This window comes from Lutra lutra, chromosome 1 (assembly GCF_902655055.1).
Source record: "Lutra lutra chromosome 1, mLutLut1.2, whole genome shotgun sequence".
In the NCBI taxonomy this organism is placed as follows: Eukaryota; Metazoa; Chordata; class Mammalia; order Carnivora; family Mustelidae; genus Lutra; species Lutra lutra.
Window position 1 is genome coordinate 43,274,689 of NC_062278.1, and position 288,358 is coordinate 43,563,046.

Below are 288,358 nucleotides of genomic sequence, written 5' to 3' on the forward strand. Positions count from 1 at the left end.
CATATTTGCAAATAGAAAAAGAATGAATGAGATTGCAAATATGATAATTTGCATAATATCAGTCATTATTATATTTAGGTAATTTATATAGTTTTATAATTATGTTTATTTCATTTATACAATCACAGATAATTATATAAAATTATATTACAATATTAATGATACTGTGTATAATTAAATGAAAATGCTATATATTAAAGTATTTGGCCAAATGTATGTGTTATTTGTACAAATCAATTTTGATGTTACCGTCCTAATACCACTTCCTTCCTAAGCTTACAAAAGAAGTCTTTGTTTTATTTCATAAATGATTAAGAAACATTGCATTTTAGAAGTAAAACTAAACTGTCATGGAATACTTTTGTTAATTGCTCTTCTATTTTAGAGATCCATGCTAAAATGGTAATTGGATTTGAACACAAAATCGATAAATAAAATGTAAGTTATTATGACTCAGAGGTTTTCAATTTTAAATCTCTTACTGTTCACCATTTCAGTAAGTGAAAATACATATAGAACTCTGTAAGTGAGAATTCGCCACTGTCATTTAGTCAGCATTAATATGCTTGTCATTGTCTACATAGTGCTGGTCTTGGTATCAGCAAGTTTCTAATATCTCAAACTAAGATATCTTTGAAAGAATGAGGAATGCCATTTATCAGGCAAATCCCTTCATTGATTTCATTGCAAGATTTAGGAGGCACAGGGTCAGAGGAAAAATTGTTAACCTAGTTTATGATTTTAAATGTTTTAGATTAAGCCTAATAACGTATCATGGAGCTAAGAATAAGACAATTCCCCCAAATTTGGGGAATTAAACAGGACATATCAAACATATTTGATACAGCTGCTTCAGGCTACCCTTCAGCCATATGAATACTTACCACTCTCCTCTGCTTCAAGGAGGACATATTTTGAGAAGTATGTCTGTGGTCCCTTCCTCTTGTTCATTGAACTGTAAACTGCATCTCTTACCCTGCACCATGCAACTAACACTTTGCTTCTTTGTTTAAATTCAACAGGTAATGTGACCTTATTAGGAACCTGTCACTTTAACACACACTCAAAGAGATACTCAAGGGTAAGACACAATATTTGAGGAAAGAAAGAACAGTAACTTTTATAGCTTACAAACTCAATAAACGTAAAGGACAGACACATGAAATAATGTGTTTTAGTAAACCACCCAATAGTTCCACAAGTGATGCAGTAATTACTAATCACATAGAAGAAAGAGAGACCTGAACACTGGGAGAGGTGTGGGCAGTACTCTAAGGCAAGAGAATTACTTTTGTTCTTAGAAGAATGGATAGAGAAGAAGGGACCAAGCTTCTCCATGTGGAGGAACAACTTGAGTAAAATTGTATCACTGGCAGCAATCAAGGTCTGAGAAACATGATAAAGGAAGAAATTGCTGGTCATGAAATACTGGACAAGGGTGAAGACAGAAAGAAAAGATTATTTCTAAGGTCCAAATCTGGGAAACCAAGAGAACAAAGTCAAGGTACGTCTGAAGGGAATTTTCACAAGAGAAAAACTTGAATTGGGTTTGAATATGTTGAGTAACAGTCATTTCTGGGACAACCAGAAGAAAATTAAAAGTGGAACTAAAGTCTGGCCAACATGGGAAGTAGTGACAAGAGATCACTGCTACCATTTCTACTACTGGAAAAAGCATAATAACTGAAATGTTTAATTATTTTGATCACATCATCTCTTCTTTCAATATGAAACACAGAGCAGTGAATATTTTGAATGAAGATTTTGGTGAGATCCCTAAAACTCCTGAATTCAACTCAGGAAGATTTAGTCAAGCCTCCATCTATGACTTTTCTTATAGGCTCCCTTTCCTACACGCATTGAAAGTTTTCCTAATTCTTCTAAGAGTCTTCTAATTAACTAACTTGAACTTTATTCCAAGAATATGAGAAAACTATGTGTCTGGTAAAGGGGCCTAGAATATCAAGGGGAAGAATAAGTAGTGTGATCACACTTCCATCCTTGCACTCCCTAGAAAGATGGCATTGTGCAAGCTTCCCACCAAGAGAGAAGCAAAATGGTGAAAAGTATTGCCTACATTTGGCAACCTGTTGTCTTCTAGAAATCGAGAATAACTCAGCTAACAAGCAGGTAACAACTAATATGATCTGGGCTTAGCTAAGACTTTTGGTCAAAGAAACACAATACTGTAACCCGAAGGTAATAAAAGACATTCAAATTGGGGCACCTGGGTGGCTCACTTGGTTAAGCATCTGACTCTTGATTTCAGCTCAGGTCATGATCTCAAGGTTGCAAGATGGAGCCCCTCATTGGGCTCCAGGCAGCCGGCTTAAGATTCTCTCTCTCGTTCTCTTTCTCCCCCTTTGCCCCTCCCCTCACCCTTCTCTCTCTCTAATTAAAAAAAAAAAAAAAAAAAAAAAGACAGTCAAATCATTTAAAAAAGTCTTTTTAAAAATGGTGACAAGATGGAAATAGACTTTAAAAACCACAAATTTTCTGAAATATTCATTCTCGCCATCTTTACAACTCTTAACATTCTCTACATGGACAATAGCAGCTCCTAAAAATCTTCCTTTCTGATCCCATAAGGGGCTTTTTCTTTCTTTCTAACACTTTTCTCTTTTCTCTTCCCAAAGTAAATATTCCATCTCCCCTTCATCCATCTTTTTTTTTTTTTTTTTTAAATTCATTGGCTCAAAACAGCATCCAAGTAAAATAGGAATTGAAAGAATTTTCCTTGGAGGTCAGAAGAAAGTAGAAAAATCTGGGAAAAAGTGGGCAGGGGTACGAACACACACTTTGACCTTTGTTGTTCCCATCACATGTAGATGCTTTTACTTTCAAAATAATTTACTATTAGTATGTTTTATTTTGTTCTCAAACTCCAGGCTTTTCAGGGACACCTGGGTGGCTCAGTCGGTTAAGTGTCTGTCTGCCCTCAGCTCAGGTCATGATCCCAAGGTCCTGGGATTGAGTCCCTCATTGGGCTCATTGCTCAGCAGGGAGTCTGATTCTCCCTCTCCCTCTACTGCCACTCTCCCTACTGCCACTCCCCCTACTTGTATGCTCTCGCTCTCTCTCTCTCTCTCTCTCAATAAGTCAATCTTTAAATTAAAATTAAATAAATTAAATAAATTAAATAAAAATCTTTAAAGAAAATCTAGTCTCTTTGGAAGATAATTCAAATTCTCAGATTTCTGGGTCATTCTCTTTTTAGGGTCTCTTGGGTTTTTGGAATCAGTGAGAAACTGAATAGAAATCTCCATTGTTAAGTCAAACCACAAAGACCTCAAGAGTCCTAACTTTGGAGATGCAAATGACCTTCAGTGCTTTCCTGGCCCATAAGATGAAATGCTGGGATAGGGTACAGTGTTCTGTTCTCACTGGTCTGTGGCTTTCCACATTGCCACTCACCAGAAGACAAGAATGGAATTTCTGTCTGCTCCAAGAACTAGTGCAACATTTCCATGTTGCCTGTTTTTCTCACACAGACTGTGTTTTTGTCCTATTTTGCTTTTAATGAGTAAGACATTTAATAACATGATTAATCAAATTTTATTTAATTTTTGAAGAATTAGAGTACTACCAAGAAAGAAAAAAGCTATAAAAATGTAGAATGCACTCCTTTTCTAAAATGTCCAGAGAATTTTAGGTCATGGGTAGTGAACATCTAGTTAATAAAGATTGTGATATCAATTACTAGTTTCAATAACATAAAGTATAAGGCACAACAATAACAATGTATTAAACATAATTTAAAGAATCCTTTGGCACATAGTGGGAGCTCCATAAATATCTGTAAATGAAATCATTCTCCCTCAGGAGACTAAATTATTGATGGTAATTGCAGATAATATTCTCTTTACTAGGAAACTAAAATATTACCTTTTTCAGAAAAAAAATTAGCAAATTTGTTCTTAAGGGGTCCAATTTTAAGTAGCTTATTTTAATCATGTTCTCTATAATAATCATTCTTAAAAATAATAATTATTGTAGACGTACCAGAGAGTACTACACTCTTAATCTCCATTTACAGAACAAGAAACCACAGTATAATGAGTCCAGAGGAATAAGGACTCTAACTCTGAGTACTTCATACTCAGCCCTCAACCTGTCTAGCACTACTTCAATTATGTGATGTGTAACTACCCATTATTCCTATCGACTGTTTATTCAGCTGAGTAAAGAGACATCAACCTAAGTAGCACCGAGTAGTTTCAGAGTTTACCTAAGTCCTAGAGAACTTTAAAGACGCCAATGAATTACAATTACACAGCAGATAACAATTACATGAAATAAATGCAAATCAGCCAGAATGAATGAATTCTTACTGAAAGTGCATTATGTACCATTTAAAAGTGGGATGAAAGAAATTTTGAAATAAAGTTCCTTAATTTTAGATAGCTATTCTGTGAATGCATATGTTTAATAGCATTATAAAGTATCACTTCTAAAACACCATTATATTTGCAGACAGCATATTCTTAGGTCACAAAGTTATGATTCATATATATCAAGTCACTTAGCACTACTGGCAAGTGTTGCCAGGCTGAAATATAAAACAGAGAGGATAATAAAACTTTAACAAGCAGCAATAAAACTAATGAAATATAATCTCAAATATACTACTCTAATTCATCCAGAGAGGAAACACAATCACCCAATCCTGGGGATGAGGAAATGAAGCCAGCTCCATAAAAACACATATTCATCACAGTAACACGGATCGTTTTAGAATTAGAACCAAAGAGAATTCAAGCTGGTTACAGTAGTGTAATTATCAGGGCCAAATCGTGGAGGATGACAGGATGAAGCAGCAGTTCACAAAAGCTTATTTTGGCTCCATAGTTAAAGCTACGGAAATGAAAATATTGATCTTATTTTTAACAGAGATAATCTTCTGTGCTGAGGACAGAGAAACTTCATGACAGATCGGGCAGCATTTAAGAAGACTTCCAAGATCGATATGCAAGTGGGTCGGGAGTTTATCTACACACAGTGCGCATGCGCTTATGATAACCTTTCAATCTAGCCCAAAATAACTTTAGGTTGATGTTCATTACTGGGTCCCTTGAGGTTATAATTTAACAATTATGAGTCTCCCACTCCCCATTCCCACTTATGTCTTGTCATTCTCCTCTGTTTTTGAGAACCCCGATTTCCAAATCTAAGGAGAAGCGAGGAGAGGGCAGGAAAGGCGAGGAAGAGTGAGAGAGTAGAGTGAGGAGGGAAGGGGGCAGAGGAGAGGTGCCGTGTGTGCTATTATGAGCCCTTTGCGGGAGCTTTGGTGTTCTGCACACGGAAGTGATTTAAGGCAGCAAGCTAAAGAGCTCACAGACGTCTCCAAAGATGAAATCAGAAGGGACAAGGTTTTTTTCTTGGTTTGTTTTCAAGAGACAACCTGCATGATTGTGCATATAGTGTAGTTTGATACATCCAAGTAAACTAGCAAAGGGAAGCAGGTCAGCAGCTGCCCATTCTCAGAAGCACCCACAAGACAACAAAGAGTTCTATGCTTAGTCCTCCACTGCAAGAAGATTTAGGGAAAAATTAGAGGAATTCATATCAGTGATTGATTTTTTTTTTTTTAATCCAACGATGCTGAGGAAATACATAATGTCAAGTGGGGTCAAAGAATGAATAAGGCAGAATATGGAACTCTGTTCAGGTGTGTTTAAGAGAAGTAAAAATAATGGAGAAGAACAAGATGTGTACAGGGATTACATAGGAGTTTGGAATTTCTATTAACAAGGGGCAACCTGGTGGGAGTACTTTCTTAATAGAATGAACTCACAGAGAGTCAGATTATCCACTTCAGACTTACTTGACTAAGGCATTTTTTAAAAACTAATAAGAGTTTTGTTGAAAAACAACAATGGAAAGAAGATGTCACATGAAAACGTATGAAAAATACGAATGACTTTTTCTTCTTTCAACCCTGCACTTAAATGAATGGAAAACAGAAGATGAGGTTAAATGCAAGTATTAATAATCAAATTCATCTTACCTTCTGTTGTCTCACTGTTCTTTACAAAACACGTTATACTTCTACCCACTGGTTTTATTTCAGTTTGTCTGATAGGAGTACTAATGTCGGCCTTGAAATTGGAAAAGGTAAGTTTCATTATTTCCCACCTGTCCTGAAATTTTAATATCTAGGTACATGACTTTCCATCTTAAAAGTGGCAATTATTTAGGGGCACCTGGGTGGTCAGTCAGTTGAACATCCAGCTGTTGGTTTCGGCTCAGGTCATGATCTCAGGGTTGTGAGATGGAGCCTTGCATCAAGCTCTGGACTAAGTGAGGAGTTTGCTTGTGATTCTCTCTCTCTTCCCCTGCCACCCATGCTCACTCTATTTCTCTCTCTCGCTCAAGAATAAATACATAAATTTTTAAAAATAATAATACAAAAGAAAAAAACACCTTATAGAAATGAAATAACAAGGTTTGTAAGAGTTATAGGTTATTAATAGAGTTAATGCTATTATTTTCCTTCTTAATATAAATGCCTGATAATTCTTTCCAACCAGAAACAAAACCAAAACAATGTCTTTAACATCTACCTGCTTTCAAGGTTTACTACTGATTCTATCAGCCTGTGGTGGGGGAAGGGGAAACCTCAATATAAAGAGCATAAGTTAACAATATTTTCAATATGAAGGACGTTCCGTAGAAACGGAGAATAGAATCAGGCCATATTTATGCTTTAAGTGGATAATTTCAGTCGTTACATTATACCGTTTGGAAAGGAGCCTTTTTAGGGCTTGATTTCATTATAACATATTCGTGTAGCACCCTCATGTGGTAAATCAAGCACATACCAGCTTATTTGAAACTGCAAAAAGACCCCGAGAGAAAAAGTGCTATTTTGCGGGTTCATTCTAAGCACCTTCTTTTTATCCAAAAGAGCTTAGAAAGAGTTAGCTGTGGTAACCTCATACCACAGACCCAAGCCAAAGCACTTGTTTACTGGCAGGTGTGGATAGGCTGTGTTTGAAGTCAGAACCACACCAACGTAACTGATAAAAACCCAGGGAGCAAACAACATTTCCCATTTCAAAACTGTTTAACATTCCGGGTCTCATACAAAAGGTCCATCAACTATTCAAAGTTGGGTCCTTTATACATTTTGAAAATCACAAGTTATAGTTAAAATAAAGTTTTATAACCATGGTGCCTCTCTTATCTAACTGGGAAAAAAACAAAAGCAAAAAACCCTGGGTACACGAATGGACAAGTTTAAGTGTCCTTTTGGGGTGTTTGAAAGCAAATTAAATTAGAAATGTTGAACATACAGCCTGACATCACACTTTTCTCACTTAGTGCATATATTTTTGCATCCATTTTCAAAAGCACAAAATCAAACATCAGTTGTAACTCTCTTCTACTTAATTTTTAATACCATTTATAATACTAAGGAATGGGTATAATAATGAGATTATTTCAACAGATTTATTTATATTTTACAAGTTAAAATTTTTCTTCCGAGATCAGAGCATGGAAATTAAAAACACAAGTTAGTCAGACAGTTATTCTGGATTTAAATACAGAAGTTTTTCTTACAAAGCATTTAATTTTTTTCAGAAATAAAACATAATTAAAATTTAAATATAGCAAAAACTATAGGGAAGTGCAATTCTGTTAATGATTTCTCTCATTTTAGAAAGTACTAAATGAGCTGATGAAATTTTTGCCTTTAATTAATAGTGTAAAGAAAGAAATGTAATTATTTAAACTCTATTATCTGTATATATAGTTTTAAGAAATGACAAGTACTTTCAAATGTATTGCCTCAGATTATTAATTTAAATATGCCAGACAACACCTAATGCATTTACCTCTTCTCCTTTCTCCACTGAACACCAACAACAAATTGCTTTTTAGATTTAAAGATACCAAATTATCAACAAATATAAAATCAGAATACGAGAGAGGAAAAAAAAAAGACCTGGTAAGTAAATATCCTAATGCAGAAGGAAAAGAATGTATTGAGTAGAGGTGGAGATTATCTAACCCAAAGATTAGATAAGCACTATTATTTTGGTTATATGAGTGTCTATTATGGAAAACAAAACAATCCAGTAAATAGACATAATAAAACAAGTTGAACACTTAATAGAATCTTGACACTCTTAAAGGACTTAATAATTAAGGGAGGCGGGACCGCAACTAAGACAGTCCACTATTTAATTGCCTTCCAATGCCAGAAAATTTTAATTTAGTCACGGTGACTTTGGTCCAACAGGAGAGTCAGGGGCAGCTGCCAGTGGCAGGGCTACAAATCTGAAGTCTCCTGAATCTTCAGCTTCATGAAGAAGATGAAAGGCATCTAGAAGATCTGACTATGAAGTAATATCAAGGAAGGAGCCCTGGTCACCTTCATAGGTACACGTCTGTTGTCTTAAGGAGAAGAATGGGGACAATCTTGGTCAACGTTCTTTTGACTGCAAGGTACAGAAACTCATTTAACATAGTTTTTACACAGAACGGGCATTTGTTACACAAATATAAGTGTATAGTGCTACTCGAAGAACAATGCGAAGACAATGGCAGGATTGGTTATGGAAGTTGAGACTAAGTTTAGAAAGTATATCTTTGGGGGCACCTGGGTGGCTCAGTGGGTTAAAGCCTCTGCCTTCGGCTCAGGTCATGATCCCAGGGTCCTGGGATCAAGCCCCGCATCGGGCTCTCTGCTCAATGGGGAGCCTGCTTCCTCCTCTCTCTCTCTACCTGCCTTTCTACCTACTTGTGATCTGTCAAATAAATAAATAAAAATCTTAAAAAAAAAAAAAAGAAAGTATATCTTTGGATACCGTACTCTTCTGTCTGCTGATTCTTTAATAAAATCTGTATTAGTTTCTGATGGCCATGATAACAAATTGCCACAAATTTGATGGCTTGAAACAACAGAGGTTTATTGTCTCATAGTCCTGGAGGCCACTCCAGCCATCTTCTTTCAAGGAGGGCCTGGAGGTAGTGAAGCATCTTAGCCCAGCGTAAGCAGAGAGAAGGAAGTGCTTGAGAGTTTATAATCACCACTGCCGCCCAAGCTGGCTGGAAGCCGACAACTGATTAGTCAGGGAGTATGGAAGCCCAGAAACTTTGCCTTGAGTCAGGACAACCAGTGCATTGTAACTTACATTCCAAAATTCCCCTGCTGAATAAGGCTGTCACCACCCTTGCTTGAAATAGCACCCTTGCTGCTTACCTTCCTTCTCTTGCTTCCCTCACTCCCTTACCAGTTTATTTGGGAGCACTTACTTAATAAATGACTTGCATGTGAATTCCTTGTTTAATGTCTTCTTATATTGAAGAAGTGACCTAACACTAAAGGTATTTCACAGAGACCTTGTTTAATGTCCCCTTAGACTGGGAAACCCAACCTAAGACAAAAGCGATCTCATAGAAATGAATGGCAATATGAGCATCCAAGCCTCATTACAGAACCAGAACCAAATCATCAAGTTCTCTCTCTGGGCCTCCCAAGCCTCATGAACTATTCTCTTTCCGTGTCTATTATATTTTTGTCTCTGCATACATCCGTCTCTGCTTTCCTGGACATGACCATAATTTTCAATCTAGCTTCTCGGTCTCTATTTATAATTTTCTTCCACTGAATATGGTAACTTTCCACAATCTGTTAATGACATTCAGAATAGTTTTATCTAAAAGAAGCTTATTTCAATGAACTTTAATAGAAGAAAATGATCACCCTATAGTTCTAGACATTACCATACTCTTCATAGTGATAAACCAGATCAATTACTCCTCAGTCTCATTCAAGTGTGGAATAAAGGTGGATCTCATTGACCCAGATTATATTGAGGTAATAATACTGGATAGGGTCAGTAGAGATATACTATATATCTTTATATAGTATATCTCTATATACTATATATCTAAATATAGGATACAAAGGACTGTCAAGCTTCATCCCTTTAAGACAGTTCTTCTCTTTTAAGAAAAGAGGTGGATGGCAAAAAGAATAACATGACCAAGAGTAAACTTAACCAAGGAGGTGAAATACCTGTACTCTGAAAATTATAAAATGTTGACGAAAGAAATTAAAGAAGGCACAAACAAATGGAAAGATATTCCATGCTCCTGGCTTACCAGAATTAATATTGTTTATATGTCCATATTACCCAAAGCAATCTACAGGTTCGGTGCAATCCCCATCCAATTACCAACAGCATTTTTCACAGAACTAGAATAAATAATACTAAAATTTTCATGGAACCACAAAAGACCCCAAATAGCTAAAGCAATCCTGAGAAAGAAAAGCAAAGCAGAAGTTATTACAATTCCGGTTTTCAGGATACACTACAAAACTGTAGTGATCAAAACAACATGGTACTGGCATAAAAATAGACACATAGATCAATGGAAAAGAATAGAGAACACTGAATTAAACCCATGCTTATATGGCCAGTTAATCTACGACAAAGAAAGAAAGAATATACAATCAGGAAAATACAGTCTCTTCAATAAATGGTACTGGGAAAACTGGGCAGCTACATGTGAGAGAATGAAACTGGACCACTTCTAATACTGGACACAAGTATAAACTCAAAATGGATTAAAGATCTAAATTTGAGGCCTAAAACCATAAAAATCCTAGAAAAGAAAACAGACAACAATTGCTCTGATGATGACTATAGCAACTTTTTTTTTTTAATATTTCTCCTAAAGCAAGGAAAATAAGGCAAACATAAACCAAACATAAACTATTGGGACACATCAAAATAAAAAGCATCTGCACAGGGAAAAAAAATAAAAGGCGACCTACTGAATGGGAGAAGATATTTGCAAATTAACTCCATGAAGGTATTTATATCCAAAATAAATAAAGAACATACACAACTAAACACCAAAAATAAAACAATGTGATCAAAAAATGGACAGAAGAACTAAATACACTTTTTGCAAAGCAGACATACAAAGGCCAACAGACACATGAAAACATGCTCAACATCACTCATCATCAGGGAAATGCAAATTAAACCTAATGAGATATCACCTCACATCTGTCAGAATGGCTAAAATCAAAGACCACAGGAAACAAGTATTGGTGAGGATGTGGAGAAATAGGAACCTTGTGTACTGTTGGTGGGAAGGCAAAGGGGTGCAGCCATGGTGGGAGACAGTAAGGAAGTTCCTCAAAAAATTAAAAATAAAACTACCTACCCTATGACCCAGCAATCGCACTGTTGGGTATTTATCCAAAGAATACAAGGACACTAAATTGAAGGGACACGTACACTCCTATGTTTATTGCAGCATTATTTACAATAGCCAAATTACGGAAGCATTTAAGTGTTCACGACTAATGAATGGATAAAGAAGAAGTGGTATGCATATCCCGCCATATAACCATGGCTTGCTCCCCAACGATCTTGCCATTTGCAACAACATGAATGGGGCTAGACAGTGTAATGCTAAGTGAAATAAGCAAGTCAGAGAAAGACAAATACCATGATTTCACTGATATGTGGAATTTAGGGGGGTCGGGGGAGACAACTGTTCCTTGATTTCCTTACACATTCACATTACACATGAACAAAGAGGAAAAGAGAGACAGAGAGACAGAGAGAGAGACAAACCAAGAAGCAAACTCTTAACCTAAAGAACAAAAAGATGGTTACCGGGGGGGTAGCGGGGGGAAATGGATGAAATAGGTGAAGGAAATTAAGAATACACTTACCTTGATGAGCACTGAAAAATACATGGAATTGTTGAACCACTATATTGTACACCTGAAATGACTATAACTGTATATTAGCTATACTAGTGTTTGTGTGTGTGTGTGTATATATAAAATAGTCAAATATATATTTATTATTTGGCCAAATATATATGTATTATTTTTATAATATATTATAATATATTATATTATATACAATAATATAAATATATAATATATAATAATAATATATAATATATAATAGTATATATAATATATAAATATAAATAAAATATATAATATATAAATAAATATATTTATTATATACTTTTATGATTTTTATATATGTTATAATACATTTTATATACATAATATGATATATATTATATGAATAGTAAATATATATTTGGCCAAAAAGACAAACAAGAATGATTTATTCTTTCTAGAGTAAAAATAGATAAATAAAGTCTTTACAGAAAGAGCATTAAACGTGGACTTGAAGAGTAAATAAAAGTTCACCAGGAGGCAAGTGAGGGAATGATATTTTATGCAGAGAAAATAGCATAACCAAATCTGTGGAAGCTTAAAATGAAGCTCTGAGAGCAGAAACTTAATTGGGGCTTTTTCTTTCTATCCTCAATATTTATTGTAAGGCTGGGCATAAAGTAGCTGTTCAGTAAATGAATTCTTCAGAAAATAAGTGCATCCAGAGCTAGCTGAATTGCAGAATGCATAGAAGAAAGTTGATATAGAGCATGAAAATGGAAACACAGGCAAGAAGAAATGCAAGAACCCAAGTGAGAGAAAAAGTGAGCATTGGGGCAGAGGAACAGCAGTGATGAGTAAGAAGAGTTAAAAATCCCAAAATATTCTAGTGGTAGAATTGACAAGACATGGTAACAAAACAAATATATATGAGGGAAGCGAGGGGGTAAAAGCATGAGGTCACAGAAGAAAGAATCTGGAAGAAAGTCCCCTAGTGGATGATGATCCTTTTATTTAAGATAAAGAACACAGCAGGAAAAACACAGACTTGTAGGAATTAATAAAAAGTGCAATTTCATCCTCTGTTAATTTCGAAATGCCAGGTGTCTGTTGGGGATATTCTGGAGATACAGAACAGAAGCTCAACAGAAGTCAGGTCAGAGATACACCTTTGGAAGTCATCTCCAAAGAGTTTGACCTCTTTAAATGAAATACGCACAAAAAGGGTACATATACTCAGCAAGGCAACAAGTTTACAGCAAATTGTGAGAGATTAAAGGGTGTTCTAGGGAAAGTGATTTTTTTTTAAGATTTCATTTATTTATTTGACAGATTGAGATCACAAGTAGGCAGAGAGGCAGGCAGAGAGAGATAGGAGGAAGCAGGCTCCCCGCTGACCAGAGAGCCCAATGTGGGGCTTGATCCCAGGACCCTGGGATCATGACCCAAGCCAGAAGGCAGAGGCTTTAATCCACTGAGCCATCCAGGCGCCCCCAGGGCAAGTGATTTTAAGCACTGGCAATGGGAAAACAAACTTTCACTAAACTCACAGTACATAATTCTTGCAGAAAATATTCCATTTCCAGGAAAAGGTTAAGAAGATTGTTCTCAGAATATGTAGATGCAGACAATCTGCACAGAGACAAGAGGCTGAGGCAAAGGCAAAAGTAGTGAATGATGAGTTAACTGAGAAAATTTAGGAACAAGAATGGCTAATATCAATTTGTAGTTACTTTTTTAGTAATCACCATCAGGTACATCAAACCTTCATTGAATGCCGCACCTACAAATTCATTGTGTCGGCAACATTTGAGAAACTTTGGACAAAGAAGTGGATCTTCTACACCTGGGGTAATACAGTCCTGACAGGGCTAGATGGTACTAGAAAGATAATGAAATTGTATACAAAATGAACTACACTAGATGCAGCAGGAACTCAAAGTTGAATGTGACAACGGAAAGCTTCCACACTTCTCTCTGCTGCACATGCACACCAGGTCCCCAGTTCCCAGAGAGACAGAGAGAGACCAAGAGGACATGGTACGTTTAAGCAAAAATAATAATCATAATTCCCAAGGACAGACTACCTCATCTGATATTTTAGTTAAAATTTTACAAATTAAACAATGATAAATATAATATCAATTACAATATAAAGTCTACCTGAATTATGATAAAACTCAGAACTTCAAAGTGGTTTTGTGCTTAGGGTGAGCGACTTCAGGTTATGCTTCCAGACCTTCAAAAGACAAAGCTCATTCTCATTTGTTGTCGGGGCTGTTTTATCAGTTTGCGAAATAACCAAAAGAGGGAAAACAAGAGTTGTAATGTGAGATTGTGAAATCAACCACGGAAGTGTATAAAGTGAAGACAAAGCCAATATGAAGTTTGAAAAATTCATATTTAAAGGATGACTTTCCTAGAGTTGCCAAAAAGAAAAAAATTTTTTCAGAGAGGTTGGAAAAGAATCGTGAAAGAGACATGACACAAAACCCAAAGTCTACGTGTGTTTCAAATCAAACAGGGGGCCCTGGTCAGAGGGATCAAGTTTGGTTAAAAGGTCTTCCAGAATTACAGATTAAGATCTTCAGTTTCATAAATGGGAGGTGACTTTTACAAAAGCAGTCTGACTGCACTAGCTGATGTGGGCCATAGGTTAAGTTGTAAATAGATGACTTTTTATTTATTTTTTTTTAAGATTTTATTTATTTGATAGAGATCACAAACCCGCAGAGAGGCAGGCAGAGAGAGTAGGGGAAGCAGGCTCCCTGCTGAGCAGAGAGCCCAATGCAGGGCTCCATCCCAGAACCCTAAGACCATGACCTGAGCCGAAGGCAGAGGCTTAATCCATTGAGCCACCCAGGCCCCCCAATAGATGACTTTTTAAAATAAGCAAGAGAATATAGATTCTTCTATTGAGAAGTTTAGAAAAACCAGGAGCAGTGAAGGGAGAAGAATGGGCTAAAAGCCTTTTACACAATGGAGAAATCGTGAATAAGCTTGTAGTCCAGAGGAGACAGTTGGAAAGAAGAAAGGACTGATTAAGAATGCAAGGAATGGGGGCGCCTGGGTGGCTCAGTGGGTTGAGCCGCTGCCTTCGGCTCAGGTCATGATCTCAGGGTCCTGGGATCGAGTCCCGCATCCGGCTCTTTGCTCAGCAGGGGGCCTGCTTCCCTCTCTCTCTCTCTCTCTCTCTCTCTCTCTGCCTGCCTCTCCATCTACTTGTGATCTCTCTCTGTCAAATAAATAAATAAAATCTTTAAAAAAAAAAAAAAGAATGCAAGGAATGCAGGTTATTTGTGGTAACAGGGTACCAACGAACTGGAGGCCATGGGACAGGATAAACACCACATTACCTCTGCACGGAGAAAGAAGGGGTCCCAGGAGGGTGGAAAATTTGGTAATTGTGAAGCCTCTACCTTCTCAAAGAATTTACATACTGCTTATCCTGTGAGGGCTGAAGGCACAGGGTTGAACTCAGTCACACGGAGATGATAAAATTTTGTTAAATTTACAGTCAATGAGAGAGAAACAAAAGAATTAGCATGTATGTTGTAAATGTGCTAACTGCCACCGAATGACTTTAAAATGGCTAATTTATGTTCTGTGAATTTAACTCCAATTAGAAAAGAAAAAGTGGTGAGCAAAAGTGAGAGCCTGAAAACCATGCAGTCAAGGTTAGCACAAAACAATAGGAAAGAAAAGAAATAGGATGCTTGAAGCCCAGGACATGTTCTGCCGAAGACGTTACAGTTCTGTTTTGACTTTACTGACCTGAAGCAAAATTAAGACTGAAATATGAGTCTATCTTCAAAGGCAGACAGAGAGAAAAATCCGTATTGTAGGCAAAAATATATGTATGAAAGGAAAAAAAATGTAGTCAGATACTAGGCTTTTAAATCAGGAGGGGGGAAAAAACAGGTCTGTTAAATGTAAATAATGGGAGATTTTTTTTCCTTCGTGACTGAGTAGAGCTCATTTGAATTATTTCCAAGGATATCAAAGTCATGATGAAACACTCCTTTTGTAAGAGTATTTGAAAAATAATGACATGTCCAGGTTGATAGGAAAGTTGAGGATATCCTTTGAGACTGTTCTGGCAAGATTTGTGGATGTGGGCTGTCCTACAGAAATATGAGTCATCTGTTTTGCCTGGGACATGAAATTCCAAGAATGAGGAGGAAAATAGGACACATCTTTGCATGTCAATATCTTCCTTACACCATAATCTCTCTTTAGAGTACAATGCCTTTTGCCCTAAATCATCTGGTTGTGGGCTTAGGTAGAAATGGCTCGTTCTTCCTTCTTTATATAAAGACAGAACAGAAACACAGAAGCCTTCAATGCTTCCCTTTATATCCTACAAATGTTCCGCCATAAACATTCAGCTCCAAAAAACTTCATTATCGACAGTGCTTTCTCTTTTAGATGAGATAATAGGTGAAGTATAACATCTTTCATCTCCATGTGCTAAAGAAATGCTGACTAAAACGCCCATGCCTTGTTCTTTCTCACCTTATTGCTTGTTCTCCTTTTGACTTTCACTAGTGACTCGTGATTTTCACGAGCCTCGGTTTCTCAGGTATCCGTGAAGTCATTGGCGTTTTAGGAAGCAGAGAGGTAGTACGGAGGCATCTGTGGATTCAAAAAGAACAGTGGGGAATTTTCCCTGTAAATGTGTAAATGTTTGCGTACTTGTTGCAAGTTGGAGAGGAAGTAAAGCAAATATGCATCAACAAAAGAATTTATTTAATGAACATGTATCACTACTCAGCAAATGCCAGGCACTGGGGTATAGATAATGCCTCTTCTTTCATACAAATTACAGTGTGAAGAAGGACACATCATAAATAATGAGAGTATATGGAAGTAGGTAAATGTGATTAAGTGCTGCAAGGAAGAATGGATGCATGCGTTTGAGACAGTCTGAAGGAAAGTAGGGAGGGCTTTATTAGTGGAATGAAGCAGCAAAAGGATGAAGACGAAAGGATTAAAAGGGACCCGTGAAGAGCAACAGAGTCACTGGCCTGCTGAGGTAGAGATAATGGCTTGGGACAGTAGGAAGGGGATAAGATTATGAAGGACCTTGGAAACTTAGAAGAAAATTTAAATATAAAACAAAGCAATTAATGGCCAGGGAAGGAGTCTGTCTTTTAAAGTGAGCTTAATCAGACTCATCTCTTCTGCCTATAGTGAGGATTTACTCTTAGTCCTTGGACTGGAGAATTTTACCAATAAATATAAGTATGTATGGCATGTAAGTATGGCATACCAGTATGACATGCCAGAACAGACTGGTGAAAAGTAAATCATGCAAAATTTTTCTTTAATATAACTGGCCAAAGCTTGTTTAAAAAAGATAAAAAATAAATAAAAGGAGTTTTAATAATTAAAAAGCAGAACCGAGCATTAAATAGTAACTCCCTATATAACTGACTACATCATGGAAAACAATTTGTATTTGAACAAATCTCTCTGACCAACAAATGAGGGTCAATTTGAAGATGAAATTCTAGAGGCTTTGTTTTTGTGCTTTCTAAACCACATAATTAGCTATCTGAAAATTATATAGAAAAACCATAATATATCAGTGCTTTAAGTAATTCCTAGGGGAAGCAACAAGGACATTTTAATACTTTCAGAGGAAGTGCATCTAAATAAATTATGTGGTTTAATTATAGTTTAGATTTCTTACCTTCTTCCTCCCATAATTTACAAGAGAGTCAGAATCTATTTATTTTATTAAATGAATATTAACATGAGCGCTTAGTGGATTAGCATTTCTGCTCTTGCACCATTATGAATGTGAATGAATGATCTAGTGGTTGTAATTAAACTGTGGTGGTGAAACCATATAGTATAAATGCATCTTTCAAGGTTTTCAAATTTTGCTTTTTCCTAAATCTGGCACTGTTGGAGAAAAGGACACAGTTAAGTCACTTTCGATCAAGTAAAAGATATACATTCTCTTCTCCAATGCAAAAATGGAACCAGGAAAACAAAGCAGCCTGTTACCATTTTCAAGAAAGGCCTGAGAAAAAATTGGAATGTATCAATGAATGAAGTTGGATCTTTAGGAATCACTTCTTTCAAGCCTACTCTGTGGACTGTCACGTGGCAAGTTTCTGGTCCTGCAAAGTAGTGGATAAGACTTTCAACTTCTAATGAAGGACATTATTTTAAGGAATCTTGGGAATCTAGCCAAACTTCCTCTATAACAATAATAAAAATAATAATAAAAAACTCATGTATCACTTACTATGGACAATTTAATCTTCACATCAATCCCATAAGCCAGCCACTATTATCTCACTTTACAGATAGGGAAAGAGGCACAGAGACAGTAAGCAACTGAGCACAAACAGCTACTTAGTTATGGAACTGGTATTTAAACTAGGGGCGCCTGGGTGGCTCAGTGGGTTAAGCCGCTGCCTTCGGCTCAGGTCATGATCCCAGGTCCTGGGTTCGAGCCCCGCATCGGGCTCTCTGCTCTCTCGGGGAGCCTGCTTCCTCCTCTCTCTCTGCCTGCCTCTCTGCCTACTTGTGATTTCTCTCTGTCAAATAAATAAAAAAAAAAAAATAAAATCTTTAAACTAAATAGTCTGGGGGCACCTGGGCGGTACAGTTGGTTGAGCAGCCGACTCGTGGTTTTGACTTGGGATCCAGCCTCTCGTAGGGCTCCAAGCTCAATGCAGAATCTGCTTCAGATTTTCTCACCCTCTCCTTCTGCCTCTCCTCCTCATGCTCTCTCGCTCTCTCTAAAATAAATCAAATAAATCTTTTAAAAAATAAAATAAAATAAATAGTCTGGCTCCAGAATTCATATCCATAATAATAACAACATAATATTCCTCTCACTTTCTCTGTTCTCTTAAATTTTAATGTCAATCCAAAGTGAATTTTAGACATAAAGTGTAACGGGATGAATGGTGCCCCTCCCCAAAGATATACCTACGTCTTTATTCTTTAAACTGTAGGTGTTCCTTTTCTTGGAAAAAGAGACTTTTTTTTTTAAAGATTTTATTTATTAATTTGAGAGAGACACAGTGAGAGAGAGCATGAGCAAGGAGAAGGTCAAAGGGAGAAGCAGACTCCCCATGGAGCTGGGAGCCCGATGTGGGACTCGATCCTAAGACTCCGGGATCATGACCTGAGCTGAAGGCAGTCGTCCAACCAACTGAGCCACCCAGGCGTCCCGGAAAAAGAGACTTCTTGAGTGTAATTAAGTTATAGATCTTGTGATGAGATCACCCCAGATTATCTGGGTGGGCCTGAAATTTAATGACAAGGACCACTGCAAGAGATGGATGGATGCCCAGAGAAGAGAGACACTGACGGGAGCCATTGTTAAGACCAAGATAGAAATGGGGTGACATGGTCACCAGCCAAAAAAAAAACAAAGAAAGCCAACAGGCACCAGAAGTTGGAAAAGATAAGAAACGGATTCTCTTCTAGAGCCCCCAGAGGAAGCACGACTCTGCCAGATCTTGACTCTTGCCTCCAGAACTGTGAGACATAAATTTCTGTGATTTTAAGCCACCAAATCTGTGTTCCTTTGTTACAGCAGCTTCAGGAAACTGATACAGTAAATAAAGTGTTGCTTTGGGATGACTACACTGGAAACACATTTTGAGAAACTATTACTTAGTAGTATGCTGGAGCCCGCCCAGACAGACTTGCAAGAGTTGATTTATGAATATTCGAGAATTTCCCAAACTCATCATTAAAGTGCTAAAAATCAAGTGGCCCTTCACCCCCTCTGAGTCACTTTGCCTCCTCCACTTTAAGCAGTGCGGGAGCTAAGGGGTTCTTTCTTGCCCTGGGTCTTGTCTTTTCAGTCCTCACTCACTGAGACTAGCAGCGCTCTGGATTCTGGCAATAGGAAAGATTTCCTTTGTTCAGGAGAAGCATCTTACCCCCTTTAGCAAGTTTTGATTATTACTTTTAGTGAGTATGGGGAGCGGAAGATGTTTGCATAAAGCAGGATAGGAATATGAAGTGTTGCTAACTAGGAGGACAGGGGCTTTTATAATAGACCTGTTAGAAAAGCTGGGTAAGTGTTGGCACATTCAATGCCTCCCCACAGCTTCTCTCCACTGGTCTCAGACACCCAAATACTTCTAAGATCACACTGAGGGGAGGCACTGTGATCTTTGTATTTTACAGGATAGAACAATAAAATCAGAAAGTGGGATAATTTACAAAAGAACCAATCATTTAAATAAGTTTTACCAAGCCTCTCCAAAGCAATATAAAGTCAAGAGAAAATCTGATACTGCAGTCCAACAAGGGTACTTTTAAGTAACAGGCAGTTACTTAAGAATAAGTAACTTTAAGGGTAGTTTTAGCCGTAACAGGTAGATCATGAAACCCACAGAAGAGCTGGTCTCAGCAGATTCCCCTGCCAAAGCGGTACTTCCTACACAATGGAGGGAGATAATCTAGAAAAGTTCTCAGCTAGAGTGTGATGCCAAAAATTGCTTTGTTTTAAAAGCATACACACTTTCAGACTTTTATTTCTGTATGAAAAGTATATTTAAAGTTAGGGGTTTTTTATACAACTATTATTTTTATAAAGTGTTTATATTACATGTTAGAGTAAGTTACTTTTCTTATGGTAGAAAAGGGATTTTTTTTTTTTTTGGTAGGTGTTTTTAATTAAATCAGAAACATGAGAAACATAGCAATATAAAACACAAGTTAAAAATGGGTTGTTGAGGGGTGCCTGGGTGGCTCCGTTGTTAGGCGTCTGCCTTTGACTCAGGTCATGATCCCAGGGTCCTGGAATTGGGCCCCACATCGGGCTCCCTGCTCAGCGGGAAGCCTGCTTTTCCCTCTCTCACTCCCCCTGCTTGTGTTCCCGCTCTCACTCTCTCTCTCTGTCAAATAAATAAATAAATAAAATCTTTTTAAAAATGGGTTATAGAAATATAACTTTTACTCTATAACTTAGGAAGCCTCCTTAGAAACAATAGAAAGCTTTATTTCATAGTGGGCATGTACAGGTGGTGGCCAGTACCCCTTCTTTGCTGTTGCTTGCACGCCCCCCTCCCCCATCCACCTTGCTTCATGGGCGAGGCATGTTCCCGTGATGTACCTTAAAATCACCTGCAGAGTTTTTAAACTCTATGCCCAGACTGCACACCAAACTGATTAAATTAGAATCCTGGGCTAGAGGTTAGAGCCCTGAGGGTGAAAGGAAGAGAAAGGGAGGTTAAGTGGTCAGTATTTTTAAGGGTCTACAGGTGATTTCACTGTACAGCCAGGTTTGAAAGCCACTGGTTGGAGGTAAGTCCACCGTTGTTGCCTTCCCACCATTTTTGGTGGTTCAGAATAAATACTTGACCCAGGCTGAGCGAGTCAAATATTTCCCTTGGAATTCTGGAACTGAGGATGAAAGATAAAAATTATTATTACTCTGCTATTTCTGAGCTGTATGTGACACGAACATGTAAATTCAGAAAAGGTTGGTAGCCATATTCCATGATGTCCCAACTGAACAGTTGAAGAAACCAGTGTGTATTATTATGACAAACCATAGCTGTTCAGAGAGAAACAGCCACGAGAAACAATGTGAGGAAACTAACTGCCTTAGTTCACTACAGGAATCCAATCCCTAAGAATAGTTTTTATTCCTTAAATTCCATTAGTTAACCAATTACCTTTCCAAAAATTCTCTTTTTGCTTCTAACTAAATTCCTTCTACTTGCAACCAATAGAATCCTAACTCATTTATGGCAGAAATTGAGGAGCATTTTATGTTAAGTAGAGAGATTGTGATTGATTGATTGATTTTTAGAGCTTTCTAAGAGAGCTGACTGTGCCAGATATGAAAGCATGCAGCTTAGACCACTTTTAAGAGACCCTGCTGCATGGAACACAGCTGACTGAGAGCTGAAATTGGTATCTCCCTAGAGGCATCTGGGATTCCTCCCAGCCAGTGACTCAGCCCCATCACGGTATTTCTGCCAGACCACTCTTGCCTGATGCAGAAATCTGCTGAAAGACAACATGTCCAAGCATTCCTCATTGACCTAGCGGAAACTTTCTCAGAACTGCACTGAGATATGAGATTCTTCCTATCAACCTACTTCTTTCTCTCCTTATACAGGAGTCAGACATGCATGGCTACTGAGGCTTCTCCCTACCCATTCCTGCTCTCTCCCACTTTTCCCTTCACAGGTAATTCTCCCAATAAATCTCTTGCCAGTGGTATTAGTTTGCTAAGACTCCCATAATAAAATACCATGTCCCAGGTGACTTAAACAACAGAAATTTGTTTTCAAATTATTTTGGGGGCTGGAAGTCCGAAGACCAATGGTATCAGCCGGTCTGTTTGCTCCTAGTGCCTCTCTCTTCTTTGGCTTGCTTTGTCCTCATATGGATTTTCCTCTGTGTGCATACATCCCAGGTATGTCTTTCTCTTATAAGAACAGCACTTGTATGGGCTTAGGGTCCCACTCTTACGAGCTCACTTAACCTTAATTACCTCCTCAAATGCCCATCTCCAAGTACAGTCACATTAGGGTTTAGGGCTTTAACATATGAATTTTGTGGACATGCAATTCAGTTCACAGCCTCTATTACCTTCTTGGTATCTGCTTCTCGAAGCTTCCAAACTAAGGCACTGAGCAGAGTAAAGGGACCTTGTGAAACAAATAGTGAGCCCTGCATCCATGAAGGTATTCAGACAGAACTTGAAAGATCACTTCTCAGTGATATCATTTGGTCCTACTGATTAGGTTTCTATCTGAATTCCAGACCCACATTACTTTTTTTTTTAATTAAACATGAACAATAAAAAAGGTAACCTGAAATCTGGGAATACCAGGGTAAAAGCTGATTTAAATTCAGCCATGATATGCAAAAAGTCATAGAAGATACTTTTGCTTTCTGCATTTAACCTCTATAGCTCTTTCTTTTTCATGACCATGTTTGGACATAGGTGGAAGGATCTTCACTCAGTAGCCCAAGCACCTAGAACAAAGTTTGGCATATTGTATGTGTTCCACAAATACTTGTTGAATGAATGAATGTATTGTGGCCTTCTAAACATGTCCATAGTTACTGCATCTAGTAGGTGCTCAGATTCTGTATGTTAAAAAGAATTGTGTTGGGGCACTTGGGTGGCTCAGTGGGTTAAGTCTCTGCCTTAGGCTCAGGTCATGATCTCAGGGTCCTGCGATCCAGCCGCGCATTGGCTCTCTGCTCAGCAGGGAGCCTGTTCCCCCACCCCTCACTGCCTGCCTCTCTGCCTACTTGTGATCGCGGTCTGTCAAATAAATAAAATCTTTAGAAAAAAAAAAAAAAAGCATTGTGTCGGAGAATTATAATGATAATGATGTGAACAAGAGATCAGAAGCTAGTGATTTTACTGATTATTTTCTCCCTTCATTGCTTACCCTGGAAAGTTCAGCCCAGAAAACAGAGTTAACTGAGAAATCTGGGAAGTTTCCCCACAATGATGTACAGTTGCATGGCCTTTGAAAGCTCCCCAGGTCTCTGGGGTGGACAATCTGATCACCAGGAAAACTTGATGGCATCATGGCAATAGCTTTCAAGTAATCAGGGCCTGTAAGGCTTAGTCTTCCTTATTAGAAAGGAAGGAAGGAATAGAGATGGAATAAAGGAAAGGCAGGAGAGAGGAAGACATTCTTGCTTTCTTGGAGGGAGATTCATGACCTGATGCCATGCTCCATGCACAGATCTCTTGTGAAGCTAGACTGATCTTATGAGTGAAATAACAGTTACTGCCTACCAGCTACAGATGCCTGGTCTTTTCAGGCATTTCTAGAGTATTTTAAACAACAGAAGGCAAAGTATGTATACCAGGGAGAATGAGGGTCAGCTCAAAGTGGCCTGGCATGAGAAAAATTTCTTTGAATGCTACTGTTTCTTTCAAGAGAAAGGTCAGCAGCAAGTTTCATGCTTTGGAAGTTTCTGGGAAAATGTGGTGCCTGAAAGAAAAAAAAAAAAAAAACAGTACTTAAAATTTCCAGACTAATTATTCTCCATATTTTGGGGGCTATAACAAAGACAGAGGAATGTCAGAAACATAGAGGAGTTCATATGACCATAGGTTTAAAAAGTTCTTACTGTTCTAACGTCAACCTCACACCATGTTGAAAAGAGCTCTCTCTCCTCTGCATTTCCCCGGATGTAATCTCCCTTGGTGACAACTCCCTTAGGTGAAAACTGGCTAAGCCCCCAATTTCAAAGAGGTCAGAAATAAGGCAAGAAAATGTCAGTGATTGTGGTTGCAAGCCCTTCCACCCATTCCTGGCAGAATGTTACAAGACCATCCTCATGAATCCCTATAGAGGGTTCCTTGATGATTGACTTTGGGGACACTTCGGGATGGATACTTCCTAGCAGCTATCTGGCCAAGCTACCTGGTGCCCCTCCCGAGCAGCTACCTCCACCTCCAGGGCATAGAACATCATCTCCACACCAAGTCTTATGGATGCCATCCTCACCTTGGATAAAGTAGCTGAGTCTCCTCTCCTTCTACTTGACTCACTCTGTATTTCTGTATCCCCTTCTTTTTCCCTTTTAATTATTACTATGTTCTTCTTGTTTCTGCTTTCTCTTCCCAGACATATTCTTCTGTTATTTTGATGTCTGCCTATTTTCTGTTTTTCTTCTGGCACTCTTTCCCTCTTTCTTTCCATTTACATTTGTTCCCTTTCTCTGTCTATGCTTGGTTCATCTTTCTCTTTTTTTTCTCTTTCTATGCTCATCTGGTCTTTTCTGTTTCTCCCTTTCATCTTTCCCAACTTTACTTTTTTCACTTTTTCCTTTTATTTTCTTATAAATTTTTATCTCTACTTCATTATCTCAGTCTTTTTAATTTCTATTTAATTTCTTTAATTCTCAGATGTCACTACTAATGTCACCAACTCCTACCTGTCTAAAAAAAGTAGGTATTCCATTTCATTTTGTATTTTTTTCTCTATCTCTAGCTTTTTTCTCTATCTCTAGCTTATCCTCTTCACCCAGTATCTTTCTGTATCCTTTGCTTCTTTTTCCTTTTCCTCTTTATTATCTATTGTATGAAATCTTTCACTGAATCTGCTTTCATATCTTTCTCATCTCCTCTCATTTGGTTTTCTCATTCTTGTCCTTTTCTCTCCTCCTGATTTCATTCATGAACACTGACTCATACCTGTTTCTCTCCCTTTCTCCTATCTCTACTTTCCCCTCATTTTTTGCATTACATTCGCCCTACCGTATGTGTACGTGTGAACTCACATGCATATGGGAGACAAAAGGAGACAGAAGGGAGTGCATGAGGCTGGGAAGAACCCAGAGGGTGGCTCTGTGGTTTGCTACCTGGTTTTCAATGGGAATCTTCTGATTCAGTTGTCTGTAATGGGGCCAATGAATCTAATAAGCATCTCAGGTTGAGATCCACTGGTTTAATGATGAAAGCCCTTGAAAGCTAGGATTAATTATCTGTACTTCATGCAATAATCAATAGGGGAAATAAAGGACATTTTGAGAATTGTTGTGAAATACGATCTCTGTGTGAGAGATTATCTGAAAATACTGTGGGAAAGAGGACTTGGAAGCAGAGAAATGGAACTTCATATATATTTCATTGGGCCTAATTCAAATAGCACTTCACTAAACTTCCATGTGTAACCCATTTCTTCCTCCCTATAACCCTCTTTATACAGTTTATTTCTCTGTTGCAGCTATTACCAAACTCAGGCTCATATTTGAGTTATTTGTCCCATTTCTGTGCTATCTCCTAGCTAGACTGAATCTCTTGATGGCAGGACTACAGCATCTTCTCCATTGTTTTCCTAGGACAATATGTAGCCCAGAGTTCTAATTACAAAAGTTTTCAGAGCCATTGTCAACATTTCCTTAATTTAATTAAATAATACTACATTTGTCTTCAAAACCATTAAATTGATGATATTATCATCATCTGAGAATCAAAGACACAGCAAGTTATATGTAGAGCTGAGTATAGAATTTGTTCACTCCAAAAATTAGTATTTACCGAGTGATGGGTTAACTAGTAAGAATAGAGGAGCAGCATAGAGTTTCGAATTTGGGCATGGACTCTTGTTTCAGACATCCCTGCCTGGTAACCTGCTAGCTACATGTACAAAGAGGCTACAACTGTATCTATCTTCTAGAACAGCCTGCTGTTAGTCCTGTGTGGCTGCCTTGTACATGCTGAGCTGGCTCAATGAGACACTTATCTCTGAAAGCTCCAGCTTCAACTCCAGAGTTCAATATGATTCTATTTAATTAAATTTTTTATATTTATTATACTTATTACTTACATAAAATGTTACTATTTTATAATTATTTATTATTTGGGAACTCCAGATAATAACATTAGATTCTTTGTTATTTAAATATCGGTCTAGTCACCCTTCTCTTAAGATCAACTTGAAGAGGATCAGATATATCAGATGGTTTTTCCATCTGGAGACTAGTTACAAAATGAGATTTTAGACTCCCCCATTTAAACCTTTAGCAGAAAAGAGGGTTTCTCTTGTTCCACAGCAGAAGATCAGATTTTCAAATGTAAATTCTCTGGGAAAGCCTGAAGCCAGGTACAGCAAGTAGCCCATGTGTAAGATCATTGCCAGATGACTCTCGTTGTAAGAAATACCTCCCCTCTCACCTTGCTAAGTCATACGTACATGCATATCGAACAGAGATGAAATTTATAAATGGGTCTCTGGACCCTCTTTGAAGATCACGGCATGTTGAAAGTTTTCCATTTCTGATGGAAATTGTGGAATTGATCCCTATAGTTGTCTTTGTATCTGGGCATAATTAAACAAGAATCACAGAACTCCTCCCCGAAGAAAATTCATTTTTCCCTCATTTCCTTTCTTTTTTTTTTTTTTCCTTTTCATAGGCTTTCAGTTTTTCTACTTTTTTGCTATTTTACATCAGTGTAATTGTCAATAGTTGCTTGCTGAAATTCATCACCACAGTACATGGTGGTAAATTGGGAGAAAGATTACATCGAGTAAGATGAACTAGCACAATTCTGGGCAGGTGTCAAACACTCAATACATTATCACCTTTGCTTTTCTTCCCTTTCTGAGCTCCAATCTATAACTCAACCATAGCTTCTGATCATGTATTTGACCTTTATATCTTTCAACTAAAGAGCCACTGTGCTGCAGGAAGACTTCCATGGATGCTGTATGATTTTATGTTCCGTTCAAAGAGCTTACAAAATATAGATATTATTCACATAAATGTTTGCATTACACTCCAGTTTATTGTTTTACATGACATAAAATATCTATAGTAGAAAAAAAGTTTATTTTCTAAAACTACTAATGAAACACCTGAGCCATACCTAACGTGACTGGTAGGTCTGGCAGTGATAAAACTGCCACTTGGAAGGCATTACCAACAAGTACGTGGCACCCTTAACCTCCTTACTCCAAAGAAACAATATTAACTATGTCCCTCTGTGGTTATCCTTTCGTTATACCTGTTCTAGCTTTCAGAGTTCTTTTTGTCCTTCAACAATCACATCTGGCAATTTGGTCTAGTACTTAAAGTTGGACTCAAGGAATACTATGCAATTCCATGTTATTCATTCTATCATTTGTTCTTTCCATCTTGGATTCTGCCTTTTCTAATCTCGAGCTTGAGTAACCCACAGCCAAACTTAAGGACCGTCCCCATCCCATGTTTCTACACCCATTCCAGCACAATCTAGTATCTCATCCTCATAAAATCCAATTACTAACCAGCAAGATTCATTTGTTTCCATGAAAATATGTCCCACTTGTTTTGTAATTCAAGAAAGCTACTGGTTCAAATGCAAAGCTAAGTGAAAATCCCCCTGAAGAACTGTTTTGGGGGTAAAGCTTTAAAGCTTTCCACTCAATTCTTTCTTAATAGGCCACTGTCTCTCCTTCTGCCCTCATTAGGGAAAAACAAAAATAAATAAAAAGAGTATCTGCTATGATCAATAGTATTTAGTCACATGCACTTTTGAGTTTACTTGCTTGCCTTCCAAAAAACACAGATATTTATTTCAGCACTAGCTCATGGTGATAAAATTAAATTTTACTTTGACAAACATAAAAATGAGGAAATGTCATTTGTGCAAAAAATTCAAATTAGAAATGTTTATGTAATTCATTATTTAATTTCTAGGCAGCAATAGAGGTAAGAATTCTTAAATGTGATTTGTACCATCAGAGGATCTTGTTCTTCTGGAAAAAGGACCTTTTTTAAAATTCCAGGAAAGTCAAAGTACCATAAAATAATCAAGGTCTGAACATTACAGGTAAAGCCCTTCAGCTATTATTGAAACATAAGTATAATTACACACAGGAAAAATATATTATCAGCACAGGAAAGAAGCCTTAAGAATTCTTCGTGTTGTTTGAAACTGTTGGACATGAGTGAGCTCTAATATCATTATGCTTAGAAACGGCTTCATCCAGATCCAACTGGACACCATTAATGTTCACTTCCATACAGCCATTATAAAAGGCATTCACTGGTGTGGCATTGAATGGAATATCTGTAAAAACAGAATATTAAAGTATTAGCCCAAGACTTCTGGCATCTTGTTTGCTTATAATTAGAGAAACTATACAGACTTCCCATATCCAACCAAATTCTAATCATAAAGGAAAAATCATTAATGTGATTACTCAATAAATTTATATTAAGTGACTCCTATGTATATAAGGTATTGTGCTTGGCACTGGATTCAGCATATCATGAATTCCTCTGATTTCATAAACACAATTAGTCTCATTCAAACCTAAGATAGATAAACACAATTCAAAAAGAATTAAAAAGAGCATATTCTTACCTGTTATGTTCTATTTTATTATCTTCTTTTTAAATTTGAGCAACAATTTAAGCATTGTTAAATCATTTTTTTCAACTCCAAACTATAGCTACATGGAAATCTTTTTAAAATGCCATGATAAATTCATCTCTTTTATTACTGCTGGAATAAAAGAGATTTCTCTATTTTCCCAAAAACAGCTTCTTGCTGAGCCTACAATGGCAGGTCATGATAGAGAATTCATTTTATATACTGTTTGGTGTTCAAAAAAATAATTTTAACAATGTTTCAGTGACTAGTTTAGAGCCTTTGGGCCTTTTGACACTTTCACTCTCCCCATTAGACTTAATACTTGGGTAACACCCTTGAATTCCTAAGAACTATGGTTCATCTTAATAACATCCATCTCTCCACTTGCTTCTTTTTTTGGCACTCCACCCCCATGAATTTAGTTCCCAACAGAGATTTTTCAGCCTTTATTCTTCTTTCTTAGTACCTTATGCAAAAAACATACATTTCAAATTTTCCACCTTTAAGTTGCCATTGCAGTGAATAAAGTCTATACTTTTCTAGGGGCTCACAGCATTCTTTATGAAACCCTTTCAAGTCTGGCTGAGCATCAGGATTATGCCGCTATTATAAAAATCCTCAGAATCATCAATTTCCCCTGATTTTTAATTCATAACATGCGACTGAATATGCTTATTTTGCATATCAACTGGTAATTTACCTATCCCATTGTTTACACTCCTAATATCTCAATTGTTGGTTCTCTTCAGTTTTCCTCACTCTTTCTCTAAACCCATCTTGCCTGAAGTCATCTTCAGTGCTGTTGCCAAAGTCCTGGAACCATTAATATTTGATAGCTTTACTTCTTTTCAACTCTTTTATTGTTTGTCTGATTTACTAAAATGGCATTCAACTAATTTGCAAATAAGGTAGTAGGTGGATTTCAATATAGAATTCATTCCTTTGAACTATAATTATGCTTCTAATAACTAACCACAGTAACTTAAGAAACTTAATTAACCACGCTAACTTATCTATTTATCTATCTATCCATAACTTTTAGAGTATCCTTACTTCTGTTCCACAAAAACCCAGATAAAATTTTCATATATGAAATATGAAGCCCCTGAGCAATTAAAAGTAAGAAAATAAAGATTCCTGGGGCACCTGGGTGGCTCAGTGGGTTAAAGCCTCTGCCTTCGGCTCTGGTCATGATCCCAGGGTCCTGGGATTGATCCCCACATAGGGCTGTCCTTCAGCAGGAAGTCTGCTTCCCTCTCTCTCTCTGCCTGCCTCTCTGCCTACTTGTGATCTCTGTCTGTCAAATAAATAAATAAATATTTAAAAATAAATAAATAAAGGTTCCTAGAAGTCCAGACATCAAACTCAGAATTTTCCTTACAAGAATAACCTGCAAATGGTATTTGAAAATATTTCTCAAAAATTTTCTGCCTCAATTACTTTTTGCCACTTAAAGTAAAATGTTGACACCAATTTCATATTTTCCACTATTAATTGGAGATGCATGTGCTTTTCCTCCGGTTCTCCCTATCTTATGGTAAATGGAATCTCCACCCATGCAATTGCTCATGCTGGATATCTAAGAAAGAGATCCTCTTACCTGCCTTTCAGTCCTTAAATCCTATTAATGTTGTTTCTCACATATAACTCCCATCTAACCACCGTGCCACACCTTCACTGCCATCATCCTAGTCCAGCAGCTTCCTCATGTGTGACATGGGGATAATAATAGCACCTGCCTCACAGGTCTGTTTTGGATATTAAATAAGTCAATCCCTCTGAAGCGCTCTGAACAATGCCAGACTGTTTATTACACACTGATTGATGGTAGCGGAGTTGTTGCCTCTGTTACTGTTACTGCTCCTCCATCTGGGGTACTTCAGCAGCCCACAGCTCATCTCATCCACTTTTGTCTCCTGCCTGTCCATCTCCACCCATCACATAGGGTGGGTTTTTAAAATGACAATATTGATACACCCTTTCTCTGTCTAAATTTTTTTATTAAAGATTTTATCTATTTATTTGAAAGAGAGAGAGGGAAAAATAGAGAGAGAATGCAAAGGGAGAAGCAGACTTTCTGCTGAGCAGAGAGCCCAAGGACCTGGGATCATGACCTGAGCCAAAAGCAGATGCTTAACTGACTGAGCCACCCAGGCACCCCAACTTTTTTAAAGACTTCCATGGCTCTTGTAACAAGAGTCAGGACCCCAAACCAGGTCTACAACCCACCACCCCCCATGCACCCAGTTCTCAGCCTCACTACCATCTCCCTTGCTCAAAGTGTTTGAGCGTCTTCTATATATTCCTCAAGTGTATCCACCCCCCATTTTGCCCACACATAGGCCATTTTTTTACTTGCATATTAATTCCAATTCCCACCCAACCACTTGGTTAAATTTAATCCTTCAATTTACCATATTTGTATCTTAGCCTTTTCTTCAGAAAGCTCATTCCTGGCCTGCATGACCAGGCCAAGTCCCCATTTTGAGGCTCCAAAAGCAATTCATACTTTTCTTTCAGACAAGTTATCATCACAATTTAATTATTCTGATATTTTCCTACTTGGTTATTTGTCGTCTGCCTCTGAACTAGATTGTAAAAGGCTTAGTAGCAGAGATCATATCTATTTGCTTATTACTATACCCCTACTACCTGGGATGTAGGTTCTTAATAAATAAAAGGTAAATGATGAATGAATTAAAGAATAAAGATTGAACTCACAAGACTTTTGTGAAGATGAACTGAAATAATAAACACTTTCTGACTAGGATAGCCAGATGCAACAAAAGTTGTTAAGTTTTAGTTCACCATTAAGAAATAAATAAACAGAGACACCTGGGTGGCTCAGTGGGTTATAGCCTCTGCCTTCGGCTCAGGTCATGATCTCGGAGTCCTAGGATTAAGCCCCGCATTGGGCTCTCTGCTCAGCAGAAAATCTGCTTCCCTCTCTCTCTCTCTGCCTGCCTCTCTACCTACTTGTGATCTCTCTCTCTGTCAAATAAATAAACAAAATCTTAAATAAATAAATATAAGCAAAACATGCCAATAAAACATCAATATAAATCCTTAGGAAAAGATAAATGGATACTGGAATCTTGTCTTCCTTTTACTAAAATTACATATTTAAAATAGGATCAATTTGATTAAAAAGATACTTTTTAAAGCTTTTTAAAGAAATTTTTGAAAAAAAAAGAAAAAGAAAGAGAAAAAAGTATAAAGCTACCTGGAAGACCACCCAGGTAAGTGGTCACTGTCCCTTTCATTGCTTCATCCAAAATGGCCAATTGTCTTTGAAGGTTTTCAGAGGAGACAGTGTCTTTTTTAAGCGGAGTGAACAGCTCCAGATTGCTTCTGTTGACTCTCAATTCCAGATGGAATGGTTGATTGGAACACAGACTTACGGCCTCCATCCGGTACATCACCGTATTTTCAACGGATACCAGGATATCCTGAAAAACAGAGCAAAGATTCAATATAAGCAAGTATTTATGGTATTGCCACTTAAGAGGGACTTCTGAGTCACATCATAATTTTTAAAAATACATTAGTTTTACAAAATTCAGGTCCAGCTAAGATACAAATGGACAGTGGTTTCTGAAATTTCAGTATACCAAGTTGTTTTACCAAAGATGGGAACCTAAAATACAGTCTTAAGCACTATTTTTCTGTTTGTGAGCCTTCCTAACTTACATGTGAAACTTACATGTGAAAAATGAAGGAGTTGAATCACTCTTTGTTGGGGAAAGGGCTTGGAAAATTTCAAATGCTTGAGTAAGCACATGCCAGCAAGACTGAAAGGTTTCTGTGTGCCACAGAAGCAATCCTATAAGACTTGGGACAAAATGAGGGGAAAAGTCCTGAGAGAGGAAAGCCAGGGATCACCAGCAGTAAGTTACAGAGTATTTACCAGAAGATATTTAAAAGAGAAAATGTATTTGTTTTGCTGAACTTTTCAAACCGCTGAGACACAAAATCACTCAACTTGTTGACAGTGATCTATGCATATAACTTACATGTGGATAGAGGAAATGTAAAAAGAATAAAATCAAGGGGCACCTGGGTAGCTCCTGGATCAGACCTTGGAAATAAGCCAGCAAAAAGTACTAATAATGGACATTTTTGAGGCAGTTAAGCGTCTGCCTTCGGATCAGGTCATGTTCTAAGGGTCCTAGGGTAGAGCCCCATGTCTGGCTCCCTGTTCAGGGTTGCGGCGGCAGGCAGGGGGGGAGCCTACTTCCCCCCTCACTGCCCCTCCCCATCCCTGCTTGTTTTTGTTCTCTCTCTCAAATAAATAAATAAAATCTTAAAACGAAACAAAACAAAAATAAAACTAGGAACATGGGTGTTATGAGATGGTAGAAAGATAGTCTGAAGTATTTACTTAGGAATCCAAGCCTATACATTGCAAATACCAGTTATTTGAGGAAATCTGTCACTGTTACCTATCCATATTCTTGAACTCACTAATAATCTTAAAATGGCTCCAGAATGATCAACAGTATGTGGAATTATGTTATGAAATATTGTACACAGATCTTGAGAAGGCAATCTGACATGAGAAAAAAAAAAAAAGGAGCCACGGACTCAAACACAGAAAAGGTAAAATAAATAACAAAGACATGGCATGCATTAATCTCCTCTACTGGAGGGATATAGTGCTGAAGACAGGATTTCCATTTTGTTTAAAAAAAAAAAAGCAAAAAAAAAGCTGGAATCTAAATGTAGCGAGTTCCTGTGGTAAATTGGAGCTGAAAACTGGGCAAGATCTCCTTAGGTGGCTTATGCTTAACCACTAGACACTCCCTGCAATCATCATTAAGCTGAAAACAACACACCTTTTTATTGCTCCAGACATCATTCAATTACATCCTTCTGTCTAAAAGCTACAGAGAAAATCCAAGCCAACCTTGGCACAAACACAAGCTTCTGGCCATAACTTGTTGGAATCCAGTGTGGATGACACATGGTCAGAACTATTAGTCTCAAGTAGAAGGCTGAATAATACAGATCTTCTGATAATGCTCATGTTTCTTTTTATCCTAGAGTCTTTTCCTGTTCTTCCTCCTATTTTCAAATTACAGTTGCCAGCAAGAAGCCAGGTGGACTGGTTTTAGTTTTCTCCAGTCCTTCCTAATTTACTCATGGGAGAAAAGATTAAGACTGCCAGAGAACACAAAACATTATAATTAGATACAGAATAGCTGAGACTGAATTTTAATCAGCTCACTTTTATTTTGGTAGTACAGACCATGACTCCCATAATATTTCAAGGATTTAAATAAAGGTGGATCTCTATGCACCCTGGGAAGGGTTCAGGTAGCCTCTGTGTGAGTCTGCCTGATCTTGGCTGTTGGATGCACAGTAACAGGCTTTTCAATTTTTCTCCCCTCTCTGCTTCCTGGATCAGACCTTGGAAATAAGCCAGCAAAAAGTAATAATAATGGACATTTTCTGAGTCCTTATCAATGGGCTAGACACGGTGCTAACTTTACATGCTATCTCATTTAATCATCATTTACAGATTAAAAAAAAAAAAAACGAGAATCAGAAAAGTTTAGGGAAGTTACCTGAAGCTTTTCAGAGGCAGAGTCTACCAAGGACAAGGCGAAGGGCACGGTGCTGCCAGAAACCAAGGCGAACATAACACCAGTACCCGTGGAGGGGCGAATGCTCAAGGACACATTTACTTGCCAGTCCTCAACATTGGACAGATAACCTGTTAAAACAATCACACAGAAGCAGGATCAGTATACTCCTAAAGTATGCCAGGAGGAATTATTACAACCTTACTGATACTCAAAGCCATTTTTGTGGAAAACTGAAGATTTTCATTCTCCTTCCTCAGTGTCCTATAAAACCTGGGCAAAAATCTAAAAACAAGAACCATTTTTTTAAATGCAGGCAAGGAACACATAAATGGAGCCCTAGCCTTCTGGTCTTCCTAGAATAAAATTCTAGATGTGGTGTTTCAGAATATTATGAATTTCTCCTGTGTTCTTTTACAGGTATTCTTTCTGCCTCCATCTCCACCACCAGTCCAATCTCAGATGGTCAGATTTTAGAATACACACTTAGAAGGAAATTCAACAAATTTATTGTAATGTTTCTGAGGGAACATTTGGGTATGGCTGCCATCACCACCCTACCATTCCTCATCCATAAAGGGGTCAATTCAAAGCAGTGGGAAAGAAAAATATGATTTATACAAATAGGAGAGTTAGATAGTTTGATAGTAGAGATGTACTCTGAAATCAACGGTTAACTCTAAAATTCTAACAGGAACTCTTCTGCGATTCTGTTGTCATAATAGTTAATTTTTTTTTATCATTACAAGGTTAATTATGTATCCCGCTAGAGTGCAAGCCCTACTTGGCTCTAGGACCACTTTGTTTTCCACAGTAGTCACTCAACAAATAGTTGAATTGATGTGTTTCCAAAATAGTTTAATTCCTTAAAAGATTAGGGCACCTGGGTAGCTCAGTCGATTAAGCATCGGACTTTGGCTCAGCTCATGATCTCAGGATCCTGGAATCCAGCCCTGCATCAGGCTCCCCATTTGGCGGGGAGTCTGCTTGTCACTCTCTCCCTCTTCTCTGCCCCTCCTCCACTCATGCTTTTCTGTACCTCTCAAATAAATAAATAAAATCTTTAAAGAAATACTAATTCACACTTTGAGTGAAGCCTTCCTTATTTAATATGAAGTAATATGAAATAATAGCTCAAATACCACTTGTAGGCTTTGAAAAAGTGAATGTGAATGGAGAAAATAATCTCCCCTTGACAAGATGATCTTCTATTTAGCCACATCTAATGCTATTACAGTGTTCATTTATAATCCTTTTTAAAAGATTTTATTTATTTATTTCTCAGAGAGAGAGAGAGAGTGGCAGGTAGATGGAGAAGTAGGTTCCCTGCTGAGCAAGGAGCACGATGTGGGACTCAGATCCCAGGACCGTGGGATCATGACCTAAGCCAAAGACAGACACTGAACTGACTGAGCCACCCAGGCATCCCCATTCATAATACTTTAATTCCCACCCAGGAGAGGGGAAAAAAATGATACATATACATATATAAAATTTTATTTTATATACATATAAATATATATAATAAAATGTAATTTTATTATATATACATATAAATATATATGTGTATATATATACACATACATATATATAAATAAAATAATCATTTTGAAATAAGTAAATTTACTATATTAACAAACTCAAACTAAAATATGCAAGTGTACAGAAATTATAATGTAACATTAAATATTAATTCAAAAGTAGGTCACTTTCAAGTTATCTATGAAATAACTGATTACTTAAGATTTTTTTCAGATACAATAGAACTCTTATTTTCATTTTCGTTTCAGAGTTTTTCTTTTGAACAAGTTATTGTGGGTCTAGTTTTTTCTTATATTCAGTCATCAATCTCAATTGAAATATTTTTTTTTTAAATCCTTCTCATACAGAACAGAACTAAAGTTAAAAACATTCCATTACTTTATGTTAGGGACACAAAAAGTACTAGTGGAAGATTCTTCTTTAAAACTGTAGTAATACTTTTTTAGACTGCAAATAAACACATTTAAAATATAATTTTTCCTTAAAGCAGAGGTATCAGTACACTAAATTTATAATACAAAGTATTAGTAGCTCAAATCATGAACTCCTAAACAGAAAAGACAAAGAACCTAGTAAGAGAATCAAGATATAAAAATAGCTAATAAACATATGGAGAGATATTTAAATTCAGTAGAAATTGGGACAATAATATTTAAAATTAGAAGATTTAATTTTTCAACTCTCAGATTGGAAACAAATCTCAAGCATACACTTTCTTACTCTGTTGATAGGAGTATAAATTGGTAAGACATCTTTGGAAGAGAATATACCAGTAGGAACTATACATTTGCATAACCTTTGATGGACAAAATCTAAGATTCTCTACTATAGAATTAATCACCTAAAGGTACAAAGATGTATATCCATTCCTTCTTTGTCTTCTCTATGCAACAAAAGCTTACAGCAATGGGGAAAAGGCAACAAACACTGCCACCATTAGAACACATGCAAAGACCCATTACATCTACAGGTTAGGGAAAGGAAACTGGGAAAACAACAACAACAACAACAACAACAACAACAACAAACCAACCAAAAGCCATTTACCATGGAGAAGGATCTGGAGTCCTGATCATTAGATATCTCCCCGACAGATGGTTGGGAGAGGGACAATGGGACAATGAAAAGTTCACACCCCTGGAACCCAGGGATACAACACTTGCCCAAAACTGAATCTGTATCAGAACATGAGAGAATGTTCCCCAGACCTTGCCACCATGCTAGCAAATGTCAAATAACAAGAGCATTCCTTTAAGGTAAAGCAAGACCATGCAGAAACACTTTCTTGAGGCGTATCATAAACAGAACACCTAAAGCTATTGATAGATGAACTATTAGGAAAAACCCTCTGGCAAACCAGTCACTGCCCTAAGCACAAGGTAATAAAAAAGGAATTTGAAGGGTACTCATGGAAACCAGAAAGCTTAAGCAGCTCAACTCTTAACTAGACTGATTCAACCAGTTTATAAAAGGCCTATCAAAAGCAGAAATATGCTTATCTCCAGACTTATGTATTATTTATCTGTCTCTACTGTTCTACACAAGATGCTTATCTTTTAAACCAAAAATCATTCAATACTGAAGGAAACAAGGAAAAATAACACATGGTCAAGAGACAAAGCAATCAACATGACATTGATATTGGACCTATCAGATAGAGAATTTAAAATAATTATGATTAATAAGTTGAAGGCTCAAGTAGAAAACGTGGACAACATCTAATCACAGGAAAGTTCAAGGAAGGGTTGGACATTTTAAGAAACAATCAACTAAACAATCATTACATTCTGGTAATGAAAATGAATCCTTTTGAAGCAGTAAGCAGTAAACTCAACACAGCTGAGAAATTGGTGAACTTTAAAACAGGTTAATTGAATTTACTTGCAATTAATCAAGTTAGGTACCAATAACCTTTTTTTTTTTAAGTAATCTTTAAGTAATAACATAAGCATATTCTACTTCCTTCCCTCCCAACATACTGCAAAAATTGAATAAAAACCATACAACATGAATAAGCCTAACGCTATGCCTGGCACATAGTTAAGTATTCAATAATGTTTACCGAAGGAAATACAACTGTTTGTCAATTAATAAATTTAGTCATTAATGAGAAAAGAGAGAAGTAAAATGAGAAATTACTTACTGTATTCTATGCTAAACTGAGCAACTCCAGAACCAGGATAGTAGGAACCCTTCTCCACAGTGACAAGACAATGCTTATTTTGTTTTTCTTGAATGATTTCCTTTATTCCCGAAGCTCCCTGACCCATCAAATTCCAGCTTCGTATACATCCATCTAGACGAGGGTTAATCTAACAAATTAAAATATAGGTCGAGTGTATCTTAAACTTTAAAAAGTCAGACTCATACATGACTTAATTGATTACAGATGCAGTTTTCATTTAGAGGGAAAACCTTTCTTTGATGACATTTTAAAATACTTTATAGATTTTGAATATTATCTAATTTTTTAAGGTGTCCTTCAGATGGGCAGTCTTTTTCAGTTACAGTGAGTTTTTGCCATCACAGACCTCCACTGCGATCCTAATGATTTCTAGCCCCTCAAGCCCTACCTGCCTCTCCTCTATCATCCAGAAATAACTTTTCTGCTCTCAAGTTCCATATATGCTTCTAGCTGTGGGTGTGGGCTGTAAGCTGCTTACTTTAATTGCATTTATATATAGGTTTGTTTTGCCATCAGACACTGAACCTCTTCAGGAACAAGTCTCCTCAAAGCAACCAGCCAGACTCAAGACCCATAGTAGTCATTTTATAAATAGTTTTTGAATAATTTATTTTACTTTTAAAATGTCTTGATTTATCAATTTCAAAGGAACAGATGCAGTCACTCTGACATGAGTTAACTAATTCAGGTTTTATATCATACTGCAGGAATCTTTCAAAAGTTAAGGTAAGTGTGAATTGCCATGAGTAAAAGATGGATATTAAATGGTAAATATTTAAGTTAAATCAGCAAGTATAATTGACAGGCCCATGACTTCAAATGAAATTTTTAAGACTCTTCAAGGACAGTGATTAGTCTCCTTCGTGAAACCTATTCCACAGTTATTAGACAAACATCATATTCAGAAAATCATCTATTATATATAACTTCAATTTGTGATAGGATGAAGTTAAACTCCCAGCAAAGATTTTTTTTAAAAAGTTCCAGCATCATATGCTATTTTATCTCCCAAATTTAAGTCCTAAAATAGACGTAAGAAACTTCTTTGACTGGCTTCTACAAAATGTTGTATTTTTGGACTCAAATACATGTATTTACATTTGTAGTAGCTAAATATGCACAGTTATCATGTTAACACTGAACTGATGCTTGAGAACTGAAAGAAAAATCTACTTCCCCATGAGTAATGCTGGGGATTTAAATGGACTCAAAAACACTACATTTATTTTCTTATTTCCTTAATATAATTTCAAGGATCACTATGTTATTTTTCCTTGTTCAATTTAAGTTGTCACAATTGTTATGTTCAACAAAATCACTTCTTTTGACTCTCAGAAAAACACATCTTCAAATCTATTACAGACAAGAGTAATTCATCCATGATGAATGATAGAAACTTGGATCATTACCGGTCTAACGAGGGTATTCTCCGCTTTCCGAGGTAATCCTGCAAAATATACTTTAGTTTCTAGAAATCCACTTGTAAGCTTAAAAAGGCTTTCGGGTTTATTTATATTCATTACAGCTTCTTTAGCTATTTTTACACTAATACTGTGTTCTAGTTCTTCCACAGAGACCTACAATTAAAAAGACAAAAATTATCAAACCACCAAACATCACTGCATGTCATTTGAAACGCTAAGATTGAAAAATCCTGTTATTATTCTGGTAAATAATTTTTCAAAGTAATCATTTTAGTTTAATTATTAATTTGTTGTAATCCATTTGATATAAGGTGGTAAATATGTGTTTAAAGTGGTAATTCTTGATGGAAAATTAAATGAACCCCATATTTTAAAGTAAAAAAAACCCACACAATATTGTTCTTTTAATTTTAAACATCCAATTATAATATACATAATTCAAATCCAGTGTCATAAAATTAAGTTTCTTTTAATCGAGTCACTTTACAAAATCTTAGAAAACTTTTAAGTTTTCTTATTTTACAATTGTCTGAAAGTATACATATGGAATCAGTAATGGAAATAAATTCTTAATATAAAATATGAGAAATCAGTACCTCCAGTATTCTGTTCATTACACACAAATTATACTTTATTTCAAAATTCAAAAGTAATTGAGATCATAAAGAAGTATAATGCATAAAATTAAATTGGGTTTTTCCAATTTTGAAAGTAGTTCTGTTTTATTTTTTGTTTTTAAGTAGGCTTCATGCCCAGGATGGAGCCCAACGTGGGGCTTGAACTCATGACCCTGAGGTCAAACCCTGACCTGAGATCAAGAGTCAGACGTTTAACCGGCTGAGCCACCCAGGTGCCCTGAAAGGAGTCTGGTTTTTTAAAAAAGGTTGAAAGTGATGGTAAACAACAATAATAATAATAATTCAAAAATCTCCCCAAAAGGCCATTCGAAGAACCACTGCTGACATTTCCTCATGCAAAACTGTAGCACTCAAAACACAAATTCTTCTTTTACTAATCAATGATGGAAGCAAAAGAGCAGGCCTATGAAAGCACCACTACAGGAAGAGGAAAACTGTGCTCTGAAGTAAAATGACTGGTCATGTTTACAGTTAGTCAGTACACTGTCCTTAATACAGCCAACTGGCATCATTTTACTTGAATGACTATTCCGTCCTTGAAAGATGTTCAGTCAGCCTCTAGAACCTCAGTCTCACTTGCATCTCCACATTCTTATCACTCCCTCTCAGCTTCCTTTGCTGGCTCTTCCTCTTCTCTCAATGTCTATTCTACACCTGAGCTCAGCACTCTACACCTTTTCCCTCTAGTCATGCAAATATGTTTCAATGGGGGTGTACTGGACCACTCTAGGGTATTTGGAAAACTTAGGGATAGGGATGGTACTTTTAGTTGTCCCAATGAGTATGACGTATGGGAATGCTGCAAGATGCTGGACACCCCGTAATATGTAGGAAAGTCATGCAAAATAAGTAATAAAATATTCGATATCCTGCAAACCCTCTGAACATCCCTACAGGATATTCTTTATGCTGAATATTCAGAAGTTTTTATCTATCTTAAATTGAAGGCTGGGGGCGCCTGGGTGGCTAGTGGGTTAAGCCTCTGCCTTTGGCTCAGGTCATGATCTCAGGGTCCTGGGATCGAGTCCCACATTGGGCCCCGCATCGGGCTCTCTGCTCGGCAGGGAGCCTGCTTCCTCCTCTCTCTCTCTCTCTCTGCCTGCCTCTCTGCCTACTTGTGATCTCTGTCTGTCAAATAAATAAATCTTTAAAAAAAATTTTAAAAATAAAAAAAATAAATTGAAGGCTGGACCTTAAAAGTATATCCAGCATATGACCACTTATCATCACCTACCAACACTATAGTCAGTGATGCCATCTTCTCCCCACTGAGTTACTGCAATGGTCTCATGACCCCATAAGCTGTCCCATTCTTACTCTCTACTATCTAGTTTCCACAAAACCATCATGTCGTGATACAAACTGCCTTTTAAGATACGTGCAAATTAAATCATGTCACTTCTCACAATCATCCAAGGTCTTTCTACTTAGCAAAAACTCCCAAGTTCTCACTATAGTCCCCATGACCCTATCTGGTCTTGTTCCAGAGCACATTTCTAACCTCATTCTCTGCCCCTCTCTCTCTCCCTTACTCACCTGCATCTACACTGACCTTTGTGTTGTTCCTCAAATACAACAATCACATCCTCTTGCCTCATGCTCTGTATTTGCTGTTCACATGGCACAGAATCATCTTCCCCAGAGATTTCTCATGATTTATGCCCTGGTCTCCAGTCAGATGTAATCTCATCAGGGATGGCTTTCCTGATCCCACATACACACTCACCATCACTCTCTGTTGCCTGGTTGTTTTTGTTTCTTCCTCCTAGCACTAACCACTATCTGACGTATCAGCTTGTTCATGCAGTTTGTGGTTTACCCCTCACCCCTAGTACGCAAGCTCCGTAAGACCAGTGATTTTGATTTACTCACTGTTGTAGCCTCGCCACCCAAAGGAATAGCACATAAACTGCTCAATAAATATTCTCAATATGCTCAATAAATATTCTACGGAATGAATAAAACTGTGATCCAAGTTACAGATTTCCCACCCATATTAGAATCATACCCAAATATGAGATATAATAATGACTTATAATAGAGCAATATTTATTTCTGTGGTTTATAATTACCATTTTAAGTACTTAATAAGTACACACATTCTATTTATCTGAATTACAGAACAATTCTACATTTTAATTGCTTATTTTTAAAGTATTTTATTTGAAATTTTAAAATTATTTAAAATTAGTGAAAAACTGCTATGAAGTGAATAGTCCAGTTTATAGATTAATTTAACTTAACTTTGTCATTTAAAATATTTACTTAAAATACATAGCTATTTGAGATAATTTGTATAGCTGCATAAATTTGTCTGAAATGGTATAGTCTATTAATAAGCCATCAAAATTATAAAATGGTAAAAACAGTCGCAGTAATTTTTTACATGAAAGATATGAAGAAAAAAATCCCATTTATACGGTGGGGGTGAACATTCATAAATTGTTAAAATATCAAATTGAGAATTTTTTTAAAGAGCCAGCATCAAATTTACCATATTAAAGTTTTTCTGTGACTTTTTTATTGTTCTTAAATTTTTCCTGTCAAGTTGCATTCAGTTTATAAAGAGAAATGTTAATCAAAATATGGGCACATCATTAAATAACAGTTTCTTTTAATAAGGATCATAACCACAACAAAATGTGGAGAACTGAGTAGCTGCCTTCTATCCAGCCCAGATCCTGCCTTTCAAATACCCTTCATAGATAATTCATTAGTAAACACTATCTGCAACTCAAGATGTTCACCTCACAGATAAACATTTACCTTCTTTATATATATTCTGTATTACCTAGAATGTATCCAAGTTCTCTGTCAAACAGATAATATTTTCAATTTGTATCAATTAATCAGAAAAAATTGTGTTGGCTCTATTTTGCTGAAAAGTGATTTTAGTGATTTTTAGATAGGAGATTTGGGGACATCAGGCAATAAAACGTCTTCTTCAGTACACGGGAGGCACAGCTGTACGCATCAAGATGTATGCACACAGATGGAGTAAACGAAAGCTGTAGTGGCAAAGCTATATACAGTAGAGAGAACCTTGAGAGAAGCCAGAGAATGTTAGTGATTACTCTGACAATTGCATCTGATCTTGTGCAGACTATATTCTGGTGAAAGTCCAGAATCTATGGCTGTCGCAGGACGAACAGCCCCAATTTTGCTAAAACACATCTGTGCCCAACTGTACTTTATTACTACCTGTAGGGTAACAATTTCACATCTCATTGCATTAGCGCATAAGGCAACACAAGCTATTAAACTGTGAGGTACTAAGGAAGTCCACAAGCAAGGGAAAATCTCTAGCCAGAGTTCTACAACCTTGAACGCAGGAACTTAGTATTTGAAAAGGGCTCACTAAAAGCTCTTTGAATAAATGAGTGCATGAGTGAGTAAATAAAAAAATGAAATAATTTAGTGATGACCTCACATGTCTTCTCAACATGCACCTCCTGGCAGATCCCACAGGCATAGAAAGTATCTCTTTTGGGTACCACATTTTTTTTTTTTAAGATTTTATTTATTTATTTGACAGACAAAGATCACAAGTAGGCAGAGAGGCAGGCAGAGAGAGAGGAGGAAGCAGGCTCCCCACAGAGCAGAGCGCCTGATGTGGGGCTCAATCCCAGGACCCTGAGATCATGACCTGAGCTGAAGGCAGAGGCTTTAACCACTGAGCCACCCAGGTGCCTCGGGGTACCACATTCTAAGGGGAAGCTGATCTCTCAATTATCAGCTGCTGAAAGTAGCAATGACTCCTATGCAGAAAAGAATTCTCCCCATTAGAGACTAGGAGTAATGCCCTCATGAAAAATTCCCTTTTAGTCTCACTTTTAGGGATTATGTAAAAATGCTCATTTTAAGCACTCTACTTGGTACTACTATACTAGCTAGTGTATATTGTTTGTACAAATTGATTATGTATCTATATTCTAATATTTAAAATTGAGTTAATTACTATATGTATTACTCTTTCTACATGTATTTCTATGTTACTATGTGTATTTCTCTTTCATTTAAAAATATGGGTGGCTATTCAGTATGGCTGTCCTTGATCAGCGGTGTCTGCATAAGCCGTTATGCCTGCTAAAAACCCCTAACCTATAGGAGAGACACCAACAACAGCCACTAAAAAAGATAAAAAGTCAAAGATAAAGTAGTCCAAGCAAATAACTGAAAATAATTTCATACCGTTTTTAATACTATTTCAAATATTATGTAAGGTTATCATTTCTCAGAGGCTGTTTCAAGGACATACAGTGCATGGGATATGCTTCATACGACATCAAATAAATTCGGCTCCATTCAGATTTGGTATCAGTATAAAAATAAGTTATTAATGATGTTAAACAAACTGTGTCAAAGTAGAGACGTTCTTTGTGAAATCTGCAAAACCTACCGCATTCCAATGACCATTATTAATAACTTTGCCTCCAGATGTGATTTTGGTTGTAAATTCATTCTTAAACTGAATTTCAATCTTTCCATCACGAAGTGCAATCAGGAACCAAGCTGAGTGGTCAAGAGATTCTGCGTACAGGATAACACCTTCTGAATCATAGGTCCGCAAATCAAAATTGGCTGAAAATCTAAATAATGGAAAAGAGAAAGCCTTAATAGAGAAATATGGAAAGCTCAATATACTATTCCTTCTCTTATACTAGAAAACAGCAGTATGTTGAGAGAGCCAACTCTTTCTTTCCTGGAATTAAAAAAAGAGTAGGGCAGAATTAGGCTGTTCATGTGTTATCTCTGGCTCCATGTGTGTTTAATATCAAGTTATTATATTTTCTTGCTTATTCTTACAGTCTTTTTCCCCCATGAACAGATGCTTTGGTAATTTTTCATATTTTTTTGCATTGCATTTGGATTGCATTTCATATTTTCTTTTGTTTTGAAGGCCCTTTTTTAAATGTTGGAATTCATACATGTACAAATACTAGATATATTATATCTCTCCTGGAGCTTCTTATACACTATATAATCTGACATTATAACATTAAGATTCCTTTTTTTTTTTTCTGTGTCCATAAGTGACTAGTAAAAGATGTTACAATTTCATGATGGGTTTATGCATCAAAAGGCCCGTTTTCCCTGTGACTTCATATATGTCAGGAAGGAATCACTCACAGAGATATACAAGACAGTACCTAGATGACTGCAAACATAATTAAGCCTTAATATGTGGTAAGAAAGGTAAAGTAAAAACTTTAAGATATATCTGTGAGCCTGATTTCAAAAGCTCTCCAAAACTCTTAACTGTTTAAGTCACTGTACTAGAGCATATGGGAGGACAGCTTAAAAGATGTAGTCTAGCCATGTGCTTGGGGGTATCTGAGCTCTGGCAATGACTGTTACAATTAAGACCCTAGATATATACGCAACTATTACAGGGGAAGAAAGATGTTAGAAATGCTGGATTAAAAAATAACATGTACTGATTAGTGTCTTAATGACACCATAATGAGAATCAGCATTAACATTTCCAAGAAACCAGCAAATCAAAATGACTGAAAATGTGACCTTAGCAAGGAGCCTGCTTCCCCCTCTATCTCTGCCTCCCTCTCTGCCTACTTGTGACCTCTCTCTCTCTCGTTGTGTCAAATAAATTTTTTAAAATCTTAAAAAAATAAAAATAAAAATAAACAAAATGACTGAAAAAAGATAAATAAGGAATAGAAAAAATATTTGTATAACTATTAGTCACTTGAGTTAAGCTAAAATAAAGGTAATTTACATTAAAAAGTTAGGACTTCAGATAATAGCCAAGTAAGGTAAGAAAGAATCCTTACCTCCCACTAATAGTAGTAGGGGCACCATATACAACTTCTAACTTCAAATGGAACAAAGAAAGGCTCATAAAATGAATTTTTTAATCTCTAGAATTCCAAAGAAATATTTAAAAGAGGTCATGTGGAGTAAAGTATGTTGGACAGATAACAAGGTAGTAGTAATTGACTAAACTAAGATTATTTTTTTATTTTATATTCTTTGCTTAGGAAAAGGACCTCTATTCTCTCTCATAACTACCACATTTTGCTGATGCTAAACATGTATTATTCTGTCAAAACCCAAATCTGTATATGCTCAGGATCTTCCAGAAGTTGATCCTATTATGGAGGTAATCTCCCTCTCTGCAAAATCATGCTAACCCAGTAATACACAGAGTTGTGTTACGTATCTTTCTGTCTGGAATATATCAGCAAACATTGGGGAACAATTCATTCTTTTTTCTGAAATTTTGTAGAATGAAAAGGATGAGTGAATTTGTTAACTTTAGGATAGGATAAAGATTTGATCATTGAAAACAGAGCTGAAGGAATTTGCAAAAAGTGGGGGGAAAAAGCAACAAAGCACTGACAATTCTTTGTGTTGCTTACTTACCAGGTGGCAGTTTATAAAAAATTCATCAAGCTGTACACTTAAGGTACGTGTGTATTTCTGTATATGTACATATACTTCAATAAAAAGCTTAAACTAAGTAAATAAGGAACAAATAAATCTTGAAAATAAAATCATTATTTGGCCTATTTGATCCAATGTTAGAGCTCAAACTATTGTGAGTTGTCAGAACTGAATCTCCCTGAACATGCCTAACTATGCAAAAATTAACCTTTTTCTTTCTCAACCTCATTATTCTTTTTGCAAAGGAAATGTTGTTTCCAGTCTCTGTCACTAGACAATATTATTTGCTCTGAGATGTTAAAAGGGAAAATCGGGTCCTGGTGGTTAAGAGTACTGAAGGAGCACAACTGTATCAGTGACTTTTAGAATATAGTTCAAAGTTCCTTAATGATGCGATGTCTATGAATTTAGTTGAATTATTTTATGAATAATCATTCATATATCTAATGAATTAAATTGTATGTAGGTATGCTTATCTAATTAAAATATTTTAAAATATGGATTCTATAAATCAGTCACAAATACACTTCCTTTCCACTTTTCCAACAAAATTCCAATTTCTTTTTTCTAGCTCCAACCATGTATGACTCTGAGAAAATTTGGTAATTAAAATAGAATCATGACCCTAAAGTACAAGCAACTATTCTTTTCCTACAAGCAACCTAACTGTAGGAATAACAGAAAAGATACTCAGTCAATTAAAATCATGTGATATGTTTCTTTAAAGTACCACCTAAGTTATCTTATGAATTGTCTTTAATAATTATGAATATAACTATATTCTAAAAGCAATACTTTGAGTACTTTCTCATTATTTAGTTTTTATAACACATATGAAGAAGAATGGAAATTTCTCAAATATATTAAATCTACTTTCCCAACTTCTTAGTACATATGTATTCACTAGAAAAGGAAGAAGGATGTATTAAGGTAAAATGATCACTGGGGAAGGTCAGCCTAGAATGACCCAAATGATTTCTAGCATGACAATAAACATGTGTGAAGGGGTAAATCAACTTTAGGGCTCCTCAAATCATCTGATTGATAATATCCCTAAATTATCTAATTGGAAATGCAATTACATACATTTCAAACCTTTTTTGGTCACTAAACTTCTGTCCTTACCTGCTTACCTCTAGAGATTATCACTGACATTGGTACCTCACCTGGTGATTTCCGGCAAACGAAATTTTAAATATAAAGCCACGCCTACAAATTGCTCTGCCAAGTAAAGTAATTCATAATTTTTGTCAAGGTTCAAAGGAAGGCACACTGGAACAGCCTGAAAAAAAGGAAACAAAACAAAGAAACAAAATGCATAGGTTATTGCTTGCTGTTTGTGTCAGGTTAGGCATTCCTTTCTCTGCTTCCTAATGGTCTTGTCAAATGTATCCTCTCTGATACGTTAATTAAATTAAGAACACCCTTGGTAATAAAGCAACATCTTTTACTTCCTTATATAGTCCATCAGTATAACTTCTCAGGACACATGTTTTTAAAAAGTCTTGCGCAATATATGTGGCTTGTATTTTTGTCCTTACTATTTCCTTTGCAAATCTCAGCCCAAAACACAACCTTTTTCTTCTAGTAACAATACATATCTCCTAATTAACTGCAGCTCTGATACCTTCTAAGAATTACATCAGAAAAAAATTTTGGAGTCAGAAATCATGGGAAAATTAATATACCAATAAGTAGCACCTCATACATTCATTCATTCGTTTATTAAGAAAAATTTTCTGGGGCACCTGGGTGGCTCAGTGGGTTAAAGCCTCTGCCTTTGACTCCGGTCATGATCCCAGGGTCCTGGGATCAAGCCCCACATCGGACTCTCTGCTCAGCAGGGAGCCTGCTTCCCTTCCTCTCTCTGCCTGCCTCTCTGCCTGCTTGTGATCTCTGTCAAATAAATAAATAAAATATTTAAAAAAAAAAAAAAGACAGGGCCTGCTTGCTTTTAAAAAAAGAAAAATTTTCTGAGCAAAAATGTATCATCTAGATAACGAAGGTGAGGTAGGGAAGCTCGAGGGACTCTATTTTAGAAAGACTCCATTTCTGCTGTTTTCTTGCTCAGCCCTATTTACTCATGTTCTATATTTCACCTCACATCTGCGTAAAAGCCAAAGAAGCTATGCTCCCACTCCAGGGAGTAGAGGGGAGCAAGAAAGTTAATAATTCTCTGAGTTCTGTCCTAGGCCCCAAACATCTGATAACATCTAAGAAGACCTGGATCCCAAACATGTTACAGGACCTTAGCTTTGAACAAACCTCAGCTGACACTGGCATCAACACCCCCTACCTTCGATGATTTATAAAATAATACCTATTACTCACCCATCGCTTGCCTTTGATCAGACCCTACGCTGGATTCCTGAAGGAACACACACCCTGGACCCCTTTCCAATATAAATCCCTAGCCTTAAATAATGAAGAGACCCATTCTCTTTTCCTTTCCAAGTCCCCCAGACACTCTGTCTGCTATACTCTGTTATTCACACTATTCAGTAAACTCCACTTTCACTTTCCCTGGCACGAATTTGATTTCTATCCTGTGGGAAGCCAAGGAACCTCTTGGCTGTTCCTGTGGGAATTCCCCCACCCCACCTTCCCAGGTTCTCAGACGCAGCCTGCCTGGATCAAAGGAAATGCTGGAAAACCTACATGGGATAAATATAAATTAAGATACCATGTTAGTATCCAGGGAATTGACAAAAAATTTGACTCAGGGTCATTAAATTTAATATCAAGTATTTTTTTTTCTAAGAATAAAAGCAAACATTAAAACAGAAAGCTTTTTAGGGATAAGTTCTTGGGCACATATAGGGATACTCAAGGGGCGATCTGTGTACCTGACACTGTATTAAATCAAGGTCCAGAAACAACATCTCATTTCCTCTTAGAATTTCAATAAATCTATTCCAGGGTAGATGGTGATGTGTTACTACTACAAATACTAAAATAATAAAAGATTAAATTACAAAATAGACATCCACAGAGCATGGCATGCAATTAAGTACAGTCGAAGTTACTGCATATGCCAAGTATCTCACCTTCCCTTCCCTTACCAAGTAGGTGGCATTTATTGAATGTTACATGTTTGGACATACACAGTATAGTGCTAGTAACGGATACAGGGGTATGCGAACACACATGATTAAATCACCATTTAAGGTGGGTTTTTTGTTGTGTTTTGTTTTGTTTTACTCTGCCTCATAATCCTGTAACATTTTACCTTCACTTGTGAAAAGGAGTGCAAGAGTGGGACTAAGAATCACTAACATATGATCCTTATACACAGAAAAAGAGCTTCAGATGTTGACCTATTTATTTCAATGAAGGAAAAACTACCCCCAACATTCAATTCTTGGGTCAATTAAATCCAAGTAACTAAAAGCAAGTTTGAGAGATACAGATGAACAAAATTGATCTCTCTAAATTTTGATGTACTTAAACCCCACTAAATTCTAATTTGACAGTTATTTCCACACGAGATTTTATGAGCACTCTTGCAAGTACTGACAAGCCAAAGAACAATCAAACTTGTCAGAGTGGGATAAAGAAAAGTACACTGAGGAAAATGTTTCTGCTAAGGTTTCTCTGTAAGACTTTTTTTCTCAGAAAGAGAAGTATAAACCTCAGCTTTTCTTAATTTTTTAAATAAATATACTCATTGTATTTTGTAAACGTACAGCCTATACAGATGAGCACTTTGTGAACTATGACCCTGCATAGTTTTTTTAAACCTAGTCACTAATTATACCCAATATTTATAGCTTACATGACCAAAATTAGTAATTGGACTGTGACTCATTGCCTGCTAGACTATAGCAATTATTATAGAACATCTGTATTTTTCCTGGGGTGCCTGGTTAAGCATCTGACTCTTGATTTTGACTCAGGTCATGATCTCAGGGTCATCAGATGGGAGTCCCTCGTGGGACTCCATGCTCACTGGGGAGTCTGCTTGAAATTCTCTTTCCCTCTCTCTCTGTCTCTCTCTCTCTCAAAATAAATAAATAAATCTTTTTTTAAAAATACATCGTTTCGGGGCGCCTGGGTGGCTCAGTGGGTTAAGCCGCTGCCTTCGGCTCAGGTCATGATCTCGGAGTCCTGGGATCGAGTCCCGCATCGGGCTCTCTGCTCAGCGGGGAGCCTGCTTCCTCCTGTCTCTCTGCCTGCCTCTCTGCCTGCTTGTGATCTCTCTCTGTCAAATAAATAAATAAAATCTTTAAAAAAAAATACATCGTTTCTTTAAAAAGAACATCTGTATTTTCCTGACTTATCTCAGCTATGTGGAAATATGTACCCCAGTTTCTCATTTTAGAAGAGATGGTAAGTTTAGCATTGCAAAATGTTACCTCACAGCTCTTGTGATCTTGGGCAAGTTTGAATCCTTTTTTCCCATCACAATAACAAGAGTAACCTCCAGGGTAGTTGACACAAAGTTGAGCACATATGTTCTCAGAGCATTCGTCCACATCTGGGGTAAAAGGGAACATAGATCTTAATATCTTCCAAACGTTCAATCCAATAGGAGTATTCCAATATTAGCATAAGATAATCAATGATAATAGAGGTGCCAGTAGTTCAGTCAGTTGACCATCTGACTCTATTTCAGCTCAGATAATGATCTCTTTGAGATCAAGCCCCACACCAGGCACCACACTCAGCGCTGAGTCTGGTTAGATTTTTCTCCCTCTCCCTGTGCCCCTCCCCCTTCTTGCACTCACTCACTCCCTCTCCCAAATAAATTAAATAGATAGATAGATAAAAGATAATCAGGATACTAGATTCTTAGTAAGAGAAATCTCTCTGCCATGAAATCACATTTCAACACTTGGCATGGAAATTTAAATGAGTGACAAGTGTAATTTCTATCATTTACACAAGTGAAATAACAAATTTAATGTATAACTTTCAGTAATAAATAATTAATAAAAATATAACAACTATGCTAATTTTCCAGTTTTTGAATTTGAAGGAAAAAAGACTGAGAGTCTCAAGGTAACTGTCATTTCTAACTAAATGAATTCCATTGAGACTGCCTCCCAAGTATTTGCTTTGAAGAAAAGAAAGGGAGGGGTAAGGAAGGGAGAGGAGAGGAGTGGAGAAGAGAAGGGGATTGGGAAGAGAGGGGAAGGGGGAAAAAAATCCCTTTTAACTGAAGGTTAATATAATCAGGTATTACATAATATCAAGAACATTTGACATTCCATAATGCAGTGATTAACAGTGACAACAAATTTGAGGATGTATCTTTATTTCTTATCACTTAAAAAAGAAAAACAAACCTCACTGCGCTATTACCTCCCATATTGTGAAATCTATACAGCCCTGTCCTTGCCCATATTTTGAGAAAATCATCTTTGAAAAATTGTAATAACATGTTTCAGTAAATCTACTTCAGAGCTACATGAGATCCTTGATATTTCCAAAGCATGCATCCTCCAGTCTTGGTAAATTTACAAGTACATAAATGCATATATTACTAGCATACAAATTCCCCCATAAAATGCCTCAAAATACAACTGAAAATTGGTGATTCCTTAGCATCAAAATTAAATTGCAGATAATTGAAGTAATATGAATATGTGTCATATATACATCTTTTTCAAAAAACCTGTGTTTTATTGAATAAAACTACAATATACTTTATAAAGTTGGCTAATACCAAATCTGAATATTACCATAGTAATTTCTATCTGGAGTTGTGTGAGAACAGAAATGCTGTATGGAGGGGATATTTTTTGGTGAGTGCATAGAATGTAAAACATCAAAATATCAACAGGAGCAGATATATTAAAAAAAAACTATTCTAAAATTACTATTGATTTAGGCAAATTCATAAAGATAGAAAATAGATTAAAGGTTATCTCCCAAAAAGTAGATAGAGACAGAAAAAAGTTTAGAGTTTGGGAGAGGGAGGAGGGGAAATTTATTGCTTAATGGTTACAGAGTTCTGTTTGGGATGATGCAAAACTTCTGGAAACAGAGAGCAGTGGCTCCATAACCATGTGAAAGTAATTAGAGCCACTGAACGGTACCCTTAAGAATAGTTAAAAGGGTACATTTTATACATATAAATATATGTATATAATAGAAATATTAGAAAAATCACTATTGATTTGGTTAGTTTTAGTCATGATATTAAATTTATCTTGAAGTTTTTAAGATTTAAAGGATATGAAATAATTTCCATATATCTATGATTTTTTTTTTAAAGCCCCCCAATACTTCCATGTTACATGCACACCTGGCAGCACTCCTTTGGCCAAATGAATCCAAAGGGCTCTCCCAAATCCACAGGTGCTGACAGTACTCATCAATACTTTTTAAATTTCTAGAGCTCAGTTATCATTTCCTTATGATGAGATTTTTTTATATGTATTTAATTATAACAGAACTATGTCGTTTCCTATTTAAGAATAAATGACATACAGAAACATGCACAGAAGATTATCAAAATGCTTGGTATAAAACTGAAGGTTTCTAACCATCCATGTAACATCCATGTGATTTTTAAACTTGTCTTTCTTTTATATGTGTATGTTTTTCCTTCCAGATTGAAATTCTTTTTATCTTTTAACATTATTTTAACGATGTGAAGATACGTTTATTTTGCTTTTATCACACATGGGAGGTCTCCAATTCATACATAGCTTAGAGGACAAACAGAGTGCATAAGACTAAACCTAAAGACTATGCGTCTTAGATACTTTTACTCTGGAAGGAAGCCAATGATTCCCCAATCCGCCACGCTGTATATGGAGCTTGCCTTCTTAGGAAATCTGATTGTGGACATCAAACAGAACCAATGCTTCTAATCTCAAACCAAGGCTCAAACCCACCCTCTCCACCATCAACAATGATAGACACCACCACAACTCTACCTTCGCAAGCCTTTAGTACGGGATTGTATCTGTAGCCTTCAGCACATTCACATTCAAAGTCTCCTGGGATGTTCTTACACACAGCTGTGCCACAAATGTATGGCATTACAGAACATTCATCCACATCTATAAATGAAACCAACAGATTAAAAAAATATTTCTCCCATACCATAGGATAATAGCAAAGAATGCTTGATTTGTGTTTCCTGCATCTGGTTTAATATATATAATGAGACAATAGAGTGGCCTGGGAATAACAAAATTTTAAGTCTATCATCACGTTTTAGTTTACTAAACATGATTTCTTCATGCAAACATATAGGGAATTTGATGGTTGCTATGTTCTTCAGAGTTATGTAAAAGGAAAGGACTTTAGTTATTTTCTTATCTATTAAGCTACATTACACAAATAAATGGGAGAAAAGATTCACCATATTCTTAATATATATCCCTAAATACATGTTTTTGAAATATGTTCTTGGAAGTGGATTCACTCTGTTTTATCACAAATATAAAAAATAAAAATGAGGTGACTCATCAGCCATGTTTTCCTTTGGAAACGGACAGTAGCTAAATCTGCATACTATTATTATTGACTGAAGTATTCAAGAGTGATTCAAATTTAAAAAATAGAGGAAGGTCTCTAAGTATGTATAGAATTCCAGTACAAATTTTAGTGTTAAATTAATATTCAGAAATTTCAGATGCATTTATTGATTTTATTATATTATATTAACATGTATATTATATTACATGGTAGAGTAGGAAACAAAATACTAATTGCAACTAGTCACTAGATGAAAGCATCTGTGAGAAAAAACAAATTGCAGAAATAGTTCACTGGAGATGTAATTATTAGTGAACTGTTCTCATCTGTACTCTCTGGAGACAGACAAGTTCAGAATGTAAAATATATTTTCTACTCTATAAAATTGAGAGTTTAATTTTTCCATAGACTAATAACCAAAATTTCAGACATTACTCTATTTAAAAAAGCATGAACAGAAATAACTGAATCAATTCCTGTATAAGGGAATCCTATATCATGACTGTATCAATGTCAATATCCTGGGTGTGATATTGTAGGACAGTTTTATAAAATGTTACTTCTGGGGGAAACTGAGAAGAGCACATGGGTCTCTTTCTATAATTTCTTACAATGGCATGTGAATCTCCAATTACATTAAATAAAATATTCATTTAAAAAAGAGCTATAAAAGCCATATTTTAAAAAAGAAAGTGAAAACATATGACTAAAATTATTTTGTTTGAGGCATACTGCAGAGAACTATCTAAATCATATAAGTTCAGGTTATAGCACATTGATTTTATTACCCTACACTGACATCTAATGTCTGACAAAAAGTTTTATTCTTGCATTTGTAGACAATTACTGGCAACTTGATCTCAAGCAATATCCACATCTTGGCAAAGAACATATTGTAATAGTTGTATACATATTTTTCTATCACCTAGTTCATGGATAAAGTCTGTGTAAATGAAGTATACAAGAACATATGTCATGGTCATCAGGGACATTCTTATGTATAAAAGGACTTTTTGTAATAATTTATATACATGTGTATATAAATGGATAAGAATTAAATAGCTTTTAATTAAAAATATAAGTCACAACTTCTTTAGAAGAACAGACCATTCAAGTATTTAAATGCAGAAGTATGAATGGGTATTATTTGCTTATAGAATGCATATGGTATCCTGCATTATGATGGTTTTCTATAATATGTTTTAACAGTAGTGGTATTCTCAATTTCTAACCTCAAACTTCACACCTTCAAATAGGCAGACAGGAAAGATGTATGGTCACAAATTGGTAATGGTTTAGGAGAAATTGTTAGTTAATGCAGTTCACTTTAGAGTCATTTAACTGCACTTTAAACAATATTATAGTAAATTATACTATACTAAACACTACAGTACAGTGAGGGATAGAACATCCCTTCAATATGAATTCAATATGGGGATTTCCCAAAGTAGATATGACTAGAGTTGAACAGGAACACTTTGTGATTTAACTTACTTTATTCTTCTACCTCATAGCAAAAAGGAGAGGGACAAGGAGGGAGGGAAGGAGAGAGGGAGGGAAAGAGGGAAGAAGAGAGGGAGGGAGTGAGGGAGGAGAAAATTATTTCCAATTTCTAAAGGCAAAACCTAACTCCAGGCTGGAAAATTCATTTTTAGCCATCTACACATAGCACAAATATTTGAAGTTTTAATTGTGGCAGTTAAAAGAATCAAATAGAAAGGACAATAGGCAGAGGGAAAAAAGTCAAAATTGGAGGGAAACATAAGGACAATGAAAAACAAAGGAAATACACTAGTAAAATGACTTATTGAAAAAGCTAAACTGACAGGGATTATTCAAATCTGAAGAAAAAAAAAGTTATGACCGATGATGGGATCTTACATGTATAAAGAGAAAGAAAATAGTTCATCTTTCCCAAAACCACAACAGGAAATAAGGTGTAAGAAGAAAGGTTTGTATTAGATATTCGACAGGCATATCTAACAAAGAAATATGAAATACAGTGGAAGAGGTTATTAAGGATTATGATAGATTACTCTGTATAGCTGTGTTTATCTTATGGTAAAAAGGAAATAATATTAGAATGTCTGGAAAAAATAAAAACAATGATTTTGCAAAGACTCTAGTAAGCAAGGACCTGCACTGAAACTTCACTTTATCACCTTTTAATGAAATTCTTTATTCAAACGTACACAGACACAGACACACACACACACAGTAACAAAAGAGTAAAATACTCAACAAATAATAAAATACAACAAGAAAACAATGAAAAACTCTATAAATGACAAAATAATCCACAAACATTAAACTAAAAGGTGGTCCCCTAGTATCACAAGGCTTCAAGGTGGGTAATAATGTGTATTTGTTATAAGCACTTACAACCAGAGAGTTCCAAGAATTTCCTGGGGAAATTCCACTCACTGAACTTTGCTCTCACACAGTAAATGCCTTCTTGCTCTTACCTTTGCAGTCCTTCTTATTTAAGAGCATAAAAAACCCACTTTTACAGGAACAGTGGTAACTTCCAGGTGTATTATCACATATCTGGTTGCAACCTCCATTTACATTTGAGGGATCTTTGCATTCATTTATATCTAAGGAGGGAAAAATAAATTATTTTTAAAGCAATAAGGCCTCTGGAGAACGTTCTAGGAGGCCAATCCAGATGAGTGAGGTGGGTTTAGTAGACATACCATATTCACACTTGTCTCCTTGCCAACCTGGTTTACAGATGCAAGTGAATGTAGCTTGACCATCTGTGCAGCTTTTGTACCCATCCTCATTGCATGGCAGGGGACTACATTGGTCTGGAATGGCTGAAGGAGATTGACAGCTATTTAATTTTTGCCACGTGCCATGGTAAAAAAAAAGAACTACGTACCCTTTAATAGAAATCCTGTGCATGAAGCCTGTAATCAATGAAAAAAATCATAACTCCTTCCTTCAAACAATACTTCTTCATAGCAAAGTGAGTCCAATATTTTTTTCCCTCTATGATCATCAGCCTTGTTTCCCAAACTCCACATATGAGTGAAATCACATAGTACTTGTCTTTCTCTGACTGACCTACCTTGCTCAGCATAACACTCTCTAGCTCCATCTACATTGTCACAAATGGCAAGATTTCATTCTTTTCTAAAAAGAGAAACAGACCAAGAGGACAGCTTTTTTTTTTTTTTTTTGCTTGAAGACTTTATTTCTCAGAGAGAGAAAGAGAGCGCATGCACAAGCAGGGAGAGCAGCGGGCAAGCTCCCCGCTGAGCAAGAGGCCGAATTGCGGGACTTGATCCCAGGACCCTAGGATCATGACTGGTGCCAAAAGCAGACACTGAACCAACTGAGTCATTCAGGCGTCCCACCAGGCCAACTCTTAACCATGCAGGATGGGCTGAAGGTTGGCAGAGGGGAGGCGGGGGGAGCGGAGAATGAATGGGTCATGGGGATTAGGGGGTGCACTTGCTGTGATGAGCACTGGGTGTTGTATGTAGGTGTTAAATCACTAGACTGTGCACCTGAAACTCATTGTTTTGTATGTTGGTTAATTGGAATTTAAATAAAAATTGTTTTTAAAAGTGAGTCCATTAGATAAATCTTTATAATTGTTTTGTAAAAGGGAACTACTTTTATATTTGCAAATATATACAAATATACAACATATACAGTATAAATTTACAAATGTAATTTGTTATTTTTTCATATAAATTATCATATTTGATCCTTAAAACAATTCAATGTGGTAGGCAGAACAAATAAAACTACTCGGTATCAACAGAAAAAAGAATTTGGGACTTCCAATTTGGGTTAAGATGAAGTAACATGAACTAGATTCATCTTCCTGCCTTAAATAAATACAACTCTGCTCAAAAGACATAAAACAACAGTTTCCAGACACTGGACAATAGGTAGCAGAGAACTGGTGATTCCTAGGGGAAGGCCATTTTCTTCATAAAATGTTACAGAACTTTACCACCATCTTAAATGATATGCCCAGTTGTATATTTGTGGTCTCTCTTCCCTCACTAGACACTGCAATGGTCCCTGGGTTCCTGCACATCCCCACACCTGTTTCTCAAGCCTTCCTAGTTAACTCTGCAAATTCCTTCCAACACATTCCTGTTTGCTTAAATTAGCCTGAGGAATTTTCTGTTACATGTAAAAAAAAAAAGTTTTAAAACTAAACAAGACCTAATTGCCAAATTTTTCAATAAATGTTCTAAAAAAATCAAGTTTTTGAAAAGTGGCAATAAATCAGGTATTAGTTAAAATTCTAGAAGACAAGCTAATCAGCAAATTATCAAATTATTTTTATATCCGGGACACCTGGGTGGCTCAGGCCATGATCCCAGGGTTTGAGGGATTGAGTCCCTCATAGGGTTCCCTGCTCAGTGAGGAGCCTGCTTCTCCCTCTGCCTGCTGCTCCCCCTGCTTGTACTCCCTCTCTCTCTCTCTCTCTAACAAATAAATAAATAAAATCTTTTAAAAACATTACTTTCATATCCTCTGGTAAATTAAAAAATAAAGTATGGATTAAATATACATGTTCAGGCAAACTATTTTACTTGTATAATTACAACCGACTTCAAGTTAGAGAAAATTCAGATACATGAGTATTTAGATAATGCCAATGTCACATGTAAAATATTCACTAGACACACATCCAAATTTACATGTTACAATTTCACCTTTTTGTCTTTGACTCTCACCCGGGAAATTAGACATAAATAATCTACCAGAGTTATCACTAGGCGCTATATGAACTTCAAAGGGAGAAGGCTAATGTGATATTTTAATGTTTCACATTTATAGGATTGGTGCCAAAACTTAGAAGAATAAGCATGGCTCCACTTTATACATGACTACACAACAACATCGAAAATAAAGCTGTCAGGAATAAAATTCTGAAGTTGATGGCCTAAAGCTTAGTAAACAAGGAACACTGTTCAAATTAAACATCAGATGGAATATTTATTTGGAGTAAAAGAGCAGCATTTACATTTGGGGAAAAAAAACAAACAAACATTCTTTCAAACGATTTTGAGAATATCTCCTTGCCGGGCACACAACTCTTCTAGGGCTCATTTGTTTATTTTAAACATTAGTTATATTTACATGGTATATTTTATTTACTTGCAGGGTTTTGCTTTGATTTATTTATTTGTTCATTTTTTAAATAGATGGTAGAGATGTTTACCAGTGACACAGCTCCGCAGATCAGGGTGAGCCTCAGTGGACTGACGTGCAGCAGTGAACAACCCGGCTCGGAAAGAGCCAAGACAACCTGTAAGCACAAGCAAATGTCTTTTTAGAGTGGATACACTTACTTCCTCTGAAATCATGGTGAAGGTAGAAATTATCCAAAGTGATAGAATATTTATCTTCCTGGGGATTGACAGGACTTGGCATTGGCATTCAAAATGTCATCCCTGAATGTTTCTGTCCACATTTTTAAAAATTTAAATATTCTACAAGCAAGATTACAGTAAATGCAGAATCATGATAAAATGGTTTATGGAAGCTTCTTTTTGGAGAAGAATCTTAAAGCAAGAGATGAAAAAGATCTTAGATTAACAGAAAAATTTATTGGCAAATCTATGCTCTTCCCTCTGCAGCAGAGACCTAGAGTTACCCTTGTATCTGTAGGCCAGAGTCTAATTTAAAAGTGTCTAGGGGCGCCTGAGTGGCTCAGTGGGTTAAGCCTCTGCCTTTGGTTCAGGTCATGATCTCAGGGTCCTGGAATCGAGCCCCACATCGGGCTCTCTGCTCACCAGCAGACCTGTTTCCCCTCCCTCTCTGCCTGCTTGTGATCTCTTGCTCTTTCAAATAAATAAATTTTAAAAATCTTTAAAAGTGTCTATAATTAAGTCAACAGATTAAGTTAGTGTTTCTAGCTGCTGCAGGCAACTTCTAATTCTCTCAGTGTTGTATAGAGACTAAGATAATAATATTTGTATAATGCCTCAATATTACAAAGTAGGTTTACTTCATTTAACTTCTCACTATAACTCTGTGAAATTAGATCTAGCAATCTGGCAGCAAAAACAGCTGAAGTAACATATAAATACTTACATACTTTAAGTAGGAGACATTTAGCGTCAACAACATTTCTTTATAGTCTCTGAAGACAACATTATTTTTATCTGTATCTCTATCTATCATTTCATTGTACAGCTAATCACAACTTACTAAAGAAATGGTATTTTGATTACCTTTTGCTGAGTAACAACCCCCAAAATTAGAACCTCAAGTAATCCCTCCATTTTGTTCACAATCTGTGGGTCAAATATTAGAAAGGGTTTAGTTGGGCTGTTTGTCTCTGTTACACATAGAGTCAGCCAGGGCTGCTGAGATTGGAAGATCCACCTCTCAGACAGCTTTTCTTTTCTTTTTTTTTTTTTTTTTTTTTTTTAAGGTTTTACTTATTTATTTATTTAGAGAGACAGCATGAGAGAGAGCATGAGAGGGGCGTAGGTCAGAGGGAGAAGCGGACTCCCCATGGAGCTCAATCCTGAGACTCTGAGCCAAAGGCAGTTGCCTAACCAACTGAGCCATCCAGGCGCCGCCAGATGGCTTTTCACTCACATGGATGACATCTCTCTCTTCCCATGTAGTCATAAGTCAGGACTTCTCGATGTGGTTGAGTTTCTTTTAGCATGCTGGTCCTAAGTGGCACTTCTTTCATGGCAGCTGGCTTCCAGGAGGAAGAAAGCAGAGACTGCCAGACCAATGAAGAGGCATTTTGTCACCTCCAGAGTCTACTGATCAAGACTATCCCAGGGTACATCCAAATTCAGGGAGCAAGGAGGCACTATGTTTATGATCACTCCATGCTGCTGTATATAAGTTATTGCTTCTAATTTTTTGCTTGCTAAACTTTACTCCATTGCAACCAACCACCATTTTCATAATCCCCTCTACCCATGAAAGATACTTAGAATGCCCCCAACGTCCCACCTCTACAAGTTGCACTGCAATGGATATCTTCATGCGTGTCTCATTAGTACATGCATAAGAAATAGATACCCAGGGGTTTCAAGAATTGTGGGATCATTAGATAGGCACATACTTAGTGGCTCTCCAGAGGTGTGTTTCCACCACACAGCTTAAGAATTTCTGTACTTGGCTTTCTAACTTATGCCATAATAGTCAAGTAAGAGATATTTCATATTGTTTTTCTGATTTCTAGTGAGATGGAGCATACCTTATGTCATTTATTATTAAAGACTTCTATTTATTTGACAGACAGAGATTACAAGCAGGCAGAGAGGCAGGCAGAGAGAGAGAGGAGGAAGCAGGCTCCCTGCAGAGCAGAAAGCCTGATGTGGAGCTCGATCCCAGGACCCTGAGATCATGACCTGAGCCGAAGGAAGAGGCTTTAACCCACTGAGCCACCCAGGTGCCCCTCCTTATGTCATTTAAAAAATTTTTGTTTCCAGGGCATTTATCTACGGTAGTATTGGTCCTAGACAAAAGTATCAAAATTTGTAAATTATATGGTTGTTCTGTATAACTTTTATCAAGCTCGGAGAATTCTTCTATAATCATAGTTTGCAAAAAGGTTTTATAATTAAATGCTGAATTTTATCAACTGCTTTTTCTGTATGAACTGAGATAATAATATACTCTTTATGTGGATAATTAAATTGATAGATTTTCTGATGTTAAACCATTCCTGTATTTCTGTAATAAACCCTACTTCTTTATGATATATTATTTTAATATACTTTAGATTAGATTGGATATAATTTTATTTAGAATTAATTTATAATTGAAAAGGAATTTTATTTTTATTTTCTTGTATCGTTCTTACCTGATTTTGGAATCAAGATTACTTCAAACTTTCTGAATAAGCTCACAGCATAGAACCTTATTCTCTCTTCTTGGACAATTTTATAAGAGAAAATAACATTTTATTCTTAATTTAGAAGAAGTCATTTGTATAACATCTGGGTTTGAATTTGAGGGGCACCATGGAAGAGGGCTTTGATTGAGATTTTGCTGATTTAGTAATTACTTGTAACCAAGTTATCAACTTCTTCCTATAAAATTATAGTGTTATATATTTTTCTGGGAATGTATCCCTTTTATCAAGTTTCCAAATATATTTTGGTACAGCTATTTTTATTATTTTGTGATTATACTTTATTTTATGATTATCTTTATTTTACCATTATAAATTCAATCTATGTTGGGCTTATGGTATTTCTTTTTTTTATCCTACACTTTGTGTTTTGGCAATTTATTTTTCTCTTTTTCTTTTTTCTTAATTATTCTTACTAGAGGTCAGTCTAACTTACTAACCTTTTCAAAGAATGACATTTTGCTTTTGTGAACATTTTGTTTTCCTTTTAACTTATTTCTATCCCTATTTTTGTTATTTCCTTATTTTTTGCTGCTAAGAGTTTGCAATATTGTACTTTTTAAAACCTTTTCTTGATTTGTATGATTAGGTAATTTCTTAAATACTCCAAATGGTCCTCTTACTGCTACCTCAGCAGTCAGCACCCAACTTCCCACACACACATATTAGGTCAAGCCAGCCTTCAGTTTATTCATGGATTTTTCACATTTCTTGCGGTTTTTTATTTTATTTTGTTATCATTAGTGCCTAGAATGCCAATGTTTCTCTTGAGATGATTTTAAGAGAAGGAAAGAGTCAGCAGTCTGGAATAATGAATTGACTTGGCAAGAACCAGAAACTAAAAGTTATTTCTAATGTTTATATTTAGGCTCAGAACTGAACATTTTCCAAAGAAGTTTCTCTTCCATTAATATAAAAATCCACTCTATCAGGTGATATTTAAAAGGTTTTCATAAATGGTAGGGTTATTCATTCTATTTTCTAAGGAAAGAACAGAACTTAAAAACAACATTTGTGTGATGAAATTGACAGTATTTTTTTTTACCAAATTCCATGTTTCCAATGCAGTACATACAGTGTATGGATAAACTGAAGCACTTTCTAACCCCTGAAACTCCAAATCTAATACTGCCCACTATGTGAGTATTAGTGATCTAAGTTCTTGGGTGGTCTTATCTCACTGTAAGGAGATTCCTGAATAAGTTATGGTAACTAGTAAAATTATGTTAGGTTTGCCAAGGACAGGATCATAAAGTTTTTTCCCCCCAATTAGGGCCATTGGCCTATAGAATATACACATCAAACGACATAAAAGTTTAAGTTAGGTAGAGTTTTTGGTTTTTTGTTTTCAACAGTGGAATTCATTGCATATGCCTATACGTAAGTAAAGACCAAAATATAAATTGTGAGTCAAAAAGTAAAAATGATATAAAGTAAAGTTTTGTTTTAAATTAAGGGTTGGTAAAATAATAATACTTTACATTTGAAGAGAAATGTAAAGTGGAAAAAAAAAAAACTATCTACATAAATATACTTATCTGGTGTTACCAACAGGTCCGAAGTTAGAAAATATAATTATAGCGCACATTTAAATAAGAACCTGGAAAGCAAAATAACTTGTTTAACCTGACACAGTAGAAATTTTTAGATCTGGGAGTAGAGCCCACATCTTACAGGTTTTGTTTTTGGTTTTTGGCTTTTGGTTTTCTTTTTTTGTTTTTTTGTATTTGGTTATTCTACCATGCTGCCAAAGAAGACAAACAAAAAGAAAAGAAAGTTGAGTAGAGCCAGAAAAGAGGAAATTAAGAAGGAGAAAAGAAGAAAAAAGGAAAGTATTTTATCTAAGGAACTTTCCCAAAATACATAATGTTGTATTAAAAAACTATTTATCTTTATCCAAATGTACTATGTGATCAAAGGTATATATATCTTGAGTGCTGATGTCCACAAAAACACAGCTTCATTACATGGACCTAAGAAACAAGGATTAATACTGTATTTTTTAATGCAAGCTTTTAATTTTTAATAGCCAAATATCTTTTCTATAAAATATTTAAATCCCTACTTAAAATTGAGAAGCTAAAACAGTCTTGACATATTATCTTTTCTCCACTTTAATTATGATGATTTATGTCATAAGCTCTGAAGAGTGTAGAGATTTTTTTTCTTTCATTAAAAGATAATCCATAAGTGCCAGTTATAAAGTAAACAAGTCGTGGGGTATAATGTATAGGATGGTGACTATAGTTAATAATACTGTATTGTATATTTGAAAGTTGCTAAGAAAGTAGATCTTACAAGTTTTCATCACAGGAAAAAGAAATTATAACTATGTTGTGGTGACAGATGTTAACTGGACTTACTGGATGGTCATTTTGCAACATATACATATATTAAATATTATGTTGTATACATGAAACTAATACAATGTTATATGTTAATTATATACCAATATTAAGAAGATAACCCATGACAACCATATGCTTCTAAAGAATGTCCTGATACCTAAATATAATTTATCATCAGCCCATGGACGTTTATGACAAAGTCAAGAGAATGAAAAAGACTAAAAGTCAAAATGCCAGACAGTAATTAAAGAACGATTTCAAATTTGCTTACATGTCCTTAAATAAAAGGACAGCAAGACTGCTTATAAAATGAACTCTTATGCCCAAGGCTAATTAAATTATATTGGATGGAATAGATGAGTGAAAGATTGGACTTGATCAAATCTAAATTCCCTTCTATTTCTATGATTATATGATTGAGATTCTTTGAACTTACCTAAATATTTTGGATAAAAATAATCCTAGAAAGAAAGAAAAAACAAAATGTATTTTAGCAAGCCTAAATTTCACTAAATAGTTAAAACTTAATTTTATAATGTGTTTTATATTAAATATGCCAATATATTACATATAATTATCATTTCCACATTACAATATTCTTGCTATACTAAAATATGCCAGGAGTAGATAACTAATAACTAAGCCAACATGACACTTAGCTTAAATCAATATTGAGCAATAAAATCATGTCACAAAAGCTTCCAATCTGAAAACAGGTTCTACTAAAGATGTTACATGCAATATATGCTATTTGTAAATTCTTTAATTTTTCCATAATGATCAGATACCTGAGGGTTTTGGAGGGGAGAGGGGGTGGGGGGATGGGTGAGCCTGATGATGGGTATTATGGAGGGCACATACTGCATGGAGCACTGGGTGTGGTGCATAAACAATGAATTTTGGAACACTGAAAAGAAATAAAATAAAATAAAATGGAAAAAAAAATCAGATACCCATTTGACACATTTCATGTCATGCTGATTACACATGCCACATTTAATGTTGAATAGACGTGACATAATTTGAAGTGAATTAAACTGAACATTCATCTTTTAGCATTTTACTTACATGTAATACCTTATTATAAATTGGTTATGTACCAAAAGTTTGCCTGTAAATCGGTAATTTTGACTAAGGAATGTACTTTTCCAAAGGGAGAAAAATGTTAAAAATGATTTCTGAAGGTAAGGTTCTTAGGCTGGTTCCCCAAAGCCTTCTTAGGCCATAATATATCTAATGTGTAACATTAATAGCACAAGAATACCTCACAAGAAACCAGTGTTTCTAAATAAAAACATACTCAAGTAAGGAATATACTTCATCCAGTACAGAGCCAAAGTCACTCTTGCCTTCTCTCGCATATAAACCTAAACAACAGCTGTCCACTCATTTATAAGGGTGGGATCTCCCACCAAGTAATTCGAACACTGGTGTTTTCTTCTACAGAACAAAAGCCAGGAAGACAAGCAACAATGAATGGGTTCAAAAGGAGACGATATGAATGTGAAAGGAAGATATTAGGTACAGCAGGGAGTGTGGACTAGGATATTAGGGATGTGGACAGGGAGAGAATGGGGCAGGATAGAAAATGAGAAGCAGGGGCACCTGGGTGGCTCAGTTGGTTGGGCGTCTGCCTTCAGCTTGGGTCATGGTCTCTGGGTCCTGGGATCGAGTCCCATGTCAGGCACCCACTCAGCAGGGAGTCTGCTTCTCCCTCTCCATCTACCTCTCCCTCAGACCCCCTCCTCCGTTCATGCTCTCTCTCACTCTCTCTCAAATAAATACATAAAATCTTTAAAAAAAAAATGAGAAGCAGTCACAAATGTTTCTTTTTCCCTTGCCTTTCATTTCTCCCATTTTTTCTTTACTCCCTCTGTCATCTTTCTCTTTTTATATGAGATCAATGTCAAAAAGTGAAGGGAAGGAAGCAAATAAATGAGTTTCCCTTCTCCACTACTTCCCTGCCTCTCCACTATGGTCTTCTACCTCACTCTTCATTTGCCATTCAGTGACTAAGCTACCAGAACATACCTACAATGTTAGAAATATATACTCAGGTATTTATGGGCCATGTAAGAATATGATATCTTAGGGATGTAGGCTTGCCTTAAATGATCCAGCGAAACAAAACTAAAATTAGACTGGGTGGAGTTGAGAATAGGCAAAACAAGAATGGTGATTGCTGATAACTGCTTAAGTCTGGGGAGGTATATGGGGGTTTATCATACTGTTCTGACTACTGTGGTATATATTTAAATTTCTATAATAAATAATATTATATTATACTGTATTATAAATGTGTATATAGGGGCGCCTGGGTGGCTCAGTGGGTTAAGCCGCTGCCTTCGGCTCAGGTCATGATCTCAGGGTCCTGGGATCGAGCCCCGCATCGGGCTCTCTGCTCAGCAGGGAGCCTGCTTCCTCCTCTCTCTCTGCCTGCCTCTCTGCCTGCTTGTGATCTCTCTCTGTCAAATAAATAAATAAAAATCTTTTAAATAAATAAATAAATAAATAAATGTGTATATATATATTATATACATATAACATATATATGTATCCTACACAATAAGAGTACTAATCTGCTATATATTGTGAAATAATAAAATATTTTGTCTTGTCAATTGCTTATCCACAAAAAGCCACAAAACTCGCTCAATCCTGCAGAGTATCAATTCTTTGGTACCTTGGAAAAAATATTCTTTGAACCTAAGTAGAGTGAAAAGGATTAAAGAGGATCTCTGGAAAACACAAGTTGTTACTGTCTTGAGCAAGTTCTCTAACTATAGACAAATGTTCCTGCTCATTATCTTTCATCTAGTCTCATGGTCCCAGAAGCCATGGCTGAGCTAAAGGAGCTACTTTGTATTTGCTTTCTTCCTCATTTCCTTTGGGTTACATAGTTCATATCAGGAAAAAATATCTGAGGTAACGCTGAAGGTTATCAGATTTGAATTCTCAAGGTCAACTTTATCCTAATTTTTAGAGGCACTATTTATAATCCTGTTTTCCACAGGGCATATTAGAAAACATCCTTCCCTAGGAAAATTAGGAGACTAAAGACAAGGTCTGGGGTCCCATGTTTCTGTATGATATTTAGTGGTCTTTATGATTAAATTCTTCTAGACTAACTTGGAAAAATTTATACATTAAATTTATAAATTCTAACCCCAGGAATTAGTGATCATATTAAGTGGGTTCAGGAAACTTCCCAAGGCTTTATGGGAAAAAAATCTACTTCAAGAATATGGTACTATAATGAATTCTTTCATAAGCAATCACTGAGTACCTATGATATACCAAGCTCTGGATTAGGTAGCATTGTCTTCTAAAGCCTGGTTAAAAATGCCAACAGAGAGATCTAATGAGGTATAGTGATAATACAGTCACACACACACACACCTTATACTTGAGATACCTTCTTCTCCATATACCTAATACTACCAAATTCCAATTGGGAAAAAAAATTACTTGCAAACCATGAGATCAAGACAACTTGCTGATAATGAAGTATACCCAAATTATAGTTCGGCTAGTGCATAATGCTTTGGCAGTAGTATCTTCCTAACAAGCCCACTTTTCTCTGAAGTTACTTTCTTCTGAAATGCTTCAGTGGTTACATGTAGAAGGCAATATACACAATCATTAATTTTAAAAAGGAACACAAGGGAACACAGACTCAAGCTGGAAATGTTCAGTCTTTCATTGTATGTCTAGGTATGCTAACTTACTAGATTTCATTCATTCTTACCGTTTCAGGGTCATTTTCAAAGATCTCCCTGGCTTCTTCCTTATTGCATAATTCTTCAATGCATTCTCTTTCAAGATTACCCTTTTTGGTTTCTTCAAACATAGAATTTGCACGGCGTTTCCTAACCAGAACTTGTGAAGCGTCCTGCTTTGACAAAACTGAAGGAAAAAAATGTTTTTATAAGTAAGCTTTTCATTTCTCCATCTATAATATGGTATTTTATTAAATAAGTGAGAATTAAAATCATTGTCTAATTGTGAACTGCATAACATTTAGAATTAGTATAGGAAAATTGAGAAGAGAAATATGCAGATACATAAGCACTTTGATTAACTCAAAGAGCAGGTTTGGTGAGCAAGTTATAGCACTTGTATAATGATCTTCACAAATCATACAAGTTCACGCATGAGGCCAAACAAACCAGACAATATTTAATGTTTACCTTATTATGACTACACTGGGAAAAAGCAGCATGCTGAAACAACTGTATCAAAAGTTATAGCCACACATCTTTAAAGTTAGAGTAATAAGCTTTCTTAATTTTACTGGAAAACCACATGACCTCTGTAAAGATAGAGCAATGTGGGAGTACAGCCTAATCAGCTATTTAAAAGATACTTGATGACCTAAAACATTTGATTTATTCACAAAAGGGAAAATAAAGATCTTTGGGAAAAGGAAGATCATGTGCAAAGCACAAAATACAGAAGGCAAAGAGAAAAAACTTGGTAATATCAACTGCATAACAAATTTCAAACAGCTAAGTAGCAACAATAAAAATTACAAAGTTCAACATCAAGTGATAGGCTGGAAGAAAACATTTCATGATACAGACTGGAAAAAGATTACATTCAAAATGTATAAACAGGGGCGCCCGGGTGGCTCAGTGGGTTAAAGCCTCTGCCTTTGGCTCAGGTCATGATCTCAGGGTCCTGGGATTGAGCCCCGCATTGGGCTCTCTGCTCAGCGGGGAGCCTGCTTCCCTCTCTCTCTCTCTCTGCCTGCCTCTCTGCCTACTTGTGATCTCTCTCTCTCTGTCAAACAAATAAAATCTTTAAAAAAAAATGTATAAACAGGGCGCCTGGGTGGCTCAGTGGGTTAAGCCTCTGCCTTCGGCTCAAGTCATGATCTCAGGGTCCTGGAATCGAGTCCCACATCGGGCTCTCTGCTTGGTGGGCAGCCTGCTTCCTCCTCTCTCTCTCTCTGCCTCTCTGCCTACTTCTGATCTCATTCTGTCAAATAAATAAATAAAATCTTTAAAAAATGTATAAACAACTTTTGCAAATTAAAATAATAATAATAATAAACCAATGAATAATAATAATGTGTGCAAGATTAAATACAAAATAATATAAAGAAAATATAAAGAAAACACTATAATCAAAATCATACAAACATCACTGAAGACGAAAATAAAAATGACCAATAAACATGTGAAAAGACGTTCACTACAAATTTTTTAACTAGATTTTGGCCCATTAAAAGTGCACAAACTTAAAGGACTGATAACATCAAGTAATGGCGAGAGTAAGGGGAAACAAGTATTCTTGTATATCAGTGGTGGGAATATATTCTGCTAAGCATTATTTTTTTTTTAAAAGATTTTATTTATTCATTTGACAGAGAGAGATCACAAGTAGGCAGAGAGGCAGGCAGAGAGAGAGGAAGAAGCAGGCTTCTGAGCAGAGAGCCCAATGCGGGGCTCGATCCCAGGACCCTGAGATCATGACCTGAGCCGAAGGCAGCGGCTTAACCCGCTGAGCCTCCCAGGTGCCCCTGCTAAGCATTATTTTAAGGTCATCTGGTAGTAGCTGAAAATTTAAGGCACACGTACTCTTCAATTCAACAATTCTGCTTCTGAGGATGTCGTGCAGATATGTACCTATGCTGGAAAAGGTGTATATAGAATGTTTGTTGAAAAACTGCAATATCAAAAAATTAAAAACAATCTAAATAACTCTCAAAAAGGTAATGGAAAAATAAACTATAGTACATCTGTGCTGTGGGATTATATGCACCTATCAAAGAAAAGGAACATATTTCTCTATCGAAGATCTTCAAAATATATTATTAAATTAAAAATGAAAATTGTAGAATGTCATACTATCACATAACCCTATGTATATCAGGCATACTTGTAGATATGTATATATCATGTGGACAGATACACAGAAAATAGTTTGGAAAGACACTCAAACTACTGATTGCAATTATGTTTGAAGAAAAGAATGGACAGTATGAAGCTTTGGCTTTATTGTTTTAGCATATAAACAACATTATTTCTTTTAACAACATAATTTTTAATGAAACTTTTTAAAAGCAAAAATAAAACCTAGGGGCGCCTGGGTGGCTCAGTGGGTTAAGCCTCTGCCTTTGGGTCAGGTCATGATCCCAGGGTCCTGGGATCGAGCTCCGCATCGGGCTCTCTGCTCAGCAGGGAGTCTGCTTCCTCCTTTCTCTCTGCCTGCCTCTCTGCCTACTTGTGATCTCTATCAAATAAATAAATAAAATCTTTAAAAAAAAAAACCTAAAAAAATTTTTAAATCCTGATTTAAACCACAATAGTGCTTTCACTAAGATAATCAAGTAATATAAACAGATAAATCTGTTTTTCTCTTTTTTATCTTATTACCTGGAAAAAAGATGACAATAGAAGGAAGAAAAAGAAAAGCAAAAGGACTAATTAATCAAGTCACCATAATTATTAGCTGAGTAACTGAACATCTTTCAAGAGTGTAGTAAGTAAAGTTACTTTATTTCTCCTACTTGCCAAAACAGAAGTTTAAATGTGATGACTAACTAAATAAATAGTGTTCGGGTTATATTTTTAACCCTATGTCTTACCATCTTTATCTCTGTTCATTACTAAGATCAAGATTAAATCAAGGCTGTGTGTGTCCAACAGATGTTGTTCTGTGAGCACATTACCTGCCAGACGTATTATTGACTGATAAATGGTAGCCCTATCCACAGTGGAAGAATCTGACACGGTCAGTTATCTCATTTATCTGAAGTAGTTTTAAGGATGCTACTTTATAATAAATATAGCAAAAATTGAACCCTTCTGAAGCTCAAAGCAAATATGTATCTTTCTGGGGAAAACAATAACATCTTTCTCTGAAAGATAAATACAGTGATGCAATAACAAAAAAAAATCAATGTCAAATGCACTTAGAAAACTAACCATTAACATCACTCTTTTGCATTTCTTTCTTATGGAATATTAAGTTTTGGAATTTAGATATTAATATTGACATTTAAGTATATCTCTTCCCCTACAAGTGACCACTGCAGGACACAGACCATGTTTGATAACACGAACAATATTCACACTGCAAGAGGAAGTTCTCAAGTATCCAGAGAGAACTAAGGCAAACATTTAGAGGAAGGCTCACATAAATTCATAGGAGAAGAAAACAAAATGGCTGCCATCATTTTATAAAAGATGAAATGCACATAAAGAGCCTGCAGGATAGTTGCCCTGAATTATGAAGAATAGCAAAATTAGGACTTAGATCCCAATGTACAGATCCCAAGGTACAGATTACTATTTGCTGTTTCTCAAAAAACAGGCTTCATTTTCTCCACTGATTAGAGGAATCTTAAAAAGGAAAACTCTTACACCTCTACCCTAAAAGATAACGAAGTTAACAATAAAAACCTAACTTTGTCTAAATTTGAATGCTTATGTTTTATTTCATCTAGGTTCAAGCCAATAATGTTTTAGATTGGCAAGGTACTTAATAATTTTCAATGTGTATATTATTTCATTTGATCATCACATAAATAATGCCATAAGTCAGAGGACAGATTTATCATCCCCACTTTCCTTGAGTTACTTGAAGAAAATGAAGCTGAAAGAGCTTATATGATTTGGCCCAAGCCCATAGAGCTAGGATGTGCTGCTAATGGACAAGAATTTAAATATACCCATCCTCCTAATCCAGTGTTCTTTCTTCTCTATACCTGCCACTCAAATGCCAACAATGTATTTGATTAAAAAAAAAAAAAAAAAAGCTATGTGGTTGTGGCATGGACAAGTTTGATATCTTAACTAAGACATTTACCGTCCTATAGGAAATAAACCCACCCATTTAATAAGTGTGCTTTCAAAGGAATCTACTATTCCTTGTCAAAAAAAAATACAAATATGACATAACAGATCCAAATTAAGAATTACAGAACTGTAGAATGACAAAACTATGTGGGTTAGAAGTGCTTTTACCGGCTGCCTCAGTCTATCTACCCAAAAGCATCCACCCTGCTGCACTGCAGGAATGTCCCCAAAGTTCCATTATTTATCGTAAGAGTCATGGTATATAAGCAAGTAATGTCCTTTTTACATTATCTCCATTAATACTAATCACAAATGTTCTAAGTAGACAGTAATTTTACCATGTTATGCATGAACAAATGACAACTCCAGGAGGTTGAGTCAACCTTACCAAGTTCACACAGTTGGGAACAGAAGCCTGCCTCCAAAACCCATTTTCCTTTTACTACACTGTCACTTCTTTCCTACACTGTCTCTAATCACTTGTTTTACTTCTTTGGATTAAGAGGTTTTTCAAGAAAGTTTGTTAAAGCCCGAGTATGTTGCTTGAAAAGTGTTACCTTCAGGTTCATAGTTTAGGTATAACGTTTAGTTATGAGTTTTTCAAGTTAGAAGAATTACTTAACTATTTACACTGTTAACTTATCTAAGTTCTCCCTCTTCAAAATAGTGACCATAGCAGGTTGAACAATTATGTCAGTAACATAACCACTGTTGAAACACGAACTAAAACTCCTTTTTGAAGTTGTCTTAACAGCTTTCATACGTTCCCTTCAATATTTTCTGTGGGGACAAATCTTTGGTTTTTTGAGCATAAGATTTGTCTTATCTTCAAAAAAGTCACTTATTGTCACTGGTACTTCATAAAAGCAGACATAATAAAGATAGTGGGGTTAACACTGTCTCTGGTCAGAGGAAAATTTCCCAGTGTGTTCAATTCAGTTCCATCTGGTCCTTTCCCAAGACCCTCTTCTCCCACTGAAGTGTTAAAACTTGCTACTCTGTCCAGGGCGGTGGTTAGGACCAAGGATCTGCAGTTTGCCCATTACTGATTAGAGGAGAATGAGGTTGCCAACGAAGGAGATCTAAGCTTTGGGATAGTCCATCCTCTGAATCTTTGCCATTCTGCTCTTTTGTCCTTTGCCAAAATGGTTCTTACATTCCTCCTTCCAAAGCTCTTCTCTTTTATAGTTTGCCTTCTGTCTTTTTCCCAGGCCCTACTTGTCTGGCATCCCAAGAATGAAAAACGACTCCTAAAAAAATGTGTCTGAGAAGAAAATCTCCCACTAGCATTTGGGTTGGCAGGGTGTTTGAATCTTTCGTTTCTGCTTCAGTGTGGGACAAAGCAGGGGGAATTGTTTTCAATGTACAAATAGAACTAGATAATAGTTTGAGATGTAATTGTGCTTCACGTGTGTCAACTGTTGAACTGGAATGTTTCCTTCAGTTCAAGTCTGAAGAAAAATAGAACTGCATGTAATACAGAAACACCATTAACTAGTAATGATGGGAAAATATATGTCCAGAAATTACCAACTATATTTAAAATAATCACATAGTAATCAAACGTAAAATCTTTCATTTTATTCATAAAGATTTCTACCACAGAAGACTTCTAATTGAGGAGGAATATTTAAAAATGTGAGGATTGCGGGTGCCTGGGTGGCTCAGCCGGTTGAGCCTCTGCCTTCAGCTCAGGTCATGATCCCAGAGTCCTGGGATCGAGTCCCACATCGGGCTCTCTGCTCAGCAGGGAGCCTGCTTCCCCTCCCCTCTCTCTCTGCCTACTTGTGATCTCTCTGTCTGTCAAATAAATAAATAAAATATTTTTTTTAAAAATGTGAGGATTGCAAGGACTATGAAAACAAAAAGACAGATTTTTAATTAAGCGTTTGTTGGCCTATATAATTATTATCAATTTTTGGAGAAGTTTATGTCAGTCTTCAGAAAGAAATGCCAATGTCTGGATGCATGTTACACGTAAATCTTTTTTAAGTTAATTTTTTAAAGAGAACTATTATACTTGCTTTTCTCTAAAGTTCTTACTTTTGTTTATATTGAAGACTAGGCTGCTGAGCAACTGATTCTTATATTACTATGTTAAAGGTTGGGAAAGTATTAGAAAAAGTATTCTCTAGGTGTGAACTATGTATGAAAGTATGCATCCATTCTTCAAGAGGACTAAGCAGTTAAATAGACTGATGAGAAATTCTTTAAAAGAGTCCAAAGTCACGAGGATAGATCTGGGTAAGAATTTAAATCTGGGGGGAAAAAAGAGGAAAGAATCTGAGTTATATGTTGTATATATAAAGGTAGTGAGTCCTAAAACGTTTGGATTAAAAGAGACGAAGGCTGTTACTTATTTAGTAGTAGAAAAGCCATTGGTGCTATTAAAAAAAATGTGACTATCCACCCCCATTCTGGCTGAGCAGGGAAACAATGCCTGAACTGTTTAGCCACAACAGGAGTGACATGGACCTCTCCTTACTGGGAGATTTAATTATAACTTTAATTTACAGTCCCTAGTCTAGAAAAAAAGAATAAATCAAACACTCTGCCTTCGTTTCCCCAAAGTTAAAATCTTGACTGTATCCATAGACAGAGAAAATGGCGCACATCCATTATCCTTTCCAAAACAACAAATACTTCTACCCACAAGACAGAACAGGCAGTTTATTACTCCCTCTCCCCACCCAAAAAAAAAAAAAATAATAAAAAAAAATAAACAAAAACAAAACAAAAAAACCCAAAACACAACATTAATCATTTCTTTCATTTGCTCTGTCTGCTCTCAGTGAGTGATAAATTACAGTACTTCGTTTGAAGGGACTCAGAGCTGATTTTGGCAAGGTATGGAGAGGGATGTTATAGTGTCCTTCCTTCTCAAGATAACTACACTGCATACTGACTACCTTCCTGAGGCTCTAGCAAGGAGGCCTCCTTTCCGATGAGCAGATCTTTCAAACAGTCAGCTTTCCTTGTCTTTTTCATCTCCGACACACTAGGACACCAGAACAGCATCTGCTTTTGACGTCATGTACCAAGAGGTTACAGCGCAGGAAAAGTTGTGTTTTTGTTCTATTTGACCTATTTGTTAGCATAGCATCAATTAATATTATTAGTTCACTGGCCTGTGTCTGTGTTTATGTTTGGAAAAGCAACAGGCAAACTGTTCCTGGACATTTTGAAAGGCGACAGTGAAAGAGCTGGCCTAATTCTGCACGATCTTACTTCCTTCAATATCTCCCAGATATAAAGCAAGGCTTAGAAACACTGTAGATGCAGCCCCGTTGACTCTTCCGATATATTTTTTTAAGTGCTGATGCGGAAATGAGATTATTTGGAATATTGGTATAGTACTGAATAGGCATTTATAATTCAATTTCTAAATTTCTGCCAGAACCTCAGAATTCCTTGTTGACTTCCTGGCCATAAGACACAGTCTAAATAACAACAGAATAAAATAATTTATTAAGGAGAGGGGAGAAAATGATTGGGATAAGGATTTGGGGAAGAAGGATAAAAAACAAGCAATAAGGAAAAGTACATTTAACATACAGAAACTCAGGCCCACCTTAAAAAAAAATGGCTACAAAGTTAAAAAAATAAATAAAAAACAAAACAAAACAAAAAACCCACTTCTTCCCTTCCACAGTTACAACAATAACAACAAAAAGAACTTGTGTTCTACTTGACAAGGCATATGGACTGAATGTTTGGCATTATGATATGAATGTTTGTGTCCACCTCCCCTAATTTATATGTTCAAGTGGAAATCCCCAGTGTGGCTATACTTGGAAAAAAGGCTTCTAAGGAATAATTAAGGTTAAATGAGGTTATGAGGGTGGGGCCCTAATCCTACAGGATTAATATTTTTATGAGAGGAGACATTAGTGAGCTCTCTCCCTGCAAGCATACAGGCCCTGAGGAAAGGCCATGTGAGAACATAGTAAGAAAGCAAGGTCTACAAGCCAGGAAGGGAGCCCTCCCTAGAAACTGAACTGGTCAGAACTTTCATCTTGGATTCTCCAGCCTCTAGAACTATGAGAAGATAAATTTCTCTTGTTTAAGCCATATAGTCTGTGGTATTTTGTCAGAGCAGTCCAAGCAGACCAATGTACAAGGCAAGGAGGTTAGTGACTATTTTTAGCTGCTCTTTAAAGTTAATGGATAAACTGAAAAACAGAATGGACTACTTCTCTCCCGCCGCAAAAAGGCCACCCCCATTTTTATTCCTATTACATTAAGACAAATTATAAAGAAGTTAATGTTCAATGTTGGCAAAGATGAGAACAAGTAGGCACTCTTTTTTTTCCCCATCTTGCCACTCCTTTTTTTTTTTTTAATTAACATATAATGTATTATGTGCTTCAGGGGTACAGGTCTGTGAATCATCAGTCTTAACACAATTCACAGCACTCACCATAGGACATACCCTCCCCAATGTCCATAACCCAGCCACCCTATCCCTATCCTCCCACCCCCCAGCAACCCTCAGTTTGTTTCCTGAGATTAAGAGTCTCTTATGGTTTTTCTCCCTCCCCGGTCCCATCTTGTTTCATTTTTTTCCCTCCCTTCCTCCCATGAACCTCCGCCCTGCCTCTCAAATTCCTCATATCAGAGATATCATATAATTGTCTTTCTCTGATTGACTTACTTCACTTGGCATAATACCCTCTAGTTCCATCCACGTCGTTGAAAATGGCAGGATTTCATTTCTTTTGATGGCTGCACAGTATTCCATTGTGTGTATGTATGTATGTGTGTGTATATATATATATGTGTGTGTGTGTGTGTATACACACACACACCACCTCTTCTTTATCCATTCATCTGTTGATGGACATCTCGTTTCTTTCCATAGTTTGGCTATTGGGGACATTGCTGCTATAAACATTCAGGTGCACGTGTCCCCTTTGGATCACTACATTTGTATCTTTAGGGTAAATACCTAGTAATGCGATTGCTCTGTCAAAGGGTAGCTCTGTTTTCAACTTTTTGAGGAACCTCCATGCTGTTTTCCAGAGTGGCTGCAGCAGCTTGCATTCCCACAACAGTGTAGAAGGGTTCCCCTTTCTCTGCATCCTCACCAACATCTGTCATTTCCCAACTTGTTAATTTTAGCCATTCTCACTGGTATGAGGTGGTATCTCACTGTGGTTTTGATTTGTAGTTCCCTAATGGCAAGTAATATCGAGCACTTTTTCATGTGTCTGTTGGCCATTTGGATGTCTGTTCATGTCTTCTGCCCATTTCTTGATTGGGTTATTTATTCTTTGGGTGTTGAGTTTAATAAGTTCTTTATAGATTTTTGGATACTAGCCCTTTATCTGATATGTCATTTGCAAATATCTTCTCCCATTCTGTCGGTTGTCTTTTGGTTTTGTTGACAGTTTCCCTTGCTGTGCAAAAGCTTTTGATCTTGATGAAGTCCCAATAGTTCATTTTTGCTGTTGCTTCCCTTGCCATTGGTGATGTTTCTAGAAGAATTTGCTGTGGCTGAGGTTGAAGAGGTTGCTGCCTGTGTTCTCCTCAAGGATTTTGATGGATTCCTGTCTCACAGTGAGGTCTTTCAACTATTTTGAGTCTATTCTTATGTGTGGTGTAAGGAAATGGTCCAGTTTCATTTTCTTCATGTGACTGTCCAATTTTCCCAACACCATTTGTTGAAGAGACTGTCGTTTTCCCATTAGACATTCTCTCCTTCTTTGTTGAAGATTAGGTGACCATAGAGTTGAAGGGCCATTTCTGGGTTCTCTATTCTTTCCATGGATCTATGTGTCTGTTTTTATGCCCAAATCATACTGTCTGGATGATTACAGCTTTGTAACAGGACTTAAAGTCTGGAATTGTGATGCCGCCAAACAAGTAGGCACTCTTAAACCTACTTTTAAATGCAAATTTTCAGGGAGAAATCTAACAATATGTATTCAAAACCTTTAGATATTCAGCTAAACATTCTATTTCTAGGAAATTAATCTGAAGAAATGAACAGGACATATGTAAAGAAATATGTATGAATATGTGCATCACAATATTATTGATATAAACAAAACATTGGAAATAATCTAAATTTCCAACATATGTTTTTGATTAAATATATTATGATGAACATATATGAAGGAAAATTATAATCTATTTTAGTGTGACAGATTTTTTTACAATTTTGTTCACTCACTGTATAGTACATCATTAGTTTTTGATGTAGTGTTCAATGATTCATTAGTTACATATTAACACCTAGTGCACATCACAACATGTGCCCTCAATACCCATCACCCTGTTTACCCCCTCTCCCCCTGCATTCTGAGACCCTCAGATCATTTCCCCAGGTCCACAGTCTCTAATGGTTCATTTCTCTCTCTCTCTGATTTCTCCCCCTTCAGATTTCCTTCCCTTCCCCTGTGGTCCTCCGTGCTATTGCTTATGTTCTGCATATGAGTGAAACCATATGGTAATTGTCTTTCTCTGCTGGAGTTACTTCATTTCACATAATCCTCTTCATTTCTATCCATGTTAATCCTTTCTGATGGCTGAATAATATTCCATTGTATATATGTACTTCATCTTCTTTATCCATTCATCTGTTGAAAGGCTATTGTGGACATTGCTGCTATGAATACTGGGGTGCATGTGCCCCTTCTTTTCACTACATCTATATCTTTGGTGTAAATACCTAGTAGTACAATTGTTGGGTCGTAGGGTAACTCTACTTTTAACATCTTGAGAAACCTTCAAACTGTTTTCCAGAGTGGCTGCATTGCATTCCCACATGTGTAGGAGGGTTCCTTTTTCTCTACATCCTCACCAACATTTGTTGTTTCCTGTTTTGTTAATTTTTGCCATTCTAGCTGGTGTAAGGTGGTAGCTCATTGTGGTTTTGATCTGTATTTCCCTAATGGCTAATAATGGTGAGCATTTTCTCATATGTCTGTCAGCCATTTTTATGTCATCTCTGGAGGAGTGTCTGTTCATGTCTTCTGCCCATTTTTGACTGGGTTATCTGTTTTTTGAGTGTTGAGCTTCAGAAGTTCTTCATCTTGGAAATCAGCCCTCCAACTGTAATGTCATTTGCAAATATCTTCTCCCGTTCCACGGGTTGCCTCTTAGTTTTGTTGACTGTTTCCTTTGCTCTTAGTTTTGTTGACTGTTTCCTTTGCTCTGCAGAAGCTCTTTATCTTGATGAAGTCCCAAAAGTTCATTTTTGCTTTTGTTTCCCTTGCCTTTGGAGACATGTCTTGAAAAAAGTTATTGTGGCCAATGTCAAAGAGGTTACTGCCTATGTTCTCCTCTAGGATTTTGATGGATTCCTGTCTCACATTGAGATCTTTCATCCATTTTGAGTTTATCTTTGTGTATGGTGTAAGGGAATGGTCCAGTTTCCTTCTTCTATATGTAGCTGTCCAATTTTCCCAGCACCACTTATTGAAGAGATTGTCTTTTTTCCATTGGACATTTTCCTGATTTGTTAAAGAGTAGTTGATCATACAGCTGAGGGTCGATTTCTGGAGTCTTATTCTGTTCCACTGGTCTATATGTCTGTTTTTGTGCCAATACCATGCTGTCTTGGTGATCACAACTTTGTAATAATGAAGTCAGGCAACATGACGCCCCCAACTTTGGTATTTACTTTTTTTTTTTTTTTTTTCATTATTCCTGTGGAGATTCAGGGTGTTTTCTGGTTCCATACCAATTTTAGGACTGTTTGTTCCAGCTCTTTAAAAAATGCCAATAGTATTTTAATAGGGATGGCTTGAAAGTATAAATTGTCCCCTGGCAGGATGGACATTTTAACAATGTTTACTCTTCCAGTCCATGAGCATGGAATGTTTTCCCATCTTTTTGTGTCCTCCTCAATTTCTTTCATAAGTGTTCTGTAGTTTCTAAGGTATAGATTCTTTACCTCTTTGGTTAGGTTTATTCCTAGGTATCTTGTGGGTTTTGTTGCTATTGTGAGTGGAACTGATTCCTTAATTTCTCTTTTGACAGTTACATTGTTAGTGTATATAAAAGGAACTGATTTCTGTGCACTGATTTTGTATCCTGCCATATTGCTGAATTGCTGTATGAGTTCTAGTAACTTGGTGGGTGGAGTCTTTGAGGTTTTCCACATAAAATATCATGTTGTCTGCAAGGAGAGAGAGTCTGACTTCTTCTTTGCCTATTTGGATGCCTTATTTCTTTTTGTTGTCTGATTGCTGAGGCTAGTACTTCTAGCACTATACTGAACAACAGTGGTGAGAGTGGGCATCACTGTCATGTTCCTGACCTTAAGGGAAAACTCTCAGCTTTTCCCCATTGATAATGATATTCACTGTGGGCTTTTCATGGATGATCTTATGATATTGAGGACTGTTCCCTCTATCCCTATACTCTGAAAAGTTTTAATCAGGAATGGATGCTGTACTTTGTCAAATGCTTTCTCTGCATTTCTCAGAGGATCATATGTTTCATGTATTTTCTTTTGTTAATATGCTCTATCACATTGATTGATTCATGAATGTTGAACCACCCTTGCATCCCAGAAATAAATCCCACTTGGTCATGGTGAATAATCCTTTCAATGTACTGTTGGATCCTATATGCTAGGATCTTGTTGAGTATTTTGGCATCCATGTTTATCAGGTAGATTGGTCTGTAACTCTCCTTTTTGATGGGGTCTTTGCCTGATTTGGGGATCAGGGTAATGCTGGCCTCATACAAGGAGTTAGAAGTTTTCTTTCTGTTTCTATTTTTTGAAACCGCTTCAGTAGAATAGGTATTATTTCTCCTTTAAATGTTTAGTAGAATTCCCCTGGGAAGCCATCTGGCCCTGGATTTTTGGTTTTTGGGGAGGTTTCTGATTACTACTTCAATTTCATTACTGGTTATTGGCCTATTCAGATCGTCTATTTCTTCCTGTTTCAGTCTTGGTAGTTTGTAAGTTTCCAGGAAGGCATCCATTTCTTCCAGGTTGCTTAATTTGTTGGCATATAGTTGCTGGTAATAATTTCTAATAACTGTTTCTATTTTCTTGGTGGTGTTCATGGTCTCTCCCCTTTCATCCATGATTTTATTAATTTGGGTCCTTTCTCTTTTCTTTTGGGTAAGTGTTGCCAGTTGTTTATTGATTTTATTAATTCTTTCAAAGAACCAGCTCCTAGTTTTGTTGATCTGTTCTACTGTTTTTCTGGTTTCTATTTCATTTATTTCCGGTTTAATCTTTATTATTTTGCTTCTCCTACTTAGTTTAGGTTTTATTTGCTGTTCAGCTCCTTTAGGTATAAGGTTAGTTTGTGCATTTAGAACTTTTCTAATTTTCTGAGAGAGGCTTGGATGGCTATGTACTTTCCTCTTATGATCACCTTTGCTGTATCCCATCAGTTTTGGACTGAAGTGTTTTCATTCTCATTAGTTTCCATGAATTGTTTAAGTTCTTCTCTAATTTCCTGGTTGATCTAATCATTCTTTAGAAGGATGCTCTTTAACTTCCAAGTGTTTGAATTTCTTCCAAATTTTTTCTTGTGATTGAGTTCCAGTTTCAAGGCATTGTGGTCTGATAACATGCAGGGAATAATCTCTGTTATTGTTTGTTATTGCCTGAGACCTGATCTGTGACCTAGTATGTGGTCTATTTTGGAGAAAGTTCTATGTGCATTCGAGAAGAATGAGTATTCTGATGTTTTAGGGTGGGATATTCTGTATATATCTACGAAGTCCATCTGGTCCAATATGTCATTCAAAGCTCTTCTGTCTTTGTCGATCTTCTTTTAGATGATCTGTCCAATGCTGAGAGTGGAGTGTTAAAATCTCCTACTATTAATGTATTATTGTTGATTTGATTCTTTATTTTGGTTAACAGCTGGCTTATACAATTGACTGCTTCCATGTTGGGGTCATAGATATTTACAACTGTTACATTTCTTGTTGGATAGACCCTGCGAGATTGATATAGTATCCCCCTGGATCTCTTATTACAGACTTTGGTTCAAATTCTAATTTGTCTGATGTAAGAATTGCTACCCCAGCTATTTCTTTAGGTCTGTTGGCAGGACAAATGGTTCTCCATTCCCTCACTTTCGGTCTGGAGGTGTCTTTAGGTTCAAAATGAGTCTCTTGTAGACAGCATATGGATGGGTCCTGTCTTTATATCCAATCTGCAACCCTGTTCCGTTTCATGGGAGCATTTAGGCTGTTCATATTGAGAGTTACTAAACTGTGACAGATTTTACTGACGTGAAAACCATCATCATATTTTTAGGTGTAACATCAAACTAAAAATATTAGAAAAAATAGTATTAGAGCACAATTCCATTCTTGTATGTATGTATTTTAATTCCTAAGAATATATATATGCAGACAACATTGCTTAGAAGAAAACAGAGCAAAACATTACTTTGGCTAGTGGGATTACAGATGCATATTTTTTTAAGTGCATATCTATATTCCAGAATTAGATTATATTAATCATGGATTACCTGAATGGTTTAAAAAAGTTAGGGAGTCAGTAGGATATAGCTAGTAGTTAAAGCTGGAAGAGATGTTCAATGAGGCCAGAAGATCAAAATGGAACCCAAGGAAACTTTAATATCTAAGGGAAAACAGAGATCATCAAAACAACAGAAGTAGAATGAGTAATACACAAATACAGAGAAAGAAAATTTTAAGATAATATTTATAGACATAAAAGGAAGTCAATTTCAAAAAGATGTTCAACAGTGTCAAATGTTGCAAAGAAGTTATTAATAATAGGAGCCCCTAGGTGGCTCAGTTGGTTAAGTGTCTAACTCTTGATTTCTGCTCAGGTCATGATCTCAGGATCCTGAGATCAAGCCCTGCCTGGGGCTCTGCATTGAGCATGGAGCCTGCTTTAGATTCTTTCTCTCCCTCTCCCTCTGCCTTGACACTCTGATTCCTGCTCATGTGTCCACATGCTCTGTCTCTGTCTCTCTCAAAAAAGTTATTAATAATAATTGCCATTAAAAAATAATAATAATTACCATTATTTAGGATGACAGATAACATGTAGTTGATTTAACAACAGGACCACTGTTAACATTCCCAATCACCAACACCAATAGGAGGGTGAGAAGGAAGAGAGGAAATAGAGAGTGCTAGAATAAACCACTTCCTCAAGAAGTTCGAACGAAAGTAGGAAGAGAATGTGGGGTAACAACTCTCAGTAGAGGGAGAGTAAAGGTAACATTTTCCTGAAGTCAGGAAGGTGCATTACAGAATAGCTGTGAAACTCAGTGAGAAAATGCCAAATATGCCATTTAAAAGGTGGAAACTATCACACAAATGCAGGAAGTTATATATTTTTACCATTTTGACAAAGATATAAAAGCCATTGTTTTTGAATGCGTCTTTTTAAAGTCCATTCCAAGAAATGAACAAGAGGACTAAGAAGAATTATACTAAAGGCCTAAAACTAGTGAGAGCCAGTTCCTATTACTTTACTTACTATAGTAACACTCACAATCTAGATAAATTATCCTTATTTCAGTTCCCCTCAAGACTGGAGGACTCAATTTCCATATTTAGAACAATGTAATATAAATAAAACTCTTAAATGAAATGGTGTTCTCATACTGAAGTTAATAACACAAGTTATTATATTTATTAAGGGCAAAAAGGTAGGCAAGGTATAAAAAGCATCCTAACCCTACTTTCTAAAGACACTATTAAAATGTTATTCATTTTCTTCCAATCTTTTGTGCACAGTATTTTCTTGTCTAAAATTACTGAATTCTTGCCCATCCCCTCAAATTATTATAATTATTTACTTAAATGCATTTCCCAGATACCTGTAAAATAAAATAGGAATATTTAGGTAAAAAGGATTTGCATCACCCAAAAGAAAAAGAGTCAAGACCTACTATTTGTTTTTGCATCACCACAGTGAGTTTTTTTTCTTCTAGCATTAACAAAACATTACCCTCAACAAAGCTTAACAATTTAAAGATAATTTGAGTTTTGCTAATGTCACATGTCATCTTGTCCTTTCTGAATAACTGACTGGGGTCCTAAAACCCCAACCCCACTCCTGATAAAAATTGCAATGTCTCTCAAGACTTCTACCTCCTTTTGGAGCTGAGGTTCTTATGGTCACTATTGGCTTTGTTTGTTAGCTTTCACTGAACTCTTCACCTCAGTTGTATCTTATGGAACTCTTCTCTTCATTCTTAATCAGCTAGATATGGAAATCAACCTCTTCTGAAGAAACCCTGGAGGCAGGTGGCAGGGGGCAGGTACAACGGGCTATAGTTTACATTAAAGCAACTTTTGCAATTTAAATTGAGTCTTAAGAAAAACCAGTTCCTAAAGGTCCACTGTCCACCTCACATATACTAATTTCTTAAAGGATGGGGCACCTGATTGACTCAGTCAGTTAAGCATCCGACTCTTCACTTCAGCTCAGGTCATGATGTCAAGGTAGGGAGGTCGAGCCCTGCATCAGGCTCCATGCTAGGTGTAGAGCTTGTTTAAGATTCTCTCTCCCTCTCTCTTCCTCTGCTCCTCTCCCTCTTTCCTCCCCTGCATGTGCTCTCTCCTCTCTCTCTCTAAAAAAATAAATAAATAAAAATAAAAATTATACTGGAGACATTCCTAAAAAGTGTATTGTCTTGCCATATGGCTCAGCTTCTTTTCTCCCTTCTCGGACATCTTCTCCCCTTCTCTCTCCCTGGTTGCCTCCTATCTCCATCCCTGCAAATTCTATTTACTTCTTATGAAGAACCATTTATCGACCTTTTCTCCTATCTCCTAAGACACCAGCATGATTCAAATTTTAAGTGTGCATGGGAATGACCCGGGGTCTTCTTAAAATGATTATTCTAAATCAGTAGGTCTGGCATGCGGCCAGAGATGCTTCATTTCTAATCAGCTCCCAGGCAATGCTGCTATTACTAGTTCATGAACTACTGGTTCATGAACTACTCTTTTTTTTCTTTTTTTAAGATTTTATTTATGTATTTGAGAGAAAGGGAGAGAGAGAGAGCATAGCAGACAGAGAGGCAGGCAGATGGAGAGGGGGAAGCAGGCCCTCTGCTGAGCAGAGAGCTGATGTGGGGCTTGATCCCAGGACCCTTGGATCATGACCTGAGCTGAAGGCAGAGGCTTAATCCACTGAGCCACCCAGGTGCCTCATGAACTACTCTTGAATAGCAAAGTTATAGACCATGTTTTCAGGACTTCACTTTTTAGGCCTAAGGCCACTTTTCAAGGTAAAATAATAACAATTCTCACAAAAGGAATAATTTCAGTATTAACTGTTACCACATTTTTTTCACCCTGCTACATTAACAGCCGGTTCAATGTCATCATACTATGTCCCCAGCTTAGGTCTGTTGGGCATAGTTAATTAACTAATTTAGTTAAATTAACTAGTTAAATTAACATAGTTAAATTAACTAATTTAACAAATAGTTAATACAACCTCACACTTTGTAAAATATATTACCAAAGGTAAAATGAGCGATATGTTTGTGCTTCTCTTAGAGAAAGAAACGATATTCTTAATCCTAGATGAAGAAAATCTGTAGCAGAGACAATGCTGACCAAATATTCCATGTGCTTCCTTGGGTTGGGCTGTTACAATCGTAAGCAGAAGTGAGTTTTGTCACTTTTGTGCATAAGCACACCTCCTCCATTGATCTCCTCTCTCCTTATTCTCATTGGGGAGATCAATGCACCTGAAGAGGACACCACAGATGAGACCTTGGCTCTGCTGGACCCCTTGATCTTAGCTTTGTGAGACCCTAAGCAGGTCCCTGGACTTGTACCTGGACTATGAGTTAATAAATTGTATTAAGATGCTAAGTTTGTGGCAATTGGTTACACAACAATAGAAAACTAACACAAAAAGTCAACATACAATTTTGAATCAGGCTGAAAGTATTAATATTGCTGATTTCATTCCATCTGCTAGCTACGGTCACCAGTTTCAGTTCGAACGGTTGGCTTCGTTGGCTAACACCATCCTAGACAAAACTTTGGCACCCACTGAATAACTCTGAAAAGCCAGACATTCCTTGGCATAATATTAGAGAAAGAATTCACAAGGCCTAGGAGACAGATTCTGGCTTGAATCTTTCACATGGTTCCTACCTATTCACTTTCTCACTTATCCATCCTACTCCCCCGTATGCTATACAAGAATATATGTTCATGATTATCATAGAAATCAGTTAGCAAGGAAATCACTGGGCTTCTAAAAAGCATTTTATTGGCTGTTCTCCCTAGACTGGAAATGCTAATGGCAGGGGCTGCAATGAAACTGGGTTCCTGGTGATCAAATCTTGGAAAAAGAATTAACAGGTGAAGATCTCTCTAGGATGAGATGGGAAGACAACCCATAAAATTCTTCATTGAATTTTTTAACCCAAAAACTCCCTGAGTTAATAAATAGATGTTGTATAATACAAAGAAATCACCACCTCTCCTTAATTACCAGTCTTGAATCAGTTGATGGATCTAGAATTTCTCGAAAGAAGGAGAGGAGAGAAACCCTTGAAAAAGCATCCTGTATACAGTGAACTTTTCTTCTTTTTTCTCCCATGAAAATTAACTGCACTGGGTAACTGCACTAAAGTAAGAGATTGCAAAAACCTCTAGTGATTATTCGATACTGGCCTCTAGAGAAGAAAAACATCTAAAATCTAAGGTTTGCTGCTTAGGACCGAGGCCTATGGGTGTCAGTTGATTAAGGGGATTGTGTCCTAAAAGTACCTAACTAAAGGTCTAATAAAACTCAAACTCCAGACTGTGAATCCTTCCCCAGGCGTGAACTATTTTCATTCAGCAACAATTTGGTCATGCTAGAATATTCCTGTCCAAGTGACAGATAAGTTTTTATATACCTGGGCATTCAACACTGAGATGGAAGGATACATATTGGCAGACCCCTTATTGTTGAGGCATATTCTGTTTTTAGGTATTCTACTCTGGTCTATTTATCATATGAGTCTAAAACCTGCCAGATGTAGCAGATGGAAACCAGAATAATAAAATGCTCTCTGGCTAGTTTCAAAGTTCTATTCAAGCAGTCTGTCAGTCAGACTAGGTAGTGAACCATCAGATCCAATTGTGTCAAACACTCCCTAGAACGGCAGGGTACTCTGCTCCTATCCAGGGTACCAGAGCAAGTCCCTGGAGAAGAATTTTAGTAGAGGTCCTTATGATTTGAGAGTAAGTCACATTTCCTTCTGCCAGGGAAGAAACTGCTCCTGGCATCCTTTCAGACTTTAGTGAAAACTGCAAATCTGACCACAGGATACCTGGTGACCCAGTGATTTAAACAGCTCATTGTGAACTGGATGCTACCTTTTCCATCTAGCCAGAAGCCTAGCTGGGACAGTAGTATGGCTGTGACACGTTCCAGTGGTGTGAATAGGATGGGACTCCAGGCACAACTCCATGGTCTGTGCAGTTACTCACTCTCCTGACATGAAGCAGTCACTGTGAAGAAGTCCTCCCTCCACCTGCCTTTACAGTCTTATGGCGAAAAGCTTATGACCAACCTACTGAGGATGAAAGTCAACCTACTGAAGACAAAATCTCTAGCTGACAGATACTTCTTTGTGACAGACCAACAGAAGCCGGAGGGAAACCAGCTATGAAGCCACAGCCTGCAATGAACTTAAATAAAAAAATGACAGCCTCTCTCAAGGGTGACCTTGAGGTGACACAGAATGTTCAGAGAAATGAAAACCTGGGCGGACAGACAAGCAGCATTTCTCACTGTCCACTTTGCTTAGAACGAGATCAGGATCTATTCCGCTTTCTGAATGGTTGGAAATGGTCTGTCTAGCTGTTCAGAGACCCAGAAAGAGCTAGATACCAGGTCTAGAGACAAGGATGTTTGGCAAGAATTGCCCAGAACTGAGACTGTGCTCCAGGGGCTTACTCGCAAGATAGCCCCACATCAGAGAAGTTCTTAATAATAAGAGAGGATAGAACTGTCCACGTAAGGATTGTCCATTGTGTTTCTTCTCAAGGCAATCTAGTGCAAGGGTCACAAACTCTGAAATCTACAAGTGTCAGATAGGTTCCATAAACAAGGGAAGAGAATTTGGTGAAAGACGACAGCAGACATTTGGAATCATGGCAAACTAGAGAGATTCTATTCTATCTTAAGAAGCTTTGAATCTTACCGTGTTGGAAGGTGCATGCAGTGTTGCCAGATCTTCCTTCATTTGTTTTCCAAGAGAGGTCATAAATCAACCTTTTTAGATGAAATTTCCTGATTTTTAAAATGCCATGAGGGCCAAACACTCAAGTCTCTGGGCACATTTGTTGCCAAGGCTGCCCCTCTCTGTGTCACTTGGTCTACTGTTGCTCGATACTCCTAAAAAAAACCCAGCCCGAGTGGCAAGGATGGAGACTACATATTGACTCAACTCTTCCTCACTAAGATCCACGAGGCTCTCACTACTAAAAAACACCACATTTGCCAGCAGAACTGCCATTCCTTCCACTGTTAGACATTGGACATATTGCAAAATCCGTCAGATCCTGGTGGATGATTGATTAGTTAGGGCTCTTTTATCATGTAAGAGCAGCACATTGTACTCAGAGATATTCATTCTGGATTTGAATTTAATTTTTCTTTTGGTACCACTACTGGTAGATTTATTTAATGCCTTATGTAAGCCACACAACTTTATCTCTAACTAAGGAATTAACTCCACAGTTAAGGAAATAAGTCAATGGGATGATTATTATGGTTTTCATGGCTCTCACTATGTACTCTAATACCTAAAAGGAGCTAGTCTTAAGGATGATAGACTGAGTAATTATTGAAGGCTCTGTTACTGCCTTTTCAGACACAACACTATCTTCCAAAATGTGGTTTAAAAATTGTGGTATATTTTGGAGGCCTCTTACTGGCTCAGTCAGTACAGCATGCAACTCTTGATCTCAGGGTCATGAGTTCGAGCCCCACGTTAGGCATAGAGCTTACTTTAGAGAAAGGAGTACTTTTTTGTACCAGACATCATTAATATATAGTGCTTTCTTTCTCTAAAGCTAAAATACACAGGTCAGAAGTAAAGGTAGAAAGGGAAGAAGTACTTGTCATGATATGATGCTTAGTGAGTGTTATGGATTGAATAGTGTCCCTTATGAAGATGGTAATGTCCTTAATCCCCCAGTACTAGTGAATATGATCTTATTTGGAAAAAGGAGCTTTGCAGATGATCAAGTTAAGACAAGGTCATAAGGGTGAGCTCTAATCCAATATGACTGATGTCTTCATCAAAAGGGGCAATTTGGAATAGAGACACTCATGTACATAGGGAAGTTGATGTAAAGATATAGGGAAAACGTCATCTACAAGCCAAGAAATATTTGATGCTACCAGAAGCAAGGAGAGAGGTGTGAAACAGATTCTTCTTCACAGCTCCCGAAGGACTCAAACCTGCTAACACCTTAATCTCAGACTTCTAGCTTCCAGAACTGTGAGACAATATATTCTATTGTTTAAGCTACTCAGGTTGTGTATTTTCTTACAGCAGCATAAGAAACTAATTCAATGACCTATTTTCAATTTTTTTTTTTTTTTGCTTTTTTCCTTGCAACTGTCTTTTGCTCATCTAGAAATTGGTAAACGGAGAAGAAGTGCATTCACTATGGGACCTAATGTATTTTCCACTAATTTAGAAACGGAGACTGCTATGTAGCCATTTCAAGTTCTTTATTCCTGTTGGAAAAAAAAAATTTAAAAAGAGATTATACTGGTATGACAATAATCAAAGCAAAATAGTGGTGTTGCCACATCTAAATCAAGTCTAGGAGTGCTGCTTCTTCAAGATGACTATTATATACAATAAACATTGTAAAAGAAGAGGTGGATACAACCACCCATAGGTAGGAACAAGGCTCAGACTCTTCCTGAATCAGCATGTGGTTCATCTCAGAGAGAAGCCCCCACCCCCCAAAAAAATCAAACATAAGGGAACTGTGTGAAAGCAAGAGACATGTGAACTGGAGAGTGAAGAGGAGGACATAAACACCAACTCCCGCTCCAAAGGAAGGCAGGCCACCCTAAAGTATTTGTATTCTTTTGCTTGTCTTTTTAGTATGATTATTTTTTGGCATTTGAGATGAATTGGTACATTACAATGTATTGTTTCAACCATAAAGCATAGCACATTGACATGGGACTATGACAGAACTAGAGGAGGCATGGACATCCCTCGATGACAGTAAACTAGGAAATGGTAGCCTTGAGCCTTCCTCTTTGGGTGTGGTGACTGAAATCTATTAAGGAGAAGGTCCTTTCTACTATACCTTAGTTCTTAGTTATTTGCATTATATTAAAATATGTGCATTATACTTGAAATATCTCCAAACGGTGTATATGGAAAGAAGGGAATATATGTATGCTGTACAACCAATAATTAGTATGTGCAGACTTCTTCATTTCTGCTTCCTCTGCAGCTTCCATTTCTTTGTGGGAGCTGTGCAGACACTTCACCTGATTCTAGGGAGCTGTCAGTCACAGGACTCCAGATACATGTTAAACCAAAAGGATCAAGTTCTCTCTTCTGGGAATTTCAATCATGGGCAGGGATACCCAGGACTAGAAGAGAAGTTAGAACCCAGTCATCTGATAGCAGCTCCTAACACAGTGAGCAGGTAAGTTCCCATTATACAGATCACTGAAATGCCTAAGTCCCTGGTTTCTGTTGGCTGAGTTATTCAGCATGCCATTCAGCAGTCTTCTAATAAATCTACTCAGATTTCTTCCTTCTTCTCCCTCCCCCTCCGCCCAACTCCCGTACCTTCCTTCCTTAGTTAGCAAGAGTTCATTATTATCCCCTGTAGCCAAAGAATACTGATATATGTACTATCAGGCTTTTTTCTCATAATATGTTGAAAGTTTAAATACAACTCATTTAGCTATAGAGGATATTGAACTTGGGGGACAGAAAAGGTCTATTATGAAGCATTACTATGTATCCTGTTGTAGAACTGATAGTAAGAGAATATGGCACAGGATATTGTTGCTATGCCAGAAATCGTCTCTAACTCTTCTTAACCTTAATTAAATCTCTCCATCAGTGCAACATTTTGAAGTCTGAAATACAGGGAATCTAAAAAACAAAACAAAAACCAAAGACAGATAGATAAAGAATAATTAGAGAAGGAAAGAAGAGAGTAAAAAAGAGAAAACAAGTATGAGTCAGTAATGTCAAGGATTGACTGCACCCACCTACCCGCAAAAGTGTGGATAGGACCAAACTAGCACAGCCAGAGAACATGCCCTTTCTCCTATTTCTCCTCACCACAGCCCTTAGTGGCAACTGATGGAATATGTAGACAGTATATATTTTAAATCTCTCTCCCCCTATCTGCCTCTCTCTTATATTTACTAAAAATATAAGAGACAGTAAAAATATCTTTCATATATATAAATGTCTGCAAAGTCAGCTAACATCTTTGACCAATTCTTATTATTAAAATGAAGAAGTCGAACTGGAGAGTTTCTACCAACTCTCAAAACTAAAACTGTGATTTGTAAACCTTTCTCTTTATATAGCAACTATGTTTCCATGGACTAACCAATGAATTATAAATCAAATATTTAGAGTTCTAATTCAATCTCAAATTTAAAATCTTAGGGAGTAAAAACATTCCATCTGTACCTTGGTTTCCTCATCAGTTAACCAGAGATGAGTTTTAATCCAATTAAACTACTCATACTTTTTAAAATAAAGTTAATATAGGGCCAACGATTCTTTATGTCATGTATTTGGACTTAATTTCTCCACTCTATCGTTTGGGCCAACGATTCTTTATGTCATGTATTTGGACTTAATTTCTCCACTCTATCGTAACAAGTGTATTTCATTACATACATTGTTTGGTTACTTGTGTATAATATGCACAGACATACACATCATTTTTAACTGTGTCTAGATTCAGTGAAAATGTAACAATCTCTACAAAAAGAAAGATTTAGCACATTCCTGTCATGACAAGCAGTGAGTTTGGAAAGCTACTTTTGTCTCTTTGGTTCTCAGGCAAATATTTGAACACTGTAATGAACTACATAAATGAATTTGTGCATATGGTCCACATACAGGCTTAATGATGGTGGTTTGAATAGTAATGCTGCTCTTGCAGCTCTTTAATATAAGATCAACAAATACTTTTTTTACCTTTAAATTAGAACTTTAATTAATTTAGTTTTACCTTTAAATTAGAATTTTACTGATCATCCTGATCAGTAACTAATGCAAACTAGTGGAATTTAGTAAATTCCTAGTTAAGGCTTCTAAAATTACTATCTTTGAAAAGTTTCCATAGGAGCTTTAGGCAGCCTAAAAGTTTCTGCAATTCAGGGTTTATCTCTCCCGTACCATTTCCTGAGAATAAAATGTAGCATAAGTAAGCATTTTTAATCAATGACCATGCTTAAACTTTGAACACAAATTAAGTGGCAATCAAAATGTTCTAAATGCTAAGGGGCGCCTGGGCGGCTCAGTCTGTTAAGTGTCTGCCTTAGGCTCAGGTCATGACCCCAGAGTCCCAGGAAAGAGCCCCATATCAGGCTCCTTGCTCAGCAGGGAGTCTGCTTCTCCCTTTCCCACTGCCCCTCCCTGCAGCTTGTGCTCTCTTCCTCTCACTCACTCACTCTCTAATAAATACATCTTTTTAAAAAATACTAAATGCCTTGACATTCCTTATATACTTTTCAGAGAAAACTCAATATCCTGTCTTGAATCCACCCATGGGAACATAAAGAACTGGAAATACAAAGATAAAGTACAGAGCATTCATGCCATGGCCTCAGATCAGTGACAGTGTCAAAAATACTTAGTACAAAATGATCTGCGAAACACAACATTTAGCAGTCCTTTTGATTTCAAGGTTAGAAAATGACATCTGCCTCCTGCTTTGCAAACCAGCAGTGATCCTAAAACAATTGGCTTGTCACTGTTGAGATAAGCAAACCAAGCTCAAAGTCCAGAAATTGCAAAAGGGAGGTAAATTTCAGCAAGGGGTGCTGGCTGGGGACAGCGGCTTGTACCAAGAGAAAACCTAGTAGGCTGCCTTTTTCTCCCTGTTGTTATACTGGAAAGTGCTCATCCTTGCCCTCTGACTGGGAACTTCAGCTGCTGAGGGCAAATGGGTAAGGTGTTGTAATTCCTTCATTGGTATTCCGTGTCCCCCAGGTTCTTGAATCTGTCCAGTAGCCAACAGCCTAGAGCAGGGCAAATATTGCCCCTGCCCCACCGTTACTGCCCGCTAGATCCACTGGCGGCTCCCGTCAGCCCGGAGATTGGAAGGACTTACTGGAAACTTTCTAGCAGGCTGCAGCCCCAGCAAAGAAAATCCTACCGGGAGGGCTCCGGGTTCCGTTGGCGCTGCCGCTGCCGCTGCCGCTGGGGAAAGAAGACAGCCCGCTATTGATTACTCACAGTTTGCCTCGGAGACGGGGAGCACTAGGACTAGGCACGCCAGCAGCGCCCCGCAGCACCCACGCAGGACCCTCATTGCGAAGCGGGCGGAGGCGCGGGCGGAGGCGCGGGCGGGGACCCGGACGGTGGCGCGGCGCGGCAGGGACCTGCGAGCCCGGGCGCCACTCACGGAGGACTGTGGCGCGGCGGCGCCTGCGAGCGAGCGCTCCGGCGGAACAGCGGGAGCCGGGGGCGGGGGGACCGCCCGCTCCCAGCCCCCAGCCCGAGAGGGGAAGTGATAACGAGGACATTTCCAGGAAGCTTTACGAAGCTGGGGGCAGGGCTCAGGGAGACGGGTGGAGGCCTAGTAAACACTGTCGAGACATCCCTGCTCGCCCCGTGTTTCGTTCCCTGTCTCTGCACTGTGAACTTTCCCAAGGAGAAGGGGAAGGAGACGTAGTAGAAACCGCCAGGGAGCTAGGGGAAGAGGCTGAGTGGCCCGGGGCACTTTGAGGACTCAGAGGAAGGAGTGCCCAGGCTTAGAAGGAAAAGTCCTGCAGAGACAGAAAGACGTTGGGATGAAGACATTAATCAAACTGAAAAGCGAACAACTCCAGGAAGGCACCAGAGACCAGAGATAATGGAAGCAAATGGGATACTTTGGATCATCCAGTTTTCTTTTGTTCTTGCGTTTAAAGTGTTTAAAAAAAAGTTTTGAGGAAAAAAAAAAAAGAATGTATCAAATTCCATCACCTTCAAGCAGCTTGTTTTAATTTTTGGAATATAACCCCCGCATTTTGTGCTTAGACATACACATTTGAAATCTTACGTAACGTTTAAGGCTGCATCTGGAGCTAAAACGCCTGATCCAAATCTCATTAATTTTATCACTTACTAGTTCTGTAACTTTAAGCAAATTGCTTAACCTCTCTAAGCTTCAGTTGTATCGCCTCTAAAATGGGGGATAATAGTGGGTTTTCATAATGTTAATATAAGGATTTAAGAGATAACATGTAAAGCAGATACTATGTATTAAATAGTATTAGTGAAGGCATATTTACTATTATCACTTCTAGAATTTCTGCCCAAATGAACCTGTCGAATGATTTCCTAGGTGTGTGAATGAAATTCAAGAGACTGATCATCTTTCAAGGGTCTCTTCTAGCTCTAGCTTTCTGTGGTTCTGTGACCCAGCGAGATGAAAGTTGATATTAGAGTCACTTTTTCTGATAAGAACACTTGTGAGGGAATTATTGACTATATTATTCTACCCTTTTTGAAATTATTTTCCTTCTTGCTGTGTCTGACTCTACCATATCAATCTATTCACCAGTTTATTCTCAGCCCCAAGTGATTTAAATCTGAATATAATTCTAATCTCTGTAGAATTTGGTATGCTAGCAATCATAGCATTAAACAAAATAAACTTTAAGTACTTTATTCAACTATTAAATTTAAATGCATTTAAGCTAGGAATCTTTCAAGTAAAGGTTCAGTTTGGGACTCTCCTCATCCTGTGAGGAGGACTTAAGAGCAGAATATCAATTTTGAAATCTCAAAATTTCACAAGGAGAGAATAGTTCCAAAATCATGAATCGACAACGTTCATAGCAATCTCCAATATCCCCAATATAAAAAAGAATATAAAAAGTTTGAAGAAGGAAACATAAGTTTCCCAAAAGAAAAAGCTTTCTCTCCTAAAAACTTTGGGAGATTAAAATGATTATCTTTTTAGTATCATAAATGTGCATCAGTGTCAGCAATTTGTCAGTGATGAAAAATTATGTATCCTACGCTACTGTAATGTCAAACTTTGAAAAATCATATTCTGAGATGTTTAACAATAAAATTTAATAATACAACTTTGGGTAAAAATTTTCAGGTTTTTAATTTCTCTCAGAAGTTTACTCTGTGAAGGTGGTATCTGGCTTTAGGTCAATAAATTAATACTTAGTCAATTTCACTTGCCCAAAATTTATTTTCAGTACACTTCTAAATATGTTTGTAAGTTTGTTTTAGAAGGAGTAATTTCCGTTGTTTTTACTTTGAGAATGTTACTTTGTTAAATGTTTGCAAAATGGATCAGAGCAAGGAAAGATTAGAAACCAAGTAACATTTGTAGAAGAGATAGCAAGTGTTGATGAAGAAGCAGAGAACAGTGGGAATGTATATTGGTACAACCATTATGGAAAATACTATGGAAGTTCCTCAAGAAATGAAAAATGGAGCTACCATATGATCCAAGATTCCCAGTTCTGGGTATATATCCAAAGAAATCACTATCTTGAAGAGATATCTGTATTCTCATGTTCATTACAGCATTATTCACAATAGCCAAGATAAGGAAACCACAAGCTAAGTCTAATCAATGGATGAATGAATAAAGAAAATGTGTGATATAGAGATAGATAGATATGGGTATGTCACAGTTATGTATGGCATTTGGGCATTATGCTCAGTGAAATAAGCCAGAGAAAGAGAAATACTGCATGGGATCGCTCATATGTAGAATCTTTTAAAAAAAGCAGGGAGAGAGGTGCGTGGGTGGCTCAGTCTGCTAAGTGTCTGCCTTCAGTTCAGGTCATGATCTCAGGGTCTTGGGATTGATCTCCAAGTCAGGCTCTCTGCTCAACAGGGAGCCTGCTTCTCCCTCCCCCTCTGTCCCTTCCCCCAGCTCGCGCTTGTGATCTCTTTCTCTCAATAAGTAAAATCTCTCTCTCTCTCACTCTCTTTCTCTTTTTTTGTTAAGGCAAATTCATAAAAACGAAGAATAGAATGGTCATTGCCAGGAGCTGGGGAGTAAGGAAATGGTGAGAAGTTAATAAAGGTATATAAACTACTTTATATACCCTTTCACAGCATGGTGACTATAGTTAATTATACTATATCATATACTGGAATTTGCTGAGAGGAGATCTTAAGTGTGTTCTCAAAAGATAAAAGAAAGGTAACAGTGTGAGGTGTTGGATGGATTAACTGACTTGATTGTGTGAATCATGTTTACCATGTATACATATATTAAGTCATCACACTGTCCATTTAAAATATAATTTTGTCAATTATCTCTCAATAAAGCTGGAAAAAGAAATCAAGTAACATTTAGGGTGCTAAATAATCCCTGCGGGATTAAATAAGACTCTTAGCTAGAATGACAGCAAGGTTGTTTTTATCATTCAGAATAATTTAGATTACACTGTGGTGAAATAGTCATGGCATTACAATGATTTAAGATAAGTGTTTATTGCTTACTCCTGGGAAGTTCACTGCAGGACTTTCTGGGCAGACATCTTCATTGTGTTGTCTCAGCATTCCATACTGTTTTGATTTCAAAGTTAACATAGTCTTCCACAATTTCCATTTCACTCACATTTCACTGGACAAAGGAAAGTCCCATGACTTCTAGAGGATGGGAATAACTATCTCATATGTATGGAAAAGGAAAAGAAAACTGAAAATAGTGTGCAGTGTTTATGTCTATCAAACTACTTAATGTACTGAAAAACTAGTAGTCAACTTAGTTTACTAACTGACCCAACTGTAGTTTGGCACCAGAAATGGTTGGTAAGGTATCATTCTCAAATAAGAAGTAGAGACGGGGTTGGATATATTTTGGGGGAACCAAAGGGTTGTTGAGTATAGTTCCAGAAATGCTGAAGGAACATCTACGTAATGAGTATCGTTAGACATAGGAGTAGTAACTGGATTCTCCAAGAGAACATGTTTTTAGAAAGGAATACAGTGGGATAAAGTCAGATCTTGGAAAGTACATATGGGAAGCTGAAGGTGGAATGACTACTGAGATCCAGGATAGTCCATAATTGTGAAAAGCCTAGGGAGGAAAGAGTTTTAGAAGAGTTAACTGTATTAGATGTATTAATTGATGAAAAAGAAAATGAGAACTGATTTAACAATTAGGAGATATAAGTTAATTAAAAAATGTGTTTTGAGTAGTTTGATGGGGCAGAACCCCGCTCACAGTAAATTGATAAAAAGAGTGAACAGAAAAAAAAATAGTGCTTTAGGATTTTAGTGGTAAGCCACCAGTTTAAAAAGTCAGGTTATGAAAGTAAAGAGTCAGCAGAACAGTACTAATCTGGCTCATATCTAAGGAGGAATTGTGGATCTTTTCTGCCTTGCCTTCTTAACCCCTATCCACCCTGGAAACTCCAATCAAAGATCTAGGTAAAAAATGGGGAGCAATATAGTTCAGATGCTGGATTGAGAAGAAATAATCAGACGAACAGGATTTCAGAAAAGTTGAAACATGATGTTTGTTAAAGTTGCGGGAAAGTGGTTAACCTTGGAAAAGAAAAGATAGATGTCTTCAGATATTAGAAAATGAGAAGAAACAGTTAACAGTGAGAAAAGAAAATTTGTGAAGGTATGATCTAACTTTCTTCCTTAGCACTGTAGAATAGAAGTATTACTGTGTCTGGACAGGACAGTCTGGGTAGATAAAGCATCTGGCACTGATCAAGGGAGTATTCGATTAGGAAAACCAGTACAGGTCATGCACCCTTGAGCAACTGGAAAGAAATTTGAAGTTATCAAGTCAGGACAATGAAAACAGTGAACAAGAAAACATTGTCAGGACAATGAAAACAATGAACTTTCAATTTGGAGAAAGAGGTAGGAGGAAAGGTGCTATGAATGTTTATTAGACCGGTGACACCAAATTTAAAATCTGCTATTATTTGTTAGAAACTGTACTTAAGCTTTATTTCTTTCACTTCATCATCTTAGCAACTCTGCAAAGTAGGAATTTTTATTCCCATTTTGCAGATGGGATACTTGGGTTCAGAGATGGTGAGCTGTAAGAGGTGTATATGAGTTGAATCAGGGTTACATGAATGAATAAAGAACAGAGAATAATTTTAAAACTAAATCTGTTCTGGGGCAGTGGGTTACTCAGTCGGTTAAGCGTCTGACTCTTGATTTCAGCTCAGGTCATGATCTCAAAATCCCGGGAAGAGCCCTACATAGGGCTTCATGCTCAGCTTGGAGTCTCCTTGAGATTCTCTCTCCCTCTGCTCTGCCTCCCACTCATGCACATGCATGCTCTCTCTCATTTCTAGAAATAAATAAATAAATATTAAACAACAACAACAACAACAACAACAACAACAACAACATCAAACTAAACCAAATGTGTTGTAGCAAGCCATTATTTTCCCCTGGATACACTGAGCATCCCAGGGCCCTCTCTCCTTTTACCAAAATTTGAAAAAATATATTTAAGTAGAAATGGAATGGACACACAGGTCCCTACGTATCATGTGTGCATTTTTTCCCCTACAGGAATGTACTTGCCATTTCTCCCCACTCCCCCAAAAAATATATATATATATGCAGATATTACATATCCTTGTAAATGAACTAAAACATATTAAAAAACAGCCAGCAGATCACCATCTCCATCTTGCAGAAACCGAATAGCTAACAATCTAATATTATCTAAAAATCCTAGGAAGAACATATATCAAAATGTTAATACTTGTTATTTTTGGGTGGCGAATGTGAAATTTTATTTTGTTCATCTTATTCATTTTTCATGTTTTTCACATTTTCTACAATGAACCTATTATTTCCTTTAGCACCTGGTACTTGATATTCACTCATTTTGCATTCATTTTGTATATCTCCCCACAATAAATACCATACAATTCCATTTTACATTTTATATAACAAACAGCAGTAAACATAAAGATTGAAAGTCACTGTCATCTGCATTATTAGATAGTTAGCAAATGAGTTTTCCCTTTGTTCTTAATTTGTAATAACTGCCCCAATGTATTATTTCTGTAGTTGTGCAGCCAGAGTCCGCCAGAGTCCCAGAGGGTCCCCAACCCTGCTTCATAAAACAAAAAAAAACACGCACAAGACCTGAGATCTGTGGATCTCAGTTGTGCTTAGGGACAGACGAGGAACAGCACCCTCGACGACTGGCAACACATTTTCTGCGGGTATGCAGAGAGGCCTTGCCCAAGATCTGTCTGGGATTTTTCAACTTCTCTCTGGACGCTCCGGTTGCCTAGTTACGAGAACCCCCTCCCCGCCCCGCCTCCACAGGGGAAGGGAGCCCGGCTCCTTCAGCCACTCAGCTGCCCCCACCACGGGCAGTCGCACGATGATTGGAGAAGTATGTGGGCGGTGCTTGGGGCGGGCCTTCCGCGCCTGGGAGGAACGTCAGCACGTCGACGCGGGGGTTTTCTCTGGCCGGGCTCCGCTAATCCTGTTTGGATCTGTGTATCTGCGCCTTTGGCGGGGCTGTACCTGGGCGAGGAGGCCGTTGTTCGCTCGCGGGTCCCTGGCACGGGTATCGGGGCTTGGTTTTGGGACTAGCCTCTTTAACCTCCCTCCCGACTTCTCCGCTTCACAGGTGCCTGGGAGCGACTGCGGCCCCCCGGGGCCTCTGCCCGGGGCAACCAGGGGCCCATTCTCTCTCGAGGCTCGGATGGGAGGCGGCGGGAGGTACGGCCTGGCATGTTCAGTCTGATGGCCAATTGCTGCAACTGGTTCAAGCGGTGGCGGGAGCCCGTCAGGTAAGCTGGAGCCGACTGGCTCCCTGCGGTCCTAGGGGGGAGGGACAGCTGCATCCCGAGGGACTGGTTGGGACGCTACACCTCTCCTCTGGGAAGAGGCTCAGCCGAGGGGGATGTTTTTGCTCCCAGTTTGACTTGTCCCCCCAGGAAGAGATAGGAGGATGTAGCTTTTTTGTGTAGTTGCGATTAAGTTCTCATTAGTGATGCTTACTGTTATTATTTAAATGGGTTCGAATTTCTTAAGAAGTTGTGGATTTTATGCGTGGAATTGGAAACTGTCCGTTGTATGTATTTCCTGTGACGCTAATTTAATGCGATTTTTTTTTTAAATAGAGAAGCATGGGATATAGCTTTCGTAACATCCACATATTCCTTTCAAAAACACACACAGGCACACGTACACACTCATTCACTCACTGTTTTTGAGGACTTGGGTTTGAAATCTGGCTCCACTGCTTAATAAATTATATGATTTAACCACTTTTGGCCCCACCTTCATCATATATTAAATGTGGGGTGATAGTATCTATGCCTCAGGAGTGTTGTATTAAATGAGACTAGCTAATGGAGTGTTTTCTTAACTGTAGTGTAGCTTCAGTTTTCATGTGGAATCTAGTTAAGCTTTTAATTAAGAGTCCGTTTCTTAACCTTTCATTTTGAAAGGCTAGATGTATTAAGATTTAGCACCTGCTTCTTGATATTCACTCATTTGTTGACAAAATATCATGTGCCAGGCACTATGCTAAGCAAGAGGCAGTAAAAATGATGCTTTTTAGGCTTAACCTGTTTTGTTACTCCTGATAAATAATGTTGACTTTTTAATACTTTTACTTTGGAATTAAGCCAAGGGTAAATTATAACAAAGTTTTGTTTTTCTTGTGATTTGATAAAGGTGTTGTTGTGCAGAGGAATACCGCAGAGATGACATGTCTTTCTCAGTATCCAGCGTTGCATTATGTTGATAGTTTTATTACTCGTAGTGTTAACTTTGATCACTTGGTTATTGTTGTGTCTGCCAGATTTATCAATAGTGTTTTTGAGTCAAACAGATTCATGTCTGAATCCTAGGAATTTTGGCACTTTCCCCCTATGAAGTGTGGATGATCTTTGTCTTACAGCATTTTGAGAAAGAAAATTTATGCAAGTACTTGATGCTTTGCAGGTAGCACTCAGTAAGTCATACTTCTGATCTTAGGAGACAAGTGTGTATTGGTCAGTTACTCACCCCAATTCATTTTATACTTACCAATATAGATTCCTTTCCCTTCCTCCCTTCCTGTGTTTGTGGAAGAACGGTTCATTTTCAAGGCTAATTCTGGTGGCTGTGTTCTTTAGTCCATTTTTTCCCATTTCTTGGTGAGCTTTAGTTGTTTAGCATTTTGCTAGAGATCACAGAGAAAACTTCTGGGTTACAAGAATAAATCTAACCTTTTATCCCAAAATTTATTATTCAGTTTTATCAAAAGTAGAAGTTCTCTTTCTCTTTTGTCTTCACAGCTTCACTTCTATTTTTTCTTTAGAATGTAAACAGGCTCAAGCCTCTCTTACCTAAAAAATAACCCAAAATGAATGTTTCCTATTGCTGCTGTAGCAAATTACTATTAACATAGTGACCTAAAACAACACAAATGTATTATCCCACGGTTCTGAGCTCAGAAGTCTAAAATGGATTAGAGTTGCATACCGTCTGGAGTCTCTAAGAGAGAATCTGTTTGCCTTTGCCTTTTCCAGCAAAAAAAAAAGGGGGGGGGTATGGCCTATAGTCATTGGCTTGTGGCCCCCTTCTTCCATTTTCAAAGCCAATAATGTAACATCTATCTTCTCTGATCTTTTATCAGGACTTTTAAGAGTCCCTTTTATAAGGATTCTTGTATTTACCTCTGGTCTACCAGGGTACTCCCAGGATAAGCTCCCTATCCAAGATCCTTAACTTAATCTTGTCTGGAAGATTCATTTTGCCATGTAAGGTAACAGGTTTCAGTGATTAGGTTGTAGACGTATTTGGGAAGCCATTATTCTGTGTCTACCATAATAAGCAACCCTCTGTCCCTGCAGCACTACCTTTCCCTCTCAGCCTTCACCCTAGACTAAACAGTTGGCAATAGATTACTGATAATTCACCTTCCTCTCCTCTCATGCATTCCTTAACTTCTGCATTTGAAGACTTCTGCCCAGACCCTTTAATTCAGTTTTCTCACTATAGCAGATGTTGCCTGGTTATTAAATACAGTGGATTCTTTTTAATCTCTTGGCCTCATTTGACACTTAAGATCTCTCTCTTCTTAAAATTGTCTGATTTATTTTTCCTGAATTTAAATTTTTTACCTTTCTGCCTGTTACCTTTTCTATCTCTTTTTGCCAGTTAGCCTTTCATTATCTCACTCTCAAGGCTTCCCCAGGGTTCTGTCTTCAATTCTCTTTTCTTCTGTATATTTTCCCTTTGTGGGCAGTTTCACCACATACAGTGACTCCAGTGGGCACTTAAACATTGACTCTCAAGTCCGTGTTTCCAGCACAAAGACTCATCTACCACTTGAAAATTTACATACCGCATTTCACAAGAATTCTCAATCCCAGCACATCCAAAATTGAGTTTGTATCCTCTCTCATTTCCATGCCAAATTGCTTCAGCCCTCCTTTTACCCAAGTCAAGAAAAGAAGTAATCCTAGATACCTATTTGTGCTTTGATCTCTCAAATCATCAAGTCTTTTGGTTTGTATGGGCTTAATACCACTTACAAGTCTTACACTCTTTTAGCCTTTCCATATGCACTGCTCTGTTTTAGATAAAATTTCTATTATTTCTGTCCCACATTTCTTTGACAGACTTCCTACTGTTCCCCTCTAATTAATTCTCTACACTATTGTCAGTGATCTTTTTTCCTTTTCCCTCCTGTCCAAATTCCTCATGCCAGATTTGCCGTATTTAAGTTCTCTAGTCCCTCCATTCCTCACCAAATGCTCTTCTTTTTTTGGTTGGCTGTTCCTAATCATTCCTCACATGTCAGTTGGGAGCTTCTCTTTCAGGACCCTTTCTTTGAATTCCATCTAGATTCTTTACCTTTTCGTTGTAATTGCTTAGCATCTTGTATTTGTCTCTTCTTACACATGTATTGTAATGAGATGTTTATTCATACAGTCCCGCAGAATAGCTTGTGGACAGGAGCTGTTGTTATTTAAAAATATTTAAAAGTAATGCATGTTTATTGTTATTTAAAGGTGATGAATGTTTATGTAGAACATTGAAAACACAGTTAAGCAAAAAAGTGGCATATATTAGTAACCCACTGTCTCACCCCCAAAGATTTATATTTTGGTGTAGAATCTCTTATATAACTATAAATTCTCTTTTTATTTGCTATTTTTATGCATTACCAAAAGATCTCCATTGTAAGTCAAGTTAACCATCTGATACTATACTAAATTATTAAAATATTATTGACTATATTTCCTATGCTGTATATAACATCCCCATGACTTATTTATTTTGTAACTAGAAGTTTGTACCTCTTAATCCTCTTCACTTATTTCATCTCTCCCCTCTATGGTAACCAACAGTTTGTTTTGTCTTTTGATAATAGCCAATCTGACCAGTGTGAGGTGGTATCTTAGAGTTTTGATTTGCGTTTCCCTCATGATTAGTGACACGTAGCATCCTTTCATGTGCCTGTTGACCATCTCTGTTTTGTTTAGAAAAACTTTGGTTTGGGTCCTCTGCCCATTTTTTAATCAGGTTATTTTTTTGAGTTGTGTCAAGTCATATATTATCCTAAGTTTTATACATTTGGACATTAGTCCTTTATTGGATCTATGTTTTGCAAATATCTTCTCTCATTCAGTAGTTTGCCTTTTTGTTTTGTTGATGGTTTCTATCTGTGTAAATTTTTAAACAATAAAGAGATAATAGAGAGCTAAATTGAAGCTTCGTTTTATTTTTGCTTTAACATCTTTTTGCTTCATGACATGTTTTTCATGAGCCATCTTTTTAAATAGTGTGTTGTATAGATTCACCAAAGTATGTTTAATCATTCCTGTTATTAAATATTTAGAAAATTAAAAATTTTTCACTATTGTGAACATTGTTTGGCTGGGCACCCTCCTATAAATATTTTGGAAGTGGAACTTAAGATCAAATAATGATGAGATCAAATGAAAAAGTTTAAGGTATTTGTTATATATTGCCAAATTGCTCTTCAGAAAGGCTTTCAAAAAACAAATCAATAATTATTACTCTTACCAGAAGTGTATAAGAATGCCTTTTCCCCTCAAAAAAGTGAGACTCACCACTTGTTTTTTTCAGGTTATGGGGGAAATACTGTCCGCATTTAGTTTCTATTTTTTTGATTCCTAGTAAAATTATTTTTTCTTTGGATTTTCATATTTCTTCTTTGGGAAATTTCCCGATGATTTCCTTTGCTGTTTTCCTATTGGGGCAGGTGCATTTTCTTATTGAATTTTCTGAGATTTTAAATGTATTTAAATGTATATAAATATAAATATATATAAATAATGTATATAGTAACCATTTCTCTGTAGTATATATTACAGATATTTTTCTTCCATTTGTTATATTTGTAAATTTTTTATGGTGTTTGAAGCATAAACATTTAATAATTTTTTATTCAAAGACACCATTCTTTTAGTGTAATAATTAGATTATTTTCCATTATATGTCTCCAAGATTATATTCACCTATACTTTTACCTAGTACTTTAATATTTTAATTTTAACATTTAAAGCTATTAAAATTTATTCTGTGTATAGGGAACAGCATTTGTCCTGGACGTAGAACCCAAGCCATGGTGCTTAGTATATTCAGTACCTTGTAAGTAGGTCCTCACCCTTGCATATTATTATCTATATACTCTGAACTATTATGTATGCCAGGTAGCATCTAGTTGATGGCATAGTACATATAAAATGTGATAGAACATGCAAGAGTTGAAAGATGATTTCTAAGTTTTTTAGCCAGAATAAAAGACAGGATTTTGTAAGAGGTATAATTTTACTGGGATCTTGAAGAAATTTTGTGCTTCTTAAGCTTTCCAAGGGCATGAATTCAGAAATGGCCCACCTAAGAGAAGCAGAAAATTAATATCAAGTTCAATGAGAAAAAAAATTGGCAACAAGAATAATGTAATTCTACAGTTAAAAATAAAAATATTTTCTGTTATTTAAAAAGAAAAATATAGTAAGTACTCATGTGCCTACTACCCAGATCTTACAAGTATTAACCTTTAGTTACCACATTTCATTTTCTAAAGAAATAGATAACAAATCTTTGAAGTTCCTTGCACCCTGTTCATCTCCTACCATCCCTCCCTAGAGGTAACCACTAGCTGGGAGTAGTTTCTTGTCCATCTATGTTTTCTTATGTAATAATTCAGCTTATCAATACTTTACTTCAGATTTATTGGTATATTGCTATTCACTGTTGTCAGCTGTAAAGAGACTGAGATGTTACTTAAGCACCGTGGGTTAATGCTTTTTGTACATCACTGTGGTATCTGGTAAAAGTAAACTGTGATAGATAGGGCATGTCATCTTTGCTATGAATTTTTTCAATGGTGAAACATTTAGTACCTTAATAGCCATCATTTTGTTTTTAATAAATATAACTGTGAATCCTAGAATGTTTATATAAATTGCTGAGTTTTTAATTTGTTAAGTAAGCTGTACACACAGATTAGAAAGGATTATCTGATTGCTGTATGCAGAACTGGAATGTTTTACATTTCTTTTTAAACCCCTAGGGCTTCTTGTGTATTCTTAGTAAGAAGTTTAGAATTTTAGGATAAAAAGGGACCTAGAGACATTCTGATTTAATATTTTAGAAATGAACAAATTGACACGAAGATTTTGACTTACGACTTCAGAACTAGCATATGACCTCAAGTTTGGTCCCCTTTCTATTTATTAATGGTCCATAAATTTAGATAGTGATTTTGATGTAATATTATCCTGGGCTCCACAATCTGAACTAAAATGTCAGAAAATAGTGCATTTGTACAATAAAATTACACCATAATTTTTGGGGGGGGTAAACTTTTTATTATACCGATTTTTTTGTGGTAGGTTTTTTTTCTCTCTCATACACATTTATCATTAAATGGTGTTCCCAAGTCATTTTTCCTACATGTGTTTATGCTACTTTTTAAATTTAGAACTTGCTTTATGTAGTTCTAAATATTTTCAGTAATACTCATTTGATGTGTTTAGGTTTTTTTAGTGTTTTGGTGAAATAGTTTTTTTTTTTTTTTTTTTTTTTTAAGATTTTATTTTATTTATTTGAGACAGAGAGAGAACATGGACCCAAGGAGAGGGGCAGAGAGAATGGAAGAGTGAAAAGCAGACTCTCCTCTGAGTAGGGACCTCGATGTGGGGCTTAATCCCAGGACCCTGGGATCGTGACTTGAGACAAAGGCAGCACCTAACTGACTGAACTGCCTAGGTGCCCCCAAAATAGGTTTTTTTGTTTTTTTTTTTTAAGATTTTATTTATTTATTTATTTATTTATTTATTTTTTAAAGATTTTATTTATTTATTTGACAGAGAGAGATCACAAGTAGACGGAGAGGCAGGCAGAGAGAGAGAGAGAGAGAGAGAGAGAGAAGCAGGCTCCCCGCTGAGCAGAGAGCCCGATGTGGGACTCGATCCCAGGACCCGGAGATCATGACCTGAGCCGAAGGCAGCGGCTTAACCCACTGAGCCACCCAGGCGCCCAAGATTTTATTTATTTTTTTTTGCCGGAGACTGAAACACAGTGAGAGAGGGAACACAAGTGGGGCGGGGGCGGGGTGGGGGGAGTGGGAGAGGAAGAAGCAGGCTCCCTGCTGAGTGAGAAGACTGTTGTGGGACTCTCTCCCAGGCCCCTGGGATCATGACCTGAGCTGAAGGCAGACGCTTAATGACTAAGCCACCCAGGGGCTCGAAAATAGTTTATTTTTGACTTGCAACGTATTTTTGAAGTTAGAAAAAGTTTTTATGTAGTTATCTCATTTGAAGCCTTGTCTCCTTAGTTGACAAGTTAGGAAGTTTAGAATTGTAGATGTTCAAATGATTGCAATAATGTCACTCAATAAAAATTAATAATTCAAATTCTTTCTAAGTTCAAAACTCTGGTATTATGTTGCTTATATTTCTGATATATCAAATCGTATATCTATTATATAAAAAGAGACTCTGAGAGCAAATGTATAAAACAAGCTTTTGACCCTCTTAATCCCTACTTTTAATTTTTTTTTAAGATTTTTATTTATTTATTTGACAGAGAAGAGATCACAAGCAGGCAGAGAGACAGGCAGAGAGTGGGGGGAAGCAGGCTCCCTGCTGAGCAGAGAGCCCAATGGGGGGCTCAATCCCAGGACCCTGAGACCATGACCTGAGCCGAAGGCAGAGGCTTAACCCACTGAGCCACCCAGGTGCCCCTAATTTTTTTTTTTTTTTAACTCAGAATTCTTTCACTTTTAAAAATCTTTCTCACTGTTAATTATTACCTTGAAACCTTGAGCATGTAAATGTTTTCAGAAAACTTAAGCCAGTTTGATGTAAGAAGATAATTTTTCAAAAGGATTTTATTTATTTATTTGTCAGAGAGAACACAAGCAGGGGGAGCAGCAGGCAGAGGGAAAAGCAGGCTCCCTGCCGAGTGAGAAGCTAGATGCAAGACTTGATCCAGGATCCTGGGATCATGACCTGAGCTGAAGGCAGATACTTAACCAACTGAGCCACCCAGGCATCCCAGAAGATAGATAATTTTAATTACATTCTCTAAGATTGAGCTATCACTTTTATATGAAGATTTATATAAATTAAATCCATTGTAGTACTTTATCAACTGAAAATTATATATTTTAATTTTACTTAATATTTACTCAGCAAATGGGGGAGTTAGAATATATATTATGCTATTTCATTCAGTAAAGATGCTTAATGTGTGCCCAGGACATTTGATGCTGGGGCTACAGAGTTGATTGACAAGTTCTAGTAGAGGACACTGTATGAGAAGTTGCATAAGAAAGTTAATATCTGTTTGCTGTGGTAGCTAAGAATCATCAGGAAGGACAGAAAAGATGAGGGGAGTACCTTGATTTGTAGGCCTGCTGACGAGGGCAGAAGAGGAGGCTACAGAGTTTGGGCTTAATTTTGTTTAAGGATTTTAAGCAGGATTTTAACTGCCATAGTTAGATTTTCATCAATATCATGATTAGGTTTTATTAACAGCATGCTATTCGTGCTATTCATGTTAGTATACATGTATTACATAATCTACTTTCTATTAGTTCCACGAACTAAGTTATGATTGTGATAGACCTAAATCTGTAAGGGAAACGTCATGATACTCTGATGAAAATGAGCCCTGCTACTTGGCTTCTGGTGTATATCTATGTGCATATATATAAATGTCAGTAAATTATAGGCTAAACAAAATGTTTTAAGTTATCCTTTAAAATAGTAATAATTATTACTGTTTTTACAAACCATTGTATTTAAACTTCCCATGGAAACTGCTCTTGACTAACTTTTTATGAGCACGTAGGGATGGGTAACTTGTACCTTCTCTACTTACAGGGATAATATGAATATAAATGATAGGGTAGGCTTTGAACTATTAAGACATACTATATGAATTCAAAGCATTGGATATTGCAGGGTTTGGGAAAAGATGAGAGCATTTACTACTGAGTTACTTAATTTGGGGCAATTACCAAAAAAAATTTATATTTTATAAAACTTTGCAGTATTTTATTTTATTTTATTTTTTTAAATAGATTTTATTTATTTATTTTACGGAAAGAGATCACAAGTAGACAGAGAGGCAGGCAGAGAGAGAGAGGGAAGCAGGCTCCCTGCTGAGCAGAGAGCCCAATGTGGGACTCGATCCCAGGACCCTGAGATCATGACCTGAGCCTAAGGCAGCGGCTTAACCCACTGAGCCACCCAGGCACCCTTTGCAGTATTTTATATTGTTTATCTCCTAAGCCTTCTGGATACTAGTCCCAATGGTGCCATTTCTTTAGTCTCCTCATTTCTTTCTAACTACAGTTTTAAGGGTTTCTTCAAAGGTTCTCAGGGTTCCATGCCCCCCTCGCCCCTGGCTCTTCTTCTTCATATGTTCTCCCTCAGATCTTTCATCTGTTCTCATAGTTTTAATTAACTAATTACTATGTCTCATAAACCCAAGACAGATCTCTCCTTCAGCTTCAGACTTCAGTGTGAGATGAGTGAGCACTGTCAACATGTGTAAAACTGAACCCATTCATTTTCTTCTGTAATCTGGTCCCTGCCTGTTCTGTGTTCTCATCTCATGGACTTCCTGTTTTGAATTTTATGCTGTAATAAGAATAGCTATTGGTTGAGCACTTATTTTTGTTGCACAGGCATTGAGCACTTTACTTGCGTTGTCATATTTCATTTAACCACATCCCTGTGGGATGGATGTTATTATTAACTCATTTTACTGATAAAATTCTGAGATGTTAAATAATATAGCCCAGGTCATATAGCTTGGAAGTGGCAAATCTCGGACTTGAATACAGGTCTAATACTGAGCTCTTGGCAATCTATCAGATTGCACACAATCCCTGTTATTTGTTACTAGAGCAAACTTACTATACATTTTAAAATACTGCCAAGTGCTTTCCATCTCAGCCTTTCTAGTTTGATATATAATTAATGACTGAGGGATAACTGTGATAAGAGTGAAGTGATCACTTTCAACTGCTGGGAAAGTCACATGATTAACTATTTGTTGATACTAGTTCCTAAGGTAGCGGTATTGTAGTTCTGTTGTGTGGTGATTATGTGTGCGTCTAACAAACATGTCCTCCTTTTGTGTAAGGCTGCTCTACTGAGGTGTACTCTTAACCCCTAGCTTTAGCGACTCTACGCCCTGCCAGTTCTCCTCCCCTCCTTGGTGTAGTATCTTCTCAGGCAGTGTTCTCAATCTGGAATCTCTTCATCCTACCATGCATCTTCACCTTCCCCTTGGTTGGCAAACTTTGCTGCTTGAACAGCTTAGCTGAGGCATTACCTTCTGTAAGGAGCTTCCCTGACCTTCTGTATCTCTAGGCTGGATAAAGTCCTCTTGCTCTGTATTACTCTAATATCTTGTATATATAGATGAGCATATTTAACTGTCATAGTGTCATGATGTACTAATTTTAGTTCTTCTATTTATTATTATTGTCTCCTGCCACTATCATGTAAGTTTAGTAGGGAAGAATTTCTGTATCTCTTGTTTATTTTGTACTAATATTTGTTTATGCTTTAGTCACTCTCAATAGAAGATGAGATAGAAAACCAAGTCTCAGGTATTTTTATGTCCATAATGCCTATTGTCTGACCAAATGACTTGTTTTTATTGCTAGTATCAACTTTTCCAGACACTATAAACCTAAGCACACTGTATATATATATATATTTTTTTTCAATTGAAGGGTTATGTGTTTATTTGATCAGTAATCGTAAGGTTATAAAAAGATACAGAGTGTCTTCCATCCTTCTTTTGTCGTAGGCACAGCGAACTGTTCCCAATCAGTGGTAATTTACCATATTTTAAATAGCTATAATGACATGTATATTTTAACATGTGTTAGAGTGTACGTCTTCATATTTTAAAGGGCATAGGATTTTGAGTGTTAAGTGAATGTTACCCTTTTAAATCCATTCTGTTCTGAAAGTATAAATTTAATGTTTTGTTAATCAGACATTGCAGTAATTCATGCTGTGATTTTCATTTGTACTGTTAATGTTATGTTTATTCATTAAGACTTTAATTACCTCAAATATTTAATTAAAGTCATGTTTTCAAGTATATGGTGTATGGTCTAAAAAATTAACGACTCAAGATTGCCAAAGTAAAAAAGAAATCCAGAGAGACTTATTTTGTGCCATTCTCAGCATAATTACAATTTTCCAATGTGTTGTTTTCATGTTTGAAGGACTTTTTTGTTTGAATCTGTTAGTCTATTAAAAAAGGAAAGGTTTTTTTTTTTTTTTTTTTTTAAAGATTTTATTTATTCATTTGACAGAGAGAGATCACAAGCAGGCAGAGAGGCAGGCAGAGAGAGAGGAAGAAGCAGGCTTCTGAGCAGAGAGCCTGATGCGGGGCTCAATCCCAGGACCCTGAGATCATGACCTGAGCCAAAGGCAGCACCTTAACCCGCTGAGCCACCCAGGCGCCCCGGTTTTTTTTTTTTTTTAATATTCTGAGTCATTTATTTTTGCTCACAGAAAAAAAAATTTTTTTTAATTTTTATTTTTTATAAACATATAATATATTTTTATCCCCAGGGGTACAGGTGTGTGAATCGCCAGGTTTACACACTTCACAGCACTCACCATAGCACATACCCTCCCCAGTGTCCATAACCCCACCCCCCCAAACCCCCTCCCCCCATCAACCCTCAGTTTGTTTTGTGAGATTAAGAGTTACATATGGTTTGTCTCCCTCCCAATCCCATCTTGTTTCATTTATTCTCCTACCCCCTTAACCCCCCCATGTTGCATCTCCTCTCCCTCATATCAGGGAGATCATATGATAGTTGTCTTTCTCCGATTGACTTATTTCGCTAAGCATGATACCCTCTAGTTCCATCCACGTCGTCGCAAATGGCAAGATTTCATTTCTTTTGATGGCTGCATAGTATTCCATTGTGTATATATACCACTTCTTCTTTATCCATTCGTCTGTTGATGGACATCTAGGTTCTTTCTATAGTTGGCTATTGTAGACATTGCTGCTATAAACATTCGGGTGCACGTACCCCTCCAGATCACTACGTTTGTATCTTTAGCGTAAATACCCAGCAGTGCAATTGCTGGGTAATAGGGTAGTTCTATTTTCAACATTTTGAGGAACCTCCATGCTGTTTTCCAGAGTGGTTGCACCAGCTTGCATTCCCACCAACAGTGTTGGAGGGTTCCCCTTTCTCCGCATCCTCGCCAGCATCTGTCATTTCCTGACTTGTTAATTTTAGCCATTCTGACTGGTGTGAGGTGATATCTCATTGTGGTTTTGATTTGTATTTCCCTGATGCCGAGTGATGTGGAGCACTTTTTCATGTGTCTGTTGGCCATCTGGATGTCTTCTTTGCAGAAATGTCTGTTCATGTCCTCTGCCCATTTCTTGATTGGATTATTTGTTCTTTGGGTGTTGAGTTTGCTAAGTTCTTTATAGATTTTGGACACTAGCCCTTTATCTGATATGTCATTTGCAAATATCTTCTCCCATTCTGTCAGTTGTCTTTTGGTTTTGTTCACTGTTTCCTTTGCTGTGCAAAAGCTTTTGATCTTGATAAAATCCCAAAAGTTCATTTTTGCCCTTGCTTCCCTTGCCTTTGGTGATGTTCCTAGGAAGATGTTGCTGCGGCTGAGGTCGAAGAGGTTGCTGCCTGTGTTTTCCTCGAGGATTTTGATGGATTCCTTTCTCACATTGAGATCCTTCATCCATTTTGAGTCTATTTTCGTGTGTGGTGTAAGGAAATGATCCAATTTCATTTTTCTGCATGTGGCTGTCCAATTTTCCCAACACCATTTATTGAAGAGGCTGTCTTTGTTCCATTGGACATTCTTTCCTGCTTTGTCGAAGATGAGTTGACCATAGAGTTGAGGGTCCATTTCTGGGCTCTCTATTCTGTTCCATTGATCTATGTGTCTGTTTTTGTGCCAGTACCATGCTGTCTTGATGATGACAGCTTTGTAATAGAGCTTGAAGTCCGGAATTGTGATGCCACCAACTTTGGCTTTCTTTTTCAATATTCCTTTGGCTATTCGAGGTCTTTTCTGGTTCCATATAAATTTTAGGACTATTTGTTCCATTTCTTTGAAAAAAATGGATGGTACTTTGATAGGAATTGCATTAAATGTGTAGATTGCTTTAGGTAGCATAGACATTTTCACAATATTTGTTCTTCCAATCCAGGAGCATGGAACATTTTTCCATTTCTTTGTGTCTTCCTCAATTTCTTTCATGAGTACTTTATAGTTTTCTAAGTATAGATTCTTAGCCTCTTTGGGTAGGTTTATTCCTAGGTATCTTATAGTTTTGGGTGCAGTTATAAATGGGATGGACTCCTTAATTTCTCTTTCTTCTGTCTTGTTGTTGGTGTATAGAAATGCAACTGATTTCCGTGCATTGATTTTATATCCTGACACTTTACTGAATTCCTGTACAAGTTCTAGCAGTTTTGGAGTGGAGTCTTTTGGGTTTTCCACATATAGTATCATATCATCTGCGAAGAGTGATAGTTTGACTTCTTCTTTGCCGATTTGGATGCCTTTAATTTCCTTTTGTTGTCTGATTGCTGAGGTAGGACTTCTAGCACTATGTGGAATAGCAGTGGTGATAACGGACATCCCTGCTGTGTTCCTGACCTTAGCGGAAAAGCTCTCAGTTTTTCTCCATTGAGAATGATATTTGTGGTGGGTTTTTCATAGGAGGTTTTGATAATATTGAGGTATGTGCCCTCTCTCCCTACACTTTGAAGAGTTTTGATCAGGAAGGGATGCTGTACTTTGTCAAATGCTTTTTCAGCATCTATTGAGAGTATCATATGGTTCTTGTTCTTTCTTTTATTAATGTGTTGTATCACATTGATTGATTTGCGGATGTTGAACCAACCTTGAAGCCCTGGAATAAATCCCACTTGGTCGTGGTGAATAATCCTTTTAATGTACTGTTGAATCCTATTGGCTAGTATTTTGGTGAGATTTTTCGCATCTCTGTTCATCAAGGATATTGGTCTGTAGTTCTCTTTTTTGATGGGATCCTTGTCTGGTTTTGGGATCAAGGTGATGCTGGCCTCATAAAATGAGTTTGGAAGTTTTCCTTCTATTTCTATTTTTTGAAACAGTTTCAGGAGAATAGGAATTAGTTCTTCTTTAAATGTTTGGTAGAATTCCCCTGGGAAGCTGTCTGGCCCTGGGCTTTTGTTTGTTTGGAGATTTTTGGTGACTGTTTCAATTTCCTTACTGGTTATGGGTCTGTTCAGGTTTTCTATTTCTTCCTGGTTCAGTTGTGGTAGTTTATCTGTCTCCAGGAATGCATCCATTTCTTCCAGATTGTCAAATTTGTTTGCGTAGAGTTGCTCATAGTATGTTCTTATATTTGTTTGTACTTCTTTGCTGTTGGTTGTGATCTCTTCTCTTTCATTCATGATTTTATTTATTTGGGTCCTTTCTCTTTTCTTTTTGATAAATCTGGCCAGGGGTTTATCAATCTTATTAATTCTTTCAAAGAACCAACTCCTAGTTTCGTTGATTTGCTCTATTGTTTTTTTTGTTTCTATTTCCTTGATTTCTGCTCTGATCTTTATGACTTCTCTTCTCCTGCTGGGTTTAGGGTTTCTTTCTTGTTCTTTCTCCAGCTCCTTAGGTGTAGGGTTAGGTTGTGTACTTGAGACCTTTCTTGTTTCTTTTTTTTTTTTTAATTTTTTTTTTTAAGATTTTATGTATTTATTTGTCAGAAAGAGAGAGAGAGAGAAAGCACACAAGCAGGCAGAGAGGCAGGCAGAGGTGGAGAGAGAGGCAGGCTCCCTGCTGAGCAAGGAGCCCGATGTGGGACTCGATCCCAGGACCCTGGGATCATGACCCGAGCCGAAGGCAGCGGCTTAACCCACTGAGCCACCCAGGCGTCCCACCTTTCTTGTTTCTTGAGAAAGGCTTGTACCGCTATATATTTTCCTCTCAGGACTGCCTTTGCTGTATCCCACAGATTTTGAACCGTTGTGTTTTCATTATCATTTGTTTCCATGAATTTTTTCAATTCTTCTTTAATTTCCAAAAAAGGAAAGTCTTTAAGGTAAAAAGCTCATACCCTTGGTAGCAAGCTTTAAGAGCAAATGTGTTCAAAATGTGTAATAGCAATTATTTAGAATATTTTTTTAGCTGGAATCTTGACAAGAATAGAGAGAAAACAGAAGATGCAACCTGTGTAATAGAGAATGAGAGGCCATTTCCTTAAAAAAGTCTATTTGAGGTTTTTCACTTTGGCTCATAAGGCATAAGAAAACATCAGTTCCGTGGTATTCCTGGGAACTGCTGACCTAGTTGCAGTTGGTCTTCGTTGACTTCTAGAATAAATATGGTTGCCTGCCATCTCTTCCTGTGGCTGCCTGTGCTTTCTCATGAAAACAGTAATCACACATACCTACCTAACACCTATTTTCTTGTTCTCAGGTGGGCTAGGAATTGTGGATGTTTTGTTTGCTGCTGTATACAAGGTGTTTAATAAATATTTATAGGATAAAGGAATCAAATAAGCATAATGTGGGCATTTTGTTCTCCAGTAGTAATTGTTTTGGTTCATGGTCATGTTTGAAGCATGGTAGATCTTTAAATACATTATGAATTTTCAAATGGAAATTCAATTAGTTTTAATATTATTTTAATCTAATTCATTGTATATCTAGTAATTTGAGTTACCTAAAATACTATATAAATGCTACATTATCCATTTGTTTTGGATAGACATTTACTATATTTTGCTTAGGAGATTATTTTGCACTTGAATCTTTTTTTTTTTTTAATATTTTAATTATTTGAGAGAGAGAGAGAGAGACCACAAGCAGGAAAGTAGCAGAGGGAGAGGGAGATGCAGGCTTCCTGCTGAGCAGGGACCCTGATTCAGGGCTCAATCCCAGGACCCCAGGATGATGACCTGAGCCAAAGGCAGATGCTTAACCAGCTGAGCCACCCAGGCACCACATAATTTGTACTTAAATCTTATTTGATATTTAGTAGTTGTGAATTCTTCAAACAAAATAATATTGTTATACTCCAGAATATTGCACTGCTTCCTTAAGAAGTAAATGCATATTTTTCACAGTTGATAATGCAGGTATAATTTCTACAAGTGTAGAAGTATCTAGAACTCACATACTATCTCAGCTCTTTAAATTCATAATCTGTCATGGTTCTCTTTGGCATTCCCACTGACCCAACTAGGGTTGGGGTATGGCGATGCTGCTAATTGTGGCTTACTTTATTTTTTCACTGATTCATGCTTAGATATACTTCCATTTATTCCTCATGGTGGGTAGAGACAGTTAAAACTTTTAGAAGACTATGGCTCCTGGATGAAAAAAGAAATTAGTATGGAGAGTAAATCAACTTTATTCACAAAAGCCAAAGTCCTCACCTATGAAGCCATCCATGATCTGGCCTCTGATGTATTTCTGACTCCTGTTGTTCTTCCCTGCTCCATTCTCCCTAGGTTTTACCACATTGGCGTGCATGCTGATAGTAGAACATTCCTGCATGCCCTCACATTAGTGCCTTTGTCCTAGATATTCTTTCTTGACCCAGATATTTGCATGACTAAGGCCTCTCTCCGATTTTACCTTCTCAGTGAGGCCTGCCCATCTCAACAGACATAAAACTGCAACCCAGCTCTCATCCCTACTGCTGCCTCCCTCTAGCCAGCTTTACTGTATATTCTTTTTTCATAGTATGTAACCACCTTCCAACATAGTTATAATGTACTTAGTTCTTATATTTATTAATGTATTATTTATAATATTATATTAATAAATAAATATTTATTAGTTCCTGCCTGCTAACATGTATGTTTAGTAAGGGAAGAATTTCTGTATCTGTTTTTGTTTGTTTTCTTGTTGTAGTAGTTACTTTAATAAACAGGCATATCTTAAGTACCTAGAACACTGGTGTCTAGTGTACAGAAGATGATCAATAACTGTTTGTTTAATAAGTGACCAGTTTGGTTTTTACAAGACCAAGTTTGTTTTTCCTCAGTGTATGACCCATAACTGGACTGCCTTACACCTTCAGCTCTGTCCTTTGTTTTTGTTATATGGATCCTTCAACTACATCTGGCATAAAACAAAAACAAACAGATCCAAGATCCAAGAGAGTCAGAGCTAGAGAGAAAAAAGAAGACCCCTTTTAACATCTAAGTTTTGTGTTTTTTTTTTTTTAACCCTTTTTGGGATGATTGTTTGTGTAGAATGACCTGGCAGAAACCCAGAAGAATATGGTCCCATGGCTTTAACATGACACCCATGTTATGCTGTGGCTTTCTCTCTCTATTCCCAAATCTGTGGTTTTAATGAATGGTCTTACCTCTTATATGTATGATGGCTCAGCCTGAAACAGAAATGAGCTCTAGCTGGGGACTATATTGCCAAGATAATAGGACTGTTATAATAGGTTTGTTCCTTTATACCTATCCCCTGTTTAAGAAATTTCTAGGTGTTAAGTGATTTAGGTTCTGGTTCTGACTCTGTAAGTGACTCATTGTCTTACAACTCTGGTCTTATGTTTCTTCAACTGTAAAATTGAACTAGACTTTTTTTTTCCCTGATTATGTGAAGTTTAGCTATATCATCAAAAAGATTTTAAGTTTTATAATTGTAGGAACCCTCTTTCAAAATATGTTAGCACTTAAGTTAATAATCATGTTATTAAAGTATATTTAAGATTTATACTTGATGAGGTGCTAGATATCTAAAAACAGAGGTGAGCACACCAGTAGTGCCTAGAACCTAACAATAGTTGTTTTCTTACGTATTTCACAAGAAAAAACAGATTCGTGATAATTCTTAGAATTCGGTTAACTAGAAAATTGAATCTTTAGCCATGATAAATAACTCCTGTTAGAATCCTTCTCCCTTCCTTCTTTCTCTTCTCCTATTCTTTCTCTACCTTTTGCCCAATCTCTTGTACAGTTTTCTTTTCTATTTTTTTCTTTTTTGCTGATAGAACTAAAGGATGACACTTTAAAGGTATTTCTCAAGAATTTTGCTTTGGAATCTATTCTGTTCATTATTGAACTGCTTGGGGTCCAGCAGATTATGTTATACATGGTAGATGGTCCTTAAATGTTGCTTGAATGAATGAATTTACTTTTATTTTTCTCCAATATTGAATTAATTCAGAAAGTGATTTTTAAATTTTTATTATTTTAAGGAAGGTGACTCTTGTGATGGTGGGACTTGATAATGCTGGTAAAACGGCAACGGCAAAGGGAATCCAAGGAGGTAAGCAGAAAATATGTATTATTAAACTATTCTGAATTATTTATTTATGTAAATTGCTTTATTATATATTCATTTGGTATAGATTGTATACACTCCCTTACTTTAAATTCTTAGTATGCTTGTGGCTAGTATGGCGAATAGACTCTAGTTTAAGAATACCAGCCTGTTAATATGTTTCAGATTTGAGTAAGTGCAGAGATGCAAAGGATCCTTGAGGTTTTTGATCAGATAAATGGGATCACATCTGTCTTCTCAGCACCAGAGGGAAAAAGCAAAAAAAGGACATGTCCTGCCTTGAAGGATACTCATCTTCCACTTAACATTCTCTTGGCCAGAATTTAGTCACAAGGCTAAGGATGAAAGAAAGGGAGGTAGAAATATAATTAGCTAGCACAACTCTCTTCGTATGTCTTGATTTTTTTTTAATATGATTTGTGACTTTTATAGTTATGATAAAATTATGGCCTTTTCCTTATCAAATGGTTTAATGTCATTTATATTACATTTCATTCATTGTATTTAGTTAGTTAGTCTTAATTTAATACTGTATACTACAGTATAGAAGCAACTGTGCTGGTGAGTTTGTTGTACACCCAGAAGATGTGGCCAAGCATCTTATGGGTATGAATTGGGAAAAAACTTAACATATATTTGTTGCTGAAAAAGGATGTTTCAACAAGATATGGATACCAAATAGTCAGGGGGGCTTTTATTTATGGGAGTTTATGAAAGAAAATTAACATTTTGCAAAACTTGCTGTTGGAGGAAAATGTTTTGTCACCATATATTCGACTATGTAACATGAGATGTAAAGTATATATTTTTGTCTTTGGATTCTTGAAGTCCTTTTGTGTGTACCCTTCATGCTGTTTCCTAGGTTATATCCTCACAGAGCATTCATTGTCATCATCTAAACTAGGGGTGGCAAACTTCTTTTGTAAAGAGCCAGATAGTAAATATTTTACACTTTGAGGGTCATGCATTCTTTTTCCCAGCTATAGAACCATGACATAGTATGAAAGCGGTCATAGCCAGTATATAAACAAATAAGCATGGCCATGTTCCAATGAAGCTTTGTTATGGACACTAAAATTTGATGTATTATGAAATACTGTCTTTTTAATTTTTTCGTAATTACTTAAAAATAGAAAACACAATCTTTGCTTGAGAGCCATATAAAAGTAGATAGTGAGCCAGATTTGGCCTTCAGACTGTGACTCCTCATCTAAGCATCTTTACTTCTTCCATTTCTTCAATCTTACATTCAAGGGAGAAGAATCTAAGTATCAGACTGTCTACTTTGTTGTGTGTACTTAAACATCCTCTTTCCATTAGGATCATTCTCTTCTGATTTTCATTTCTGTTTCTATCAGTTTCTTTTTCTGAGTTTAGAAAATACTCAGGTTGTTATATCATGAACAGAAAGTCAAAGCTGTCTTCAACTTTGAGCTTGTTCTTCATCTTGTTTATTTATTCTTCAGCCTACTCTTGTGACTGATTTCTTACCTTTTTTCTTTTTTTAAGCTTCCAATTATATAGAACTAGATGAAGTTTTCCAATGGAGCTTTTTCATGCCTTTGTATTTGTTTATGCTATTCACACTTATCTTTTTTTTTTTTTTTAAGATTTTATTTATTTATCTGACAGAGCGAGAGAGCACCAGCAGAGGGGACAATGGGGAGAGAGAGGGAGAAGCAGACTCCCCGTGCTAGCAGGGAGCCAGATGTGGGGCTGGATCCCAGAACCATGAGATCATGACCTAAGCTGAAGGCAGATGCCTAACTATCGGAGCCACCCAGGCGCCCCTCCCACTTGTCTTATTAGAGAGAATATCTGCTTATCTTTAAAGCAGAGTATCTATATATTTCTAAAGGTGGATTTTTGTTATATAGTCTCCTTCTTCATGAAGTCTTTTCCACCTCCTGCTAATGTTAGCCATTATCACCACCATCAGTAGATATGACTACTTCCTGTGCTTTGGCCTGTACTTACTTATACCTACTTGTATCACTACTTAAATTACTCCTTCATTCATGCATCTCTTACTCATTCTGGTGTCCCAGTTCAGCCTGCCTTATGTGTAATAGGTAACCTTCTTCCAACATTTTGCCATGGCTTCTATTCTTCAGCTTTTTTCTGGTTTGTTTCAGTTTCTTTCCTTTCTTCTTTTTTTTCCCCTCATTTCTTTTGAGACATACCTGCTTCTTTTCTAAGTGCAATGTCTAAATCCATACCCTCAGTGTCTTTCATCTAGAATGTGATAGCTTCCTAATCAGAGAGTACTTTTCTTACGTTGACCTTTGCTTTTTTGATCAACTTCCCTTCTTTATAGCTATCAAAGTGATTGTATTAGTTGGATGTAGGTTCAGTTGTCCTAACAAAGACCTAAAATTACAGTGGCTTAACAAACTAGAATTTTATTTCTCATAATAGTGCACACAAAAGTAGTGTAGGCCTACCATAATAGCCCTATGGTGGTAGAGACTCAAGTTCCTTCTCCTATTTTTTTTTTTTTTTTGGCCATTTATAGTGTTCTCTCTTGCCTATCTAGTCCAAGGTGCCTCACTACTGTGCATTTTAGCAGGAAGGAAGCAGTAACGGGGAAGGGAGGCCATTTTCTTTTCTTTTAAGGGCATGAACTAGAAGCTGCTATATCAGTTCAGTTCAGTGCCATTGACTAGAACTGGTGGGATTCTGGAGCTGGCTCCTACTTGCTCTATTGGCTTATATCAGCTATCTAGAGCCAGTTAGGTACATCTCTTCCCAATTATGTGTTCAGGTACCTCACACTAGTTTGAAATTGGCCATAGTGGGAATATTCATACCATGGAAAGTGACAAACAGTACATATCAAATTTCCCCAAAAGTGGTTAAACATTTAACTCTACACCACTAGCTCACGATCTAGAGTATGCTTTATTAGCCATCCCTCGCTACCACAGAGATGGGGGATTGTAGTCTTTTTCCTAAATAGGTATGTGCTCAGCTAAAAAATCCAGGATTCTCTTGACTATCCATTGCTGTTTCCTAATAGTTTCCAAGAAATGATTGTTATTTGGGTGGCAAAATTTTTCTTTGTGTAAATTCATCCCTAGTTTTGTTGGATATTAATGTATCTTCATTATGTTATAGGTATTTATGTTTCTACTTTTCTCCTCTATGTAAGAGCTCTGTAAGATCAGAAGATGGATCTTGTTATTGTGTATGTAGGACACTGCATAGTGCTTAGCATATAATAGATGCTCAATAAATGTTATTGATTATATATTTTCACTTTCTCTTGGGCTTTCTAGAGATTGTCTTAACATGTATACTTTACTGAAATCCTCAGGACTGGGGACCATTTGTCTCTGTACTTCTGGTTCTTGTATGATACTTGATCTATAATAGACCCTCAATAAATGGCTACTAGCATGAATGGATGGATAAGTATATGGAAGGATGAAAGGAAGGATGTTAAGGACAGTAGCTTCAGCTGTCATGGCAGTCTGGTGTTATAATATTGAGCCGCTATATACTTTGTGCTAAGTACTAAGGATACAAAGTAGGTCCTAGATATTGGGAAGGTACAGGCTATTGTGAGGACCAGCAAGAAGACAGAATATTATGATAGAGTGTGTAGGTGATACTGCAGGTAGAATGAAATCATTAGAAAGGATTTATAGGGAAGTTGTTTCCAGAACATTTAGTCTTCAGTCTTGAAACACAGAATCATAAATAGGACCCAGAGGAGAGGATAGAGAAGTCAGGGAGGAAAGGCAATTAATGTCTTAAACTGGATTTGAATCCTGGCTCTGCCTACCATGTAACCTTGAAAAAATTACCTAATCTGAATTGGTTTTCTGGGAATGTTGCCATCATTTTATCTGCATTGCTCTCCTTTGCTTGGAATGTTCTTCTGCCTTCTTTATTATAATTATGTAGTTTTTAATACTTCAGCTTTTTTTTTCATGGCCTTTCTGAAGTCTTTGTATACCATAGCTTCTGCCACCCTCCTCTTTAGTGTTTTCCTCCTGAATGCCTGTCGTCTTAGTTTGGGCTGCTGTATCCATATCTTAGACTGGGTGGCTTAAACAAGTTGTTTCTTACAGTTCTGGAGGTTGAAAGTTGTGAAGTTGGGGTGCCAGTATGGTTGGGTTCTTGATGCGGGTCCTCTTCCTGATTTAGACAACCATCTTCTTGCTACAACCTTATGTGGTGCAGAGAGACAGAAAACAAGCTCTCCTCTGTCTTCCTGTAAGTGTACTAATCCCATTATAGGAGCTGCACCCTCATGACCTCACCGAAAGCTAATAACCTCCCAAAGGCTCCACCTCCAAATACCATCTCACTGGGGATTAGGGTTTCAACACAGGCTTTTGCAGGGGGAGGGGAGCACAAGGACACAGGACACAGGCATGTAATCTGTAACAACCTCACATCATCCTCTTGAGTTTTTTCATAGAAATATTGATTCCTATGTTATTCAATTAATATGTATCTGTCTATATTCTACTGTATGTTCTTTGAGAACAGCAACCCTATCTTACTCATCTTTATATCCTAATGCATAACAAAGTCCTGTACTGAGTAGGTGTCTGTACCTGTTAGTTTTCTTATCCCTGTTCCAGCATTGTTAATTTATTTTCATTGATAATTTTCTGGGAACACTTCTGAAATCATGCTCAAAGACAGCTGCCTATTTTAACTAAGAAAACCAGTTCTGGCCTGGACTAGATCCATGATTTTCTTAAATGTCTAGTGTAATCCTGTTTTGGGAGTATCATTCTGCTTATATTTCTTCTAAACTTTTTTCTCCTAGATAATGAAGGTCTTAGAAAAATGTGATTTGTAATGTCTCTTTTAACTCTGTAGGGAGCTGTTTAAACTGTGCTAAGGTACTTGCTGCCTGGGAGTAGTACCCTGCAGATCTGTTTTCCAGTCACACCTAAATCTAGCAGCAAATGCCTTTCAAATTTATCTTTGTAATAGCAAATGTTTTGCTGAATATAGGAATGATAAGACCATCTACACCAGCATTATTCAGTAGAACTTTCTGAAGTGATAGGAATGTTCTATATATGGCCTCTGTCTAGTAGTGGGGTGGGCCACTAGCCAATGTAGCTTTGAGCACTTTAAATGTAGATAGTACACCTGAAGAATTGAAATTTAATTTAATTTTAATTGATTTTAATTTAAAAAGTCTCATGTAGTTTGGGGCCATTGTATTGCCCCAGGTATAAACAAAGTCCAATAGAGTACTGTTTGTTGTGGATTCTGGTGATGAAGAGAGAGTGAAAAGAGATAAACGTGAAGTTTTCTTCATAGCCATTGAGTCATCAGGTTCTTAGTCTTTCTTGAGTTCTGTCTTTCCATTCTTTATTTTCATATCTATCTGAAACGTGGCCATCACTCTCATTTCTAGCCAGTCCTAGAGACTTTGCAAAGAAGTTTCTTAATAAAGCACTACTTTAGTCACCTTAATTATATTACTGGTCTACTGACATCCCTTCCCTGGCTCCCAGTTCTCTCCAGAACCCTCTTCAGTCTGCATTCACGATCTTAAGGGTTTGCTCCAACTACAACATTCAATTTGTTTGTACTTTCTTGCCTTTGCTATTTCTTCTGTTACTTAGATCACTCTTAACCTATCTTGAAGGTCTAAGTCTCAGCTCCCAGTTCAAGTCTTCTTGAACCTTAGTTGTCTTTTTAATCTTATTACCATTCCTTGGCAGTTATGTACACCCTGTACCTCTTTTGTGTTGTCATATATAGAAGTACAGAAAATTTTAATTTTTAATTTTTGAGAACATCCAAAGCATGTTCCTGTAGAAATGATGAAATCTACTCTATGTCTGCAAGCTGCCCTGAAAAGTTTCTTTATTCCAATTATAGCTTTAATTCAATAATTAAAGAAGTGCAGTCTACTCCTCATAGCTTCTCCCATTTTTTGGTTCTTCTCAACTATTCTCTAAATACTCAGTTTTTCTTTATAACTTCACAGAGGTTGCAGTGGTCTCTGGGGATGGCTGTGGTGTTGAAGTGTTGAAATTTTTATTACTTGTAATTTAAGAGAGACAATAGCCTCAAAGGCAAGTGTTCATTCATTTACTCATTCTACAGGTATTTATTGGTTACCTGTTACATGGTAGGCATTATTCTAGGAGCCAGGGTTATGTCAATATAAAACAAATAAAGAAGAAATTTTTATCTGCATGGAGCATAAATTCTAGTTGGATTTTTTTTTTTTTTTAAGATTTTTTTTTTATTTATCTGACAGAGAGAGATCACAAGTGGGCAGACAGGCAAGCAGAGAGAGAGAGAGGAGGAAGCAGGCTCCCTGCAGAGCAGAGAGCCCGATGCGGGACTCGATCCCAGGACCCTGAGATCATGACCTGAGCTGAAGGCAGAGGCTTAACCACTGAGCCACCCAGGTGCCCCTCTAGTTGGATATTTTATAATATCTACCCTTCCACCAAACCTGTATACTTAGATATAAAGCTTAATATGTAAGCAAATAATAAACATTCCATTTAGTACTAAATTATGATGAAAACCGCTTTTTATATCATTTAAGTTGTGAAATTAAATTGATGTTATTAATTTAAAGTCTAAAGATTGTTTCTTTTGTATCATTTGAAACAGAGTATCCTGAAGATGTAGCTCCTACTGTTGGCTTTTCCAAAATTGACCTTAGACAAGGAAAGTTTGAAGTCACCATTTTTGACTTGGGAGGTGGAAAAAGAATTCGGGGAATCTGGAAGAATTACTATGCTGAGTCCTATGGGGTAATATTTGTTGTGGATTCCAGTGATGAAGAGAGAATGGAAGAGACAAAAGAAACAATGTCAGAAGTGCTAAGACATCCTAGGATATCGGGAAAGCCTATACTGGTGTAAGTAACGTTGCTGTCATTGTAAACGCAGAAGCAGTGACATTAGCCAATAAAGAAATTTATGTAAGTTACAAAATAAATAAGCAAATAAGCTAAAATTGTCATATCCTAATGTAATAAAATGTGGTTAACTGGGGATTGTTCATATAGTGAGGCCTTGTTTTGGTCTCCTTAGTAATTAAGGATTGAGGCTGTGTTATTAAGAAGAGTTATACTTAGATCTTCTGGGTATTCAAATATAAACTCTTTGTTTTATTTGATAACTTACTTTTTATAAGATTCTGCATTTTGAAATGACCTAGTAACAAGGTTCTAGGATGTTTTCCAATTTTTTCCCTCTTTTAATAATTTATGTTTTGTGTTTGTCTTCTTTTTTTGAGGAGTATTTTTTTTTTTTTAAGATTTTATTTATTTATTTGACAGACAGAGTCACAAGTAGGCAGAGAGGCAGGCAGAGAGAGAGGAGGAAGCAGGCTTCCCACTGAGCAGAGAGCCCGATGTGGGGCTCGATCCCAGGACTCTGGGATCATGACCTGGGCTGAAGGCAGAGGCTTTAACCCACTGAGCCACCCAAGTGCCCCTCTTAAAGAGTATTCTTATTTGGAAGTTATTTAAAAGGTTTATTCTAAATTTCTAATTTTTTTTAAAAGATTTTATTTATTTGAGAGACAGAAATCACAAGTAGGCAGAGAGGCAGGCGGGGTGGGGTCGGGGGGCGGGGATGCAGGCTCCTTGCTGAGCAGAGAGCCGGATGTGGGGCTCCATCTCAGGACCCTGAGATCATGACCTGGGCTGAGGGCAGAGGCATTAACCCACTGAGCCACCCAGGTGCCCCTGATTTCTAAATTTTTATTCCTATATTTCCAAATTGAATGTGTGATCTGTGTTGTTATCAACTAGGTAATGTGCTTATATCATTTTGTTCAGCTGCCTAAACATATTTTAAAAAGTGACAAAGGACTTTTACACCAACTAGCATCACAGCCTTTCTGCACAGTAAACACCAGATGGTGCTATAACTATAAGACATAGAAAAATGAAAGTCCTTTAAATTGCTCTTAAAATCAGAGTGAACTGAATGTGTGCCATTGCCTTCTTGTCCCTTTTTCCTCATGCTTGTTTCATTACTGAGGATTAAAAACAACCAACCAGCTTATCATGTGGCTAAATGAGAAATTGTAAGCAGAGTTTCTCAGTGGTCCTCAGCAGTAAATGAACATTTTTTAAAGGAGGCAGTTTAGAAGCTTTCATTACACAAAGTAAGACTTTATGGCATCATTTATTAGTACAGATCCTATGGCTTAATTTTTATTTATTTAACCAATTAGTGAAGTTATTTGATTTGTGTAATCAATTCTCACCCTTATTGAATTTGAAGGAAAGTTTAATAGACATATGTATGAAGAATGAACTGTGTTGAACCCCATAGGCTAAGATTCTCTACACATTTAAGCAAAAAACCTGTGACTACTTCTAAAGTAAAAAGTGTTAATGACTGAGATGACTGATGCTCATGTGTAAAATAATTGTGTGTTCATTTTTAACCTAATAGTCATTTATTTCATTCATTCATTCATTCATTCATTCATTCATGTGTTAATTCAGCAATATTTATTGTGCATCCACTATGTGCTAGGCATTGTTCTGGGGATGGGGATACATTTGGGAACAAAAACAGTATAAATCCATGTATGATCTCAGAAGCTTACATTCTAGGGGGTGGCATACACAATAAATGTAATAAATAAGATATATCATACATTAGGTGATAAGAATATTGAAAAATGCAGGTAAAATATCCGGGAGCCTATCGTGGTGGTATGGCAGTGGTATGTTACTTTATAATTAGGATAATCACAGTAGGTTTTTTTTTTTTTTTTAAGATTTTCATTTATGAGAGAGAGAGAGAGACAGCATGAGAGGGGGAAGGGTCAGAGGGAGAAGCAGACTTCCCGCTGAGCAGGGAGACCGATGCGGGACTCTATCCCGGGACTCCAGGATCATGACCTGAGCCAAAGGCAGTCGCCCAACCAACTGAGCCACCCAGGCGCACATCACAGTTCGTTTTGAGGAGATGACACTTGAGGCAAGAGAGGCAATTATCTAGATGTATGTGGAAAAGCCGCGAGGCAGGAGTATGCAGTTCCTAAGTGACTATAGTTAGCACTGACAATCAAATAACGGCCAACAAGAGACCTGCTGTCTGTTCTCTCCCTTCTCTCACCTAGTAGATTTTCAGAATAGAGGGTGAAAAACTCTGGAAGATCACTGACTGGGGGTTGCCTCACCATTACAATTTTGTAATCAGGGCAATCTCACAAAGACATGAGAATTAATAATGGATACTATAATTTGCTTCTGAAGTATAGTATGGTTCCCCATTTGACCAGTTTTTTTCCCGGGGTATTTTACAACCAAAGATTTTTTGTTAATAAAGATAAACTGCTTTTTGAAATGAGTGTGCTTTAGAAATATACAAAATTTATAAGAAGTACACATTCTTAATAAATAAACACGTAGGTAAGAGTGAGTAAAAAACATTGGATCAACCACGTGAGCCAATCACTACTAACATTTTGATGCATTTCCTACACACATTTTTGCAAAATCTGTAATGTATACAGTTGCATATAATATATAAAATTTTGTATCCCATCTTTCCTTACTTTAAAAAATATGTATATATATATATATATTTTAATTTATTTGTTTGTTTTTAAGTAAATTGTCATGACCCTGAGATCAGAAGTCACATGCTCTTCTAACTGAGCCAGGGGCCCCTGTACCCCCACCTTTTTTTTTAATAAGTTTCTAAATCCCTCTTAAGTACCTATACGAAACCTATATTTGGGAATTCTCCTGTTTACCTTTTTCTCTCTGACTGACAAGTAGTTTCTCTTATTGATGTTACTGTCTTAATATCCTTTGAGTCTCTACTTCTCTGTAATCCTCTCTGTAATCCATCTGCACTTCTCCCCTGTGTTTCTGAGAGCAACAGTCTTCTAAGCAGTCTCCCTGCATTCTTGCCCATCTAAATTGCTAGCAGGAGCCTTTTTCTTTATTTAATGTTTTTTAAATTTATAGAATTTGATATTTTACAAGAAAATTTGATGTTTTACAAAACCAGTACATGCTTTAACAAGTGAAACAATGTGGAATATATAAAGACGATGAGAGCTCTTTAAAATACACTCTTGGATAATAAGTGGGAATGACCTCTGGCAGAACCCTGCTAAGCTTAGTGCTAGGACCTGGTGGGTTGTGGAGACAGAGGGGGAGGGTACCTGAATCAGGAGGCAGGCTACAGTGTCCCTTCTTGCACTTAGCTGCTTCCTTCCAGCCCACAAACATCGGGACCTATCATGGGCAAAATTCAGTGACAACATCTAATTTCTTCTCTGCATCCCTGTCTGAGCCTAAACTAGCTGATTTAGGACCGACAGGGCCTCTCAGAACTCACTTCAGTACCTAGATAACTTTCCCTTTCCACCCTATAATGATGACCAAACAGCTAACAATATAACACCTCTGAGAAGATTCAGCCATTCAACAGAAATAAACCTGAAAACTTAGAATATTATTTTTAATCACAAAATTACAAATTGAGGGAGCCAGGATTCATTCATGCTATGGGGAGCAAAGTTAGATCACAGTAGCTGATGCTGGGCAGTCTCTGTCCTGGCCTGACTTGCCTTTGCACACCAGCCTAACAGCAGGTGTCATTGAAAATGAAGCCTCAGCCAAATTTCACTTCATGTCAGACTTGAGGGCTCTCTTGAAAGGTCAGAATCATAGAACATCACCAGTCTTCTGTGTTTTATTAGCTCAGAAATTCTATTTTACTGTTCCATAGCATTTACTACTTAATGAGTATAATATTTTGATTAAAATCTCTGAAATAGTGGTGAAAAGTTGAAAAACCATGGATTTAGAGAGAAGATGGAGAGTCTGGAACCTGGATTCTAAGAGCTGATGTGAATTTATTTATGACCCTGGCAAATCACTCTACTTCCTTGAACTTAGTGGCTAAATGCCTCTTCTATATTAAAAGTAGCTGTAAAATATTGTAATTCTGCTTTTGTATTCAGCTGCTATAATCATGTGAACCATACTGTAGGGTATTGTAAGAATCCATTTCAGTAAAACAGTAAAAGTGATTAAAGAGAGTCAAAATAGATGCTATTCAAATCAAATGTTCTGCTCTGTAATCATGTTAACCTATTTACCTAGAGTTTTCCTTTTACTCTTTTAGTTATAATAGAGATTTACCTTATACTCTGATAAGGTATGAATTATATTATCTGCCCTTATGTACTTCCTCCATACTCTTCCTTTAACAATTTATAACTTAATTTTTTAAAAAACTAAGATTAGATACTCTGGACAGATAAAGACCTCTCCAATAGAAAAAATAAATAACTTTTGGAGTTGTATCAATGGCACTAGAATCAACATAATCCCTAATTTCTTTTTTAATTGAAATATAGTTGATGTATAATATTAGTTTCAGGTGTACAATGCAGTGATTTAACAATTATATATACATTACAAAATGCTCACCATGGTAAGTGTATTTACCACCTGTCACCATACAGTTATTACAATATTATTGACTCTATTCCTATGCTGTACTTTTCCTTCCCATGACTTATTTTATAGCTGGAAGTTTTACCTATTTCACAACCTCCCTAACCCTCTCCCAGCAGTTAGCCCAAATTTCAAGCTCAACACCTACCAAGAAATTCTTCATAAATAATATAAGGCCCTATTTGATGATTACTTCTGGAAGGAACTGAGCTGAAGCTTTCCTTTTTTATGGCTGAATCTCCTAATACTTAAAACTGGGATAACTCTGGAGATCCAAGGCTAAAATTTCCTCCCAGGATAATTGTTAGCACATTTGAACTCTTGGAATGATGCCACTTTCTCATTACATACTGTTTTTCTGTGCAATTATATGACCTAACTTTGGGCCAAACATTGCAAATTAGATGCTTTGCAACAAAAGTAATATAGAGGAGTTTCACTCAGGGATGAAAACATAATATCTCTGATATGATCTACTAGGTGTTATGAACATTTGAATAAAAAAGCATTTTGTGACCCAGAGGTCTTTGCACTTATGATTGCCTCCCAGAACCCTCTGAAATCCACATACATGATCCTGAGTGCATGTGCATTTTTCCTTGGGAGCAGATCCTAGCTCTCATCAAATTCCTAAAGGATTTCATGACCAAAAAGGTTAAAAACTATGGCAGTGAGTTTCCATATTAGGAAAAGCAATAACCAGGGTTTTATTATTACTTTTCCAATAGAAGAGTTTTTGTCTCTAACTTTATATGCCTACTTGAGTCACCTTTTTTCTAGACAGTATTATAGGAGAACGTTTACAAATTTCTTTGAGTCCTATTTATTGTAAGTGCTGAGAAGTTAACTAAAGTTACGTATTATCCTGTCATTAGATTTTGAGGAAAATGCACTTTTACCAAGTTAGACCTTTAAATAATAAATAGGAGAACCTGGGCCCTTTTGAGATTGCTAGAAACTCTCTAAGTATGCAAATATGGACTGCCTGTCATTTAATCCTGTTGTCTTTAGTGCTGAGTCCTTTAACTTACTATTTTTACCAGCTGAAAACCCTACTCACTGGCTTAAGATTTCTCTTCTTGCAGTGAAATCTTACCAGGCTGTTATCTTCATCAACCTTATTTAGTTATATCATTGATTCACCTCCAAACTTCCTTTCTAAAGTCTTCCTTTTGTCTCTGTTGGCATCAACTTCACTCTTTGCAGCTGTAGTTCATAGTGAAGCTTCTCAGCTGGTTAACTTCCTAGATAATTTATGCATAAGAAACCTTCAGAGGTTGCCATCCTTCCCTTCCCCACCTGAATGCACTTTATATAAAAACAATACAACAAAGAAAAACCTGTTGGTAGTGTTGTTAGCAAGGTGTTTTTGGGGACCATCTGCACCAACATCAGCCCAGACCTTTTAAATTTTTGAGGGTGTGGCCAGGGAATGCTTCTGGTTTTTTTCACAGGTTCTCCAGATCATTCTGATGCACAGCAAAAGTTGAGGGCTACTGGTGTAGGGGAAAGTGGGTTTTGGAGTCAGACAGGCCTTGGGCAGCTCACTTGTTTTTTCTGAGCATCCATGTCTACCCTTGTAAATAAGAATTTTAGTATCTGTGTTGTCATATGAGTTTCAAATGATGCGTTTAAAGCAGCTAATGCAGTCCTTTATTAATGTTCTGTAAATGTGATGATGGATATGAATAGTTATTGTTGATGATACGCTGTGCCTGGATGGAGATGGTTTAGGAGAGCAAGTTTTAAAGTGTCTCATCATATGAATTCAGGCAACGTGAAGCTTTTGATTACAGAAAATGATATAATTTAGTAGGTGAGAATATGAGCCCAAGTGCTCATAGTAATTTTACCAGTAGATTTCCTAATATTGTACCTCTAACACTTAGTAGTTTTTTTTCTCTTTAGGGTAGTAATTTAAATGAAAAAAAAATTACTTTTAGTGCCTACCGAATGTGTGAATCAAATATATATGAAATGTTCAACTAATTAAGTATCCTGTTGTTTTGTTGCTTAGGTTAGTATTTTTCTTTTTCCTTTTTTTTTTTTTTTTTTTTTTAAGATTTTATTTACTTGAGGGTGCCTGGGTGGCTCAGTGGGTTAAGCTTCTGCTTAACCAGAAGCTTTCAGCTCAGGTCATGATCTCAGGGTCCTGGGATCGAGGCCCGCATTGGGCTTCTCTACTCATCAGGAAGCCTGCTTCCCCCTGTGTCTCTGCCTGCTTCCCTGCCTACTTGTGACCTCTCTCTCTGTCAAATAAATAAAATCTTAAAAAAAAAAGATTTTATTTATTTGAGGTAGGGAAAGAGAGCATGAGCAGGGGGGAGTGGCAGAGGGAGAAACAGACTCACTGTTGACCAGAGAACCCAATATGCGGCTCCATCCCAGGACCCTGAGATCACGCCCTGAGCTGAAGACAGACACTTTAACCAACTGAGCCACTCAGGGGTCCGTCTTTCTCCCTTCCTTCCTTCCTTCCTTCCTTTTCCTCCCTTCCTTCCTTTCTTCCTCCCTTTCTTTCTATCTGATTTTTAAGTACTCTCTACACCCAACATAGGGCTTGAATTCACAACCCCAAGATAAAGGTCACATGCTCTGCTGACTGAGCCAGCCAACCGGGTGCCCTAGAGTGATTCTGATTAGTTTTAAAATATAACAATGAAAATTATATGTGATACATGTGATGTATTGCTTTGCTATGAGTCTTTCTGTGCTTAAGTCTTGCTTTAAAAAAGCACTATGTGCAGATATAAATACTAATAGAAAATTACTATTTTACAAATCATCTGGACATAATTATGCCAGTGAGTAGTAAATAATACTTAATATTCTCAATTTCTGTGATAAACAGTTCAGGAACACTAATAAACAAGTGTCAGTAAGGTACTAAATAAAAGGTTATAGTGCAAGTTTAGAAGGGACAGAAGAGATTTATTACCACCTGATTAGGATTGTTTAAGCAGTTGTCACTGACACTCATTTTGTTAAGGCGTTGAAAGTTATCAAAAATATATACTAGAACTTGATGCCTGAACAGAAATGTTGAGATCACTGATCTCATTTTCAATAGTTAACCTGTGAGTTTTAAGTTAACTAACTATACTATTTTTAGTTTAATAAGTGAAGGCTTGGGACACCTGGGTGGCTCAGTTGGTTAAGCGGCTGCCTTCGGCTCAGGTCATGATCCCAGCGTCCTGGGATTAAGTCCCACATCAGGCTCCTTTCTCCGCAGGGAGCCTGCTTCTCCCTCTGCCACTCTGTCTGCCTGTGCTCTCTCTTTCTCTCTGACAAATAAATAAATAAAATCTTTAAAAAAAAAAAAGAGTGAAGGCTTGCTTTGTCACTGACTTTAGAAGTTTCTGATGTTAGAGCAGGTAAAGGCTACAGAGGAAAATCATGACTCAGTAGTGATGAAAAGTATGTGAAGATCTATAAAATGAAAAAAGACACTGAAACATGGGACATCTTCATTCAAACTGGAAAAAATGTCTAAAATAGCTTCTTTATTTTGAGCCACAGCATGGACAACACCAACAACACAATACCTTACAAGGATTTCTTTTTTTGTATTTTATAGCTAGTCCAAATTTCTCCTTAGTAGTGTTAACATATTCTTTTGTACCGTTCACTATCATTTCAATATTGTTGATGCTTTCTCCTTGTTCCTCTACTAAAAGAGATATCTGAATGAAAAGGTCCCTTAAATCCTTTATTTGGTTCTCCAAATTAACAAGTTCCTTGTGTCTCTGTTCTATCTCCGAGAGTTGTGCTTTAGTGATAGTGATTTCTGTAAGTAAGCTTTCATTAAAAACTTCCCATTTTCCTTGATAAAGCATATCATTTACTTCTTCTTCAGGCATTTCTTTTCCAGCAACTTCAAGCTGACGGAGAATAAATGTCTCGCACTTCTCTTGCTTTGCTGCTATTGTGTCATTGTATGTAAACATAGTTCGCTGAAATTGGCGGAACATCGCAGCATGCTGAGATTTAAGTATCCTTGTCACCACTGACGATGGACCACTTTCAGCCTCTGACTTCTTAACTTCTTTTGTTAAATCATCCAGACTTCTGTTAATGTTTTCTGCTTGGATTTTTATCCCGTTTGTAATGCTAGACTCTCTCTTAAGTAGACTAAACCTTCTCATTGAAGCCACCAGACTTCTCTGTTGTTGCCCAAATTTTTGAACATCATCTGTCAAATTGTTAATACTCTCCTGTAGTTTTTGAATCTCATGTAGGTGTCTCTCAGCTACAGGCTCTCTTTCATAAATAACCGCTTGCTGCAAAAACACCCCTTGTTCTGCTTCTGTAGTCGACACATGCCTCTCTCTAGAGAGTTCGATTTCCTTTGTTCGTTGCTTTAGTTCTTGAAGTCTGTCTTTCATCATACCTTTCCTCTTAAGAAGCAAAAATAATTGTGTCAAACAAGTTTGGCATCTTCTTTCAATAGCAATTGACTTCACATAGCTATGTGTGTCTTCCCGAAAAATCCTCTTAGTTTTCTGAAAAGAGGTTGAAAAATTAGAGAAATCACTAAGAATTTCCTCATAAAGATAATTGAATAGGGAAAGTAATGTAAAATAATTTATAAGTTACTGTGCATCTCGTGAGCCTATTTTGAGTCCTGTTTGGTTGAGTGACATAGCTAAGAAAGCAATGATAAAGATACAGTAGCCCCCAAAATAAGTACTTCAGTGTCATGATACTGTCACATAATAGATTTTTGTGCATACAGAGGATATATCTTAATGGAAGATTTGGCCATATCTTCAAGTTTTAGAAGTAAAAGGACACTCCGAAAATGCCCTTATTACTAAAGATACTGTTCCCAGTTAATTTGGCCTATGTAATGTTAAACTCCTTTTGCTAAATATGCATAATTTAGTTAAAATCAGTATAGTGACAGGGCAGATTCCATATGAGGGCTTGAAATAATATAGATAATTTTGAATTTATTTTAAAATATCTGAGGCTTCTAGATGGATTAACATATTTAACATAGCTTTGTCTTTTTATCCATTGCATACATATGAAAACATATTCTTGGTTTGATTATGCTGTTTTCTCATTCTTAGCATTCCTTTCAAACATATCCAGATTTAGAACAAAATTTATATCCATTCATATTAAGTGCTATTTTTTCCAAACATGAAGATATATAAAGTCTTGTTTTGGGTGCTGATAATATTGACATCATATCCTATGTTAGTTATCCACAGGATTAAATTTGGTGCACATAATTTATAAATAGTGATTTATATACATATATGTTTTTTGTATATATATATCAAGTGAAGTGAGTAAGTGGGAAAGCAAACTGGTGCAGCCACTGTGGAAAATAGTATGGAGGTTCCTCAAAAAATTAAAAATAGAGCTACCCTATGACCCAGCAATTGTGCTACTAGGTTTTACCCAAATAATACAGCGTACTAATTCAAAGGTATACATGCACCCTAGTATTTATAGCAGCAATATCTACTTCCAAATTATGTAAAAAGCCCAAGTGTCCATGGACTGAGGAATGGATAAGGAAGAAGTGGCGTATATGTATATGTATGTATATATATATGTGTGTGTGTATGTGTTTGTGTATACGCACACACACACACAATGGAAAGTTACTCAGCCATAAAAAAGAGAAATCCTGGAAGCGTCTGGGTGGCTCAGTGGGTTAAAGCCTCTGCCTTTGGTTCAGGTCATGATCCTAGGACCCTGGGATTGAGCCCCGCATCCCGCTCTCTGCTCAGCAGGGAGACTGCTTCCCTCCCTCTCTCTCTGCCTGCCTCTCTGCCTACTTGTGAACCCTGTCAAATAAATAAATAAAATCTTTAAAAAAAAAAAAATCCTGCCATTTGCATTGACATGGTTGGAGCTAGAGTATATTATACTAAGCAAAATAAGTCAGACAGAGAAAGACAAGTACCATATGATTTCACTCATATGTGGAATTTAAAACAAATTTAACAAATTTAAAACAAATGAGTAAAGGGGGGAAAAAGGGAGAGAGGGAGAGGCAAACCAAGCAACAAACAGTCTTAACTGTATAGAGAAGAAACTGATGGTAACCAGAGGGAAGGTGGGTAGGGCGATGGATTAAATAGCTAATGGGGAGAAGGAGTGCACTTGCTGTGATGAGCACTGGGTGTTGTATGGAAATGTTGAATCACTATATTGTACACATGAAGCTAACATTACACTGTATGTTAACTAACTGGAATTTAAATAAAAACTTTAAAAATATATTGAAAAAGGCAATCTATGTTAATAAAATATTTTCACAGTACATCTTGATTTTAGAAATGCACTTAATAATACCTTTCATGATATTTTTGCAGATAAGAAGCTGTTGGGGAATTATAAATAGTGCATTGAAACACACATAATATCAGTATAAACCAGAGAAAAATCAACCAGTATTACTAATGTTATGTTGTTATGCTATGGGACTTAGTGTTTACTATGCTTAAGTAAATATTTTTGTCAGTAATTTGGATGTTGTCACAGATGGCATACTTATCAAATATGTTGATGGCAAAGAATTCGGAGCGATTTTCAGAATGTTAAAATACAGAATTGTGATTCAAAAATTACAATAGCACAGAACACTATACTAAAAGTAACAAAATTATGTTTAACCAGGACAGATGTAAAATATTGCAACTAGTTGTTTAGAAAACACCTTTACATCTATAAAATGGAAGATCCTGTGCTCATAGCAGTGCTTATGAAAATTACTAGAGATTTCTATCAGAATAATCATGCTTTCATGAATAACAGTATCATGTCTAGACTGACTAAGAAAGATGACTCTAGGCCAGATGACTCTAGGCTATTCAAAGCAAGTGGAAGAAGGATTGTGTTAAGTTCTGATGTTTTGAGATGAAAATTCATAAATTGGAAATTTCCAAATGGTCAGGGAAGGATGAGATTGGAAGACCATAGTACAGAGAGAATCATTGAGAGGAATGGAAATACTTGTCCTGCAAAACAGATGTAGGGAATATTTACAACTATTTTCTGAAATGTGTAGGTCTGTATGTAAGAGGGATTAGACTTATTTGGCATTATTCCAAAAGACAATGGATGGAAATTACACGGAGAGAGGTTTGATTTAGTATAAAAAGAGCTTTTGAATGGGTAGAGTTGTCCTAAGATGGAATAAACTGCTTCATGAGTTAATAAGCTTGTCATCGCTGGAGGTGTTCAAAATTCTTGAATGTTGACCCTGCTGAGGATGTAGAAATGAGGCCTGCATTGCACAAAATGTTAAACCAGTGTCCTAATAATTATTCCTTTGGTTTTAAAGGGCTAGTATTTTGTCAAAGAATTATTGACGCTTACTATATGCAAAATTTTAAATGCCGTAGTATTTATTCAGTAGTACCTGTCCTTGAATAATTTACTCTCTGAGGAGAATTGGACAGTATATAATTAAATAGATAAATGAGACAATTTTAGATCTCAATAGATAATTAAGCAAGTCTTCTCTAAGGGGGTATTTGCTCTTAAGGGGTTATTTGCTCTGAGACCTAAAGTTGAGAAGGTGAAGAGCCAAGGAATACTGTCTGGGGTGTAGGAGATGGGGTGCCAAGTCAATGAATGGGATTCCAGAAAGAATCCCAATAAGTTAATCAATTTATGCATTTTTTTAAAGATTTATTTATTTATTTGTCAGAGAGAGAGAGGGAGAGAGAGCAAGCACGGGCAGACAGAATGGCAGGCAGAGGCAGAGGGAGAAGCAGGCTCCCCGATGAGCAAGGAGCCCGATGTGGGACTCGATCCCAGGAGGCTGGGATCATGACCTGAGCCGAAGGCAGCTGCTTAACCAACTGAGCCACCCAGGCGTCCCAATTTATGCATTTTTCTTATGGGGAAATTGAGAATCAGAAAAGTTAAATGTCTTACCCAGAGCTTGTTAGTAGTAGTACTGGTTAAATAATGTTAGATTTCCTGGCTGCTAGACTAGTGCTTTTCCTGTGTAAGATATATAACAAATTTCCCAGAATATATATATTACATAAAGCTTGGATCATGTACATGCTCTTTTGTATTGAGTATTTTATTAAATATCTTCTGATTATGTTGGTATTGATATTTAAAAAAAAACTCAGAAACATTGGGAAGTGATTATAGAAACTCTTTCTTTCTTTTTTTTTTTTTTTTTAAAGATTTTTTTTATCTGACAGAGATCACAAGTGGGCAGACAGGCAAGCAGAGAGAGAGAGAGGAGGAAGCAGGCTCCCTGCAGAGCAGAGAGCCCGATGTGGGACTCGATCCCAGGACCCTGAGATCATGACCTGAGCTGAAGGCAGAGGCTTAACCACTGAGCCACCCAGGTGCCCCCCTAGAAACTCTTTCTTAGGTAGCAACTTTCTGAAAGCAGAATTAGCAACCATAGTTTACTCTATACCTCTGATAAAGACTGATTGTCTTTCCAGTGTAGAGGGAGGTTGATACTAATTTCAGTTAGTTTAATGATTTATCTTGAATAGTTCCCTACTCTTTGTTTGATTTAGTGTTATTTATTTCTTCCTTATCTGTATGCTCTCTCTGGCATTACTTTATTGATGCTGAAAATAATTTCCTCCCCAAAGTCTTTAAGATGTCATGCTGCTTTTATTATAGCTGTAAACTTATTTATTTATTTATTTATTTATTTATTTTTTAAAGATTTTATTTATTTATTTGACAGACAGAGATCACAAGTAGGCAGAGAGGCAGGCAGAGAGAGAGAGGAGGAAGCAGGCTCCCTGCCGAGCAGAGAGCCCGATGATGCGGGGGCTCAATCCCAGGATCCTGGGAACACGACCTGAGCTGAAGACAGAGGCTTTAACCCACTGAGCCACCCAGGCACCCCACTTTTTCTTTTTTAAATTGACTTTTTAAATATGATTTTTAGGGGCACCTGGGTGGCTCAGCGGGTTAAAGCCTCTGCCTTCAGCTCAGGTCGTGATTCTGGGGTCCTGGGATCGAGCCCTGCATCGGGCTCTCTGCTCGGCAGGGAGCCTGCTTCCTCCTCTCTCTGCTGCCTCTCTGCCTACTTGTGATCTCTGTCTGTCAAATAAATAAATAAAATCTTTAAAAAAAATAAATATGATTTTTATTTTCCTCAAATTAACCCATACAGGCAGTTTAAGAAGTCAAATCATTGCAAGGGTTGTCAAGATAAACTGCTGATAACTGCCTGCCCCACCATACCTCATTTCCAGTTCCCCATTCCCCAAGGCAGTAATTTTCAACTCCTTAACTGTATGTTGCTTTTAAACTCTCTGTTTCTAAGTAATTTGCCTATGTAGGTGTTTCTGCTTTTTCAGTTCTAAATATTATATTGAATCTCTGCTGTGAAAGATGTGGATTTAACTTTCTTTTAACCCCCAAGCCTTCCCTCAGTTTTTCCTTTCAAAATAGTTATATCATAATTTTTGTTTAGTCAGTATTCTGTGTTTACATTATCCTAATTACACATTTTCCTAGTTCATATATTACGTACGCAAGAGTCACATAAGGTACTATGGTCATGTTTCCTTTCTCAAATAATTTTTTTTCATTGTTTCTTGGCCTTTTCAGTGGATAGAGTTAGGAAGTGGATAGAGTTAGGAAATGTATACTTTAAGAAAGCTTTTCATTGAAATATTTGCATGTAATGAGAAAATGCCCTAAATAAAAATGTATAGTTTGATGATTTTTCACACATACAAGTAACCACCACACAGATCAAGAACAATGTAAATTTTAAAATTTCTCTTGAAGATACTAATTACCTAAGTTTTTCAATTGCCTCATTTTGTGTGTATGTATTATTAATTCATTCTAAAACTCTTCAGCTGAACTGAAAGTATCCTCTCAATATTTAAATATAGTAGCTATTCTTTTTATAGTAGGTATTCTTTATCTTTTATTTCCTTTATATTACTGTATCTTTTGAGACTTCTTTCCTGGAACTCTCTAGTATGACCTGATTTACCACACAGCTCTTGCGTTTAGATATTTTTCTCTCTTGTGTATTATCTCCCAATTCCCACTTCCTCATCTCTTTTCTTGGTTTATCCTCTTGATTTTGAGGCATACCCATAGTTTTCTTTCAAAACAAAAATGTAGTGAAAACCTGTATTTCTGAAAGTGTTTTTATTCTACCCTTAACACCTGAATAAAATATTTTCTGCAGATATAATTTTTTTTTAAATTTATTTGACAGACAGAGATCACAAGTAGGCAGAGAGGCAGGCAGAGAGAGAGGAAGGAAAGCAGGCTCCCCGCTGAGCAGAGAGCTGGATGCGGGGCTCCATCCCAGGACCCTGGGATCATGACCTGCCCCTAAGGCAGAGGCTTTAACCCCTGAGCCACCCAGACACCCCTGCAGATATAATTCTTACTTGGAGATTATATTCCCATAGAATTTTGAAAACTTTTTTGCATTTTTATATAACATCCTTTGTTGCCTTGAGAAATCTACTATCAGATTCCTGGTATTTTATACAGGATCTTTTATTTTCTTTCTTCCTTTCATGAAAGTCTTGGCCTTTTCTTTTTATTCTTGGTGTTCTGAAATTTCACAATAGCATGACCTGGGGTATATCTTTTTGTATTAAAATTGCTGGAAATGTAGTGGTTCCTTTCAAGTTGGAAATTTCGTGTGTTAAGGATGCGGGGGGTCCTAATTTTTTTAAAAAAAATTATCTCTTCGATTTTCTTTGTATTCTTTTCTTTGAAATTCCCCTTATTTGGATGTTGACTTTCATAGCTATTCCTCTTTCTTAGTGACTTGCCAGGGGCAACACAACTAAAAAATGGCAGAGCCCTACAGTCAGATATAAGCTTACCTGGTTGCAAATCTGTTCTTTTTTCCCCCATTCTATAGTGAATAGAGATAGATTATTCTAGTGAAATATACCACAATAAAGCTGATCTGTATCAAATATTGTATTAGTGTATAAATATTATACTCAATTAGTATAAATTACTATAATACTAAAATAAAAATGTTCTTGCAGGAGGTAGTATATCAGAGCTAAAATAATTATCCTGTTTGCAGCTTTATTATGACCGTTAATGTAATTAGACCAAATTAAGCACTTTACAGTTTAGAAAAGGAAAAAGATTTGGTTCTGATCGCATAGACCTGTGTTACAGAAAGTCTTTAAGAAATTTTGAATCCTATCCTTGGTACCATGTAGAGATGAGGATTTTTATATTTTGTTTTGGCTTGTAGTAATAGGCCGAGATAAGAGAGATAGGAAGTGAACTATACTTCATTTCTGTATACATACACAGATTTCTATTTTCTACTAACCTGTTAGTATGAATTCTTATAGCTACAATGTATATACTATTTGAGACATAACTATGTTGTTTTTTGTACTTAAAAAAAATGACTTGTGTTCTTGATATGTGGGGGGGAAAAAGGAGTTAAAGTATTAGGGGATCAGATGAGAAATATAAGGGGGTACCAAAACAAAACCAATTCTGATTTTTTTTATTCATGATAATTAAGTCCTGTTTAATGTTTCTATATGGCTAAGTAGCTTTTGGTAATGTCTAAATTTAACAGTTCTCAAGAACTACAATGTCCCCAGCTTTGTCCTTGGTTGCATGTTTTAGAAGAAATCCTGAAACAAACCCCTCTAACATTTTTATGGCTGGATAGATCTTTTCTCTTTTTTTAAGTTAGGAACAAATGATCAATGCCATCAAAAGCCTTTTTCCCAAGCATCATAGTTTGAAAAAATTTTTAAGGAACAGAATATTTCAAATTGTTATTGTAACAGTGTGTGCCCTTACAAAGTGCTTTTGGAAAGGTAAATTTTACTGTCACTGATTTTGGAGACCAATGTATTTGACTCTCAACCTTGTAAAAGTAGTCTTTTCCTGGGTTTCTATTCTTGAAAGAATTGTTTCCCAGAGTACCACACTTTCATATTTGAATAAAAGGTACTTTAAGGAATGCTTCAAAAATATATTGATAGTATTTTTTATTCATTAATGTTCATAATTTTACCAGAAAAAAAAAAAAGTAGAACTTCCAAATCTGTTTTTCTGTAGATCTCAATGTGTTACTAATATTAAAGGAAGAAGTCAGATTTCTTTTCAGTGCTATGTATCACAGCACGCATATTATAATAAATAATGTTTATATATAATTAGCTATACAGTTTATACTGTGCTCATCTTGGTTTAGGGATCACCAGTGTCTTTGTTTACTTCTTTTGAACATTTAAAGTGTATTTATGTTAAAGATACTTTACATTATTAGATTATTTCTCATTTCTTAGGAATAAATTCCTTTGTTTGTTGTGGCCACCAACTGTTTCTTTGGGTGGTGGGCAAGTGTATTTTGTGAGCTTTGTCAGTAGTTTGTCTTTTTTTTTTTTTTTTTTTTTTTTTAGTAGTTTGTCTTTAGTGGGTGATTACATTATACAAGGATGCCCTGAGTGCTCTGCATTATAGATACATTCTTAACCTATTTTTTGTGTTTGACACTACTAGGCCCCTTTGGAGCTTGCCCAGTTTAGCCCAGGTAGAATAAATATGGGCTTGATTTTTCTCTAGTGATTTCTATAGCCCAGGTAATGTATATACGGGTCTGTCCCCCCCCACCCCCCCGCCTCCCAGTGATTTTTGGAGCTCCAGTGAATACCTCCTTCTTCCCCTATAATCTTGGACAGACCAATGGCTTTTTAACTGTATATGGACTATATTCTATTTTTTCTAGTTTGCTACTTCATCTGGGAAGCCCAGTTTTAGTCCCCTCTTATGCACAAACACTAAACCTCGGCCCCTAAGGGAAAGTATTTGCATGGAGTTTGCTTTAATTCCTACTTTCCATTTTGACTATGAACATGTTCCTTTTTCAGTTCTGGCATCTGGAAGTTTAATTTCCTTACTTCAGATATAATGATGCAGTTTTAAATTTTATTTTTTTTTTCCTTAACATTAAACACTTTTATATGTTTGTATAAGAGGGAGGTATATCTGGGGCACCTGGGTGGCTCAGTGGGCTAAAGCCTCTGCCTTCAGCTCAGGTCATGATCTCAGGGTGCTGGGATCGAGCCCCGCATCGGGTTCTTTGCTTGACAGAGAGCCTTGTTCCTCCTCTCTCTCTGCCTGCCTCTCTGCCTACTTGTGATCTCTGTCTGCCAAATAAATAAATAAATCTTAAAAAAAGAAAAAAAAAAGGGAGGTATATCTGTATATCTTGACTGAAAGTCATAGGTGATTATAGAGATAACTAATTCAGAATGTTCCTTAAATCCTTGTTAGTCTGTTCAAAAATTGACTTAATGTAGGTACTCACGTACACTTACATGTTATATATAAATTGTATTTTCTAGTAGTTGCATGCTCATAACTACATGCATAACTATTTCCAACTTAACTGCTTAATCTTATAGCTTCATAAAATAGAATATTAGGCAAGGTGAGATATCAAAGCATGTTAGAATTTGAAAGTTGGATGGAGTTCATGAAGCTGTAAAGTATAATAGCTTAGGCTGCATGAAATTGAGACCACCACTGTAAGTAATCTTTTCTGTACCTTAAATTTATTTTCTTAGTGTTGGAAGACTTCTACCCAAATATGAATCTTTCAGCCTTTTTAACTTACTCTATTGCTATACAGTTTTGAATTGTACTATTAATAACTGACTGAGCTTAAACACAGTATTTGCAAAAAGAAAGAAGACTAATTTATAAATATGGTAATCAACTTTGGAAATTTGTTCTAGGAAACAGAAAAGTAAACCCTGTATGACTCAAAAGTTTCTCTACCCTATTACAAACAGGGGACATTCCCAGAAACAGACATATGAATAAAAATTACCTAATGCTTTAAGAAATATGCCTTGGGATAGATACTGACAGATTTATGGATTTTTTTTTCAGTAAGACATTTCTTTCTATAGTTAACTATTAAATACAATATTTTAATAAATGTAAACAGTTTTTTATAACATAAAATGGAGTATTCTTTTGCTTTTATGAATGGAGACAACTTGTAGTATTTTCCTAATTCAAGGTAAAAGCAGCTGTTACTGGAAAATTCACCTCTTTTGCTATTAAATATGGAAAACTAAAAAACAGAATTTGGCAAATTGCGTATATTCTCTCAAAGCTTAAATTATCTGATATTTTTTTGTAATGCAGTCTTTTTTTTTTAAAGATTTTATTTATTTATTTGACATACAGAGATCATAAGTAGGCAGAGAAGCAGGCAGAGAGAGAGGAGGAAGCAGGCTCCCCGCGGAGCAGAGATCCCTGTGCGGGACTCGATCCCAGCACCCTGAGATCATGACCTGAGCCGAAGGCAGCGGCTTAACCCACTGAGCCACCCAGGTGCCCCTATAATGTAGTCTTTTAGTGCTTTTTTCATTCTACTTATTTGTTGTAAATAAGTTGTTAAATTAACTTGCTTAATGCAACAAGACCATTTTTGTTTAAATACTTAAGAATTCTATAATTTTGGGACGCCTGGGTGGCTCAGTTGGTTGGACAACTGCCTTCAGCTCAGGTCATGATCCCAGAGTCCCGGGATCGAGTCCCGCATCGGGCTCCCAGCTCCACGGGGAGTCTGCTTCTCTCTCTGATCTTCTCCTCGCTCATGCTCTCTCTCACTGTCTCTCTCTCAAATAAAATAAATAAAAATATTAAAAAAAAAAGAATTCTATAATTTTGAACTTTCACTTATCTGATTAAGTTGTGTGTACATGAATTGATCCTTATATTAAATTAAAAACTACATAGCCATGGAGATAATATGTTATTGGTGTATCACAGCCAACTTTCAAGTCCACCCTTAAAATATTATTTTGAGTGAAAATGAGTTATTAAGTTCTAACATTGTAGGAATTAAAAAGTAACTTTAAAGAAATATCAAAAAATAAAATAAATTTTGGTTAAGCTTCTATATATTGCATAAGTTTGAAAGTATCAGACCTACCTATATATATGTTGCATTTAAATAATGCTGACTTAAATTTTTTAAAGTGTCAAATCAAATATATTTACATAGAATTTTATAATTTAAGTACTTTTAATATACTAAACCATTAAAAATATGAGCATTTTGATATTTTTACTGTAATCCTTTTACAACAAAGTTATTTTCTAATTTCTTCCAGTTTAAAAGATTTTTGGAAACAACAATGAAGAAATTAAGACCTTATAGAAAATTACCTTAACTTTAAAAAAAAAGTGCATGTGTGTCAAATTCAGGCATAAGCTTCTTTTCACAGTTAAATGTAAAAGTGTTCTCTAAAGCAAGCACAGCATGACTAATTTATAATCTGTCTACAAAAGAAAGAATTTTAAGTTTGTTTTTAGCAGATCTAACTTTCTCATGTTTCCAAAACGAGAAGTTATTTTTTAAAGGAATTAAAAGAAAAAAGTTCGTTTTTATTACAGTGGTTTATTTATAAGAGCTCTAAACCCAAATCTTATTCAGTATATTAGCAGTATAAATTAACAGTTCAGCTACCTGCTGCCTGGTCCAACTCTGAACAAACCAGTAACTTTAATTATCTATTGAGTTATTTTAAAATGTGACACATTTCAGTCTATGGATGTTTTGCATTGAAAAGTAGAAAAGAAAAAAGAGTAGTTTATTTACCTTTGTCTTGTTCTTTTTGTTGCTTTCCACTTGGGGTGTTGGAGTCCTGCCCTTAAGAGAAAAACTGAGTATCATCTATAATGTTTCAATCAGTTATTTAAGCCTGTGTCTTATGGTTCACAGGCTAATTTCTGTATGGTTTTCATATCGTTAATGTAATTGAAAGCCGAATAATGAAGTCAAGTAAGTTAGACATAAAGTAGTCCTTTTGCTGTTAATATCAAATGAGAAGAACAAATTGCTTACTTCACACCTGGAGAATCCGGTTTTGCCAGTTAGCCGCCCATTCTTGAGATTAAAGGAAGATCATTTTCATTGGAGCTAGCTGGTAACAGGAAGTCCTTGTTAAACTGCCTATATAGAATATTTGGCACAGTCTCTGTAATTCCAATTCTGTATTATATATAAAATACATTACTCACAAAAAAGGTGATTTGTATTTAAACAGAGGTTACTTTGTTTTCTTTAGGTATCAAAACTTGCTAAAATATACACAATTTAGAATAAATAAGAATGGAAACAAGCTTGGTATAAAGGCTTTTTGTTCCATTTACTTTAAAATGATTGAATTCTGTTTTATTTTAGGAAATCCCAAAGGCTTACTTCATGAAATCATCAAATTTCAGAACTACAACAGCCAGAAAAGAGCTTGTCTTTAAACCTTCCACCCTTTTCTTGCTTATATCTGCTATTTTTTTAAAAAGATTTTATTTATGGGGCGCCTGGGTGGCTCAGTTAAGCCGCTGCCTTCGGCTCAGGTCATGATCCCAGGTCCTGGGTTCGAGCCCCGCATCGGGCTTTCTGCTCAGCGGGGAGCCTGCTTCCTCCTCTCTCTCTGCCTGCCTCTCTGCTTGCTTGTGATTTCTCTTTGTCAAATAAATAAATAAAATCTTAAAAAAAAAGATTTTATTTATTTATTTGACAGACAGAGATCACAAGTAGGCAGAGAGGCAGTCAGAGATAGAGGAAGAGAGAGTGGGGGAAGCAGGCTCCCCGCCGAGCAGAGAGCCCAACGTGGGGCTCGATCCTAGGACCCTGAGATCATGACCTGAGCCAAAGGCAGAGGCTTAACACACTGAGCCACCCAGGCGCCCCCTGCCTTTTTAAAAGATTTTATTTATTTATTTGGCAGACAGAGATCACAAGTAGGCAGAGAGGCAGGCAGAGATTATATCTGCTATTTTAATTTTAAAATAAGTTACTTGCATAGTTTCAGTGCCGAAAACCCAAAGTTGTGCAGCAATCTGTGATACTGTTTATGATATCAGTATAACAAGTCAAAATTAATTTTTACCAGTGAAATATTTATAAAAAGTATTAGAAATGAAATTTATCTCACAGTACTAAATATCCTTACCTTCCCTTTTTTACTGAATTGTTATGATTTAAGAGTATGAGGAGGTACTTTGCTATAATATCTATCAAAATAACATTTGCATTTATTCTTTGATTTAGTGGTCTTACTTCCTGGAATCTGTTCCCGAAGTAAGAAATAACTCCTTCACACACTTATTTTTCACAGCACTCTTTATGAAAACAAATCATTGGAAACAACCCAAAAGTCCATAGTCCCCAAATTATGTACTTTAAAATACCATTTCCCCAATATACATGTTTATATTTTCAAAAAGGAACAGTGGGAGGATGAACTAAAAACTAATGAAAATTATTACCTAAAAGAGAATGGAAGAAATAGAGAGAGGAAAAGGGACACAGATGGAAAATAGTTCTGATTGTACCTTGTTTTTATAGTTTTGAATTTGGAACCATATAAACATTCTATCTCTAAAAGGCAAAAGAAGCCTGAAACAAATGAACCCGGGTACATATCTAGGTGGTGGAATAGCCAGACAGAGAAGGATTATTCCAAGTAATTTTAAAACTAGAGTGTTTTGACCCATGCATCTTTTGTGGGATCTATCTTAGAGACAAAAATAATCACAAAGAGATCTTGACCTGAATTTAGTAAGATTTTTAGTAATAATACTGATATTGTTATGTTAAAACTCATATATGTTGTAAGATAAGGAAATAGTTAATGTTCGTGTTATTAGGAACTGTAGTTTTCAAGCATTAGAAAAGAAGAGACACAATCAAGCTAAGTAAAACATAATATTAGATTTAAAATGGAAAAATCAATATGGGCTCATGATTTAATTTTTTTCTTTCTTACAAAAAACATTTTTCCTAGCTAGAAGCAATGGCATTAATAGCAATAAATGCCCAGAGTCCCCAGATTGTGATCTTTAAAGTACCATTTCCTTCCTTACTGAAAAGAATCAGGACTCTTTTTTTTTTTTTTTAAAGATTTTATTTATTTATTTGACAGAGATCACAAGCAGGCAGGGAGGCAGGCAGAGAGAGGAGGAAGCAGGCTCTCCGCAGAGCAGAGAGCCCGATGCGGGGCTCGATCCCAGGACGCTGGGATCATGACCTGAGCTGAAGGCAGAGGCTTTAACCCCCACTGAGCCACCCAGGCGCCCTGAATCAGGACTCTTTAGAGAAATTGATGATTCCAGGTCTGGGACTTTTTTTTTTTTAAATCTAAAAAGCTATCAAAGCCTATTGGAGTTGCACCAAAAGAGCACAGGAGCTAGTTCAAAGGGGATTCCCACTGACCAAAAATGGGTAACTTTGAGCCTCAAACATAACAATGACTGTAATAAATTGAAACACATTAAATACATTTTTAAAACCCGAGAGTTCATAATGATGTCCCTTCACAAACCAAAGGAAGCAATTTGGAGGTTGATAGGGCACCAGTTTATTAAGAAAACTAAGAAATGAAGGCAAAGGATCAAAACATTTATGTTGACTTTCATTTGAATCATATTTAAGTAAGACCTACCAAGTAGTTGATGAAAGCTTACTTTTTTTTTTTTTTGAACAAAATCCAGCTAGTAAATTCAGAGGGAATATAGGACTAGAAAAATCATGATTTTATAAGCTCTTATAAATTAATGAAATTAAGCAAAGGTCATTAATGGCTGTTAAAATCATTTGATGAAAGAAAGTTTAGTGGGGAACTTTATTTTGGAGGAATCAAACTGACTCCAGCCAAATCCACTGATCCAATTTAAAATCACTAAATGTTCTATAACTAGATATTCTGTGCCTTCTCATTATCAGCACCATCTGTGAAATATGTTTGTCAAGATTTCAGCTTGAAACTCGTCCAACCTATATCTAACTGCAGATGTCACATCTACAGATGTGCATCTGACTACAGATATAGGAAATATTGGGTATGCATGTTAAAATGACCTTATAAGTAAGATAGTTGGATCTTAAACACAGGAAATTCTATAGAAATGGTACTTGTTTTCAAATAAATGTCATGGAAGGAAATGTGGTGGTGGTGTTGTTGCAGGGGTGTAAGTGTTGGGACTGGGGATAGTATTAAAAAGATTTTAATGAATACATTGTAATGTGTATCTTGTTTGGATTTGAATTTGGATATAACATTATAAAAAAGATTGAGGAATGTTAGGTTTTTTTAGGTATGATACTGGTATTATGGTAATTTTTTAAAATTTTTAAAATTTTTGGGTGAAGTAACATAACTGGGCAGGAAAGTAGAGGATCTGTAGATGAACAAGAATGGCCTAATGTTGATAATGTTTAAAGGTAGGTGATAAGGTTTCATTAGATTTATTATTCTATATATTTATTAAATAATATATTTTTGCCTCCAAAATGTCTATCAAACCCTGACAAGACAGTATTTTATTTTAATATCTGCCATCTGATAGGCAAACAGTGTTTTTTTGTAGTAATTCCTATTTTTTTAAATAACTTATTTTGGTTTTTCATTTTGTTTTCCCCCAATTTGTTCCTCACTGAACATCATGGTTTTTATGCCCAATGCTATGCCCAGTAAATTCAAAGTGACCCTACCTCTCCAGTAAGTTGCACATTTATGTGGACCCATTCACACACTGAAAATACAGATGAGCTCATATATTACAAGCTCAGTATAACTATCTGGTTGTCTAAAACATGATACAGTTTGTATTTTGAGAAGATAAGGACATAATTAGTGTGAAAGTTAGAATTGATGGTTCAGGGCAGTGGAAGTCCACTTTTTCTTTTTGTCGTTTTTTTGTTGTTGTTGGCCTATGGAACTATTGTTTGTTTTCTTAATACTTCTGGTTAGTTGATTTTTGCCCTTTTTAGGCCAGTTCTTACAAACTTACTTTAGCAGTAGTAAATCAAGAAAAAATAATGAAATAGATAGTACAATACTTTTTTTATAAATTTTTAAAAAGATTTTATTTATTTGAGAGAGAGAGAGAGCACAAGTAGGCAGAGAGGCAGGGAGAGAGAGGGGGAAGCAGGCTCCCCACCAAGCAGAGAGCCCGATGCGGGGGCTCAATCCGAGGACCCTGAGATCATGACCTGAGCTGAAGGCAGAGGATCAACACACTGAGCCACCCAGACGCCCCTACAGTACTTTTTTAAAAAAAGATTTTGTTTATTTTTTTGAGAGAGAGAGATTCCCCCTAGCATGAGCAGGGGGAGGGGCAGAAGAAGAAGGAGAAGCAGACTCTCCCGTGAGCAGGGAGCTTGAGCCAGGGCTCAATCTCAGGAACCTGGGAACATGACCTCTGCTGAAGGCAGATGCTTAACTGACTGAGCCACACAGGTTCCCAGATACTATAATACACTTTTGAACCAGTGTGTTCTGTAATCAATAGGCTTAAATATTTGGAATAAGAAGAACATAATCAAAATAGTTTTAAGTAGCTTCATAATTATGTATTTGCTATAAAACTACTTCATTTATGTCTCTCTAGGTTGGCAAATAAACAAGACAAGGAAGGGGCTTTAGGAGAAGCTGATGTGATTGAATGCCTATCTCTGGAAAAACTGGTCAATGAACACAAGTGCCTATGTCAAATAGTAAGTTTTTGGGGTTTTTGCCCTACGAGATATGTTCAGCGTAGCCTGATTTTTATGGAGGTGATAGGCAATTAAGTGGTAGACAGCTAGCAAAATAATTTTTTTTTTACCCAGGAAATCACATTCTCACTCTTCTATTGACATTATTTGCTTTAATGCAACATATGGTTTCTGTTTAGTTGTTACTTCCATAAACTTTCATGATTTCAAAGACTAGATTTGCTTTTTTGTTTAAGATATTGCTGATAGGACTTGTTAAGTTATACAAACATGTCATGCTGTAAATTTTGTAGATTGGTAAAGTATAAATATAAAATTTAATGATGGGAGAGGTTATAATGAGTTTTGAAAAATTGTATCAGGAGAGTTATCCTACAATCTTACAAAAGGTAGACAGAGGATTTAGTTGTTCGTTCTGGTTTCAGAAGAGGACCATTAGGCTGTCAATCTTAAAAGATATTTATTGCTGTAAATTCCCTGGCATATAAGGAGTTAAAACTTACTGCCCTTTTTTTTTTTTTAAAGTAGGGGTATTTTTCCTTTGGCAGAACACTTTTGTCTTCCATTTTTTTTTTAAAGATTATTTATTTATTTAGTCATGAGAGACAGAGAGAGAGAGAGATAGGCAGAGGCAGAGGGAGAAGCAGGCTCCCCACAGAGCAGGGAGCTCCATGAAGGACTTGATCCCAGGACCCTAGGATCCTGACCCTAGCTGAAGACAGTCAGTCAGTGGACTGAGCCACTCAGATGCCTTTCCATTGAGTTTGTTTAAAATTATAACTGGCACTGTTGACTTCTTGTGTCATAATGTGTCTTATAGTCTACAGATATAATCCATGAAATATTTCACCTTATAGGTAATGTTATATTAGTGATCATTGCAAAGATGTCTTTTGTAAATTAAATAAGCAGATGCTTCATATAATTAACTTAATGATTAGTTTTGATTTGCCAGTAATTATACGTAATGGTTTATGAACAGATATTTGTGGAGAGCTTTTAGTTTTAATCTTTGAGCCAAATGAATTGGTCTTTTTCAGGAACCTTGTTCTGCAGTCTTAGGATATGGAAAGAAAATTGACAAGTCCATTAAAAAAGGCCTTTATTGGCTGCTACATATCATTGCAAGAGACTTTGATGCCTTAAATGAACGCATCCAAAGGGACACAATGGAACAGCGTGCTCTTGAAGAACAAGAGAAACGAGAAAGGGCTGAACGCGTGCGAAAATTACGGGAAGAGAGGCAAGTAGACTTATTTGTGCCACAGCACACGTGCAAAGTAAAGAAGATCACAGCTTTATGAATAACTTTATAGTTTTATCTAGTCAGCTTCCTCTTGCTATATGAAGATACTGGGTAAAGTTTTTATTTCTGTGGATTTTTCTCTTACAAGTTTGGGTGGTAGGATTCTAATTATCCTAGTGATGTTATAATAGTTAAATTTATTCCTTAGGTATTATTATACCAGAACTTGAAGATTTTTATCTCTTCTTTTGAGTACTATTGGTGTAGTGGTTCTCACTCCATGGGGTGATTTTGCTTCTCAGAGGACATTTGGCAATGTTTCGAGATATTTTTACTTGTCACATGGGGTAGCTGGAGTGCTACTGGCATCTTGTGGGTAGAGGCCAGGGATGCTGCTGAATATCTTGTGACACACAGGACCACATCCCACACAAAGAATTATTGAGCTCAATACTTCAATAGACTGAGAACTCCTTCTTCAGTCTAAGCAAAGATAGAAGGTAAGCTGTTAGTGGATCTGTCAACTGAAGCAAAATCTGATCTTCTACACTAGTTTTGTCAGAAAGCAGATTAAATTGCAATATCTCAGTATTTTAAAATATGTTCCTTAAAATTATTTAAAAAATATAGTGCTTGAAAGCAAACTTTTAAATGGAATTTAGCAAACTCTGAATTTAAAAAAAAAGGATTATATAAATTCTTCATAAAATTATAATAATCTGAATGTGTAAGAAAGTACACAGATTTGATTAGAAGTTGAGTTTAGTAATTAATGCCATGATTCATCTTTCTTTCTCCACTGGATTATTATGAGGTAGGGGAGGGGAGAAATGAAAAGATATCTGTAATCTCTCTCTCTCTCTCTTTCTCTCTCTCTCTCTATATATATATACATACATATATATATATATATACATATATATATATATTTTATTTATTTATTTATTTATTTTTTTTTTAAAGAGGGAGGGTATAGGGAGAAGCAGAGGGCGAGGGGTAGAGAGAATTCTAAGCAGGCTCCACACCCAGCATGGAGCCGGATGTGGGGCTGGATCTCACAACCTTGAGATCATGACCTGAGATGAAATCAAGAGTTGGAAACTTAACCAGTTGAGCTGTGCAGGTGCCCCAAAACAAAAAGATGTCTTTTTTTTTTTTTTTTTTTTTTTTTTTAAAGAGGGAGGGAGAGCACAGCATAAGCGTGTGCACGCATGCATGCATATGCATGAGGGCGGGGGAGGGTCAGAGAATGAGGAAGAGAGAGAATCTTAAGCAGGTTCTGTGCTCAGCATGGAGTCCAATGCAATGTGGAGCTGTTTCTCAACAGTAAGATCATGACCTGAGCTGAAGTGAAGCATCAGACACTTAATCAATTTAACTGGAGCCCCTAAAATGAAAAGATTTTTGAGTGAGTTCCTGTAAGATACAAAGTTGTCTTCTATCTATCTAATTTTGGCCTCCTATGTGCTTTTAACATAGTTGTAGTTTGGTAGGCAAGAACCCACTAATTACCCTTGGTGATGTCTTTGTGAGATGCTTCCTTCACTGCTGAGGAAATCCTTTGATTACTGGTATCTTTTATTTAATTCAGTGAAAGGACTTACATATTTTTAGAGATAACTCTCCATCCGCACGTGCTCAGTAATATGAGCAGATCATTCAGCTAGGTTTTTCTTAACAGTGGGAGGTTTTAGTAAATGTGAGAATCTTTAGTTTTCTCTATCCTAGTGTATCATATTTTCATGATACAAAGCTCAGTACAAGTCATTCAAGGAGGTTTACCTTTTATTTTCTGAAGACTTTTTTGCTTTTCCTCCATTAAGAACGCAAACAAAAAGAACCAAAGAAAAAAAAGAGTTAGATAAATGAAGTCTAATGTTAGTCATTTTTTTTTTGTTGTTTTTACCTTTTCCATAAAGATATTCTAGATCATGTTATGGCAGGCTTTTCTGTTACCCATTCCTCCTTTCTCCTAGCCATGTAACTTGTGGTCTGAGCCCTGTCCTATTGAGCAAAGAGACTCTGAAATTAAAAGTAAATTGGCATTTAGAAAACAGTTATTAAAAAAAAACACAAAAAAACCCTTTTTATTTAATTAAATCCAATGGAATAGGTTCAGATATTTTTGAAAAACAGTAAAACATGCTGTTGTTGATACCTGAAAATAGTATGTCAGTACTAGATTACCTGAAATTACGTAGGAATAAATGAACAACATTAAGAGCAATTACTGTCTTGTAGGTATGTTCGCTTACAGAGTGCTTTTACATACCGAGTGCTTTGTCTACACAACACTATGAGGTAGATGTTTTTATCCACATTTATAGGGAAGCTGAGGCTTAAAGATCCATATAGAAGTCCAGGGTCACAGAGGTAATAAATCTAACTCTGGGCTTCCTTTGTTCAGAATGAATGGATATATCTTTCCATAATAGAACATAATTAACAAATGTCATAGTATTGAGCATTCACATTATCGTACTTACAGTGTAGTTGCAGATCCACAGTACTTATTTTTCTGTCTTCAGCCACTTGTTTTAAAAAGTAAGTTATTCTTCATGCCTGGGGCAATGTTAACTATAAATAACAGTAGTAACTAATCTGGAAATACTTCTTTAATCTAAGTGATATAGTAAGTATTTCAGTAGTAACTAATCTGGAAATACTTCTTTAATCTAAGTGATATTGGATAATTTAGTTTTATAGTTTCTCTACTTTTACACAGCAATGATTGTTATCCAGCTCATTTGTGACATGTAGCTTGACACAGCCCTGAAGAAGGGTGTTAACTAGAGAACTTATTTATTCGTTAACATCAATGAAGAGGCTGGTGTTTGTTTGGGAGGGTAGTTGAGGAATTGATTATATAGAATATATAGACTGAAATTAAGAAGTCGGTCAAAGGGAATGTTATTTTTGTTAGTATTTCTTTTTTGTTTTAATTCAAAGGATCAGCTATGGATTATTACTCAGCCACAAAACATAATGAGATCTTGCATTTGCAACAGCATGAATGGACCTAGAGGGTATTATGCTAAGTGAAATAAGTCAGACAGAAAAAGACAAATACCATGATTTCACTTACATGTGTAGTTTAAAAACAAACAAAAAACAAAGCAGAAACACACCTATAAGCACAGAGAACAAACTGATGGTTGTAGGGAGAAGGAGAGGTGGACAGGCAGAATGGGTGAAGGGAAGTGGGAGGTATAGGCTTCCATTTATGGAATGAGTAAGTCATCGGATGAAAAGTATAGCAGAGAATATTGTAATAGTGTATGGTGACAGTAGCTACACTTGTGAGCATAGCATAATGTATAGACTTGTCAAATCACTATGTTGTACTTCTGAAACTGAAACAACTGAAACAACTATACTTTAAATAAAAAGTTCAAATGATAATCTTTACATGGGGCTAAGAGGTCTATTATCTGCATTAGGATTTCAGAAAGTCTCTCAGTAATTTAAAACCATCTCCAGATGCTTAACTTACTCAATTTAATAGCCTTAAACCTATTGCAAGTGTTCTTAAGCATGGTTCAGCATTTTCTCATAAGGAATTCCAAATTTTTCTCTCAAACAATAGAGAACAAAGAGAGCGAGAGCAGGCGGAACTGAATGGAACCAGCAGCCTAGCTGAGTTGGACCCTGAACCAATTATCGTTAATCCTTTCCAGCCAATAGCATCTGTCATCCTTGAGGTATGGACGGTGGCAAATGTAATTTTTATAACTTAAGTTATGAAGTTGGAAGTTGAGAAAGGAGGTGGGAGAAGTGTTTTACCAGAGATAATTTCTAAAAGAAATTAAATGGATTCATTTTTCTTCTTCTTTAAGTTTGCTTTTTGATCTAATATAAAAAGGAAAGCTGACTTCTGAATTAACTGAGAATGAAAATGAAGATTGAATGTAGAAACTGTCATTGTTACTGTCCTGATAAATAATTTTTTGTCACTTATTTCATATGATAGTAATGTATTTACTCTTATTTACATTGTCTTTCTCCCTGTGTTGCTGTTACTATCCCTTAAAAGTACTGTTTAAATGCTTATGATGCATTTTAGAGTATGTAAATGATTTCCTAATTATTTTCCCAGGATACTTCAGATTGTTTGAAACTATAGTTAAGTTCTTCTATATACAAATATCATTTATTTTAATTTTAGTTGTCAGAAGTTTTACCAAAATTAATTTTTAGACCTTAATCAGGAAGAACTTAAGGGACTATGTGTGTGTGTGTGTCTTTATATTTCTATCTTCGTTTTCATTTTCTGCTGGTGTCCAGAGTTCACATTGGCCCTTGCTTTAATTACCGTCAGCAGCCGTGCCTCCTCAGAGGCAGAGCTTCCTAAATCTCCATTCACTTAGAGCTTAATATGGCAGCTGGCTTGGTGGTCCCACCTGTATATTCTCCATTCCTCTTCCCCTGTCACTGCCTCCTTCCACACAGGTGCTCATCTGGAAAGGTGGATGATTGTTTCTTCCTTGGGGCTGCTGCTGAGGAGGGAGGCAGCTCCACAGGTAAGAAGATGATTGGATAGTTTTGGTATTGCTTTATTTTGCAGAATAATTGGTAATATGAGATAGTTTATCTTAAGTTGCTTAGATAACAGAAGGTTAATTGTATTTAATCTTTTGATTAACCCACTACATTTACCTTAAGTATATGCTTTTCTAAGTACATTAAAGGTGTCTTAATAACTTGAGCTATTGATTTATCTCTATCCTGTTAAATACTATGGTTGCCAAGTTTTGTTGTATGTTCTTTAAAAAATACTGATAGAGGAAGGAAATCAAGATTGACTTTTCACTTTGAAACATGCATTTTCTCTATATTTGTAATAAAGCTCACCTTGTACATGATGACTGATTATTTTATAGTATCATGGCTATAAATTACTTAGATGGCCTTAGTGCTTCTACCAACATTGATATAAAGATGTGAACAGTAATGGTGTATAGCATAGTATACCTTAAATTCAAAGTCCCTGAACCTAATTTGTGGCATGCAGAAAGTACAGACAGTTATTAAGCTTTTAAACTGTGTTAATTTTAAGAATATGAGCAGTAAAGAAATGAAATAAATGAAAACAAATTACTTAGCAAACTTTTTCTTTCCATAAAACTTCTCCTTTAAAATGTTTGCATTTTAGAGAAACTTTACATTCCTTTGATTTTTACCACAGATAATTAAAATTGTGAGGTATTGTTTCCAAAATAGACCGATCAAACCCAGTTATGCATGAGCACTTAGTATAAGATAAAGGTGACATTTCAAATCTGAGAAAAAAGGGAGTTAGAATAATGAACAATTATTTGGAAAAAGGTAAAATTAATGAACAGTGCGTACCAAATTCAACTCTAGAAGACTTAAGTGCGTAAAAAAAAAAGAATTAAAGTACTAGCATATAATATAGTTGAACATTTGTATATAGTTGGAGGAGAACTTTTTTTGTGTGTGTGTGTTATGTTAGTCACCATACAGTACATCATTAATTTTTGATGTAGTGTTCCAAGATTCATTGTTTATGTTTAACACCCAGTGCTCCATGCAATACATGCCCTCCTTAATACCCACCACCAGGCTCACGCATCCCGCCCATTCCTCTCCCCTCTAAAACCCTCAAGTTTGTTTCTCAGAGTCTACAGTCTCTCATGGTTGACAGTCAAACCACAAATCATGAAATGAAAAACAGATCAGTCTTATTAATTTTTAAACATCTGTTCTACGAAGTTAAAGGCAAAGAACAAACCTTAATGAGAAATTTTTGAGACACGTAAGACAAAAAAAGAACCTTTAAAAATTCCTATGAAAAAAATGAGAATCTAATAGAAAAAAAGGTTTTGAGTTACCATGGATAGTTCCCGACAGAAAAAAATAAAAATGACAATAAAGTTACTTAATAGTTCATCTTCACTAGCAGTAAAAAATAATTAAATTGAATTAAACTAACACTGAGGTAAAAATATATATATATTAGTTTGGTGGACATGTAAAAGACTGATGATAATATATAGGTATTGGAGAAGATATGGGGAAATGTCTCTCCTAACACTGCCTGGAGTGTAAATTGACTTTAACTTTTCTACAGGGCAGTGTATTACCCAATACTTATTGATCCAATAGTTCCAGTGTTAGGAATTTATTCTAAAAAAACAATTCAATAATTGTATTTTTTAGAATGAAAAATTGAAAATAATTTGTCTCTTCATTAGGAGTTGGTAAATTAAGTTATGCTATAACCATTCAAAATGATAATATAATTGATGAAAGTAGTAATGGCTAATGCATATAGCATATAACATACAGCTAACACTTTATTGTGGGTCAGGTACTATTCTAAGCACTTCATGTATTCACTGACAAGGAAAGAAATATATATTCTTAAGTAAAAATTTCAAGTCTTTTTTGTTTAAAAAACACATGCATAAATATGTATATAAAGAGAGACATTCAGTCACATTTATGTATGTTTGTGGGTGGTATATGTCTGTACGTGTGTGGGTAGGAAAAGAAAAACACTTCTTAGTGATTGTGCACCAAACAGAGATCATTTCTTAATTGTGGAATTACTGGTAATATTTGTTTCTTTGTTTTCTTTCTTTCTTTTTTTTTTTTTTTTAAAGATTTTATTTATTTATTTGACAGAGAGAGATCACAAGTAGACAGAGAGGCAGGCAGAGAGAGGGAGGGAAGCAGGCTCCCTGCCGAGCAGAGAGCCCGATGCGGGACTCAATCCCAGGACCCTGAGATCATGACCTGAGCCGAAGGCAGCGGCTTAACCCACTGAGCCACCCAGGCGCCCCTTTTGTTTTCTTTCTTTATACTATCTGTGTTTTCTGAAATTTTACTGATTACCAATTAGTATGCTTTAGTGATATATTCAACAAATAATTTTTTAATAGAAGTATCGCAGTACCCCAAAGTTACAGAATGCTTTTGGATTATAAGATTTCTTTCTTAAAACTATCTTAGATAACTATAAGATTAAAAATGATATATTTCATTTTTGTTAGAATGAAAGAAAACTTGAAAAAGAAAAAAAGAGACAAAATATGGAGAAAGACCGTGATGGCGGCCCCCTGAATCGTAAAGTGGAGCATGAGCAAATAGAGACACAGAGCCAGATCAGTGACAGTAGCCAAAAAAACAATGAGCTTGGAATAGTAGAAAATTATAAGGAGGCATTAACACAGCAGTTGGAGAATGAAGATGAGACAGACCAGCGATCATCAGAATCAGGTGATAAATCTGGTTATTAAAAATATATGTATTTATAATACACACACACACATAAGACTTACCAGTACATGTCTCATTTTTCATGATTATTTTCACAGAAAATGTACTGTTATATTTTTGTCTCTAGTTGCAGTATTTGTCATGGTTTTCTCATGGTTTTGAGTTTCTTGTTAGTGAATTTGCTAACTCTTGTTTTTATTCATAAAGCCTTAAAATGTAGTCCTTTGTAATTTAAAAGAATTTCAACAGAAAATTCTGTTTCCAGTCTTATTTCATGAACTTGGAATATAGCATAGTCCCAGGAGTCCTTGGAATGTTTTAACCTCGAAGATACTTTGATGGGGTTTTTTTGAGTTTTATTCTAAACTTCAGTGCTACAGTCAGCATCATTTCTTTTATTGACTTGCTATTTCTGCAGAATACAGACATACTCAGTTGAACATTTTTAAAGTCAATAGCCATTTTCCTCTTATTTTAATATACAAAATCTTCAATTCATAATTGCTTTTCTTTCTCTAAGTGGCTATGTGATTTAACAGGAATTCCTGTCTTTGGTATCATAGACAAAATCAGACCACTTGAGATAGAATCAGGGTATTTATTATATTACACTGTATTGTTTTTAATCTTAGTTTCCTCATCTCTAAAAGGGAGATTTAGCATCATTCCCCCCCCCCCCCACAGGGTTTTAAGGTTACTTAAAATAAAAATAACCCTATAGTGTTCCTAGGGCAGAGCCTGACACATGACCCAATGATCATTACTTCCTTATGACTTCTAGTTAGCAGTATAGTCTCATTATATGTAAGAATTTTTGTACAATATCAGGAAGGTTCTGAAAATAAGATCATAATCCCTGAGGTTCAGATTAGCTAACGGATATTTTGCTGTATAAAAATTAGATTTGAAAGTTATACCTTTTATAAATTGGGAAGGTAGGACAGCCATATTCTTACCCATGTAGTTCTGTTAACAGAGTTAAACAGAAAGTAGATTTAAAGTGGCCTCTCAATATATTGAAAGAACTTTTGAACACTAATACTCTTTGTTAAAGAGCAGAAGATTTGGCAAATTATTTAAAAGTATAGCATAGGAAGATTTAAGATAGTCATATAACTATAGTAATAATATATTTTATGCTATAGAATATAGCTTCAGATTTATTATTTAATGCAGGATTATGTTATTTAACATAACAATCCTACGGTATATTATTCCCATTATTTTGAATAGGAAATCAGGGACTTGGAGAGATTGAGAGCCTGCTTCATACCATCTGCCCATTATCCTGTGCTCTTCGTGACCCTGAACTATTCCCATCTTGAAATACTGCATGGTTCTGGACTCTTTCCTTTTTCTTAGCTGTTAAGCTTAGGGTTTAATTGTAAAATGATGTCTTTGTTTTTCTCTGGAGTAAAATGTCTCAAATGACACAAGTAATTTATTTGGAAAAATAATGTGTTTCTAAACATGTTTATATTTCTCACCGCTTTGTAGATTTCATAGATGTTGGCTATTTCTCATATAACAGATAATTCACATTTTACTAAATGTATTACATATATGTAAATTAAGCAGCTGGCATTGTCAATTAAAATATTTCAATAATTTTAGTGTTTGGTTATTTAACTACTATGCCTTACCAGTTTTCATTGTTAAAATTTACATGTTAATGACATAAATGTCCTTAAATTGTTTGTAAGTATTTAAGTGAGAATCTGTAGTTTATTTTTTAGAAAGAACACAGATTCAATTCTGCAGTTTCTAATAATGTGATTTTGCATAACTTATCTGGGTTTATTTCAATGGGTAATATATTTAAATTTGATTGGGGTCTTTTTTCACATTTCAAAGAATTATTTTTGGACTGTTTATACCTGGAATCCATTCCATATATTCTACGAGAGAAATCAACATCTCTCTCCTTTCTCTGGGCTATTCTGAGTTTCATGAACATCCCTGCAATTAAACAATTATATTTACTTGATATGACATTTGGAAAAAATGTAAGTTACTTTTGGAATGGTGAACTTTTTTTGTATTCTAATAACTTATAAAACTTAAGATACAGGCTTTTTGCTGTTTGTATCATATTCATTAATTATTCAATAAGTAATCATTTAAAAAAATTTACTCTTAGTAAAGGCAGATTTACATTTCATTACTGGTAATAAGTTCCAAAGTTGAAGATGTAGTTTTCTAGTAATGATAATATGAATAGAAATTCTAGGTCCATTCTTTTTCTTATAGAAGATTATGTTTTCTCAGAGGCATATAGTTCCATGTTTATGTTCTTTTAGATAACAGTAAAAAGAAAACTAAGAAACTAAGAATAAAAAGGAGTCACCGTGTAGAACCTGTTAATACAGATGACTCTGCTCCTAAGAGTCCAACACCACCCCCACCTCCTCCTCCTGGTGAGTAAATTGATATTGATACTAAATTTAGGAATACTGCTTTAAAAAGTAAGGAAAAATAGGGTATGTGCCATGGTGACTGCTGTGAAGTGTGTAAACCTGGTGATTCACAGACCTGTACCCCTGGGGATAAAAATATATGTTTATAAAAAATAAAATTTAAAAAAAAAAGTAAGGAAAAATAAAGAAATTTTGTGGTTTTATTCAATATATTTACTATTTTGTGAATTTATGAAAAAGGAAGTTTTCTATGTTACTTTGTTCAAAATTTATTATAAGTATATATTTCCTTTTTTTAATCAGAAAAAAGTGTTTTCTAAAAGTAGAAAATAGTGTGTAAAATTAATAAGAACACTTTACCCAACCACTTCCTAGAATGGATTCAAGTCCTACTTGAAATATCAGTCCCCAAATTGCTAAAAGGAATTTAAATTTAATGAATGGATGGCTAATGGAAGTTTTTAAAAAGTTAGATCTTTCATGCTGAAAGTTATCATTTGAAAGCAAGATGTGTGAATTTTTCCAATATATTTCCAACATACATACTGACCTTCTGAATTATCGTGAGGATTAAAAGGAATATTGCATGTAAAACACTGGTATGTGCTAACTGCGTGGTGATTGTGAGAAATTTCTCAGTACTAGGCACAGTACCTCACATACCATAGGTGCTCAATAAATATCTAAATGTATATGTTTATAGTGTCCTTTTAACCCTGTTAGAAGGCTTTAGATGGTAACATTTTCCTTTGGGAATTATTTTAAGACTTGTTTCTAATATTTCATTTATTAGTAAACATTTGTTTTAGCCTTTGCTAGGGCTTGGAATAGTAGCCTACGGTAATTTTTGATGGTGGTGAAGATGCTTATATTTTTGACAAAGATAAGTAAAAACTTAAAGCAGATGTTACCAGCCTATAATTACACTTCTAAATAAAAACTATTTCAAATAACTTTGTGTCATTCAATATATAGATATGACTTGACATCGAATATTATATACATTCCTGTCAAGGGAGGGATCCTCTCAACAGACCTAAAGAGACATTGTTTAACAGTGTTTTAAAATCTTTTTCTTTTTCCTTAGTTGGCTGGGGAACCCCCAAAGTCACTAGACTTCCAAAACTTGAGCTTCTTGGTGAAACACGTCATAATGGTAATGCAAAAGGATCAGTTTTCAAGTATACGTATTACATCCACTTTTCTTTACCTCATTACTTCAACAAATTTTTATTTTTGGAAGGCTTTCAAGTTCACAACCATCCTTTTTCATTATACTTCACTTTTTTCATTTTATTTAATTTTTTTATTCTTTAGTGCCTTTTGCCTCCATATAATTTGTTTACCTTGGAATACAGATGTAAAAATAATCATAGTTCATGTTATCCACTATATTTATGTAAAGTGGTATGAAAAGTGAACAGTTACAAAGAAATTTAAATTAAATATGAGACATACAATTATATATAGTGTTAAAAACAGCATTGTCCCATATGTGCTCAGTATACTCTGTGATAATGCCACATTAATGGTTTTTTCTTTTTCTAATAAGACCCAGCTGCTGAATATTAAAGTCAAGTAAAGATCAACACAATTTTTAAAATCAGAGACTAAACCAACAAACCAAATAAGGTTCAGATAAATTGAAAGTTACTAAAGGCTTATAGACTCAAGAAAACAGTTTTCTTTGGATTAAATTAACATAAGGTGTAATCTCATGAATATATGGCATTAGAATTCCATAACTGGAAAACTAGAGAAGGGACAGTTGGGTATAGAGAACTGCCTGATAAAGCAGACTGAAGTTCTGATTTCAGACCATCAGCTCAGGCTTTTTTTTTTTTTTTTTTAAAGATTTTACTGATTTATTTGACAGACAGAGATCACAATAGTCAGAGAGGCAGGCAGAGAGAGGAGGAAACAGGCTCCTTGCTGAGCAGAGAGCCCAATGTGGGGCTCCATCCTAGGACCCTGGGATCATGACCTGAGCTGAAGGCAGAGGCTTTAACCCACTGAGCCACCCAGGTGCCCCAGCTCAGGCTCTTTCAGTAAAATGTTTCTAGAATGCCAAAAGGTAATTATGTGTATTGTAGCTCAATAAAGTTCTCCATCAAGAATACCCAGTTCTCTTTTTGATGGCTCTGTTTAACCTACCTCTAGAGCTTGGATACCTAAGGAGATCCTTTTACCAGGAAAGAAAGTCAGAAGTTTAACATTTACAAAAGCATTATCATGTAACTTGAAATTATGTCAAACTTTATAAAATATTTTTATTCAAAAAGTACATAAATACTCTTTTTCAGAATACTTTAGGTCTGTAATGCAATACATCTTTCATAATCATTAGTGAAAATGGAAGGATTTTTTTCAATTCTAAATACAGAAAAGTTTGTTTTTAGACTGTATCAAAATTATAATGAAGTCACATCTGTGGTTGAATTTACATCATGTTTTTATTGACTATAATATGTTAGTTCATGTTTAATGATACATTGTATATGTTAGCACACATTTTCAGTTTAAATATTCCCTGTGTTATTAAAAATTAGGTAAAGTTAATATACAAGTTAATATACATATGTATGTATATATACACATATATAGAAAAATACTAATTTCTCATAGGACAGACATTTTTTCTCTTACTGAATTTTAGGTATCCAAAAAGCAACATTTTTGTATTTGATACCACCTAAGATATTGGTGATACCAAGATGAGTAAGACATAAATTCTGTATTTCTTTAGATCCTGGTCTAATAGAAAAGAGAATACTTGAGCTTACTGTAGTGTATGTGACAATCCGGAGTATACAGTAATAAGTTCTGTGGTGTGGAACTAGAGTACTGCACACAAACTTCATGGACAGTTAGTCAAAGTGGTATATAATTGGGTCTTCGAAGAAGGAGAAGTCAGTAAACAGAAGAAACAGACTATTCAAAGGTAGAGGGTTTGGAAAGGGTTGCTTATTGAAAAATAATGTTTCTTGTGATTGGAGCTTAGATTCATGTAGGTAGGGTGAGTAAAAAAGAGGACATTTGAAGTTAGAGAGTTGAAACTGGAATTATGGCTTAGAGTCAGATTGTGAACTTCATATATATACATTAAGATGTCCGGACTTGTTATAATTTTCCAAGAGACACTATACATTTTTGAGCAGGGAAGTAATGTTACTGGAGGTGTTGTTGAGGAAAATAATTTTGTCACAGGAAAAGTACAGACTTGCTGGTGGCCACACTTGAGGTAAGGATCCCATCTAAGTAGGCTATTCTAGTAGTCACAATTGGAAGTAAGGAATGGGAATTGGAATGGAGAGTAAAAAATGTATGCAGGAAATATCTTAACAATTATAGTAAGTAATATTTGATGAATGAATGTGGGACCGAGGGAAAGAGGAATAGAGGATTGTTTATTCAAGCAGCTTTAAGGTTGGTTATGTCTCTAAGATTGAAAATACTTGAGGAAGGAAACCTGCTTTGGGGGTGTCTGTGGACTTATCTATTTGGAAACGTCTCTTGGCCAATACAAGTAAGATTCAAGAGATCAGGAGAAAAGAAAGGACTCAGGTGAGTGGAGGGTTTACAGATTTATTTTATTTCATTTTATTTATTTATTTTTTTTGTCGCCATCTCACAATAGGAATTCTTTGCCCATAATAAATTCTCTGTAATCTTTACTGAATGAATTCAGGAGGGGATGTTAGTTTCTTGTTTCTGAAGGAAATTTTGTAGAATGAGGAGAAAAGAAGTAATGGTAGTATTCAGGGGAAACATATTTAAGTGCAAGTAGAAAAATGTCAAAAATAGGTTGAGAAGGTTGTTTTTTGTTTGTGCTCACTTTCCTGTGTTTGTTTTTTAATTAGAATTTCTGAGAAAGAGTTGTAATAAATTAGTTAAGTTTAAGACCACCATATCCTAATATTTTAGTCAGTTTTCAGTCTATATCAGTAAATAGCTTCCCAGAGCAGAGAAGAAAACACTATAATTTCACAAGTTTTAAAATATTTTTTTGTTTTCTTCCCATAAATTTTAAGTCAAAGTATACCGAACCTGGATTTAAAAAAAAAAAAAAAAAGTACAATCAACTCTGCTTTCATTAATGGGGAAGAAAGCAGGTATAGTTAAAAATTCTAATAAAAAACCTTAAATTTATTTTTAGAGATTTTCATGGGATCTTCAGTGGAGATGCTGATAGCCACCAATTTTATAATTGCATCCTCCTCTTCTCTAATTTTATACACATTTCTTTGCATTTGTTGAAAGGCAAGTAAGCAACAGATACATAATGAACTAGAGTACTAATTAAAAGTTAACTGCAAATGGCTTAGCACTTAAAATTTACTGGGATGAAAAACAATTTTTTATAGTTACACTGAGAATTTTTAAAGCAAATTCATACCTTTTCTTTGCTAATAGACATTTGTTTTGGTAGCAGTTTGATTTCACTTTTCTAATTATTGTCTGTAATACTTGTTCAGTGTAACAGGTAAGACATGCATGGAGAAAGGAGACTTAAAAAGAGAATATGTTTACTATATAAACACTCTCAACCCATACTTCATTAACATGTTGTGTGTTATACATTATGAGAAATAGATCAAGGATTCTGTTAGCTAGAAATTCCAAATGCACTAAACAAAAGAATATTTCTAATCTTAAAATGTGAATGAAGATAAAATTTTGTATGCAGTTTTACTACCCTTCAGTTTGGTGTTTAAAACGTTTGAAGCTCTTTGTAAAAATGTGTGTTAGCAATTAAGTTGATTTATTATCAGTTAGTGCCCAGTTATCGTTTGTTGGGTACTAACATCGACTTATATCCCTTACAGTTAAGACAATAAGAAACATACTTTGTATAGAATGATTTTATTTTCTGGCAAAGAAATAATATAGAATCCTTACCTCAAAAATAAAATAACTTCTTGGGAGGGAGAAAGATAATTCTTGCCGTGTGTATGTGATTTCTCGTTTTAGGAGTATACTTTTAAATTCTAAAAGTATAACACATTAGGAAGTATACTCACCTTGGGTTAATTTTGAGTTCTGTTATGTATTAAAATTCTCATTAAGTTTGATTTTAAGAAATTAGAAAAGTCATATTTAAAATTCGTCAAAATTGTTTTAATTTAAGTTATAACAACAATATAGCAATAATATTAACTGTATACTCTGTGTTCCTGGCATATTGCTAAGCACTTCAGGTACATTAATTCATTTTAATTCTCCTAAAAGCCTTGTAAGATGGGCAGGGATATCCCCATTTTGTGCAGGAGGAACTTATACTCCAAGGTCACACAGCTACTAAGTAGCAGTATCAAGATTTGAATGTAGGTCTGTCCAGCTTTGAAATCCATACCTTTAATTCATTTTGTTGTGCTGTCGCATCGAGACTTATGAGGGCATCCTTGCAGCTTACTAGTTGCTTGGAATTTATAGTTGCTTGAAAAGCCATTTTCTCCTAATACTTCTCTATATTTAAAGTAATTTTCTTCTAGACAACCTATTGTTGGATCATATTTTTTGATCTGCTCTGACAGTCTCTATCTTTTAATTGTTGCAGTTGTACCACTGACTTTCAAAATGATTATTGGTATAGTTGGATTAATATCTAGCATATCCATTACTGTTTTCTATTTGTTGCCCTCATTCTTTGTTCCTATTTTTGTCTTCCATTCTTTTTCTCCCTTTGTGGCCTTTTTAAAAAAGATTTATTTATTTTAGAGAGCAAAAAGAGAGGGAATGGGGTGGGGGTGGGGAGAGGGGCAGAAGAAGAGAGAGAATCTCAGGCAAACTCCTCGTTATGGCAGAGCCTGTCCAGGGCTCCATTCCACAACCCTGAGATCATGACCTGAGCTGAAACCAAGAGTAGGACACTTAACCAACTGTGCCACCAAGGTGCCCCTGCTTTTTGTGGGTTTAATTGAGCACTTTATATGATTCCATTTTCTCTCCTTTCTTAGTGTATCAGTTAAACTAATTTTTTTTTTTACTTTTTTTTTAGTGGCTACTCTAGAATTTGCAGTATACATTTACATCAATCCAAGTTCACTTTCAAACAACACTATAGATTTAATGGGTAGTGCAAGGACCTAAAATAATCAAATAATCCTAATTCCTTTCTCTGTGTTCTTTGTGTCATTGCTGTCATTCATTTAACTTAATATATAAGCATGTATAAGTGAATATATGTATATATACATACATTCATAAGATATATACCTACATCTACATAATCAAAATACATTGTTGCTGTTAGTATTTTTTAACCGACTTTTATCTTTTTGATCCATTAAGAAGAAAAATATGTTTTCATTTTACTTATTTCTTCTTTGATACTTTTTCTTTCTTTATGTACATCTGAATTTCTGACCTATATTATTTTCCTTCTCTCTAAAGAACTTTTAAAATTCCTTGCAAGGCAAGTCTACTCACAATAAATTCCCTCAACTTGTGCTTGTCTGAAAAAGTGCATTTTTCCTTTACTTTTGAAGGACAGTTTTGCAGGGTATAGAATTCTAGATTGATGTTTTGTTTTGTTTTGTTTTTTCTCTAAACACTTTAAATATTGCACTTTACTTTCTTCTTGCTTGCATGGTGTCTGAGGAAAAGCTGCATGTAATTCGTAGCTTTGAGCCTCTGTTAAAAAGGTGTTATTCCCTCTCTAGCTTCTTTCAGGATTTTTCCTTTTCTTTGGTTTTCTGTAGAGTGAAATGACATGCCCAGATATGCATTTATCCTGCTCAGTGGTCTCTAGATACCTTGATCTGTGCCTTGATGTCTGACATTAATTTAGGGGAAATTCTTAGTCATTATTGATTCAAATATTGCTTCCATTCTTTTTTCTCTTTCTTCTTCTGGTAATTGAATTAAAAATAAGGTATGACTTTTGTACTTGTCCCACTGTCCTTGGATATTCTTTTCTGTTTTTTCCCCCAGTCTTTGTTCTCTTTGCTTTTCAGTTCGTGAGGATTTTATTGATCTATTCTCAAGCTCAGAGGTTCTTTCCTCAGTTGTGTCCCGACTACTAATAAGCTCATCAAAGGCATTTTTCATTTCTGTAACAGTGATTTTTATTTTTTTTATCTCTAGCATTTTTTTGTTGTTGTTCTTTGTTTGGATTTCCATCTCTCTGCTTACATTGCCATGTGTTCCTGCATGCTGACTGCTTTATCCTAAAGCCCTTAGCTTATTAATCATAGTTATTTTTTTTAAGATTTTATTTATTTATTTGACAGAGAGAGATCACAAGTAGATGGAGAGGCAGGCAGAGAGAAGGAGGGAAGCAGGATCTCTGCCGAGCAGAGAACCCGATGCGGGACTCGATCCCAGGACCCTGAGATCATGACCTGAGCCAAAGGCAGCGGCGCCACCCAGGCGCCCCATAATCATAGTTATTTTAAATTCCTCGCCTGATAATTCCAATATTCCTGCCATGTCTTGTTCTGATGATTGATCTGTCTCTTTACATTTTGGGTTTTTTGCCCTTTCTGGAATGCCTTGTTTTTGTTTTGGTTTTGTCTGACATGGTATATCAGGTGAAAAAAACTTTCTGAAGTTACTGAATTACTGAAATTGGCTTTCAGTAATATGGTGGTGATGAGTGATGGAAAGAGAAGTGTTCTATATTTCTATAATGAGATCTCAGTCTTTTAGTGAGCCAGTCCCTCTGGACTCTGAATGTCACAAGAATTTCTCAGTTTTTTTCTTCCCCATTCGGTAGACAAAATGGGTAGTTCCAGCTGGAATTGGTGGTCTTCTTCCCCAGGTCAGTTAGGGTTTGATGATACTGCAGTAGTTTAGGCTCTAGTTAACTAGTTTTCCCTGAGGGCAGGCCGTGTGCCCCAAAACAGAGTGTTCTGGGGTATTTCAAAATGGTTTCTTTTTTTCCTTGCCTGCCAGAAGTGGGAGGGGATTTTTCTTCAGTATTTATTGTGGAAATTTGTTCGTGTTCCTGGAGACAAATTTCACTATATCACAGGAATCCTCATATGACTTAGTTTCCTTGGAGTTTTTAACTCTGAGATTTGTTCCTGCTAAGCCTCCAGCAATTCATCAAAGTTCAGATTTTCCTAGCTGGGCAGTTTTCCTTCCTTTGGCAGTTTCCATTCATGAATATATGCTCTGGTAAACTGAAACTCCCTATATTTGCCTGTCTGTCTCCATTACTGGGGCAGTGGTTTGTCTTGTGACTTCCCCTCTTATGGAAATGAGATGACTTGTTGATTTTGTAGTCTGTTCAGCTTTTTACTTCTTGTTAGGATGGAGTGGTGACTTCCAATCTCCTTAAATGCTGTTATGACTTTGTTAAATTAACACTTGTTAAGTAGGGCCCCTGGATGTTAGATGGTAAGTCTTGGTTCAAAAAGGCCACAGAAGAAATTGAGACAGGAGAAATTTATTACTCACAGGTCCTGGAGGAAATATGTGGCATACCTTGAGGTTTCCATGGGGGAGATCAAGGCAGGGTGCAGGCAGAGAGAGCTGCAGGAGCTGGGCCATATGCTAACGCCAGATTGGTGAATTCAAAACAAAAACAAAAAAATGTGGTTTTGTAAGCTCCATCAGGGTCTTATCTAACAGAAGGCTCTGGCAGATGAGGGATACTGTTGATCACAAAGGACATTTGGGTAAGTTATATCAGGAACTTACATTTACTTGTGACGTTGCAGGCTGTTTTCTAGGGCATGTGCTCATTTAGGGCTAGTTGGCCAAACTCTCAATATATCCGAAACTGGAAACAGGACTCTAATACATTTTCAATATATTTATTTCAAGTGATCCTAAAAATCTATGCTTCTAGAATAATTTTAACGTCATAGACTAGAAAATAATTTCTTACTAAAGGTTTACATATGCTATTAACTCTAAGCCAATTGATAATAATTAAGGGACAGGAACTTACTAAGAAATGTAAAATAAGACTTTCTTTGTATCATCTACACTTTAAATCACTGAATTATAGAGAAGCATCATTGTAAAATATTACCACCTACCAGAAAACTAAGATAATTAATTCTTTTTGCAAAATACCTACAAGTAATAACCATTGGATGAGAATATGGATGGTACAAATACTGACTTATCAGGGCCTTGGCAAGAACTTCCATAGATTTGTGAGTACTTATTTGTTTTACACTAATATGAACATGTAATTGGACCTAAAAATAATATATATGTATATATATTAGATAAAGCTTTTTATTAAATCAAGTAGAAATTAATTTATAATCTAGAGTTAGGAATTTGTACTAGTGGTTATGTTTTGAATTCAAGTTTTCTTGGATTTTGATTTTTTTGGTCTATTCTCCTCATCCATTATTCTACCCATCAAGTGAGAGCACCTTACTTTTTTAAAGGTGCTGGTTGGAAAATAACGAATTGCATCAAAAATTCTGATTTACCATACTGTTTTTTGGTATCCCTTCTTTATGTAGATTTCTATGGAAAGCCACTGCCTCCACTGGCTGTGCGACAGAGACCTAACAGTGATTCTCATGATGTGATTTCATAGCCAAGTCACATGGATGCACTAAATACAGGCAAGATCAACTAGAGGACCTTCTTTCTCAAAGAAGAAAAGCCCTAAACATTCATGACTAGGACAAGATAACCATGGCAATTTCAGTAAGGAGTCGAATAGCCAAAGACTGGACTGATCTGACAATTATCCATGTTATTCATGGTTTTAAAAAAAAAAAAAAAAGAAAGAAAGCAAAATGATCAGTAGATGGGATGAGCATTTGAATCAAGTTAGCAGGAGTTATTGTTGACTCTGGATTTTACAGTCCCACTCATGGGCATATTCCTGAAGGAAAACCTTTTCAGAAAAAGAGCCAATGGACTCTGCACACTTTCTTTACCATTTGTTTAATAGTCTTTGTTACTGTATCTTACAAATTTTTTGTAACATACATGTGCATGGAAGGGGAATCTTGGGAATTTATAACCTACGTTTTTAACTTTTTATATTTTTCTAAAACTTATAAGAATTTTAATTACTATGATATTGACTGCACTTTTCTATAGATGCTTTGTTTAATGGAAATGGAGTTGATTTACTTGACAAACATGAACTATACAAACGGACATATTTATATGGTTTTAGGTATGTTTTATAATAGTATTGTTCTTGAAATGTACATCCTAATTTTACCTAATTTTAAAATAATGCCTTTTAAAACTAGTTGCTTAGATCTTTATTCTTCCAAATTATGTTATCTGAAAATACTACCCAAATACTGCCCAAGCAGGGTTCATTTTGTTGTTGTTTGCTTTTTTTTTTTTTGTGATGATTGCAATAAATGAAAGAGACTTGAAATACTTTCTTGATCTAAATGCTTTTTAAATTAATAAAAATGTTACGTGAGATATTATTAAAATTTTCAGTGAACACCTCTTTTATGGTATAGACTTTTTCAGATAATGGTGCTCATTGTCACTCCCTCATTCTGTCAGAAGCTGCAGTGACTCTTACTCTAATTCTTTTGTGCCTTGAAAATAAAGGCAAGAAGACTGAAAAAGACACTGTAGGTACAAACACTTGGTTTTATAACTAGGAAATGCTTGAGTACTAAGTCAATAAGAATAAAAAAGTTGGTTTAAAATTATTTTTATAAAGAAAGAATTCCAAAATTATTTCTCAATTTAAAATAATAGCACTTCCCTTGCACTGAAGAATGGCATCTATAGGATTCTCTATTTAAGCAAACTTTTAGGAATATATTTTGAGTATTAGATCATGATTTGCACTTAATTAAAAGTATATACATTTATATCAAGGTGAAAATGTTATAAACAACATGAATCCTATCACCTCGTTAAAATTGTAAGTTTGGTTAACTTGTACTGACAACAAACACTAGTATCTAACAGTAACATAAGATTAAGTATATCTAAAGCAGTTCAATACGATTATTTTACTTTGGAGCATCACATTTAGTCACATTTTTTAAGTCCTTGAACTTTCATTAGTTGGGTCACTTATTACTCTAGTCAGCATCATAACAAAGTCTTTTGAAGTTTTGTGCCCCAGGCACACTGAGTAAAAAGCATTCTGCTTCAGATATAAAATTCATAACAGCCTAAATTTGATAGGTGGCTGAAATGTAAGCAAAAGCAACACAGGAAGACAAAATGTAAATTTTGAACTGGATTTTAGAGTGAAACTTATTTGTATATCTTTTTGTTTCCTGCTTGTAACATTTACATTTATTCATTTTTCTAAACACTAAACTTATACTTTTGTCATCCTTTTAATTTTCATCCAGTTTGAGAGTAAATAAAAGTTTAAACATTTTTTGTTTCCTGTAAGTGATACTGTAGTGTGCAATAATACTGAATTCATTTATTAAAAATAAATAAAAATGATTTTTGAAATGAAATATATGATACAGTGAAATAAATGTTTTATATATCTTTAAAAATTAATTTGTATTCCTAAAGCATTCTAAAGATATTTTAAAAGAAGTTTTGTAAATCCAGGTTGCTTTTAACAAGTAAATGCCTATTTTGTTATATGCTGCATTTTTATTCTTAATCATCATGGATAATGACATTTTCACACAATAAAATAATTTATATCAGTATTCAGTTTTGCTTTTCATTTGATAAATTTAAGTGATTTCTTTTTGGTAAGAAAATAGAAAAGGAATTTTCAGATATAACTGTTGGAAGAAATCTTAGGTCGATAGATTAAAATAATGACTTTATTTTACATGAAAACTTTTTCTCTGAACAAGTTTTCATATATATGGAAAGGAATACTGTCATTTTTTTTTAAAGATTGTATTTATTTATTTGACAGACAGAGATCACAGGTAGGCTGAGAGGCAGACAGAGAGAGAGGAAGGGAAGCAGGCTCCCTGCTGAGCAGAGAGCCCGATGCAGGGCTCTCTCCCAGGACCCTGGGATCACGACCTGAGCCAAATCGAAGGCAGAGGCTTTAACCCACTGAGCCATCCAGGCGCCCCAGGAATACTGTCATTTTAAAGGCAATTAAAAATGTATCACTTCATGATCCTGGATGATGCAATGTCTCTTTTCTTAAAATTACTTACCCAAAGATATATATTTTTACTTATTTAAAAGATAATTCTATATGCCCAAAAGGAATATATAACATGCATACAATATTGCATGTAATTGATATTAAATAATGAATTTTTTAGTTATTCGTTGTGTGTTTTCCTCAGTTTTTCAAATGAGTTTTTAAAATTTTGCTTACTTTATTTTTTTAAAGATTTTATTTATTTGAAACACAGAGAAAGCACAAGCAGGGGGAACAGCAGGGAGAGAGAGAGGGAGAAGCAGAGTCTGCTGAGCAGGGAGCCTGACATGGGGCTTGATCCCAGGGTCCTGGGATTATGACTTGAGCCAAAGGCAGATGCTTAATCAACTGAGCCACCCAGGTGCCCCCAAATTTTGCTGCTTTTATGATGGGAGAATCAAACATAATTTTGTAAAAATTAAGTGCTATGCTTTCTGCAAGCTTAAAATTGAACGGTCTTTTCAGTGTGAAACAAAGGACTTAATATGTAAAACTTTTTTTTTTTTAAGATTTTATTTATTTGAGAGAGAACATGCACATGAGCAGATCTGGAGGGCAGAGGGAGAGGGAGTGGGAGAAGGAGGAAATAGACTCCTTGCACTGAGTACTGAGCCCTTCACTGGGCTAAGTCTCAGGAGCCATGAGATCATGACCTGAGCCAAAACCAAGAGTCAGACTCAACTAACCAAGCCACCCAGGCACTCCTGTAAAATGTATTTTGAATAGCCCATAAATAAATTATCTGTAGAATATGCCTTTTTTTTTTTTTGCAGTTGATCTCTAAGTATTTGTTTATTGTGATAATTTATTTGCTACTTGGTTCTATATGGTATGCTATTCATGTTACTGAATTTTTCCCATTCTGCACTGAAGAAACTTAATACTTTTTGGTGTCAAAACCTTATCAAAAGTGAAACTGCTTATACAAATAAAGCTGTAGCTTATAAACTTTATTATCTTTGGCTTTAATACTTAAGTTTTTCTCTAAGTGGAGTAGACTTTGCAACTGAGATTCTGCTAATACTATTTATCAACAAATATATTCCAGCTGATCCAAAGAACAAATTTAGATATTTGAAGACTTACATTAAAGTATGATTAGAGGGGCACCTTGGTGGCTACGTTAAGCATCTGCCTTCAGCTCAGTTTGCCTTTGGCTCAGGTCATGATCTCAGGATCCTGGGATTGAGCCCCACATAGGATCTCCACTTAGTCAGTGGTGAGTTTGCTTCTCCCTCTCCCTCTGTGATCTCTCTTGCTTTCTTTCTCTTAAATAAATAAGTAAAATCTAAAAAAAATAAAAAATAAAAAAATTATATATATACATATGATTATAAACTATCAAAATAACAATAATCCATTAGCTTCGTGGAAACAATCATGGAAACCTGTTTTTTGGGGGGAAAATAGGAAATCAGAAATGAATTTTCTTTGATGAAGGGAATCAGCTTATAATTGAAGGAAAAATAGGAAGAAAATTATTTGCTTGTTTAGAGCCCGAGCTGTAAATTCTGTGTGCTAATTAGTAAACAGAATTTATGACCTAGGTAAATGAATCATAATATTTAAGTTATATATAATAATATATATAATATATAAGTTATTATATTAGTTTGGTAGATCTGCCACACAATACTACCAAAGACTGGGTGGATCAAACAACAGGAATTAATTTTCTCACATGCCTGAAGTCTGGAAGTCCAGGATCAACCTGGAACCTTATTGGCAGGACTGGTTTCTTCTGAAACTCCTCTCCTTGGCTTATAGATGGCCTGCTTCTCCCTATTTCCTTGTGTGGTCTTTCCACTGTATGTGTTTATACCTAGTGTCTCAGGGTTTAAATTTCCTCTTTTTTTTTTTTTTTAAAGATTTTATTTATTTATTTTACACAGAGAGAGAGAGAGATCACAAGTAGGCAGAGAGGCAGGCAGAGAGAGAAGGGGAAGCAGGCTCCCCTCTGAGCAGAGAGCCCGATGCGGGGCTCGATCCCAGGACCCTGAGATTATGCTCTGAGCCAAAGGCAGCGGCTCAACCCACTGAGCCACCCAGGTGCCCCTAAATTTCCTCTTTTTATAAGGATACTAGTCAGATTAGATTGGGACCCACCATAAAGGTCCTTTTTAATTTAATCACCTCTGGAAAGACTTTCTAAATACAGTCATATTCTCAGGTATTAGGATTTAGGGCTTCAGTATGTGAATTTTGAGGGGATAAGTTTCAGCTCATAATTAACATACATACTCTACTGCACTTTGTACATATACCTCCCCCTAAGGTTTTTTTTTTTTAAAGATTTGATAAAATTAAATAAAAATACAAGTTATATTTACTTCCCAATCCCATTGGATTCTATGATAGAGTTTGTACACACCACTTTGGAGGCCTAAAATAATAAAATGAGAGCCTCAGCTAATAAGCTATTCTCCTGAAATGATAATTCAAGATTGCCTGTAAACTAAGCTTTGTTCTCTTGTTTTGATGGTGGATTTCTCTGTTGTGTTTTTCTGCCATTCATTTTAAGGAGCGAATGGTCTCTTGATGGTGGATTGTTTTACTGTAAAGCCTGTCTTTATCTTTTTGGCACATAAACCTCCACATGAATATGAATGTTTTATGTTTTATGTAAATATGAAAATTCATAAAATGCATAGAAGTCTATAAAGTATTCTTATCTTGAAACACTTCTTATATAAAATGACTTCACAATAAAATTGCTTAGGTTTATTAAAAATTCTTTTCCTGCCCAGTTTAAGTACATATTAAGCTGCTTTATTCTTTAATGGAATAGTAATAATAATAATAAAATACAATTTCTGGTGTTGGTGTCAGCTCAATTTATATTTGCCATGGTTTAAAACAAGTCTGGTAACAGTTTCTATTTTTAAAATAAAGTGTGGACCTTTGTTTATTCTTTAATAGGTATTTGGTAGGGGAAGTCCACTAACATTCTCATGATACATTAATATTGATTCTAGATAGATTAATGGGTTAAGTATTAAAGATCAAGCTGTAAAGAAAAAAAAAGGGAGAAAGAAATAATTGCTTGCCTCTGTGAGAAGCAATTTCCAAGCCAAAAAGCGATGGAATCAATTACAAAATAAAAAAATTGGGGGCGCCTGGGTGGCTCAGTGGGTTAAGCCTCTGCCTTCGGCTCAGGTCATGATCTCAGGGTCCTGGGATCGAGCCCCGCATCGGGCTCTCTGCTCAGCAGTGAGCCTGCTTCCTCCTCTCTCTGCCTGCCTCTCTGCCTACTTGTGATCTCTCTCTCTCTCTCTGTCAAATGAATAAATAAAATCTTTTAAAAAAAATTTTACTGCATAAAATTTTAAGATATTTTTACATTTAAAGAGTTATAAGAAAGAAATGGGAAGGTACTTGAAAATGTTATATGGTTAACATCTCTAATATAAATAAATATAATTTATATATTTTATCTCTAATATAAATAAAAATAGCACTAAGACATCTATAGATAAGTGGACATGAGGTGGTAATTTACAAAAGAAACATAAATAGTACGATTTGAAACCTATTCAAACTAAGAATATAATAAAAATTGTAAGATTATCAGACATGGAAAGAATGATGAGCAAACATGTTTATCAATAGTAAGAAGGTAAGCTAGTATAGTAACCTCCATACATTAGAATACTATGCAACTTTTAGAAAGTTATATATGAAGAATTTTTAATATAAGAAAATGCTTATAATAGCAGGATACATTATATGTACTGTTTGATCAAACTTGAAAATGCATAAAACTAGAGGAATACATCAAGATGTCAATATGATCTCTAGTGGCATTATGTTCAATTTTCATTCTCATAGGCTTTTGTTTTTCCATTTTCATCAGTATGCATTAGCTTATTTAAAATTGGAAAATAGAAACATTGGGAAATAGAAAATTCAAAAATTATATAATAGAACCAATATGACCTCTTTCCAAGCATTACACATCCCCTTTCCATAACAGAAATACAGTGTATATGATTTCTACTATCTCCTTAAAAGTCTTTTAAATGTCTACTTTGCAAATATACTACCATATTAATTCAATAAATGCAACATTCTGAAATGAACATAGAAAAAAATATAATCTTTTATGTATAGAGGCTGAAAGGTAGACTAATGACTTTAAACAACCAACCAACCGCATGCATTTAATCACTTCACTCAATACTTTATTTTCTCTTGCACCAAATCTAAATTTAGTTTTAGATTACTGGGGAAGTTGTGTAAGTATATGTATTAAGCTTCAAATCACATTATTGGTGATTTTTTTCCTTTCTACAGGGTTCTAAGATTTGTACCTACGGTATATGCCTATACTGATATTTTGAGCATTAAAGGTCTCAAAATGATGATTTTCACTAAATATCACGGACCATATGAAGCACTGATTTCTTGAATTGCTGATTGCTGTTACAAGGGAGGAATTAAAAAGTAACACTAAAAGAGCAAATAAAGTGCTGTTCCTATTAGAATGGGTGTAATACTTTCCTCAGCACATGTAACACTGCCCTTAGTAAAGGTGGGTGGGAGGCTACTGTGTAGGGTCATTTTGGTCTTCAGGCATTTGGTATCAGACAGAACGTGATGATCATAATCTTGAAGATCATGATAGTAAAAATAATACACAGCAGCAGCTAACATTTAGGCGTTTACTGTTTCCTACCCTTTGTGCTAAGTGTTTTACTGTATTTCAATTAAACATTTAACCCTCTCCGTTGAAAGAGAGATCATCCCCATTGTCCATCTCTAGGAAATACATGCCTTATTTCTTCCTATCATCCCTATTACCCTTAGTTCTGAATATCTGAGCTAAGGGGGGTATCAAATTTGATGGATTAATTCAGTAACTAGCTTAGCCTCTGAGAACATTTTACAACAATGGTCATTATACAAAACCTAATACAAATTAACATTTTTTTTTTTACTGAGCCACAAGCACACAGCAGATGCTGTTCAGTGAAACGCTTCACTTGAAGCTTCCAGCCACTCAAGGCTCCGCCCAAGGGTCAAGCTACGCCCTCGGTAGTAAGCACCGCCCCCACCAGCCGGCGGCGGAAGTAACTTTGCGCGCTCGTGCCTCTCGCGGGACCTACACCACTTTTGGCGAGATTTCGACTAGGAGGGCAAAGCAGTATCGCGGAGAGTTGAACCGGAAAAGCGAGGGATAGAAGTGCAAGAGGGTGAACCTCGCGTGTGAGGCCGTGCTTTTGATTTTTCTGGAGGTTTTAGGTGCTGGGTCGTGTAGATCTCTTGTCTGGCATCTCGCGGCGGGATAATGTTGACCCGGGTGAGGGCTGGTACTCGACTGGGAGCCTCTGACTCAATCACTTTGCGGGTGGCGAGGGAGGGGGTCGGGATGGTGGAACTTCGCGAGCTGTTGGCTTCTCTGGCTTCATAGTTCAGGGCTGTAATGCTGAATGCTCGAACGTTTTCTCTTGAGCGTTCTCCGCTGTTTTCTCCCAGGACTCACTTGTGCCCCACGTAACTTGGTTGCAGTCCAGCCTGCAGAGCTGAATACCTGCTCCGTTCAGCTTTGAACAGAATGCAAGCTCCTCAGGATATGAGACTCACTGCTTTATCCTGGGACCCTAGAACAGTATTACGCGATAATACCTCGCTCACCTTTGAATGAGTAAATGAAATAGAATTGCAAGGAAGTTTACACAGGAAGCGAGCGACTTTTTTTTTTTTTCCGAAGTAACCTTTTAATTTTAGAATAATTTTACATTTACAAGAAAGTTGCCAAGATAATACTAATTTCCAGAGGCTTTTCACTCAGTTTCCCCAAATGTTAGTACCTAGAGTCGCTTAATTTTGTTTCTTTGACGCAGCTTCTGTTAGGCCACTAACCTTTTTTTTTTTTTTTAACGCCACAAAGCCTTTAACCTTTTTTTTACATATGAGCAATAATTATTTGAAGAAATCCTCTTTTTTCATAAATACAGTGTTATATTTGAAGTAATGCTTCCTTGAAAGAACTAATAATAATCATAAAACATGTTCTTAAGAAAAAAACCTGCTAATTTGAAGTTTAATAAATTCGTAATACCAGATTGTGTCAGCTACATTTTCTTATCATCATAGCTGAAAGCAAAATCAGAGGGGAAGCTTGCAAAACAGATTTGCAGAGTTGTATTGGATCATTTTGAGAAACAGTATTCCAAAGAACTTGGAGATGCCTGGAATACAGTAAGGTTAGTATAATTCATCTCTTGATGCTTTATGATAGAACAGGAAATAAAACCTTTTTGGGGGAGGGGTGCTTGAGGATAAAAGATAAAGGAATCTAAATCTGGGTGCTCTTTTCCTACAGAGACTAAAGAGAAGAACTGAAGAAATAGGTGGAATCCTAGGAAAATGAAAAGGGGAGAAAGAAAACTTTGTAGTAATAGTAAGGAAAAAAATGTTAGCCTTGCCTCGAGCAATTGTTTTAATCTTTGAAACAGGAATGCCCACTAGTTTGACAAAATTAATTATACTGTAACAGAAAAACCTTAAAACTTCTGAGGGTATTTGACTAGTTTCTGAAAATTCAGAAGATAATTAGTCTTTAAAGCTGGCACAGCTCTGTCTTAGCTAGAGTCATTTTATTTGGTTATATTTCTTCCCTGTGTTTTTGGCAGGCTATGTTTTGAACACATGTACGTGCGTGCACACACACACACAAATTATTTAAATGTATTTTTGAAAACATCTTTCATGCATAGAAGTAAGTGAGGTAAGTTTGATTTCTGTGCTTAGTGACTTTTGCCTTTGGTCAGAATGTTATTCCATGGGTTCTTTACATTGAGGTGTTTTTTTTTTTCTTTTTCAATTTTTATTTAAGTTCTAATTAGTTAACATATAGTGTCATATTGGTTTCGGGAGTAGAACTTAGTGGTTCATCACCTGCATATAACAATCAGTATTCAGCACAAGTGCCCTTTCTAATGCCCATCACCCATTTAGCTTCTCCCCCATTCACCTCCTTTCCATCAACCCTCAGTCTGTTCTCTATAGTTAAGAGTCTTATGGTTTGCTTTCCTCTCTTTTTTCTCCCCCCTTCCCTGTGTCATCTGTTTTGTTTCTTAAATTCCACATACAAGTGAAATTTATGGTATTTATCCTTCTCTGGCTGACTGACTGCTTAGCGTAATACATTCTAGTTCCATCATTGCAAATGGCAAGATTTCATTCTTTTTTGATGACTGAGTGATATTACGTATGTATATAAGTGTACAACACACACACACACACACACACACACACACCCCACATCTTCTTTATTCATCAGTTGGTGGACAGTTGACTCTTTCCATAGTTTGGCTGTTGTTGATAATGCTGTTATAAACATCAGGGTGCACGTGCCCCTTCAGATCTGTATGTTTGTATCCTTTGGTTAAATTCCTGAAGTAGTGCAATTGCTGGATCATAGGGTAATTCTATTTTTAACTTTTTGAGGAACCTCCATACTGTTTCCCAGAGTGGCTGTCCCAGTTTGTGTTCCCACCAACACTGCAAGACGGTTCCCCTTTCTCTGCATCCTCACCAATATCTCTTGTTTCCTGAGTTGTTGATTTTAGCCTTTCGGACAGGTGTGAGGTGGTAGCTTATGGTTTTGATCTGTGTTTCTCTGATGCTGAATGATGTTGAGCATCTTTTCATGTGCCTGTCGGCCAACTGTATGTCTTTGGAAAAATGTCTATTCATGTCTTCTGCATTTCCTAACTGGGTTAAATGTTTTTTGGGTGTTGAGTTTGATAAGTTCTGTATATATTTTGGACTTTTTATCAGATACGTCATTGGCAAATATTTTCTCCCATTCTGAAGGTTGCCTTTTAGTTTCATTAATTTTTTCCTTGGCTGTGCAGAAGCTTTTTATCTTGATGAAATCCTAATAGTTCATTTTTTTCTTTTGTTTCCCTTGCCTACACTGAGTTCTTATATAGTATATTCCATGCCCTGTGGAATATAAAGAGCAAGACAGTTCCCATATCCAGTTTGCCTGCAGTCTGGTGTTCATGGGGGATAAGGAGGCTGGTTTTAAAACTATATGAACTATTCCATAAATATCCTGATAGAAATAGATAGGAGAACCTTGTCTTATTTAACAAATACAGAGGGTGCGAGCAAAGACCTGAGGAGAAGCCAGCCCTTGGTGACCTAACAGGAGTTATCTTAGCGAAAAGAACTAGATAATTTAGGCTGAAAGAAGAGGGAGCACTGCTTCTGAAGCGAGGGACAAAAGCCCAGTACATACTGCTCAGGAAAAAAAAGGTTATGTAGCTATAGACAATGGATTCAGTCGTATTGTTGTCTTACTAATCTCTTTTTGGATAAACTCAGTAACGCTTTCTCACTTAAAAGGACAACTTTAAGCTTTTTTTTTTTTTTTAAACAAATGAAATATTGACTGATAATAAAGTCTGAGGTGGTTCTGAGATAATTTTAGGACAAATTATACTGTTTTAGGAACTTGTAAATACTGTAATATGAAAAAATAGTTTGTGGTTGTGGTTTTTATTTCGAAACTAGATTTTTAATTTTATTTATTTATTTTTTAAAAGATTTGCTTGACAGAGACACAGCAAGAGAGGGAACACAAGCAGGAGGGGCGGGAGAGGGAGAAGCAGGCTTCCCGCTGAGCAAGGAGCCCAATGCAGGGCTCTATCCCAGGACCCTGGGATAATGACCTGAGCCAAAGACAGACCCTTAACAACTGAGTCAGCCAGGCGCCCCTCAAACTGGATTTTAAAATTGGTAGCTTCTGTCACAGAGAAAAAAGAAGAATGATAGTGGAGTGTAATAAATTCATTATGTTTTTAGTATGTAAAGTTACTCACAGAGAGTAGCCAGACAACCACACTTCTACTGCATGCTTATTATGTACCAGATAGTATTGGCTTTATGTGATCCTCAGAACAAAGCTCTGAGGTTTGTTTCCCATTTTTCACATGATGAAACCACATAGCATTTAAGTAACTTCCCAAGTTTACATAAGTGCCAGAGCAGGGATCTGTATCTAGGCTTTCTGGTTCAAGAACTTCCACTGCCTAACTCCTAATCTCACACCTGGGTATAATTAGACACTCATGGATGATTTAAAAAAAAAATTTTTTTAAAGGGATAGTGTCTTCAGATTTTATAGTAGTCTGGCTACCCATACCCTGTAATGAGTTATTTTCCTATTTAATGTGCTCAGACAGATTTATAAGTTATTGTTTGACCCTACATTAAATGAGCAGTGAACCTCAAATCCATTTAATTACCTGTGCCTTCTGCATCATCTACCTTTTTGTTGCGTTTTTATGATGATTTAAGTTTTGCATAAATGTGCTAAATTTGCCATGGGCAAAATAAAGGCTGAGCTCAGAAAGTAGTCTGAACATGGAAGATGGCATGGGGAAGTAAGAATAAATATATGTATTTTTTTAACTTTTATTTGGAATGTCATGCTTGCTTTTATTTACTTCCAGAGAAAGGTGAATGCATTTTTGTCTTCTACCTGGAAAGTGATTTACTTACTTTTAGTTTCCTTTCTTATCTAAGAGATGTAGATAATGGGGAAGATTTAGTATTTACTTAAATTTTATTTTTTTGTAATAACACTTTTTACAAGTCACCCTCTGACTAGCCCTTTAAAGTTGTTTACAATGAGTTTAAGTTTTGCTCCTCTCATTGCCTGTTTATCTTTCAGGGAAGCCCTTTCATGGCATGACTTTGAACTTCCCTCACTATGCTGCCATCTGAGGCTGTACAGTCTTCTCTCGGCTTTGTTCCATACTTCTCAGTATTTTCTGGTCATTTCACTTAGTTTGATACTAGGCAATCTCAGAAGCATGTTATTTTCCCTTCTAAACCTATGTTGTCATTTGCCACTTGCATATTTTTTCTCACTTGTTGAAGTTATCACCATCAATATGTTTCCTCTTTTCTCCTCCAGACCTTCAAGGTAAGGAATGAACCTTAATCAAAAATAAGCCTGACATTTGCCCTCAGCTCCTGGGAGGTTATCTCTAAGCCCTTGGAATGTCCTGCCCAAGAGTGTCCTTGTTTACTTGGGGGGTCAGGCCACACTGGAAAGTCTAACTGTAATTTATGGTAGGGGCTGTGGGCCATGGTATCAGCTTGGCTTCCCACCTCTGACCTCCAGAGGAGTTGGAAACTAAAAATTAGCCAGTTGATCATGTTTATGTGACTGGGCCCCAATAAAATCTGACACCAAGCTTTTGGTGAGCCTTCCTACTTGGCGGTATTCTTAGGCATGTGGTCATACATTGTTGCAGGGAAAAGTTGTCCTTGCCCGTGATTCCACTGGAAAGCACATGTGGAAGCTTCATGCTTTGAACTTCCCTGTACTCTGCACCATGTATCTCTTACCTTGACTGACCTTGATAATTTGGCAGCTCCCAAACTATGGACTGCCATACACTACTACTCTGCCTCCATCATAATCTAAATGCCCACCAGATGCTTTTGCTTCTTCCTGAGAAATTTCTTCGTTTGGATTTCATTTGTAACCACTTTATTACTGTTTAGTTAAGCTTGCATCATTACTTACTTGGCATATTGCAGTAGTCCCTTTACATAGTCTCCTGCCTTTAGTATTTATTTGTTGGCTTATATGTAACCACTTTTATGACACTGTCTGCGGGGCAGTGTTCTAATCACTTTATGAATACTCACATAATCCTCTGTACAGCCTTCTAAGATAGTTGTTACTATTTACACTTTACAGATAGGAAAAGGAGCATATGGGGGCTAATTAACTTGCCTAATGGAACAGAGCTCACATTTGGAGGGGCTTTGGGAGTTTGTCTTACCCTCTGTCCTGCTGCTTCTCAGTACCATCGTATTCCATTGTGCCACTCCTGGAGTAGAAGCCTCTTCTGCCCCCCAGTGTCTGCGGTATTATGTTTGGACTAAATATCTTAGCATGACTATACAGGATCCTTCATCCCTTTGGGATTGTGTATGCTATTCCCTCTGCCAGGAATGACCCTCTCCTTTTTCCCTCTGTACAGTGGTTAAAATATGCATTCAGATCCCACCTTTGCGTCTTGTAGCATATGACCTAGGTAGGTTACCTAAAATCTCTGCCCCTCACTATCTTTATGTGTAAAATAGGATCTAATTCATATAATTATTTGGGAAGATAAAATGATTTTATGTAAGTGCAAATTTTAGAATTTTGTTTGACATATAGTAAGCCCTCTATACGTATTAGCATTATTTTTATTACTGTTATGTTTTTAACCAATTCTCCATCAACCTGACCCATATATCCTAGACAATGTGTTTCCATTGCATTTTGTTGATAACAGCTATTGTAATTCTTTTGAGATTGTATTGTCATAATTTCATTAAGTTGTCTTTTCTGACAAGGGAGGGTCTTGAAGAACCAATATCTTAAGACTTGAGCAAGTCATCTACTTATTCACAATTTTAGTGTTTATAAACCAAGTACTCTTCTAAGCACTGGGTATACCAAGATGGATTATATATATTCTGCCCTCAATTGTATATGAGGGGAGGATTAATTGGAAATCTTTATTAGACACTTTTCTCCAAAGTTCACGTAGTTCATATATAGAGGAGAAAAAATACAGCCAGATTGCATTAGCAGAATCTGTGAATGAGATGGAGTAGGATGGTTGGGGAAAACAGAAATGAGCTATTTCTGTTTTGTCCCTTATGTTAGCTTTATACGAATATTCAACCGTACTTTGTACAAATCCCTATGAAGTAGTAACTTTTAGCCCCTTTAAAAGTTGTAAGTTAGAAAGTACCAATTTTACTGGCCAATCTAGGCCTGTGATACTAAAATCCATCTTTGTCCTCTACTAAGTGTGCTGCTATGCAGGGTGTGGAGTCCCAGCCCTGGGATTGTATGCACATGTCTCCTGATACAAGGGATTCCTTGTATGCAGTATTTTCACCTTAGGTTGGTCTCTACCAGAAACGCAAACCATCACTTAGGACTTTTAGTTGAGCTACTGTGAATAACAAATATGGACATAGATTGCCTTCTATGGGAAGCACTAAAGAAACAATGCCAAGAAAGAGTAGGGGGCAGTCAGTTCATCATTAGAATCTCTGAGGAATAAAAATGAAAGTCTTGTAAACATACTTAGGTGTACTTCCATGAACTGATGGATTCATTGCTAAACCAGACTTTTAAAATGATTGAATGAGCACCCTCTAGTGGATACCAATAGCAGTAAAACGGATTTTTACTTTTATAACCATAAAAATTTAATTGGTTTTGTAATCAACAAGGTTATACCAATTGTGCTTAGCAATTCCTAGATAAAATGATTTTTTATCCTTATCATTTGATAGGAAGGTAGACTAGAGAGTAGAATAAGTACTAAAAGAAAAGAATAAAGTCACAGAAAAGTTGAATGAAAATAATAACATCAAATAACATTGTCCAAATAATACATTATACAATTTTTTCAAAGGATATGTGTGCACAGGCAAGTTATAGCAATCAACTTCCAGATTTTCAGTTTTCATGTATTCTCTTTCACAAAATTACTCTGATCCTTATGTGCCTAAGGGAGTATTTATTTTCCTTTCTCAACTACCTTTCTTTTGTCTTTCTCCCACTTTACAAAAAGAGGACACACTTTCACTATCCTGACTCTTCCACATTGCAGTTCTCCAGGGTGATAACACCTCTGCTGGTCAGAGACTGTTGGAATGTCATTGTAAGGGCTGAAAAAATAAATGACTAATGACAGTAAATACTTTGACAGGTCAGGTGGTTTCCAAGTTTTGATTTTGGCAAAAGTAAAGGAGCTCCAGTTGAGTTGTCAACTAACAGATCATTAAAATATTTTTGAAGATAGATGCTTAAGTGATTTGGGACTATAATTCAGAAGGAAATAGAAGTCAAAAAGAGAGACATCGCTACAGTGAAGTATATTTAATTATTACCCACTTATTTAAGTGAAGGTTTTTCTCAGCCCTTGTAAAAATACAAAACAGGAATATAGTTGATTTTAACCCTGACTCAGTATAGCCCTCGGTAATATTCATCTCTGGATATATGGAGACCAGGGTTGGGGGCGGGGGATGGGAAGGGAAGTTATTTCATTGAGATCCATTTCTTAACACTTCCCTTTTTATGTTTATTAATTATCAAATCTATGATAAGTATTTTGATCAATCTTATAGTAAAAATTTTACTGATAACTGAATCCAGAAGTTACCATTTTAATACTTAGAGATTTAGGCCACAGTGAAAACAGATTTAGTATATATATATGTATATATGTGTGTTGTTTATGGCAGAGAAGTATGATAGGGTAATAAAAGATTTCAAGCACAAAAATGTATTAAAATAAAGTTATGTTGGGGGAAATAGTATGTAAATAGAAAAAGGAACTAAAATTTTCACCTGTTCAAGAAGATTCAGTCTATGAATTTTTAAATGGACAGTGATGGGTTTCATAATCACTCTGGTATTTAGGTTCCACTGGATGCATTTTAAAAAGTGGTATAATTTATATTTGAAAATGTCAATTTTTATAGTATGATGGAAATTAAGTTCTTAAGTCTATGGTGAAGATTTTGATGTCAGTTTAAAATGTGCCAGAGGGTACATAGTTTTTTTCAAAATGATACCCGTGGAGGTACGAGCAAACATCTGTAGGTTACTGGTCTTGTGGGTCCCAGTTCTCCTGGCTGCTGAGGTACTTGAACTTCTGTCATCGAAGACCAGTAAGTGGAACAGCTTCAGACTCCTCATGAATCTTGAGAGGAGTGCTGGAGTGTGGTGCCTGGTGAGTGTCTTCTTAAGTCCTTTAATGTACACTCCTTGTATTATCTGCTGGGCTACTTGTCTATCCAGTTAGAGCTTTGGACTTGAGTAACCATTGGCCTGGGAGGCCCAGGGGCATCATCCTTACCAGTGCACTGGAGTGTTAGTGTGTGTGTGTCTTTGTGCGCATGTGCTAGGAAGAGGGGAGGTCACTGGTAGTTGGGTGGGCCGCTGGTGGGTATGGTGCTGAGACCCAATTAATATGCAGTTTTGCTTTCTCAGGGGTAGGAAGCACCATCCTGAGCAGTCCCTTCATCAAGTGGTCCCATTGCAGGTGCTCCAGGCAGCATGTATCAGGCTATTACGATTGTTAGGAGCAGTGGGAGGCCAGGGCACTGACTCTAGTCCAAGGTTGGGGTGAAAATTCTGTCTCTCCCTGTGGTATGCTGCTAGTGCTACAGTACAAAAGTCTCACGCTTTGTTAGACTTTAAAGTCAGCCAGATTTTGAATCAGGTACTTCTGCTTAATAGTGATAGAACCTTGGGTGAGTTGCCAGACGTCGGGAAGCTTCAGTTACCTAACTTCTAATATGGGGGTAATAGCTGTCCTTCACGGTAGTGATGGTTAAATAAGCTAAGTATGAAAAATGCATATTGTAAACTTATTTTGTTCATTTATTTATTTTTTAAAAACATTTTATTTATTTATCTGACAGAGACCACACGTAGGCAGAGAGGCAGGCAGAGGGAGAGAGGGAGAAGCAGGCTCCCCGCCAAGCAGAGAGCCCGATGTGAGGCTTGATCCCAGGACCCTGGGATCATGACCTGAGCTGAAGGCAGAGGCTTTAACCCACTGAGCCACCCAGGCGCCCCGCATATTGTAAACTTACGATTAGTAATTTTTTATTATTAGGGTGAGGTGGGGGTGGGTGGATTAAGTTGTAGGTAGAAAGGTTTCTCTGAGGAGATAAAGCCTAAACTGGCCCCTCAGCAGAGAGTAGGGGAGTCAGCCAGGTTTTAGGTGGGCCATTGTAGGTCAGAGGAAAGGTCATTATAGGTAGAGGGAGCAGTTTATCCTGAGACTGGTAAAGGCTAAAGAAAACTTATTCCAGGAAGTGCAAGGACTTCAGTAAGGTTGCATACCGGTTAGGAGGAGTCAGAAAATTTTTTTAAAGCAAGGTCTTATTTCATCCAGTTGTTAGAGAATGAGAATAATTTCTGAAGATTGCTGACTCACTCTGCCAGAGTATGTGTATGTATGTGTTGTGTGTGTATGTGTGTGTGTGTGTGTGTGTATATATATATATATATATATTTTTTTTTAAGATTATTTATTTGAGAGAAAGCAAAGGCAGAGGAAGAGGGAGAGAGAAGCTTTAGCAGCTTCCCACATGGGGCTTGATCTTAGGACCCTGAGATCATGACCTGAGTTGAAACCAAGAGTCAGATACTTAACTGACTGAGCCACCCAGGGGCCCCAATAAGTATATGTTTTTAAATCCAATGAGGCTTTCTCCCCTAGGGTCCTTCAGTGAACTTTATCACATTATACTTGACACATATAATCTGCCACGAGCCACACCAGATTACTTTTTTTTTTAAGATTTTATTTATTTATTTGACACAGAGAGAGAGAGACAGCAAGAAAGGGAACACAAGCAGGGGGAGTGGAGAGGGAGAAACAGGCTTCCTGCCAAGTAGGGAGCTCAATGCGGGGCTCCATTCCAGGACCTGGGATCATAACCTGAGTGGAAGGCAGATGCTTAACCAACTAAGCCACCCAGGTGCCCCAGATTACTTTTAATTACCCAAATGCACTGTCCTACTTCATACGTACTGCCTGTGCTATTGCCTTTGTCCTTCAACTTCCCTTCTCATTTTGTCCTACGGTATTCCTCCTTATCATTCAAGATTTAACATATTGTATAATACACAAAAATAGTGTTCCTAAACTAACAATCCTTTTATATACAATAAGGTTAAAAGGAAATATGCAAGAATAATAACCTGTACTGAGGGATCAGAAAGAAAATGTGACTAATTGGAGAAACATTGTAGTCAGGGTTGGGAAGACTAAATACAATAAAGATGCTAATTCTCCCCAATTTTACTGCATTTAATATAATCCTAGCCAAGATGTCTGTCTGTCTATCTACACAAATATTTTATAAATTATTTTAACTGAACCCAACTGATTCTAAAGTTCATCTGAAAGAATAAACATTCTGAAATAGCTTTGGAAATTCTGAAGAAAAAAAAAAAACCAGATTTGCTCTGTCAGATATTAACCAACCATTGTTAGCTAACGGACAAGCCACTCCAATCTGTATGAATTAAATTATGTTTCTTACTATTACTTCTCTGTTACACGAGTCAGAACCCTGGGTAAATTTTCATCCCGTTTGAGGGTAAGATTAGGATGGGCTGAAATAAAAGTTACAACTGTGACATTTGCAGATCTTCCCTTTGGGTCCATTTAATGCTGTGGGTTCTCAAAGTGTGGTTCTGAGGATTAGCAGAACCATTATCACTGGAGAACTTGCTAGAAATGCTAATTCTCAGTTCCTGCTTCTAGTCTATATCAGAAAATCCTGGAGTAGGGCTTAGCAGTCCTCCTATAGACACTGATCCATGCTAAAGTTTGCAAAGTACATTCTTAAAAAAAGAGGTTGTCATCTTCCAGAATTCCTGAAACAGACAAACTGGGCTCCCATGATGGTGGACCATCATAGTAAGAGGCAGTAAAGGAGAAAGCAGTTTCAGTATTAGCCCCCAGTTGAAATTCACCTGGCACAGTTCCAGTCGCAGGTGTTACATTTCAATCCAGCCATTTCTCACATAGTCAACTCCAGGGTGAGTAGCAGCTGGAATTTATTTAATTGACCATGGTTAATGAGGCTACCAAATAACTCAGCTAGAAAGGTCAGCTTGTAAATAAATTAAATATTTCCTGCTGTATCATATGTCAGTTGATGTGAGCTTGTGACTGTTAAGAGCTCTAACTGTTGGACTAAATAAAAAATTAGGAAAGAAAATCTTCTGGTGAAGGCGGGAGGGTGGCGGGTAGGTGGTATTGTCAATCCATAAGTGATTTTTAAACCATTCTTGGTTTTGTATCATCTGAACCACTGATTGCCTCACTAACTCTCTATAGTTAGTTTCCATGCTTTTATTTCCTGAGAGGAAGACTTTAACACTCACTCCTCCAAATGCCCTTTAATGATAGTACTTTTCCCTCCAACAGTAACAGTCTCAGGTTTTAAATTTTTTCTTTATGAAAAACATTTGTGCAAAGAATGATTGAGAGTCTATTTTGATGTATTCAGAGGTATGAAAATACAGGCCGTGTGTTTTTGGCAAGATATTCTGCAGGAAGGTACTAGGCTGAGGCAGGTGAGGCATTCCTCTCTGGTGCAGAATTTAAGGGACCCCTAAAACTCAATAATCAAGTAATACTTTAATGACAGTTGATACAAAAGAAAGAAAACCCATGATGAATAAAATACCAAAGTTTTAAATAAAGTCAGGATCATGACTGTGGTAGGTTGACCCATATTGGAACCTATGGCAAAAGGGCAAAGTCAGTGATACTTATCTTGACTCTGAAACAAATCACAGGTAAGTGTGAAACTAGGACCCCGTTCACTTGATTAGTAATATAAAATTGTGTTTGTATATATAATATTAATACTATTTTGTTTTTCATCTTCTGTTTCTAGGGATATACTAATATCACCATCATGCTGGCAGTATGCTATCCTTCTTAACAGATTCAATTATTCCTTTGAACTGGAAAAAGATTTACATTTAAAGGGCTATCACACCCTCTTTCAAGGATCTTTACCCTACTATCCTAAATCAATGAGGTGTTACCTTAGCAGAACTCCAGACAGAATGCCTTCAGAAAGACACCAAATTGGAAATCTAAAAAAATATTATCTCCTGAACGCTGCCTCTCTTCTCCCAGTATTGGCTCTGGAATTAAGGGATGGCGAGAAGGTTCTGGATCTCTGTGCTGCTCCTGGAGGCAAATCGATAGCTCTGCTGCAGTGTGCTTATCCAGGTAGTGTGCTTTTCTTTCAGTAATTGACAACTTTTAAATATCCATGTATTTCAAAATACTTTCAGAATATATGGGAAGAAGTATAAGATTGAGTTTGCAGACTTTGAAAATCTGAAAACCAGGGCAGTATGTAGACTGGAAGTTTTAGCTGTGGAATCAGTGTAATTTTTTTTTTTTAATTTTCAGCTATGTACTTGCAGGCCATTTTGAACAAAACAATCACATTTTGTAAACAAATCTGTTAGGTAAGATGAATCCTGATAAGCCAATAACAAAGATTTTTTATTTTATTGTTGACTTTTATACTTGACAGTCTTGTATGATATCATACTTCTAGGCAACAAAATATACACATTTAAAGTAGTTTTTTGTATCTTTAGACCGTAAGGTTATAAGACAGTTTTGTCTAATAGAAATATAATGTGAAGTGCATGTAAAATTTAAAAATTTAAGTACTTGTTAAAAAAAGTAGAAACGGTTGAGTTTAATTTTAGTAATAACATTGTGACCCAGTACATCCAAATATTTCAACATGTAATCAAAATAAAAGTTATTAAAGAGACATTTGCGTTCTTATTTTCTTTCAAAGTCTTCAAAATGGGTATGTATTGTACAGCACATTTCACTTTGGACTAGCTGTCTTTTAAGTGCTCAAAGCCACATGTAGCAAATGGGTATGATGTTAGACAATGCAATTCCCCCTTTTTTTTTTTTAAGATTTTATATATTTATTTGACAGAGCGAGAAGGAGCATAAGGAGGGGGAGCTGCAGGCAAAGGGAGAAACAGGCTCCCTGCTGAGGAGGGAGCTCAGGGTGGGGCTTGACCCCAGGACCCTGGGATCATGACCTGAGCCGAAGGCAGGCACTTAACTGACTGAGCCACCCAGGATTCCCTGCACGATGCAATTCTAAGACTTTGAAAAGTTTTTTGGAAGTAACTTATCTTTACCATTATTAGTATAAAAATGATGAAATGTACGTGAATGTACATTTTTATATTTGTTGAAAGTAATGAGTCAAGCAATAGCATAAATTATTTTCCTAATTAGATAATAGGACTTTTTAAAAAATTACTTCAGATTTCCCTGGATAAATATTACTTATCGCTTGGTGGGATAGGGTTCAGCATCCGTTATGTCTGATTTTTGTCTGATGGTTTTTATAAATGCAGATGCTGTTTTTTATTATACATGGTGATGGAAATGGTGGGAATTATGTTATAGTAGTTTCACCAAGCTCTTCAAATCTTGAGTTATGACCCCAAATGTCCATAAATATTTTTCTTTAAGCATTATTTTAATGATCTGCTAAGTAAGCACCAGCTTTTGATTTTGTTGAGGGAAAGGGTTACAAACCATCTCAGTTACTAAAGGCTACTTTGCCTAGTTGTTTAATTCATTCACTTTCTTAGCCAAGGTACCCATGTGTTTAATTGCCTTTGTTTGGTCCTTTGTAAATTTCTATACCCTGCCACAGTTTGCTGTAATAAGATTCTGGATGAGTGGGAAACATGCTTCTCAGTTATAAGGTTGGTGAAGTGTCATTGTGAAAGGAGATGCCCTGACGGGAGATGTGCTTTAGGAAGTTGATCTGAACATTGATTCTTTTAAAACTATCCAACTTTGCTTATTATCCCTTAGAAAGTTGTTTGTATCCCTAGTTTGAAGACTGCTAATTTATTTCTTCCTTTGAGAGCACTCCCTGTTGAAGTAGATTTCATAAACTTTTAGGACAACTGTGAATGTAGTATTAGGCATTGGTACAAATTTATCAGTTAACCATGTATTTAGGAGGAAGCATACTGTGTGTTTTTAGAGTTGTTATTAAAACTCTGTTATTGAAGCTTGCTGTATTTTTAATGTAAGAAATCAGAACAAAAGAAGTAATTTTGTAACGTTAATTTTATATTTTTATAATTTGAGCTGAAGATTTATGGAATCATGTGATAAGGAGTATTTTTACTTTCATTCTTGTGTTCTTTGGCAGTATTCTTATTTTGTCTTATCAATTTTGAATAGAGAATTTTTAATATTGTAAAAAAATGGAAGAGAAATATCAAATTTGGGTGCCATGTTAAAGAGAGCATTTTAATCCTAAATTATTCTTATTAGTAGGCTGTATTTCACATGCTTATGATAGGGAAGCCGATTTGATTAGGAATACAAATGCAAACTGATATATCCTAGGAGTTTGAATTGGAGAAGAATCTTACTGTTCTTACATCAAGGGCAATGAACTATAGGCACTGTTCCAAGTAAAGAACTTTTCATCATTAGGACTAATGATAATGGTTTGCTAAGAAGTACAGATGTCTTCATGCTGATGCTCAAAGCCCAGATTAGGTTAGCTACACTGCTTGAATTTGGAATGTGGAAGCAATACTAAAATAAGCTTTTAAAAACAAAACCTAAAATGATGGCTGCAACTAAATGCGCATTTATACAACAAATTTCTTTAGATCACTACTGGCCTTTATTCTGGGCCAAGAGGCTCACAGCTTTGAATGATTAAGAAGCTCATATTTTAGGATGATTAAATTAGTTTATTTCTCTTTTGGTCCAGCTGCTCCCACCTGTTGACACAGTGACAGATTATCCATTTGTTTTGTTTTGTTTTTATTTTTGTTTTTGTCAATACAGGCTTTGTTATGTACTTGTCTTGACAGAAGAAGAGAAAACAATTCTGATTCTAAATAGGAAGGCATTAACAAAGCAAGAGTGACCTAGCTTGGTGGAGTGGTTTGTTCACCTTCCTTGCTGAGGGCTCTATTCATGAAATTTTCTTTCTCGACATCTAGTTAGCCTTTGGTGGTAGGAAGGATTGGAAAGACTCCTTGTTTTACTGAATTGCTTTTATCCTGCTTCCTGCTCCCTTAGGCCTCCAGACCTTCTGCATACCCTATGGGTAACACTTTCCTCCCCCTCTCCTCCCCTGCTGACTCCCCCGCCCCCCAATTCTTCAAGTTTTCACTCAGGAATCAACTTTCCTAGAAAGCCTTCCAGAACTCCCTGTATTAGAGGTACTTTTAATTTTGGTAGTAATAAAAACATTTCAGAATAACCTAATATGTACCAGGGACTGTAGTAATCACATGGCATAAATCTGTGTTTTCAAACATTTTTTAGTAGTCTTTGCTTCCAGCATCTTATGCTGTGTTTCTGTATATACATGTTTCTGAAGCCCTAGGGCTCTGAGGAACACAGTGTGAGTATCATGGTGTATAGATCTTCTTTAACTCTGCAGCACCATTAGTTGGGCATTATGCCCACTTTAAAGATGAAATCAAAACAAAGAGAAATTAATCGAAATTGCCCTAGGTAAGTAGCAGAGGTGGGATCTCAACTCAGGTTTTCAGGAATGTGCACGTGACTCTGTTTTGAGGTCTCCTAATGTTACTCAACTGCTGACTTTTCCAGCGACCTTCGTTAGACAGCTTCTTGAGAATAGGGGAGGTTCTCACTTACCTTTGTGTCTGCAGCTACTAGCACCATACCCAGTCTATAACAGGTACTTACGAAACCAGAATCTTGAAGTGGTTGTATTCTCAAGTGTATTTTAGTCTGTTGTCAAACATGTTCTAACAAATTTGTTGTTAAATTTGTTGTGAAGTTGTAACATTGTTTCCAGATATCCCAAAGAATCTTACCATTAGCTTTCATATCACTTCTAATATATGGACAATACCATTATTCCAGTTTTTACATTGAGAGCGACATATAATTCCTCAGATAATCATGATTATGGCTTATGGCTCCAAGGAATAATTAACAGAACTGAAAATAGGCATAATTGTTTTTTTTCCAAGTTAGTTACATCAGAGTAAATTAATGAATGACAATACCAGCCCAGTTTCTTTCCATGGACCAAAGGCTGCCTTAAACAGATGTAAAGCCTCAATGACTTACTCATATTTTTTTAAATTCACCCCCTTTCCTGCTTAGATGAATAAAATACCAAGATTTGGCTTATTTTTGGCAATTTAAACATGAAGTTAATTCTGTTTCAATATAGTAAGTTTTAGTAGTTATATGAAACTTGAGTTGTGATGTCTTATATTACATATTTTAAAAAGTTTAACCAATCTAAGACAATTTCAAATAAAATCTACATCTAGGACAAACAATATAACATAAAGCTATATTTTAAGTAAGAGACTTCTTTTAAAATGCTGAATTAAGAATCTTGACTAAAGTTGTAATTTAATGAAAAGCTAACTTGATTTTCACTTTTAATAGTTTAAATATTCATATGATGCCATGTTTCAGATCAACTCAGCCATGTTAGGGAGCACATACTATGTGTGCAAGGCTTTGGATAGTAGGTATGGAGCTGTGAAAGATGCAGAAGTAACTAAGACTTTGGATTCTTATAGAATGACAGACTAGGTCTTCTAACCAACTCCTGGTGAAAACAACTCCTGCTGAAAACAACAAATGTAGCATATGATATTAAAAACAGAATCTTTTTAAATGCATTGGTGATCTCCAAATATTCAGTGACCAAAATCTAAGAGATAATGGGAACCTAGAAGATCAATTGAGCATCAAAGCTAGCTTTTCAATTATGAGCATTTGCTTAACCTGAAAAACCTGAATGTTGATATTCATTGCTTCGTGAAAATATGGGAAAAAAAGACAAAGCCAGAGCTTGCCCAAGAGAGCATCTGCTAGGAGGTTAACTTACAGAAAGCTGAGATTCCAAAATGGTATACCCTCCATGTAAGGTAAATTAAGAAGAAATTGTCCTATCCCAAGGTACTGAAAAAGGAAACTGTCTGTTTTCAACTTTGATAATGGAGGAGGAATGGAAATAACCTCTGAAATTGTGGAAGCACAGCTAAGCCAGTGAGGACCATTATAGTGAAGTTGCAGAACATTGAAAAAGAGATCTTAATAGCAGCCAGAGAGGACAGATAGTTTACCTTCAAAAGACAACAGACTGAGGATTGACCTTTGAGAGTAACAATGGAAACTAGCATTCAGAGGAACTATGTTTTCAATGTCCTGAGAAAAGATGACTATAAATCCAGAAATATATTCACCAAAATATCCCTGAAGAACAAAAGTGAAATGACATTTTTTTAGACAGAGAGATAGAGTATAAGTTTGTCACCAGTGATTCTGAAAGATGTGCTTCAGGAAAAAGGAAAGCCATTGTAGATGGATGATAAGATAATAAGAAGAAATGAAGAATAAAAAAGATGGGCAATATATAGGTAAAATCTAAAAGTCATTGACAAGAGAAGACAATGATGATAATATGTTGTGTAGTTAGAGGATGTAAGCCCAAATAAAACCCAAATATATAGTAACGGCATCTAGTTTGGGAGGGAGAATTAAAAGATTATTATATCTTTTAGGAGAAACAGGTTGACTAACTTTATATTTTTTTTTACATAAGCATGCATGTTAAAATTTGTATGTTTACCAGTAAATTAATAGAAATGGAATATAATATTTAAACCAGAAAAAGGGAGAAGTAGAGTAAAAAATAATTAAGACATGGGTCTTTCCTAGTATCTGATGGGGACAAGGTGTGACTTTGGGGAGGTCTCTTGGCCCCAGTTTATGCTGCACCATAGATGTCTTTACTCCCACCTTTACTCCCATTCCTTACTTAAAGGCTTGAGACCCTTGAATTGTTTCCAGACTGGAGAAACCCTAGAAAAGACCCATGCTGTTCCTGTAGTTTTATGCTGATAGTGTTAACTGCTGTCACAAATTGAGCAGCCTCCAGATGGCTGCCAGCTGACAAGCAAAAATCACCACACCTGAGTGGTTGCTGTAACTGGCCTTGGGACTCTCTGGCTTGTCTGTAGGGGCCAGATAGCACAAACCTGAAGTGTGTGGGAGTTACCAACTCTTGGAATGGACTTTAACCAACGAGAGGCAGAAGACCGGAAGATGACCGCAGATTAATTGTTCTCCCTTCTTATTCCACTAAACCCCATAGTTTCTTCTAAGGCTCATCAATTTCAGATGAGAGATGGACCAGTGCTGTAGCCCACTTGATTACAAACCCTTTTATATTTATGCTCTGTCTTTATATGATTTACTTCTTTTTTCTTTCACTCTAGTTTCCCTGTGGTTGTAGCCCCTCCATAACATTAACTTTGCCTTCAGTCATTTTGTAGTGATTTCTCAAGGCTTTTAGACAACTGTCCATAACCTACATTAGTAAATCCTCCAGAAGCCCCTGAAATAAACATGTAAACTAAATTTAAAAATAGTATACTACCTGTATAAATGCAACTTAAGGTGATTTCTTACTCCTTTCTCCCCACTAACAAAATTGATGCCATCTCCTGAGCGCTTTCCATATAGAAATTGCGGTGTGGTGGTAGTAGAAAGGGTAAGCAGTGCAAGCAAACACCACTCATGAGGCAAAATATAGTTAAGTACTATGGAAGAGGTTCAAATATGTATGAGAAGTGGACAAGTCAGTCAGATTTGGTGGAGCACAGAGTATGTTGGTAAAACAGTGGGAGGTTAAAATTAAAAGGTTGTCTTAAGGTCTCATTATCGCAGACCTTGAAATAAATCAGTAGTTTGAACTTTAATGGATGATGGGAAATCATTAAATGTTTTTAAACATGGTGTGACAATCAGAGAGAACAACCTATGTATAGATACACATATAGAGAGATGTAGATGTAGATATATTTATACATATATATATATTTGAGCAAAGGGTTTACAAAAATATTTCCCCGTCTACATTAGAATTTCACCTTCATGTAGTTTTCTAGCTTGTTTCCCTGGTACCTAACAGATTGTCACTATGTTTCCAGGCAGTATTACTCATGATAAAAAAAGATGCTGATGGGTAAAATGCATGTGCCCTGGGAGAAAGAATAAATAAGTCCCAGAGACGTAATAGGGATTCCCTGATTGGTCTCTCTGAGTGCCCTGATGCTTGTTATTGGGCAGTCCTCTTGTAACTGGGCATCCTTCATGGGGATCCTGGAAGCTGTGCCTCTGGAGTTGTTAGAAGAGATGTTGTCTCTGTGGCACATGAAGCTTTTAAGCCAGGACAGCTCCGACACCAGTGTGAATCTTATCTTCTTGCACCTAAATTACCAGCTTACCAAAGTACAGGTCTTCATGAAAGAGGGAAGTCTCACCCTGCCCTCTTGGCAAGCTGTGGTTTCTGTCCTTTGTAGGATGATGCTGAACATGGCCTGCATAAATGTTGAGCTGAATCAGACTTGAAAATATAATGGTTGAAGGACTACCTTAAAAAGGACCACATAAACCTAGAAATTATAAAAGTGATATGATTGACTATTAAAAATTATGTAACTTAAGAATTAAAAAAGATAAATTCAGAAGACAATGTAAGAAACATTTGTAGATCAGATGGCAGTTAAAGGGATAATATCTGTGTAATGAAAATATGTCTTACCTGTTAGTAAGAAAAATATAAATAGTGGAACAGAAAAAAAAAAGGATAAGAATAGGCATTTACAGGGCACCTGGGTGGCTTAGTGGGTTAAGCCTCTGCCTTCAGCTCAGGTCATGATCCCAGCATCCTGGGATCGAGCCCCATGTCAGGCTGTCTGCTCATCAGGGAGCCTGCTTCCCCTGAAGCCTCTCTGCCTGCCTCTCTGCCTACTTGTGATCTCTCTCTCTCTGTCAAATAAGTAAAATCTTTAAAAAAAAGGATAGGCATTTACAGAAAAGCAAAACCAAATGGTAAATAGAAAATGAAAAAATTATACAACATTACATCCCATTAACACTTCTTGGGGAGTTTGGTGGAGGGACAGGGTGATATTTACTAAAAATAAAAATTCCCCTACCCTAACCTATCCATACCTCTGGAACTGTCTCATAAAAATAAAAATTTTGAAAGGACAACTGTAGAAGGATGTTTATTGAATTTTATTTTTAATTTTTTTGTTTACTGAATTTTACTAGTGACAACAATGTGAATGCCCAATGATTGGTAATGAATAAATAAAGGATGATATATCTATTTCATATACTATTTAGCAGCCTTTAAAGTTATTTATATTTCTACCAGTTGACTTGGTAGTGTTTTTTTTTAAAGTATTGGCATATGTGGAGAAGAAGTCATATAAATGTGTGGGTTGATAATATAAGTCCCTTTTGATGGGGTAGTTGGGCAGTTGAAGGTAGATGGGTAGATGAAGAATGAGATGAAAAAAATGATAATATGAAAATATTATATAATTCCACTTTTATCAGTTTTATATGGGTATACACAAAGATGTGACGTGATGGTATGATTATTAAATGGCTATCTGAACACTGGGTTTGAGGTAATTTTTGATGTTCTTTATACTTTTGTGTATTCATAAATGTATTTATTTATTAAAGATTTATTTATTTGTCAGAGAGAGCACAAGCAAGCAGAATGGCAGGCAGAGGCAGAGAGAGAAGCAGGCTCCTTGCTCAGCAAGGAGCCCAATGTGGGACTCTATCCCAGGACCCTGGGATCATGACCTGCGCCGAAGGCAGCAGTTTAATGAACTGAGCCACACAGGCGTCCCAAATAAATGTGCTTGTATTTATATATTATATAACTTATATTATATAATAAATACACATAATAGGTATAAAAATATACCATATATTTAAATAATGAAAGACAAAGTAACTTTCATTAGGGAATGAACCATTTTGCTAAGTGTCTTTGTACCGAGAGCAGTATAGCATTAAAATACCACATTTAAACTTAACAACCACTTTTTAAGGTAGCCAGTGTAGGGGAGATAAGTTTCTCCTACATCCTCTAGGTGTTTTCATTGGGACTGACAAAAAGGGTTAGTAGAAGTAAGGCATACAAATTTTATTTGATAAAATTTACATGTACATGGGTGTTGCCATAAGAAAATGGAAGATCCACAAAAGTGGCTAATCATAAGTGTTTATGTAGTAGGTTGAACACAGAGTGCCAGTTTTGAAAATGTTGCGGGGAGAAGACAGGAAGGATTTGTAGCAAGATCTGTACAGATTTCTCTTGGCCCAGATGCCCCAACTCTGGTGATAAGAATATTTCTTCCCTTCTGGTATAGAGAGAATATTTTTCATATGGGATTTCATCTCCTTTTAGGAAGAAAAAGGGAGGTAAAAATGCCCTTCCTGCTATGCTGTTATTCAAGTGCCTTTAACTCAAAATAATTAACATGCCAAAATGGCATATTTTGGAGAGGCATGTTCTGAATCCTTTCACTAGTACAGTCCCCATTTTACATGTAAGGGAACTGAGACTTTTTTTAATGAGGTCATGAACATTTTTTTAATTTAAATTCAGTTAACATATAGTGTGTTATTAGTTACAGAGGTGGAGTTCAGTGATTCATCAACACCCAGTACTCATTATATCCTGTACCCTCTTTAATGCCCACCACCTTTTTACTCCATCCCCCACCTCTGTCCCCTTCAGCAGCCCTCAGTTTGGGAAACTGAGACTCTCAAGGAGAGCTGAGTAACTTCCCCAGAATCTGATACTTCATAATTTGAGCCAGTGTCTTACCATAGAGCTAGTAGCTCTTTATGTGCTTTCTTCCATATATTGCATAACTTTTACTTAAAATGAAAGTTTTCTATCCTGGAAAGACATATATTTGGAGATATATATATATAATATAATATTATATATAATATTATATATTATATATAATATAATAATATATAATATAATATAATATGTAATAGAATATATCATTTACTCTTAAGAGCTTTAGGGAGAACTGTATTTGAGGTATATCTTTAGGAATCCATAATTAAATTTGAATGAGTAAATGGTCAGAGCTCCTAACAGGCTGTGTAGACAAGACTATTGTGAAGGTTCTGTATGTGTGTATATTGCTGTTTTTAAAACCTTAGACGATCATAGTATTTACTTCTGTGCCCTATATCTGCATAGTTATGATGAATTGATATCTTTCTGAAATTTATTTGATCAAAAGTAAACATTTGACAAATCCATTGCATTCATTTTAAAACGTTTTAATCCTTTGCATTTAGGTTATCTTCACTGTAATGAACATGATAGTCTGAGATTGAAGTGGCTGAGGCAGACATTAGAATCTTTCATCCCACAGCCTTTGATAAATGTAATTAAAGTGTCTCAATTGGATGGCAGAGAAATGGGAGATGCCCAGCCTGAAATGTTTGACAAGGTACAGTTATTACATTGTGACAAACCGATGCGCTCCCAGTGATACCATTGTTACTTTGCTTTGTTGTTGTTTTCCATCTGCTTCCAGACATAGCCTGATAAAATTTCTCAGTACTCTGGGAAATGTTGATAAAGTGAACAAGGAAGCAGTTTTCATTTGACGGTCAGCATGGTTCAAAGGAAGCGGTAACATTGGAATTGGGGATTATTGAATGTTTTTATTTCCCGGTGCCTCAAAGATACTCAGGAAAAGATCAGATGTTATTTGGGTCAGTGCACAAACATGTACGCTATATTGCTTTAATTTGGTAACAATTCATATCAGAGTATGACAGTTGAAGAAAAACATTTCAGCAAACCGAAATTGAAATATTAGTTCTCAAAAATAAATGCTGAGAATTCAGAAATACAGTAATGTCTGTTTAAAACAAGTAACTTGTAAAAGTTTTTGCTGTAGCCATCAAGAATATGAAATATGAGTAGATATTGGTAGACTTTAAGTCCTCCTATTCCCCCTCCCCACCAAAAAAAAAAAAAAAAGTAAACACTGAAAGGACACGAGAAATTTTCCTGTTTTTTGTCGTATTTTACATAGCTTCTCCATGTATGTTGACTATATTCTCGATGTACGTGTGCATTATATATCCTTTTTTTCTCTAGGTGTTAGTTGATGCTCCCTGTTCAAATGATCGAAGTTGGTTGTTCTCTTCTGATTCTCAGAAGGCAACCTGGAGGATAACCCAACGGAGGAATTTGCCCATTCTGCAGCTAGAACTCTTAAGGTGAGGGCTATTAATACAAAAGTTATTCTGGTTTCTAATTTAATTTAAGTTGGTATGAGAAATCATGACACAGAGGATTCCCCAAATGGAGCATTTCCTGTATAGGTGTTGGTAATTATTCCTCCAAAGGCTGTATTCAGAAAATTCTTAACCTTTTTCCTTCCAGCTCTCATGCTGTAAGATGCCACTGTCCCCTCCCCCCCCCCCTCAATGAAATGTAGTATTGCTATGCATTGTTTTTAAAAGGCCACATATGATTTTATTGTGTTTTAAAGTTGTTTGCATATCAGGACCATCTCAAACCTAGGGGTCAGCACACTGTTCTTTCACCAGAACCTGAACAGTGCCCCCATAATAGTAGCTTTGGACCAGGATGTATTTTTTTTGGTAATGGATGCATTGTTCTGGATGAGTCAGCCTCCTAGGAAGTTGCAGTTTATTGTTGACACTTACCTTCTCTTGAAGAATTTTCTAGAAGCATGTGACCACCAAGAGATACTTGGTTTTCTTCCAAATAGAGGCTTTTGGGGACATTCTATACTGGTTTCAAAAGAGATTTCTAGTTCTACCCTACTTGCAAGTAATTCCTATTCAATGCAGAACAAAAATTCTCTGGAATATTTAAAATATAATTTAATGATGTAATACCACTTGTTATCTCTTACACGTGGAATGAGAATGATTAACATTTTTTTATGCACTTCTGACAATGTGGTTTACTTCCAACTTCTGATTGATACACAACAATGAATACATGCCATTACCTAAGTATTACAGCTGACTAATAGGTCTTGTTCTTGCACCAGATTATGAAATCAGCTCATATGGCTGTTCTAGGTAGTACCTATCAGAGAGTTCTTCTAAACACTACTTATCTGGCAGTTAAACTCTCTATATGCTTCCGGTGTCACCTTTCATCTAGGAAACCCAAAAATATTTTGAGAATTTTATACTACTTTTCCCCTTCTACCTCTTGGATTATTAACTTTTGCATGTTGCATAGATCCTGCTATGACTTCTTTCTCACCTGAACTTTCTTGATTTGGCTTCTTAATTATTCCATCAACTCTGGGCCTTGCCATTGTTATACTTTATACCTTATAACAGACAGTAAGTTTTATGACTGCTTGTTAGTGTTGTGACCTCTGATTTATTTTTTAAACTGTGATTAAGCAACCAGGCTTTCTGAAAATATCATTTTTCTTTCTCTCTCATGAAGAATCATCTCTTCACTTCTTTTTCTTCCTGTTCATTACCAAACTTTTTGTGTTTTATATTCTATTGCTTTTCCTCCCATCTAGGCGTAGTTCATTGTAATCTGTTTTCTGTTCCTCTTATTCTTCCAAATTTATGCTTGTTAAGGCTACTAAAGATACATTAAATTGACAAATATTTTTCAGTTTTAATTTTACTTGATCTCTTAATAGCATTTTAAAAATGTATCTTATTATATAGCTATTACATAGAAACATTTTCATTGTTAAGAACTCAAATAATAAAAATGAAGCAAAAGGCCCCTTGGCCATAGACCCAACCAAATACCAGCTTCCTTTACTGAGCTAACTGTTGCACTCGTTTGGTGTGCACTCTTCCAGATTTTTCCTGTAGCTGTTTTTACAGTTATGTGTGCATGGAGAAATACATTTTAAAAATAACTGCTATCATTGTGTATATATTGTTCTGAAACTTACACTTGATTTTTCTTAGTTTTTTCCTTATAGATCTGCTTTGTTCTCTTCAACTTTTGTGAAATGTTAATAGGATCAGTCTATTATATTCTATTTAATCCTCTATTTTTTTGATACATTTATTCCCCCCCCCCCTTTTTTTTACTTAAACAAACCATCCTTTAATTTGTCTCATTGGACATGATACTAACATTTTTCTTGATTAAATAACAAAAGTAGAAACAAGGATCAAACATTTTAGATGTATTGAATTGCTCTCTAAAATAGCTATACCAGGGACTCCTGAGTGGCTGTCGGGGACACGTCTGCCTTTGGCTCAGGTCATGATCCCAGGGTTCTGGGATCAAGTACTGCATGGGGCTCCTTGCTCAGTGGGGACCCTGTTTCTCCTCCAGCCTGCTGCTCTCCCTGCTTGTGCTCTCCCTCTCTGACAAATAAATAAAATCTTTAAAAATAAATAAAATAGCTATACCAGTTTATACTTTCTATTTCATTTCTATTTCTATTGCATTTGACTTTATTGACTGCATGTTCCTTCTTCTTCTTCTTCTTCTTTTTTTTTTTAAGATTTATTTATTTTGGGCAGGGTCAGAGGGAGAGCAAGAAAGAGGGTCTTAAAGCAGACTCTGCGCTAAGCATGGAGCCCTGCGCAGCTTGATCTCACGACCTTGAGATCATAACCTGAGCTGAAATCAAGAATCGGAGACTTAACCAACTGTGTTACTCAGGCACCTCTGTTTGTTCCCTCTTATTCTCTTCCCTTGAGTTTTGTGATGATACGCTTTCCTGATTTTCTTCCTACTAATTTTTTTTAACCTACCCTTAACCATCACATTTATTACTCATTGCATAGTTACTCGGTTTCCTTAGGCTGCTAAGGTTGGCTCTCTATTTATCTGGTGGCTTCAACTGATATAAGATGCTATCTCTCAAGTGTGGGTGTCAGCTTATCTCCCTAGCCTGAGACCTATGTATTCAGTTATCTATGACATAATCTCTATTTGGAAGCCCCTTGGAAACATAAAACTGAATTTGTCAAGAGGGGAACTCATAATTTCTAATGCTTTTCTGTGTCCCCCATCGACAAAATAAAAAATCAAATAGAAACACCACTAATCTACCTCTTTTTTTCTCTCTTCTGTATCTCAGTAATTTCTATACCATCATAGATTTGCCTAAGTCAGAAATCCATCTCCAACCCCCTTTCTGTTGTACTCAAATCAGTCGCTAAGATGTTTCGGTTGTACCTGTTACATATTTTTCAAGTCCATCCAATTCTATCCATCCTGAATAGCCTAACCTGAGCCACCAGCATCTGTCATCTGAATCACTGCAGCTGGCTCCTAAGTGCCCTGCAGGTCTCCTGGTGTGAGCTTCACTCCACTCTTCAGTAAAGCAAATCCGATCCGAAATGTGAATCTGATTGTGTCATTCTCCTTTTTAAAATCCTGCAGTGGTTCCCATTACCATTAAGATATCAAGTTCTGAAAAACAAACAAAAAAAAAAAACAAACCAAAAAGAATTCAAATTCCTTAGTATAATATTCAAACTGTCTTTGGATATGTCTTCTTACTTCATTTGCCTCATTGTCTCAGGACTTCTCTTACTTTGTATTCCACCAGAGCAGTTCTTCTAACTCACCTTACAGTGTTCTTTCTGAGGCCAGGGCGTTTCCTTTTCCTTTTGGTTGAGAGTTCTTACTCATCCTCCCTTTTCTCTTGGCTAACTCTGGATTCTTTAGAAATTAGCTCTGACCTCTTCTTATTGAAGCCTTATCAGACTGTCTAGGACTAGGATTGATATTCCCTTCTTGTCCTTACTTTAATTTAAAAATATATTGTCAGTTCCTTTGCTTAACATTTGCCTAGTACTTATCTCTTTCTTCAACAAGACTGTTACAAGCCCCATGGGAACAGGGATAGTCTTACTGTTTTTACTGCTAATACATAATTTGGTGTCTGCTATGTAGGAGGTCAGCAAATAATTATTTAAAAATACTAAATTACAAGGGCTGAGTATTTAGAATTTAAGTGTGTAATTAAATTTATAGCAAAGTTAATCTGCCAAAAATGATCACTATTGTAGGGCATAGTAATTAGGCATAAATATAAAGCATTTCTGTAATTTATTTTGATTAGTATTGTTTTTATGTAACCAAAGCATGGTTTTAGTGTCAGTTTAGTTTTTTTCCTTCCAACTGGATACATTTCTCTTAACTTCATTTAGCATTTCAGTCATCGTTGTGACGGTCACGCATTTATATAAACCTCACATAGGCACCTACTTACGCCCTAACAACTACAGCTCTTTCTTAGTGGCCACTCCTCTCTCCCATCATCTTATTTCCCAAAAAGAATGGCTTTAGCGTTATGTCATTTTGGTAGCATATATAAACAAGCTGCAAAACTGTCATCTCAATCACTACAGGTGTAGATTTTTATGTAGTTAGATGGGGAAGACCATCACCCCTCCCATCTCTTATTCTTTTTCTTGAACAGCTACACCCCATTGCCTATCTCTGATGCCTGGTCTGTGTGAGAGATTTGGAAGCCACCTAAATAAAGGAGTTGAAACTTTGGGTCCCTTGGCTGTGTAGTTATGATGATAATGGGGAAAGAGTGGGACATCCGAACTATAGGCACAGAGAATGGTTCTTATTCCATGACATCTACAAGTTTGGGGGTTGAAAAGATGAAGGGAAAAATGATAATTCCAGTCACAATTTCTCTTTTACCTCCCGTCCTTGACCGAAAATGAAATATATATTAATAGTAATTTTCTCATCAGGGATAGCTCTATCACTATACCACATTCAAAGAAATTTCTAAATTTCTTTGAAATCTTTCTCACCTGGTTATTGCCTTACCTTCCTTTAACAAAAGGTAATCCTTTTATTCCACAATAAGAAACAAAAGGTTTCAAATGCAAACATAGACAAGAAAGTAAATATATTGATGTATGAGTTTTAGTCACAAGTATAAAGGATTGACTGTAGATCCTTATTTGCATTTGCAAAGAGCAATTAGAAAGCAAGAAAGCAAATATTGCCTAGCCTGATATTGTGGACAGAAGATGACACTCAGAAGGGAGAAAATGAATGGAACGGATAACTGAGAGGCAAATAAAGAAAACTTTTTGTACTGTTTTGTTGAAGACTAGTATTTGCATTTGTCAGCTGACCGATATGGTACTCAGAGATACTTTATGCCCTCTGTGTCTGTATATTCATTTGCCTCACCAGAAATTATTCATATTTATACTAATTAGGCAGTCTGCCTGGTGTTCACAGTTTTAACTTTTGAGAACACAATACTGTACAAGCAAATACTACTCTTAACATATTTTTATGAATGTGATACTTAAAATAGAAATTTTGCTTATTATTATTAAATATTTTATCTATTTATTTGAGAGACAGAGATTGCATGCAGAGCAGGTGGAGGGGCAGAGGGAGAAGGAGAAGCAGACTCCCTGCTGAGCAGGGAGCCCTATGTGGACCTAGATCCCTGGAACCTGGGATCATGACCTGAGCCAAAGGCAGATGCTTAACCATTTGAGCCACCCAGGCATCCCAACACTTTATTTAATAGAAGTTTCTGGGAGTTACTTTTTCTTTTTTTTTTTAAAGAGTAATGTTAGTAGATATCTAAGTCTTTTAAAATTATTTTAAAAATTAATGTATGTTTATAATCATGAAAATAGTAACCTAACCTGATTTTTCTTTTTAGCATGGAAAGCATATTAGAAGACACAGTGGTGACAGGAGCTAGAGATCCCAAAGCACATGAGTTCATTGTACACTTATTGAGGACTCTTTCATTTATTCATACAGAAATGGAAAAATTAGAATCTTCTATTTAATTTTTAAAACATGAAGATAAAGTTGTATACAACTCATACATCTTCCCCAGAACCATTTAAGAAGATAAGAATGTGGGACAACATTATAAAGAGTAATTGAATATAAGCCAGTTTTATTAATGGAGTACCATTTGAAAGTATAACTTTATTATTTCTTAGAATAATTTCTGAGACCACTCATTTCTGTTACATACTATGTATGTACATACGACATAATCAGATTCTCTTGCCTCATTTTTATTTAAATGTATTAGGAAAACAGTGGGAAAATATACTGAAAATAATATACACATAGTCTCTTTAGAAAGTGGCATGGTGTTTGTGCAAAAGGCGTTTACATGATTTTTAGGTGGGAAAGTATGAACCAAAGAGTATGATTTATAACAAAAATATTGGTATGTTATTGCAGTACTGTATCATGTCATCCATTTCCTCAGAGAAAATCAATCACATTTAAAATACTGACCCCTTCTGGTTTTCTTTTCTCACTAGTTGACAAGTAAAATCCAATTTGTGAACTCATTGAAAAGGAAGCTTAGATTATTCAGTAACATTTTGAAAATTTGTATAAATCATCCAGATAACTATCCTTAAAAAGTAGTACTCTGACAGCAAGAATTGTGTTTTAAAAGAAACATTAAAAAAAAAAATCCCCAACAACTCCTCTCTCATGCTTTCAAGCTGAGATAAGGAATAGCTAGTGATTAGGGAGCATGAGTCTTCATCATTTATCAACATAGTGATCAAAATATTGATGTGTTCATGTTGGAAAAATAATATTTGGATATACAGTTCTATTAGAATGGAAGATTCCTACCACTCTTTTGGTGGTGGAAATAATTTTGGTGGCATATAATTTCTTCTTAAAGATCAACTAATTCACTTAGCTTTGCATGCTGTCATTATATGCTTAGTCATATGTTTGAAATCCAGAAAACAAAGCAAGCCACTATTAATACTAATACTCTTGCTACTACTACTACTTTACTTTCTCTTTCTCCTTTTATTCTTTAAGTTAAATGGCAGAAGTCAGAGGTTCTCCGATTAAAAATATGTAATTTGGGCAAAGTACACACTTCTTTTGTAAGAGTGTGCAGATCAAAACATTCCACATTAAATGAAATTGTAAAAGGTTGAGGGGACATCTATAGTTTGTAGCTACTGTATTTTCAACATTAAAAATATCTCAGGTATCGGGGCGCCTGGGTGGCTGAGTGGGTTAAAGCCTCTGCCTTCAGCTCAGGTCATGATCCCAGGGTCCTGGGATCGAACCCCGCATCGGGCTCTCTGCTCAACAGGGAGCCTGCTTCCTCCTCTCTCTCTGCCTGTCTCTCTGCCTGCTTGTGATCTCTATCTGTCAAATGAATAAATAAAATCTTAAAAAAAAAAATCTCAGGTATAGATTGACAATATGAAATAAAATCTTGAAAAAGAGATTTTATCAATACTTATTAATGGGGCACCTGGGTGCCTCAGTGGGTTGAGCCTCTGCCTTTGGCTCGGGTCCTGATCTTGGGATCCTGGGATCGAACCCCACATCAGGCTCTGCTCAACGGGGAGCCTGCTTTCCCCTCTCTCTCTGCCTGCCTCTCTGCCTATTTGTCATCTCTGTCAAATAAATAAATAAATAAAATCTTAAAAAAAAACACTTATTAGTTTATCCAACATTTATTAAGTATTTTGTATCAGAACTTTGCTAGGCACCACAGATACAAAAATACATGTGAAATGCTCCTTGTTCTCAAGGTCCACAGGGCAGTTGTCATAACATGGGGCAAGAACGTGGTAACAGAGAAGAATACAGAGGTAGCAAGAGGAGGGATACCCAGCTTTGGTCAGGTTAAAGATGGGGTGTGGGTTTAACAAGTTCTATTTTACAAAATAAGCAACAGGTAAATATTTAAACTAAAGGTATTCTAATAATTTTTCATAACCTGGAAGTAATATAGGCTCATATAGCATTTGAAATATGAAAAGAAATATAAAGAAGAAAATAAGGCATCCATTGAAAGAAATTTATATTGACTTCCTTTGCATACAGTAATCATAATAGAAATCATAGTGATATATAACTTGATATCTTTTTCTATTTAATTTGTTTTGAATATGTTAACCAAATAGTATATGAAAATATACTTTTGAAATGGCTACATCATAATAAATCACTCCATTCATTCCTTCATGTATTCAGGTACCTAGGAGTATTAAAGACTTTCTAATGATAGGATCTCATTAATGCAAGAAATAGGTACAAAAACATCCTAGAGGAGATTGAAACATCAGCCTTTTCAATGATCCAGGCAAGAACTTGATAACTCTTTGGGGAAGGAGTTAGCAGCTGGCCTGTGATCCATTTCTCTTTTGATTTCTAGGGAGGCGTTCCCATGGAAAAAAAGGCAGGTGACCCTGTTAAACGTGTTGATAACTGACCTCCTTGGTAAATAGACTAACGAATTTTGCTGAGAGGAGAACTCTTACTTGTGGTATGCTTTGAGCAGAATATCCCTAGTTAGGATTGCCATGGTAAACACAACGTAGAATCTAGATTTATGAGGCACAGCTTCCTGGAGAATGTCAAACAAGCTATTCAGCTCCCTAAGATATATTGGAGATGTGACATAACCTAAATGCTCCCCATTGTATGAGGTGACCTGCAAACCTTGCTTAGAGAACTCCTCTGTTACCTGAGCTAGAAAACATTCTGAACTATAAGCAAGCCTGAGGTAGCCACTTCAGATGTCTCTGCCTCTTGTATGCCATTTGATTGCTTGTATACTTGAAATTATTAGTAAAGCTTGATAGTGGCTATGAATGATATCTGGCTTGTGAGACTCTGATTTGACAATCTAGTCCTTTGTGTTATCTTGTCCCTGAACCCCATCCAGGGACCTCTGAGGAAACCTCTTATTCCAGTCCCACATCTAAATCTTGAAATTCAGTCTGCTAATCCACATAGCTCTTAGGCAGAAAGTAAGAGTCTTCTCCCTTTATATCCTGTGCATGGAAACATGATTAAAAAGGTGAAAGGGTATGACCTGTTGTGCCAGAGTTTAGGCAGTTCCAGGAGAATAAGAGTTTGTGATGTTCCATGAATAGTAATTTTTTCCATTTTGGCTCCACTCATTAGTAAAAATAATAACAATGTATGCTGTTTATTAACTGTATTAGCTACTTCTGTCCTTGCTTACAGTAAAGAGATGGAAAGAATCTTGAATTGTTTACTCCAGCAACATGCCTATCCCTATGAAGAAGTCTCCTTCTTCATAGAAATAGGATGCAAGGATGGTGACAGTTCTCCCCTACTTGTGTATTCTGTTTATTGTAGTCTGCGTATTTATTGAGTGCCTTTTATCTTCTGGGGACCAGTGGTAAAACAGGGCAGATTCAATCTTGTTTGAGTTGGCTGCCATTATTTTGTAAGTAATTAACCATCCATCATTACTGATTTAGGAGTTTCATGACTTCCCTGAAACTGGCATGCTACCTTTTTAGCTTGCAAGCAGGATAAATATAAGTCCCTTCACAGTTTTTGACTTTGTGGTACAAATACCTTCTCCATATTGTGGTTTGGTGGCTTACCCTTTACTCTTCTCAGTGTTTTGGGTTTGTTTTGTTTTTACAAAGAGAGGCTGTTGCTTTTTATCTATATCTTCCTTTAGGATGAATGCTCTTTTGTGTGTCCTGTTTAAGAAATCTTTCCATACCTTAGATAATCTCTCATGTTATTTTCTAGAAGCTTTATTTATTTATTTATTTATTTATTTTTAAAAAGATTTTATTTATTTATTTGAGAGAGAATGAGTGAGAGAGAGCATGAGAGAGGAGAAGGTCAGAGGGAGAAGCAGACTCCCCAAGGAGCTGGGAGCCCAATGCGGGACTCAATCCTGGAAGTACGGGATCATGACCTGAGCCGAAGGCAGTCGCTTATCAACTGAGCCACCCAGGCGCCCCTGGAAGCTTTATTTTTTAACTTTAACATTTAGATCTATAATACACCTCTGCTAATTTTTGTTTAGTAGCGTGAGATAGGAATCTATTTTCTTTCTTCCTCTTCCTTTTCCTTACTTTCTTTAACCTTGCGCATGGTACCTCATTGTCCCAACAGCTTTTAGTTTATTTTTTAAAAGATGTACTTATTTATTTTTAGAGAGAGAGAGAAAGCACATGGGGGCAGAAGGAGAGAGAGAGAGAGAATCTCCAGTTGACTCTGCACTGAGCATGAAGCCCTGCAAAGGGTTCAGTCTCACAATCCTGAGATCATGACCTTGCCAAAATCAAGAGTCATACGTTTAACCAACTGAAGCACCTAGCACCCCCAACAGCATTTATTGAAGTCTGTCGATTTACCAGTACTCTGTAGTGCTACTTCTATCGTAAATCAGATGTCCACATTAACATCAGTCTGATTTCTGTTGATTCAGTTGCTTTGTACTACACGAGCTTAATTACCATAGCATTAATATCATAATGTGTAGGTGCAAATATTCCTTTTGTTTGTTTCATTTGGTTTTGTTAAGAGTATCTTGGCTATTTTCGATTCCTTTGCATCTTTACATTTTAGAATCGGCTTCTCAAGTTTCATAAGAAATTGTAGGGATTTTGATTGGAATTACATTAAATCTATCAATTTAGAGAGCTTTGACATTTTCCTGCTATTTCACAATATTGATAAATTTTTTAAAGTCTAAAAATTTATAAATTCTTTTGGATTTTTAACAAAACCCCTCAATTCTGTAATCTGTAGAAATATGTAGGTAATTTTTTCTGGATTCTGTATGATATTTTGCTTAGGACTTTTTCATGTGTGTTCATAAATGAAACTGGCCTGTAATTTTTCATTTTTAAAATAGCCTTATTAGAGTTTGGAATTAAGGTTATACTGACTTCATAAAATGAATTGAGGAGTGGGTTCTCATTTATATTCTCTGGAACAGTGTATGGAAAATTGCAGTTATCTTTTTCCCTTGAATATTTGGCAGAAACTTCAGTTGAAGCCATAATGGGCCTGGAGCTCTGTGGGAAAATTTTTGACTGCTGATTTAGTCATTTAATGGTTACAGGAGGTTTTTTTGTTTGTTTGTTTGTTTAAGATTTTATTTATTTGTTTGACCGAGAGTGAGCACAAGCAGGGGGGGCAGCAGGCAGAGGGAGGGGGACAAGCAGGTTCCCCACTGATAAGGGAGCCTGATGTGGGGTTCGATCCCAGGACCCTGGGATCACAACTGAAGCTGAAGGCAGATGCTTAACCAACTGAGCACGTAGGCACCCCATAGTCACAGGACTCTTAACAGTTCTCTCTCTCTCTCTCTTTTTTTTTTGAATCCGTTTAAGTGGGTTTTTTTTTTAAGTTATTCAGCCAATTCACCCAAGTCTACAAACTTATTGACATGAAGTTGTGTATAGTATCATCTTATTATCTTTTTAGTGTCTGTAGGATTTATAATAATGTCTCCTGTGTTATTTTTGTTAATCAGTCTTGCCTGAGGTTTGTTAAATTTTTAAGTCTTTTCAGGATCCAGTATTTAACTTTGTTCATTTTTTTTATTTTAAGTTCGTTTCCTGTTTCCAAACATGGGAATATATATATATATATGTATATATACATATATATATATACTATTACTACTTTTTAATTTGTATTTTGATCAGAGAACATATGCTATATCAGCCTGTTGTTTACCTCTAAATAATTATTTATAATTGTGGTTTTTAAACTTTGCTCTGTAAAGACATAAAGATTTTGTAGCATTATTGTAGGAGCCATCTTGAGGGAAGGGAGAGGGATGACCAGGAGAGCCTTACAGTTCATCCCTGCAGATCCAGCTAAAGGTATGATATCTTCATATGGTTAAAGTTGTAGGATGTCATTTGAAGAAAATTTGTCATTAAAAAAGAATAAAAAGAAGTTTGAAAATCTTTAAAAAATCATTTAAATCAGCAGTAAGCAATCTCTCTTCATTTATAAGCACATTTGCCATGGGTCAAAATTAAGTCAATTCTGGTGGTTTTCTTGAAAGCTCTTTTTTTCTTGAAAGTTCTTTTTCTTTATATGAGTGAAGAAACAATATTTGGTAGTAGATTAAAGACCCTATGTAAAAAGCAGGCCTAATGTAATTTGTTGTCACTCTTACTAACTTAAGCAACACAAATCTGCATTCCTTATATTCTCTTGCAGAGAGCTAAGGGGAAAGTATACTAAACATAAGATTTCCAAGTAGAAATGGGTAATAAATATGTTAAAACTTGCCATTTATAATCTATTTCAGGAATAGCTAGCATCATTTATCACTCTGCCACCATATATAAAAAAGTGCTATATAAAAATAATTCCTTCTTCAAGGTAAAAACTTACTGCCAGTGGAGAGAAGATAATTATCAGCATTGTTTTTGTTTGTTAGGCTGACAAAGGAATAGCTGCTGGGTACGGCATCTCTGAAAATAGCAAACTCAGTCATGTTTTTTTATCTTGAATTTATGGAACTTCTTTGATAATAAACAGTTTGATATCTAGATATTTGATTACTTACTGTGAGCATAGTGAAGGGGACCCTCAAGGCTTGGAAAATAATACTTCACAAACTGATGATAGCACTCTGTAACTATCAGCCTGGAAATATCTGTGTTTTAGATTCTTATGGTACCTGAAATTTAATTTTGAATCTGCATTTATTTGATAGATTGTACATGAGCTTCAACTTCTCACCTTAATGTTTTCTTTGGTCATAGTACATAATAGTGGTATTTGCTTCCTTGCCCAGACTGCTGTTTACCAGCAGAAATAGTAAATGGATACAAACAGAGTGAAGTGATTAAAAAACAAACAGGTCACGGAAAAATGAAAGAAACAGGAACTGTTGAAAAGGAACAAAATAGAAAAATTGGAAATGAATACTAGAACTCAACAATGTAACATAGAAAAGAATGTGGAATGGTAAGGAAAAATAAATGAAACAGGAACACCTGAAACATTTAGGAAAAAAAGACAAAATGTAGAGGAATTAAACATTTAGGATTATGGGGGAGACAAAAAGGAACAACTTAGACATATAAGCTCTGTGAGCTCATAACAATTGGCTAAAGTTGTGGTTTTATCATTTGTTAATTTATCTTGTAGTAATTAAAATATTTCTATTGGTATATCAAATTAGGCTAATTTTTTTTTTTTAAAGATTTTATTTATTTATTTGACAGAGAGAGATCACAAGTAGACGGAGAGGCAGGCAGAGAGAGAGAGAGAGAGAGGGAAGCAGGCTCCCTGCTGAGCAGAGAGCCCGATGCGGGCCTCGATCCCAGGACCCTGAGATCATGACCTGAGCCGAAGGCAGCGGCTTAACCCACTGAGCCACCCAGGCGCCCAAGGCTAATTTTTTTTTTAAAGAGTGAATTATTTCCTTCCTTTTAAATCAGATTGCCTGCATTCCACACTAACTTTCTCTTTTAGATTTCCCTTATGTTACCAGAAAGACAGTGTCAGGGATAACCTTCATTTTTAAATATGTCTTAATGGCCTTTTCGGTGCCTAAAAGGGTTGTGGTACCAATTCCAGTGAACTACCAAGTGGTACTCTGTGATACCACTGGGTGTGTAGCTACAGTTTAACTCCGTTCTTCACACTCTCTACTGTGGTGTCACTTCTTACAGGTTAAGAGTTCAGCCCCACAAGACTGCCCTCACCACACTTGAGAAGCCAATTACAAGTCCATGTTTGTCACCTTGCTTCTAACCAATGAAATGTAAGAAGTTCCCATGATGCATTTGTTGGTTTTGATTTGCTAGAGCAGCTCACAGAACTCAGAGAAACATTTACTTGCATTTACCAATTCTATTAAAGAATATGTTAAAGGATACAGATGAATATCCAGATGGAAAAGATGCAAGGTATATGGGAAAGGGCACAGAACCTTCATGCACTCTGTGGGCATGTCACTCTCTCCCATCTTCTCTACGTGTTCACCGATCCAGAAACTCTCTGACCTATCCTTCTGGATTTTTATGGAGGCCTTGTTATATAGACATGCTTGATTAAATTGTTGGCTATTGGCAGTTGTTAAATCTTCAGCCCCTCATGCCTCTCTAGAGGTTTGGAGGATGAGACTGAAAGTTCTAACCTTCTGGTCACATGTTGGTTCCTCTGGAAACCAGTGCCCACCCTTAGTAGTTGTTCAAAAGTCCACCTCATTCATGTAACAAAAGATGCCTTTGTTACTCTCATCTCTTAGGAAATCTCAAAGTTTTTGGAGCCCTGTGCCAGAAAAAGGAACGAAGACCAAATATATGTATATTTATTTATTTATTTATTATAAATCACAAGATCACAGTACCACATACCTCAATTTTAAAATAGTGACCATAGTTTTCTCTATGGAAAGTCAAGTTCACCTACTGAAAGTTATCAAACTATTCCATTCAATCAGAATTGAGGCCACAGTTGCTATGTAGTAACCTTCATTAACAGATTATTTTTCCTTCTTTAGGAGTTTATCTACAACCCTTCTAACAAGGGAAAAAAACCTTCTTTCTCATATTTATAAATTGTGGGCAAAAAGTTTATTATTTTTTTCCAAATAAAGCCTCTGACCTCTAACATTTCCATCTGTTCTATCACATGAGAGTTGTAGGTTGCTTGAGCTGTTCGTTATCCAGAATTTTTTAAAAATTTTATTTATTTATTTTAGAGAGAGAAAGGATGAATTGGGGGAGGAGGAAAGGGAGAGAGAATCTCAGGTGGACTCCCCACTGGGCGGGGAGCCCAATGTAAGGCTCAATCCCATGACCCTGAGATCATGACCTGAGTTGAAACCAAGAGTTGGACACAACTGACTGAGCCATCCCACCAGAATTTTTGAGTGTTAGTTGCAATGAACTTTTTTACACTGAAAAGTTCTTTGCTTGACCTACCTTTTAATTAAGGTAGCATTCGTTCATTCACTATTTAATGTATTTTGAGAACATACTTTCTAGTTGTGCTATATATAAACAAAATGAATGTAATATAAACCATGTTTTCAAGCAGCTGAAAATTTATTGCTTGGGAAAAACAGAGAAAGGAATTCCATGGGAAGTCAGTGAAAGTTTTAGAGATTATATAAACTTTGAAGTAGGTCTAGAAGGATGAATCAAAGTTTGATCAAAAGAAAACGAGAAAATAATTACATAAGCATTGGAACTTGCTAAGAATGAATTTTAAGTCCTTGACTTGAGAGTTAATCACACACATTCTCTCATTCTGTAACCAGCAGAGGTATTACTGACTGACAGCGTTTGATCAGAGAAGAATCTCTCTAAGTGATGTAAGGGATCTTATAGGAATTAGATCTCACTGAATCATTGGAGCGGTTAAACAATCTATAAAAGTTGTATGTAATTGTGCCCCTACTTCTGGTGTGGGACCTGAAGTTAGCCAGGACTAGTAACCAGCACACAAGGTGGGGGAGAACAAAGACACACTAACAACCCAGAAGAACAGAAGAACCACATCTTTCTATCACCAGAAACTGTATAGGTCTCCTATCACACTAAGCATCTGATCTTAATGATGTGGGTGGTCTGCAGAATAGCTGGTGCGTTTAGAGATGGAGCTGCATAGGAACGTGGTCTAGAATTCAGAGAAGCTGAAGGAAGATCCCATGATTGCTGGAGGAGCTATCCCACCCCACCTACAAGTTGAGCCACTGGATCTACAACGACATGGGTGTACACGAGGTGATATGTGCATTTCAGGGAATTTTGACAGTTACAGAGGCATGTGTAACCCATAACCCTATCAAAATATAGAACATTTCTATCACGCCAGGAAGATTTCTGATGCTTCCTTAGATTCCAATTTCTCCTCTCATCAAAGGCAACAGTGTTCTGACTTCTCTCACTATAGATTAGCTTTGCCTGTTCTCAAACTATGAAAATGTAACCAAACAACATGCATTCTTTTTTTATCTGGAATTTTTTTCTCTCAGCATAACGATTTTGAAATTTATCCATGAGGTGTGAAAGAAACCGTTATTTTGGGACTAAATCTTACTCTCTAGATAAGAACATTTACTCAGAAGTGCTTGAAGAAGCCTTGAGGCCACTGTCTTATCTCTGTAAGAGCAGCCTCCTCAGGGAAACCTTTTTATCACTGCTTTTTTTGGGGCACAGAATCTTGACTTTTTCAACCCTAACAAGGCTCAGATTACTGAATTCTTTGTTGATTTAGATTATAATCCACAGGTTGAGGGCCTTCTTTAGCAGAGCTGTATTCCTTCCATCTTGTCTTCCAAATCCAAAGATCTTTTCTGAGCCTTCTCACATTAACACGCACTAACATTGTGAGATTTTCTTCTGGTCACCTTAGAGTTATATAAGCTACGGGTAGCATGTGGTCTGTCTTCCAAGATATCATAAAACAATGATTTTATTAAATGTTATCCCATGCCATAATAAGGGTTACTGGCTATATTAATCTGGGTTCTCCAGAGAAACATAGGATGTGTGCATATATACAGAAGGAGGGATTTTTTTTTTTTTTAATTTTTATTTTTTTATTTTTTAAAGAAATTGGCTCACACGATTATGGAGGCTGGCAAATTCAAACTCTATAGGATGAGTCAGCACACTGGAGATCCAGAGAAGATTTGATGTTGTGGTTCAAGTCTGAACAATACCAGCTGATAGAATTCTGTTCAAGGGAGGTCAGTCTTCTATTCAGGCCTTCAGCTGTGACTGACTGGATGAGACCCAAACACATTATGGAGTGCATTCTGCTTTACTCAAAGTTCACTGATTTAAATTTAATTTTATCCAAAAATACCACCAACGAAACATCCAGAATACTGTTTAACCAAATATCTAGGCGTAATAGCCCAGTCAAGTTGACACATAAAATTAACACTCTGGCTTTGTAGCCAGTGGTGATTTGTTTGAATATTCTCTCCATCATCTGCTTACTAAGCCAGTTCCACATTTTAGAATCTGCTAAAGCAAGTCCACATTTGGTGCCAAATTCAGTTTAAGTGAAGATAATTTTTGTTCTAATATAACTGAAAGAAATAGACTCAAAATAGTGACTTAAATAAGTAAAAGCCTGACTAGGTTTCTCAGGGTTCTGGCAACCATTTGATTGCCAGACTCCACAATCATCAGGGATCCAGGCCCCAACTTTCTTCCACCTCATGGTCCAGGGTGGCTATTCCAGCTCTTGTGTTTAATCTGCATTGCAACTAGTAGGAAGGGACAATAGAACATACCTCACCGTAACGTACTTCTACTCACATCTCATGGTTAGACTTAGTTATATGACTACCTTTGGTGAAAGGCAGTTTAGGAAATTAGCCTTAGCTATATACTATTAAAAATCACATTACTACAGAAGGAATTGAGAACTGGTATTGAGGAAAAATTAGAAGTGTTTGTCAAAAATTGGAAATCTCTTGATCAGATAACACTGGAAGATGCAAAGGAGATTTACAAGAAAATCCTTCAGCAAGAAAACCAATTTGAAAAATTTTACAATAGTCAAGATTAGGTAACAAAGACATTAAGGAAGTAAATGATAGGGAAATAGGGACATGTGGTTAGATTTGCAAGATAATTTCAATGGGGGAATTAATAGAACTTGGTGATGTATTCGCTCTGGAGTGGGAAGGAGAAGAAAGTGTCAAGGATAACACCTTGAATAACAGCATGAGCTGTAGAGCTCTAGTGTCTGAATTTGATTTTTGGCTTGTATATTTCCTGAGTGGCCTTGTAGTAGTTGCTTAACTCTCTTGACTTGGTTTTCTCATCTGCAAAGTGGGAATAATAACTAATGTTTGAAACCTTAATTGAAAGCTTGAATGAGATAACGTGTAAAACACCCAACTTTAGGAAGAAAAAATAAACCAAGGAGGGGACCTAGCTGGCTCATTTGGTAGAGCATACGACTCTTGATCTCAGAGTTGTAGATTTGAGCTCCATGTTGGGTGGAGAAATTACTTAAAAATAAAATCTTTTTTTTTTTTTTTAAGATTTATTTATTTATTTATTCGACAGACAGAAATCACAAGCAGGCAGAGAGGCAGGCAGAGAGAGAGGAGGAAGCAGGCTCCCTGCTGAGCAGAGAGCCTGATTCGGGGCTTGATCCCAGGACCCTGGGATCATGACCTGAGCCGAAGGCAGAGGCTTAACCCACTGAGCCACCCAGGCACCCCTAAAAATAAAATCTTAAAGGAAAAAAAAAAAAACCTAAGGATAAAATTCTTGGGAAGACTGATATTAATGGATAGGAAGAAGAGGAAAGGTGGTTAAGGAGGCTAAAGGGGAACTTCAGAGCAGGAGGTGTGAACAAAGGAAGAGTAGTGTCCAGAAACCATAGTGGGAGAATGTTTCTTGAAGTTGAGGATGAAAGAATCGAATAGTATAGTTAGATGAGGGCTGAAGATGAAACTTTTGGGCTGGTTTTATACTCATTTTACTTCAAACAATTAACCAAATGAATTACCAGATGATTTGGAGTTTGGAGTAATTACCAAATTACTCCAAATTATTTGGAATTTTAATGGAGGTTCTCGGAGGTTCTCAGAGGTTCTAACAGTCAAGTGTAGTTTGTTTAAATTCTTTAAAACTATGATTTAGATGTCAGTCTGTGGTGAAGAGGTTCAAATTATGTCTCAGCATGAGGTATTTGCTTTCATTTACCTCATCGTAAATGCTCTATCACTGGAATAGGTAAAGATTGTGTATTCCATAAAGGGAGCAGGTAGCCAAGATTCTCAGGTCATAGTGTCAGACCTAGTAATTCTTTAGTTTCTTTATGTTAAAAATGCCTGTAAGTATATAGTTACTCCATACCTTCAGTGTTTGGGACAGTTGGGATGATAAAATGTACGCACGTGGCATCCTCTTTTTTTCTTGGCCTAAATTCCATACCTATTTTAGCAGTGGTAACATTTGCTTCAGGGTATGTAGCAGTGGTAAAGCTTGCAATCCTTTTCCTGGTACTCAATTAGGGTGGCAGTCTTTATGCTGCATTAATTAGCTTTGTAACTTTGAGTAAGTCACTGAGTCTTTGTGACCACCCTCCATTTGATAAATTGGGTCAGACTATTTACCCTCTGCACCTCATAAGGTTTTATTAAGACTCCATGTGTGAGGTGCTCTTTAAATTAAGTACCAAATAAACATAAGATAATATGACTAATTAGACTGATAGCTTGTCCTTCACCTGGCTATAGTAAGAATCGCATCTCATTTGATTCCTGGACCAAATCCATATTCCTGTTGAAACAGGAGTCTTCTATTTTATTTGAAAGAAAAAGTAAAAATTTTTTCCTGGGAGAACATGTGCTGTGTGTGCAGAGTTCTCTGGAGGCATTTAACCTTTTCAGTTTGGGATTTAGTTTGTCATTTGAGTAGTTAAGATTCAGAGACTGCCAGTACTTTCCATACGTCTTTCACATTAATTATAGAAATGTTTTTCTTTTCTATGTAACTTGAAAGTAACCTTATGAAGTAGCCTTATATATAAAACCTTTGAAATACTAATTGAATATTAAATGGTTAAATATTAAATGGTTACAAGGTTGCAGGATTGATGCTTTTCTGCCCACTTTAAATTTTTTAAAGTTACTATAGTCTCACTTGGCTTTGTTAAAGAAATGTTTAGTACTAGAGTTTCTAAGATGAAGGGAACAAGATTGAGGCAATGAAGGAACCTTTAAGTCTGTTTCACTTGATTGCTTCTCCATATTTACATCTGAAGAAAAGGAAGCTATTGCCTTAATGCTTTAATGTTGCTAGAAGGGACTTTAGGAAAGATGAAGAATAAATATATTAATCACAGTGATATTTAGCTGTAATCTTTCAGAAGTGTAGACATCTATGATTGCTTTACTTCTGCACCAGAAATTGTTGTAGGAGGGGCAGTGACTGTAACTTCAAACATGTTACAAGGAAGACATAAAAAGATGTTGTTTAGGGGCGCCTGGGTGGCTCAGCCGGTTAAAGCCTCTGCCTTTGGCTCAGGACATGATCCCAGGGTCCTGGGATCGAGCCCCGCATCAGACTCTCTGCTCAGCAGGGAGCCTACTTCCCCCTCTCTCTCTGCCTGCCTTTCTGGCTACTTGTGATCTCTGTCTGTGAAATAAATCTTAAAAAAAAATTAAAAAAAAAGATGTTATTTATCTCCTGATATGTAAGTAAATCATGAGGAATTAAAGGGGGAAAGAATCACTTTCTGTTTTGGTCAAAAGATGGCACTATTGCTGTGCTGATGGTTTTCTTCTGCAGTTTTGTTCAGTCTTTTTAAATATAGAAAACAGTTAAAATTAGTGATCTAATTAACACTGACCCTCCCAACAGCCACATTACTAATCAAGGACCAGAAGGATATACCAGAAAAATGGAATTTATATTTTTAGAATGTGTTAGGTTGTTTTAGTAGCTATTTAAATAACATTTTCTGAGATTCAGAGATTTACCTTAGGAACAACAGGATACCCTGCATCATGTTATCAATTTTGGTTAAGTGTGAAATACCTTTAGTTTGGAAACTTGATAGCTACCAGGGTTTCAAGATGTTTTAGTTTTAGTTTTAGGTTGTTTTTTTTTTTTCCCTTTTTCTAGTTTTTTAAAGTCCTTGAACTTGTTTTCATTAAGGTGGTAATACTTTTATCCTTCAAGGTATTAAGGCCAGGTAATGATTTTTTTCCCCCCAACCATTATACTTTACTTATTGATAGCTGGTAAACTATGTGGACTAGGCTGGAAATGTAAAGGTGGTCTCCCTTCTTGTGCTGGGAGTGCCAGCAACTTCTTATCTTATTTCTAAGCCGGTACCTTAAATGGCTCTTGGGGCTTAATTCTCTGTTTTTCTTTGAGCAGATCTCTTAAGGGTGGAGAAATTCAGGGAAAAGCACTGAACAAAATGACAAACTCCTTTAAAAAGGGGCTTTATTATTGATTATACAAAGTGTTCTTTAACAAATACAAAATAAATAAAATTAAAAATATAAACATACGAGTCTCAAAACAGTTTTGTGGGGGAAGGTGGAATTCTCGGTCCATTGAGAGAACACAAAATAATCCAGTATTTTTTGCTCACTCTGTACTAGAATAAGAGTACCCTGACATGACAGACTCTTGCAAATAGACTGCAGATTTACCTATCTGATGCTTTTTAAAGTTAAGATTTAAATCGTTTACTTTTAAAAGTAATTAAGCTTTCATCAGTTAATTATGTGGCTAGTTTATCATGTAGATACAAGACAGGATCTAGTTTATGTCGTTTGCATTGTAACTCATTTGAAGCTAAAATACCAGTCCATAATCTTATTCAGAATGTTTGAGGTCAGATATGTTTCAGAGTTATTTTTCTTTATTTTGTTTTTAAAAGGTAATGTAGTAGATATTTGGTATAATACTTCCCCCAGTAGGGTCTGAGGCAACCTGTCATCAAATATTAATATGTTTTCAACCTCTGAATAGTTATATCACATGGGCTAAGTCTTGACCATAAATAACCTCACATCAATTTAGGTCAGATTTTGAGGCCAGTGAGTCTGCCACAGACTTAAGAAAAAAAACTAGGTTGCAGAGCTTTTGGATTTTACAAAGACATGTAAGAGATAATGGAACTGAAGTCTCATTGTAGTCTACTCTGTGAACTGTGTCCAAAATCCACTAAGGTTTTCTGTTTGTAAATGGGAAAATTTAATTTATTCTATTTAATGGTTTCTTTTTTAAGAGTATGTTTAATTGGGGTACCTGGGTGATTCAGTCATTAAGCGACTGACTTCAGCTCAGGTCATTATCCCAGCGTCTTGGGATCCAGCCCCTCATCAGGCTCCCTGCTCAGCTGGGAGCCTGCTTCTCCCTCTCCAGCTCCCCTGAGCTTGTGTTCCCTCTCTCACCATCTCTCATAAGTAAATAAAATCTTTAAAAAAAATAGAATATGTTTATTTTGTGTTTAACTAGGTTGTTCAAGCACAAAATGCATTTCAGCCTATTCCATAATAACACTGAAAGACAACCAAAGATTTGGAGAAATTTGTGTGGCCAGTTTCTACCATAAAGCAACAGCTATCTAGCATAAGTTCTGTGGGAAAGAAAGTCATCATTCTTTTTCTGTTAGGAATACTTGAGGTAAAACCATTTCCCACTTTATTTTATGCTGTACTGCTAATCAATACCAGCTTTATTTCCTACAGAATGTTGTGAGATAGAATCTTATTTCAAATTTAAAGTAGGGTTAAGCCTGATCACGACTTGGGTAGGGGTTTCTGAGGGGAATATATGTTTCAGCTAATGATAGAAGGATTGTGTAATGTGACAAATCTGCCTCCTTTATAGAAGTACTTCCCCTGGTTCTGCATTGTAGTGTATTCAATAATATATATAATATATATATAAATATATAAAATACAAGATAATGTCTGCTAGTTTCTACTTCAATTTAAAGTATTACCACCTAATCTGATCAAATGAATACTTTGCTCCATCTGTTGTAGTTAGTCATGACATCTTTTTCTGCTTTCTGCTGGCAAGTATGATTAGAATGCTTTGCTGACCATCTCTCTAGCATCTGTTATAATTCAGTGACAAATAATGCCAGTCTTAATACAACTTGGTTTGTAGTAATTTCATGTAGTATAGTTAGGTTATAGCATAGGTGAAAATAATCCTATTTCCCAGGTTCTTGTTAAACTATGAAATTTATAGTTATTGAGAAGCCAAGGGGCCACAGGTCATTTGGAGAAAGTTAGCAGAGGATACCATCATGCCAAATGGATGTTGCTTAGTTACTTCGTTTTCTTTCCTATTATTTAAATTAAAAAAAAATTTTTTTTGCATAATAGGGAAATTTACATAAATATAGAGAGAACCCTTTTTGCCTTCTACCAGACCTCAGATCCAATGCGTTTTATTTTTCTTTTCTAATCCTGACTTATATTTTTATATGGTCAAGACCACAACTTTTCTGCCTTGTATTATTCAAGTCTCTCTGACTTCTAAATGTTTTTTTTTCCCTTTCCAGATTTTTAAATTTCTTACTGGGCTTGTTAAGACCTATTAAGCAGTATCTTTATTCTGATTATAATCATTTCTGTCCTGAAGCATCACACCCTTCTCACATCCTCCTACCTAACTGTTCTAAAAAAAATATATATATATATTATATATATATATATATATAATATATATATATTTTTAGAATAATATATATAATATATATGTATTCATATTATATTATATATTACATATATATACAATCTTTGTGATTCAGATGAAATAATAATTATTTCGTTCTTATGGGCTGTTTCAAAGTATGCATGAATTATAGAAGCAGATGATTTATCCTAGACACTACTAGTAGTGTCTAGGAGTTTACCTACTACTAGTAGGTAAAGTAGTGCGTATTTATGTACTTATATTTTAGAAATGTATTAATTTTCACTTAATATTATAAAACACATCTAAATTATCTTTTACTTTATTGGAATGCCAATGCCAAAAGTACTAGTTTTTAAATCATTGAACTAATCTATAATACTCTAGCCTTAACTAAAATTAAGTTACCTGTTGCCATTTATGTGTCAAAACTGAAGAAACTATTATATGCATTGATAAATGCTAATTAGAAGATATCTTTATACTTTCTAATAATTCTCAGAATCCTAGGAGTTCTTCACATGCCTGTTTTCTTTGATCTATGAATACAAAATTATGGTATTTATTTTTTAAAGAATTTATTCATTCATTTGAGAGAGAGAGCACAGGCAGAGGGAGGGGGAGAAGCAAACTCCCTGCTGAACTGAGAGCCCAATGTGGGGCTCCCAGGACCTTTTGACCTGAGCCAAAGGCAGATGCCCAACCATCTGAGCCACCCAGGTGCCCCCAAATTATGGTATTTTTAAAATCTATAACTGCTATAAGCAAAAGGACAAAAAATGGTGTTTAAACAACAATCATCAGCAGCAAACAACCACAATTTGTTAGGAATCCCTAACATTTTTGTGCTAGGGTGTTGAGATTAACCCAGTTAGTAACAAAGCCTTTGTGTTGCCACATACAATTTTCTTGTTTAGAAATTAATGTGACTAGTTATACCAACCTAATTTTAGAAACATAAATTATGAATGTTGGAATGAAAACAAACCAGGAGAATTAGCCAACACTGTAAAAATTAATTTAAATTTCCATCAAGCCAGGAACATATTGTTTGTAAATGATGAGCCTTCTATGTACTTTTGTGTAACTGTAATAGGAAAGAATCATACTTATTTGATTAGGTATTGGCTTTGCTAACTGTGGAAGTAAGAGCAAAATAAGTCCTTTTAGCGGGGATTTAAAAAAGCTCTATTCAAACTGCATATGTCCCCTACACAGTAATCACAGTTTTTTAAAGAATATTCTGTACCCGGATGCCTAGGTGGCTCAGTGGGTTAAGCCTCTGCCTTCAGCTCAGGTCATGATCTCAAGGTCCTGGGATCGAGCCCCGCATTGGGCTCTCTGCTCAGCAGGGAGCCAGCTTCCCCCCCCCCCCCCCCCGCCTACTTGTGATCTCTGTCAGAAAAGTAAATAAAATCTTAAAAAAAAAAAAGAATATTTTGTACCCATTGCTATAATCCAAAATGAGTGTAGTTGTAAATTACACAATTTAGCAAAATCTTCTGATGCCTTAGTATGTTAGCTGTAAGTAAAAAAACCATCCCAGTTTTGTATTAATTTCCTATTGCTGCTATAATAAGTTACAACAAAGTTAGTGGCTTAAAGTAGTACAAGTTTATTTATCTTACACTTCTGGAGGTTCTAAGTTCAAAATTAAGGTCCTGGCAGAGCGCAATTCCTTCTGGATGCTCTAGGTGGGGGCTATAGACTGAATTGTATCCTCGCAAAATTTATGTTAAAATCCTAATTGCGAAGATGATGGTTTTAGGTGGTAGGCCTCTGGGGGTGATTAGGTGATTAGGGTTGAGCCCTCATGAATGGAATTAGTGCCCTTATAAAAGAGAACCCAGAGAGTTCCCTCACCCTTTCTGCCATGTGGGGACACAAAGGCCATCAGTAAACCAGGCATCAGGTCCTCACCAGGCACTAAACCTGTTGGTACCTTGATCTTGGACTTTCCAGCCTTCAGAACTGTGAGAAATAAATGTTTATTGTTTATGCCACTCAGTCCATGGTGTTTTTGTTATAGCAGCCCAAAGTGATTAAGATGGAGAATTGTTTGCTGGTCTTTGGCCAGCAGTCCTGTCACTCCTACCTTAGCTTCAGTCATCACCTCTTTCTCTGACTCTCCCGCCTTTTTGGATTTGTAAATAAGGATCTTTGGGGTTATATTGGGCATACTCAGATAATCCAATTTAGTGTTCCTATCTCAAGTTCCTTAATTTAATCACTTCTTCAAATACCCTTTTGCCATGTAATGTGGCATGTTTAAAGGTACTGGGGATCAGGATATGGCCAACTTTGGGGGCCATTATTCTTCCTACCACAGGCTAGTCACAAATGTGAACCCATGAATGGTTCACATCTCTGCTGTTTAGATAGGAGCCTTTTTTTTCTTTTTGTGGGGGAATATTAGGGAATGGTGAAAAGTAAGATACATATAAGCATTTTTTAGAGATTACCAATAAACACTGAAGGTTAAGTCGGCTTTTGGTGTTAGGCACTTCCCCAAATATTTTTTACAATAAATGAATACATGAGAAATTTTGAATACCATTAAATTTTAGTCATCTGGAACCTCAGGCAGTAAGTTTTCTAGAGAGTTAATTCCTTAAGAGTAAAAACAAAACCCAAAGTTAACAATGTCTGTGGGAACGTTTTTTATATTTATCCTACTGTCATAGCTCCCCTTTAATTTGTGTTATCATAGAAATACATCATATGGGAAAAAGTGAAAATATAAATGAACTTTGAGTTAAAGAGATTTACTCCTACCACTCCCCACTCTTTCCTTAGTCTTACTCCTCATAGGCAACCACTTCTTTTTTTTTTTAAAGATTTATTTATTTATGTGAGAGAGAGACAGTGAGAGAGAGCATGAGCGAGGAGAAGGTCAGAGAGAGAAGCAGACTCCCCATGGAGCTGGGAGCCCGATGCGGGACTCGATCCCGGGACTCCAGGATCATGACCTGAGCCGAAGGCAGTCGTCCAACCAACTGAGCCACCCAGGCGTCCCTAGGCAACCACTTCTAATTATTTGTTCTTTATCTATTCTGCCTCTTGCTCCCAAACTTCTAACTAGTATGTTTATCTTTTATTTTTTTTTAAATTTATCAACTTTAGACATTGACTACTGACTTCTTCCTGGGCTTCTCTCACCTAGGCCACCCTTAACCTCCTCACCCCACTCTGCACCCTGAGTTCTTAGTACCCTGTTCTCAGTCTCTCCCTCATTCAGTTCAGAGACTTAGCATTGCATGCTTAGATTTACACTTCTTATTCTGTTAGTGGAAGGGTCTCTGAACACATTTCCAACTTTATTCTTTTTGAAATAATGAGGCCACTATCTCTTGGTTTCTCTTTTTGTGATGTAAAAATATTTGTAGTCCCACCCCGCCTTCCATTTCTCCCTCCCCACTTCCCAGTGATTTACAACTGCACCTCTACTGTCTGGTCCACAGTATTCTTCTGAGATGTACAAATCTGTTCTGAGCATTACTAAGGTCAGTCCAGTGGAATGATTCTGAACACTGAAGACCAATAATGAGTATATATTGTTTAAATCTGTAAATACTGTTCACTGCGGAATGGACTGATAACCTTAGAATTGCATTTCCTTTCTATTGGTTCAGTGTTACAATCGAGTGCTGGAAGGAAAATGTTCGTACAATCACATTTGATGGGAAAATCCCTTTCTCCTCTTTTTCTCCCTTCCCCAGCCCCAGCCCAGTTGCATATACCAAATCTTCAAGGTTTTCTCACTTTTCAGTCAGTTCATCTCTTCTGTCCCTTCTCACTTCCTTCTAAATATCTCCCTCTCATTCTAACCTGGAGTAGTTACCCTCTGGGCTCCTAAGTAGTTATTCTGGGATTTCACTCCCTCACTGCTTTCCTATGTTACATTTACGACATTCAGTCTCACATTTCTCCCCTTTCTTGATTTACCTCCTCATTTTGCTAGAGGTAACATTTCTGAGTCATCAGATATCTGAACGTTTCCGTATTTCTCCTATATATTTATTTGACAGTTTGGCAGTAAATAGCATAAACTTTAAATTGCTTTTTTTCCCAGGATTTCAAGTGAGCTATGCCATTGATGCCAGTCTGTTTCCTGGAGCCTTATTGGTGACCCATTTTTCTTTCTGAAGGCTTTTAGCGTCTTGGTTCTTGAAGTTCTAAGGTTTAATAATAATGTATCTAAGTATGGATGTTTTTCATTCATGATAAAATTGACGTGTTTACAGTGTTAATATAAGACCTTCTATACCCCTTCCTTTTAACTTTCTGATCTCATCTCATTCTGCCACCCACTTGCCCACTTTGCTCCAGACACACTGGCTCCTCTTTCCTCAAACGTGCCTCAGGGACATTGCACTGGTTATTCCTTTTGTTGGAATTGCTTTTGCCTCCAATATCTGCATAGCCACTTCCTTACCTCCCCAGGTCTTTGGTTCAAATGTCACGTCCTGAAATGTCATCCTATTCAAACTACCCCATGTAAAATTGTAATCTTCCTCCTGCCCCATCCAAGTCTTCTAATCCTGTTGTCTTGATTTAATTTTCTTCATAAAGCTATTAGTGAATAAAAAAATATATGCAAACTGTGATATTATAAAGATATATTTGGTCTTTGTTACTGGATCCAGGCCAGAGGTCCTAAGACCCTAGTAATTTCCTAAGTGGTAAGAGGGATGCAAACATCTTTTATTATAATACTTGCTTTTTGTTAATATGAAAGGAGCAATGTTTGTTATTGATAAAAGCTTTTGTCAACCACACTTTAGTTTATGTCAGTGAGGTGGCTTTTGGAAAGCCTCTAAGGGTGTCAGGAGAACCAACCATGTGACTAGAGGATTGGAGCTTTCAGCATCCCCTCCAGAGAGACTGAGTGAAAACACCAAAGGCTAATGTTTTAATCATTATGCCTACTTAATGAAGCCTCCATAAAAAACCCTAACTGAAGGGATTTGGAGGGCTTCCAGGTTGGTGAGGAGGTGCTGGTGAGGAGGTACTGGGAGGGTGGCATGCCTGGAAAGGACACAGCAAGTCTGCACCCCTTTTCCCATACTTTGTTTTATGCATTCCATCTGGCTAATCCTGAATTGTATCTTTCTATAATAAATCAGTAATCTAATAGTAAACTCTTTTCCTGAGTTCTTTGAGCCATTCTAGAAAATTGTTGAAACCAAGGACAGGGGTTGTGGGAACCCTCAATTTATGGCAGGTCAGTCAGAAGTACCAGAGGCCTAGACTTCCAGTTGGCATCTGAAGGGCAGCCTTATAGTAAGCCCTTAACCTTGGGATCTGATACTAACTCCAGGTGAATAGTGTCAGAATTGAGGTAAATTGTTGGACTTGCAGTCAGTGTTTTCAGAGAATTGAGGGGAGGATTGTCTGATAAGGGAAAAATACACAAACATATATACATACGTGTGTGTATTATGTATGTGTTTACACACACACACAAGTTGTCCTTTGGTGTGTATATACTTTGGTACTAGTTTTCTAGGACTACCATAAATTGCCATAGACAGAGTGGCTTAAATCACAGAAGTTTATTTTCTCACAATTCTGGAGGTTAGAAGTCTGCGAGCAAGGGTCCCCAGGGTTGGTTTCTTTAGGCCTCTCTGGTTGGCTGGTAGATAATTTGTCGTCTCCCTGCATCTTCTTATGGTCTTCCCTCTATAACTCTGTGACCAAATTTCCTCTTCTTATAAGGACACCAGTTTTGTTAGAGTAGGACCCAGCTCTTTTTAACTTAATTGCCTCTTTAGAGATCCTATTTTCCAAATACTATTAGATTCTGAACTGTTGGGGGTTAGGACTTCAGCAAATGAATTTGGAGGGAGGGGACACAATTTAGCTCATGACAAACTTACTGTCATTACTATTATTATTGTTATTTTTTATATATATTCTGTGTCCCCCAGCCAGAATGGTAGCTTCATGATGGCAAGGAGTTTTTGTTGTTGTTATTGTTGTGTTGTTTTTAAAGATTTTACTTATTTATTTGACAGATTGCACAAGGAGGGAGAGTGGCAGGAAGAGGGAAAAGCAGGCTCCCACTGAACAAGGAGCCTGATGTGGGGTTCCATCCCAGGACCCTGGGATCATGACCTGAGCCGAAGGCAAAACACTAAGCCAACTGAGCCACCCAGGCATTCCAATTGTTGTTCTATTTTAAAACATACCTAACATTTAGAATAATGCAAGCAACATAATAGATGCTTAATAAATAATAATAAGAGTTCTAGCCTCTTGATAGTTCTTTCATCTTAAACACTCCTTTTATCTCTGGAAAATTCTCTTAAATTTCATTGATTTAGTGTCCCCCCCCCACTTCCAGTTTTCTATATTACCTTTCCAGTACTCCTATGAATTAAAATTGGAACTACTTGATTGATCTTGTCTATTTTTAGTCAATCTGTTCTACTTTTTTGATGATTTCTTCAATCTTCTAAACACTTCTACAAAGTATTTATTTTGTTAAACATGTTATTTAACTCCTATGAGTCCTTTCCTTGGTCCTGTTCCATGACATTCTATTATGTTTTATAGGTGCTATATCTTTGCTGATCTTTTTGCATTTAATAGGTCTTACTGTGTCTCTTGTTTTCTGAATTTTCTGTTTCTTCCTAAGCCATTTTTGTTTGTTTTTATTGTTACACATTTCTTTTTGAGCATTTATCACCCAAAATTATCTGGCAGTCCTTGGTTGTACATTTTTATTTAATGGGACAGTAAATACTAGGAGTTTTTATTTTAGAAGTTAAAGGTGGGAATTTTTTGCCCGTGATGTCACTTTATGATGAGCAGGCAGTTACCCTGGAGGCTCCCTTCAAGGGAGAATGCGGAGGACTTTGGTTTCAGAGGCAAATGCTGACAGTGGCTGACTTAGGTCTCCTCAGATAATTTATTCAACTTTCTTAGATAAAAACCTTCCAAACTTTTACCTGGCTGACTTGCCATACATGGAGTATGGAATCAATGGTTTCCTATATATGCTCTGAATTAATATCTTGTTTTCATTTTACTCCCATCACATTATAGCTGGCATTTCCAGTTCCCAAACTCTGTAGTCCACAGGTCAATTATGCTCCCTGTGGCTGTTGTCCTCGCCATGAGAGGATCTCTCCTCTCTCTTGATCTGCTACCACTCCTCCATCTGCATATCATCCTTCAGAAATATGTTGAAATCTGTTATCAGTTAATAAGTCTATCCTATTTATTGTTTGAGTTGATACTTAAAAATATATGTATATATTTTTCACCTTGTGTTTCAGGGTGTCTGAGGATATTTGAGGAAAGAAAAGTTTGTCATCGGTTGGTCTTTTTTTTTTTTCTTAAATCAGTTTGTTTGTCTTGAATTAGGATTCCTCAATCCTTTAGTAATTGGACATATGGGATAGAATTTGAACTTATTTTGATAATGTGTATCTTCATTATAAATCTCCGTTACTGGCATGTGCTGCAGATTGTTAAAATACAAACATGAGACATAGGATTGGCTGTATACTTAAGTCCAGTAGAGGTTTTAGAATATGGACTCTTTAAACAAAAGACCTTGGGTAGTAATTGTTTAGCGGTTATCACCACAGCAGCAGGACTAAAACTTTTTATTGTTTTCTCTCTCAGTAGATTACCTTGTCTCCCACTCCACTCTTATTATCAAGGCTTTCTTTCTATCATGAACTTTATTTACCTTAAAACATCCTAGTTCCCTCTTCATGCTTCCATGTTGTTTCAGATGAAGTGCTGGAACCCCATCTTTTGTGAAGCTGACTCCTCCATTTGCTGTCTGAAGTCCTAGATCTGTTCTTCTCCTGGATCTGCATTTACAAATATGTTCAAGTCTTCCTCAAAAACAAAACCAAACAAACAAAAAAAACAAGCCAAAACAGACAAACAAAAACACCTTTCTTTCCATCTTTTCCCTAAAGCTACACTTTCATCAGGTGAAGCCCTATTACTTCCTGAGCTTTGTCTCCCTCTAAATGTAGGTATTCTCTCTTAGTGTCTTCCTTTAGTCCACTATTTCCTTGTTATTTTCCAGGGAAATCCTATTTACGCCCATGACTTTAGCTATCACTGAACCCTAATTGCTTTCCTGAAGTTCAGGTGTTCTTCCCACCTACTCATTAGTACCACTCAGTATATTCAAAGACAAACCCATTAATCATGTTCCACCCTCATCCTCCTAGCCTTAACAAACAAACAAAAGAACCAGCCAAACACTTCTCTGTTTTTCCATGTTGATTGATCTGATTATCATTGTTTCAAGTCACATTAGAAATAAATAGCTGTAGGGCTAGAAAACACTCACAGTTATTGCAGCCTAAGTCACAGTAGAGTTATTTTAGCTTCCTTGCCCCTCTGACCTCAAATTTTCCTTTTCCTGCGTCTAACCAAACTTCTCCATTTTTCTGATTACAACACAGGTCTGCATTAAGGCCTTACGCCCTGGAGGGTTGATTGTGTACTCTACTGCACACTTCCCAGGCAGAAAATCAAGATGTCATCAGTGAAATTTTAAACTCCTACAACGAACATCATGCCTGTGGACATTAAGGAAATTGGCAAGGACTTGCTCCCAAGACTTCACATTTGCTGCCACTGGTCAGGAATGTGGACTCTTAGTGATTCCAGACAAGGGCAAAGCCTGGGCCCAATGTAGTAGCCAAATTGAAGAAATCATGGACTACATGAAATTGGTGATATGCATTTTGTAAGCCATGACAGTGTATTATTATATTTACATTTCTGGGTTCTCAAGGTGTTAACATTTAAATAAATGTGGAGTCATTTTCCCTGGGTCTGTTTGGAATCCTGTTTACTTAATACTTGGCATCTCAGAATCTAGGCTTGAGGATTTTCCAGGTGTATTTTTTTCCTAGAAGTATATCTATAGCACTGGTTTCAGGTGTTGCAGATGGTGTTTGTTCTGAATAATAAATCTGCTGTCTTTTAGTTGGCATTTTGTAGTTAAATTAATCAGAATATGTGGTTTTATGCATACTATGTTTAGGGATACATTGTATCCATGATGTTGGTGTTTGAACCTTTAAAAAATGCACATTGGCTGTCCCTTTTATAATTTTTTCTCCTTATCAAATATACGATTCTTTCAGAGTCCACCCCCCCACATTTTTCTGTAAGAACTGATTAGTATTCTGAGACTAACTTCTTAAGCAGCACTATTTTGAGTTCTAGAAAATAGGTTTCTTATTTGCCACATTGTTTTCCACTAAGGACTGTCTTCTGTTTACTGCAAAGGTCAGTGACTCTATTGACACCAGCTTTATTTCTCCACTTTTTTTTGTATTCACAAATACAAATTGAAAGGGTAAATTATGTTGAAAGGCTGTTAGAACAGCAGATTCACATGCACAAGTTTGACTTTCAACATTCAGCTTGTAGAATAATGGAGTCTATCCAGCAGGCTATAAAGCAAGTACTTGAAACAAAACCAGAATGATTAATAACTGCAATAACTGAACTATATTTGGAGAGTTTTGTTACATAATTGCAGTCATAATGAGCACTACAGAATCTGATTATCTTACAGTTGCAATCTGGAGGGGCTTTTTATTTCACTCCCGTTATGAAATGTTATATGAGAGTATGATGTCACATATTAATGCACAAGAGGGAGATGCCTAATGAGAGTGGATTATACTATTACCAAAACCCAATACCATTTACTGTGTGGCTCTCCCTGTTTACATATATCCTGGAATATTGTGTACATTTTTGTTTATGTACTTAGGGTTTTAGCTTTAGGTTGGATCATGTTTTTTCTCTAGAAATTGCTTCACTTAGAGTCCAAGGTACTTTACCAACTATTAAGAAAAATTATGCAGCACGCTTCAAAAGATAGTATCTATTTGGAAATTAACTTAAAAAAAAACTAAAGAAATAGAAAATTCTGCTGAAGCTGAATCCTTTTGAATTTGTTTACTATATTCTGCATATTTAAACTAGAGACTCTTATCTCCTGGACTGGTCTCCCCACACCAAGCATATATAACCAGTTTCTTATAGCTGGGAAAGAAAAAAGCTGGATCTCTTGGACTGAATGGAACATTTTGGATTAAGACAGAAAATTAAAGATACTGGAAATGTATTTTTAAATTTATTTTAAGTTTGTATTTGTTGGCTTATTTATTCAGTTGAAAAACCTTGCCTTCATGGGACGCCTGGGTGGCTCAGTGGGTTTAAGTTATCTGCTTTCAGCTCAGGTCATGATCCCAGGGTCCTGGGATCAAGTCCCACGTCAGGCTCTCTGCTTAGTGGGTACTTGCTTCTCCCTCTTCTCCCCGCTCATGCTGTCTTCTCACTATCTCTCTCTCCCTCTCTCTCTCAAATAAATAAATAAAATCTCTAAATAAATAAATAAATAAATAAATAAAACCTTGTCTTCAGGTACTGTAGTTAAAAAGTGCATTTATTCTGTGTAGGTTAATCACAAAGTAAATTTTCACAGTGCACTTTGTTGAATGTCATTATTTTTCCAACATGCTGCCATGAAGCCTAATCTGAATACTCAATGTGCCATTGGATTTGACCTTCCTATGATTACTGAAAAATGCAAATATAGATAACATATATAGCTTACTTTATTGTTGACATTAATTATAATGAAACAGCTGGCATTTATGGAGCCTTAAATATTTGATTAATTCTTTTTTTTTTTTTTAAAGATTTTATTTATTTATTTGAGAGAGAGACAGTGAGAGAGAGCATGAGCAAGGAGAAGGTCAGAGGGAGAAGCAGACCTCCCCTTGGAGCTGGGAGCCTGATGTGGGACTCGATCCCCGAACTCCAGGATCATGACCTGAGCCGAAGGCAGTCGTCCAACCAACTGAGCCACCAGGCATCCTGATTAATTTCTTTATATAAATGTTGTCTTTCTTTTTTTTTTTTTTTAAAGATTTTATTTTATTTATTTGACAGAAATCACAAGTAGGCAGAGAGGCAGGCAGAGAGAGAGGAGGAAGCAGGCTCCCTGCCGAGCAGAAAGCCCGATGTGGGGCTCGAACCCAGGACCTGGGATCATGACCCGAGCCGAAGGCAGCGGCTCAACCCACTGAGCCACCCAGGCGCCCCAAATGTTGTCTTCTTGATCTTTAAAACAACTTGAGTATTAGAACTGCCTTTGTGAATGAGAAAACCCTAGCTCAGTGCTGTTTGTAGCTTGCCAAGGCTACACTGGTAAGTAAAGAGTGGAGCTGAGATTAAAACTAACTCTGGAGTCCAGGACCTTCTCCGTATACTGTGCTGTCTCACAAGATAGAGATTATAGGAACCCCCAGGATTACAGCTGGCCCTTATTCTCCATCCCTCAGGTTTCCACTTGTATGCAATTCTTTAGTCACAGAGCATCAAAGGGCTAATCAACATTTGGGGGGAAAACTGCAGTATTTCAGAGTGTGCTCTAAACTATTTCTTGTGATTGCAAGACCCAGAAATCTCCTATGGAGGTGCTCTATGCCTTCCTGTTCTTTGCAGATGCTGAACTGAAGAACAGAAATTTGGAGCAGCCTTGCAATGTCAATTGAAAAGCAAAGAGTATTGATATTACTTTCTGTGGCATTGAGTTACTTTCAAAATAGCTTTATAAAAATTAGGTTGCTTACCAACACATTAACCTTCTCTCTGCCTTCAGCACGCTGAATAGCCACTGGTTTCAGAATAGACTATGAATAAATGTAATGCATTTAAATGGTTTATACTGAATTTTAAAGCATTTGATACTACCTGTGGTTTGAAATCAAGGTGGCCTATAGTCCTTTATCCTATTATATGTATCCATATAGCCTCATATACTCCCTTAGCAGTGTTGTGAAAAATATCCTTTTATACAATGAGTAGGTATAAAATAATAGGTACCAGAACACTTGCTACATGACTAAGTAAGTAATCACAAATGTAATAGACCCTCATCCACGAAGGCTTATACCTGGAAGATAAGCATCAGATGATCTGCATAGGCTGATGCAACTTATCTGGAATACAAAGAGAAAATTGGAACCAATAGCAACAGTTTTATTAGATGCAAAGAAGTCCTTTGATGCAGTTTGAATGGAACTCCTTGTATTATGTGTTAGGTAAATTTGACTTTGGGGATAATATAACAGATAGCCCAACCCATTTATATGGTTCAAATCAATGGTTTACAATCTCCCTTTCCTGCCTTATTGCTGCACTGGGGAGTAAGGATGGTACCCATTACTGATGTTACTTTTCGGGCTGACATTGGAGTTACAATATCATCCAGATCCCGTGGGTATCTGAAGGATATTCAGATGAAGGTTCACAAATTAACTAATGTCTGCTGATAATCTACTACTTGCGCTGAAGTCCTAACGGCATCTGTCCTGAAACATTAAAAGTCATGTCAGTATTTGGAATGGCTTCATGCTGCAAAGTCATGGGAGAGAATCAAAAATACTACCTTAACAGAATAGTTTCTATTATACTTATTGTGTGACATTTAAGATGAAAATTTAACAAGAATTGATTTGGGATTCTCATTAGGGAATGATTAAATATAGAATGAAAACAAAAACAAATTTAAAAATTGACCTATAATTCAATGCTCAGATCTTTAAAAAATAGGTTTTCACTAAATCTAAGGAGGAAGAAAGCCTGGCAAAGCATATATCTCTTTAAAATTTAATTAGCTCAATCAAATATTAACTCCATACCTTTCTATAACTTTTCACAAATGAAGAAAGTAATTTATTTCCTTAGTCATGTGAGATCATATAGTCATGTTGAAACTGGGTGAAAGCATATGCTACCTTAGAAAAAGGACTTTTTTTCTCACTGGAAGCTATTTGATGGCATACGTCATGACTCAATTAAGCTTGCTGTGGCTTGTCAGAGGGATTTTCTGCTGCATGTTGCTATGGAAGAGCCTATTACACACAAATAACTGTACAACCTAGCAGAATCGACAGAGACTAAAAACATAGCTTATTGGAAAATAAGAAGCAGGACCCAGTTTCTTCCTAGTTCTTAAAAACACATAAGAGTACATTGCAGTATTATAAGAATGGACAAAGTTAAGAGGGCTTAGCACTGGTGATAGAAAAGGGGACTGAATATTCCAGCTTTTAATAACTAAGTTATAGTGTGAGCTTGTAGTTCATAACTGCAACTCTTTTTTTTTAAACATTAGTCTTTTTTTTTTTTTTTTTAATGTTCATCTACTTGATAGTGTGAGAGATCACACAAGCCATTGTGGGGGTTGCGGCAGGCAGAAGAAAAGGGAAAAGCATGCTCTTCACAAAGCAGGGAGCCCATGTGGGACTCGATCCCAGGACCCTGGGATCATGACCTGAGTTGAAGGCAGACACTCAGCTAACTGAGCCACCAAGTGCCCCATAACTACAACTCTTAAGAAAAAGGAAAAGGGGACATGATGGTGACAATTAGCTCTAATGCTACTGGAAATTGTTCCGTATGATATAGCCATGAATAGCCAACTAGTCATACCACATTTCCACAGGTAGATATCCTCCTTGACTTGATTATAAAAAAAACCTCAGCTTAAGTCGTTAATTATAACAAATATGTTTAATAAACAGAGCAGACTACATAAACTACCCATGTTTTATTAAAAGAAAAGTTTGCTTTTGTCATATATTCTAGCACAGATAATCTCTGTTAAATATTCTGTATGAAGCTATAGCTGTGCCCACAGACATGTTATTTTCAACTGCCTAGTTAACCTGGCCATACAGGAGTTAACCAGGTTCCCTTCTCACCCCACAGCATCAAGTTGGGTGAAGCAAGTTGATGGAGTTTCACAAGAGGTGATTGTGAACCAGGAGAATGGTTCAGAAGAGGTTTAAGTAGGACCTGGAATATCACTCTGGGATAAAATCCCGATTGAGTCAATGAAGCATGTTTGCAAGTAAAGGACACTCCAGTAGGCACTAAAGGGCTGTAGAGGATACACTGCCAGGAAGCACATCAGTTTATGTGTTCGTCTATCTGGTCACTCCCTCTGCATTCACTGAGGACTTTAGGGTCTAGCTCATATCTTCTCCATTGGAACTCCTGACAAAGGCTGGATCAACATCTTTCTGGAAAGCCCATCCAATATCCTACCCTTCTGATTCTTTTACTGACTCTCTCAATGGCTTTTGTCTTCACTGTATACAGTATCTCACATTCTGGACATTTCCTAGAACTTGGTGTTAGCTAGAAGCACACTCTCCAATGAAGCTTTCTACATGATGGCAGTGTTTTATCTGCCATGTGCAATATGGAGAATATGGTAGCCATGTTTGGCTACTTAGCACTTTAAATGTGGCTAGTGTGACAGAGGAACATAATTTATATTTTAATTAATTTAACTATAAATAGCCACCAGTGGCTTTTGGCTACCATATCAGATAGCACAGATCTAGAATTTCTCTACTTAGGAAAAGTTAATCTCAGTATCTTCTATCCTTTCAGCTCTCTTACTCATTTTCATTAAAACTGCAGTCCAATCTTCTTGACACCTGTAGTTTTTAAACCTTTTTTCCTCAGAGGCTGTCCATTCCTCTTGCGGTCTCTTTTCCTTATCTGTCCTCAATCCTGTGATGAATGCCTTAAAACTTTTTTTCTGACACTGATATTATCTCCTCATACTTTTGGATTCTATGGCATTTAACATTTAAAATTGCAACTCTGGATCAGCCTAGTAGTTCCTGCATCTACCTCTGTCATACCTGGATGGCTGAGCATTGTTAGGAAAAAAAGAAAACCAAATAGGAGTGCGGACTGATGTCACTACATATTCATACACCTGTACAGGTTGATTTCACTGCAGATTCATGTTCCCTTGCCTCCTGTAGACTTTTACACTGCTCAATCACTTGGCCATTCTTTGGCCAGCTTTCTTCTCCATTCCCATTAATGACTTTTCCAAACCTCCACAATTTTCTACAACTGTCCTATATAAACACTCTCCTCTTTTCTGTCAGAAGATGCTCCTGTCTCTTAGTTTCTTGAGAAAATTATGGCCATCAGAGTGAATGTCCTTCATCTTTCCTCATGCATACTCCTCTTCATTTTATTTAGAAGCAACACCGTCCATCTGGCCTTAATAAGCTGGACAGCTGGGAGCCACATTCAATATTTCTCTTTTCTGTTTTTCACTCTCACCTCTAGATAATAACCAAGTCTTAACCTTTTTTATTGTTTTTTCTTAATACCGTTGGTGTTGCCTTAGTTAAGGCCACCTGTGCTATTAAATTTTCTCCCCAATTCATCTTACTACCTCCTGCCTCACACTTCACAATTCACACACTCTATTGCTGCTGAAGTACTGTTCCACAATAAAATCCTATTCCATTACCCTGCTTAAATTCTTCAATGGTCTTTAAAAAAAGGAGGAGGGTGTGCCTGGATGGAACAGTCAGTTAAGCTTCCAGCTCTGGTTTTAGCTCAGGTCCTGATCTCAGAGTTGTGAGATTGAACCCCAAGTTGGCCTCTGTGCTCAGCATGGAGTCTGCTTGAGATTCTCTCTCTCCCTCTGCCCCTCCTGCTCATGCTCTCTCTCTCTCTCTTTTTCTCTTTCTCTCAAATAAAAATCTTTAAAAAAAAAAAATTCTTCAGTGGCTCCCTGTTGCCTACAGGATAAAATCTGAGCCCTTAGTATTTCATGCTAGGTCCTTTTGTTTCGAGATCTGTATCTCTCTCTCATTCTCACTCTCACACACACACACACAGACATACATACACACAATTACATCCCGGTTAACTTCACCGAAATTTGAATATTCATGTTGAGGAAACCCAATACCACAATGTATGAAGTGTCACAGCTTATTGTTTGGGATATCCTTTAAATAACTTGCCAGTGTCCCCACTCTATAATTAGCTAGAATTGTACTAGAGAACGTGATTTTTTTTTTCAAAGTGATCTAGATTTTTAAGAATACAGTTTCTTGTTCTTATGCTCTTATCTGAAAACAATAAAGGCATATTTTAGGCTGCAATACTTGGTTTTTCCATAGTGAATTGAAATTATAGATCATTTTCAAAAGCTTGTGCATTGGACTGAGAGATGTAAATTAAATAGAGAATCCATTATATTTTGAGCATGCTTAGGCATGCATATAGTGTGGGAAATTTTTAAAATGAAATAGGTTCAATAATAAGTTTGGAATGCCAATGGATAAATCCATAATTGTCTTCTAGAGGATACTTCAAACCTACAAGGAATATCCAAGGGCAGAATAGCAGATGAGAGTGTCTTAAAATAGAAAAGGAAATTGTACTTCAGCACATCAAGGACAGTAAAAAAATAGATTATTAAAGTGGCACTTGCAGAAACTATAGAAAAATCTTATTCTCTATAAACTTACCAGTTACTCCAGAGTGTTGTGTTTTTTTGTTTGTTTGTTTGTTGTTTGTTTTAATATGATTTGGAGCTCCTTCTGCCTTTAACTTTATCTGGGACATTATATAGGTCTCTAACTTTGTCAATCTCGGTTGCCTAATTTTTAGAGTAAAATAGATTATCTCTAAGGGAAGTGAATGTGTTTTGAGCCATTACAATATTGCAGGCATTGTTCTAAGTATTTACATACTTGTTATTATATTTGGTCTAGTTTATAAAGTTCTCTGACCTGAAATTGAGATTGAGGTAAAAGGCTAATATTGTGTACTAAAGTCAAGAGAGAAAATAGATGGTAGTGAACCAGTATAGTCTAAGAGGAGTTGATAAATAGAAGAGTGAGACCTGAGTAGGCAGAGCATTGACAAGGGAGCCGCCAGCGGGAGAGCCTGGTTGAAGAGGACAACTGCCCATGTTAATTCATATTTTTGGCAGTTATATTCATTTTGCTAAACTGGCATTTCTGTAAAGCTAAGATGCCAGAAAGCCTGGTTGTTTCTATTTCTTTTCCATTGAAAACCAAAGCATGTTTTCCACTCTAATATATCTCAAACTCTCGAAATATGAGAACCCTCTTTTTAAGAGCAAAATATTTTCTGAGGCTCCAGTGTTTCCTTATTTATTTTAAAATAGAACAGTATATAGGGGTGCCTGAGTGGCTCAATGGGTTAAGTGTCTGCCTTCAGCTCAGGTCAAGATCCCTTCCGTCCTGGGATCAAGCCCCACACTGGGGTCCCTGCTCAGATCCCCAGGCAGGGAGAGGGGTGGTGGTGGTGTCTGCTTCTCCATATCCCTCTGCCCCTACCCCCACTTGTGCTCTCTCTCATAAATAAATAAAATCTTAAAAAAAGGAAGTATATAAAGTTCTTTATACATATCGTTTTACACAACTCTAAAATCCACAAACCCTATAAAGATTTAAAAAATTGAAAAATAGACTTGAAACAAATGGCATTAACATCACAGATGACACTGTTCTGTTGAAACTGTATTGCCACTTGAAATCTGAGTGTGGTATTAACTGTTAAGGTGTGGGGCTTTGGAGTTCAGCCTATCTTGGCTATCATGCATCATTAATTTCTCAATCCTTCCACCAATTTTTTCTAGTTGTACTAAATAAAACTCTCATTTTTGTGTGTTCTATGATGCCGTTTTGTCTCCAGCTTTTCACGAATACAGAATTTATATATTAAGAACACCTTTAGGGTTCTTAAGTTATACTACAGATATTAAAATAGTACCTTAAGCACTACAATCTTATTGTGACCATTCAGAAAATGCAGAGTACGCCTATGTTCTATTTTTTTTTAAGCTTTTATGTTTAAGTAATCTCTAAGCCCAAAGTGGAACTCAAACTCACAACCCCTAGATCAAGAGTTGCGCACAGTACTGCCTGAGCCAGCCAGGTGCCCCAAAATAGGTTTCTTTCTTTCTTTTTCTTTTTCTTTATTATTTTTTAAAGATTTTATTTGTTTATTCATGACAGACAGAGAGAGAGAGAGGCAAAGGGAGAAGCAGGGAGCCCAATGAGGAACTCAATCCCAGGACCCTGGGATCATGACCTGAGCCGAAGGCAGACCCTTAACCGAATGAGCCACCCAGGTGCCCCCAAAGTACGTTTCTCTCTGAGGACTCTTTTTCAGACTTGAAGGTGGCTACTTTTTTTTTTTTAAAGATTATTTATTTATTTGAGAGAGAGGGATTGAGACAAAGATAGTGAGATAGAAGGTGAGGAAGAAACAGCCTCCCCACTGAGCAGGGAGCCCAGTGCATGGGGGTCCATCCCAGGACCCTGCGATCATGACCTGAGTCAAAGACAGATGCTTAGCCAGCAGACCAGAGCCACCCAAGAGCCCCAGGTGGCTACTTGCTACTTTCTCACCAAATGTTCACGTGTTCTCTTTGTGGGAGAGGAGTTCTATTTTTTTAAAGATTTATTTTAGAGAGAGAACATGCATGTGCGAGTGGGGAGGAGGGGCAGAGGGAGAGAGACAATCTCCAGCAGACTCTCCACTGAATACAGAATCCTACACAGAATCCTAAGGGCTCTGTCTCATGATCCTGAGATCATAACATGAGCTGAAATCAAGAATCAGACCCTTAACTGACTGAGCCACCCAGGTGCCCCTGTATTTTTTTTTTTTTTTTTTTAATTTAGAATAGCTTCATATGAACTTGGTCTGAGAAATACTTCTCTGGTTTTTATTACACTTCTGAATAGGAAAACATGGAGTTTCCTCTGACAAGTAGTATGTCTCAGAGGGTTTACTAGGAGAAAGAGAAGCATGTAGAAATCATAATTTGAGTAAAAGGATAGAATATCTCTAGTACACAGTTCATCTCTACAAACATTTCCAAGTCAGGGACATTTGTCCTTGCTTATGGAAAGGGTGCTCACATAATTTGTCATCCATCGAGGACATTTTTGAGAGTGGAAGAATAAGCTATTAATAATTTCAGCAGGACACTTGATGAAACCAGAACTATCATGGACGCATTTGGTCAACTTACATGTGCATGGGTCAGGATGAGGGGGACGCTCATGCATTTGAATAGATCAAATATATCTCAGGCTTCATGAGAAAAACTTTTGACCTTCCAGTACACTTTTCTGCAGTCTCCCATCTCTGCAGAAATGAGATTTCTTCCATCTCAGCACAAATAAAAACCTCTTTAATTAAACAATGACTTCCACTTCTTTGCCTGAAATCTAAAGTTTGAGGATCTCCTTTTATTTATTTATTTATTTATTTATTTATTTATTTATTTATTTTATTTTTAAATAAACATATAATGTATTATTTGTTTCAGGGTACAGATCTGTGAATTATCAGTCTTACACAATTCACAGCACTCGCCAGAACACATACCCTCCCCAAAGTCCATAACACAGCCATGTCATCCTTCCCCACCTACCCCCAGCAACCCTCAGTTTGTTTCCTGAGATTAAGAGTCTCTTACGGTTTGTCTCCCTCTCTGGTTTTGTCTTGTTTCATTTTTCCCTCTCTTCACCTATGATCCTCTGTCTTGTTTTTCAAATTCCTCATATCAGTGAGGTCATATAATTTTCTTTCTCTTATTGACTTATTTTGTTTAGCATAATACCTTCTAGTTCCATCCACATCATTGCAAATGGCAAGATTTCATTTTTTGGTGGCCATAATATTCCATTGTACACATATACCACATTTTCCTTATCCATTCATCTGTTGATGGATATCTGTGCTTTTTCCATAGTTTGGCTATTATGGACATTGCTGCTATAAACATTTGGGTGCACGTGCCCCTTTGGGGCACTACACTACATTTGTATTGTATTGTATACTGGGTATTTTAGGGCAAATACCCAGTAGTGTGATTGCTGGGTTGTAGGGTAGCTCTATTTTCAACTTTTTGAGGAACTCTTTTCCAGAGTGGCTGCACCGGCTTGCATTCATTCCCACCAACAGTGTAGGAGGCTTCCCCTTTCTCCACATCCTTGCCAACACCTGTTATTTCCCAACTTGTTAATTTTAGCCATTCTGACTGGTGTGAGGTGGTATATCACTGTGGTTTTGATTTGTAGTTCCCTGATGCTAAGTGATGTCAAGTACTTTTTCAAGTGTCTGTTGGCCATTTGGATTTCTTCTTTTCAGAAATGTCTGTTCATATCTTCTGCCCGTTTCTTGATTGGGTTGTTTGTTCTTTGGGGGTTGAGTCTGATAAGTTCTTTATAGATTTTTGGATACTAGCCCTTTATCTGATATGTCATTTGCAAATATCTTCTCCCATTCTGTCGGTTGTCTTTTGGTTTTGTTGACTGTTTCCTTTGTTGTGCAAAAGCTTTTGATCTTGCTGAAGTCCCAATAGTTCATTTTTGCCCTTGCTTCCCTTGCATTTGGTGATGTTTCTAAGAAGAAGTAGCTGTGCCTGAGGTCTAAGGGGTTGCTACCTGTGTTCTCCTCAAGGATTTTGATGGATTCCTGTCTCATATCGACATCTTTCATCCACTTTGAGTCTCTTTTTGTGTGTGGTGTAAGGAAATGGTCCAGTTTCATTTTTCTGCATGTGGCTGTCCAATTTTCCCAACGCCATTTGTTGAAGAGACTTTTTTCCTTTTTTTTTTCCATTCTTTCCTGCATTGTTGAAGATTAGGTGACCATAGAGTTGAGGGTCCATTTCTAAGCTTTCTATTCTGCCCCATTGATCTGTATGTCTGTTTTTGTGCCTGTACCATACTGTCTTGAGGATTACAGCTTTATAATGGAGCTTGAAGTCTGTAATTGAGATGCCACCAACTTTGGTTTTCTTTTTTAACGTTCCTCTGGCTATTCAGGGTCTTTTCTGGTTCCATATAAATTTTAGGATTATTTGTTCCATTTCTTTGAAAAAAGTCGATGGGATTCTGATAGGGATTGCATTAAATATGCAGATTGTTTTAGATAGCATAGACATTTTCATAATATTTGTGCTTCTAATCCATGAGCATGGAACGTTTTTCCATTTCTTTGTGTCTTCCTCAATTTCTTTTATGAGTACTTTATAGTTTTCTGAGTATAGATTCTTTGCCTCTTCGGTTAGGTTTATTCCTAGGTATCTTATGGTTTTGGGTGCAATTGTAAATGGGATTGACTCCTTAATTTCTCTTTCTTCTGTCTTACTGTCGGTGTATAGAAATGCAACTGATTTCTGTGCATTGATTTTATATCCTGACACTTTACTGAATTCCTGTATGAGTTCCAGCAGTTTTGGAGTGGAGCTTTTTGGGTTTTCCACATAAAGTATTGTATTATCTACACAGAGTGAGTTTGACTTCTTCTTTGCCAATTCGGATGCCTTTTATTTCTTTTTGTTGTCTGATTGCTGAGGCTAGGACTTCTAGTACTATGTTGAATAGCAGTGGTGATAATGGACATCCCTGCCGTGTTCTTGACCTTAGCAGAAATGCTCTCAGTTCTTCTGCATTGAGAAGGATATTCGATGAGGATCTCCTTTTAGACAATAACTCAAAATACTACACTCCAAACACTTTCTAATGACTTCAATCTGATACAGTTTTTTATGAAGCTTTGACAAGATCCTGGCTGAGATAACTGATAGTCAAGATGAGTAGTATAAACTAAGGAGTGTCATTCAAGCTTTTGTAAAAAAAAAAAAAATGAGTCATATTTATAACACATACATATAAACCCATAAACATACCACAATTTTTTTTAAAGATTTTTTATTTATTTATTTGTCAGAGAGATAGAGGGAGAGAGAGCAAGCACAGGCAGACAGAATGGCAGGCAGAGGCAGAGGGAGAAGCAGGCTCCCTGATGAGCAAGGAGCCCGATGTGGGACTCGATCCCAGGACGCTGGGATCATGACCTGAGCCGAAGGCAGCTGCTTAACCAACTGAGCCACCCAGGCATCCCAAACATACCACAATTTTATTGCACTTTATTATATTTCACAAATACTGTGGGTTGTTTTTTTTTTTTTTTAACAAATTGAAGGTTGTTACAAGCCTGCATCGACCGTCTATTGGCATCATTTTTCCAACAGCATTTGCTCACTTCATGTCTCTGTGTCGCATTTTCATAATTCTCTCAAAATGTTTCAGTTTTTCATTATTGTATTTGCTGTAGTCATTTGTGATCAAGGATAGCAACTTGCTGAAAGCTCAGGTGATAGTTGGCATTGTTAGCAATAAAATGCTTTGTAAGGTATGCACATTTGTTTACTGTTTTTTATTTTAATTCTATTATAGTGAACATGCAGCACTATATTAGTTTCAGGTGTACAATGTAGTGATTCAGCAATTTTATACATTACTCAGTGTTCATTATGATAAATGTACTCTTTTACCCCATCCCTCCACCCACCTCCTTTTGACAACCATCAGTTTGTTCTCTATAATTAAGAGTATGTTTCTTGGTTGGCCTCTCTCTCTCTGTTTTTTCCCTTTGTTCGTTTGTTTCTTAAATTCCACATATGAGTGAAATCATAGGTATTTGTCTTTCTCTGACTTATTTCTTTGACTTATTTTGTTCCATCCATATCTTCACAGAGGGAAAGAGTTCGTTCTTTTTTTAATATCTAAAAATATTTCACTGTGTGTACGTGTATATTATATGTGTTATATAATATATATATATCACATATTACACTTAAAAAAATATAATACTGTTGCACACTTAATTGACTATGGTAGAGTATAAACATAACTTTTATATGCACTGAGAAAAAAAATTCATCTGGCTCATTATTGTGCTCTTCTTTTTTATTTCAGTGATCTGGAACCAAGCACATATCTCCCAGATATGCTTGTATATATTTTTGAACTTGAGATGTATCCCCCTCCCATATCGATCATCTATATCTATATTTATAGCTATCTATATCTATATCATCTATACATATATAGATATTTCTGTATAATTTTTATTTTATTCATATTTATTTATTTGAGAAAGAGAGAGGGAGCAAAGGGCTGGACAGAGGGAGAGAGAGAGAATCTCCAGCAAATTCCCCACGTATTGAGGAGCCTGGCATAGGGCTTGATCTCAGGACCCTGAGATTATGACCTGAGCCAAAATCAAGAGTTGGATCTCAACTGACTGAGCCACCCAGGCACCCCGTATGTCTGTAAAATTTTTTTAAAAAACTGCCTGTGACCCACTTGGTTGATTTCATTTGTGATCTGTGGTTCAGAAAGACTGCTAGCCAGCCATTCCTACTATGTCAAATAAAAAGCTATGTAAAAGTACTATATTAATTCATTTCTACATGCTGTCACAGAACTTCAATATACTATTTTACTCTTGGTTTAAAAGTTAATTTCAGACACTTTTAAAACTTCCTATATAAGATATAGTATATACTATGGTATTCAAAATCTTCCCCATGTAGAGGCCCTAATTATGAATTTTTCTTAGATTTCAGTGAATGTTTTCAGATTAAGAAGACAGTATAAATCTGGTTTTTCCAGATTTTCCCATTTTTCCTTGGGTACTGGGAAACATAGCTAAATTCTGTGATCAGTTGCAGCAAATATCTGTCTCCCTTCACCTACCTCCTTTTCTACATGGCTTTTCTTCTTCTTTTCAGATAAAATTGTCATGTTGTGGAATGTGTTAACCTCTTTGTATCTTAGTTTCCTTATCAGAAAAATTAGAATAACAATAATAATTTCTATTTTATAGTTTTTTTTTTTGTGAGAGCTGAATGAGATAATACTTGTTAGTACTTCAGACATTGCTTAGCTTGTAGAAAGTGGACAGATAATAAACGAAGTTATTAGTGATATCATCTAAAGTTTCAAAGCAAACATACAATTAGTTGTTTATTATTTATTTCCCATCTTACGGAACCAGTAACCTCCCATAAATATAAAATCTTATCTGAGGTGAGCATATAAATGTGTCTCTGCATCTTATTCTATAACTATCCCTTTATCAGGTGAATTTGTAGATGAATGTTTTCTCTTGGAATCTCAAGGCTAGGTAGTTCTCCCTCCCTCCTTACTTATTCCTTTATGATATGTATGCATGAGTTTGTCTTCCCACTAGTATGCAAGAAACTTGAGGGTCAGGGTCTGTCTTACCAGTCTTTGAACTTCATTCAGTGCTTTGCTACAGTAGATATTTCATAAATGTTTAATGAAATAAATTAATCTAACTGGTTCTTTTCAATGTCAGTAAAGTAAGAAAGTTCTCAGTAAGGAGTAAATAGCCACACAGAGCTTGATGAAAGCACAGAGAGAATTGGATATTCACAATGTTAGTTGAGGCAGTAAAGCCAACTTAGAATGCCCGATTTTCCTATCAGTGGTGGTTAAGAACACGGGCGTTTGGTAAATCTGGATATAAAATCTTGTCTCTGTTGCTTCCTAGTTATTCAAACGTGGGCAGATTGTATAGTCTCTTTAAACTTCAGATCCCTTCAATCTGTGGTAAAGATAATTAAAAGATCACATTTAAGCATGGAGTCTGATATATAGTATTAGGTTTTCTTTTGCTGTGTCACAAATTAACACAAACTTACCAGTTTAAAATTTATTATTTTACTATTTTCATGGGTCAGCAGTCCAGGAGATTATAATTTGGCCCTCTGTTTATGGTTTCAAAGGGATAAAACCAAGATGTAAGGCAAGTGTACCCTTATCAAGAAATGAGACTAGGGAGAGATCTGTTTCCAAGCTCTCTCAATTTGTTGGTCCAATTTTGATTCTGTTGGCTAGAACCACTCTCAGCAACTAGAAGCCACTGGCAGGTCCTAGTCACAAGGCCCTCTCCCTAGGCCTTCTCACTCTATGAATTTCTTAATCCTCTTAATTTCTTCCTTCAGAAAAGGCTCTCAGTCCCTTTGAGTACTCTACTCAGGTGATTAGATCAGCCCCACCTAACGTAATCTCCCTTTTGATGAACTCATAGTCAACTGATCAGTAACTCAGACTTGGGAGTGGTATTTCATGATATCCATAAGTATGACTCACATGCTGGAGGAGGGGATTGTACAAGGGTGAGAGTCATAGGGTGGTGGGAATCTTAGAGACCATCTTCGCATTCTGCATAACATGAGATGTAATTTCAGAGTCCCTCTGAATGGGCATTTAAGTTTTAGGAAACAAGTCACTACAGAAAGAGAAAGAGAGAGAGAGAATCACATTTCATTTCATCATTCCACATTCAGTGAGTGTGTGGACTGTATTAAGTATGAGAAACTTGTGGTTGATGTTCCCTCACTTCTGGCCTCTGTTACTATAAGCATTTTGTCATTCTGAGTATGATTATACTACTTATGTATATAAATTAATTATATAGCATGGCCCTTAACTATTTAATTGGGGTAAATGAAAGAAACAACTTTTTTTTTTTTAAGATTGGAAGATAAACTGGCTGTGTTAGATTTATTGACACCTAGTAGATCTCCCATATAGCACTTTCCTAAGAAATTTTTTTTTTTAAGATTTTATTTATTTATTTGACAGAGAGAGATCACAAGTAGACGGAGAGGCAGGCAGAGAGAGAGAGAGAGAGAGGGAAGCAGGCTTCTCGCTGAGCAGAGAGCCCAATGCGGGACTCGATTCCAGGACCCTGAGATCATGACCCGAGCCGAAGGCAGCAGCTTAACCCACTGAGCCACCCAGGCACCCCATCCTAAGAAGTTTTTAAAGGTAACTTTGATTATATACTAATTGTACTTAATACCCTGTTTCTATAAAGAAAAATCTCTACTGTATTTTTCTTATTGTTATTATCATCTCAGACCCCTTGAAATAACAGATGAGACAAAAACGATTAAAAGGGTGTAGAGTTAGGAAGGTATGGGTTCTCTTTCATATCCCTCCTGTATCAAGTGGTTTAAACAGAACATTCGTTATAATTTTCAGTTGTATGAATTATATTCAGTGTTTTAGGGAGTACAAAGAAATAAGAAGTTACCTTTATTGTCAACAAATTTTCAATCTTGTTGCAAAGGAAGACACAAATATGAAGAACTAAGTCACAGTAGAAGGCAGTATATAATTTTAAGCCAATGAATAGTGATTGTTAAATGACAGAGTCATAATTATAAGCTGGAGATGTTGAGGATAGGTAAGGGAAGTAGGGAACCACAGCTAAACCTATAGAGATGGGAAGGATGTCACCAGATGGGGAGAATGGAAGAGGACATTTCGGGAAGGTGGAGTGGCATGAACAGAAATGCAGATGCAAATACAATGAAAGATATTAATGGACTGGCAGTCTGGCTGGAGTCCAGAGCTCAACTAAATGAATAGGAAGAGATAAAGTTGAAAATGTAGTTCTTTGGAGCTTCACGTGGGACTCCAAAGAATTTTGACTTAATTAAATAGGCAATGGCAGCCCACTGAAACTTTTTTAGAAGAGGAGTGTTGCACAGAGTAAATATTGAATAAGCATTTGTAGAAAGAATGGATGAGTACCTAATAAATATATTATTTTAAGAAGTGTAATAGTTTGGGGAAGGTTGAATTGAAGGAAATAGAATATTGGTCTGGTCTGTATTATACTAAGGAGTTGAGGCATGGCCTGTGCAGTCATAGGATCTGAATTAGGTCATAACGTAGTAATGAGCTTTCAAAGGGAGGGATAAATAGGAAGGAAGAATTAATAATTTAATATGGGTGGAATGGAAGAGATAGAGGAACTGAAGATGACTATGGATTTCTCATCTGGATAATTTTAAAAAATGATAGTTATAGTTTTCCTACATGTATAATGAGGAAAATAAACTGGACATCTCTATTATTATTGTTATATACCTAAAATATCTAACATATTGCTGGAGTGATTGTTGGTTTCCTACAAATAATTGTTATTATAATATTATTGTCATCATTAATAGTCTTTGATTTACAATCCCCAATTCCAAAAAGCTCTGAGATTTTTTTTAAACTTTTTGATAATATGTTTAGTAACCTGACCTGAAGTCCTTTGATAGCAAAACCTTACCTGAACTGACTGAGAAGTTCTTTGTACCTTTATTTACTGTGTAAATAATGGTATCTTTTACTCCCTAAATATTAGCAATACTCCTGGGAGTGTTGAAAAAAATGTATATGTAACATGTTACTCTTCAAATATTTGAAAATATCTAATTTCAAGTTTTGTCTAGCTCAGGGGTGTTAGATACAGGATAGGGAACCTATACTACTGCTGATGGGAAAAGAAAAAGAGAGCTACTTTGAGGGGACAAATAATTGTGTTTGAGGGTTTGAGGCGATTTTTCCCATCCAAGTGAAACTGTTTTTCAGGCAATTGGAGGTAAAACATTGGAATTTCAGGCAAATGTGTGAGAGCAATATAGAAGTGATTTTTTAAGCCGTAAGTAGGATGGGATCTTCCAGAAAGACTTTGAGGAGGGAGGAAAAAGACAATGAGGGATTATGGAAACCTGGGGAATGCACACCATGTATGTAATGAAAAGCCCTGGCTATGCTATCACAGTGCAGATGCTTAGTCGGGATGGAAGCTGAGTCGGTAGGAAGAGGTTGAAATGAAAAAGAAGCAGGATAGCTCCAGAGTTGATGAAGAAATAACTAATTTTAGGAAGGAGCAGTTGATCCCTAGAGTCACGTGTGACAGAGAGGTCAGGGGAAAGGAGAGCAATAACAACAGATTGGATTTGGTAATTTTGAAGGTTCAAAGGTGGTGAGTGTGTATGTTGAACTGCAAGCTGGGAGGTGAGCACAGAAGTCTCAAGGATTTAAGTGGGGAATGGCAATAGCCTCGCTCGATCTTATTACTTCTTTTTTATTCTTAATTATACCTGTTCTTGCATAGTCCAGGAACAGAAAATTGAAAGAATCACAGAACTTCAGAGCTAAATCGGATCATGTATTCTTATCCCTCTTGCTTTGCAATTAAGGATGCTGATACACCCAAAGTAGGTAAGGTTCTGATAATGAAGAGTTAGGGGCAGAGCTAAGACTAGAACATGAGTACTGAGAGCCCCATTTATTGCTATTTCTGCTATGCTTTAGGTGTCCAAACAGGAGACTCTGCTAAGGGTGCTGTCTGAGTGATGCCTGTAGATGTCCCACAGTCCCCTTTAGTACAGAAGCAAGATACTCCTCCACTAACTAATTCAAGGATAAAAAGACTATATACAGGCTACATATATCTTGCCTGTGTGTGTTCATGTATATATATGTATATATGTGTGGTGGTTTTTATTACAAAGCATTTTTCTTCACACTAATTTGGCTCTCACACAATTGGTATTTTATAGGAAATTGAAAATCTTACACATTCATATATTTTAACTTTCAGTGAGCCCAAAGAGCCATTCCTTTATATCAGTATCCATGACAGAAGATCAGTCACTCTGTCCATAAACTCTTTCAATAGTTTCATTTTTCTTCGACTTAATCTATATAGCTGCAGAATCCCAACAGCTTTGAGAGGAGCACCACAGGATGGTGAGCTTCTTAAAGGCAGGGACTTTATCATAGTTATCTTTTATCTGTGGAATCCTAGAACAATGTCTGGAACACAGCTTAGACTCAATAAACTTGAATGAATGAATGAATGAATGAATGGGCAAAGAAATGAGCGAAGGACAGGAATGAGCAAATGTTCAAGGAGCAAACTTCATCTAGAAACTGTGGTCAGAAAACATACTTGGTTCAGTCTCCTGACCTAGCGTGTGCCTGTTTTTTTCTGACCTCAATTCCAGTAGAAATAGCCTCAGCACATCTGTAACTACACAGTAGTGCCAGTCAAAGCATTAAATCTGAATTGTCCCTCAGAATTATTGCTAACAGATTTACTTCTCTGGTGTCAGTATGCTGAATAAAAACTGGGGAATGAGGAGGTCATGGGGGTGGTGGTGGAATGCATTGATCCTGGTCCTCTAACATTTTGGTTATACATTTCTTTGCTACCCAGTCTCCATTTGGCTTCTTGCTTCTTTTGAAATGCAGCTGGAGGAGAGCAAATGGATATACTGGAAAGACCAGCCTTACTTGGAAGATCTCTATCAAAACTGGCTTACCCGTACTTACCATTTTCCCAAACTTGGTGCACAAATATGCCTTATTCTGAAAAACATGCCAAGCACTAATCATATATTTCACATGGACTATAAGAATATTTTTTTCTTCTTTGTGATGTGTTTTCAACCTATAACATTTAATGTCACAAATTTGTGGACACTGACAAAATTCCTCAGAGGCCTGACTCCCAAGTGTCTCACAATGAGCCCATTATCACTAAGGAAATGCCCATGCTTCTCCCAAGGACCTATGCATTACGCTTGCAAGCTGCCTCACTGGTGAGTTACCGCGGAACAAAAGCCTTATCAACAGTGGAACTTGACTTTTATCCTTAAAGCCTTTTATTTGGTCCCCACCCCTCTCCCCCCCAACTAGGTCATCCAGCGTATTTTAAAGCAGTGATCATAAAGTACTTAGTTACTTTGTCAGAATTTCTAGATAAATTAGCTTAAGCAGCTATGTAAGTGGAGTATACCTCCCTGGCTTCTCTGCCAGCCTACCCTGAAATCATTGTGGCTTAATTCCTATCTTTAACGAGACCAAGAAGACAGTCTTTGCATATCCATGTGCAAAGTATTTACATATTCAGAAATCAGCTTGGCAAACCACAGCTAAGAGTACGGGGTATAAACATTGTCTCCATTCTTTTTTTCCCTCCTCAAAGTGAGAATTTAATTCTTGAATATAAGAGCTAAAAGTTGGCAAAGGGGAGAGGACAGCAGTGATGTGACATCTGTCAAAAACTCATACTGATCAGGGAGGCCTCTCTGCCTACCCCGTGCACCCTCGGACTCTCATGAGCTTGACAGGTCTGTTTCCTTTCTTCCCTTTTCCTTTCCCTGAACGGGCTTCCATGGACCTGACAGAGGCAGAGGCAAACATTCCACAGCTCCTGCCACCTGATTTAAAATGCATGGTGGGTAGAAATTAAAATTAAAATGAGTTCTTTTTTAAGCAAAAATGTCACCATTCTCTAGCAAAGATGAGAATGTGAGTAATGACTCTCAAGTGAAAAGACTTGTGTCAAATTATGAGGTTGTGGTTCGTGGGCTTATGATTTATCTGTAGGAATACATAATGTTTAAATAAAGAGCAAGCTGAAGTTGAAATTGTATTTCTTTGGCAAACTAACATTGGCTTCTTTTACTTTTAAGCCATTGGCATGCATTTTGTATGTCATGTACACTTGTCCAGTATCATACAGCAAGGACAAGTTCATGCTCAAAACTTGGGCAGGCACTCATCCACTAGACCACTGTCAGAAGTCTCCAAAGAATCCCGTGGAATGAGAGCCATCTCTCTATTTCGTGGTTTATCTAGGCCATTTATTTTTTTCCTAGAAGTGTGATTTCTGTAGCTATCTGCTCTGTCTTTCCCTCTTTGTTTATTAATGCTACAGAGAGTGGTCTTTACCTCAGGCAAGTGGAAATTGAAATAAGGACCACTAGCTTTTAGAAATTCTTTTGAAATATATATTCAGTTCTCGCAATTTCCCTCCCCAGAGTGGCATGCTACTTTAGCAATAAAGCTATTTGTGTATCAAAACTAAAAATTATAAATCACCTAGTCTATCTTCACTAAGTAATAATCATAAGTCTGATTACATCAAATTTTCCTCTGTGAGCTCTTGAACTCCTGGAGGCTGTGTCATCACCATCACCACCACCACCACCACCATCATCATCTGACAGCTACTCTCTAAGATGGCTCTTACTGATCCTTGCCTCCTGGAATTCACACTCTTTTGCACTCTTCAATGTTGAATAGGGATGACCCGTGCAACCAATAAGATATTATGGAGATGATTATGTGTAATTTCCGAGCATAGGCCATAAAAAACACTGCAGCTTCAGCCTTTCTCTCTTGGATCATTTGCTTTGAGGGAGGTCTGGTGTCATGGTATGAAGACATTGAGGCAATTCTCAGAAGAAGATCACATGTCAAGGGAGTGACTCCTCCTGCCGATAGCCCTGTGAATACACCATCTTGGAAGTGCATCCTCCATCCCTAGCCAGGACTACAGCTCTGGCCAGCATTTTGTCTATACTTTCATGAGACACCCTGAGCCACAACCATCCAGTTAAGCTGCTCCCAAACTCCTGACCCATAAGAACTATGAGATGAAAGTTTTTTTTGTTATTTTAAGCTACTAAGCATTGAAGTAGTTTGTTACACAGCAGGAGATAGCTAATATAATCATAACTGCACTTATTGAATGCCTTTCATATACAAGCAAGTATATGATTTTATTCTTATACTGATCCTCTGAGCCTATAGTTATATTATCATTACACAGATGGGCAAATGGAGGCCCAGAGAGGTTACATCCCATGTCTAGTGAGTAGATGAGCTAGAATTTGAAGACAGACTTTATTTTAACCAGTGTTCAGTGTTCTATTCTGAGTAGTATTTTTTTACTATAAGGCTATTTCTGGCAGTGTCTGAACATGATACCTGGGGAACTGGGTACCACAGACCACTTTCAGTAATAATGTTCCTTTTAAGGCACAAGGTTAGAGTCCCTAGGTACTTGAATTTCAGGAATTATTCAAAGCTTCCCCGAGTCTTCTAAGATACATGCATGGGTTCTGTATAGTCACAATCTGTACCTCATGCTAAGTTCTTAATTAACTAGCTAGTCAGCTAGCCAGTAAACACAAGAGAAGGAAGTAGTAGTAGTAGGGATTTAGGGATAATGACATTGAGAGAAGGGAGAGATACACAAAAATCATGGTTTTGAAATGTGGTAAATAATCTGTCATTTCACAAATTATCCACCAAGTCTGGCCTTCAAAGAAAGGTATTAAAAGTACGTGATTAGTAGTTTCCCTTGTTTTCCTGGGTTCACTGCTCTAGTATTTCATCTTAAAAATGGCTATGCCCACGGGATGCCTGGGTGGCTCAGTTGGTTGGACGACTGCCTTCGGCTCAGGTCATGACCCCGGGGTCCCGGGATCGAGTCCCACATCGGTCTCCCAGCTCCATGGGGAGTCTGCTTCTCCCTCTGACCTTCTCGCTCATGCTCTCTCTCACTGTCTCTCTCTCAAATAAATAAATAAAATCTTTAAAAAAAAAATGGCTATGCCCAATGGTGGAGGGAAGAACATAAGAAATATACCGGAGTATAAGAAATCCCTGGCCTGAACTTTATTCACATCCACTCCTCTTATTGTATTACGTTTCCTCTCTACCACTCTGAAATAGAGTTAAATGTAGTTAAAGTAATTCTCCCAGTGGAACCCCAGCAAAGTAATGTGAATTATATATTCTGATTGTTTAAAATGTTTACATGAAATTAAGACACAAAGCTTATGTCTGTGAAACAGGTGCAAGTTTAAAATCTAACTTATGAGTGCTTAAAGATGACAGTCTAATTTCCCCAAATATATAAACCACCTCATATTGCCATTTTTGTGCTCAGTTCTCCCATTGTCCTTTTGTGTTTTAAATTCTTTTGCTGACTTATTTCCTGTGTCAGTTTTCCACTAGTCAGCATCCTTTAAAATTGGCTTAGAATTTTGCTGCAGAAAATGCTGAAAAATCCCTTGCTGATTGTGTATGGCATATACCCCACATCAAATACACCATCTCTCATTTTCTTTTTGAACAGTACTTCTTATAAACATGAAATTACAATGGAGTTGGGGAAACTATCTAGAAATGAACAAATGGTTGATAGGGGTATGTGGTAAACTATTGTCTGGGGGCACCAACACTATGTAAGACCCTGAATCTAACTCCAGAAATACAAGGACGTAAGTATAGAAAAGAGGAGATTGGGTATCCATACAAATAGCCAAATGGGAGAAGGATTCATCAGGAAACTTACTGAACCCAGGGGGTGTTGTGGCAGCCAATAAAGCTAATGGGCATTAATTGAAGAATGCAATTTAGAATGAGGAAGGTGATAACCATATTCTGCTCAGACTTTGGGATACTGTATTCTGTTTTGGATATCAAATTGTTAAAGGAATAGAAACAAGTGAAGCGATATTCAGAGAGAAAAATTTTAAATGTTAGTCTATTTCAAATCTATCCCTGGTGGTCTAGTGGTTAGGATTTGGTGCTCTCAAATCTATGTCATATGAGAGGCATATTCAAATATTTAATGAGCTCTGTAGATTCAAGGTTCATAGTTTCATTTATTTTAATATTTTTTAAGTTTTTTATTTAAATGCCGGTTAACAGACAGTGTAATATTAGTATCAGGTTAGAATTTAGTCATTCAAGCATTTCCATGCAGTAGCCGGTGCTCATCACAAGTGCTCTCCTTACTCCCCATCACCTATTTAACCCATCCCCCCCACCTCCCTTCTGGTAACCATCAGTTTGTTCCTTATAGTTAAGAGTCTGTTTCTTGGTTTGCCACCCTCTCTCTCTTTTTCCTTTTGCTTATTTGTTTCATTTCTTAAACACATATGTGTAAAATCACATGGCATTTGTCTTTCTCTGACTTATTTCACTTAGCATAATACTCTCTAGCTCCATCCATGTTGTTGCAAATAGCAAGAATCTTTTTTTTTATGGCTAATGTTCCTGTGTGTATGTATGTGTGTGTGTAGGACATCTTCTTTACCCATTCATCAGTGAGTGGACACCTGGGATCTTTCCATAATGATGCTATAAATATTGGGATGCCTATATCCCTTTGAATTGGTATTTTTGTACTCTTTGGGTAAATAGCTAGTTGTGCAATTGCTGGATCAGAGGGTAGTTCTATTTTTAGCATTTTTAGGAGCTTCAATATCATTTTCCAGATTGGCTGTACCAGTCTGCATTCCTACCAACAGTGCAAGACAGGTCCCCTTTCTCCACATCCTCACCAGCAACTGTTGTTTCCTTTGTTCTTAATTTTAGCCATTCTGACAGGTGTGAGGTGATATCTCATTGTAGTTTTGATTCATATTTCCCTGATGATCCATAATGTTGAGCATCTTTTCATGTATCCATTGGCCATCTGTATGCCTTCTTTGGAAAAATGTCTATTTATATCTTTTGCTTATTTTTTAATTCTATTATATGGTTTGGAGGGTGTTGAGTTTTATAAGTTCTTCATATATTTTGGATACTAACCCTTTATCACCTATGTTATTTGAAGATATCTTCTTCTATTCTGAAGGTTTTCTTTGAGTTTTGCTTATTGTTTCTTTCACTGTCCAAAGCTTTTTATTTTGATGAAGTCCCAATAGTTCATTTTTTGTTTTGTTTCCCTTATCTCAGGAGATGTATCTAGTAAATAGTTGGTATAGCTGATGTCAAAGAAGTTACCGCCTGTGTTCTCTTCTAGGATTTTCATGGTTTCCTAGCTCACATTTAGGTCTTTCATCCACTTTGAATTTATTTTTGTGTGTGGTGTAAGAAAGTGGGCCAATTTCATTCCTTTGTATGTGGTTGTCCAGTTTTTCCAACACCATTTGTTGAAGAGACTGTCTTTTTCCCATTGGATATTCATTCTTTCCTTCTTCATTGAAGATTAATTGACCACATTGTTGTAGGTTCATTTCTGGGTTCCACTGATCTATGTGTCTATTTTTGTGCTAATACCATACTGTTTTGATCACTACAGCTTTGTAATGTAACTTGAAGTCTGGAGTCATGGTGCCTCCAGGTTTGATTTTCTTTTTCAAGGTTGCTTTGGCTCTTCACAGTCTTTTGTGGTTCCATAAAAATTTTAGGATTGTTTGTTCTAACTGTGTGAAAAATGCTATTGGTGTTTTAAGAGGGATTACTCTTAAGTGTGTAGACTGCTTTTGGTAGGACCAACCTATTAACAACATTTGTTCTTCCAACCCATGAACATGGAATATCTCTCCATTTCTGAGTCATCTTCAGTTTCTTTTAACAGTGTTTTACAGCTTTTGGAGTACAGATCTTTTTCCTCTTTGGTTAGATTTATTCCTAGGTATGTTACTGTTTTTGGTGCAATTATAAATGGTATTGATTCCTTAGTTTCACTTTCTGCTGCTTCATTATTGGTGTGTAAAAATGCATCATATTTTTGTACATTGATTTTGTATCCTGTGACTTTACTGAATTTATCAGTTCTGGCAGGTTTTTTTGGTGGAATCTTTTGGGTTTTCTATATATAATATCATGCCATCTGCAAATAATGAAAGTTTTACTTTTCTCTTGCCAATTTGGCTACCTTTTATTTCTTTTTGTCATCTGATTGCTGTGGCTGGGACTTCTAGGACTATATTAAATGACAGTGGTAGGAGTGGACATCCCTGTCTTATTCCTGACTGTAGAGGAAAATATTCAGTTTTGCCCCATTTAAGATGACATTAGTTGTGGGCTTTTCATATATGGCCTTTATTATGTTGAGGTATGTCCACAAGGTTCAAATTTTTAGTTAAGTTTTCAAATTATGGACCAGAAACTATGCATTGAAGGAAATAGGCTGAATCAAAAGAATTAAGGAGATAAGTGGCTGCTTCTGGAGGTATGTACTTGTGATTATTGAAGGTGCTCAAATGTAGGAAAGTACTTGAGAGAGAAAAGTACTTGAGAGAAAAGTACTTTTTTTCCTTAGCTGTACAGAAATGCATCACCTTTTAATATAGAGTTGTCTCGTGTATTACTATGTTTTGCCCAATCAAAGTCCAGGATTTAGATCAATCAGATTAGCATATCCTCACTGCTTGGGGAGGGGGTTTGCTTAGTGGTATGCAGAGCAACAGAAGTATGGAGGAGGTCTGGTTGCTATTATTCCCCTCACTACATACACACACACACACATTTTCTCTCTCTCTCTCTCTCTCTCTCTCTCTCACACACACACACACACACACACACACACACACACACACACACACACACATTACCTTGGTAAATTTATCTTCCTTAGGAGAGAACTAGAAAACTATATGGCAATAAATAGTAGGAACTTTAAAGATGCTCATGTCATTTGATCTAACAATTTCACTTCTAGAGTAAGAAAGATATAAATGGATGTTGTGAGAAAACTTTATATATAGAAATGTTCACAGCATTATAATAGTAAAAAAGAAAAAAAAGTGGAGGACCCTTTCAATTTAGCAAATATTTACTGAACACCTGGTCTGTTACACGTATTTTTTAGGTGCTTGGGATATATCAGTGAGCAAAATAGATTCCTGCTCTCAAGGAGTTTATGGTCCAGCAGGTAAAAGTAAATATAAATACAATAAATAAATATTTGTATAATACTATTTATATACTGATAGAGGAGAACAAGTGCTATAGGGCATCACAAAGTAGAGAAAGTAGTGGGTATTGGGCTTGGTGCCTGCAGAATGACCAGAGTAGGTCTCAGTGAGAAGGCAGTATGACCAAAGAGTTAGCAATGGTGGTAGCTATGTAGATATCTGGAGGAAATAGCAGCATGTAAACTAATGGAAATGATGCAGTAGAAAGTAAAAATCTGATGAAATAGGATTTCTTTTATTAACATAGGTAATGCTAACAATACAATATTCAGTGAAACAAGCTAAGTATAAGCTGTATATTCAGTTATTACAGTTTTAATTATGCACACATGTATAAACTCATTTATTCCATATATATTTATTAAGTACCTATGTAGCACTTATTTTATTCCAGGTACTATTCAAAGCATTTCCAAATATTAATGTCATTAAATCTTCATAACTCTGTTATGAAGTAGGACTATTTTGACCTCAGGAAAGAAAAAGTTTCCAATTAATTAGCTAACACCACATTGTCGGCAAGAGCAGACCACAGTTTTGCTCTGCTTCCTTAATCCACCTGATTCTGCCTCTTCTTTGCTGGGCACTGTTTGCATACTGGGGAGGGCGTAAAACATATATATGCCTAGAAAAAATTCTGGAAAATATATGCCAGATGTTAATATTGATTTTTCTGATTGTGGGTGGAATTATAGATAATATTCTTTATATTGCATACATCTGTGCATTTTTCAAATTTTCTATAATAAAGACATTTAAGTTATAACTAACATATCACATATGTTTTAATAGTATGGTGCCTTTAGCAGTGCTTATAATGCTAATAGGCATAAAAGCATAAAGAGTTAAAGCTTGAAGGAAGAGCTGAAACAAGACGTTGGTCTCCCGTATTTTAGTTCAGTTTTTTTCCCCCGTATCTGCCTTTCTTTTTTTTTTTTTTTAAGATTTTATTTATTTTTTTGATACACAGAGAGAGATCACAAGTAGGCAGAGAGGTAGACAGAGAGAGAGAGGGAAGCAAGCTCCCTGCTGAGCAGAGAGCCTGATGTGGGGCTCGATCCCAGGACCCTGAAACCATAACCTGAGCCGAAGGCAGAGGCTTAACCCACGGAGCCACCCAGGTGCCCCAGTATCTGCATTTCTTATACATTATATATTCAACACAGTATGATAGAAAGATGACTGTACTGGAAGCTAGACAGTAGTCCTGCTTCTGACTCTACTAAGCTCTGCACCTTCAAACAAGTTGCTTCACCAGTTTGGGCTTCAGTTTACTCATTTGTAAAATCAGAGAATTAGACTATTTGGTATCTGATCCCTTTCATTTCTGACTTTCCAGGACTCTGTAGCAGTTTCACATTGTTGTCTTAACCAAAAAGCTGATTATTCTGAAGTAGACACTGGAATATCAGTTGATTAGCTAGTAAAATAAATTTAGTGGCATGTGGACGAAAACCTTTGAAGTCTGTATTACTAATTCATTTTCTTCATGTAGCCAAGCTATTGAAATATTGGTTTTTTTTTTTTTAATATATTTATTTAACAGTCAGAGATCACAGGCAGGCAGAGAGAGAGGGGGAAGCAGGCTCCCCGCTGAGCAGAGAGCCCGATGCGGGGCTTGATCCCAGGAACCTGAGACCATGACCCGAGCCAAAGGCAGAGGCTTTAACCTACTGAGCCACCCAGGTGCCCCTGAAGTATTGTTTTATAGATCAAAAAAATAGGTGAATATTAACAAATTCATAACATTTGACTTAGTATGTGGAAAAACAATAATAATCAACCACTTTGTTGATTAGATTTGAATTTACTATCACATGCGTAGTGATACTTGAGGTTTAAATAGTTAAAAAATTCTGCAGTAGAGACTGACCAGCTTTGGAGTCTGAAGTTTGCATGGTTAAGATAGAATCAGAATAAGAGGTATCAGAAGAATCAAGCTTTCTAATGACATCAGGATAAGATAGCCTGAAACATCTATGTATCTACCTGGAGATTCAAAATCTGTTGCCTATAACCTCCATAGGCCACCTCCCCACAGCCTTTCTGATGAGACTAATACTCGTGGAAATCTGTTCAAGTGTGGAAGGCTCTCTTTTGGCACATTGTCAAAGTTAGGCTCTGTCCAGACTAAGAGACCCGTACATTTTCTTTCTCTGGTTCCTGGCTGAACCCAAACTTCTCTTTCTAGGGGATTGGTTTCTTTGAGTTACTTTGCATATCTGTATCATCCGGGTTACAGATGAACACGCTAAAGGCTTTTTCATTTTACTAATTTCCTGATTTTTGAAAGAGGGTTGCAATTCACTGTTAACCTGCAATTATTGATGACACAAGTTGCTCCTTTGGTCCTTTTGGGCTAGAAGTAGCAACTTTTCCTCAAAATCCCAGTCTGAGAATAAATTAAAGTTACCTCTGAAGCCATGAGAGCACCCAGGCACCTCCACAAAGCTGTTACTAGCAACTTTGCTGTCCAAGAAAAGAAGCACCAAATGCACCCGCAAATCAGCTTCATAATTCACAGATGGGCGTTATTAACAATGTGCACCATCTGGCAGCTTCCTCTTTTTGACGAATTTGTCTTGCTAACTAGGCTCAGTTATGGTCTATGCTGCTGAGGAAGTATGTGTGCTGTCAACATGTATATATAACAAACTTGAAGATTGTACAACCTTAAAATTATTACTCTAAAAGTTTTTTTTTTTCTTTAAGTTTTCATTGCCCAGCCCCAGATACAGCTTTACTTTTGTGGATATATCCTCAGGTTTCACATATCCTATGCTGACAGAGAACTTTTAGAAAATTTTTCTTTTACTCAATGGGGAGAAATATCGATGGAGCACTGAAATAGTAAATAATGAAAAGTTACAGAAGGCCCCAAGATCTGAAAATTCAACAAAATTATTATGCCAGTCACTGTCTGTTTTAGCATTTCAAGCTCCTTATCTGATATGAATTCTGTAGACTCTCTCAGGTGGTCTATACATCTTCACATTATCCTATGGCACTTCTATTCCAAAAATAGCAATCATTAATTTTTTCTTTCTTTCTGCTCAAGATCCTCTTTATTTTAACTAGGAGAGGGCAAATTATATCATTCCCTGGTATACAGTTGCTATGGAATTGATTAAATACAGTTTTACTAACTTCCCTATCATAGCTAGGCCTTGCACTTTTTATGAGAGATTATTTTACCTATTATCAGATTGTCAGATCCTTTTAAGTTATAAGGACAGAAACCTGACTCAGACTAGCCTAAGCACAACAATGGACTTTATTGATTCACCAACTGGTAGAAAAGAAAAAAAATGGCACCAGGTATGACCAGATCCAGCACTTAAGTGATGTTTCCAGGCTCTCTTTCTCTCTACTACTCAGCTGTTTCTCTCTCGGTATGTGTTAGTCTCAGTCCCTCCTATTGGCTTTCCAGCTTTCCTTTGCTGGCACCTGCAGGCCTGTAGGATACCAACTAAGTGTCTTCTAAGATGCGAGAGCCAACCCTTTTCCTCCAGTGTCTGTATTGCAATCCCAGGAAGAAAAGACCCTTCTGGGCCTTGGTTAGTCACTTAACAACCAGTGAATGAACCATGGAGACCAGAATGGTATTGTGAATCCATTGTGAATGGAGGCCAGAAGGGTAAGGTTCCCATGACCAATCCTTGGTTATTCTATTTGCCACGGCTGGGGGGCTGGGTTGTATTTGTCAACATAAAAGGAGGAAGAGATCCTTGCATATTAAGCAAACAAACACAGTAGCTACCATGGAGTACTAATGGTGTCTAAGAATAAAGTCATTTGCAATATTATATATTTAACTTTTAATTATGGTAGCCAAACATTCTGAATTTTCTGGAACAATCCTGATTTCAGATATTCTATCCTACTGAGTGACCATGTGTTCAAAGTTCTGAATTGGAAAATTACATCATTCTGCTCTAAGACACGCAGCGATCGGCTCTCACAGCAGACCACTTTTATAGCTTTTACATGACGATCTATGTATTTTTTTAAAAAAGCTTTAATTATAATGTACTGGAGTGTAAATCCAAGGGGAATATAATCAACAATACGTTTTAAAGAATGTAGCAAAATACTTTTACAAAAGAAAAAGATAATTTGAGGTTTTAAGTAAGCCTTCAAACCTTGCCAGCAAATATCCTTTGCCATATTGAACTTGTGTAACTCTCAATGCTGACATTTAAGTTACTGTTTGCTTGGCACTTTTCACAAGCTCATTAATTATGCTTTGAAATTTTACTTTACAGATTATTACTTTTTAATGAGAGAACTCATTGTTTTCCATTGGAAGTGCTTCCCTGCCAAATGCTGCCCTTTTGTGGGAGGTGGGCAGACTTTAAGTGGCAGCACAGGGCTCCATTATGCTTCTCTGTTCACATTGGCCCCGATACGCTGTCCTTGCCCCCTCTCTACCCAAACAAACATTTCTCCCCACCCGGCATACATTTTCAATCCTTGGAACTTGAAGCTGCTATCAGGAGTCTATAAATTAATCTGTTCTGCCTTCACTAACAGATGCCATGCTGGCACCTGGCACATGGGCTGAACACCAGGGATTTGTGGCATTAAGAGTAAGTGTGAAAACTACAAGCATTCAAAAGGCACTTGTTTTATTTAATTCACCAGACCTTGGCGTTTTGTTAAAAAAGGGAAGTACAAACCCCTTTCTCGTTACCCTTTTCGAGTGATGTCTCCTTTATTGAAATACAGTGCTCTCCTTTTCTTTCCCTCCCTCCCTCCCTTCCTTTCAAACTTGAAGATTTTATCGTTTATTTATCTGACACACAGAGAGAGCACAAGCAGGGGGAGCAGCAGAGAGAGAGGGAGAAACAGGCTCACCGAGCAGGGAGCCGATACGGGGCTCCATCCCAGAATCCTGCGCTCTTGACCTGAGCCAAAGGCAGACGCTTAACTACTGAGCCACCCAGGCTGTTGAAATACAGTGCTCTTTTTAATAAGACCCCCCCAAAAGCACAACAACCAGAAAAACTGCATGAGGCCATAAAAACTAATTATCATAAAATGCCACCCAAAGCTTCAGGACCCGAGGGGCTTTTCTTAAGATTACTGCCCACCATAAGGCTACAGTGTACACATGGTGAGGACAGAGTAAGAACTAACAGATGAGACCAAGACATGCAAACTCTGTGCCTTTCCATGCAAGGTGCTCAAGAGGCCCGGCCGGGTGGTGGTGTGAGAGTGGCAATGTGAATTCCAAGTAGGAGAGTACTTTTGCCATCTTAACGCCATTAAAGGGAGAAAGTACACAACAGGATTTTAGGAATCATGAGAGAGTTGGGGCTGCAGGGTTCTGATTTAAAATCCTTTTAACGGCTGCCCATTTTTTTTCTGACTTTTTTTCATTTCGCGACGCTAGAACAGAAAGCACTCCATGGGATGCAAGTGACACATCATTTTATGCATCCAAGTGCTTTATTCGCTTAACCATTTTTTCCAGCAATTTAAATAAATCACAGAGTTGGAATTAGATTTTCCTGAAGAGCTAAAGAAAGGCAGTGAGAGGCTGAGTCACAGTTAATTTCTACTGAGCTGATAGGAATCTCGCTCCCTCCATTTAGGTGATACTCATGTAGTTTGGAGAGTAATGTGTGGCATCTTATCAGCCTACTAGAAAGGCTGCATAAGCTCCTGACTAATGAGTCTCTGAAATGTTTTTAATGAATGGGGGGGAGGGGAGGAGTATGAAGGGCCCTCATGTTTATTCATTTCCTCATTGTAATGCTGGCTGATAGACGGACTAAAAGATTGAGCACTTAAATAATTAACTCATCTAAAATGTGAATTATATGCATGATTTGCCTGGCATGCTACTTGTGAAGTGGAACACACACTAAAGCCTCTGCACACAGTAGTAGAGGTAGGGAAGAGAGCAAGTTATTGGAGGTCTGGTTAATCTGGGGAGGAACATTTAGTGAAAGGATGAAACGTTAAAGGGAATGAAGAAGGGGAAGATCGGATACTCGATTTTCTTCCTCCAGGACAGGGGTTTACAGTCTTTTTAGGGAAGGGCCAGATAGTAAATATTTTAGGCTCTGCAAGCTACAAGGTCTCTGGTGCATCTCCTCACTCCGCTGGTGTAGCACAAAAGGAGCCATAGACAGTATGTAAATGAATAGACATGGCGTCATTTATTGGCATTTGATCTGAGCTTCATATAATATGAAGTGTCACAAATTATGATGCTTCTTTTGACTGTTTCAATCAGTTAAAATGGAGAAGATATTCTTAACACACATGCAGGATGAAAACAGTGCCCCTGTGGGTGGCAGTTGACAGGCTCACTGTGGAAGACTGAATTTGGGTTTCTCCATTTAATTATGAAGGGACTGTATCCAGAGCTTGAGGTAGGTCATAGAGTTATAAAATTCTAGAATTTTAGATTGAAGTGGCTTTTAACGATTGCCCAGTCCAACATCCTCACCTTAATGGTCATCCTCAGCATTTCTAGTTCACTCTTAGGTATGGCAGAACATATATGTAATAGTACAGTACAGAGAGTGTCCGATCGTTGGTGATTTGGCTTTGTTTAGGATCTGCTTCTTGACTTTGCAAGTCCAATAACACTTGTCAGTGCTTTAGATTTTCTTAGAGTAGGTGAGTACTTATGAGTAATTAATCTTTTAAAGCCCCTTTTTCTTTTGTAACATTATGGAGCCCAAGGATTCATCTCAGAATAATTTTTTAAAGGCATAAAATAAAAGATACTTGCCAGTGATTGTTCATAATGAAACAAATTATGTTAAAATACAGTTATAAATTATAAACAAATTGTGCTGTAGTAATTTCTGCTTGTTTATTAATTCAAATAACAAGATCTAGTGAAAGTGGTGATAACATAAATGCTATTTTGCAAACAGTATTTCCTGTCCCAATATGATCTAAAAAGATTGTGATTTATTTTGAAATGAAGGCTTAGGTCCTGTTAAATCTCATAAAATATGGACCCCTGGGTGGCTCAGTGGGTTAATCCTCTGCCTTCGGCTCAGGTCATGATCTCAGGGTCCTGGGTTCGAGCCCCACATCGGGCTCTCTGCTCAGCGGGGAGCCTGCTTCCCCCTCCCCCTCTGACTGCCTCTCTGTCTACTTGTGATCTCTCTCTCTCTCTCTCTCTGTCAAATAAATAAATAAAATCTTAAAAAAAATAAAATCTCATAAAATAGTGAGATATATAAATAAGAACCCTAACATTGATTTTCAATAAGAAATATAAATATGAAGCAGACCAAATCATCATATTGTCTTTACTGTATTATTCCCTCTAGAGGCCAAATGTGTAAGAAGTTAAAGCGAAGGGAGTTTGCCTTATGAACGGAGAAGTGTTTTGATTTAAGCAAACTGATTCTTTCATCCCTGCAGTGGACAGTCATGGAAGCAAGAAGGTCCACTTGGCAGCCTCCTCCCCTAGGTAGTACTTGGCTGGATACTGCCAGTATTTCCCATCGTGGCAGCTTTTTTCTGTTTCTATTTGAAACAACTACTCTGAATGACATACTCTTTACATAGTAGATTTTCCTCTAGTTCATCTACTGTGGCAAGCCTCCCAACCATTTCTGGAATCCTTTAGTAAATACCTTGCGTATGCTCCCAAACAAGAGCCCTTCCTATATTACACACCAAAAGTGGCCGTAAATGCACACTCAAACACACACAAACATACACACATACACACACTCACACCCCTTCTCTCTGTAGTATTAACGTCCATCCCCCACAGTTCCCACAGATTTCTTAACCCGACAGTGTGGTTTGCTTTGGCCAGCGGGGCATGAGCCAAATGACACAAGCAGGGTCTTGCGCTTTGCTGTTTGCTCCTCTATTCTTGAAAGCTAGAAAACTCTACATGAGAAAGTCAGGGCTTGCTGGCCGACTGATAGAAGGCACATGGCTGCTGACAATGACACTATTCCCGACCATGCAGCTTCTTTCCAATCCACACAAGTGAGCCGAAGAGATACCAGTTAATCTCCCAAATCTACAGAATCTCCCAGCTGATGCATGGGTTCCAGAGCAATAATAAATGTTTGTTGTTTTAAGCCTCTGTGCTGTGTGATACCTTGTTCTGCAGCAAAAGCAAACTGCTCACCAGACCATTCCCTTTGCCCTCCTACTGCATCCCTTTCCCGCATGCTCTCCCCAGAGTTTATGGAGACAGCACTGTGCTCTGAAGGCACTCTGCTGAAGTTCAACATTTCGTCCCAACCTTTGGCCACCATTCTTCAGTATTACATTCTCTCTCACACTGAGATCCCAGAGAAGTTGCCTCAAGCACCCCAAAAGCAACACAGATGTCATGTGGAAATAACTCATCAGTTTGATTCTAAAATGTACTTCTTCTGTTACAAGGCAAGAGTATGATTGTATACTAAACTCTTTAGGGGTATTTGAATGCAGAAGAATATATCATGGAGAGAAGGTAAGGCTTTGCACAAAGGAATTAACTGCTAGTGATAGAATTTCAAGAATCAGTTGAGATATTTATTGGCAAAATAGGTTTCCTATCACAGCTTAAAATTAAATAAATGCATTTGTTGAATTTATTATACCTTGTCAATAGGCAGGACCAAGACTAGGGTAAAGCCAGCAATGTTTGTAGGACAAAAAATTTAAGAAGATGTTTAATCTCAGGACCCTGCAAGTGTATAGGGTCAATGCTTCCTTAAATTTTGTGCCCCAGGTGCCCTGGTTTCAACCCTGGTCTGCAGCATTTTTCAGGGCATTGTACTTACCAATATTTGCTCCGATTATGGCAAGACACTGTTGGGTACAACTGGTACAGCTACTTCTCTCCTTTTTGTTGTGCTGATACAGACTGAATTTTGTGCAGGGGACTTCATGGAGCTCTGTGCTCATGGATGGGCTCCTAACCAACCCTAGGAGGTGATCAGGATAGTCTTGAGGCAAGCATGGTCACCTGTACCCCTTGCCAGTGATTGGTTCCCTTGAGTGGATCTAATCTCAGTGAGTGGGACCTGAGGGAATCTGCTGGGGAGCTTCTGGGAAAAGTATGTTCCCTAATCCTCTGTTCAATGCTAAACATGGTCTTATGTGCAAATGATGCCTAGTCTTATTTCAACCATTTACAACAATGAGGGATGGATCACTGACATGTGGGAGAGGGCAGGTTAAAGCGATGTCAAGTACTAGATTTTTGATGACAAGGCTGAGCCATAGAATTAACTAAAAATGAGTGCTACTTCTGGACTTTTAAAATATAAGGATAGAGTTTTAAGCTGCTTCTAGTCGTTTCTGTTAACCGAAGCTGAAAGTGATGCAACTGAATACTTTGAATTTGCAGGAAGAGAGTTTTGCTTAAGGAGGGAGATTGTACCTCCTTAATGCTTTAATTAAACAGCATACAAAATATCTCCTTTCATTTCAAGCATGGTTAAAGAAACAACAAACAACTTGTGAGACCTGAGATCTCATGAATCTATGTAATTTAATTTGTGGAGTGAACTATACAGCCACAGGTTGGTTACTAATGAACACAGAAAGGATTCTGCAATCTTTCCTTCTAGAGGAGGCATCTCGGGACACCTGGAGAAACACGGGTACCCATAAGCAGAGAACCTCTGTTTTATAGCACGAGAGCAAGACAAGCAACAAAGAAAATTGGTGTAGAAAAAGGAGCCTCACTTACATTTAACCGACTGAGGTAAACATCAGCAATGACTCAGAAAAACTGATGGCCACTTAACTATAGAAATAAATCAAGAAAAGACATCTCCCTCACAGAGACTTTATTTTCAAGAAAAATTAAAGATATGAGAAGAACACCATGATATCGTAACTGTACATGTTGTAAGCTCTGGGTTTCTCTCCACAGCTCTACCTCATCTCTGCATTGGGAGTGTGAAGCCAGGGAGGAGATGCTAAGAGGAGGGAAGGGAAGCTAGGGCACTGGTTGAAGGAAACTCTAGAAAATATAAAAGCACGCAAAGAAAAACAATGCACTGTGTAGAAGACATGAGAGAATTTAAAAGAGAAGACAGGAAGGGAAACAGCATTCATTGTCTATCTACCACCTGCCAGGTTTGTTATCATGCTTCTCCATTTAATTTCCACAACAATCTTGAAAAGAAATGATGTTTACCTCCACTTCACAGATAAGGAAACCAAGTAAGCTTATGTGACTTGCCTCTCTGGGTGATAGGGTTGGGATTCATATTCAGGTCACACTGACACAAATAATGGATTTATTTGAATTTATTTTTATTTTTTGAAAGATTTTATTTATTTGAGGGAGGGAGGAAGGGAGAAGAGAGAGAGAGATTGACTGAGCACAAGCAGGGAAAAAGGGGCAGAGGGAGAGGGAGAAATAAACTTCCCCTGAGCATGGGGCCCTAGGCAGGGCTCCCTGGGATCATGACCTGAGCCAAAGGCAGATTCTTAACAGACATCCAGAATAAATGTAGAAGAATATATCATTTATATATCTGATATATAAATGATATAGGTGCCCCCAAAGTCTTTGGATTTAGAAGTGAGCTGGAAAATCTGTAAAATGGGAGGAGAAAAATTAAATCTGTCACGAGATATCTGTATCTAGAATCCTTTAAGTTGTGAGTGAATACAAGACCAAATGAGCTGACTAAGGCAGTGGGAAAGAGAGGTGTCTAGCATGAAGTGAGGGGAGAGGGAAAGGTGGGTTTCTGGGAGATGCAAATTAGACATGAAGTGGTCTTGAGTAATTCAATTTCATTGGAAGGGATTCTTCTATGAGATAAGGAGACAGAAAAACAGAAGAGGCCACAAGATATACTGGGGTTGAGGGTTTGGGGATATGTCAGCCAACCCTATTTACTCAGTGCCTGGAACTATCCTGCATGGTCAGTAGAAAGGGAAACACAGGGAGACAGAGAAGTAATTGGCTGGGTTTGGCAGTGGTTCTGTGAGGCACCACAGTTTTATCTGCAACATAATCCTATTGGCGTCTCTTTGGCCCTAACTATAGTCTAGCTTTTTATCCAAGTTACAGGAGGCTTCCTAGAGGAAATATATCCCAAGTGCAAGAGGAATGTGCCTGAATTCTCTGTGTTAGTTCTTCCTGGGGTAGGTAGCCAGGAAAAGCTGCTGCAGGTTACCAGGACAGGAGGAAGATGGCCATCAAGAGAAACTCCAGAGCATCAGTCTCATGTAACTTCTATTTGCCAGACCATTTATTCTGGATGTTTCACAGATATCTTGCTTTCAACATGTCCCAAACTGAAATCATTTTCTATTCCCTAGCTCTGTTCTTTCTGTCTTTGTAACCAGAGGTAATAACATTAAGACACACAGGCCAGAAACTGCGGTGTCATTACTGAACTCTTCCCTATCCTCCTCTGACACATCCCAGGTCCCTCCATGCTTGCTTCCCTCTTTAATCATTCTTTCCTCTGTTAACTCCTTTCACACACACTCTCATTCCCCTGCACCAGATCCTCACAGCGTATCTGGATCCTTCTAGCTGTCCCCTCCCTTGTCATCCTGTCCTTTCTTAGTCCACTCCCCACCCCCAACCCCCCTACTGCCCAGGGTGAACTTTCTACCACACTCTGCTGCTATGGTTACCTCCTGGTGAGTTACAGCATCAAGCCCTAGCTCTTTGGCTACTCATGGTGGTACATGAGTCTCTCTGATAACTGGCTTTCAGTGCTTCTTAATCCCTGTGCCCTCCTGTGATCTGTTTGAACTTTATTATTTAGCAATATCTAATAGCCTATGCTTCTCAGGACACAACATCCTGGTGAATGCTAAAGTCTTTGTTCATGCCTGGATGTCTTTCTCATCTTTTACCACCTTGCTAACTCTTGACTCATCTTCTCCAGTACATTAGCCATCTTCATCTTCAGGAATCTTGAACGAAAGATGAGGTTAATGACTGCCCCCTCCATGCCCCCTTCACTTCTGTGCTCCAAATAGAGCCCTCATTCTGTCTCTAATTTAACATATAGAAATTTTCTGTCTATGTGTCTGCCTACCTCAGAAGATTACTGAGAATTCTAGATAGCTGTGTAAGGGCCTATTCAGCCAGAGCAGCCCCACCCCGGTTGAACTGCCACTTTGTTGTAAAACTTAAATTGACTCTGCGCCCTCCTCCCCAAGGGGAACTTACTTAAAAACAAGTCCTGGAAACCAGTCCCAGGTAACAAAGTCCAAGTAAAAAGGGTGGGTCAGGCCAGGTGGAGGTATTCAATCAGTGGGGGCGCATACTGTCTCCTAGCTACCAAGGAGTATGGGCCCTGCCCTTTGGGCACCTTTTGGGTGCCAATTCCGACCAAGGTGATAGGCTGGTTCAAATGTCTACTAGGGTAAATTGTAATTCAGTTGGTCACCTAGCATGACTGTGCAGCTTTCTCTGTGTGTTACAGTTTCATTGGTTACCTGTGTGTGGCCAGGCCTAACCACATGGCCTTTGCTCTATAAAAGTTAGTCTGTGAAACAGAGAGGGGTCGTCCTCTCTGTAAGGGGCGGCCGCAACTGGTCTGTTTGATGGTCGGTTTGATTCTTGATGCTTGGCGCAAAATAAAGCTTTGCTTGACTTTCGCTTTGTATCAGTCTTGCTCCTTTAATCACGGACCCATTATTGGGCGACCCTATATTGGAGACCCAACAGCTGGACCTAGGACTTGCTTAGTTTTGTATCTTCAGGTGTCTAAAATAACAGGTAGAGTAGGCAGATAATAAGTGTTTAATAAACCAAAGAAAATTCTCTTACACTGTCCAACGTTTGCTGTTCGCCTTCACCAGAGACACAGGTCTCACACTCCTAAACGTATTCTGAGCTGCAGGGTTACCCCTAGGCTGGTGGCCTGGGTAATACTTGTTACACTGTCCAATTAGTAATTCTTAACTTCTTACTGTTTTAAAAGAAGCAGACAGAAGTGTTCTTTTCACAAATACCTTTTTGTAAGTTGTGCAAACAAGATTTGGGGTCTAATGTCTGAATCATTACAAGAGGATATGCTACAGTTATTTCTTTGCTAAGTTATCACCTGCAAGTTAAACTCAACCATGAACCTTCAGGAGACATCAATTTGAAGTCAACGTATATCTCCTTGTGTCTTTTTCCTTGTTCACCTATAAAAGCTAGTTTGAATCTTACCATATTGCAGGCTAAGTGTGGCATCCATGGACTAGACTTGAGGTCTTTAACAATCTGAGAAAATATTTTTTCTGAACTTTCCTTGGACTAATTTATAGAATTTAGGCCTATTGATAAGGCACAGGAGCCCTCGGGACTTAGTTTTAAGAGCTTACAAAGTGGATGACTTATAGCCATCATGCTTTTCTTGATATCAAGGAGAGTTGAAAAATTGGTGTTTTTCTCTTGCAAAAATAGACTTTTTGCAAACTATGATACTGGAGGAAATGAATTTTATACAGTTTATGCTGCAGGCATAGGTATAAGGTGCTTTTTTCCCCCTATTTTATTTGGAAGGATTGTCTTTTTGCTGATCTATATGTACACCTTCAATCGGTTTCATAATAGGAGGTGTGAAATCATAACAAATAAGGATTATACACCCAGAGTGGTGAGTGCCCTAAGTATGTGTGAGCCCAGTAGATGTTGGTTGTTGACAGCGCAATTTTTTACCTCTCTCATCATAGTGATTGGAAAAGCACTGGAAATGGAAGACCTCATTTCTAGTCCCAGCTGTACAGCTAATAAGTTTAGTGTCCTTAAAAAAGCCAGCTGTATTCTCTGGGCCTTCATTTTCTCATCTGTGAAATGTAGAGATTGAACTTTAGGGCCTCAAAACTATCTCTCTAGTTATAAAAATTTGTATTTGGTACTAAAATATTAAATGTTTTAATGCTTGGATGATGGATTTTTTTTTTTTATCACATATACCCTTCTTTTCTACTTTTCTATGGTTTCTGGTTTTGTTTTGTTTTGTTTTTTAAGATTTTATTTATTTATTTGACAGAGAGGCAGATCACAAGTAGGCAGAGAGGCAGGCAGAGAGAGAGGGGGAAGCAGGCTCCCTGCAGAGCAGAGAGCCCGATACGGGGCTCGATCCCAGGACCCCGAGATCATGACCTGAACCAAAGGCAGATGCTCAACCCACTGAGCCACCCAGGCGCTCCTATGGTTTCTGTTTTTCTCAGTATTTTTTACTGGTTTGTTCTAGAAAATGAAAATAGTATATGGAATTACATTGCTCCTAAACAAATTAAATAACATTATTTAGATATCCATCATACATACCATGATAGCAGTACATAAATTGTCTCATTTAATGATTACATCGACACTGAGAGTTAATTATCTCCACTTAATGATAAGGAACCTAAGGGATGCAGAGATGAAATAAGTTTCCCGATGCAACTAGTTAAGTTACAGGATGCTGATAAGCTCTACATACAAATTCCTAGAAGACCATGCTGCTTCTGTTTAAAATATTTTAATATACGAGGAATTGGAGTAGAAAAAGGACTGGTCTAAGGAAGTTAGCCGGACTGCTAAGGACAATGCTAAAATAGGCTGTGATTAAAATGCTTTAGGGCATTTTCTGTTTTCTAGTGGTTGAATTTTAAAATTTACCAATGTCATAGCTGGCTGAAAGTACATTTGCCATCTGTTGTTAAAATCTCCAGTCTTCTGGCTGTCCTTTTCAAATCAAGTAGTGTATGCACGTCTCATCCTTAGTGATGTATGCTGTGCTTTCTATGAGCCACCGATCCACCATCAATCCAACTTCTCTACTAGCTGTTACCCGGCATCAGTGACAGATTTCAAGCAAAACTCTGCAGACTTGGCCTACAACCAATTCATGCTGCCTGACTTTAATTGCTTCTTAATCCTTTCATTAATCTCTTGTTGATCCTCTAATACAGTCTGCACAAGAGCTATTCTAAACCTTCACTCCCTTCTGACTCGGGGGCCCATCATTCTCTCTCACTTTGAAGTGGACAATGTCCCTTCTCTATCAAGAAGTTAGAGACTATCCTATGGGAGCTTTTTTTTTTTAAAATCGCCTCTTCTTTTCACATGTCTTTTTTTTTGTTTTGTTTTTAACAGTCTGAGAGTAAGAAGTGTTTTCCTTTAGAGTTAATGCTTCCACTTGAGTCCCAGGTGTCATGCCTTAATCACCTCTCACTCCAGCGTCATTAATCTTTTTTTCTCTTACTTTCACCATGTTGAAACATACATTCCTTAACCCTACACATGACATCACTCAAGTTTCATTGAACATCTTTCTTTAATTTCTGAAATTGTTCTATTTATTTATATTCATTATCCCTAAATGTGCACCATCCTTTCCCTCCCCAACTCCTTAAAATATTTACTATAAAACTCCATAGTCTAGTGAAGTTACTCTCTCAAAAGTTTCCCCTGCCCATTTTCCATTTTCTTATGAAATATAATAACTTTTTTTAAAAGATTTTATTTATTTATTTGATAGAGAGAGATCACAAGTAGGCAAAGAGGCAGGGAGAGAGAGTGAGAGGGAAGCAGGCTCCCTGCTGAGCAGAGAGCCCGACGTGGGACTTGATCCCAGGATCCTGGAATCATGACCTGAGCTGAAGGCAGCAGCTTAACCCGCTGAGCCACCCAGGTGCCCATGAAATATAATAACTTTTTTATGGTTCTTCTTTTTGACATCCCTTAAGTATTTGACTTGGTTTTAATTGTCTTCATTGTGATTTTCCCCCCTCATTTTCCAAGACCTTTTCATGACTCTTCCGGCTTCTCCACTGCTTTTCTTTCCAGCCTCTCTATGTTCTTCTGTTACATGATGTTTTATTTCATAATAAGTCACTGGGAATACTTGACAACAAACTTGTAGCTCTTCTAAGTTTTAATCATAAGGTATTTAGGTATTGTACTCGCTTTAGTGCTCTAAAATAGTTTATATTCTGCCTGTAATTTTTTTTCTTTCCTTCATGACTGGAATGATAGAAATAGTACTGACAGTGCCACCTTTACCCGAGATTCTTTTCACCTGATTCCAAGCAGTTACCACCTGTCTAATTGTATTAGTTTTCTATACTGCAGAATAGATTACCACACATTTAGCAGCTTACAATAATATACATTTGTTATCTCACGTTTTCTCTGGGTCAGGTTTCTAGGCATGGCTTAGCTGGGTCTTCTGCTGAAGGTCTTACAAGGCTAAAGTAAAGATACTGGTTGAGAGTGAGGTCTCCTCTGAAGTCTCAACTGGGAAATGATCCACTTCTAAGTGCCCACAAGTTGTTGGTAGAATTATTTTCCTTTTTCTGGTGGGGAGGATGTGTGTAGCTTTAGAACTAATGGTGGCTTGCTTCTTCAGTGCCATTGTGAGACCGAAATTGATCGCCTATTCATCTATGTGAAACAAGAAAGCGATATCCAGTCACTCTTACCATGTTTTTTTGTTTGTTTGTTTTTGCTTTTTGGGCTGGAGGCAAGTCATAGGTCCTGCCTACACTCAAAGGATATGGATTATACACAGTAGAACACCAAGAGGCTATCTCAGAATGTTACCTACCATACTGTTGTTTCTATAGGACTCAAGCAAGGGAAATAAGTGCCTTTTATCCATGCTATTGGAACAATTTTGTAGCCAAATTGGATAAACATACAAAATGCACAAAAGACATTTTTACTACTGAGATTCTAGAGACGGAATCAAATTGGGCTTAGAAAACAGGTAAGAAGAAAGAGCAGGAGTTGAGAACAGGTCAAAGAGGAGTGCCATATATGTTTTCCTCAGATGGTCTAATTTGGTGCTTAAACTACCAGTGATGATGGACCAGAATTTTTATTTGTGTTTGTTTGTAACATATCCAATATATTACATACCAACATTTTTTTGTAAAAGTAAAACAAAATTATATTACTTAGAAAATAAAGAAAACAAAACCATATATAGTATGAGTCCGTTTTTAATCTTAATAAAACACATAAAATTACTCTGTTAAATTGCCATAAAATTTTCCAAATGCTTATTTTTAATATCTGTTTTTATCTTAAAGACACATGACAGCTTGAGGACCAGCATTGTCTGAAGTCCATATTTTGAGCAGAACTGATTTAATATGTTCGCACAGCATAAATTCTCCCCAGGTACAGATTAATTCCCTTTTCTAGATTCAAGTCTAGATCTCTTTTCCAAGACTTTTTGTTCATTTATTCACGAATGAATTATTGAGCACTTACTATTGGTCAGGTACCGTGCAGAACTAGACAAAATGATCTCAAATACAGTGTTCATGAACTTCAAAAAGTGAACTTACTACATCTTCCCCCTTGCCTGCTATCCCTACTCTCTCTTCTCACTTCATGCTTGCCCCTTCCATCCACAAGTTGCCAAAGTCAGAATTTTATTTATATACTCCTCACTCCCTCATATTTTCTTTCCAAAATATCAAATCCACCTACTTGCATACATCTCCAGAGCTACTACATTTGTTCAAGTACCCAACATTTCCCATTGGGACCATGATAGGTGTTTGTTGAATGTTCTCTTTGACATCATTCTTGTTCCTTGCCATTCAACTGCCACAGTACATTCAAGATGATCTTTCTAAACTCTAAACCTCGTTATGACATTGCTTTGCTTAAGACCCCTCAGAGGTTCCTCATTGCTTACCAATAAATCTGAACATTTATCAAGGTCTTTTTTTTTTTTTTTTATGGACTCATAACTCAACAACACTTCTTCTCTTGCCTCCTTTCCTCTCTGAAGCTTTTCTCCAAAACCATACTGAATTATTTGTGATTCTTAGGATTTGACATGATCTCTCTTGCGTCAGTTCTTTGTGTTTGTGGAATTTCCTCCCTGACACATCTTCCACTTGATCATTTATTTGGGTACTTCTTTTGGCCTTGCATTGGATCGCCTTTTTTCCCCGGAAAACTTCCGTACTGCATCCCAAGTCCCTTCTGTGTCTACCTTTATGATCAAATTTGGTTGTGATACAGAAAAGAGATGGCTGGAGTATTTCCATCATTAGACTGAATACTTGAATTTAGAAATTTTATCACAATTTCATTGATATTTTGAAATGGATATATGAAAGAGAGTGAGTTGTTAACACACATTTTGGAGGCAAGCTCAGCTCATTTAATGAGGCCAAATTGATTTACTCTTCTTCAGTTCTTTCTGTTCACCAACCCAGTTTAAGATTTCACCATAGCATATCTGGAGTGTCACTATAGACTTCTAGTTTCCTGAACTCTACTCACTCTCTTGGAATCCATTTAAGAGCTTTAATTCTGCATTGAGAGATAATCAAATAAATACTTGGTTAAATGCATTTAGTTTTTCAACCAAAAAATTTTTTTGAGCATCTACTTTTTGCCAGTCTCTCTTCTTGATGGTTGGACTACATTAATGAACAAAATTGAAACAAAACATAATCTTGGGAACTTGTGTTTCTTTTATTACATTTTTATTGATGAGATTTCATTTATTTTCTTTTAAACACTGAAATGTATATACAGCCTAAATTATATAGATGTAGTTACATACTACAAGTGGAGAAAACCATGGCTCCTTATGCATTTGCAAATGCTATGTTCACTACTCTGTTTTGGTTATGTAACACCACAATAATATATTATTACTATGCAATAAGCCATCTCCATCTAAGTAACTCAAAAGAATACACTTTTATTATTTCTCATGAATCTATGAATCAGCTTGATAGTTCTGCTGATCTGGACCAGTCTCAGCTGATCTCAGCTGAATTAGCTCACACATCTGTGGAAATCTGGCAGATGAGCTAGAGTCTGCCTCATCTAAAATAACCTTACTCATGTCTGGCAGTGTGCTGGTTGCTGGTTGGGGTGATGGAGGTATCCAGACCAGATATGTCTCACTATCTAGTCATCCAGCTTGGGTTTACGTACTTGTGACAAGGTTCCAGGAGAGAGAACAGAAGAGATCAAGCCTCTTGGAACCTTAGCTCAGAACTGGCACAGGGACTCTTCTGGCACCATCTGTTGGCCAAAGCAAGTTCTAAGGCTAGTCCAGATTCAAGGGGTAGGGAAATAGATTCCACCTTTCAATGGGAGCAGATTGCAAAGGGCATGAAGAGCTTCAGGGTAATTGAGGACATTTTGGCAATCAGTCTACCAGTTTCCTTCTTTGCAGACTGAGTATCTGATGGAATGCTTATACAGAGGTTTTTGCTTGCCATTGTACACAAGTATCTTATTTCTGTATACGTTTCATAATTTCCTGTGATACATAAAACTAAAATGTAAACCCCTAAGTCTTTGTGAGCTTCTTGAGGACAAGGAACATACCTAATTCATCTCCTCATCTTCCATGGAACATAGCATAGCACATTGCATAGAACAGACTATCAAAATACTGGCTAATCAATTATTCACTAAATCAATTATATGAATCTGCAATAAAGAGCAGGGGTGTGTCATAGTGAAATGTCCTTTCACATCTACTTAAAAGAACATGAAAAGTGCTTTCCCACTGTTACTTGGTCAGCTGATATGCTTTCTTGTTTGATGAGGGAAAGAGCTGAAATCCATTAAATTTGACTCACTCACAGTCATCTGGTGCTTCTAAGAAAAGATAAGGATTGATTTCTTCAGATAGTTAAAATGCTGGCTATAGAATAACAACAAAACAACCAGAAAGGGAAAGCAGAGGGACCAGAGTCCTGCGTATATCACAATGAAGTTAAAATGGTAGAGCTAAAGCGTGTGTTCAGGGGAAGTAGGAAGCTGTGGGAAAAAATATCAATCAAACATTTGCCTTAGTTGAGCCAGGCTAATGAGGTTAATAAAGAGTGAAACAGGCCTTCCAGGGAAAGCATCTAAATTATTCCCAGGAGACCCTAACTACCTGGAGATAAGATCCAGGTAAAAAGATAAAATACAGGTAAATTATAAAGGGAAGCTATCCTCATTTATAGGGTTTGAGAGACATGTTACTGCTAGAAAACTCTGATTGTAATGACAGTTTTTTTTTTCTTTTCTTCATTTTCCTCCAAGGATGTTTTATATAAATATATGGTGAGAGAAAACAGGGGAAAGAAAAAGAGGAAAGTTCCTTAGCTTTAAGAATTTGCTTTTTGCATTTGTAAATGTAATTCTGTCAACTTTCAAGAGTTGGAAGGAAATGAGATAGATGCATGTTTAAAAAGAAACTGACTTTAGGAATATTGGAAAGAGTAGTAATTTTTAGTCAGAGTTTTGTTTATTAAAGAATATTCTATTGTCTTTAGGATAGACTTTTTCATATATGCTGTTTACAAAGGAAGATTGGAATTGCCTAAGTTAAATTTGAATTTTAAGACTTGGTTTTAAATGAAACTAACAACAAAATATACTCAAAAAGAAGAATAGACTCTCTGTTAAGAGTCATATAGTACAATTACTACAGAGTAATAATTTAATCATAATGATCTGTAACATAAATGGAATAAAGTGATAATATTGGTGTAAACTATTCTATTAAGAGAAAATTCTTCTTTTTTCACTAATGTGAGCTGTCAGTTTTAAGTCTTACAATCTCAAGTTTGTATTTTGTTCAAGCAATCCATATCTTATTACATTAGGCAAACACTATTCGGGAGAACAGTGGATCATGTAAATACCTTTAATATTATTCATGAATTTTATTTCCGCAGTAGGTTGGAAATATGCTACAGATATTCTCTTATGAATGACCTTAGTTAACTTCTATATTGCATTTCTAAATTTTTTCATAACAATTTAAAGAGGCTCTGACTTGCCTCCCTGCTACAGATTTAGTGTTCTGTTGTCTTTACATTTTGCTCTAGTTTTCTTCACTGTTTCTCCTCTTAATTTGCCTTCCTACTTTTTCTTTCTTCATCCTACAGGCCTCTTGGTACCAGTTCATATCAGCAGTCAGCATCGTGGGTCTGTTAGTAAGTTTAGCTTTAGACAACACATAGCGTGTGTGTGTGTGTGTGTGTGTGTGTGTGTGTGTGAGAATCAGCCTGGAATGTATGACCACCTCACAGAAATGGGACCACTACACAGTTGTGCTACGAGGCAGCTTTGATAAGCACTGCTGCTCCTATCACATGGTATCTTGTGGGTATATTGTGATCTCAGAAGAATGAAGAAGAATATACAACATAAAAAACTAGATAAAACAACTTTTGTACTTCATAGATTAGCATATTTCTTAATCTCTATAAATAATTCTTCCACTTTAATAAAGGAATACTGAGTTAAGCTGAGTATCCTTAGGAAATGGGGTCAGGAATTTGGGTAAAGACCAAAAGAAAGGAGAAATTTATTTCTTTTTATTGTGCAATTACCCATAATCACATAAACTCATGCCATTTATTCATTCACTTATTCAATAAGTGTTTATTCAGCAGGTACTGATAGAACAGTGAATGAAATAAATGTTTGAACTCTTGGAATTTATGTTTTTAGTTGGGAGAGACAGGAAAGAAATAGATAGAAAGTTGAGCAGGTGCCAATAAATGCTAGGAGGAACAGTAAACCAAGAGAAAGGTACCCAATGACAGGTGTGATTTTAGGTTGATGATGACAGTTGCATCATCACTGGTAGGTGATTTTTGATCAGAGCCCTACATGAAATAAACAAATTAATAATGTGAATCTCTGAAGGGAAAAGTGTTTGCTTCACAATGGTGTGAGCTTGTTATGTTAAAGACAAGGGGAGAGGGCCAGTTTGGCTGCAGAGAATGAATGAGGGGAAAGTGGGGGATGAGGTTGGGTAAGTGGGTATGGGAGTTGGCACAGATACTGTAGAGAGTAGTGGGGGTCCAATCATGCTTAGCCCTCTGGGCTGAGGAAAAGGTTCAGGATTTTGCTGAATAACATATGAAGTTTTAGGAAGAAGAGAAAAAATAAGCTCAACCATGTTTAAAAAAAAAATACCACTTCTAAATGTATAGTTCAATAGTGTTAACTATATTCATATCCTTGTGTAACGTTTCTAGCTGTTTTCCATCTTGCAAAATTGAAATTTTATACCCATTGAACAACAACCCCCCTTTTTTCTTTCCCCCAGTCCTTGACAACCACTGTTCTACTTTCTGTTTCTATGAGTTTGACTATTTTAGATACTTGATCTAAGTGGAATCATCCAGTATTTGTCATTTTGTGACTGATTTCACTTTGACATGACTTATATTTTTGACTTAGTTTTTATGTTATCTTTATGTTATAGCTTCTATGTGGAGGAAATATAGATGGAGAGAAGGGCAACGGAAGAAGCAGAAGTACAAGTTTTGAAGCCATTGCAGTACTATAGAAGAAATGATGGTACCTTGAACATGGCAGAAAGACTGGAGGTAGGTAGACTCTGGATAGATTTTTTAGGTAATGCTAATGAGATTTGCTGATATTTTGGTCATGTTATGTGATAGAAGAAAGTGATATGAATTATTATATAGTGAATTGTCTGAATAATTTAATCATCAATCCCTTATCCATCATTGAGTGTAATCTTTGTAAAATCTCCTTAAATGCTGCATGTCTTCTATAAAAGTGTGTTGTTGCCACATCAGCCCATTTGATGGCTCAGGGTTATTATTTGAACTTTAGTTTTTAATTTTTTTTTTTAAAGATTTTATTATTTTATTTATTTGACAGAGAGAGATCACAAGTAGACAGAGAGGCAGGCAGAGAGAGAGAGAGAGAGAGAAGCAGGCTCCCTGCCGAGCAGAGAGCCCGACGCGGGACTCGATCCCAGGACCCTGAGATCATGACCTGAGCCGAAGGCAGTGGCTTAACCCACTGAGCCACCCAGGCACCCTGAACTTTAGTTTTTAAATAGGTGTTTTAAATACAGACATGGATGGTATAAAACACAAGGTATGGGTATGTCAGGAGAAAAGATATGGGAAATCTGGTTGGACTGCGCAATAGTGAACATTTCCAGTTAGAAGACAAGAATGTCTGATTTTGGAATTAAGTTGGCTCCGATATTTTGAAACCTCATTTAGTAGATGCTATATTGTAAACTGCTATCCTTATGAGGTCTACTCAGTGTTATATGATTGTAGGGTGAGCTGGTAGCAACTTGAGACCTAGTGAAATTTAAGACCTAGAGAAAGTGGGGGAGGCAGAAAGGGAAGAATCACACATTCTTTTTCATTTTTAGGTTAATATTAGAGACAAGAGGAAAAAAAGAATTCTATAAACAGATTTTTTAAAAGCCAAATGTATAGACTAGCCATTGAGGAATATTTCTAAGTGTTTAAAAGTTACTGGTTATCGTCTTAAACTATGCAATGAAAAACCACTTATGGGCAGCTAGAGATTTTTTTTTAAAAATCTGGTTATTTGTGGCGGGTCACATTTCTTATGGCACAATATAAGAGGTGTAATGAAAGGACACATGGTCTCCTAGGCTGCGCTTCTCTTTCTAACTTTGTGTTCTGTATTTCCTTGATTGACAAGAGGAGACGTAGCGTGTGTACTTTTTTTGACCATTCTTAAAGCATGTCAGGCAGAATTTTGTAATTAGTTGAAAAGGCACCCAATTCAGTTTCACTTTGCTGAACCCAGTCTGTAGGATTGACAGGATGCCTTTAATAGATTCCTTCAGTAGATAATTAGACCAGTTTAACGCAAGCACTGCATGAATTAACATTTGCACTTGGGTATGAATATTCAGGGCTATGGTGCTTTCTGTGGTATGAGTTGTTTTGCCAGGATTCTCAGGAGTGCCTATGAGGTGCTTATAATGTATTGATCAGTATAGAATGGCACCAATTAGAGGCCATGGAAACATCCCTGGAATCAGAGATGATATGCTTTTTGGTGGTACTTGGGCTTCCTCCTGTAAACTCTAACCCAGACAACAGATTGCCTGCTTAACTAGTTGTGTACTTCAGTTTTGATGTGAATTTTAAATTGCTATGCAGAAACTACTAAGTTTTCTGGCCTTTCCTGGAATGATGCCATCTGTTCGTTTCTCCGCTCTCTATGAGATTTCTCAACCGTAAGATTAGCCTGAAAGATCATATGCTCTAGATGTTATAAGTAAATAATTGAATAAATAAACAAAAGAATCATCGGGCCACTGAAACTTGCTTTTTAGAGTGATAAAAATTGCTTTGGCACAACTTGTTTGTGCCTCAAATATTGGTTCAAAACTTTATTTGCATTTATTTGTGAATTTCAAAGAACTTATGCTATTTACAAAATCATCTCTGAGAAAATAAAAGCTTCAATGTGCATACCTTTGGGTTAAACCTAGTTAGGGGACTTGGATTTGGAGGGAGGGGTTGGATAACTGAGACTAGATCAAGTTAATGTCTTTGTATGATGAGTTAAAAGGGAAATAAGATTTTCAAAACTTCAAAAACAAAATTTTCTGGAGACTGAAAGAGGTTGTGTAATGTGGTGGTAAACAGAGTGAACTCTGAGCCGGAATGCCTGGGTAGGAACCCAGCTCTACCATTAGTTTACTAAGCTGTGTGACCTTGGGTAAATTACCTGAACTTTCAGTTCCCTCATTTATAAATAGTATGGTGACAATAGTACCCACCTATATGCTCGCTCTTCATATTTGCTCATTCATATACAGATAACACAGATACTTTGAAATGGTCTTGTCTAAAGTATATAAAACACTGAATGTAAACTTTAAAATATTTCAAATCCTTCTTACTTACAAGAGGTGACAACTGGTCACAAAGTAAACTTTTCATTGCTTTCCCTTTCCTAATCTGCAAGTCCCCAGTCTCCTCCTCTGTTCCTCCTGGCCATTTGACTTAATATGCTTTTTGAAGGTTAATGTCAGGTCTGGCTCACAGGTAGTTTTCATGGTCTGGAAAGCAACCAAATAATTTTAAGTATACCCTCTCTGTGATTTTCAGTGTACAGTTGTAGTGCTACAAAGATGCTTATAGAAATTGTACATAAACACTAACTTCCAAATTGTATGTTCTCCCACACAGGGTATTAGGGCATTTGGACCATGATGTGGAAAGAATGTGAAGAAGCTTCTTTTTGCTGTAATTGCAAATGCCCCCGGGACTGAATCTCAGTAGGAGTAGACCCATGCTGCTGTCAATAAAAGTAAAAGAGAAAATAGAGCCCCTCTGTGGAAAAGTAAGTAGATTCTCTCCCCAGCAGAGATGAGGAGGTGTATCACTCCTGGGGTCATTTAGGAATAGCCTGGAGGCCACCTAGGCATTCTTTATGGGTTTTCTAAGTGTTGCCTAAATAAAAGTTGCTTAAATTGAGTTGGTGAGAAACCTCAGCTCTCAGAGTTCTAATGAACACTGTATGCCAGTGAAAACACGGGTGTCCTTCCTCTTCCCAGTTCTTGTAATGGTAGAATGCTCACTTCTGGAAACACTACTTCTGTGGAGCCAGGGACATGGGAGCAGTATGAGGCTATGTTCCCAAGGCATCTAAGAAAATTGAAGGATGCTTTCAGACCATTTCAGATGACATCAAATCGAGTTTATTTGCAGCTTTTTAAATTGAAATTCATCAGATGCTGTGTGATCATAACTTTGATATTTTTGTAGTGTGGACAACAAATGCCAATGTCTTGTACCTGCAGGGAACTCATTGATTCTAGTTACCATACTGAACATGGCTGAATCTCAAACACCTGATTCCTCGGTAAAAATGTTGTCATACCATCCAAGTATTGGTTTATTTGGGAGCTTTCTTTCCCAAGATTGAAACTATTGATTTTATATAGGAAGTGTTTCAGTTGAGATGTGTGCCGTGACAGCACAGGGTGAATGCTATGGAGCAAACCAGAAGTTTTTGGTGCGGGAAGCCTGTACTCTATACGTATGTGTGTGTGTGTGTGGGTGGGGGGATGGGTTGGAAGGGCGGGGGCACTTTTAACTTGGTCTCAGACTGAAGATAGCCACCTATGTTCATCAATGTCGGGATTCTGGAGGATGCCTTTTGTCAAAGCATGGGGAAAACTGATTTCCTGCAGCACAGATAAAGAAAAATGAAGATTTGCTTTTCAAATATCAGATTAGAGGAGAATGCCAGCATCTACTTCTGCTCCTAAATTTGTCGCTTTACTTATATGTGCAATCAGGAAAAGAAAAAAAAAATTTCTCTCTCCGAAGTGTAAATCAGCTAGGATTTTCCTAGTTTCCTTCCTTCCTGATTTTAATTTTGCTACTTTGCAAACTGAAGTTATGAAATAAAAAGCAAAATTAGCATTTTATGAATTTCCAGAATTTCCTGTAAAAATTAGGGTACTGCATATATATGCAATATATTATGGTCTGCAATGTTGGAGAAGTAGGAAATACATTATTAAAATAAAAAGAAATATGAGATTTCATAATCAGCTGATTTAAAATTTAGGATTTGTAATTGCCTTACTCTTGGGGGCTGGGAAAAACAGAGTCTTTGCTGCTCTGCCAACTTCATTAAAATGCCAGGTTAAGGAGTAATTATTTTTGCAGGAGACTTAACTGAAGTTATACATTTTGGCATGTTACTGCATTGAGTATTTTAAGGGGATAATTTTCTTTTAAGAAAGGATGACCTTATGGTTAAATTCAACATCAAAAAATCCTGAAAGTGTAGTCAACAAAAAGAATTTAGAAAGTTGGAACAAATGAAGTCACCCATTTGTTTCTAACAAAAAATATGTGCATTCTCCTGCTGCTCCAGTTTCATTAACACTAAATGTGAGAACAGATAGTATAATTGACAGTTAAATCTATTAAGATTTTGCCTTTCATATGGGCATGTGGGATGTGAGTTATGCATTAGAAGTTGTCACTATTGTTCTTAAGTACATATTCCCCAGCATCCAGCATTGGTTTCTCAGCTCTCATTTTGACTTTTTGTTTTTCTCTGCCATTTATTTCTCAAGGTGCATACTCATCAGTAAGTTAAAGTTTTTTTTTTTTTTTTTTTAAGAAATTCAAGGCAAAAGCTTGTAGCTGAAAATATCTTTTCCCAAAATCTATTTGCAAAGTTCTTTGCCTGAAACTTTGAGTTTTACAGAGCATGAATTACCTGAATTGAAAATTATGTGAAAATGTTACAAAATAATATTCTCGTTTCCTGTCAAATTGCTTTATGTGTTTTCCTATAAAAGATATAAATTTGAAGCAGGTAGTCTTCCAGACTTGAGACCAGGAATGCCTTGCATTATAGGGAACTCGACAAGGTCATGTGTCACCAACATGATAAAGAGTTGGGAATCTGGTGGAGAACATCAAATCTGAATGATAAAAACATGACATCAAACAAATCTGCCTGGGTATCAGGGCTGAAACTTATTGTCTTGGTCAAGATGCTTAGCCTTCATGACTCTTAGTTGCCTGATCTGTAACATGGTGATAATAATACATATGTACCTGTTTCCTAAGGTTGTTATGAAAGACAGAATGAAATGCCTTATGTCAAGCATTTTGCAGAGTGACTGGTCCATTATGGGCACTTAACAAATTGTTGTAAGTTCTTTCCTTCCTCCCGGGGAAAGGAATATGAACAAGGCTGTCCTGGCGCTTAAATTGAGTTGGTGAGAGTGCTACAATAACTGGTGTTAGTACTTTTGATTCTCTAGCTTGTTTTCATTAATTAAAATCTAATTATTTTTCTTTCGTTTTTATGATGAAATAGGAAAACCGTTATAAATGGATGCTAGCTTTATTATATGGTGGATGGGAATACAAACAGCTTCAAACTTTTAACTGGTGACCCAGCAACATACATAAGGGCCTTAAAATGGACACCCTTTTCAACTTCCTTATAAGGAATTAATCAGAGAAGTGCATGAATGTTTATGTACTATTATTTATTTATAATGTTGAGGAATTGGAAGCAAACTAAATGTATATTTTTAGAGGATTGGGTAAAGATTATTTAAGACATGCCCATAATGGAATATATTGAAGCTGTTAAAAATACTGTTGCAGAGACACATTTATATGGAAAGATGATCATTCTACATTATAAGAGAAATAAATATATAATAAAACTGTGTTAACCAAGTTAAAAGTATTTTCAGTTTAATTTAAATAAATATGAACATACCGGTTGATATTTCCAGATGATGGTTGCTTTCTATTTTGTATATTTTATTATTGTCTATATATTGAAAAGCAAGTATTTCTTAGGTTTGCTTATTTAGGAAAATATTTTAAAAATTATTTTAAAAATTATTTAAAAAATTATTTCATTAATATATAAAATTGTTAAGATAGCACATGCTATTTGAAAAGTCAAACAGTGCAAAATGTATAAAGTAAGAAATGGGAGTTAATTCCACCACCCCTACATGTTTAATTTATACACAGTAAGAAACAATAAAATTTTTTCCCATTAATAAAAATAGTCAGACCCTTTCTAATCCAAATCGCCA

General features: G+C 36.6%; 4 protein-coding genes across 5 annotated transcripts; 2 read left to right on the forward strand and 2 right to left on the reverse strand.

The window, feature by feature from the left end:
• Positions 1–26,905: 26,905 nt before the first annotated feature.
• PROS1 (protein S) lies at positions 26,906–93,487 on the reverse strand. Its single transcript, XM_047722455.1, has 15 exons — positions 93,131–93,487; positions 67,670–67,827; positions 64,358–64,382; positions 58,907–58,993; positions 56,409–56,531; positions 56,178–56,309; positions 53,166–53,291; positions 50,634–50,755; positions 47,445–47,560; positions 44,273–44,462; positions 39,221–39,388; positions 37,770–37,938; positions 34,067–34,215; positions 31,723–31,948; positions 26,906–28,193 (listed from the first exon to the last, which is right to left on the reverse strand). The coding sequence occupies exons 1-15, from the start codon at positions 93,204–93,206 to the stop codon at positions 28,033–28,035; spliced, it is 2,028 nt and encodes a 675-aa protein (XP_047578411.1). The 5' UTR covers positions 93,207–93,487; the 3' UTR covers positions 26,906–28,032.
• Positions 93,488–99,301: 5,814 nt separating this feature from the next.
• Positions 99,302–170,223, forward strand: ARL13B (ADP ribosylation factor like GTPase 13B). Of its 2 annotated transcripts, XM_047722475.1 has the most exons (11): positions 99,302–99,386; positions 99,489–99,651; positions 117,580–117,650; positions 124,275–124,524; positions 149,509–149,614; positions 150,655–150,857; positions 154,447–154,561; positions 157,877–158,102; positions 160,403–160,519; positions 161,607–161,675; positions 169,951–170,223. In XM_047722475.1, the coding sequence occupies exons 2-11, from the start codon at positions 99,593–99,595 to the stop codon at positions 170,025–170,027; spliced, it is 1,293 nt and encodes a 430-aa protein (XP_047578431.1). In that variant the 5' UTR covers positions 99,302–99,386; positions 99,489–99,592; the 3' UTR covers positions 170,028–170,223. The 2 variants fall into 2 exon arrangements, with proteins under 2 accessions (XP_047578431.1, XP_047578425.1); XM_047722469.1 differs by lacking the exon at positions 161,607–161,675 and having other exon boundaries at positions 99,309–99,651.
• On the reverse strand, positions 132,555–144,919 carry STX19 (syntaxin 19). The gene is made up of 2 exons (XM_047722481.1): positions 144,713–144,919; positions 132,555–133,613 (listed from the first exon to the last, which is right to left on the reverse strand). Exons 1-2 carry the CDS (start codon positions 144,785–144,787, stop codon positions 132,615–132,617), a joined length of 1,074 nt encoding a protein of 357 aa, XP_047578437.1. The 5' UTR covers positions 144,788–144,919; the 3' UTR covers positions 132,555–132,614.
• A 7,452-nt stretch (positions 170,224–177,675) lies between the features above and the next one.
• Positions 177,676–232,803, forward strand: NSUN3 (NOP2/Sun RNA methyltransferase 3). Its single transcript, XM_047722489.1, is given in 11 exon segments — positions 177,676–177,861; positions 178,659–178,768; positions 190,041–190,384; positions 200,381–200,535; positions 201,195–201,316; position 202,170; positions 232,429–232,478; positions 232,480–232,534; positions 232,536–232,565; positions 232,567–232,652; positions 232,654–232,803. Coding segments are annotated over 11 exon segments (1,008 nt in total). The 5' UTR covers positions 177,676–177,849; the 3' UTR covers positions 232,697–232,803.
• The last annotated feature ends 55,555 nt before the right edge of the window (positions 232,804–288,358 follow it).

Excerpts from the sequence above, each read along its gene's own strand:
- STX19 (XM_047722481.1), bottom strand. The coding sequence starts at position 144,787 with ATGATACTCAGTTTTTCTCTTAAGGGCAGGACTCCAACACCCCAAGTG. Across the intron at positions 133,614-144,712 it reads ACAAAAAGAACAAGACAAAG|AAAACTAAGAGGATTTTTCG; the intron begins GTAAATAAACTA and ends ACCTCTTTTCAG.
- PROS1 (XM_047722455.1), bottom strand. The coding sequence starts at position 93,206 with ATGAGGGTCCTGCGTGGGTGCTGCGGGGCGCTGCTGGCGTGCCTAGTC. Across the intron at positions 56,310-56,408 it reads AGGAGACAAGTGTGAATATG|ATATAAATGAATGCAAAGAT; the intron begins GTATGTCTACTA and ends TTCCCTCCTTAG. Across the intron at positions 53,292-56,177 it reads AAATAAGAAGGACTGCAAAG|ATGTGGATGAATGTTCTGTA; the intron begins GTAAGAGCAAGA and ends TTTCATTTATAG.
- ARL13B (XM_047722475.1), top strand. The coding sequence starts at position 99,593 with ATGTTCAGTCTGATGGCCAATTGCTGCAACTGGTTCAAGCGGTGGCGG. Across the intron at positions 124,525-149,508 it reads TCGGGAAAGCCTATACTGGT|GTTGGCAAATAAACAAGACA; the intron begins GTAAGTAACGTT and ends ATGTCTCTCTAG. Across the intron at positions 150,858-154,446 it reads CGAAAATTACGGGAAGAGAG|AGAACAAAGAGAGCGAGAGC; the intron begins GCAAGTAGACTT and ends CTCAAACAATAG.